At 48.5% G+C, this 283,725-nt stretch overlaps 4 protein-coding genes across 12 annotated transcripts; 1 reads left to right on the plus strand and 3 right to left on the minus strand.

The window, feature by feature from the left end:
- Positions 1-9,765: 9,765 nt before the first annotated feature.
- On the plus strand, positions 9,766-21,028 carry PMPCA (peptidase, mitochondrial processing subunit alpha). Of its 2 annotated transcripts, none has more exons than XM_087914378.1 (13): positions 9,766-9,833; positions 9,942-10,138; positions 10,262-10,341; positions 11,297-11,379; positions 11,730-11,824; positions 12,212-12,312; positions 14,042-14,305; positions 15,729-15,821; positions 15,910-16,028; positions 18,017-18,175; positions 18,333-18,417; positions 18,515-18,659; positions 20,382-21,028. In XM_087914378.1, the coding sequence occupies exons 1-13, from the start codon at positions 9,787-9,789 to the stop codon at positions 20,549-20,551; spliced, it is 1,638 nt and encodes a 545-aa protein (XP_087770504.1). In that variant the 5' UTR covers positions 9,766-9,786; the 3' UTR covers positions 20,552-21,028. The 2 variants fall into 2 exon arrangements, with proteins under 2 accessions (XP_087770504.1, XP_087770505.1); XM_087914379.1 differs by having other exon boundaries at positions 18,017-18,107; positions 18,355-18,417.
- A 1,614-nt stretch (positions 21,029-22,642) lies between these two features.
- Positions 22,643-40,385, minus strand: INPP5E (inositol polyphosphate-5-phosphatase E). 3 transcript variants are annotated; one of them, XM_087914375.1, is made up of 11 exons: positions 40,312-40,385; positions 36,074-36,907; positions 34,068-34,191; positions 33,132-33,229; positions 32,251-32,375; positions 31,894-32,013; positions 30,364-30,471; positions 28,685-28,846; positions 25,456-25,571; positions 24,234-24,370; positions 22,643-23,563 (listed from the first exon to the last, which is right to left on the minus strand). In XM_087914375.1, exons 2-11 carry the CDS (start codon positions 36,811-36,813, stop codon positions 23,431-23,433), a joined length of 1,863 nt encoding a protein of 620 aa, XP_087770501.1. In that variant the 5' UTR covers positions 36,814-36,907; positions 40,312-40,385; the 3' UTR covers positions 22,643-23,430. The 3 variants fall into 3 exon arrangements, with proteins under 3 accessions (XP_087770501.1, XP_087770502.1, XP_087770503.1); XM_087914376.1 differs by lacking the exon at positions 30,364-30,471; XM_087914377.1 differs by lacking the exons at positions 22,643-23,563; positions 24,234-24,370; positions 25,456-25,571 and adding an exon at positions 27,464-27,629.
- A 2,531-nt stretch (positions 40,386-42,916) lies between these two features.
- On the minus strand, positions 42,917-106,517 carry SEC16A (SEC16 homolog A, endoplasmic reticulum export factor). 6 transcript variants are annotated; one of them, XM_087914371.1, is made up of 33 exons: positions 106,375-106,517; positions 97,255-100,344; positions 96,790-97,152; positions 94,713-94,855; positions 92,896-92,984; positions 89,359-89,479; positions 85,688-85,886; positions 82,906-83,074; positions 79,938-80,080; positions 78,117-78,178; positions 76,833-76,971; positions 74,098-74,340; positions 73,879-73,976; positions 71,394-71,475; positions 69,944-70,061; positions 68,600-68,711; positions 67,938-68,043; positions 66,588-66,728; positions 64,695-64,808; positions 64,010-64,208; positions 62,488-62,724; positions 60,894-60,961; positions 59,835-59,882; positions 59,472-59,633; positions 57,025-57,102; positions 54,860-54,916; positions 54,355-54,457; positions 53,279-53,416; positions 51,681-51,775; positions 50,562-50,636; positions 49,938-49,997; positions 46,064-46,126; positions 42,917-44,384 (listed from the first exon to the last, which is right to left on the minus strand). In XM_087914371.1, exons 2-33 carry the CDS (start codon positions 100,261-100,263, stop codon positions 44,316-44,318), a joined length of 6,903 nt encoding a protein of 2,300 aa, XP_087770497.1. In that variant the 5' UTR covers positions 100,264-100,344; positions 106,375-106,517; the 3' UTR covers positions 42,917-44,315. The 6 variants fall into 6 exon arrangements, with proteins under 6 accessions (XP_087770497.1, XP_087770500.1, XP_087770494.1 ...); XM_087914374.1 differs by lacking the exon at positions 49,938-49,997; XM_087914368.1 differs by having other exon boundaries at positions 96,790-100,344.
- Positions 106,518-111,271: 4,754 nt separating this feature from the next.
- NOTCH1 (notch receptor 1) lies at positions 111,272-217,106 on the minus strand. The gene is given in 35 exon segments (XM_087914367.1): positions 111,272-114,102; positions 114,403-114,500; positions 115,045-115,192; positions 117,122-117,417; positions 119,412-119,571; positions 120,397-120,487; positions 122,007-122,223; positions 124,343-124,491; positions 126,026-126,451; positions 127,133-127,701; positions 129,109-129,221; positions 130,177-130,434; positions 131,870-132,002; positions 132,248-132,432; positions 133,430-133,583; positions 134,986-135,187; positions 136,612-136,840; positions 137,513-137,665; positions 140,450-140,569; positions 143,595-143,708; positions 145,599-145,744; positions 146,620-146,812; positions 147,954-148,064; positions 149,255-149,488; positions 153,128-153,241; positions 157,697-157,810; positions 159,805-159,990; positions 163,132-163,287; positions 164,651-164,884; positions 165,846-165,968; positions 169,169-169,222; positions 169,225-169,506; positions 171,948-172,210; positions 207,876-207,957; positions 216,730-217,106. Coding segments are annotated over 35 exon segments (7,608 nt in total). The 5' UTR covers positions 216,836-217,106; the 3' UTR covers positions 111,272-112,707.
- Positions 217,107-283,725: the final 66,619 nt, after the last annotated feature.

A 283,725-nucleotide genomic window follows, 5' to 3' on the forward strand; every position in this document is an offset into this window, starting at 1 on the left:
CCTATTCATCTCCATCCCGTGGTGGTTCTTCCGTCCCAAGGACCAGCCCATAGATTTCCACGGCTCTCCTCTCCTCTGCCTTCTGCACATTTGCATGTCAGGCAGTGAACCCAGCTGTTCCTCCTCTTCCTCATCAGCCATCTCCAGACCTGGGGGCTGTTGACTCTCCATCTCAGGGCTGAGTGACAGCCCAGGCTCCACCTCTCTCTCTCTCTCTCTCTCTCTCTCTGCCAGCTCCATTCCCTCTTCCCCCTCGGAGCTCTCAGGTTGCCTTGATGCTGACCCTGACTCCCACGTCACCTCCTCCTCCTTTGATTCGGTTGCTGGAGGGGCCGGCGTCTGACAGGCCACAACATGGCCGAAAAAGAATCGGAGGGAAAGAGCAGGCCGACATGTGCAGGAGAAAGAAAAGGACAGAGGCGAGTGCAGCCTTGGGCGGGGGGCAGAAACAGAAGCATCGAGCCAAAGTTATCATTCTTGCTGCTCTTATTCCCTTTGGCTGACCTCCAGAATCAGAATTTTCATGCAAATTCCTTATCTTTTCTAGCAACAAGCTGGCTACGCGACCTTCTGTGCTGGAAAGAAACCAGCCCCCAAATGCAGTTTTATTATTCAACTGGTAGTTGCACTCCTTCCGAACAGACGTGCTTTGTGACATTATTGCGGTCGAACCAGGAAGCTGCAATTAAAAATAGCCCTCGCCATTAGCCAATTCATTTCTCACTTTTATTCGAGAGAATAAAGATCTTCCGGGATGCTGGGATGCTGCCAAGAGGGTCATTTGATTCAAATCATCATCAAACTAAGATGCTGCTGTACCCCTTAATGGCAGAGACAATGCCCCCACCCAGAAATCAAACCTAGTTTCTGCACTCCAACCCCCCACCACCACCCAGAAACCAAACCTAGTTTCCAAAAGAAACTAGCCCCAAATCATACAGGGTGTTGCGTGTTGCGTGTTGGGATAAAAAAACAACCATTCAGGTCTTCGTACAACTGGAGACTTTTGAACAATATATAAGAGCTTTCTTACGGAGCTTTTGCAAAAGGGAATTCTGTCATGCCCTTGTTAGAGTCGGACTCTGAGAGAGAAGAGGAACAGCCGACAGGGAGTGGAAGTGTGGCTCCGGAGGTTGTGGAGGAGGCTGGGGAAGGGCAGAGGCCGGCTGGCCAGTCAGAGGAAGAACCAGGCCCATCCCCTCTTCATCCTAGGACACGCAGGGAGGAACAGAGAAGGAAACAACTTGGTTTACGAGAGAGGAAGCGGCCATGATCGCCCTCATTGGTTGCAGCTGGGGAGAATAGTATATAAGAGAGACGGTTAAAACGCAGCGTTGTTAGAAGCAAGGTGTGTTTTATTTGGGCTGAAGTTATCTTGTTTGGCGTCCTTCCAACAGACCGTGCCTTGTTATCTCCTTGAAGTTGGTACGTACTTATTCTGGTCCATTGTGGAATTTCCTTCATTGTTGTTTGGCTTTTTATTTCTTATCTGCTCGTTAAGTTTGGACTGTATTGCTTTCTTTTGAAGACTGTTTTTGAATAAGTTTTATCTCCAGCTGAGAATTATTTGAATAGTGGGGCCAAGTTAGAGGCATTAAAGGACATTTATTTATGTTTTGGATTTTGTTACATTTGTGTACACTCCGGGTCATCACAAATACTGTGCTCATGGGTGGAGCCACAGAAGACATTTCTCCTAGGAAGGCTGAGGTTTATATACAGTTTCAAATATATACAGTCACTGCTCTTTCCAGGGTTCACAATCTATCCAGCTACGCATCTCCCTATGCAACATCCCACTATTGTAGCATACCACCTGTTTCCTTGTCCCGTTTACCTGTTGCCATTTCCAGTAGTCTCCAGCATTAAGATGGCACTGGGTACAGAGAATTCTTACACAATATTCCAGTAAATTGTCTTAGGTTTAACACAGAGGCCAAAAATCATTTATAAACCATTGCTTTATATTTTCACAGGTATAATTTTACATATCACATGTGTGTAACGGGAACCCAGCCATTTTTCCTCACAGGTTACAAGCTCTAACATGCCTTGTTGTGGGAAGTGCAGGCTGCTTCGTCTGGATCTGGCCCTACCCCACATTCCTTGTGGCTATGATAATTCAGTCACACAAGCACGAAAGCCACAGAGTTGTGCTTAAAAAAAAACCTTCCACATGTTTCCTTGACATGTGGTCTTTTAGGGCGGAACTCGATAAGGGAACAAAGGTGTTTTCATCCTGTTGCTTGGGCCCAGACCCACAGGTGTGAAAGCTCCCCTTTTCACTCTTTCCACTCCTTGGTGGAAAAGAAATTAGAGTTCAGAAGTGCTACTCCCAAAGGGCTGTGGTTTGGCAACAGGCCAGATCTGGGATGGGCGGGTGGTGGTGGCTGGAGGGGGCGGAATAACCTTCTAGAACAGTGTTTTTCCACTTCGGGAATTTTAAGATGGGTGTCAGGATTCCGGCAGTAACTTCAGTCACCTAGTTACTGAACCTAGTTCAGTCACCAAAACCACGGAATTCACTTTCGATTTCCAAGCTGCCACACTGCTCTTTCAAACCCCTTTCCCTCCCCCCTTTCTGTTGGCAACCCTAAAAAAACCCATAGAAATATGTTATGAGTTGACAATGGGTGGACTTTAACTCCCAGAATTCCCCTGCCGGCAAGGTTTAAAGGCCACCCAAAGTTGAAAGGCATAGATGCCCAGAGTGAGTGATGATCTCCTTGCACAGCTGCCAAGAAAATCTGGGCCAGCCCAATTATTTTCCTCGTTCAGCTCCGAGAAGCCAGATCCATCAGCGTAGAGTTAAACTGGCTACTTTATTGCTCTATGCCCATTCCACAGGAATCTCCCCAGAGGGGCAGTTTTCATCCATGAAATACTAAGGCTCAAAGGTCTTCAAACAGGTCTGGTGTTTACCTAAGGAGTCCAGGCTAATTCCATTCCATCCCTTCTCCTGACTGGGACGTCTGCTCTTCGACACAAAGGCTTCACAATCCCGGGCTACCAGCTCCGTTCACAGTGGAATTGGGCAAGTAGCTGGACCGTGTGGGATCCTGCCAGGAGTGCCAGGTGGTTTTGATGTGAAAAGGCTGACATCTAGTGGCCAGAAGGGACACTGCAAGATAGAGATCCAAAGGTGCTTTTTTTTTTTTTTCCCAAAAGACACCTGGATTTTCTGGTTTTTCTTTGAAGACATTTTGCTTCTCATTCAAGAAGCTGCTTCAGCTCTGACTGGTGGAGAAGGGAAGGGTTTATTTGTCCACCCCAAGGATAAAACACCCAGGCAGAAACTGAGCAACGTGGTATATGCAGTACGATGCAGTGAGCCATGTGCAAATCTGTACATTGCGGAAACAAAACAACCGCATGGCGCAACCTAGGAGAACCAACCCATCGGGACTAGATTCAGCAGTCCACCTGCATTTAAAAGACAAAGGCCTCTCTTTTGAAGACAACCAATTCCACAGTTTGGACAGAGGGGAACACTGGGTTGAGAGAGGGGTCCAAGAGGATATCCATGTCAAAATGGAAAAGCATCAAGAAAGCACCTTTGGGACAACCATGACCTGGAGGACTGAGAATTTCAATCGACATTTTGCAAGAAGGAGGAAGGTCTGGCAGAAAAGGCAGCCAGCTCCAGGCACCCAGGAAAAGGGGGCCCAAGGGTTGGTGCAAGGAAGCGCAGGGGTGGGATTCAAAAATCCCAGCAACCGGTTCACTGCCCAGTGGCTGGGTGGGCGTGGCCATGGTGGGCGTGGCCAATACCGGAAATTCTGGTAGGGCTGTTTTCGCCTTCCCAAGGGTCCAGACTCCAGGGGCTTCCCTCGGGCCTCTGGGAGGGCAAAAACAGCCTTCCCCGGGCTCTGGAGGCCCCCCAGAAGCCCGAGACAGGCCTGTTTCTGGACTTCTGGAAGCCCCCCCGCCCCCGAGCCTCTATGCAGACCCTGCACTTACCTCCATCGAAAATGGGCTACCTGGAGACTTCTGGGAAGGGAAGGGCACGGTGGGCGGGGCCATAACGTCGGTTCAAACACCTGTTCAGCGAACCAGGTGCAAAGTTAACATCCAGTTCGCCTGAACCGGTCCAAATCAGTAGAATCCCACCCTGAGGAAGGGGCAGATTCCAAGCTGAGAGAGGCCCTGTTAGACACGATGCCCTGGAAAGGAGCAAAGAAGCTAATGTGGTCAGGACAAAACTTAACTGAAATGACATAACTGGACACAGAAATTTTAACGGAGACAGCTTGACAGCCAAAGAAGGCGCAGCAGAAGCCATTAACCAAACAACCACGACACCTCAGGATGAGAAAGGCAGGTCTCCAGTTCCAAAGATCCCATCAGCCTCTCTGAGTCTTCACATTTCATTTTCTTAACCCAGATGGATAACCCAGAGTCCATCGGGGGCTTTGAATTTTAGCCCAGGATCCTTCCTTTGCCATTCCCTTTTCCAGAGGAAGATGGGATAGCAGAGGCTGTCATGCCCCTGTCGGAGTCTGAATCTGAGGAGGAAGATGAACAGCCGACAGGGAGCGGGAGTATGGCTGCGTTGGCTGTGGAGGAAACTGGGGAAGGGCAAAGTCCGGCTGGGCAGAGCAGGAAAGAGGTAGAACAAGGCAGAGGGAATTTGGAGGAAGACCCAGGCCCACTCCTCTTCATTCTAGGGCACACAGGGAGGAATGGAGAAGAGAGCAACGAGGGTTGTGTGGCTTACGGGGGAGGAAAGGGCCCTGATTCCCTTCATTAGCCACAGCTGGGAATGAGAGTTTAAAAGAGCCGCATGCTGAGTGCGGCAGCTGCTGGGAATAAACGTGAGTTTATCTTGTGTTGACTTTGCTTATCTGTGTTCCTGGCTTTTTCCCAACCGTGTTGAGTTATTGCTGTGCCTTCACATCTGGAATTCTTGCTGCTGCCTTGCCAGACTCATTACGTCATTTTGCCTTGATTGGACTTGTAGTTACAGTTTTTGCTGACCGCGTTTTGGACTTGATTCTCTGCAGCCAAAGGATGTTCACCTGGGAGAGTTTTTCTCTAGCCAGAAGGTAACCAGGACCTTGGGGGCAAAGCCGGAGCTAATAAAGGGAATCCTATTGATTATCTGACTGTGTTGCCGTTGTGCCACGCCCTTTTGGGTCATCACAGAGGCTTTTTCCCAAAGGTGAGTGAAACAAACTATCTCCATCACACACTGTGAAATTAAAGGGTATGTGTATACACTCACACCCACCCAACATGAAGTACTAGTGCACAAGGGCAAGGCTGATATAGCTGCCATTCTCTCTCCCATAGAGCAGGAGAGGCGGCTCCTTGCTGAAAGTGGAGGAGGAGGAGGAGGCCAAGCCAGGAAGTCCTTCACACTGATTCATCCTGTGCACCATTTGTGACCATCTAATAAAATAGCATTTCGGTGACAATATTTGCTATTCTAGGATCTCTTCTCTTAAAACGATTTGGACAATTTTCTTGTGCATCGGCAGCTTTAAAAGAAGTAATGTTTGGACTTAAGAGAACCTGCAAAAGCTTTCTGTATAAAAATGTATGACCCGTGAAAACACTTTTGATACAGAAAGTTATTACAGTAGCCAATCTGTGACAGCAGGAACTTTTATTGATTCACAGCTCATGTGGCTCGGTCTTTGAAGCGAGACAGAAATTATTTGTGCTTGTGTAGAATATTTGTAGCTTAGGGCTAGAATGTTGGTTTGTAGTTCTCAGGGCTTGGTTTTTTTTTTTCATTTCCATGGGTTTTATTACACACTTAGGAATCCTCTCCAGTGCTTTGATCTTAGAGAATAAATGGGTTGCTTGTGAAAAAGGCTGCTAGGCTTGTCTCACGGTTTGAAACACATTTCTCTTACGCTTGAATCTGTATGTACTATCTCCTGCTCGGCTGCCAAGCACAATTTCTGGTGTAGCAGCAACTGTTCAGTTCAGAACCCAAGACTTCTTCTGGGTTTCAAAGGCCTGGAATTGAGGCCACAGTGTATAACCTGAAATGACACTGATTTTTCATTTCACAGACCATTCGTCTACATGCCGCCTGCCTCACTATCCCAACTGACTCTGGCTGGTTTACAGTAAAATAAAAATATTTGTAGAAAGTTGTAGAAATTGGAGAAACCCACCCCTCTCCTAGAAGAATGAAACATTCCAGGAAATATTAAAAAGACAGGATATTATACAGCTCCAGGGTGATAGGATTAGCCCTCACTCAAGATCCAAACCAGGACAAAGCCATTAAGCCATAATAGGAATTGCCCAACCCTCTTTCAGAACCCAACCCTCTTCACTGCATTATCACCCAGCAAGGTTCAACCAAGCCTGGGACACAGACAGCCTACAAGATTAGCTGGACCCCTGCGTGACCCCCAGGGAGTCTGACAACCAACAGGATATATTTCTTGCAAGACCCAAGAGAGGATATAAATATATCTCTCTCTCCACTCCCTGTGCTCAGCTGCACCAGGACCAGGTGCTTAAAGATTCTGCTCCATTAAACCTTCCTTCCAAGCAGTCTCCATGTTCCCAGCGTCGTTCTTCCCACTTGGAACTGAACCCAGAGGGACTGTCAGATCCGTGTATCCGCCATTCTTCAGTGGAAGAAGTGTGTGGGGGGGTGGGAATTGGTACAAGTAATCCTTTTTGATGCAACCTGAATATTTTAAGTCTTGTATTGAATCTGTACAACTTGCACATGATATACAACTGGAGGACTGGAGCCAGGTGTCTAGAAACTTGTCACCTCTTGGAGAGATAGCAAGAGGAGAAGGGACCATAAAAATTTCAGCTTTGAAAGAAACTTCCTGGGAAATTTTTCTCAACTACATTCACAGAAAAAAAAAGGGGGGAGGAATTAACATTGTTTCTTTGTATTGATGAAATCCACATCAAATTAAGGGGAGGGGTTCTAACTCTATGCTGCATACCTGGAGGCCTATTAGACCCTGCTTTGATTATTACCTGGCTAGCTTCCTTTTCAATAAAGAATTCCTTTTGAAATACCCAGTTTTCAGAAGTTCATTCTTATCATTTGAAGGGGAGAGAGTCTGGGCCTTACAGAGACATTTCTTCCTACACATTAAAAGGATTAAAATTAATGTAAAATTAATTAAGAGCTGTGATGGCACCATGGTTAGAATGCAGTATTGTAGGCTAATTCTGCTGACTGCCAGCAGTTCAAACCTCACCAGGCTCAAGGTTGGACTTAACTTTCCGTCCTTCCGAGGTGGGTAAAATGAGGACCCAGATTGTTGCAGGCAAGAGGCTGACTCCGTAAACCGCTTAGAGAGGGCTGTAAAGCACTATAAAGCTTTAAAGCACGTGCTATTAAAAATAATTAAATAGGTTAACACCAAAAATATATGGTGGGGAGGGTGGACCTTCAATCAACTGATTGATTTATTTCCAGGCCAGATAGAAACGGGTAATAAGGCTTTCCTGGAAGAGCAGAGGAAAACTTCAGTTCAAGAGGCAAAATATTTCAGAGAGCACAGCAGATATGTGGATTCTTAGATATCAGTTGAAGTATCCACTCTTTAAAAAATTATATCTACACTGCAGATATTGATAGGGGCTTCCTCCTTTGTGGAGTCTTTGATGTGTTGTGATGTGTGTTAACAGAATTCTTTCCACACTCCAAGCATTTTATACAATTTTCCTTCCATGTGAATTCTTTTGAGTCCATTCACAAGAAACACTAGCAGTGGCAGAGCTAAATTATTGGGTGATCCTAGATGGCTCAATTCATAAGCACAGCAAATACTGCCAGCAGAAGTCCAATCAAGACAGGATATTTTGACACTCCTTGCGGTAAAGTTTGACAGCTAACAAAAGCAGAATGGTAGGATTAGAACAAGAAGCCCCTCACCCAAGATCCAACCCAGAATGAAAGCCATTAGCCACACCATAGGAATTGCCCAAGACTCTTTCAGAACACAAACCCCCTTCATTGCACAACCCCCAGAACAGTTCAAACGTCAAAGTCACAGAAACCTATAAAGATCCATCCACTCATTCAACCATTTGAGTCAGCTGTCCCAGAACCACAAACCCCGGTTATTCTGTTCATTAATAGAGTATTCATAAATTAGAATTTGTCAAACAAAAACGAGAACAAGAATAGAAGAATAAAAATACAATGACAGGGGCCAGAGGAACGTTAATGCACTTATTCCCACACCCTCTACTCACTCCTTAAGTATGAAGTAAGGTCCACGGAAGTCAATTTGTGATTGAAACTGTGAAAAATTGTAGCTGAGACAACTGAATCAGGTAGAACATTCCAGATTTTGACAACTCTATTACAGAAATCATATTTTTACAGTCAAGTTTAGAGCGATTTACAATGAGTTTAAAGTGGTTGTTTGCGTGCGTGTTATTATTATTAAAACAGAAAAAGTCATTTACAGGTAAAACATTACTATGTATAGTTTTGTATGCAATCCCTAGGTCTGACCGCAAGCGACGCAGTTCTAAATTATCCAGAGAATTTCAAGCCTAGTAGTATGGGAAGTTAAAACCCACCCCTCTAATAGAAAAAATGAAATATTTTAGGATATATTAAAAAGGCTGAATATTTCCCCTAAGAGAAGTAGAAACTCAGAGAGGAAGAAATTCACCCCCCCACACACACCTTTGTTAATGGCCCATTAAGGCCTGGGCCAGTCTATTCTACATAACAAAGATCTATCTCCTTTAGGCAGAGCCATTCAATTGCCCTTCATTGCACCACCCACTAAGTTTCAACCAAAGTTTCCAGTGTCTTTTTTCCCCACTTGGAACTGAACCTAGATTTCTTCCAACAGTAGCACAGGGAATATTTCTTTCCAATCAGCCTGAATTTTATTTCTGGCTTCTTTCCTCCCAGTTTGGAACTAAACCAGATGGATTTTCCTTCCAACACTGCCTTTCTTCAATGGGCCTGTATTGTTCCCACTTTTCTCAGTGAATGGGGTTCTTCCCTTCAAGTGAGCTAAAGGTATTTTGTTTGTGAATAGATTGGCCCAGATTTCTTCCTTTTTTATCCTTTTTTGGGGGGGTGTTTATAAATATTTTTATTGTTTTGTATCACAAATTCCATTTCTATATTGAACAGTGTGTTTTCTAGGTGTCCAAAATGTTAAAATATAAACACAAATACCAATTTCTACTGACTTTTTGCCTCTGCTTGGAGACTGTTTTACTATGCAAGAAGCACCATTTCTCCTTTTGGGGAAATATAACATTCTGCCTCTTTTTAATATTACCCAAAATATTTCATCCTCTGACCGGGGGCGGGGAGGGGAGTCTACTATTATGTTCAGCTCTCGTAGTATTTTTTCCAAGCCATTCACGGCTGCTCTACTAAATGATGGTCTGGCCCCTTTAAGACTTGTGGACTTCAACTCCCACAATTCTCCAGCCAGCTATGCTGAGTTGTTTTGATTCTGTAAAATGGGAGTTGAAGTCCACAAGCCTTAAACGGGCCAAGTTTGGAGGCCTCTGGTCTGGAGCGTTAACCACGGTTTATTCCTTTCCTGGCCTCCCCCGCCACTCCCCAGCGCTCCTCCGCCAAACCAGGCCTCGGCCCCCCCGTCTCCCTCTCCCCCGACTCCCGCGCTTCCCAGCATGCCCCGGGGGTTAAACTGCCACTCCGGGCACTTCCGTCGCCGACCGAAGAAACTCTTTCCGTCGCAGGTCCGATTCCGGATGTGGAAGAGGCGGGACTCTCCCGCCAATCGCCGGCGCCGTCACCCGAGCGACCAATCGGCGTCCTCCCCCTCCCTCTCTTTTTCCGCGAGCGAGATGGCGGCCAGCGCGGTGCGGAGGGGCCTTTTGGGTCCGGCGCGGAGGTGAGGCCTCGGCCTCGATTTTCGTGCCCTCCGGCTGAGGGGGGTGGGGGGCAGCGTCCCATTTCCCATCCCGGGGCGAGGGTCTCAAGCCTCCTCCTTCTCTTTCAGGCTCGCCGGGTCGCGGCGTTTCAGCAGCGGGGGAGGCTACCCGGGCACCCCGCTAACGGCCCCTCTGCCGGGGCTGCCCAAGCCCGCCTTCGCCGGCCTGGACGGGCCGGAGGGCTTCGAGACGGAGGTCAGCGCCTTGGAGGGCGGGCTGCGCGTGGCCTCCCAGAAGAGGTTCGGACAGTTCTGCACCCTGGGCGGTAAGGGGGCGCCGGGAGGGCGGCTGAGGAGGCGGCTGCGGCGGCGGGTGGAAGCGACGCCGGGGGGCCGCAGCTCACTCTCCTCCTCCTCCTCCCCTCACCCCTTTTCTGCCCCTGGAACAGTCCTGATCAACTCCGGGTCGAGATACGAAGCCAAGTACCCCAGCGGGATCTCCCACTTTCTGGAGAAGTTGGCCTTTTCGGTAAGTGGCCCCTTCGGGAATCGGGCTTGGAAAAGCGGAAGGTCCGGCTGAGAAGACCGAACTAGAATTGGAGTCCTCCTGAAATAGGATAGGAATGAGGAGTGGAGCCATTAGAAATAGAATTATTAGGAATAGAGTAGAAATAAAATAGGAATGGAACAGAATTAATAGGAATAGAATGCCAGAATAGAGCTGGAGGGGACCTTGGAGATCATCTAGTCCAGCCCCCTGCTCAAGCAGGAGAACCTATGCCATCTCTGTCACTGTCACCGTCCAGTCTCTTCTTAAAAGCCTCCAGCGATGGAGCGGCCACGAATTCTAAAGGCTAAATTCTGTTTGGCTGGTTAATTAAGTTTCTCCTTAATTCCAGGTTGCGTCTCTCCTTGATTAATTTCCATCCCTTGTTTCTTGTCCTGCTTCCCTGGTACTTTTGACAATAATTTGTCCCCCTCTTCTCTGTGGCAGCCCCTCAAATACGGGAAGGCTGCTATCATGCCTCCCTCGGTCCTTCTCTTCATTAAACTGGACATACCCAGTTCCTGCAGCCGTTCTTTACATGTTTTATCCTCCTGGTTGCTCTTTTCTGCACTCTTTCCAGAGTCTTAACATCTTTTTTACTTGGTGGTGACCAAAACTGGATGCCATATTCCAAAGGTGGCATTAGCAAATCATTATAAAGTGGTATTAACACTTCACGTGATCTTGATTTTATGCCTCTGTTTATACAACCTAGGGTTGCATTAGCCTTTTTTTGGGTGGTGGCGGTGGCACATTGGTGCAGTTCGTCTCCAAAAGGTGCCAGCAAATCTCTGATGTTAACACTCCAGGGAAATTGGTTATTGCATGTAACCGCTGAACTGTATATAATTTAGTTAATTTTTATTTAGCCTTCTTGGCCCAGTTCTCCCTGAAAAAAATGAACTCCTTTGCTTTTGTTTTCTCCTTTTCTCTTTAGTCTACAGCTCAGTTTAGCAGCAAGGATGATATTCTTCTCATGCTGGAGAAGCACGGAGGCATTTGTGATTGCCAGGTGTCAAGGTCTGTGTCCTGTTAGGCATCCTTTGGCCAGGTGGTGCTTTGACAAATCCAAGTCAAGCGATGTTGGCTTTTGACTGGAAGAGGGGGCACCTATTGCATATAGCCTACTTTTTCCTAGCTCTCATTTGACTTGAGGTGGGGGAACCTATTATATAATTGCATACTTTTCATAGCTCTCATTTTACTATGGAATCACCTCCATCCTCCACAGGGAGGCTTAATGTCATTTGAGTTTGGTTTGAGTGATACAGTGTGCCATTTTTCACACAAGACTTGTAAAGTTCCTTGTTTGCAGGATCTTAAACATGCCTGTACCAGTAGAACATAAAACCGATTTGCTCTTCTTTCAGGGACACCACAATGTATGCCGTTTCTGCAGATAGGAAGGGCCTTGACGCCATGGTCAGTCTCTTAGCTGATGTGGTTCTCCAGCCCAGACTGTCAGGTAATAAACAAAAAAAAAAAGTTAAAAAAGTAGATTGCCAGGTGAGATCGTCTTCTGTGACTAAAGAGAAGAGAACAAGAACCAGGCGGGATTTTGCTGCCCCACCTGAACACAAATCGCGTTGCCATAAAGGTGTTAGTGATTTCTGCCAGCAGAGAACATGACACAGTGGCAAAATTTGGAAGGACAGGAGTGGGAGAGGCCCTGATGGTGGGAGGGGAATAGGTGGGGGTGCCCAATCCGATTTATCAGCTGGGAAGAAACCCGGGTTGATTGTGTGGGATTTGGTGGCTGAGAATTGGGAGCAATTTTCCTCCCTGTCCAAGGAGTTTGGGCCACTGTCCCATGGGAGGAGGTTGGTCCCAAAGGGTTGGCTTCTCTTGGCAGATGAGGAGATCGAGATGACTCGTATGGCAGTCCGCTTTGAGCTGCAGGACCTGAACATGAGACCCGATCCAGAGCCGTTGCTGACCGAGATGATCCATGCCGTAAGGCCCTCCGGCATTCTGCCTCGTGCTGCCCCTGAGCCCCTCAATGACCTCCTCCTAATTGCCTGAGTTGAATTGGGGGGCAAGTGGGGGAAGGACACAGTTATCAGCATGCTGGGCGGGGCAACCCCTAAGGAAGTTGAGGGGCCCACGGCGACTTCCTCAGTGTTGTTGAAAATTCCCTTTTCAGCGGTTGTGGATGCAGGACCTGAAATATAATTTTCAAGCGAGGCCCAAGTTGGCCTTTTTTATGATAAGCATCATGTGAGGGGGGCGCAATAAGATCAAACGATACCTTGTTTTGCTGATTGTTTTGCAGTCTTGGGGAGTGAAAGGAAATATTCAGTCCGGGGGGGGGGTGTGGGTGCAGCATTGGGGAATGCAGAGTCAACCTGGGGCGTTGTGTGAGTGTTGGGATTGCACGCTGCCCCCCCCCACCCCAAAAGCTGTATCTTTCCTTCCAACTGACAGGTTGACACTGGGGGGGGGATGGGGGGGTGGGGGACGAGAAAGATGGACACTTTTGATTCCTCCTTAAATGAAACCAGTATTTTGCTGGGATCGTGCAGCCCAAGATGAGACCCACCGTCTTTGGGGAGGTGCTGCACTGCTGCAAGGCCCCTTTGGGGGCCCAAAGCACTTCACACTGAGAACGGCTTGCGGGCTGTGACTGACACAGGGGGCGGAGGAAGATTCCTTCAGGCCATGGATCAGGGAGACCTGGGTTCAAATCCAGGTTTATCACACAGCTGCATAAAAGTGGAACCCATCGCAAAACGCTTAGAAGAGCCTTTAGGAGACGTTGGTTTCCCAGGTAGGGTGGCTCCCTTGTGCTCACTAGAGCCCACCTCCCCTGCTCTGCTGCCCAAAACCCCTGGGGGATTTCATCGGCCTCCCCAGCCTTAGGGTTTCTCTCGCTCCGCCTGTGGCGCAGTGGTTGGAGCGCAGTACTGCAGGCTCCTTCTGCTGCCTGCAATTTGGCAGTTCGAATCTCACCAGGCTCCAGGTTGACTCAGCCTCAGATGGGTAAAATGAGGACCCAAATTGTTGGGGGAAAGAAGCTGACTCTGTAAACCTCTTAGAGGGGGCTGTCAAGCACCGTGAAGCGGCATCTAAGTCTTACTGCTATCTCTTTGTGTCTCTGGGTCCATTCATTGCTGATTCTGAGGATGTAGCTTGGGCCAGACGGGGGGTGTCAGGTGAGGCTCCATTCAAAACCCAAGAAAGAAAACCTTAGACTCCATTGTTCTAGGGAAAAGGACTTTTACTGGAAATTGAAGTGGTAGCAGCAGAAGAAATACAAGATCTGGGGCAACAGACGCAAAAATCACATAGAGAAAGTTATGCCAGTGTTCCCAGCCCCAATAGTTCAAACTGCCCATCCGGTTGACCTTGGCTTGGACAAGGAGCTACGTCTGCGCAGTAAGCATAGTCAAGAAAACACCCCAACTTTTACATTTCACCAACTTGAACCTCCAGCGACCTTCCCCCCCACGAAGCTCAATTATTCTTCTCCCATTTCTATGGCGGTCGGAAAGACAAGCCGAAGGAGGATTCTTGGAGGCTGACCGCTGTATTTTTATCAGTAAAATCGAGCAGCAAGGGCTCTTCCCGCGTCTTGGTGCACGTGGCCAACAGTAATCCTGAAGCAAGGAAGCGAGGTCACAGATGTTCCGTCATTGCCTGGTTTTGTTGGAAAACCCTTTTCGTTTCTCCTGGTCTCCCACAGGCAGCCTACAGGGAGAACACCGTGGGACTGAACAGGTTCTGCCCTGCAGACAACATCGAGAAGATTGACAGGGCGGTTCTCCACTCGTACCTGAGGAATTACTACACCCCTAACAGGATGGTGTTGGCTGGCGTGGGGGTTGAACACCAGCAGCTGGTGGACTGTGCTCGCAAGTACTTCCTGGGAGCCGTCCCCGCCTGGGGAAGTGGGGAAGCCAAGGATGTGGACAGGTCCGTTGCCCAGTACACAGGAGGAATCCTGAAGGTGAGGAAGGGAAGGCGGCCTCTGCTCTTCTTGCCAAGCTCTGCAGAAAGGGCAGAAAAAACGAACCTGCAGCTGGAGATCAGTTCAGGGCCAGGACTTTTGCTTGGCATGTTGGGAAGCAACGCCTCCTTTGCATCTCTTGGGTTTCGTAAAATGATTTGTTCTGATTTAAAATTGGGTTTAAAATTGCCTTAAACTTGTCCTCGGGGCAGCTAAAACAAAGTTAAAGTGATAAAAACCTGGGAAGGATCAGTGGTGGGATTCAAATAATTTAACAACCCGTTCTCTGCCCTAATGACTGGCTGGGTGGGCGTGGCCAGGGGTGTGGAACAGGCAGCCCTCGGCCTCCTGCCCCCTCCGGGAGCAAAACTGGGCTGGGGGGGGGGCGCCAAACCCCATTTTGGGCCTCCCTGCACTTACCTGGGAGCCAAAACGGGGTGCATGGATGGGGAAGGCCAGCAATTTAACAACCAGTTCAGCCAAAATGGTGCGAACCGGTTGAATCCCACCACTGGGAAGGGTGTGCAGTATAGGTCGTTCTTGACTTATGACTGTTCAGTGACAGTTTGAAATTATGACGGGGTGAACAAAGAGACTTGCAACCTCCCGCCTCAGCATTGCAGCAGCCCTGCGTTCCCGTGCTTGCCAGTCCGTTTGCACGTGTGATGGGCTGCCATCCTACCAATTGATCCTTCTTTATTTGGGACTGCAGGATTCCAGCTCCAGCTCCGTTCTCAGGGTGGGGGAGAGACTTTTGGCTTCATGCAAGGAAAGCAGCAGAAGTCGCAAAAGTCTTTCTTTCTCTTCTTTCTTTCTCTTTTAGGCTGCATGCAAGGAAAGCAGCCAAAGTCTTTCTTTCTTTGCTCCAAACTCTGCCAGAAATGAGTCTTCGCCGGCACAGCCTCTTGGAGCAGGAGGCCTTGCAGGGTCCCAAAGACTCATTTCTGGCAGAGTTTGGGGGAGAGAAAGAAAGATTTTTGCTGCTTTCCTTGCGTGCAGCCTAAAGCAGAAGAAGGAAGAAGCAGCCCGATGGCCAGGGGAGATGTGTGGGGTGAATGGGGCGAGTTCCCCCCTCCCTTTCCCCCCCTCCCCTTGCTACCTCATGTTGTTCGCAATGCAAGCGACACAAGTCTTGTGTTCCCGCGGGCCATGTGGGCAGCACAGCCTTGTGTTCCCGCGCAGCCTGGATTAATTGCTCTGGGAGTGACATTTCTCTGTGGACCACCAAACTTTTCTCGGGGACCACCAGTGGTCCTCAGCCCAGTGGTTGCCAACCACTGCTCTAGAGCGGGGGCCTCCAACCTGGGCAACTTTAAGCCTGGTGGACTTCAACTCTCAGAAGGCACCCCTTCTCTAGAGCCAGTGGTCAGCACGTTGCACAAAAGCCCAGTTCCCCCCGCGGAATCTCTCCCTCTCTCTGCAGCTGGAGAAGGACATGTCGGACGTGAGTTTAGGGCCCACCCCCATCCCAGAGTTGGCCCACATCATGATTGGACTGGAAAGCTGCTCGTTCCTGGTAAGCGTCCCCCTCCCCACCTGGCTGCGGCGGCCCCTTTGGCTCAGACAATCCCGAGTGACCGTCCAGTTTGGCTTCCCTGGTTCAGGAGGAAGACTTCATCCCCTTCGCCGTCTTGAACATGATGATGGGCGGCGGCGGCTCCTTCTCTGCTGGAGGCCCCGGCAAAGGCATGTTCACGCGGCTGTACCTCAACGTCCTCAACCGGTACGTCCCTGGGCCTCTCTCTCAGAAGGAAGGGCAGACCCAAGCTGAGCGCGGGGACGGTGGTGGGAAGGGCCCTCTCACATCGCTAGTGGGGACCTTCCGTTTGGAGGTTTGGTCTGTGTGTGTCCAAACAGAGAAAGGAGGAAGCCCGTGTAGCTACTTTACACATTGTGTGTGGAGGGGGCGGGGGCGGTTGGCTAACCCAGCGGTGACAGAGCTCCTGAGTCATGCTAAGCCAGCCATAAGGCCCCGACTCCCTCCTTCAAACGATAAGAATGAACGTCAGAAAGCCGGGTATTTCAAAAGGAATTCTTTATTGAAAAAGAAGATAGCCAGGCAATGTTCAAAGCAGGATCTGATATCCTTCCAGGCAGGCAGCTTAGATAAAGGGAGTTAGAACCCCCTCCCCTTAGCCTGATGGGGATTTCATCAATACAAAGAAGCAACATGTTAATTCTCTCCCCCCTCCCTTTTTCTTTTCTTTCTGGGAACGTAGTTGAGAAGTTTCCCAGGAAGTTTCTTTTGGAGCTGGAATTTTTATGGTCTCGTCTCCTCTTGCTATCTCTCTCAAGAGGTGACAAGTTTCCAGGCAACTGGTCTTCAGTCCCCCAGTTGTATATCATGTGCAAATTATACAGATTCAATACAAGACTTAAGATATTCAAGTTACATCCAAAAAGGATTACTTGTACCAACTTCCCTCCCCCGCCTCTTCCTCCATTGAAGAATGGCAGATACACGGATCTGACATCAGCCATCAATTATGGCTTTACAAACGGACCGCAGGCTAAAGCCAAACCAAGTCAACCACTTCGGCTTATCACAGTATGTGAACCAGGCCTGTAGCTTGAGCCCTACAAGGTAGACCAGATGAAGAGACAGGAGCCATGTAGGCTTAAAGCCACCTTTACTCCAGTGTTGATAGGAGCAGAATCTTGCAGGTCTGAATATGCTTCCCACCATCCCATTTCATGTGAATTGGGGTTGCTGCCTTAAGCATTTTTGCAGGTCTCTTTCCTATAGTGTGAGCTTAAGCCACGTTGATCTGTTTGCTGCTGTGACAGTGGATCCTCCCTCGAGGCCATCCTCTGCTCTCTAGGCACCGTCACCACAACAACAGGCAGCGAAGAGCATGTCTGTTAACTTGAAGGGTCCTGAGAATGTCCCCTAAGCCAGGCAAACTCCTTGGGGCTGCAGTCTCCCACTAGAGTCACTCATTCAGCGTTCCCAGTTGCCTGGATACTACGTGGGTTCTGTCCCACTCCAGCTTCCCAGGACTGCCCTGGGTGAGGATCGATCGCTGGGTGTCACCAGCACATTGAGCTACTTCGTCCTGTACCAGTGGGAGGGGGTCTTTCTCCTGTTCAGCTCCATTGGAGAGAGGGCTGAGCCCTGAGGGACCCCTACTGAAGCTCCAGGCGAGTTGAATCTTCTCCATGGAGCCTCCCAAGGGAACCACCTGCTCCAGGAGAAGGAGAGCTACCCTATAATGATGTCCCTCATCCCAGCCCTCCCAGCAGTCCTGGAGAACCCTGGAGTCAGAAGCCTGGAAGGTCGTACTGCCACCCTCCTGGCCATCCGTGAGACGGACCAGCGTGGTTTCCATCCCACCCCAGGCTTGACTCCTGGTTGCTCTGGGTCCAGATACCTCTGTCCTCTTTGTGGTGACTGACCAGGCCTTTCCTTGGCAAAATCTCCTGAAAGAGGCATCTGGAACCGCAGATCCACAGTGGGCCTTTCCTGGGTCCTCCCAATAAACGTAGCCTGAGTGAACGAATGCACCTGCGAGTTTGGCAGAATTCTTCAGGAATCCGATAACCTTGGCCTCCTTTCTGCATCATAGCAGCCTTCCCTGGGCTGGGGCTGATAGGACATGTGGTCCGACTCTTGAGGAGGGCCCACAGTTGCGAGAGGCTCTTGGGGAGCCTTGCAAGGCTGCTGATCATTCCCCCTGTCCCCTTCTCGGCTGCTCTCTCGCTCTCTCCCAGGCACCACTGGATGTACAACGCCACCTCCTACCACCACAGCTACGAGGACACCGGCCTCCTGTGCATTCACGCCAGCGCGGATCCCAGACAGGTGAACGGGCCCTCAGAACGGATCCCCCGCCTGCTAGGCCTGGCCTCTCTCAGCCCTTTGGGGATGGGCTGCATCTCGCAGGCCGGCAGGCGAGGGAGGGAGGGAAGCAGCCATCCCCAGGGCCCGCTGGCCTCTCCTGCCCTCAGCCCAGGGGTCTCCCCGCAAAGCTCTCCGCCCTTCAGGAAGGGGAAAGGCCTTGGCCGGGTCCTCACGCCTGGCTCCAACGCGTCGTCTCCTCGGATTGCAGGTCCGGGAAATGGTGGAGATCATTACCCGGGAATTTGTGTTAATGGCTGGAACCTTGGGAGAGGTAAGCGGTTGGGGAGGAGGGTTTAGGTCGGGGCTTTGGGCTCGGATGAGAGCCTCCCCTTTGGAGCCTGAAGCAGCCCCGTTGCCTCTCCGTCTAGGTTGAGCTGGAACGGGCCAAGACCCAGTTACGGTCCATGCTGATGATGAACCTGGAGTCTCGGCCGGTCATTTTTGAGGATGTCGGGAGGCAGGTCTTGGCCACGGGAGGCCGGAAGCTGCCACAGGAGCTCTGCGTCCTGATCGGTAAGTGGCAGGCTCGATGGAGACTCCCCTCTCGAGGGGAGGGGAGTTCGGGGAATGGGGGCATGGGGGGGGCTTGGTTTCTGAGTGCTGCCCAAGTGAGCCCACCTCCCCTGCTCTGCTGCCCAAAACCTCTTGTGCAATTTCACCGGCTTCCCCCGGGGCTTTCTCTTGCTCCGCTGGTGGCACAGTGGTCAGCACAGTACTGCAGGCTATACTTCTGCCTGCCTGCAATTTGGCAGTTTGAATCTCACCAGGCTCCAGGTTGGCTCAGCCTCCCGTCCTTCCAAGGTGGGTAAAAGGAGGACCCAGATTGTTTGGGGCCAGAGGCTGACTCTGTAAAGCTGCTTAGAGAGGGCTGTAGAAGCACTGTGAAGCAGTACATAAGTGCTATTGTTATCTACACACCCTATCTATCCATCCTATCTATCTATCTATCCATTCTATCTATCATCTATCTATCTATCCATCCTATCTATCTATCTATCCATCCATCCATCCATCCTATCTATCCATCCATTCTATCTATCTATCTAATCTATCTTATCTATCTATCTGTCTGTCTGTCTGTCTGTCTATCTGTCCATTCTATCTATCTATCTATCTATCTATCTAATCTATCTTATCTATCTGTCTGTCTGTCTGTCTGTCTATCTGTCCATTCTATCTATCTATCTATCTATCTATCTATCTATCTATCTATCTATCTATCTATCTATCTATCATCTATCTATCTGCTTTGGTAGAACAGTGGTTAGAATGCACTATTGCAGCCTAATTCTGCCCACTGCCAGCAGTTCAGTCCTGACTGGCTCAAGACTGACTCAGCCTCCCATTCTTCCAATGTGGGTAAAATGAGGGCCTAGATTGTTGGGGGCAAAGGCTGACTCTGTAAAGCTGCTTAGAGGGCTGTAGAAGCACTGTGAAGCAGTACATAAGTGCTATTGTTATCTACACACCCTATCTATCCATCCTATCTATCTATCTATCCATTCTATCTATCATCTATCTATCTATCCATCCTATCTATCTATCTATCCATCCATCCATCCATCCTATCTATCCATCCATTCTATCTATCTATCTATCTAATCTATCTTATCTATCTGTCTGTCTGTCTGTCTGTCTATCTGTCCATTCTATCTATCTATCTATCTATCTATCTATCTATCTATCTATCTATCTATCTATCTAATCTATCTTATCTATCTGTCTGTCTGTCTGTCTGTCTATCTGTCCATTCTATCTATCTATCTATCTATCTATCTATCTATCTATCTATCTATCTATCTATCTATCTATCTATCTATCTATCTATCTATCTATCTATCTATCTATCTATCTACTTTGGTAGAAAAGTGGTTAGAATGTACTATTGCAGCCTAATTCTGCCCACTGCCAGGAGTTCGATCCTGACCGGCTCAAGACTGACTCAGCCTCCCGTCCTTCCAAGTTGGGTAAAATGAGGACCCAGATTGTTTGGGGCAAAAGGCTGACTCTGTTAAAGCTGCTCAGAGAGGGCTGTAAAAGCGCTTCGAAGCGGAATATAAGTCTAAAGGCTATGGGCTTGTGTGTCTGAGCCCATTCTCTGCTAATTCTGCGGATGTAACTTGGGCCAGACTGGAGCCCCCGTATTCTAGCGGAGCAGCCTCCTTGTGTGGGAGCCGGCGTGACACGGAGCCACACAGACTTGACCCTGGCGGCCTTTGTTTCCCTTTCGCACAGGCCAAGTGAGCGCCAGTGACATCAAGCGGGTGGCAACGAAGATGCTGCGGAAGAAGCCGGCCGTCGCCGCCCTGGGGGACTTGCGGGAGCTGCCCAGCTACGAGCACATCCAGGGCGCCCTTTCCAGCAAAGACGGGCGGCTTCCCAGGGTCTACCGGCTGTTCCGTTAAAAGTGGCGGCTGCCCCACCAAGACGCTTTGGTTGAGACGAGCTGTTGCTTGCCAAGGACCGTCTCGCCTGCCGGGAGGGCGGCCCTGGGCATCGGAGGAGGGTGGTTGGCAGAGCCGGTTCCAGGTGCCTGTTCAAATTCTGTTCGTCCTCAAGATAACTTATTTTGGGAGATTAAAGAAGAAGATGGCAGGCCGGATGGTTGGAGAAAGCTGCTGCTCCTACACACCAGATTGCTATTTTGGTATTCCAAATTCCTGTCCTGGTTTGATTGGTCTTGAATGAAGGGACAATGCAGTCTCGTGCAATCCATGGCGAAGAATACTGATAAAGAGAGTTAACGAGGGTGCTACACCCGTTGCATGTTGGCCTTTGTTTCCAAAATTAAGTTTAAACTATGAGGGGTAAATCAAGAGTGCAATTGTATTTTGAATTTGGAGGAACAAAACTGAATTTCAAGATTGGTAGATTTATCCAGAGTCTACGTTGTGTCTTTAGTTTTTGAAGTGACATTTTTTTTCCCCTATTACTCTTGACCCAAGATGAGAACTTTTCTCCTATAGTTCTTGAATTAGGACCAAAATTTGCACCCGAATCTCTGTTGTAAGTTGTCGTAAATTGAGACATCATGTGATGGGAATGGGACAACTCCGCATGGCCAACTTGCTGCAGCCAACTAACCATGGCCAACTCGCCACAGGACAGCTCACTGCAGGATAATTTTATGAATTCTATTTAATTAATTAAAATAAAAAAATAAATGAGTTTTGCCATTCACATTTTATTCTGCACCTCCTTCTGCATCCTTTCTTTAATGATTCTATCCCATCATTTCTTTGATTCTGTAGTCAATTGTCTTGCGGCGAGTTGGCTGTGTGGTGAGGTAGCCATGGTGAGTTGACCGTGGCAAATCGCCATAGACCCTCATGTGGCCAGATCTGTCTTCACAACCATCTTTATGGTGATAGTAACTCAAGTCACCGCACTCGTAAGTGTGAATCCAGCTTAACCGTTATTTTTGCCAGAAACTGGTGCAACTGGTTGTACGTGAGAGCCAGTTGCCAAATGCTCAAATTGCAGCGATGGGACTGCAGAGTGAAGGTCATAGTTCAAATTTAAGTTATATAGCTGACTTTTTTCCAGAGGCCATCGTTAATTGAGCCATCTGAAGTCGAGAAGTACTTAGAATGCTCTAGAACCACACATTACATTATTGGTCCAGTTCAGGGGGTGTCAAGCTCGATTTCATTGAGGGCCGCAGCAGGGTTTCGCGGGGGTGTCAGGGGGGCGTGGCCAGCTCGATGTCACTCGTGTTGGGGTTGCCTGTGGGGGCCCCGAGAGCTCAGCCAGCAAAAACGGACGGCAGAGCTCTGGGTTCAGCTGCAATGGCCGCCTGCAACCCTCTGCCAGCGAAAATGGAGCTCAGGAGGGTCGCATGCAGCTGGCAAGAGGTGCTGTCGGCTGGTTCTTTCCAGGGTGGTCCCCCAGGCCAGATCTGGGCCTTGAGTTTGACACCCCTGGTCCAGTTCATTGTGCATTTAATGTGTCTCATCTCCTCCTCCCCTCCCCCCTGCAAGGAGAGACTCTTCTCTCGCAGTCTGTTGGCTGACAAAATCCTTTTTCAATGCAACAAGGGATTTCTGTTGAGATGAAGGGATGCTGGTCTAATGGCAGAGGCAGGAGAGGACTGAAAAGGGCCTGAAGCCTCAGCTCAATAAGTACCCCGTTATCTTCCTCTTCCCTTGTGGGATTCTTTGCCAGCCTCCTTGTCCTGATGGCTGATGGCTCATCCCGTGGGGAGCAAAGGAGATGCTGGGGTGGAATCTTGGGTGCATTTACGAGACTTGGAATTTGCTAGGGAACCCCCAGATTTCCTTTATGGAGTTGCTGCGTTGCAGGCTGGAAGAACGCGGTGGGACACAGCCCCCTGCCACAGTCCAGCACAACAAGCAACTCTCTTATGTTCTGAATCTTGTATTACATGTTGAAAATACTGGACTTCCGTTGATGAGGATTTAAGTTAGCTCCAGGCAGCAATACAGGTATATCAACAGCGCAGAGATTAAAGAAGCAGGCGACACACTAGGGACGCATTTTTAGTTCTGGATCATCCTTTTATTTCAAGGAATTCTGAACCCAAACACAATCCAGGAAAATGATGGTTGACTAAACCTGAGGAGGGGAAAATATTCCTAGCAACTCATCAACCATTGGCATCGGTTAAAAAATGGCCTTTGTTGTTGAAAATATAGATTTTTGCAGCCGCTCAAGGCTCTATGTTGATTGAAACTGGTTTCCAGTTTCTCTTAGTTAACGGATTTTAAAAAATGTAGCTGGTGAAAGCTGGTTTGTCTTGATTGAAGGTAAAAAAAAAACCCCACCCTATAAACTCCCATGGGGTTGCTGTCTTCCCTTGCCCCTCTGGCACCTCAAGGGCCTTTCTGGAATTCTTAGGAAAAACGTTGCGGTTTGTGGGACCAAATTAGTGCGTCACTCACTTCCAAGCTGCAGCTGAACAAAACAAGGCTTGGAGAGTGTGGTCCTCTGTTCCCCCAGAAGTGCCTTCCGAACCTAAGAAAGGTTTACGGCTGGTGTAACCCAGAAAACGCCAACGCCCTGCAGGGTTACTCCAGGGCCCTCCTCAAGCAACAGGATACGGGAAGAGACCGGCTTGTTGTCGAGAAGGAAGAAGCGGTACACGCTGGAGGACTCTTGAGCCAACCCCTCGGCTGCCCAGCTGCGTCCAGCCTCCAAGGAGCCCTTCGCTTTGGGGGCCCCGCTGAAGCCTCCTTACCCCCAGCCTGGCTTCGGAGAGGGAGCCGAAGGAGGCCTGGTCCACAAGCCCCTTTTCACTTGCCTCAGAAGTCCGGGGTGCGTTTGGTCAGGAAACGGAACAGACCGCGCTGGATTTTTGGTTTTTCAGAGCTTGTTTTTTCTGAAGTTGCCTCGTGATCCGTCTCTTGATGCCAATCAAATAAAGCTCTCGATCGAACAGGCCTGCCGCCAGCGGGATGCTGTAGGTGAAGGGGACAAAGCACAAACCGGCGGTGAAACTTTAGCACACCCGCTACATCCTTCGGCGATCTGGGCCCCATTCCAAGAGTCGGGCCTCCCGATTCCTCAGTTCATCTTTGCACAGCCCGGAAACACTAGCAGTAATTTGATTAAAGGGACCAAGTTTTCCCACCCCCTTAATTGGGTCAGTAACCTTTCCACTCAATATGGGCCAGTATGTGCAACGGCCCGGATGCCAACATAAAAACGGGCCTTTCTAAAAAGAAAAAAATGGTCCCAAGACCGTATGAGACCTTCCTAGGTTTGGCTATTCCATGAGATTTGGGGTAGCTACAAACACAGAGACTGTATTCGAGGTCAGCAGACCCACCCAGTTGCACAAAATGGTGGGTTTTATATCCCTGTCTGTCCCGGATACCCCTCTGCCTTCTGGTCGGGGGCGGGGGGCGGTAGGGCGGTCTCATTCTGACAGTTTCATTCGAACACAGAGCCAGAGCCTCAAATCCTCCTCCGCTCCTGATCGGGGGGCCCCGATGGAGAAAGGCTGCCAGCTGGCTTCATCGCCCAGCCTCTCAAGGCGTTGCAGTGCAGGAAATGTCGGGTGGGGGAGGAAGCCTTCCTTCAACAGGCAGCCCCCGCTGCCCCCTCTCAAGGACCGGCCGTACTCACTTGTCCCTTCCGGGCCTGACTTTGACACGGAACAGCCCATACACGGGGCGGTGATCGGAGGTTCTGATCCCAAAGCAGGCCGAGTACTTCACAGCCTGGATCTCATTCTGGTGGCGGCTTCGATGGATGACCCGGTCCTGGAGAAGAGACGGAAGATGAGCAGAGATGGAAGATGACCCTAACGGCTCCTGGGCAAACAGACCGGCCGGAGACGTCCGGCGCAGAGGCCTTCCGGAAGGTGGGGCGGTGGAGAGCCTTATAGGGGGCAGGGGGACCCGGTCCTGGGCGCTGCAGAACCTGGAGCTGCCGTGGACGTGACTTTGGGCAAAGAGATTTGAGGTCTCCCTCTGGGGCTTTTAAGTGAGGTGAGCTTAATTCGCCCTGTTCCTTCCCGCTGCGTGTCAATTGAGGCGGGCGAGGAGGAGGAGGAGGAGGGGGGGTGGGATGGGGGCCCTTTCCAGGAAGCTTCCTTGGGACGCTTAAGGGAGCAATTCCGAGGTCGAAGAGGCGCCATAAGGGAACAAACGCTTCACGTGGCTTCGTGAATGTGTCCGTGTTCTTCTGACGCAATACTAGGGTCCCTTTAGAGGGAGGGAGGGAGGGAGGGAGGGAGGGAGGGAGGGAGGAAGGAAGGAAGGAAGGAAGGAAGGGAAGGAAGGAAGGAAGGAAGGAAGGAAGGAAACGAGTTTCTCTCACCCAAGGCCTTTAACCATTGGGCCACCTCAGCTCTTGCCTAAGGGAAAGGTGAGCCAAGTCACTCATCCTTTGTGTCATTCACCTGAGCCTTTTTGGGGGCCAGGCAGGCTTCTATGGCCAGAGCCTCTAGGCCAGGGCAGGCCCCCTTTCTGGACCAAGGGGGCTGTATATGGAGCAGCTGAGGGGAGGCAGGGTGGATGGGTGGGGGCCTTCCACCCTCTCCCTCGGATGCACCCAGCCTTCGGAGGCAGGACGCTCCGTCCCTCAAAACGGAGGGGGAGGGGGGCATGGCTGGAGCCTTCTTGCCCATCACACCATCTTCTGGAGTCTGAGAGGGGCTGAGGCTTGGGGGAGCAAGGTATGTTTAATGGAGTAGGGCAGGCGAAAGAAAGTCTGGGCTGCCTGTGGGAACTGGGGACAGAGCGATGGGCTCCGGGGTGCCCTTTTCTGCCGGAGGGGTTTCCGGGGGGGTGGGGGTGGGAGAGGAAGGCCTGTTTTTTTTGCTGCCCCTCCCCCAAACCCCTACCGTATACGAAGGCGTCCTCTGCTTGGAGGTCGTGTCGTAGGTGTCCTGTCCAACGTCAAACTTGTAGGAAGGACGGAAGAAGATGGGGGCCTCTTGGAACCCCTTAAATATAGAACCTGTGCCAAGAGCAGATCAAAGGGCAAGTCAAAGGGCTGAACCCCAAATCCCAGCCTTAAGGACGCCCCGGGATGCAGAGCCGCCCTGCCCTGAGCTGCCACATGGAGGAAGTGAGAACCAGAGTCTCGTGCGAAAGGCTTTGGCAACCAGGACCCAGGTCCAAGCCTCCCAGGCAGACCAAGAGGGAGCCAAGGTGGGGCGGGTTTGGAAGGCCGCTCCCCCCCACTGGACTCCTGACAGGTCTCCGGTCTCACCTGGTCAGGCTGTGGCTAAATCAATTGTGGGCGTAATCAACTGCATGTGGCTCAATAGCCCCCCCGCAACGCCTGGGAACGAGCAAGAGGCGAGGGGGCTAGAGGCTAAGCCCCTTTCTCTGCCTGAGAGATGCAAGGACTTCTCGGCATATGACAACAGGGACCAGAATCATTTGTCGTTAAATGGTGCAGTCGTGATGTGAGGCATTGTATGACTATACCCAAGTTGATGGCTTTCACGGAGGTATTTAAGCAAACCCCGGTGGGAATGAAGCGAGGTCCCACGCCTGAGACTGCCACCTTCCCGCTTGTAAGATGGGGACTCCCTGGATACAAGCGGCTGCCTTTCAGCTAGCAAAAGATCCGTGGGGTAGAACGTGCGGGACACAGAATAACGGAGTTAGAAGGCACCTCGGAGGTCTTCTAGTCCAACCCTCTGCTCAAGCAGAACCTACACCACCTCAGACAAAGGGCTGTCAAGGCTCTTCTTGAAATATCCAGTGAGGGAGCACCTCCAACCTCTGAGGGGGGAAGAAGCTGTCCCACTGATGCATTGTTCTCACTTTCAGGAAATCCTCCTTAACGCTAGATTGGATCTCTCTTTGTTGTGCTTCCATCTGTTGTCCCAAAGGTGCTTTATTTTCAAGAGGCAACTGGACCGTCTGGTTTTTCTTTGAAGAAGTTTCACTTCTCATCCAAGAAGCTTCTTCGGCTCTGACTTCCCCCTATTACTTCTGGTCTTGCCCTCAGGTGTTTTGGAGAAGTTGGCCCCATCGTCGTCTTCCTTGTGACGGCCTCTCAAGTATCGAAAGGCCGCTCTCCTGCCACCCCTCCTCTTGGTTAGATGTTAAGGCACTGCACGTTCCTGCCACTGTTCGCCGTACGGTTTCACCTCCAGTCCCCTAAATCACCTTTGCTGCTCTCCTCTGCGCTCGCTCTACAATCTCCTCATAAAGATCTAAGATGCGGGGGATAGAAGGAGAGCTCAACAAATTTGCAGATACCAGAATAAGGGGGAAGGCTAACACGGAAAGATAGACTCAAGATTCAGAAGGATTTTGACAGGTTCGAGCACCCTAGTTAACAAGATGTAGTTCAGTGTTAAGTACTGGAGGGGAAAAATCAGCAGCATTGGTGTGGCCTGGGCCAACAGTACCAACTGTGCAAAGCATCTAGGCGGACCACCGAGGCAGCACTGTGCAGCAGCTGCCAAAAAAGCCAAGACAGTCCTGGACTGCACCATTAGCGGGAGAAGCATCAAAGTCACCTGAAGTGACAGTACTGCTTAGTATTAGTGGGGCCACACTTGGCATACTGCACCCCATTCTGGTAATCACATGGTTTTTTTAAAAAAAGATGCTAAGACTTGGGAAAGAGTGCGGAGAAGAGCACGAAGATGCTACCAGGAAGAGTTCAGGGAAATGGGTGCACCTGGCCTAACGAAGAGAAGAATGAGGGGTAACAGGATACCTGCCTTCTGGCACAGGAGCGCCTGCCGCAGAGAGAAGCGGGGGGTCGCCTTCTTCTCCGAAGCTCCGGAGGGCAGAGTAAGGACGCTATGGGTGGACGCTCCTAGAAGAGAAAGCCAATCTGGAACTCAGGGGAAACTTCCTGACCATGAGAAGAACAATGGCTTACTTCCAGGATTGATCGGTGCTCCATCCCCCACTGGAGGTTGTCAAGAAATGTTTGGACAACCGTTTGTCCAGGATGGTCATAAAATCTTCTGCGATGGGCAGTGGGTTGGACTAGAAGATCTCCCAGGGCCCTTCCAGCCCCGTGCTTCTATTTGGCTGTAATCAACTAGGATGCACAGGATGTTAATGACAAGGTGCGATATTAAAAGCTTTTCCAATAGGCAAAAACGGTTATCTACCCATCCCTCCGTAAATAAATAGTAATCCCTTAAAGAAACCTAAGGGACCCTCATCACCTGACCAAGGTTCCTTGGAAGGGCTCTTTCTTTAGCATCTTCCCCCCCAAAAAGAGAGGGAGCAAGCTTGACCCCCCAACAGGTCCTCCTTACTGAAAGAACCTGCTCTGGACCTCATCGCCCTTCGGGGAAGAGAGATTCTACCCAGGGCCTCTTCCAGGACAGCTGAGGGGGGCGGGTTAATCCTGTTTGGAGAAGACAGTTCTGAGGGTCATCGGGGCTCCGGAGGTCCAAACCAACCCTCTAAACTGCACTCAGCAACCAAGCAGGAGCCGTGAAGGGCATCAAAAGGGCCACTGCCTTCCTGAGAGGGAGGGAGGGGGGTGTCTTGAGAGGTCCAACACAAAGGTCACTGAGGAGGCAGGAGCTGTGGTGCTGAGACTGCAGGAAGGGGCACAACTGGCACCCAACTGCAGCTTTGGGTTCTGTAGCGGTTATTGCACGGATCAAGACATTTGGGGGCGGTGTGTGTGTGTGTGTGTGAGAGAGAGAGAGAGGTGGCTCCTGCAAAAACACATGGCCAACCCTGAAGCTGGCCTGACCGAAGCCGTTTTGTCCGCTTCAGAGCTGCCACACTGGAGCTGAGGGTCAGGGAGGGGGGAAATTGAGACAAGAGGGGGGTTTTGTAGCCAAAACTTTCTCTTGGGAACCAAGGACATTCTCCCACCTGGTCAGAAGGTGGCGGAGGGGATGCCACCGGGCTGTCGGACTGATTGCTTTGAGAAAGCAGAACATCTCTTACTTTTAATAAGGTGAAAACCGCAGGAGTTTTCAGAGTCGGTTTTCACCAGGTATGTGCCAATATATTTCCAACATATTCAGTTCCATTGCCTCGGGGTCTCTCTTGCAACGGGTTTTTATTACTTGGAACCCTGACATTAAACCAACTCTTGACAGACATGGAAAATGGGAAGGGGCTCCTCACCACTCTGCATTTCCTTCAACAGCTGGTCATGCTGCAGCAGCAACGAGACGTCCAGGTCCCGGCCATGGTTGAGGATCTCCTCTACTACCTCCCGGTTCTCATTCAGGCGGAAGTTGAAGTCTCCGAACCAGAAGACGTGGTCAAAGCGGCTCGTGACGTCGGCTGCAGAACCAAGCAAAGGAAGGGGGAAAAGAGTGGAGAGAGGAAACTCATCCAAGAGAAGCAACCTGGAATTAAGGAGAAACTTCCTGACAAGTGAGGACAATTAACCAGGGGAACAGCTTTGCCCCCAGAAATCGTGGGCTCTCCATCATTGGACGTGTTTTTAAAAGGAGACTGGACAGGCACCTGTCTGAAATACTATGGGTTTTCCTGCTCGAGCAGGGGGCTGGACTAGAAGACCTCCAAGGCCCCTTCCAGCTCCTATTCTAAAGAGGCTGCAGCAGTTAAGAGGAAGCCTTCCCCAACCACTTGCACCCGAGGTTGACCACGGGGGCTTGAGGGTGAAATTCAGTCCATTCAAAGCTTGCAAACAAAGCGACTGAAACGGAAACCACTTCAGGTCTGAACTCTGAACTTCTGGACAGAGTGTCCTCGACTTAGGACCACATTTGAGCCCAATCTTTCCATTGCTAAACCCGTTTTTGACTTTTGCTCCATTTTACGACCATTTTTGCTGCAGTTGTTACCTGAATCAGTGCAGCTGTTAAGTTAGGAATATGGTTATTGTGTGAATCTGGCTTCCCGGATCTTGCTTGTCAGAAGGGCACGAGAGGGGATCATGGGGGACATTGCAACCCGTCATAAATACGTGACAGTTGCCAAGCGTCTGAATTTTGATGACCATGTGACCTCTTTCATGCTGCTGAAATTTCAAACAGTCATTAAACAAATGGCTGCAAGTCAAGGTCTATCTAAATTCTGAATTTCTGTGTGACATTTTTTGAAACAGGGACTATGATCTGCCACCATTTGCTAATCTCAGCAACTCTGAAAGGCCTGGATTTCAGTTCCCAGAATTCTTAGCAATGGCCTTGCTGGTTGGGGGATTCTGGGGTTAATATAGAATATGCTTTATTGGCCAAGTGTGATTGGACACACAAGGAATTTGTCTTCGGAGCGTAAGCTCTCAGTATCCATAAAAGATGTACGTGATAAACTATGATCACAGTCGTCATAAAAATACATTCATTATAAACCATAAGATACAACACTTAGTGATAGTCATAGGATACTAAAGAAGCAATCAACATAAATCATACCGGGAAACTAAATAAAACAATATAAATTGTAAAGATACACGCAACAAAGTTATAGTCATAAGTAGAAAAGGAGATAGGAAACAGGAAGGATGAGAATAATAATAGTAACACTTAGTAAATAGTGTGACAGTGTTGTGGGAATTAGTTTTGTTTAGCAGAGTGATGGAATGGGTGAAAATCACTAAAGCCCATCCATCTCAAAATTGCCCAAATAGGGAAACGCTGGCTGTTCCCTCTAAAATCCGATTTTATCGCTGGGACCCACATTTTGTGCTGGGGCCAAATGAGGGACTTTCTAGAACACAAACTCCCTTTCAGGGGGGCATGATGATGGCGGTGTTTATTTGACAGAGAAAGTTACACCCGCAGACGACAAACAGAGTGAAAGCAGCATTTTTCAAGTGCCAAATTACTCACAGGAGCTAGATCGATAGGGGTTGGTATCTGGAATATTTCTGGGCAGTGAAAGAGCCTGGATGGTCTTGTGGTAATCCAGGACCCTCTCGCTGACTTTGCCATCTCCAGCTGAAAGAAAAGGAGGCTGCTTAGGGCAGGTGCCGGGGGGAGAGAAAAAGACCCCAACCCAGCAGCTTCCCCTGGAAGATTTCTCTCCCAGTACTGACTTCGATCCCCAGAAGGAGCAAAGCTCTGCAAATGGAACAAGCTGCGAGCTGCGTTGCTAACAGCCAGACCAAGGAAAGAATCTGGACCGGAGTCCTAAAAAGTAGGCAAGATTCTTTTAGAACAAGGGTCTTCAAACTTGGCCGCTCTTAAGACTTGTGGACTTTTAACTCCCAGAATTCCTGAGCTAACACGACTGGAGGAGGAATTCTGGGAGTTGAAGTCCACAAGTCTTAAAGCGGCCAAGTTGGAAGACCCCCGTTTCAGAACAATCTCCAACATTCACAACGTAAGGCCAAAATTCTGAAGATCAGGGAGAACAACGAGGACCACGGACTCTGGGTAAGGGTCAAGGGGTAGCCCAGCTGTCAGGCCAAGATCCACATTTTCCCCACTTTCTGGTGGGAAAGATCTTGGCTGGAGAATGAGGGGAAGGGAAGGAAGGGAGCTGGAATTCTAAGGGTGCTTGGATGCCCCATGGGCTTCAGGCCGAAGAGTGAACACAGGCTGGCAGGTTTCCTCTGCCCGCTCACCTTTGCCAGAAGGGTAAAATCTTAACTCTCAAAGGAAACCACCTCATCAATGTGAGTTTCGTTTTTCTCCCGCTTCTGTTCACTTGTGTCCAATTCTTAGAGATTATCTGGACAAGTCCTGGCAGTTTTTGGCAAGGGACTCTTCCCTCCTCACCCCCCAAGAAAGGCATTCCCTCCTTCCTAGACCTCACTGTCAGCCAGCTGGTTTTGTGCCAAGGCAGGACTATAGAACTCACCCTCTCCCAGGTTTATATACTGGTGCCTTAGCCACAACACCCAACTGGGTCTCTTTTTCAATTACAAAAAGACAAAATGTCCCCTGCATCAACTTTTTGGGTATGTCTTTTATTCTGTATGCACTGTCTTGGAAGAGAGGGAGAAGCCGTTTATAAATGCATCATCCAAAAAGTGTTTCTTCGTTTGAGAAGGGAAACTTGTGGGGATTCAATCTCACCTGGGGTAGAAATCTCCGACTATCACGCTGGAGAATTCCCCGAGAACCTTTGCAGGTCAGGAGATGATTTTGGGCTCCACCAAGGCAGGAGAGGATGCCCCGATTTAAGCCTTGGGACCATCAAGGAAGGGAGGAATGTCTGGTGCTGCCCTTTTCTTTGACAACACAACTTCCCAAATTTCTGCAATAACTCTACATCTCTGCCTTACTCGCATCCAAGAGCATAAAGCAGGTAGTTCAACTGGCGTACCAGTTTACAGAGCTTTTGGGTGGGGGAGGGGGGGAAGACCCTATTCTGACTCCAAGGCAGGCCCAAGGGGAACTTGGGGAGATACTCACAGGTAAAGTGGGAAGTGATGAAAAGGAAGGACGTGCCGAAGAACGTGAAGCAAATTCCCAGCGCACCTTTGGTTTTGAACTGAGACACGATGCGCGTCGTCACTGTGGCACATTCCACCTCTGTGGGAAGAGAGAAGCGGCACGGCCTGTCATCGAGTGCTCAGACCAGACAGGGACAGAACGAAAAGGCAGCTCTTCTCCTTTTCCCCTGGGGTGAAAAAGGCTGCAATTCAACGACGGGCTTCAGTTCCACGACAGGCTTCCTCCCGCCAAATTAGTAAAAAAAAAAAAAAAGAGGCTGTCCGGGGGAATCAGCAACAGCCCCATGGTCGAAGTGGCTGAAAGGGCCACGCCTACCTGAGCAAAACCAGATGAGGTCCCTTCGCAAGAAGAAGGACAGGTAAAGGACCCCGTGAGCAGCTGCGTAAGACATGACGTACTGAGGGCCCAGCGTTGCCTGCAGGCGGATCTCCCACTCTCGCCTGCGGAAAGGAAGCAAAGCCAATTGGCCCCTCAGTACCAGAGCAGCTGGGCGGTCAGCCGGCCCCATCCAGGCTCAGAAAGGACTTTGGTGGCCAGTCAGGCTGATTAAGAAGGCCCAGGATCTCCCGGAGGCACCCGTCCTCCACCCTCGTTCCATGGGCTTGGGACCCTCGGTTTGGCTCCCGGCTCCTTGCAGGGAAGGGCCCACCTTCGCTCTTCTCCCAGGCGCTGGCCTCTGGTCACGCCCACTGACGCTTGTAGACAAATGGGGAGGAAAGGAGACGAAGATTGCCGACGGCCCCCCGGCAGCCGTCTCCCAGAGGAGGCCTTCACCTCTGAGACCCCTCGCCCGGCTTTAACAGAAAGTTCTGCCTTGTTGCAAAAGGGGAGAGGACTTGCAACAGCCTTAACCCGTGCAGAGTAATGATCCTACTTGTAGTGTGGTGATTCTCAGGAGGGAGGGAGGGAGGGAGGGAGGGAGGGAGGGAGGGAGGGAGGGAGGAAGGGAGGATATAGGAAGGAAGGAAAAGAGGAAGGATACAGAAAGAAAGGAAGGAAGGAAAGATGGATACAGGAAAGAAGAGAAGGAGGGAAGAAGGATACAGGAAGGAAGGATGGATACAGGAAGGAAGGATAGGAGGAAGGAAAGATGGATACAGGAAGGAAGGATGGATGGATGGATGCAGGAAGGAAGGAAAGGAGAAAGGAAGGAAGGAAGGAGGCTCCCTCAGCTACAAAGTTGCTTGCTTCCATACCTATCTGGACATCCTTCTTGGATCCCTATCACGTACATGTCCTGGGCATAATCAGGCTCAGACGGAAACAGGAAGTCATCCAGCACCTCAGGGAGCTCCTGCAAGAAAAAAAAGGGACCTTTCCAACTGTAGAGGAGCCCTCCAGGCAGGTGGGGCGGGCTCTACTGACAACCGAAGAGCAAGAAATGAGGCAGGTTATCAAATCCGTTTTTCTGCCTGCAGGATGCAAACACTTTTTCTGTTCACCTGGGTTGGAATGCAGAAAATGGACAAACTGTTGATCTGTTCAGAAAATGACTTAATCCACATTATTTGGAGGATTAAGGCGACTCTGCTCCTCTTGCTATCCCATGCACTACTTGTGAAATAACGCACAACAAATACTTGTTTCAGGTACACCAGCTTTCTAACAAGGACAACTTCAAGTCCCATTTATAATGTGGCAAAAAGAAGAGAATCACACAAGGAGACACTCCCGTTTTCTTTAGTTTTCTCACTCGTTTAGAAAGCTGGACTGGCCCATCTGCTTCTTTCCACTGCTTTATTACATTTCCCAGAAAAAAGTATTTGTGAAAGAAAAGCTGAAATGGCTATTTTAAAAAAAACCCTCCATGCCTGGGAATGGAGGAGCTGCAAATGGATTTATGGGTCCTAAAATGCTGGTTTGTCCCGACAGGTTGCACATACACCCTCACTGAACATGCTTCCAAGTGGTCTGCATGAAAAGATGAACTTTACACGCAAAATCGGAATCGCTGTCCAGAAAGATCTGCCGAGGGTAAAAGGGCAGGTGTGCAGCCACGTGTTTCCAGGGAGAAAAGTCCATGTGAGCGGCCCAACCTGTCCATTCTGTAGGCCAAGCTGAGCCCAGTCTTGATTTTTCCTTCTGGGCTTCCCTAGGATCAGAGAAGGACAGGGACCCCCTCACTTCCTCACCTTCTGGCCCTGCATGTTCCAGGTGGCTACAAAGATGCCAATGTTGCGATCAGGAAAATACCGGTTCAGCTCTTCTGCTCCCAGGAGGGCACCACTAGCAAGAAGGCTGCCTTCCAAGTAGCTTCTGCAGAAAAGGACATTCTGTTTTGTTGCATTACGACAATCTACAGGGTAGGCTTATAGGCTTGACTTACCTGTGGAAAGTCAACTAAGACTGAAATCGGGGCTGAGATGTCAAAGGCATAAGAGAGGAGGAGGAGGAGGAGAGACAGGCCTTTCTAGCTCCAGAGTTTCATGGTGGCAAAGTTCTCCCCTGAAAAAAGCTCAGCTGGCATTGGGGGCTGGGGGCTGGGAGGAGAGACACAGAGCCTTCTTCAGTCCAGTGAGATGCAGCAGTCAGAAGACTCAGGAGGACAAGCTCAAAACATGAAGCTAGCTAGGTGCTTGGTGGCCCAATCGTCATCTCCACATTATCTCCCTGACAGGGCTGTTGCAAAGTGAGCACGGAAGGGTATTCCAGTGCTTAAGTCCTTGCGAGGGAAAGAACAGAATATTCTTTATTGGCCAAGCGTGATTGGACGCGTGAGGAGTTTGTCTCTGGTGTATAAAGACCCCAGTGTACATGCAAGCAATAAGTGACAGAATCATAGGATGCCAATAGGAGGAGGTGAAAGGAAAGATGAGAAGGATAATAGGGATACAGTCCCACTACAAAGGGAAACATCCTTAGGCAAAGGGCAGTGCTGTGGGGATTGGCTGCTTGGCAGAGCGATGGCATTTGGGGCAGGAGGGACGACTGACTTTGTCATTAGTCATGTTGGTGTCCTGAGGGGAGGACACTGGGGTTTAACAAGAAGCAAAAAAGGCAGCCAAGCCTGTGGGGAATAGGGCTGCTCTTCAAAACACCCAAGTGTGAAGCTGTCTTGGCTTCAAAGGTCATGAACAGGCTTCTGGTTTGGGCCAGAAAAGTTTAGAAAAGAATTTTGCAACATCCTGCCACACACAGAGCTGTCCATTCTCCCTGTTATTAAACACTCACCAGGAATGGCTGGATTTCTCTGCTGCACTTTTTAAAGCCCTCCCAACAACTGCGAAGTAGGCTGGGTGGCTACTCAGTCTTTATTTCCCCATTCTCCCTACCTTTGGAATGAAGGGGGGTTGGGGTGTGTGTGTGTGTGTGTGACAACAAGAGACCCTGTGATGCAATCAGAATTATTCCACGATGAACAAGTTCTAACATATGCACAGCTTAGTGCCTATTTCTGCTAGTTTTCTGTCTCAACCAGGGAGAGCTGTATGCACCTGAAGGACAAAGCAGCCATTGAAACATGGTGCCCTCCTGTGATCAAGGAGCCTCTCTAGGACTTTGCCTCCATTTTAGAAAGGGAGGTGCTGGTCAATCCCAGAGCTAGCAGATCCTAGACAGGGAGGCTGGACAGAGCTCAGTGGTGTAACAGTCATTTTATAATGGATTTCTCCCTTCTCAAGATTAAAACAGTGTCCTCCTATTCCTCCACAGCATTCTCTTTCTCTGGAGTACAAGGAAGATGAGCAAAAGAGCAGCAGGGGCCTCCTCCTCACATGCTACCCTAGTCTTCTGTTGGAAACTCCAAGGCTGAACTTGAGCTGGAGATCCTTCTTTTTATGCCAGGGATCTAAGCAGCTGGGATGGGAAGGCAGGGCAGAGTGTAGCATGTGATTCAGCAAGCAGCAGACAGGTAACTTTCTAAAGGAGAATAAGCAAAACCTTACTATCTAAAAGTTACCACCTGAAAACTGACAGGGGTTTCCCAATGACATGACTGGAGGGGGTATTAGGTTGCTGCTGAAGCATCCTTCTAAGAACGTCCCCCGCCACCCCAAACACACACACACACTCACTTTTCCCAATCTGCATTCAGATTTCCTGAAAGAAGAATCGGTCTTAGAAAGAATTGCAAAAGCAACATCCATATTGGAGTGGGGTGACTGCCGCCGCCATGGTCTCCCTGCCCCAAGATACACACCTGTTTCGCACATCGGTGACACGGATGGGGGCCAGCAGGCTGAAGGTGGATTTGGTGGAGGCAGCCAGGCAGTGTTCACAAGCCATTCCACGTCTCTGAAGTTGTGTGTCGCTCCAGCTGCTGCCTGCTCTTGGAAACCCCCTCCGAGGGCTGAACTTGTAGTCCGCACAATCTGGGTCAATCCTATTAGTCGTCCTCAGAGAAGGAAAGGAGCCCTCAAGCTCCAGAGGAGGTGGAGGCTGGGCGTCCACGACCTTGGACAACTTCCTGGGCAAAGCTGAAAAGCTGGGTCGGCTTTGGCTGAGGTGGGGGCCCTCGGAGCCCGAGTTCAAGTCGTGCCGAGGCTGCGGATGGTGGTGGTTGCCGCTGGAGGCGACTTCCTGCTTGGCGGGGCTCTCTCCCTGGAAAGAACCACTGGAGGAGCCCCCCTCAGCTGAATCCACCGAATTCCCTTGATTCATTCTGAAAGGCCGCCTCCTTCTCTGCCAGATCAGTTCGTCCAGCGACGACGTCCGCTCCAGCCTCGGTTTACGGGGAGGCTTTGGAGTAAATGACTTGAGCCCAGCTGGGGCTTGGGATCCTTCTAACGGCAGTCTGAAAGGATCGCTGGAAAAGGGCAGCTTGACTTCTGGTGGGTCCCTGGAGAGATGATCCCCACTACTGCCTGCCTCTTTCCGTGGAGAGCAGCTCTCCTCCTTTGGCTGCCGGATTTGGGGCCCATCGCTTGAGAGATGCTCCATTGTCTGCTAGGAGAATCCATTAGATGCACCAACTAGGAGGAAGTCAAAGAATCGCTATTTCTTACTAGCCAAGTTTTCATCTCAGAGGAAAAACCTGAAGAGGAATATGAGAAAAAAAATGGTCAGGGAGAGAACCCTAAAAGTGCTACCCAAGCTTGGAGTGGCACTTTGTCCTGTCCCCGGAAACATTAATGAGGGAGGTTAGCCAAGCCTTCTGCTTGAATTACAGAATATTGAAACCACCCAATGGATCCACTCTCAAAAGATGCTTCTAGTATTAGTTGGGTCATTCCCATTTTATAGATCAGAGGTTTATGAAACAGATCAGAACTGTAGGAAATTGTGATTAGGGTAGATTCATCTCAAAGAATACTATTTATCCCACAATTTTAACTAGATGATGATGACAATGCAAGGCACTGCTTCAATAATTTATACACGCTCTTTAAAAGAGACCGTAGTTTATACCCAGCAAAGTATCAGATGTCAAGGCAGAGATATCAAAGTGGGAAAAACACATTTATGATTGTAATCACAATTGCAACCATAAATGTTACTAATACACAATTGGTAATGGAGCACCGGGCAACTACCAGAGGATTAGAAAAGAGCTGACATGATTTCTATCTTCAAAAGAGGAAGGGAAACGGTTCCAGGAAACTATAGAATGGGAATACTACTTGGGAAAATGCTGGAAAAGACAATCAATGAATCAGCCAATACCTACAGGCAAGCAAAGTTATAATCTAAAGCCAACATGGGTTTGTCAAACCCAGATCATGTCAGACAAATCTTACTGCATTCTTTGACAAAGTGGCTAAACTAGACCACAGAAATGCTGTGGACATAATTTACTTGGATTTCAGTAAGGTATTTGATAAAGTAGACCACAGCCTACTACTTTATAAGATAGAAAAAAGGTTAGACATTATCATCAGATGGATTCCTAAATGCCTGACCAACCACACTCAATGTGTAGAGTCCTTAATTGAACTACTTCTACACGGAGGGAAGTATGCAATGGGTTACTCCAAGGTTCTTGTTTGGCCCAGGACTCTTCCATATCTTCATAAATGATTTAGAGGAGGGGATAGAAGGGGAACTTATCGAATTTGCAGATGACACCAAGAAAGATCTTGAAAGACTTGAACACTGGGTCCCTTCTAACAAAGTGAAATTCAATAGTGAGAAAAGTAAGGATTTACAGTTAGGCAAGTAAAATCAAATGTACAGGTATAGAATAGGTAGACTCTGGCTCAACAGCAGTAACAGTAACTGTGAGAGTGATCCAGTTCTAGAAAACAACCATTTAAATATGAGCCAGCAGTATGTTGCAGTTATCAAAAAAGGCAATTAAAGAGGGATGGAATCAAGATCACAGGAAGTGTTAGTACCACTTTATAAGTAGTAAGATCACACTTGAAATGCTGCATCCAGTTTTGGTCGCCATGCTATAAAAAAAGATGTTGAGACTGTAGTATCAATGCAGAGAATAGCAACAAAGATTATTAGGAGGCTGGTGGCTAAAACATATGAGGAACGGCTACAGGAATTGGGTATGACTGGTCTAGAGCAGGGGTCCCCAACCACCGGTCCATGGACCGGTACCGATCCGTGGTACATTTCCTACCAGGCCACCGGTTTGCTGGGCGCCATCTTGTTTGACAAGAAAGTGCTTCTAGGTGAGCTTTTCCGGTTGGAAAGCGGCGTTTGGGTCCTGAAGGAATCCTCGCACCTTAGTTTCATCGAAGTGGGGGGGCGGCTTCGAATGAGACTAAGGCGCGAGGATTCTTTCAGCACCCAAGGCAAGGCGAGCCAAGCGACCGTCCCGAACCCGTCCCGAAGCGAAGCCCATCGACAAAGGTACAAAGGAGGAGTTGAAGGTGGCGGGGAGAAGCGGGGGACGGCTGGCTGGCCGGTCGCTCGACTCGCCTTGTCATGTGTGCTGATGCCGGTACCGGGCCACGGATCATTTTGTGATGCTGGTACCGGGCCGTGGCACAAAAAAGGTTGGGGACCACTGGTCTAGAGAAAAGAAGGACCAGGAGAGACAGGAAAGCCCGTCTTCCAATTCTTGAGGGAGCTGCCACGGAGAGGAGGGGCTCAACCTCTTCTCCAAAGCACCAGAAGGCAGGACAAGAATCAATGAATGGAAAGTCATCAAGGAGAGAAGAAATTTGGAATTAAGGAGAAACTTCCTGACAGGGAGAACAATTAATCTGTGGAACAGAAGTTGCAGGTGCTTCATCACTGGAGGTTTTCAAGAAGTGACCGGACAGCCGTTTGTCTGAAATGGTGTGTGGGGGGGGGGAGGTTGGACTAGAAGACCTCCAAGGTTCCTTCCAATCCTGTTATTTTGTTAACACATTGTCTGGATTGACCCTTGGACCTCTATGGCAGCTCAGCTACAGGAAAAGGATGAATTGTGTCTCCAAGACACGGGACCCCAGATCCGCAACCACAGATCCTTTCCGCATTGTTGCAATTTGTCCTCAGCAATTTCAATCACGCCCAATTGCAATGCAGGTGGTCCCTGACTTACAAACAGTTCATTTAGTGACCCGCTCAAAGTTACAACACAAAAGTAGACTTATGCTCCTTTTTCACACTCCCGACTGTTGCAGTGGTCACACGATCAAGATTCAGGCGCTAGGCAACTGATTCCTATTTACGACGGTCATAGCATCCCGGTTTGCGGGGTGGGGTGGGGCAATTCCCTTTTGCGACCTTCTGACAAGCCAAGTCAAGGGGGAAGCCGGATTCACTTAACAACCGGCTTACTCAGTTAACAACCGCAAGGATTCACTTAACAACCCCGTTAGTAACTTTGCCATTAACGACCGTAGCCAGACAGGTGGTAGAATGGGGCCAAGCTCACTTGACAAGTGGCTCGCTGACCGACAGGAACTTTGGGCTCCACTGTGGCCATAAGTTGGGGACTGCCGGTGGTCCTCTCTCTGGGAGTCTTTTGCACCTTCTTCCAAGGATTGGGGGGGAGATTATAGGAAGTGAAAGAGGAACCCTAGATGGATGGGGGGTCACCTCACCCATGGGGGCCACGAAAGGAGGGGAGGGAGGAGACAAGCCTGGGGAGGTTTACAAGAGGCCCCCCATAGCTAGCAAGTGGCCTGGGAAGGGGGGGCAAAGGGGTCCCCGACTCTATGCCCCTCCTTTCCCCCAAAGGTCCCCCCAAAGGTCAAGGGGGCGGAGCCACGCAAATCACACCCCCCCCGCCTCCTCGGGATGAAGAGCCCCATCATCCACGGCATGCAGGGCAAGGATTCCTAAGGGGGCTTGGGGTTGTTTTCCTTGATTTCTGAGGGGGTGGAATTAAACGACCCCACCCCCGAGGAAAGGAACGAAGGCGAAACAAGGGCGCCAAACGGAGGGAAAGAGCCCGTCCCCAAAGCGAAACGACAGGACTGCCAGAAGCGGGAAGGCCGCGCCGGTCAGCCCGCCAGCCTCACATTACGAGCCCCCGGGAGGCGGCCGGCCTACCTCGCCGCGCCGAGCCGGCCCTCCTCCTCACAGCCGTCGAGGCCGTGGCTCCGCCCACTCCAACGGCCGCCCCGCGCGCCGGTACGCTCGTGCGCACGCTCGCGCTCCCGCCCCGCCCCCTCAGCGCGTTGCCATGGCGCCCCCGCTGAGGAGGCGCTTCTTCCTCGCCGAGGCCAACTCCGGATGGGCGGGGCAGGGGGAAGAGGAGGAGGAGGAGAAGAAGGGAGGCGCTGCAGCTGTGAAGCCACACCTGGGACCTTGCCCCTCCTTTCCCCCCCCCCCCCCCACGGGCCTGGTTGGGTCCGCCTGACCCTCCCAACTGTGGGTTGCACCCCCAGCGAGACTCCTCGACTTACGAGCACAACGGAGCCCAATATTTCTGCTGTGGACAGAGGTGTTGAGTTTTGCCTCCATTTTAACCACTTTTCTCACCACGGGCGTTAAGCCTCAGCAGGGGCCTCCGAACTTGGCCAACTTTAAGACTTGTGGACTTCAACTCCCAGAATTCCTCAGCCGGCAAAGCAGGGGTCTCCAAACTTGGCCACTTTAAGACTTGTGGACTTCAACTCCCAGAATTCCTCAGCCGGCAAAGCAGGGGTCTCCAAACTTGGCCACTTTAAGACTTGTGGACTTCAACTCCCAGAATTCCTCAGCCAGCAAAGCAGGGGTCTCCAAACTTGGCCACTTTTAAGACTTGTGGACTTCAACTCCCAGAATTCCTCAGCCGGCAAAGCAGGGGTCTCCAAACTTGGCCACTTTAAGACTTGTGGACTTCAACTCCCAGAATTCCTCAGCCGGCAAAGCAGGGGTCTCCAAACTTGGCCACTAAGACTTAAGACTTGTGGATTCCTTCAACTCAGGTCTCAACTGTGATTTCTTCAAGCCAGCTTTGCTGGCTGAGGCCAATTCTGGGAGTTGAAGTCCACAAGTCTTAAAAGTGGCCAAGTTTGGAGACCTCTGGGTTTAAGGGACTCGTTGCGGTTGATAAAAGTTAAGTCACCCGGTCGCTAAGTGAATCTGGCTTCCCCTTTTGACATTGTCAGGTCCCAAAAGGGGACCGGGCGACCCCGGGGACACAGCAACGGTCATAAGTATGAACCAGCTTGCCAAAGCGCCTGAATTTTGATCCCATGGGGATGCTACAAAGGTCGCAACTCTGAAAAGTCGTCATAAGCCACTTTTTTTCAGAGCCGTTCTAACTTTGAACCGTCACTAAATGAACCGAGTTCCAGTGCTGAGGGCGTTTCTTCATCCTCCTCACCACACGCAGCACTTTGCTTACGACTGCCTGCTGCTTTGACACACCGTGACTGCAGCTTCGCTGTAATTTGCAAGGAAGCAGGAGAGGAAGAGCACTCAGAATAGAACGAACGAGCCGGAAGGAACCTTGGAGGTCTTCTAGTCCACCCCTCTGCCCAAGCAGGAGGACCTATTCTATTTAGGGGCTGGACTAGAAGACCTCCAAGGTCCCTTCCGGCTCGTTCGTTCGATTCTATTCAGATAACTGTTTAGAAACACTGAGGCTTTTGAGCTCTGGGGTTGGAGAAGACGGGCCAAAACGGATAGATCCAACCCCTCAACCCAGCAGTCTCTCTTAAGGCAAAGACCAGACTCAAAATCTACTTGGAAAACCACATTATGAAAACCCAGCTCTGCAGAAGCTGGGAGAGGTGGAAGGAAAGACGGCAACCAGGTGCAAAGGGGACTGGCTGGAAGGCTGAAGGACCAACTGGGGGCCAGATTCTCTCGAAGAATATCTAGGGGGTCCCTCTGAGCTGACAATGACTTGACGGAACCTAATGTTGTATACAGATTCGCCCTCCTGTTTTGGGACCATCTATTCAGCCTTGATCCCCCCCAACGGGCGCAGGCCACTGAAATCCCCTAAGAAACCTGAGGGATGGTATTGTGGTTCTCCAGCAGCAGAATCGGCCAGCGGAGAAGAACAGGGACCAGTCCGGGAGTCTGGAGAGGACTTAGATGACGGTCCTGTGTCCGATGCAGAGATGGGGACAGGACCATCTGGGAGTGGGGTGCTGACTCCGGAGCCTTCGGAGTCTGGCAGCAGCAAGGCAGAGGAACAGCGGGAGCCTGTTCCCAGTGCGTGTGTGTGCAGAGCTGCTAGAAGGCGAGACCAGCTGAAACAAATGGGGCAACTCAGGAGTAATTACCCATCCCTTAAGGGATAAAAGTCAGGCCAAGATTACGAAACTTTTGCAGGAAGCAAAGTAATTTGACGGGTTCGGAGTCATCTTTGAAGTACTGTGTACTTTGGTTTTTTTCTTGTACTTTGGTTGGTTTCTTTTAGAGTTAATTTGATACTTCTGTTTTTGGCAGCATTCCACAGAAGTGAAAGGTGGGTGCTTATCTTGGGGGACTGTTGTAAGATTCGGCTGGGAATGAAAACAATTTCCAGCGTTGCAATAAAATAGGGTTTTGCTTTTAAAACAAGGTTGTGATTAATTACGATTGACGAAGCCTGGGTCAGAACAGGAAGGTTGATGGGTTTGCGGTCCCAGAAACTTGCAGGCTCTTTGGAACAGCTGCTTCTGTGTAAAGCTGGGGACCCCAATAAACCGTAGGCCGAGTTACGTGTGAAAAGTGCTCCAGATGCGCAAAATATTTTATTTTAAGAATGTACAGTGTCATTTGTAACATTTAGAACAGAGGGTGGCTCTTCTGGGTAGAGGAAACCTGATGCTCGGTGGTCACCGACACAGAGAAATTCAAGAGAGGCAGAGGTCTAAAAGGGACAAAAAACACCTTGAACAAATTCAAGACAGCTGGAAGAGAGGTCAGCAAGTGGCTGAGACGAGTTCTGCCTTTTTTCCCCCCACAACTCTTTGCCCACAATCCTTGGAAATGGGTTTTAAGACTCTCCAGAACCCAGATAATGTAGAATTAAGCCACGGAGTCGAGCATCAACATTAAAAAATTCTTGACCAAGCACTGGACTTCTGGACTGGCCTTTCCTGCACCAACCATCCGTTCCCCCTGGTTGCTGTTCGGGCTCACAACCTATGACAGCTTTGAAGAGTTCTTGCAACTCTATCCGAGGCCTATTTCAGCTCTCTTGTTAGAGAGGCTTGCTAATTTAATTAGGAAGAAAAGGGGGAATAAAAAGGACGGAGCTCGGACAGCGGGAAACAGGGGGAAAAAGTCTGAGTTGGAAGAAGGAAAAACTTCCACAAGTTTTAAACAGTAAAATGCTAAGCCCTTTTTGAGCTGTTATGGAGTTATCCGAGGGACCCGGGTTTCAGAAAAGGAGCCATATTGCACTTTCAGGAGGAATCATCATCAGAAGGGGAGAACATTGCAAAATGCTATACAAGGAGCTTCTGCTCAGCTCTACGGTTTGGTTTTACAAGGAGCCCAAGACGCAAACTACATACACACTAAAGAAAATCCACTTCCAATGAAAAGTTAAGATTACAAGTCACAGTTGTTGTTTTTTCTTTTTCTTTCCCCCTATTCATTATACAATTTCTCTGTTTATTTGGATCAGCTACATTTTCCCTCCCGGAAGGTCAGGAGCGAGGGAAGGCCGACAGGAAAAGAAAATCCCCACCAATTCTCTTAAATGTGCCAGAGGAGCAATAAACCCCAAGGACGGGTTTATGTGCATTAAAAAAACAATGCCCCCCCCCATCCCTCTAAGGCCACAAACTGTCATGTGAAAAGGTGACACGGGAAAAAGTCTTGTCGTAGTCGGAGCAGCTGGACTTTTAGCAAAGCCGAGGAGGGAAACGGCGGGGATGCCCGAGCTTTTGGGGTTGAGGCAGCTCCAGCTGCCTTGCTGCGGCTTGACTTCTCCAGTCCCGCTTGACACTCGACCGTCTCAGCCAAAGCGTTGGGTAAACGAGGAAGAGCATTTGGTAATCGACGTCGGCCACGGTCTCCGTGGGGGGAGGAGGAGGCCCCCCACCCAGATGGATTCTCAATTTGAGAAACGGCACCCCGTTGACGTCTTTGGGGACTTCTTGTGCTGAGAGACCGAACGGAGGCTACTTTAAGGTGGGGTATTTCCTCTGCCCAAATCTGCTAAGTCGGGAGCTAGCCGGAGCTGCAGAAGGCTGCGGGACAAAACAGCAAAACAGAAGCAAGACAACACAAGAGCACACAATAGATACAAACTCAAGATTAATCGCACCAAACTTGATTGCAAGGAAATACGACTTCAGCCACAGAGTGGTCAATGTCTGGAATACTCTACCTGACTCTGTGGTTTCTTCCCCAAACCCCAAAAACTTTAACCTTAGACTGTCTACTATTGACCTCACTCATCCCTTTCCTAAGAGGTTTGTAAGGGGCGTGCATAAGCGCACCAATCGTGCCTATCGTCTCTGTTCTATTGTTTCCTTTTATTTTTCTTATATGTACCCATTTCATGTATTCATAACTACGTATATACTTATGCCTATTATCCTGTAAGCGATTGACAAACCAAACGAAATGAAATAAATAAAAATAAAAGACGGTTTTCAATCAATCAAGGTAACCGAATAGCTGGAGACACAAAAGAACCCGGCAGACCCAACTACTTGTTCTGTTTGAGATCCTTCTCTTGGGGTGTGTGTTCAGGGGTGGGCTCCAAAAATTTTAGCAACCAGCTTTCCGCATGGTTGCTGGGTGGGCGTGGCCATGGTGGGCACGGCCTAGACAGCCTCCTGCACCACCATGGCAAGCCAGGGGTGGGGGGGCAGCATTTTTGCCCTCCCCAGGACCCGGAGGCTTTCCTTGAGCCTCCAGGAGAGTGAAAATGGGCTCCCCCAGGCTCCGGAAGCCAGAAATGGGCCCCCCGGAAGTTCTGAGAAACCGGAAATGGAGCCCTTTCCGGCCTTCCGGAACTTCCGAGAAGCCCATTTTCCGCCCTCCTTGAGCCCCTGCGCAGTTACCTGGCATCCAAAACGGGCCACCTGGAGACTCCTGGGAAGGGCGTGGCAGTGTGGGAGGAGCAGGGAGGGTTGGGCAGTGCCAGCCAGGGTTGGGATTTGCAGCTTCGCCGAACTAGGCCGAACCTTAGCTAAAGGATCGCCCGAATCCATGCGAACCCGTGGAGGGCCACCCCTGGTTGCGTTTAAAGGCAAAGCGAAAGATCTTCCCAGTTCTGTTCCAGATCAGACCCCAATCCTCAAAGCTCAAAAAGAAGACTATATTCCTAGCCAATCCACAGTTGAAGCAAACATTTTTGACCCTGAAGCCACCCAAAGGATTGAATACAAGCTGGTGACAACTCATAAAACATCCCTAGGCCTCTTTTAGTAGTTGCCATTTTTTAAAAAAAAGGAGGGGGGAGGGAGGAAATCTGGAACAGCAGTTGAAAGTAGAAGTACATTCCAACTCTTATCTTTAAAAGTTTGTCACTAAACTACCAGAGTTTTTGCCTGCGAATATGTTTAATTAGAGAACGTGAATGGGCTCAATTGGAGAATCTGGTTGATGAGACACCCAGGGGGGGTGGAGGGGGGAAACAGGGTCACAGGGGACTGTAAATGACCTATGCCAGAGTTGGAGTCATACAGGGCGGTGCCTCTATGTCGCCTCCAATAAATCCTTGGAAGTGTTTTGAAGTTTGGCTCGAGAATCATGATCTCATTCGGGCAATTGCTGGAATCCTGACAACTGGAGCCTATCTTTGCTCCTTACGCAAAGCCTTACAGAAAGTGGGGTGTATGGAGGAGGGGGCTTGTCTAGTTTTGCAACACTCGCATCGGAGGGAGGGGACCTACGGCTAGGAGGAGGGAGGCCGTACCTGTGCAAAGTGAGACGGATTGTAGAACTGGACAGCACCGGTCGGGGGATCTCCAGGAGGTGCCTACACGGAACAAGGAGAGAGTTTGCTATCACTGAGATGCCCGGGAAAGTCAGGCAAGCTTGCCTTGGGTGCCTTGGTCAAGCAGGGATTCCACAATAATACGGCAGCAAGAGGAGGACGCACACAAATGCCGAAACTGGAAGGAAAACCGACCTGCCCCCCCTCCCAACTCGCAGGGAAGCTTCCGTGTTACCGATAGGAGCAGCGGTGCGCGCAGGCTGTTGTCACAGAACAAAGGCACATGCAATGACCCTGAGAAGGCTCATTCGGGGGACGGTGGGAGCAGCCCTCGAAACATGCAAGAGGAGCAGCGGAAAGGTTAGCCGTGCTGAGTGCTCGAAGGATGCCCATCTGGTTGGGGAGCAAGCCATGAGCCTGCCTGGGGTCCCTGCGGGGGTGCAATCCCCACCCCACCCCGTTGTTTCCGCGGGAGCCCCAAAGATGGATGTGTACAAAGACTGCAATGCTTGGTTCCTTCTGGCAGGACCTGGGAGAGGGTTTTTCAGCCAGGGCAACTTTTAAGACACGCAGGCCAATTCTGCCCACGCGTCTTACATTCTCCAAGGCTGAGAGACCCTGTTCTAGGAAGTCCAAGGCTCTAGAAAGGGACTTGCTTTGAGGTTTCTGCCAGATTACAGATTAACAGAGTTGGAAGGGACCTTGTAGGTCATCTAGTCCAACCCGCTGCCCAAGCAGGAGACCCGACACCATTTCTGACCAATGGCCGTACAGTCTCTTCTTGGAAGCTTCCAGTGATGGAGCTCCCACAACTTCTGAAGGCAACTTCTGTTCCATGGGTGGATCGCTCTCCCTGACAGAAAATTCCTCCTTATTTCCAGGTTGAATCTCTCCTAATTCAGTTTCCATTATTCCTTGTCTAACCTTCTGGTGCTTTTTGAAAATAGCTTGACCCCTTCCTCCTCTCTGTGGCAGCCTCTCAAGTATTGGAAGACTTCTCTCCTGTCTCCCCTGGTCCTTCTCTTCACTAGACTAGCCAGGCCCAGTTCCTGCAACCGTTCATCTTATGTTTGAGCCTCCAGTCCCCTCATCATCCTGGGTTCTCTGCCCTCTTTCTAGAGTCTCAACCTCTTTTTTATAGTGTGGTGGTGACCAAAATGGATGCAGTACTCTAGTGTGGCCTTACTAAGGCTTTATAGAATGGATTAGTACCTCCTTTGATTTTGATTGTATCACTCTGTTAACGCAATTTAGGATTGCATTGGCTTTTTTGGCTGCTGCTGCACACGGCTGGCTTATATTTAACTGGTTGTTTACTTAGACTCCAAGATCCTTCTCTCAGTTACTGCTATGAAGCCTGGTTTCACCCAATCTATATGTGTATTTTTGGTTTTTCTTGCCTAAGGGTAAGACTTTATATTCATAACTCTCATAAATCCAGCTGAGCACCAGGCCTTTTCGACTGGCTTCTGAATGCCAGCTGGAACCTCGGTTGGAAAATGTTGATTGTGTTCTCACAGCATCAAGGGTGTCCCCGAACCAGGAGTACCTCTGTCTGCATTTGAGTCTCGGTAAGGGAGAAGAATGTTGCAACGCGTGGAAAAGGCAGGTTTTGCATTCAGCCAAACGTTCTTTTTTTCATTTTGGGGATTTCGAAAAGGAACACAAAATTTTCACTGAGCAATTTTCCAGCACAAACAAGGGCTCTGCTCTTGGGTCTTCTATGCTTGTTGAGACACGTGGTTTGCTAGTTTCTGGTGATTTTTACTCATTCATGCAACACAGAAATTGGGATAGAATCATGGGGCTGCAAGGGAGGAGTTCTTATACCCTTCCAGACAAATGGTTCTCCCAGTCTGTTCTTGAAAACCTCCAGCCATGGAGCCCCCACAACTCCGGGAGGCACGTTGTTCACTGATTAATCAATCTCACTGACAGGTAATTAATTCTAGGTTGGATCTCTCTTTAATGAGTTCCCACCCGTTACTTCTTGCCCGGCCCTCTGCTACTTTGGAGAACGAGTCAATTCCCCTCTTGTCTTTGACATCCCCTTGAGTACTGGGAGACAGCTGTCATGTCAAATGACATGACATCACGTAGCATGATATATATATGATATTGAGTGGGGGATCTGTGGCCCCTGAAGTCCTTTTGGGGGGGTCTTCCCCAATCTCCCTGCTGACAGAATTGCTGTTTCTTGTCTATCTTGATTTAGATGCAATTGTACAGTAGCCTTCACGCTTCCAAAAGACCCCCTTCAATTTCTCTCCAGTAACCCTATCCCAGTATCCACGGGATCACCATAGTAGTGATAAAGAACGAATGTCACTCGGAGTTGAAACGAGGGGTGCTGGGTGCTCTGAGCTGCTTCTCTTCCGGGAGATGTTTCCTTACCCAAAGTACGTAACATCGCCAGCGCTCAGCCTGTAGAGATTCTCAGTCCTCCAGGTCCTGGCTGTCCCAGAGGTGCTTTTTCTGGAGGCAACTGGGCCTCTTGGTTATTTGAAGACGTTTCGCTTCTCATCCAAGAAGCTTCTTCAACTCTGACAGGATCGTGAAGAATTGATGCCAATGACCAGCTGTCTGCAAGGAATATCAATCCTTCCATCCCCTACTGTCCTATCAGAGCTGAAGAAGCTCCTTGGACGAGAAGTGAAACGTCTTCAAAGAGAAACCAAGAAGTCCAGGAAAAGCCCCTTTGGGACGATCATCAGGGCTAGAAGGGAGAGGGGCTTGCTCTCAGTTTATGTTTTGGGGGCTGGTCCCTACAGTGTTGGCGGACGTGGCCTTAGAAGGTCTTCGGTTGGGCTGTTTACTGAGCCGCCAAGGCTCTTTTTATGAACGCGATGAAGCTGGCAGGGATGTCCATTTTGTTGAAAGGATCTTGTACACGTGGCCTGGTTCCTTTTTTTCCTTTGCTCTTCGGGAATGCTGTGGTACGTTCGTGCTCATCTAAACAGAGTTCTTACACACAGCTTCTCTTGTGGGAGGTTGTCTTATTCGTTTGGTAGTGGAGCACTTGGCTGGTGTGTGTGTGTGTGGGAGGGGTTTGCTACATCCGTGTTTTTACAAGATCCTGTTCTATTAAACGTGTGGTCTATATGCTCCTCATTTAACAACCCCGTAATCCCTTGCAGGGTGGAGTCGGGGCAGCTGAATGGAGCTGAGCGTTTACTGGCCGGATGCCTTTCCTGTCGCCAATGTGGAGTTTTTGCAGCTGGTATATTCTCATCGTGCCCAGAGAGAGAAATATCAGTCTCTACCTAGAATCGAACTCACGGCCTCCTGATTGTCAGGTGAGAGCTCCACCTCTAGGCCAAAAAGTGTGGCCTATATACCTGGCCCATATTTTGAGTTGTATGCATAGGAGTGCTACTGAGTCCAGATGTTGCATTACAAGCCCTGCTGTCGGTCCTGAAAGGGGGAAATCCCATTCATTTGTTGATAAGTTTACCCATCAAACTCTTAAGTGTGTCGTTACACCCAAACATATCCTGATTCAGCACATTTGGCCTTTTCTATTGTTTTTCAGTTCCTATCCCATTCCAGGCTGGACAAAACCCCAACCCTGACCCCTTTTTGCAAGTGGGTGGGTGGGGGGACTTGGACTATGAACCCAGCATTATAGAAAAGCTGTCATGTTTCCTCAGCCAAGGAGAGAGCTGGTTCAAAAAGAGGCTGGTAACCCACTTCCCTGGTTTAGGGGCCGGAAGATTTCATCGTTACGGTGACGTGTTAGTTGGATGGAAATGCAAGTTGAAAATGCCAGAACTGGGGCAAGATACGAATGGGGGGGAAAGGAGGGACAAGAAGCAGGGAAAGAGAAGAGGTGGAGGAGGGCCAGCCAAGGTACCTGATTTAAATGCTGGCTGACTTCACGGGATAATGAACTCATTGAACTAGAGCGCGAAAGCTACAAAACAGCAAAGACACAACACACACACACAAAAAAAAGGAATCAAAGTCACCATGCCAGCCTCTGCCTGCAACTCTCAGCTAAATTTTCGTTCGTATCAAAGGGAGGGGGGGAGGGGTGTCCCAGGGTCAAAGGTTAAATTATACATATCTCTAAGTGCAAGTTAGCTTTGCTTATTAAAAAAAAAAACAAAGGCACTTTCTGGGTTATGAACACCTCAGATGCAATTCAGGGCCTCGGGTTGGATTTTAAGAGCCTAGCATTTTCATGGCGCTTCACATTAAGTCAAACTCATGCACAAATGATGTTCAACGGAGGAATGAGGAGGGTTCCTCAGCATGGCAGACCTCTTCAGAAGAGGCGGCTGTATCTTCACTTCCCAGATTGCCCGGCCAAACCTTATGCTACGTTTACCTCCTTCCGGTTCCATCCTTCCTGCTTCCAATGGCCTTTAAGCTCTGGAGTTTGTTACCTGCTATTTTCCCTTGCCAAGGTGGGCCCAGAAGCATCTGGCAGGTGCCTCAAAGGCTCAGAGTAGCTAACCTGGCAAGGGACGCTTACCTCTCCAGGCTGGGCGTCCCCTGGATTCGACGCAGGAAGCTCAGGCCCAGGTGGAAATGCAGCAGAATTTAAGTACTGAAAGACAAAAAGAAAGGAAGGAAGGATGCCGTGAACTGTGGAGATGTAGCAATGACCCAAGAGAATCCAACTGAAATTATCCACGGCTAAGCACTGGCACGAGCGTTTTATAAAATCCCAAAGTCCTCATGTTCTTTTTAAAGTTCCCCTTCACGTGGAGAGGGCAGAGAAGAATCAGTGCAATTAATTAACACCAGGTAGGCCTTGATTTATGACGGTTTTAACCACGGTGCCAAATTATGCTGCCTCAGCAATCCCCGTGATTGCAAATCCAGGCACTTGGCACCTGGCTTGCATTTTCAACGGGGTTGCAGCGCCTTGTAGTGTGACACGATTGTGATGTGTGTCTGACAAAAACATCACCTGGGGAAGCTGGGTTTGTTTCATTGCGGTGGTGAAAATGGTCACAAAAATCAGGTTCGCTCACATGACGATTCACTTTGGGACCTGCATGGCCTACAACGGAAATTCTGCTTCCCTGTGGTTGTAAGCTGAGGACTACTGTATACGTTTCTTCTTATTCACATGTCTTTCACCAGTTTTGCTGTTCTCTCTTCTGTCACCACCCCCTGCCCGGCCCACAGTCTTTCACTGGCATCCAACATCTGAATTCTCAGCCAGTAAGGCTTTTTTTTAAAAAAAAATATTGTTCTTATTTTACAAAATAAAACACAGAGTACAAAAGAAAGAAAAGAAAATAGGAAATTAAAGGCAGGAAAAAGAAACGGGGAAAAGGGGGTGTGAAATACAAGGGGAAAGAGAAGGGAGGCACTGACGTCTACCTCTTCCTAGTACAGTACAAGATAAACACCCTCCAACGGCCTCAACTTTTTCCTTTGATATATATTTAATATATAACGATTTGACATTTAATATATAACTAGCCATTTCTGTAACACCGAATCGTTGCAGAACTGGTGTTATAGAAATAGCCAGGGAGGCGTCTGAGTGGGGGCTTCGAAGCCCAGCTGCTGCGTCGAGGGGCTCTGGCCAAAAGTCCCACCTCTCTAAAAGGAAACAACACGGGCAACTCTAACTTACTGGTACTTCTCCAGTTGACTCAGGGTTGGCGTCGTTGCCTGGTGCCACCTGATCTTGAGCCACTCCACCCTCCAGCGGTGTTTGCTCTTCAGGAACTGTACGAAGAGGTCACAGGTTTAAAACAAACAAACCAAAAAAACCCACCAAGCTCTCTGTCCCTTCCCTCCTTCACGGGTGTCTGCACAGGGCAGGGGTCTTCGAACTTGATAGCTTTAAGACTGGTGGACTTCAACTCCCAGAATTCTTCCTCCTCCAGTCATGTTAGCTCAGGAATTCTGGGAGTTGAAGTCCACCAGTCTTAAAGCTGCCAAGTTTGAAGACCCTTGTTGTACATGTTTGACAAACAAATAAAATAAATAAATTAAACAAATAAAATAATAAATAAATCCAGAATTCTGGAAGAGGGAGTTTTTGCGATGTTCTTTCGGGTGTTTGAAGAGGGAAATCCCCTGCCCACCTCTGCCTCTCTTATTCTGGGGCTCGGCTGCCTTCAAAGGATTTGGCCCCCAGATCATCCCTTCTTGATCCTGCGCGCCTTCCAGCATGCGCCGTGCCCACTGATGGGAGGAGTTGTGACTCAAAGCAGCGAACATACCTAATATTCCTCCTACTTTCCCCAAAGCAACAACCTTGCGGGGTGGACTGGACAGAGAGAAAATGCAGACCCAAAATTCCAGCCACCTTTCGTGATTATTCAGGTGCGACTAGAACTCCCCGTCTCCTGGTTTCCGGCCTGGGACCTTAAACAGTAGACCAGGAGTCCCCAAACTTGGCAACTTTAAGGCTTGTGGACTTCAACTCCCAGAATTCCTCCTCCAGTCATGTTAGCTCAAGAATTCTGGGAGTTGAAGCCCACAAGCCTTAAAGCTGTCAAGTGTGGGGACCCCTGGCACAGGGTCTTCCATGGAAAAGTAGCCACGCTTGAAATGGGCGCTCTCTCCCATGATGATCTCTGGCTGGCTTTAGGGGAAACTTCTTCTCAAGTTGAAGGCTTCAAAGTTGTTCCGAATTGCAGTCCAAAATTATGGAATCTCTTGGCTTTTAAGGCAGTGCTTCACACACAGAAAAGGACGCGTTGTTTAAGCGTTAACACTAACCATTCAGAGAACGGAGCATTCAAGAAGAGTATTTTCACGAACAGAATAATTCTAACCTAAGCCCGTCGACAAGAGGCAGCCTATCGAAAACCCGTGCCAATGGAATTTAATGGCTGAGAGTAATGGGGTATTTACATTTTTAAATTGTATAGAGATTATTGTATGGTCTGTTGTGTTTAATTTTATTTTTCTTTCAATGGTGTTGTCCAGTTTTACTTGTGGAAGAGCACCTCATTTCGTTGCACCCGCTTGCGAGTGTAATGACAAATAAAATTCTTATGTCTTATGTCAATTAATTAAATCTCAATCTTATATTTCCCTTGCAAAAGATGTTCAACCTAAATCGGCCAACAGCTCTCCCCACCCCGCCTTCCCTCTTCCTTGGAAAGAGAAGCAGAAAAAAACAGCAGCTGGGAAGGGAGACGGACGGACGGACGGACGGGCAGGCAGGCTCCAGGCGGTGGGTTTAGCTTGCCTTCTTCTCGCCTGCCTGTAACTCACCTGAGTTGGGTACAAACATGTTGGCAGGGATGGGCATCGGGGCCAAGGGAGCGAACAGGTCAGCTGGTGCTGGAGCAGGAACGGGGGACGTGGCTTTGCTTGGGTTCAGAATGTCCACGTAGCGACCTTTACTCCCCGCTGCGAAGGGACAAGCAGAGAGAGAGGGAAAAAAAAGGCTCGTTCCGGAGAACTGAGGAAGAGAGAGAAGAAGCCCCTCGGGGAATAAGGGCCCCTGGGCGGCGGCTGTGCCAGGCAAGGTGACAAAAGCTCTCAGGCAGAGCCAGGAAAGCGGCTTCTGCCTATCAAAACAGGCTAATTAAGATTACGGCAGCACAGTGGTTAGAGTGCAGGACTGCAGGCCACTTCTGCTGACTGCCGGCTGACTTCAATTTGGCAGTTCAAATCCCACCAGGCTCAAGGTGGACTCAGCCTTCCACCCTTCTGAGGTCGGTAAAATGAGGACCCAGGTTGTTGGGGGCAAGAGGCTGGCTCTATAAACTGCTCATAGCAGGGCTGTAAAGCACTGTGAAGTGGTATATAAGTCTAAGGATTATTGCTATCTCTCTATCTCTCTTTATATCTATCTATCTATCTATCTATCTATCTATCTATCTATCTATCTATCATCTATCTATCTATCTATCTCTCTTTATCTCTCTCTCTCTCTCTCTCTCTCTCTCTCCATCCATCCATCCATCTATCATCTATCTATCTATCTATCTATCTATCTATCTATCTATCTATCTATCTATCTATCTATCTATCTATCATCTATCTAAGAGCTGTGGTGGTGCAGTGGTCAGAATGCAGTATTGCAGGCTAACTCTGCTGGCTGCCAGCAGTTCGATTCTCACCAGCTCAAGGCTGACTCAGCCTTCCATCCTTCCAGGGTGGATAAAAGGAAGACCCAGATTGTTAGGGAAAATAGGCTGACTCTGTAAACCACTTAGAGAGGGCTGCAAAATCACTGTGAAGTCCAAATGCTATTGCTATTTCACACTGGGTGGCCCTGGAACCTCGTTCTATTTCCCGTCGTTGGCCATTTCCAGGATAGGTTTTCCAACCGTACAAGGTACCTGCTCTCCTGGAGAACACGTTGACGGAGGCATTGGGAGGTCCTACTAATCCAGAGGGAGCAGCCTGAGGAAACCCGGTGGGGGGAGGTGGAGGGGGTTTGCTCTAAAAAGAGAGAGAGAGGGGTGGGGGGGAGAAACAGCCCGTGAAATCCAAATCTCTTAACAGACAGCTTTCCCTTTCCTAACACAGGTCTGTGTTGGGTCTCCTTTACGTCTGGTGGAGAAAACCACGAGACGGCTTTCGCAAGAGCCCCTCAAGCACGGGAGACAAAGGGATGGGAGGAAAACAGGCAGGCTAGAATAGCAGAGAAAGTAGAAGACCCTCCCAAGAATAAAGTTGCTTTTCCATGATGACATGCACAGGTGTGTGTGTGTGTGTGTCTAAAGCAGAGGGAAAAGGGGACTTGGAGCACGGTGTGCATTGCGCTCATTGGTGATGCAATCTCCGTCTCCATTCCCATTTGAGACATTGCCAACTCATTTCTGAACTGGCTGCGACGCTTACTTCCTCTTCGGGTTCATCCAGGTTGATCCACCGCTGTTTCTTTTCATCCCAAACAATCTGCAGATGGATAAAAAAGAACGAAGCTACGCTTTTCCGAGAGGAGCCGGATTCAGCTGCCTAAACCTGCCCGTGTGTTTTCTACTTAAACACATGTCAGATTGTTAGAATAATCCAATGCAAAGAAAAACAGTCTCCCTTAGATAACAGCGTTTTTTTAAAAAAAGCAGACTAAGCAGAAGCTAATATATTATGGAAAACTTTCTAGGGCTCATTCCCTAATTTCCCTTGTTTGTTTGTCTAACCTCTGCCCACAAAATCAGCACAGCATAGTTATGCTTCATATTGAACATTGAAGATTATTGCTGAACTGATTTAAGTCCTTTCATCTATTACTTCATTAGTCTCATAACCTTTTTTCTAGAAATCATAGCGACCCAGCAAACCTTGGTGAACGAAATATTGGCAGAGAGATACAGATTAACAGAGTTAGAAGGGGCCTTGTAGGTCATCTAGTCCCTGTCCCACCCACCCCCAAGCAGAAGACCCTACACTATGTCTGACAGATGGCAGTCCAGCCTCTTCTTGAAAGCCTCCAGGGATGAATCTCCCACAACTTCGGAAGGCAACTTCTGTTCAAAGGGTTGATTGGTCTCACTGTCAGGAAATTTCCCCTTATTTCTAGGTTGAATCTCTCCTTGATCAGTTTCCATTCATTGTTCCTTGTCTGGTCTTCAGGTGTTTTGGAAAATAGCTTGACCCCCTCCTCCTCTCTGCGGCAGCCCCTCAAATATTGGAAGACTGCTATCATGTTTCCCCTGGTCCTTCACTAGACTAGCCATACCCAGTTCCTGCAACCCTTCATCGTATGTTTTGGCAATCTCTTGGTTGCTCTTCTCTGCCCTCTTTCTAGAGCCTCAACATCTTTTTTTTATAATGTGATGACCAAAACTGGATGCAGCACTCTAGGTGTGGCCTTACTAAGGCTTTATAGAGTGGTATTAGTACCTCTCTTGATCTTGATTGTATCCCTCTGTTAATGCAATTTAGGATTGCGTTGGCTTTTTTGGCTGCCGCTGCACACGGCTGGCTGATACTTAGCTGGTTGTCCACTAAGACTCCAAGATCCCTCTTCTCCCAGACAACTGCAAACCTTCCCAGGGAGCAGAGATTCCCAAGGAAAATAACCCTCTGTGGTTTCTCCAAGTGGTGCTACCTGAACTTCAGAGTTAGATCAAGCCAGATCAACACTAAGGCATATCCATTGCTATACTAGATATAGAAGGTTGAAAAAGAAATTGCTGCTTTCTTGCATAATCTAAATCACAACTAGGTAAGTATTAGTGCCTAATCCAGCCTCACATTTATATATCACAGTTCCCAAATAAGGAGAGCCTTCTCTTCAGCTCCATCTAATGCTTTCCCCGCCGCTATCCCGGAAGGGAAATATAGGGACGCCCCTATGGAACCCAATGCTGTGAAGTGATACTGGTATTGGCCAGGTCCACAGGGACATTCATCCCAGAGCTGATTGTCCCTCTTTTATTTAAATTTCCAAGACACTGTGATCTCCTTTGCCTGTTAATTAATTAATTAATGAAGAAAAAACTATTTCTCTAAAGATACAAAATTTTCCTACATTGGGTATAAGCTGCACACACGACTGGTTGCTAATAGGTCCTAGTCTATGCATTGACTCTTTTTATCCACTCGCAACATTGGTTTTAATGTTTTTTTTCCCTTTTAATGCCCTATGTTTTCATCCTGTAACTGTTTTACTTTGTTATTTCTGGTATTGGAAGCCAGCCAGGGTAAGCTTGATCGTGAGATGGGTGGCATACAAATTTAATGAATAAGTGAAGTGAAATAAATACTAGTTCTTGTTAGGGATGGTTTGGGGTCTGCCTGATAGAAACCACAGTGCCAATGTCTAAATTTGCCTCTCCGTAGAAGCATTTTTCCAACTTTCTTTGCCAATCCTGAAAGTTTCTTTTTTTCCTCTGAGGCTGGAATTGGTGCCATTTGACATTGTTTTAAAAAAAATTGCATGAAAAAAAGTGTTTGTTTTTAAAGGTCCCAAGGCCAAACGCTATAGCTAGGAATTGCATATTAAAAAGGGAAGAAAATAATGCCCAAGAATGCCAGTGGAATGTGAACGGTTTCCTTACCGACTTGTTCTTGTCATCCGGAAGATGGGCTTCATTTTTGCTTTTCCCCATGAGCCAACGAAGCCAGTGGCTGCCGCTCTGGAAAAAAAACAAACGGTAATCATACTTTCTTTTAGTACAATGTGCGTCTCTCCCCCGGCACCTCCCTAAAGGATGGGATTCTACCGGTTTGGGCGAACCAGATTGTTCACTTTGCATCTGGTTCGCCGAACCGGGAATTCAACCGACCAGCTGGCCCCGCCCACCCTGTCCCACCCCTCCCAGGAGTCTCCACACAGCCCATTTTCGGTAGTGATAAGTGCAGGCTCCGCGCGGACGGGTGTCAGGATTCCGGCAGTTACCCTGATTCAATCATGAGTCTCGAGCCAAACTTCCAAAACTTCAAAAGGATTTATTGGGAGTTAACATGTCCGGCACTGCCTGGGTGTAGCCGACTCTGAGACACATCATTCATTGTCAGCCTTGACCCTGGTTTTCCCCTCCATCCCCTGCGTGTATCGTAATTCATATTCTCCAACGGGACACCTCCATAGCCCAGAGTCATCAATCAGGCTCTCCAGTTAGAATTTTGCATGGCAGAAACTTCGGTCACCTAGTTACTATCTTTGAAAACATTTATGGGACGCAGTTTCGGTTTGCAAGCTGCTGCACTGCTGCCCCCTCCCTTTCTGTTGGCAACCCTAAAAAGACCAGAGAAATATTTTATGAGTTGACACTGGGAGGGGGGGAAAAACAGGCCTTCTGGAAGTCCGGAAGTCCAGCTTCCAGTGGGTCTCCAGAGACAGGGAGAGGCTGTTTTCACCCTCCCAAAGGCCCGGGGGAGGCCTCTGGACCAGTGGTGTGGTTCAAAATTCTTACTACCGGTTCTGTGGGCGTGGCTTGGTGGGCATGGCCATTTGACTGGGTGGGTGTGGCTTTTTTTGCCACCCCCCATGCATTTTTCGGAGCTTCCTAGCCTCAAAGGAGCCTCGGGGGCGGGAGGAGGCGTTTTCGCTCCCCTAAGGCTCCTCTGGGGCTGAGCTCCCCCCTCCATTTTTTGCCTTCCTGGGCCTCATCAAGGAGCATCCCTGCACAGGTGATCTATGCACAGCTGACTGTCGGGAGGGAAAAAAAAGAAAAGAAATACCTTAGGTGAATGTCAGGCGGGCAGGTAAGCGAGCACTGGGTGGGAGGGCGACCGGATTGGGAGCATGGCCAGCCAGAACTTACTACCGGACCCACGCCAAATCCTTGCTAGCGGTTCACCCGATCCGGTGCGATCCGGCGCGAACCAGCTGAACACCACCACTGCTCTGGACCCTTGGGAGGGCGAAAGCGGCTTCCCCCAGGCTCTGGGGGCCCATCAGAAGCCAGAAACAGGAAGTTCCAGTAGGGCCCGCCCACTGTGGCCCCGCCCACCCAGCAACCAGACAGCGAACCGGTTGCTGGGATTTTCGAATCCTAACCCTAACCTGATTTCAACGTTTAAATAATATTTAAAAGAGTTTTTTTAGTTCGTTTGGAGGGTCTTTTATCCTTCAGCATAATAGCAGCTATGACCATAACTCTATAATTTAAATATAAATTTGTTGCTGGCTGTTATAGTTTCGTGGTCTCAGCTCACTGGCTCCACAATATCCCCCATTCCAGATGAGCAGCTGTTAGTGTGGTGCCAGGAATGAACCAGCAGGAAGCAGCTTTGTGGGTGAAAGACTGCAGGAGGCAAATCCTGATGAAAGAGAAACCGGGATTCCTTTCTCCTCCTTCAATGCCACCCTTAGGTAAAAGGTGGCTTAGTGCCCCCATTGGAAACCCTGCCCGAGCGAGTTGGAAGGGACTTCGGAGGTAAGCAGGAGTCAAGTGAAGTCCCAACTCTCCACAGGACTCTAAGCCTTGCTACCATGAGTAGGCCCACGGGGAAGCATACATTTTTTGGGGATCCCACACCTGTCCCCACTTTCTGGAGATTCCAGACCAGTTTCTGAGTTTAAGTTTGAAGGAGGAAGGGTTAAGCTTGTGAGGGGGGGGAAGGAGAGATGGAGGCCTCCAGAAAGTTTCACTGAGGTTGGCAAAGGCATCGGAGCCAAGCCAGGAAGAGCGAACTCTCTCGGCGGGGTGTGTCTGTGTGTGTGTGTGTGTGCACAGCTAAGTGTTTCTGCTTAGCGTTAAGGTTTATGGCTCACTCTTTTTTTTTTAAGAACAAGTTTTATTGATTTTTGAAGACAAACAAAACAAAGTATAAAGCCTCCTTTCTAAGAATTACTTATAAATTTTAACAAAGCAAATAGAGCATTATTTTTTAAGACATAGTTCCACATTATCACATTTCCATGTACACATATATATCTTTTCCAAATTTCTCCTTATTTCTCCCTTCACTTTTATTCAATTATATTTCTTTCTATCAAGGAAGGAAGGAAGGAGGCACAGCTAAGTGTTTCTGCTTAGCGTTAAGGTTTACGGCTCACTTTTTGAGGTGCCAGCTCCTTCTTGGCTTCTTTGGGGGTTTTCTTCCTTTCGGGGATGGAGGGTGGGGGCGGAGAAGGCTGCTTGGCGGCGGAGTTTCGCCTCTCCCGGCCGACAGAATGCACGGAGGACTCCGAGGTCGTCCGAGAACGTCGCCCCAGGCCCTGTCGTCACATAACAACCAAGTTCAGTTTCTGGCTGACGTTTCTGGCGGAAACGTCTTCAACAAAGTCATTAAGAAGGAAGAGGAGGAAGGAGGGGGAAAAAAAACGGCGAACAAGCAACGGAGATGAGAAGTGATGACGGAAGGAGGAGGATAGATAAGCGGAGGGAGAAGATTAGATCGATCAGTTTCGGGGGCATACCATGTGGGCCGAAGACTGGGAGGTCGATCGGGACCGTCGGCCTGGGCCCTGGACAGAAAGACAAGTCAAGCACCTGAACAAGCAGCGAAGACCAGACCTGAACCGCCGTGGGCAGCAAAAGTCCCACCAGCTCAGATCCCAGGAGTGGATTTGTCACGCTGCAAACAAGAAAACTAAAAAGACAACAGACAACCGGGACACTCCTGCGCGGATCTTCTTTACTCACCAGACGATTCGGCTCCCGACCTCCAGACTGAAGGGATGCAGGAAGCTGGGGCTCCTGGTTCACCCTGCCTGTGGTGCCCAGGCCCCAGGGGTACCCCGAGGCCATCAGCCCCATCGCCACAGCTTTGCAGGCAATGTGTGGCTGGCCCAAGAGGACCAGGGACTTCTTTCGGAAGGCGCTCAGAGAAAGGGTCACTCTAGAACCGTGATGGCGAACCTGTGGCACCCAGAGCCATTTGTGCCAGTACGTGAGCTGCAGGCAAACTTACCTTACTGAGCATGCGCGCGCCTCCCAGCTGATTTTTGGGTGGTTTGAAGCCTTTTTCAGCCTCCCGAAGGCTTGAGGAAGGCCCTCTGGAGGCTTTGCGGGCCGGATAATAGGCCTGTTTCGTCACTTCTGGTATTTCCGGAAATACCAGAAGTGACAAAACGGGGCTAGTTTTCAGCCTGCAAAGCCTCCAGAAGCCTTCCTCAAGCCTTTGGGGGGCCGAAAATCAGCCGGGAAGCGCAGTACAGGTAAGGGGGGTAGGTGGGATTGCACACATGTGTAGGGGATGTGGGGGCAGGCATTGCCTTCTGGGTGCTGGCATGCGAGTGCGAGCATGCAAGCACGCAAGCACGTGCACAATTTTTGGCACAGGAGCCCCAAAAGGTTAGCCACCACGGCTCTAGAACCTCTTCCACACATTTTGGCATTCCGGAAGTAACGTGCCCAAATTAAGCCAGAGCACGCACGGCAGGCTTGGAAACTTCCCACAAGCCCTCAGGCTCCATGCGGCCGCACAATGAAGGCCACTAATAAAGAGAGAGAGAGAGAAAGAAACTGGCCAGTACCATGTTTGCCATCTTCGCGTAGAAGTCTTCTTCTGGAACGGCCTTCCATACGGGAGGTTCAGCCACCCCTGCGATCATGCAAAGAGGGAAAGAGAGAAGGACGGGTCAACTTTGTTGCTCCCAAGTGAGAGAGAAAAGAGCCACCTGCCTCTGAGAGGAGTGGCTATGATAGACAGAATGAATGAATGAATGAATGAATGAATGAATGAATGAATGAATGAACGAATGAACGAATCCCCGTGGGCCCCCAGATTCAAGGCTTGGTGATGCAGTGAGGGCAGGTTTATCTAGGACAGGGATGTTGCCATGCCCCTGTTGGAGTCTGAATCCCAGGAGGAAGACGAACAGCTGGCAGGGAGCAGGAGTGTGACTCTGTTGGCTGTGGAGGAAACTGGGGGAGGGCAAAGTCCGGCTGGGCAGAGCAGGGGAGAGGTAGAACAAGGGAGAGGGAGTTCAGAGGAAGACCCAGGTCCACCCCCCTCTTCCTCCTAGGGCACGCAGGGAGGAATGGAGAAGGGAGCAATGTGGGGTGCATGGCTTATGGGGAGGAAAGGGCCCTGATTCCCTTCATTAGCCACAGCTGCGAAGAGAGTTTAAAAGAAACACATGCTGACTGTGGCAGCTCCTGGGAGCAAACGTGAGTTTATCTTGTGTTGACTTCGCTTATCTGTGTTCCTGGCGTCTTCCCAGCCATGTTGAGTTACTGCCGTGCCTTCACATCTGGAATTCTTACTCCTGCCCTGCCAAACTAATTACCTCATCTTGCCTTGATTGGAGTTATAGTTACAGTTTTTGTTGACCACATTTTGGACTTGATTCTCTACAGCCAAAGGGGGTTCCTGGGAGAGTTTTTCTCCAGCCAGAGGGTAACCAGGACTTTGGGGGCAAAGTTGGAGCTAAGAAAGGGACTCCTATTGATTATCTGACTGTATTGCCTTTGTGACACGTCCCGGGTCATCACAAGTGTCAAACTCAATTTCATTGAGGATCGCATCAGGACTGTGGTTGACCTTGGGGTAGTGGGTGGATGTGGCCAACTGGGTAGGTGAGGCCACCTTGATGCCACTCACTGGGCAACTGAGTGGGCATGGCCAGCTTGACACCACTCCCCAAACTGCTGGCATGTTTCCTCTTTGCATTGGGTAGACCAGGCCGAAGCGACTCAGGCCGGCCCCTTACATTTTCCAGGGATGGGGGCTAGATTAGACCTAATCGCAGTCTGGATGTGGCTCATGGGCCTGGTGTTTGACACCCAATTGAGGAGCTACTCCCAGCTAATCCCTCTAGTTATCTATCTGAGGTGGGAACTACAGTTAGAGGGAACCTCTAAGGGCAACCAAGGGCAAGGACGTATCTGGAGTGAAGCTTCTCTGCCGAATTCCCCAAGGAAGATGGGATCCTAAACGTGCTTTTTTCAATGGGAAAAGCCCTGAATGGATCCTTTCCTCTCTCTCACTCTCCTCTCCATGCGGCAATTTCCTAGAAATTTTGTAGAGAAACTGCAGGCTCTGCTGGGCTCCCCTGCTGCAGTATGGGGCAGGGAAGGGAATTTGCCGGCTGACTTCTCCCCCACCCATTCCCCACCCAGGCAAACCTGCTTCATGCTGGGTCCCCTCGTGTGGCTGCAGCTCAGGGCCTTGAGGAGGTAGACCTGCTGGCAGCACCGCTGGCCCCCTGTACATGGGGTTCATCTCGGCTCCATAGGGGTTCAGAGAGCCAGGTCCTGGGCCCATAGAGGCAGGTACCATGGAGTAGAAAGGAACAGCAGCAGCAGGTTCCTGTTGGGAAGTTGGGGTCAGAGCCATGGTGCCGTCCAGGATGGTAGGAGGAGCTAGAGAAAGGATGGAAAGAGAACGGCGTTTGCATCCCATAATAAAGCAAGAGTCCACAATGACCCTGACTGTTCCTTTAGGGTCCTGCACACGAGCAGGAGGGCTCTGGAAGGCAGCCAGGGAACGCTGCAGGCCACCCTCTGCGATGGCCACAGCTGGCCTCAGAGCAGCCAGCATCCTTCATTCAGACAGACGGTTGCTTGGCCACCATCAAGAGTGGTTGGTGGCACAGTGGTTAGAGTGTTGTGCTGCAGGCCACTTCTGCTGACTGCATGCAATTTGGCAGTTCAAATCCCACCAGACTCAAGGTTGACTCAGCCTTCCATCCTTCCGAGGTTGGTAAAAAGAGGACCCAGATGGTTGGGGGAAAGAGGCTGACTCTATAAACCCCTTAGAGAGGGCTGAAAAAAGCACTGTGAAGTGGTATATAAGTCTAAGAACTATTGCTATCTATCTATCTATCTATCTATCTATCTATCTATCTATCATCTATCTGTTTATCTTTTGCTATCTATTTCTATCTTTCTATCTATCTTTCTATCTATCTTTCTATCTATCTATCTATCTATCTATCTATCTATCTATTTATCTTTTGCTATTTCTATCTACCTACCTACCTACCTATCTGCTGTGGTAGCTCAGTACTTAGAATGTAGTATTCCAATCCTGCTGACTGCCAGCTGTTCAATCCTGATCAGCTCAAGATTGATGCAGCCTTCCATCCTTCTGAAGTTGGTAAAATTAGGACCCAGATTGTTGGGGGCAATAGGCTGACTCTGTAAAACTGCTTAGAGAGGGCTGTGAAGTGATATATAAGTCTGTCTGTCAAATCTATCTATCTATTTGTCTGTCTGTCTGTCTATCTATCTATCTATCTCTCTCTCTCTCTCTCTCTCTTTCTCTCTCTCTCTATCTCTGCTGTGGTGGCACAGTGGTGAGAATGCAGTATTGCAGGCTAACTCTGCCTACTGCCAGCAGTTCGATGCTGACCAGCTCAAGGTTGACTCATCCTTCCATCCCTCTGAGGTCAGTAAAATGAGATCCCAGATTGTTGGGGCCAAGAGGCTGGCTCTGTAAACCACGTAAGGGAGGCCAGTAAAGCCCTCTAAAGCGGTATATAAGTCTAAGGGCTCTTGCTAGCAAAGGAGCAAGCGGGATGCTTCCCAACAAATGGGTAGCCCCTACGTAGCTGCCCGGCTTCCCACAAGGCTGCCGGGCATTTGATTCCCCGGGTTCCATGCTTTCACGCCAGGAAGGGAAGCCTCCCTGAAGCCACGCACTCACCTGAAGGCATCAACTGGACACTCTGCCCGGGCTGGATCATGTTGGGCAGCAGGGGAGCCAACAACGGGTTGTTGGAGCTCACTTCCAGGCCGCCTCCCAGGCTTTCGTTCTGACTGGTGTGGTCATGCTCTGAGCTTGGCGTGCTGGAGGAATACTGCTGGGGTGTGACTCTCCCGAGGCCGTAACCAAAGGAGCCCTCCTGGAACGAGACGGATGCCAGTGGACGCTTTCGGCCAAGACCAGCCATTCAATGCCACGGTCTAGTTCCAGGCACGCACGCGCACGCGCACATACACACATGGTATTGCAAGGCGCTTGGGAATTAAAGTAGGGGATTTATACATTTCCAGTCTAGCTGACCTAAGCTCTTTATTCCTGGAAAAAGTTGGAAAAAGTCTTGGGAAAAGTTCAGAGAAGACCGACCAGGTAGAATCCCACCCCTGGTTGTAACTTTGAACGGTCCCTAAAGGAACTGAGCACTATCTGGAATGATCTTGTCTGTTAATTATTGTCTGTCAGGAGGGTGGGATTATTAACTAACTTCTGTTGTTGTTATTTTGACTGATCTGACTCCAGCCAGCATTTTACAGTTACAGAGAAAACATTGGCAAGGAAATAATATTTTTTTTTCCTCAACACGTTCCTACAAAGCGGTCCATCTGATGCAAAAGGACGTGAAACTCACCTTAATCTGCCTGTCCAAGTGTCGGAGCTGAATTAGCCAGTTGGGCTCAATAAATAATTCCTGCTCAGGCTTCTCCTTTATCTGAGGGTCAAAGAGCCGCAATTGAGAGGAAATCTGTAAAAGGAAGAATGGGGATTTTAAAAGTCGTATCGTGACATTTCCTAGGAGTGCCCAGTTTATCCTGAAAAGGAGGAACAGCAGGATCTGCCTGCAGGAGCTAAGACAGCCTTACTCTCTGAGGTACTATTACCACCCTATAAAGCCTGAGTAAGGCCACACCTAGAGCCCTGCATCCAGTTTTGGACACCACACTATAAAAAAGAAGTTGACACTCAAGAAAGAGGGCAGAGAAGAGCAACCAGGATGACAAGGGGACTGGAGGCTCAAACATATGATGAACAGTTGCAGGAACTGGGCCTGGCTAGTCTAGGGAAGAGAAGGACCAGGGGAGACAGGAGAGCAGTCTTCCGATATTTGAGGGGCTGCCACAGAGAGGAGGAGGGGGTCAAGCTATTTTCCAAAGCACCCAAAGGCCAGATAAGGAAGAATGGATGAAAACAGATCAAGGAGAGATTCAACCTGAAAACAAGGAGGAATTTCCTGACAGGGAGAGCCATCAACCCATGGAACAGAAGTTGTGGGAGCTTCATCCTTAGAAGCTTCCAAGAAGAGACTGGACTGCCATCTGTCAGAAATGGTGTTGGGTCTCCTGCTTGGGCAGGGGGTTGGACTAAATGACCCTACAAGATCCCTTCCAATTCTTTTAATCTATTAAAATTCTCCCAGAACAGTCAGAGTCTGAGGTCCCAGGAATTGTGATCCCCACGTATCTGGAGTTAACAAAGGGATGGTACACACGGAAAAGGGGTGAGGTGGGGTTGCTGTGTTCTGAAGCCCCTGCTAAGCTCTGGGATCCCAGAAAAAGGGCGGGAAATCCTGTGTCAACTCATAAAACATTCCTATGCCTGTTTTAGTAGTTGCCGTGAAAAAAAAAATGGGGGCAGGGAGAGAAAGGAAACCTGGAAGAGTAGTGCTGCAGTTTGGAAGCCAAAGCACATTCCAACTCTTTCTCTTTCAGAGGTTGTAACTAAAACACCAGAGCTTTTGCCCGTGAATATATTTAATTGGAGAATGTGATTGATGACACCCAGCCTGCGAAAGGGCTCAACTGGAGAATCTGGTTGATGAGACCCCCAGGGGGGAAACAGGGTCAAGGGGGACTGCAAATCAGTGGTCCCCAACCTTTTTTGTGCCACGGCCCGGTACCGGCATCCCAAAATGATCCGCGGCCCGGTACCGGCATCAGCACGCATGACAAGGCAAGGCGAGCCAAGCGACTGGCCAGCCAGCCGTCCCCCGCTTCTCCCCGCCACCTTCAACTCCTCCTTTGTACCTTTGTCGATGGGCTTCGCTTCGGGACGGGTTCGGGACGGTCGCTCGGCTCGCCTTGCCTTGGGTGCTGAAAGAATCCTCGCGCCTTAGTCTCATTCGAAGCCCCCTTTGATGAAACTGAGGCGCGAGGATTCCTTCAGGACCCAAACGCCGCTTTCCAACTGGAAAAGCTCACCCGGAAGCACTTTCTCATCAAACAAGATGGCGGCGCCCAGCAGACCGGAGGCCCGGTAGGAAATGTTCCACGGACCGGTACCAGTCCGCGGCCCGGTGGTTGGGGACCCCTGCTGTAAATGACGTAGGCCAGAGTTGGCTTCCTACAGGGCAGGGCCAGTATGACACCTCAATTAAATCCTTTGATTTTTTTTGAAGTTTGGCTCGAGAGTCCTGATTTAATTAGGGCGATTGCTGGAATCCTGACACCCTGGCTTCTGCCCCCGCTCCCCCCTCCCACCCCTGAAGGTTTAAGCGAGTCATCCTGCTGCTGCGGTGGATGCTGACCTGGATCACCTGGGCGATGAGAACCGGCGAATAGCAGCCGGGGTTTGTAAGGATGGCTTTGGAAATGACTTCGCAGTAATGGAAGGCTTGCGCAATGAGTCCCATCTCAGCCAGCCGGCAAGCATAGAGGAACTTGAACACCTGAGAGGCAGAGAAGATGCTGGTTAAGAGAGACTGAGGACGGGGACGGAACAAAGGCCAACCTCCATGACCTTTCACCTCCCTTTCATTAATTACAGCTAGTTCTCGACTTACAGCCGTTCCACTTAGGGACCGCTCAAAGTTACCACGGCACTGAAAAAAGGGACTGGTGACTATTTTTGACAGTTACAACCTTTCCAGCATCCCCCGTGGCCATGTCATCAAAATTCAAAGCCTTGCCAAACTGGCTCGTATTTAATGATGGTCGCTGTGTCCAAAGGTCAGGCGATCTGCTTTTGTGACCTTCTGACGAGCCAAGTGAATGGGAGCAGTCAGATTCACTTAACGACCAGGTTACTAACCTATCAGCTGCAGGGATTCACTCAACAGCTGTGGCAAGAAAGGTCGTAAAATGGGATAGCGCTAGCAATAGCACACAGGAAGGAAGGAAGGAAGGAAGGAAGGGGAGGGAGGAGGGAGGAGGAAGGAAGGAAGGAAGGAAGGAAGGAAGGAAGGAAGGAGAGAGAAAGAGAGAAAGAAAGAAAGAAAGAAAGAAAGGAAGGAAGGAAGGAAGGAAGGAAGGAAGGAAGGAAGGAAAGAGAAAGAAAGAGAAGGAAGGAAGAGAGGAAAGGAAGGAGAAAGAGAAAAAGAGAGAGAAGGAAAGGAAGGAAGGAAGGAGAGAGAAAGAAAGAAAGAAAGAAAGAAAGAAAGAAAGAAAGAAAGAAAGAAAGAAAGAAAGAAAGAAAAGAGAGAGAGAAAGAAGAAGGAAGGAAGCAAAAGAGAGAGAGGGAAGGAAGGAGAGAGAAAGAAAGAAAGAAACGAAGGAAGAGAAAAGAAAGAAAAGAAGGAAGGAAGGAGAGAGAAAGGAAGGAGAAAGAGAAAAGAGAGAAAGAAGGAAGAAAGAAGGAAGAGAGAGAAGAAAGAAAGAAAGAAAGAAAGAAAGAAAGAAAGAAAGAAAGAAAGAAAGAAAGAAAGAAAGAAAGAAAGAAAGAAAGAAAGGAGAGAGAAAGAAGAAGGAAGGAGAGCAAAAGAGAGAGAGGGAAGGAAGGAGAGAGAAAGAAAGAAAGAAACGAAGGAAAGAGAAAGAGAAAGAAAGAAAGGAAGGAGAGAAAGAGAGGGAGTGAGAAAAAGAAGGAAGGAAGGAAGGAAGGAAGGAAGGAAGGAAGGAAGGAAGGAAGGAAGGAAGGAAGGAAGGAGAGAGATGCAAACCTGGAAGTTGGGCAGGGAGCATGCCTGAGTCCCCAGGGACTGTGCGTACTCGTAGGTCTCTGTCCGCTGAATGGCCTCGTTGCTGGCAAACTTCAGAAAAGGCAAGCTGAAGAGCAGAAGAAGAGAGAACGGCATCCTTCTTCCGCGGCCCAGAACAGCTTCTGAAACAGCGCGGTGAGGCTGGCAGGAGCCGTTGGAGAGAAGGGCGTGGCTTTGGCTTTGCCCCTCCATGGGGCATAAAGTCAAGGACTGGGCTGGGGGAAGCAAGCGGCCCGCCTTCCTGAGGCCCCCAGGGTCCTTGGCTGGAATTCCCTCTTAAAACATGAAAGCAAGCCCGGCTGAAGGCTGGGTGAGCCCCAGGGACGTATATCCTCTGTTCCGAGCCAATCAAGAGGGCTGTTCTTGAGGTGCCAGCCTCTCTGCGCAGCGGTGGGAGCTGCTCCGGGCCCTCTGCATACCCGCCATGCAAACGAGGCTGCATGGTTACAACTACCCTGAGCTACAAACGGAAGTGGAAGGGAAGTGTGGAAGGGCAGCCACGCCTGGAGGAGGTGGCCTCCGCTGGAGGAGCAGCGTCCTGGGCTCTTTAGGGAGAGAGGCGGGAGGAACCAAGGCAGTAGCTGGATCCCGAGGGAGGAAAACTGGAAGGACTCCCCAAATACCTGTGGTTTGCACCGATGAGCACCAGCTTGGTGGTCTTCTTGGTGTAGACGCCGAAGCCCTCTTGGGCCATCAGGTAGCAGAAGTGAGCAGCGTCCAAGAGGCCTTTGGAAGCTGCAACCAAAGACAAACAAGGAATCCTCTCAGGAAGTGGATCCCGAGGAGCATCCTAGCGTCACATTTTAAGTCTCCCCTGCGCCCCTCCCCCCTTTAAATTTTTATATTTGCTGTGTTTATGTTTTAACTTTTATCTGTACAAAGCCCAGTTGTCAGGATTCCAGCAATCACCCCAATTAAATCATGATTCCTGAGCCAAACTTCAAAAAACTCCAAAGGATTCACTAGAGGCGACCTGCCCTGTATGAAGCCAACTCTGGCATACGTCATTTAAAGTCAGAAAGAGAGAAAAGAAGGAAGGAAGGGAGAAAGAAGAGAGGGAGAGAGAGAAAGAAGAAAGGAGGGAGGGAGGGAGAAAGGAGAGAGAGAGGGAGAAAGAAAGAAAGAAAAGAAAGAAAGAAAGAAAGAAAGAAAGAAAGAAAGAAAGAAAGAAAGAAAGAAAGAAAGAAAGAAAGAAGGAAGGAAGGAAGGAAGGAAGGAAGGAAGGAAGGAAGGAAGGAAGAAAGAAAGAAAGAAAGAAAGAAAGAAAGAAAGAAAGAAAGAAAGAAAGAAAGAAAGAAAGAAAGAAAGAAAGAAAAAGGAAGGAAGGAAGGAAGGAAGGAAGGAAGGAAGGAAGGAAGGAAGAAAGAAAGAAAGAAAGAAAGAAAGAAAGAAAGAAAGAAAGAAAGAAAGAAAGAAAGAAAGAAAGAAAGAAAGAAAGAAAGAAAGAAAGAAAAGAAAAGAAAACCTGTGACCCTGTTTCCCGCTTCCCCCCTGGGTGTTTCATCAACCAGATTCTCCGATTGGGCACGTTCAGGGCTGGGTGTCATCATTCACATTCTCCAATTAAATATATTTGCGAGCAAAACCTCTGGTATTTTAGTTACAATCTTTTAAAGAGAAGAGTTGGAATGTGCTTTCGCTTTTGCTTTCAAACTGCTGCACTGCTCTTCCAGATTCCCCCCTCCCCATTTTTAAGGGCAACTACCATAACAGGCACAGGAATGTTTTATGAGCTGACACCCAGAATGTCTCTGTGAGGGAGATGGTGAAGGCTAAACACGATTGAGTAAGGAAATAAGTAAATCAAAATGATTCCCCTTGCTGGAATTCCTGTCACTAACCCTTGCAAATAGATCCAGCCTTCTGGGACCACAAATCCTGACCCCCCCCCACCGCCCCAAAACCCAGTTCCAGATTCACTGCCCCCCCTTCCCCACCCTCCACACCCTTTGCCCTTGCAGGATTACCCAGCGTGTCCCCCATGGTGACAATCGTCCTTGACTCGACGTCCGTGTTATTGGTCAGGTTGGAGAGGACCATGGCCAGGTGAGGCCTCCAGTCCCCCCACTTCTCATCTCCACAGCACTGAAAGAAAAGAGGGGAGAGGCCGATACTGTCAGCCATGGAAAGACGAGAGGAGGCAGCACATTTATAAAGCACGCCCGCCCCCAAGTTGGCACAGAGTGGGGACTAATGTTAGGAATAACAAGGTTACCTAACGTAGTTTGGGTAAAATAATATATATAAACTATGATAGTAAGTTTAAGCGTGTGTCACTTTAAACTGCAAAGCATGTAATTTTGGGTGCGGTGTGAAACCGCCATAAGAGGGAGCAAGAGAACCTGCTGTATTGCTGACGATTGATGGTTTGATGGATTGATGGTTTGTTAACTGCGTGTTTTCCCTACTGCTGAGTTGCTGAAGGAAGAAAGGAGGTTTGATTTCTTCATATCTCTACTGTGAGAAGATATATTACTGGACTGATATTTGTAAGTTTACTGACCTCTTTCTTGAAACTGGACTTTGCAACTGAATAATCCCCGGACGGACTGAATTAGTGAATGATATATGGACTGTTTTGACTATGCTAAAACTCTTACTGGAATAAACTATTTAACTAGCACAGTGTATCTGCTTTACTGAGTGTAAGCTACAAAAAACGTTTATCTCACATATTTTGCCTGCCTGCCTGACTGCCATGCAGATTCTGCTAGGGTGTATCCCTAACAACTAAGGGTGTGCATCCCAGCCAGGATGAGCACAGAATCCTTGCTCTCCGAGACCTCAGCCATCCGCACCTACCGCCGGCGAACCACAACACAGGGCTAACACAGCCTGGAGTGAAGAGGCTGGGGAGTGGGGTGGTTGTAGAGATTAGCTGGGGTGTTGTAGCATAATAAAATACTTTTCCCTGGGAATCAAGGACATTCGTGCAGGTGTCTGCAGGGCGGGGGCGGAGGTCCTCTTGCAACTGGACTGTATGCTGATTGGATCGTGTGACCGAGACTCTGGGAGGGGGAATGATGGAAGTTTTGTTTTAAATTGGGGGGAGGGAGGGGGACTGGCATCAACCTGAGAGTCGGTTCTCCACCAGGAAGTTGCCAATTTGATACGTCCTAATAAAAATATCCTTCGAGGGACTTGTCTGCCATGGAGTTCTTATTGAATGGGACCTATTACTCGGAACCCTGACAAACTGTCTTCTGTTTAAGGTTTACAATATTGATGTCTGAATTTTGGGTAAGAAAAGTGGGGGTGGGTAGGGAACGTCCTATACAAGGGGGGCATCTTATAGACGAAAAAATACGGTACTTGTCTCTGCATACTGAGGCCATTAGCCCCAGAATTCCCTGGAAGCATGGAAGCTGTAATCCCAACCCTTGGAAGCTACGGGGTGGGATCCCTCTTGGAACTTACAGTCGAGGCTGCGGGCATCCGACCAGACATCAGCTGGTAAACAGTCTGCAGCGGGTCGTTTATCGGGAGACTGTTGGCGAATCTAGAAAGAAGAGAGTAAACGTTTGTGCAACATGCTCACCCGTCTTCTGTCTCTTATATTAGCGATCAAATATCTCTGGGGATTCTCAAGTCATCCAGCTCATGGTGGTCCCGAAGGTGCTTCTTCCAAGAGGCGACTGGACTTCCTTGTTTTACTTGGAAGATGTGTCGCTTCTCACGCTGGGCCTGGCTAGTCTAGAACTGGGCCTGGCTACTCTAGTGAAGTGTTGCAATATTGGAGGGGTTGCCACAGAGAGGAAGGGGTCAAGCTATTTCCCAAAGTACCTGAAGGCTAGACAAGGAATAATGGAAGGAGAGATTCAACCTGGAAATAAGGAGGAATTTTCTGACAGTGAGAACAACCGATCGATGGAACAGAAATTTCCTTCATAAGTTGTGGGAGCTTCATCACTGGAGGCTTTCAAGGAGAGACTGAACTATCATCGGTCAGAAATGTTGTAGGGTCTCCTGCTTGGGTGGGCAGTTGGACTCGATGACCTACAAGGTCCCTTCCAACTCTGTTAATCTGTTAGTTAGATCATCCAAGAAGCTTCTTTAAGCTCTGCAAAAAGTTTTAAATTACTAAGACTGGCGTAGGAGGTCCTTCAAAGCTGAAGAAGCTTCTTGGATGAGAAGTGAAATGTCATTGAAGACAAACCAGAAACTCCAGTTGCCTCTTGAAAAAAAAAGCACCTTTGGGATAATGACCAAATACTTAACAGGAAAAACAATATTAGTGAAACAAAACGAAATGTAGAGTTCTAAAGTTCTCTGATAGCAGACTGTTCTTGTAATCCACTGGTACAAAAATTTACCGTGGCATCTTATCTATCCCAAATCATCCCAAAAGTTATAAACAAATTGTCATGGGTCAAATATCCATGTTTGTTTCTTAATATCGTCTCTGGTCAATTGTTGCTTAATTAAATATAGTAAATTCAGTCTTAGTTTAAACATTTTTGGAGGGCTTGTTTTGCACAGGGTGGGAACTAATGTTGTAATAATATATTAATCAGTATTCAACTAGAAGGGATGATATGCGTATAATGTCCTTTTATGCATCTTTTTAATGTTTTGATTATTTTGTGTGGTTTTTTTTCATCTGTCCTTTTGCATTTTTTTTTAGTTCTCTATGTTGTATTTTAACTTTGTTTTTAATTTAAAAACAGGTTAAAAAGGAAGAAAAGAGTACAACCGTCAGCAATCAACAATCCAAGGAGAAAAACTGCCTTAGTTCCCCTTTGAAGAGACACTGCAAGACCCAAAGCGAGAAAAGAGGTTGTTGCATTGGCCTCCTGACCAGATCTGGCCCAAATAACTTCTGTAGAATAGAATAATAATAGAGAAGAGAAGAGAAGAGAAGAGAAGGAAGGAAGGGAAGGGAAGGAAGGGAAGGGAAGGGAAGGGAAGGGAAGGGAGGGGAGGGGAGGGGAAGGGAAGGAAGGGAAGGGAAGGGAGGAGAGGAGAGGAGAGGAGAGGAGAGGAGAGGAGAAGGGAAGGAAGGGAAGGGAGGAGAGGAGAGGGGAAGGGAAGGGAGGAGAGGAGAGGAGAGGAGAGGAGAGGAGAGGAGAAGGGAAGGGAAGGAGGAGAGGAGAGGAGAGGAGAGGAGAGGAGAGGAGAGGAGAGGAGAAGGGAAGGGAAGGGAGGAGAGGAGAGGAGAGGGAGAGGAGAAGGGAAGGGAAGGGAGGAGAGGAGAGGAGAGGGAGGGGAGGAGAAGGGAAGGGAGGAGAGGAGAGGAGAGGAGAGGAGAGAAGAAGGGAAGGGAGGAGAGGAGAGGAGAGGAGAGGAGAGGAGAGAAGAGAAGAGAAGAGAAGAGAAGAGAAGAGAAGAGAAGAGAAGAGAAGAGAAGAGAAGAGAAGAGAAGCTGGAAGGGACCTTGGAGGTCTTCTAGTCCAGCCCTGCTCAAGCAGGAGAACCTCTACTATTTCAGACAAGTGGCTGACCACTCTTTTCTTAAGAACCTCCAGTGATGAAGCACCCAGCATTCCTGGTGTCAAGTAGTTCCACTGGTTCATTGTCCTCCCTGTTAAGAAGTTTCTCTTTAATTCCAGGTTGCTTCTCTCCTTAGATTAGTTTCCATCCCTTGTTTCTTGTCTTCCCTTCAGGTGCTTTGGAGAAAAATGTAACCCCCTCCTCTTTGTGGCAGCCCCTCAAATATTGGAATATTGCTATCCTGTCCCCCCCTAGTCCCTCTTTTCTCTAGACTAGTCCAATCCTGCAACCGTTCTTCATATGTTTTAGTCTCCGGGCCTTTAATCCTCTTAGTTGCTCTTCTCTGCACTTGTTCCAAAGTCACAACATCTTTCTTCTAGTATGGCGACCAAAATTGTTTGCAGTATTCCAGGCGGGGCCTTACTAAGGGTCCCGACTGAGATCAGAGGCACCCAGAGGTCTCATCTCCTACCTGGTCATCACTCGAGCATGCGTCCTGCTGTCCATTTTACTGGCAAGCAACAATGCATGGCCCCAAAGTCCATGTTTCATGGCAGATTCCAGAGCATCCTATTGGGAAAGGATTGGAAAAGATGTTAATTTTTATTTTATATTTTTTTCGGCGGCTCTCCTCCTCTTTTTGCAGGAGCCAAACGATACAAGGAGGAAGGAAGCCACGTGAGACAGGCACCTTTTTGCGTCCGTAAAGCAGCAGCTCCCGGAAGCGCTCCGTTTCCTTCTCTAGGCTGTCGATGGTGGCGATGAGGCTGTCCGTTAGGAAGGACAGCTGAGCCTCTCCACTCTCTTCGGGCACGTGCTCCACGGCCTCGTTGGTGAAATCGATCAGGTTGGCTTCGTTGGGCGACTTCCCAGGCAGCCACACCGTCTTATGATCCTGGAGCAGAAGCTCAGCAATGTCCGTGCCCACCACTGTCTACAAATAAAAAGGGAAGCTCTTAAAACCAGGGGATTCTGGGAGCTGGGAAGTGGCTTAAGGTTAAGAAACCATCCTAAGACAGACCCAGTGGTGGGATTCCAATTTCTTTTTACTACCAGTTCTGCGGCCATGGCTTTGTGGGCGCGGCAGGAGAAGGATACCATAAAATCTCCAGGCAGAGGTGGTATTTGCCGTTCTCCGAACTACTCAAAATTTCCGCTACCGGTTCTCCAGAACTGGTCAGAACCTGCTGAATACCATCTTTAACCCAAAGATGCTTGTTTTTTCCCCTTTTGAGGTTGTTTCACTTTTCATCCCAGAAGCTTCTTCAGCTCTGAGAAGACAGTGGGGAATGGAAGGATTGATATTCCTTGCAGACAGCTGGTCATTTGTATCCTTTGAGAGGGTCACTGAGGCCACTTGGAGGTTTATCTGTGTCCTTAGGGTCACCTGAGTGGTGCAAATGGTTCCTCTAGTCTGCAATTTTAGCTTTTAGCTATACCATTTGGGATGAACACTCTTCGAATGGTGTGAGAGTAGGAATGGATTTCCAGAGAAAACCATTGCAGACTACAGGAACCAGGAGCACCACTCAGGTGACCCTGAGGACACAGAGAAAACCCCAAGTGGCCTCAGTGACTCGGTAATAGGATGAAAATGACCAGCTTTGTCTGCAAGGAATATAAATCCTCCCATTCCCCACCATCCAATCAGAACCGAAGAAGCTTGTTGAATGAGAAGCAAAACGACTTCAAAATAAAAAAACAAGAAAAACGAACACCTTTGGGACAACCGTGACCTGGATGACGGAGAACCTCTACAGACATCCTAGACAGGCTGGCAGTGAAGGGGTGGGTGGGAGGCGAGGAGAAACTCTAGGGAGGGTCTGCTTTTGCCACTGGGGTGCAGAACCAGAAGATGGCGACGTACGGTTGGGCCTTTCTACTGCGGCCATCCAGTGGGAGTTTAATTTCAGGGCGGAAAGTCCACCCTACTTAAAAATTAACTCAAGATGTGTCCATGGAAAGAGAGAGGCGCAGATCTGTAGTGTATCGCTAACGAATAAAGGGGAAAGGGGTTAACCATACGGGATTTCCGGTGGTTCTGCTGAAATCAGCAACCTGGTAAAGATAAAAAAGAAGTCCAGGATGTTTTACCCCAAACCGTAACCTCGGTTCTGCCTCACGTAACCGAGAAGAGACGCAGAGCTTCAGGAAACACATTTTGTTCCAAGCGACCGAAGCAAAGGGATGATTCAGAGCGTTCTGGTAACACGGTAAGGAAACCAAAGGCGTCTTCTTCAAACTTCTCCAGGACAAAACTTGGCAGGGTGGGACTCCTCCCGAAGACGTCCCCATAAATTGCGCCCCTTCCCCATCATGCAATATACTAATATTAGGAGCATGATTACTTTCTTGAAAATATAGGCTGAACCATGAATATCAGATCTGCTGAGGGATCTACTTTTAAAGTGCATCTTTTCTGGCCTAATTAGAGGCCTGAGGCTTGAGGCAAAAATTTGCCCAATCTTTTTCTACTCTATCCCTGGGTCTCTTCTCGGTTTCTGATGTGGAACTTAGCAGATTGAGGAAGGGTGAAGAATGCTTCATAACGAACAAGGAATGAACGGATTGCAGGTTGGCTGCAGAAAGGATCCTTTGGCCATGAGCCTTTTATTTCAATTAAGTTATGGAATTAGCTACTGAAAAACAAATAATCATCCAAAAGGCTATTATAAGTCAATATTCGGGCATTTCTCAAGGCAGAGCTAAGCTAACCAGCCTCGGGATGAATTAAATAAATATGGATCAACTCATATTGTGTCCATTAAATACAGTCAACACGGTTATTCTCCCATTTTCCTTACTGCCAAGTTGAAGCCATTAACACTGGCGGCACTTTTGGGAGATGTTGGGGGGGGGAGGAGGCAGGTGTGTGTGTGTGTGTGTGTGTGTGTGTGTGTGTGTGTGTTTTTTCTCCAGGGCCAGCTGCTGCTCATACTGGCACATCTGGGAAAGCCCAAATCTGAGAGTTCTGGGTTTTCCCTTCGTAATTAAAAATCAAAAGCCATCCCCTCGCCCACAAGTCCATCACACGGCCCAACTGGAGACAATCCTCTCAACCTAGGGATCCCCAAACTTGGCAACTTTAAGACTTGTGGACTTCAACTCCCAGAATTCTCCAGCCAGCTGGCTGGAGAATTCTGGGAGTTGAAGTCCACAAGTCTTAAAGTTGCCAAGTTTGGAGACCTCTGCTATAATCACTCCGTTCCAGGTGCAGGGTAGCCTGTCCTTGACTTTATGAAAAGAATGTTGTTGAGTCTAATCTTCCACCTCTCTGTGAAATCCCCCCAAAAAAAAATTCTCATGGCAGCACGGAAGCTTCTCAATAAAATAAGGCTTCCAAAGCTGACTCAGTGTGAAGGTGTGAAAGGCGGAACTGGAGAACTGCTCTACGCAAGACGTGGAAAGGAAGCCTCGGGCACCTACCCCGTTTTGCCTGCACAGGAGAACGACAAAGTCCCAGAGAAGCCGAGCAGATTCCTTGTCAATCAGAGCATCGTTCTGAGAGCAGCGGGCGGCCTTATTCTGGGCATAATTAATAACGTCCACTTTATGGGTATCATCTCTGAGGAAGAGGAAGAGGAAGCAACACGTTAAGACCACAAGGCGTTACACCCTAGGATGGAAGCTTGAAGTCCTTGCTTCGTGGCGTTTGTGCCTTGGAAACCCCGCCCCTGTAGTTTCGAAACAATACGCACAACTGTTGTTGGGTGAAAGGAAGCGATTCGTGGTTTTGAATGTCTGAATCCAGCCAATTTTGAATTCTGGTTTATGCCACTTGGTCTGATGCTGCTCACACTACTGCTATAATACCCACTGCACTTTCTGCATGCAAAATATTTAGCTGCCCCTTAGGACAGGGGCTGCCAACCTTTTGGTACCTCAGGGACCACCAAAGTCATAATTTTAAATCCCGCGGACCACTAATATGAATTTCGACTGACGGTGGCTTGCTGATGTGGGTGGGAAAGTTGGTCCCATATTCCGGAGCTGCAGGAGTCACAGGACTGGCCCTTTGGTCATCCCGGAGCAGCTGCGCCTCCCCGTAGATGCAGCGGCCTGTCATAGACTGGAGGAGCTGCTCTGGGGTGACCAAAGAGCCAGTCCTGTGACTCCTGCAGCTCTGGAATAGGGGACCAACTTTCCCACCCACATCAGCAAGCCACCCCGGGGCGCATTTCCCTCCCTCGCCCTTGGTCTTGCCTTCCAGTTCCAGCCTGCGTAGCTCTACTCAAGGTAAGGTTTGCGCTTGGCCGAAGGGTGGGAGCCAGTGGGTGGGTGGGCCATGTGGGCAGCACCGCCATGTGTTCCCGCAGGGCCTGGGTTGTTTTTTTTTTGGGGGGGGGGGGACATTTCTCTGCGGCCCACCAAAATTTTCTCATGGCCCACCAGTGGTCCTTGGCCCACCAGTTGCCGACCACTGCCTTAGGAGACCCACGGGATGACCCAAAGCTTTCACACCTTCACTTTCAGTACTAATATCATCCTCCACAACAGCTGCACTATTGTAAGGACAACTGAAAAGGTGTAGAGAAGGGGAAACAAGGCTCCTAGGATAAAATCCGTTGGGAGTATCACGGAAACAAATAGCCTGCCCCTAGATTTCCCTGCCTCCGAGCGTTATCAAGAGCTGAAGAGGTAATCCGTGAACTACACCAGAACAGAAACGCATCCCGTTCCGTTCCTTAAAAGCCTCGGGGTGGAACTTACTTGGTGAGAGGGCCGGGAAAAGCTCTCATCTCCTCTTGCTCCGAAGAGTGTTGCATGACCATCTGTGAAGAGACAAGGATCAGCAATGCAACCTGGGGACGAGTCCTCCTCCCTGGGCGAGATGCTGCCTTGAAGAGGCCACAGATCTCACCTCCGAGACCCACAAAGTGGCATGGGGGCACCCTATGCTTAATGTTTAAAGACAAAGGGCGAGTAACTATGAACTTGAGAATGTTCCGTGGAGAGCTGAGAAGACAACCTGGGTGAAGATAGGCAGCAAGCGTTGCCTAAGCCAGAAGGCCTGGAGCATTTCTTAAGTGCGGAGAATAGCAATGTGATCACCGGGAGTGTAATACAAACGTAACAAAATCCAAAACGCAAATAAAGGTCCTTTGATGGCTCCAACTTGGCCCCACTGTTCAATAATTCTCAGTGGGAGATTAAACTTATTCAAAAATAGTCTTCAAAAGAAAGCAATACAGTCCAAACTTAAATGAGCAAATGAAGGTGAAATAATAAACCAAAGCAAACTACAATGAAGGAATTTCCACAACGGACCAGGATAAGTAATTACCAACTTCAAGGAGATAACAAGGCTTTTCCCCCAGATAACAAGCAACGCTGTGTTTTAACCGTCTCTCTTATATACTATTCTCCCCAGCTGCAACCAACGATGGGGATCATGGCCGCTTCCTCTCTCACAAGACAAGTTGTTTCCTTCTCCATTCCTCCCTGCATGCCCTACGATGGAGAGGGGATGGGCTTGGGTCCATCTGGGATGGGCTTGGGTCCAAACTGCCCAGCCTTTGTCCTTCCCCAGCCTCCTCCACAACCTCTGGAGCCACACCTCCACTCAGCTGTTCCTCCTCTCCCTCAGAGTCCAAGAAGGACATGACAAGCAATAGCAAAAGTACTTAGATTTATATACCACTTTAAAGTGCTTCACCACACTCTGAGGGGATTATAGTCAGCCTCTTGCCCCCAAGAATCTGGGTCCTCATTTTACTGACCTCGGAAGGACAGAAGGCTGGGTCAACCCCGAGCCGATCAGGATCAAACTCCTGGCAGCTAGCCTGCAATTCTGCATTCTATCCACCACATCACCATGGGTGAGAAAGCAGGTATAATGTTCGGAGGCAGCTTGGGCACATCCCTCCCTCGATCAGTGAAAAGCACAATCAGAGGGTGAGATTTTGGTATTGCGAGTCAATCTCGACAAAGAGAGTTTTCAGCCTTTCTGTGGAGTTCATTTCCTGGTCTATCTCTACGGGGCTATTCCCTCTTCCGAAAGAATTTTAGGAGCGTGCAAAATGTTCTGCATGGTAGCTGTTCAGAATTCAAAACCAAAGAATACAAAAATGGGCTGCTTCAAGCCTTTTGGGAAGGTGGGGTTTTTTTTGTGTGTGTGCTTCAAGCGTTTCCAAACACAAGTTGTCCTCGACTCGCAACAGTCCATTTAGTGACTGTTCCAAATTACAACGGCACTGGAAAACGCGACCGATGACCGTTTTTCACACTTTATGGCCGTTGCAGCAATCCCGTGGTCACGTGACCAAAATTCACATGCCTGGGAACTGGTTCATGCTTATGACGGTTGCAGCCTCCTGGGGTCATGTGATCCCCTTTTGCAAGCAAAGTTCAGACTCACTTAACAACTGCAATGATCCACTTAACAACTGTCGCAGGAAATGTGGTGAAGCTCACTTAACAAATACTTGGCTGGGTCACGTAAATTGGGCATTTAACGGTGGCCGTACCTCGAAGGCTACCTGTAGCTAAACATTAAGCGGGTGCTTGCCATCTCGCTGGCTCCTCACTCACCTCCATGCTGTGGATCTCGACCAAGGCTGGCTGGCCTTCGGACGGGACGTTGGGTAGCACCTTTATCAGTTGACCCCCTGGCCCAAATTTTGCACACACGTGGGGTACAGAATACTTTTCAGGAGTCAAAGGCCTGGAAGGGACTATAGCCGAGAAAGAAACAAGAGAGTAGAAAGAGACTTCAAACATAAGACCAAGGTAAGACCACATTACCAAGGTCAGTGTTCCAACTAACCAACTCCAAACCGATAAACTCCAAGAGAAACAATTCCTCAAAGTTCCTTTTCATTAAGAGTTGTCATGTTGGCACCTCTGGAAAAACCTGAATCTGAGAATTCCGGGTTTTCCCTTCCCAAAAGAAAAATGGAATTCTTTATTGGCCAAGTGTGATTGGACATAAAAGGAAAGATACATTTGTCAAGAATCATCAGGTACAACACTTAATGATAGTCATAAGGTACAATATGCACCATAGAGAGTATCTTAACTTACTGCACCTGTATATGGTTTGCCACTTGCACAGTGGCAGATAGGGCAGCGCTCCAGAGGGTGAACATCATTGCCCAGAGGATCATGGGTTGCCCTCTCCCCTCTTTGGAAGAGCTTTAGAGCTCCCGCTGCCTTAAGAAAGTTCAAAACATCCTTAAAGATCCATCTCATCCTGGGCAGCCTCTTTTTGAACTATGACCATCCGGCAGACGGTACAGGATAATAAAAACAAACACAAATAGGCTGAAAAACAGCGTCTATCCCAGGGCAGGAGCTCTGTTGAATTCCACTGTATAGTGCCGTGTTGGGGGGGTTTCGGTTCAATGTTTGGAGTGTGAAGGATATGTGTTTGTGTTTATTTTCATGGTCATGAGGTGCACTGAAGAGTTCGTTGTACGAGGTGCAATGACAATAAAGTAAAGTAAACTATAAGCAATCGAATCATACTAGGAAACAGTCAATATAAATCGTAAGGATACAAGCGACAAAGTTACAGTCCTACAGCCCCAAGTGGGAGGGGATGGGTGAGAAGGAGTGGTGAGAAGATTAACAGTAATAGTAGTACAGACTTAATAAATAGTTGGACAGTGTTGAGGGAATTATTTGTTTAGCAGAATGAAGAAATCCAAGGTCCTTCCCCTGCACCCATCAGTCCATCACACGGCCCAATCAAATCTTCATCCCAACTGGAGACCTTCCTCCAGATACTCCTCTCCAGGTGCAGAGTAACTTGTCCTTGACTCTCTGAGAAAGAATGTTGTTGAGTCTACTCTTCTACCCCACTATAAAATCCCTCCTCTCAAATTCCCAGGCACTGAATGTGGTAGCCTCAAAGCTTCCAAGAACAAAAAATGGCTTCCAGTTAGTTTGTGCTAACCTCCAGCACCTGGAAGAAACCAGAAAGCAAACTGGGCTACCGAAGCATCACGCTTTCCCCACCAGCCCAGCATGGATTCCCCAGCATATTTGCAATTTTGCTTGCACTTCTTGCTGGAGAAGCTAAGCTAGAACCAATTCTGCAAAATGTTCTTCAAAGGAGAACAAGAAACCATACAACCCTCAGAGCTGCACTTCTCAATATCTGCAGCTTTAAAATGTACAGATTTCCACCGTGCCACCTGGGGAATTGTGGGAGTTGCAGTCTTAGGAGTTGCCAAGTCAGAAGCGAACACAACAAAGGTATGAAAACCTAGCCGGATGGGAAGTGGTTGAAAGGAACAACCTCCATATCCAGATTTCATTCAATCTCCCCCTATAATTTTCCTTTCCATCCTGGGGAAGCTGATGAATAAAGAACGACTTCTCTTGTCCTTTTTTTTTTTTAAAAAAATATGGTTTTATTAAATCTCAAAAACATGAATAAGAAGTAAGCAGGAAAGAAAAAAAAATAGAGGGGAAAAAAAGGAAAGAATCCAACCCAAAGTAAGATAAAGTAAGATTTAGATTTTTAAAAAGTGTCCAATTCTTAAAAACTAGCAATAGTCAACATCCCTTCTATGATCCCATAAAGCAATAGCACTTATATACCGTTTTATAGTGCTCTGCAGCCCTCTCTAAGCGGTTTACAGAGTCAGCCTCTTGCCCCCAACAATCGGGGTCCTAATTTAGCAACTTCGGAAGGCTGGAAGGCTGAGTCAACCTTGAGCTGGGCAGGATCAAACTATTGGCAGTGGGCAGACTTAGCCTGCAATACTGCATTTTCACGATAGATAGAGAGAGAGAGACAGACAGAGACAGGCAGACAGACAGACAGACATAGAGATAGATAGAATTAGCACTTAGACTTATATACCGCTTCACAGGGCTTTGCAGCCCTCTCTAAGCAGCCTCTTGCCCCCAACAATCTGGATCCTTACAGGTATTTGGGGAGTTGAACTCTGCAGGTCTTAAAGCTGTAGGGCTTGAGAATTGCTGCCTTAAGAGTCCTGGGTTACCGTTAGGGGCATCCGTGTGCCATGGAAGCTTTTCAAGAATCACAGAAAAAAAACCACACACACACAGACCATGCCACATTCTTACAATGCACGTTGCCCTCAGGTTACAACCATTTGTTTAATGGCTGGTCACAGTTCCAACCAGTCCTCACAATGTACAACCAATGCAGTATCCCAAGGCAGGGGATAAAAAAATGTAGCTGCTTGGCAACCATTGTGTATTGACAACAGTTGCAATATCCCCCCCCAGGGTCGCTTGCAACCTTCCCCCTGGGCTTCAGAGTAAATGGGGGTAGCTGGATTTGCTCGATGGCCGTATGATTTGCTTAACAGCTGCAGTGAACCACGTCAAAAAGATAGCAAAAGCAGATGCGACCCTCTGAACAGAAATTCTGATGCTAAGATTTGTGATTTTAAGTTGAGAACTCTCCCTACGCCAGGAAGAGCGCATAACTATAAACTGCAGATAAACTACAAAATCAGGTGACATTGCCAGTCCCCTCCAGCACTACTACAGTGGGTTTTTTTTTTATTTAAACAAATACCTTGCTCTACACCTGCCCAAGGAATTTGGGCTACAGAGTTGTAATTGTTCAAAGGTGGCTGGTTGATGTAGTACCCGCCGGAGGTATAGTCTGCACGGAGTGAGGCTGGCTGAGGGTCACCGTCGTAGGCACTGACGCTCAAGTCATGGTTGCTTCGATACCGCTGGCTCTGGAGGAGAAGAGAGAAGGGCATGTAAAGAGTCGAAGAAACAGGAGCACAGCAGGAGGCTGCGCAAGACAGGAGCATCACAGGGTGAGCCACGGTGGCGCAGTGGTTAGAGTGCAGGACTGAAGGCTGCTTCTGCTTCCTGCCGGATGCTTGCAATTTGGCAAGTCGAACCTCACCAGGCTCCAGGTTGACTCAGCCTTTCTATCTTTCTGAGGTGGGTCAAATGAGGACCCAGACGGTTGGGGGCAGGAGGCTGACTCTGTAAACCGCTGAGAGGGCTGTGAAGCGGAATATAAGTCCCATTGTTATTGCTCTACTGTCTGTCGGTTTGTCTGTCTGTAAAGCACAGTGAAGTGGTGTTAACCCTAAGTGCTATTGCTCTTCTTTTTTCCTTCCTTCCTTCCTCCTTCCTTCCTTCCTTCCTTCCTTCCTTCCTTCCTTCCTTCCTTCCTCCCTCCCTCCCTCCCTCCCTCCCTCCCTCCCTTCCTTAACTGCCCACTACCAGGAGTTTGATCCTGACCAGCTTAAGGTTGACTCAGCCTTCCATCCTTCCTTCTGAGGTGGGTAAAATGAGGACCCAGATTGTTTGGGGGCAAGAGGCTGACTCTGTAAACCGTTTAGAGAGGGCTGCAAAGCACTGTGAGGCGGTATATAAGTCTAAATGCTAGAGCAATCTGTGTCTGTCTGTCTCTCTCTCTCATCTATCTATCTATCTATCTATCTATCTATCTATCTATCTATCTATCTATCATCTAACTATCATCTACAGTATCTCTCTCTCTCTCCCTCGCTCCCTCTCTCTCGTATTACAGGCTAATTCTACCCATTGCCACCAGTTTGATCCTGACTGTCTCAAGGTTGACTCAGCCTTCCGTCCTTCTGAGGTGGGTAAAATGAGGAGCCAGATTGTTGGGGGCAAGAGGCTGACTCTGCAAACCGCTTCGAGAGGGCTGGAAAGCACTGTGAATCGGGCTATAAGTCTAAATGCTAGAGCTGTCTGTCTGTCTGTCTCTCTCTCTCACATCTATCAGAGGCACAATGGTCAGAATGAACTTTGAGGACAGGAAACGGACTGCCTCCCAAGAGAATGCAGGGGAGGGCCTTCCTGCTTGTCATTTATCTGTCATGTGAACCAGCGGTCCCCAACCTGTCCAGCTCCATGGATTGGCAGCGCTGGGGGCGGGGCAGGGAGAGGTTTTACGCATACTCCCATCACTTGTGCAAATGGAGCTCCTCCTCAACAGGCCGTGGACCAGGGGTTAGGGACCACTGATACAACTGTCTTAATGGTGTGTGACAATCAAGCCCGAATGGCACGCAGAAGGCAACAGAGATGCCTGTTGTTTGCAAACAACTCTTGGCTTCCAGTGTGCTATTTTTTAAAAAAAACAGTCATAGATCAGAGACCACAATAAATAAAAACACTCCGTAAGTGTGCAATTAAAAATTGTAGTATAAAATAATAAAAAGCAACTAAAATCTATGAGAAAATCCGGTACGTCAATTATACACGGTCTAACTATACTAACATTACAATCCATAAACTGTGTGGCCCATTATCAGTTTAATACTAAAAGGGAGAGGAATACGCAGTAGTGCAAAGGCTTTGCCACATTTGTTGTATCACGTAACCGTGGTGGATTAGACAGGCGTTTCCGACGAATCCCCAGGGCTGCTGCGCAGAATCTGCCCACCTGCGCTGGGGTTACGGACTGTTTGTCCTTAAGCAGACACTGGAGATAAGCAGTGTTGGAATGGACAGGAGACCTAGCAATTTTTCTTAAATCAAGGAGCGTTCTGCAATGTCACAGATAAACTGGAAAAAGGTACCGGGTCTTATTTTCGGGGAGTGTCATCCACAGATTAACCTCACTTGCACGCATGGCCCCCCGGCCTCCTTTTCACTGTCAGAGGCCTTCAGGAACTTCTCCTTCTGTGGCCAGCAAGGCTTCCCTGAAGGCCCCTGCAGCCGACAACAGAGTTCTGGATCGACCCAGAGCTTTGTTATACAGAGGCCTTCAGGAAAGCCTTGCCAGCCTTGCCGGCTGCAGAAGAAATGGGCTGGCAAGGCAGGTGTTGGGGTGTGCGAGGTCTCACTACAACTGTCCAAAGATAAGTAGTAGGGCAGCTCCACCTTCATCCCTAGCTTAATTTTTACCCGTGCACTCTGGAGTGGGTGGGGTCTTAATTAGGGCTTATTTTGAGGATAGGGCTTATACTGGGCGCACGTGCAAAAAAAATCAAGCTAGGATTTACTTTCAAGATAGGTCGTATTTTTGGAGAAACAGGGTAGAAATCTATTTTTCCGGCAGAGACGTTGTGATCCCACATACTTTCATTTCCTCTGAGCCGCAAAAGGAAGCTCAGGTGAAACGGCTTAAAAGAGGCCCTTCTGACTGCGATAAGCAATGGGGACACTGGACCCCAACAGAAGCATGAACCTAAGATGATTTGGAGGGCAAGGAGGGGAAGTGCCCCAGCTAGGCATGGCTGACACTGCAGGAAGGAAGGAAGGTCCCATCAAATTGGGGCTTGCCACCTGGGGAATTCTGGGGAGTTGAAGTCCACCCATCTCGAGGCGGATGAAGAACGCCGGCCCAGACGCTTACTTACCTGCTGAGAGCGGGAGCTGAAGCTGCTTTGGCGGCTGCGGAGGCTGTGGGAGCTGTGCAGGCTGTGCCCCGAATGCCCGCTGTGGATGCTGCGACAGTCGCTGTCATCCCCATACGGATCCCTGCGCGGCTCCGAGTCCTCATCGAAGCCGCTCGCAAAACGATTGTCGTATCGCCAATACTCTTCATACCGGTCATGACTGGAAGGGGAGGAGGGGAGAAGCAACACTGTCTTAGGCCCAGGACTTGTCAACGTCGACATACATGATTTAGACGAGAGTCTAGAAAGGGAAGTCATGAGAGTGGTGCGGTGGCCTAGAGGTGGAGCTCTCGCCTCACAACCAGGAGACTCTGAGTTTGATCCTAGGTAGAGGCAGATCTTTCTCTCTTTGGGCATATTTGAGAAGATATCTGCTGAAGAAAAAGTCCGTGTTGGCGACAGGAAGGGCATTCGGCCAGTCAACGCTCAGCTCCGTTTAGTTGCCCGGACTCCACCCCGATGCAAGGGATTATGGGGCCCTTAAAAGAAGATGGTGATGATAGAAAGGGAAGATTGAATTTGCAGTTGACACCAAGCTGACAGGAATAGCTAACACTCAAGGAAGATAGGCTCAAGAACGAGAAGGATCTCGACGGACTTGGCCCTATCTAACAAAATGAAATTCAACGGTGAGTAAAGTAAGGTCCTACACCAAGGCAGAAAAAAAAAACAATGCACAGGGGTAGAACAGGTGGTACCTGGCTCAACAGCAGTAAGTCTGTGAGGGATCTTGGTGTCTTAATGGATAATCATTTAGCTGAGGCTGTAGTTCAGGGAACTGGGCACATCTAATTTAACAAAGAGAAGAATTAGGGATGACATGGGCAGCCAGAGAGAGAGGAGGAACTCATTCTCCAAAGTTCCTGAGGGTGGGATAAGAAGCAAAGTGGGGGAAGCTCATTAAAAAGAGATCCAACCCGGAACCATAGCTGGCCTTCCAGAGTTTTGAATTGCTTCCCACCTCCCCATGGCAGAATCTCACAGCTTCCTTGGATCAAAAGCGTCCAAGCCCAAAGGCACCTATAGGCCAGACAAGGAACAATGGATGGAAACTGAACAAGGAGAGATTCAACCTGGAAATAAGGAGGAATTTCCTGACAGGGAGAACAATCAGCCAATGGAACAGAAGTTGCCTTCAAAAGTTGTGGGAGCTTCATTACTGGAGGCTTTCAAGAAGAAAACTGGACTGCCATCTGTCAGAAACGGTGTAGGTTCTCCTGCTTGGGCTTGGAGGGGTGGGGGTTGGACTGGATGACCTACAAGGTCCCTTCCAACTCTGTTCATCTATCTAAACACACAAGAGGGGCAGGTCTGACAAGCGGTCAAGTAGAGCACGGCCCCCGCAGAGCAGCCCAGCAATTAAAACAGGCTTGAGGCTTAATTTTACACTGTTTGTGTGAAGCAGACCCCATGGCCTCGGGGCAAAGTCACGCTTAAGCATTCTGGAGGAACACTGTTTCAAGCAGTGACCCGGGACAGACAGCGGTTGTGATTGCACAAAAGCTCAAAAGAACACGAGAAGTTATGCTGGGGGTGTGCACTCTGTGCCGCCCCTTTTCTCACCACCAACCGGCTTCCTGCCAGCAGGTAATTATGAATTAATACCTTGAGGAAGCCACTGAAAAGAAGATAAGTTTGTTTTTGAGACGTTTAGCAATTTCCTTTCTCTCAAGTCAAGATCCCTGGCTCCCACACAATAAGGATTAAAAATCCTGGAAACCGGATTTTCACGTCTGCCTTCCCGGCTTCTTTAGCTGAGGTGCTTCTCTCAGCAAAATTACAGCATTCAGGACACCGCAGCACGGTTAAATGTCACATCTGCATCCTGCTGTGCAAGAACGGTGAAACTCTGTGCTTTGCTCCAGTAGCCCCAGAGGTTTTCTATGGATGCCTAAACAGACACACTTCAAGTCAAGTGAAAGTAGCCTCACAACCACACCAAGGACACAAGCCATCCTACTCAAACGATGCTCCCTGCGGGACTGAAGGTGTGCAGGCCCCGCAATCACGAAGGAGGAATACTGTGAGGAGCAGCCACATTTTATGGTAAATATTAAATATAATTGCCACCGTGAAAAGCCAGGTCCGCTCAATCTGTTGTGGTTCGCCGGCAGCCGGTGCGGATGGCTGAGGTCTCGGAGAGCGAGGACTCAGAGAAGGGGCCTGCGTGGGATGAAGGGACGGGGCCAGGACCATCAGGGAGTGGAGTGCTGCCTTTGGAGCTTGTGGAGGCTGGCAGCAGTGAGGAAGAGCTCCCTGAGGAGCCTGTGCCCAGTGTGCGCAGGGCTGCTCAAAGGAAAGAGGCAACTCGGAAGTAAGGCTGCAAGGTAACGGCCCCTCCCTGAGGGGATAAAAGCCAGCCTGAGAAACTGGGATTCTTTGCAGGAAGCAATGAAGTTCTTGCACTTCAAACCTTGTGAAAGTTCGGACTCTCTTGGTTTGTGTTTGAAGACTTTTTGTTTGGAATATTTCTTGGCAACTTAATCTAGTGCTTTTGGCAGCCTTGCACAACCTTGGCAAGGCTCGTTCTTATCAGAGACAATTAGTTTCAATAGCCTTTTAACTGCGAATTAACAGAATTCACAGAGAAGCATTAAAAAGGTTTGCTTTTATCTCTGTTTGGTGTTCGTTTACTTGGAACAAGGTTTGGGTCAGAACACAATCTGGTCTGAGAATATGAAGCTCTGACTTTTCCAAATCGCCATCCCTCAACTATCAAAGCTCCCAATTTTCTTTTAAAAGGAAAAGCTAAAAGGTAGGAACGAAAGAAAAACAAAACATTGGTAATCAAAGAAAAAGAAGAAATGGAATATTATATGGTATGGGGTTTATTTTATCGATGGCTGGAAAACAAAATAAATTAAAATGGACTAGATGAATATATAAACTCATAAGATTGTTAGGAAATAGATATATTAAATAATAGATATAAGAAAATGTGATTATTGTTACATGGATATGTTTTGAATTTAATTGGAAGCACAAGATATATGTTCCCAGTCGACACACGGTTGAAATGAAATGGAATTGTTGTAAAATAAATTATATATATTATATATATATATGTTTTCTGAGGTTCTCATGGGTATTTAGTATGTGGATCTTTGGTTATTTGGGTTTTCTCCCGCGTAAGATTGGCAGTATCTTGGCAGATTGGCAGCAGCGCTGGAGAAACCCGAATAACCAAAGATCCATATATATATATAGGACAGTTATATATATAGGACAGTTTATTCATGTTGCAATTTCCTTTTTTAAATATATATATATATATATATATATTTAAAAGGGAAATTTACAACATGAATAAACTGTTGCCGCCCTCCTCACAACCTGGAGGCTATTCAACTTTACATTTCTGAAGTACACTTATGTCTTTTGATTTCTGCGATAACGTGAGTTCCACAGGACGGCTGGGGACACTTCCGACCCTGCCACCAATCCAGGAAAAGAGCAGATTCTAAATATTCTACTGCAGGATCAGGTTGCTGCAAGCAATCTCTCTGCTACTCTTCCTATCCCAACTCTCTTTCATACTGTTTGCTTCACGCAGTTCCCCCCGCCCGCCCCCCGAAAAAGGTCACCATTCCCAAATCCATTTGGAGCCCAAAAGGTATCAAATGTTCGCAAACCTGTTTCCCTGCTGATAGGGTTCTTTCTTTTGGTAAAGGTTCTGATCCGTGTTGTACCAATATCTCTGATCGTAAAGCCGAGGATCTCGGAACCTGGCATCATAATTTGAAGGGTAACGATCTTAAAAGAGAAGAGGGGAACAATTAGTCATCGTAGAGGCTCTGCACTCTTACCAGATCGGATCCCTAAGAACACCTGGTATCTGCTAACATGCTACATTTGCCAGCCATCCTACTGTATAGTGTAGCAGTTAGCAGAGATTAGACGACCTGAGGCATCTCAGGAAACAACAACTGAATGGAAAACTGCTGGTGACCTTCTACCGCTGCACCAGAGAGAGCATCTTAACTGACTGCACCTCTGTAGGGTTTGCCAATTGCACAGTGGCCGATAGGACAGCACTCCAGAGGGTGAACGTCATTGCCCAGAGGATCACTGGTTGCCCTCTCCCCTCTTTGGAAGAGCTTTAGAGTTCCCGCTGCCTTAAGAAAGTTCAAAACATTCTTTTTCTTTTTGATATTATCTTTATAAAACATTATCAAGGTTGATTTGGTATGATCTTATGATTTATTGTAAAATAAATTAAGCAAATTATAGTTATCTCGTTAAAATATGAATTAACAAAATTATGATATTTTTTTTTTAGTGATGATATTAGGTTATACAATTATTGATTGATAATATGAGCTATTATGTAATATAATTATACTAGTGACTGGGAAATGGATGCACAAAAAAAAGTGGTAAACTAATCGATGCATGGTATGTAAACTTATGAAGAAGGATATTTTTATGTTTTTTGTGTTATGTTTATGTTAATGTTGTTATGTATGCTTATGCTTGTTATTAAAAAATAAAAAAAAATATTCAAAAAAAAAAAAAGAAAGTTCAAAACATCCTCAAAGATCCATCTCATCCTGGGAACGCATTTTTTGAACGATTACCATCTGGCAGACGGTACAGGATAATAATAAAAACAAGGACAAATAGGCTGAAAAACAGCTTCTCTCCCAGGGCAGGAGCTCTGTTGAATTCTACCGTATAGGGCAATACGAATGCAATATCCGGGGTTTTCAATTCAATTGTATAGAATCTGAAGGATGTCTGCTCGCTTTTTATTTTTATAGTTATAATGTACACTGAAGATGGCATTTAATTTTGTTGTACGAGGTGCAATGACAATAAACTTTGGTTTCACTACAGCTTGCTGAGCAAACGGCTGGTGTTCCAGGCAACATTAAGCTACAGACATGAAGATTCCAACATGGCACTCATGGCACTTTCCCCCACCTGCCCCCCCACTCCCCAAACTAAATAAATCATGCGTTGAATTAAAACACTGCTTAGCTGATATTCTGCAAGGCAACGCACCAGCTGCCAACTTTAAATTTAGGCCTAACATGTTTTCAAATTCCAAATGTGCCCGTTGGTCTCAAAAGGTTTATGAACAGCATAATTCACATATTAGCAAACCCAACCCTAACCCTAACCCTAACCTTGTAGCTTTGGAAGGTTATCGGACTCCAGCTTTTGTGCGTTAGAAAGATTCAAGAGATTATTAGAGGCTTCACAGAAAGAATAATAACTGAAGGCTAACAGAGAGATTCTGCCCTCCTAGAGTTAGTCTTCCTTCCTTGAGCGGAAAAACCACCCATTTCAGATGAATGGATTTTTACCCAGATATATGTTTCCCTGAAAATGGGTGGTGCACAATCAGGAGACTGTAAATTCAATCCTAGGGTGAGGCAGATATTTCTCTCCCTGAGCACACAATGAGAATAAGTCTGTTGAGGAAAACTCTGCATCGGTGACAGGAAGGGCATCCGGCCAGTAAACACTCAGCTCCATTCAGATGCCCAGACTCCACCCCGATGCAAGGAATTAAAAGAAGATGTGCGTCCCTGAAAAATTCCAGGAAACAAATTTATTAGGGTGCTTACACGATCTTCCATCTCAGACAAACAAGGGACTCAACGTTTTGACTTCAGCAGAATTTCCTCCCAACGAAATGCTCAAACGTTATGATCCAAGAGTTTTAAAAGAGCCGTTCATGTAACGGTTTCATTTTCGGGTTTTTTTTTTACAACAGTACTAAACAAGGTCAGCACCAGCCCAAATGGATTCTACGCTTCGGGAATCTCACAGCTCCCTGAGATTCATTCTGATAAATTCCCATTGCTGCATTTGTTGATGTGGGGAAATGACACATTTGGTGTTGTGTTATCATTCTTCAAGGCACAACCGCCCCTTGGACTTTCCTCGCAGATGACAGGGTGTGGAGCCCTGGTAAAGATGCCAATCTGGGGCGGAGAAATATCGTTCTGTATCTAAGGGGTCCAGAATTCTGTCTTCTGGGAGGAGAGGGGTACCTGAGAGCCACCAGAGCCTGAACTACAACTCCCAGAAACCCTTGGCTTGACCACTGATAAGAGATGCTTGGCGTCCTTAACTGAGCAAGGGTCCCTCAAACCATTTTACTGCTTCAAAATACAGCTGGTTCAAAGGGGAAAACCCATGTCTCCTCTCAGTCAGCCGGATTTAAATCAGGATTTATCAAGAATTATCAGGATTTATCAAGAATTATCAGGATTTACCAAGAATTATCTGGCATCTTTTTACGTGTGAACGCATGTTGCCTCTGTCCCTGAAATCGAGGTGGTATTCAATTTATGACCTCATCCCTTAATAGCTGTTGGAAATCACATCCGGCAATTGTAAAATGCTGTGCCAACATCTTTCACCACAATCACACGATCCCATTTGGGAGCCCGGCAAAGGATTTGCGATGTCCCACAGCCACAGGCAATTTTCAACGGGGTTTGTTTTGCTGGTTTCCGTTCACAAACAACCATTTGGGATGGCTAAATTGACTGCTTTGATTAAAGAACATAAAATACAAGTACTTTCATTTCTACTTGGAAACCATTTCTGGACTTTGTGCTTGGGGCGGGGCAGGGGAGAATGAAATTTTGAGTTTGAGTTTTACCGATTAGGTAGATTTGTTGTGATAGAAATGGCTGAGTTTCTTTTATTATGAAAAAGTAGAAAAGTTGAGGGTAGATCTTAATGCCTTATTTTACCGCACCAAAGGGAGTAGGAAGTCAATGTCTTTTTTCCCCCTCTTTTTCCCTGGCTTTTCCTCACTATCCACTTCCCTTATTCCTTGCCCAATTTCCTTAATGTTTCTTTTTGTATTCTTTTTGTATGTCATATTATAAACTAATAAAATTATGTCAACAAAAACAAACAAAAACCCCAACTACTGGAAGAATGGACTCAATACAACTGTAGTATTTGCTTAACGACAACAAAACATGCCATCAAACCAGATCCGGTCCCATAGGTGCTTCAAACTTAAGACCATAACAATTTAAGACCAGAAACGCAGTCCCAATTGCGGTTGTAATTGTACCTGTAGCTTGCTCAAACTTTTCATGTTTTTAAATTAGCCTTTACAAAGATGAGAAAGAAAATAACAGGCTAGGGGAGTTCGTATATTAAAATTGGCATATTCTGCTGTAGGAGCAAATCCTTACCTCCGTTATCATAGGGATTTGAGTAATAGTCTCCGTAGTAGCCATTCCACCCACTTTTGGTGTTGTAGTAGTCGTCGGGGTAATCTTGTCTTGGGGGCGGGGGAGAGAGAAAAGATTGAAAATCATTGAGACTTAGGCTAGCAACGCACACAGATGGGAAGCACTGCTGAAAAATGCACAGGGGCTTCTTAGAGCTGAAACACATCGGTTAGTTTGTCTATGCAGGTCATGGTTGTCCCAAAGGTGCTTTTACTCAAGAAACAAATGGACTTTCTGGTTTTTTTCTGAAGACTTTTCGCTTCTCATCCAAGAAGCTTCTTCAGCTCTGATTGAATGGTGGGGTGGTGGTGGAAGGATTTATACTCCTTGCCGACAGCTGGACATTGGCGTTCTTTTAGTGAGGCTCCACACCCATTTGCACTACTGCTCAGGTGACTCTGAGGTCACAGACAAACTGCCAAGTGGCCTCATTGACTCCCTCAAAGGATGCAAGTAACCAGCTGGCTGCAAGGAGTATAAATCCTTCCACCCCCCACCATTCAATCAGAGCTGAAGAAGCTTCTTGGATGAGAAGCAAAACGCCTTCAAAGAAAAACCAGAAAGTCTAATGGCCTCTTGAAAAAAGCACTATTGGGACATTAGCTACTAGTTTCTTGAGAAATGCCAAATTCCTTCCTTCCTTCCTTCCTTCCTTCCTCCTTCCTTCCTTCCCTGCCTGCCTCCCTCTCATTCTCAATTAATTCCTTCCTTCCTTCCTTCCTTCCTTCCTTCCTTCCTTCCTTCCTTCCTTCCTTCCTTCCTTCCTTCCTTCCTTCCTTCCTCTCATTCTCAATCCCTGCCTTCCTGCCTTCCATTCTCCTTCCTCCCTCCCTCCCTCTCTCTCTCACACACACACGATCTGTTTTTTTCCTTCCCAGAGATCAAGATGTTTGTGTGAGTCCTGTCTATTTTTTGCAGTTCTTCCTCAGGAGCAAAACTGGACGTGGAAGGTGATCGATTCTGATGAGAAAGGAAAATCTAGTTGCCTTTTCAAAAGTCTACTTGCCCTTCAGACAACCATGACCTGGGCAACTGAGAATCTCCCTAAGTCTAGGATGTAAGGACAATCAATCAAATATAAATCAATACATTTCTGGGTCTCATGCTTTACAGCACTAAGTTTTAAGTACCCTGTACAGGTAAGTCCCTGACTTCTAACCAGTTGCCTTGTGACCACTTGAAGTCACAATGGGCATCCCCAAAGGGTATGTACAACCTGGTTCCGAAGTTACTGATGGCTGCCCGCCCCACAAAACCCCTCATGGATTTACTTTATTTTTGCCAGGTTTAGTAACAGCAGTAAGTCGAGGTCTGCCTGTGACCAAAATTTCGCCACCGAGGAAAAAAGGCCAGCCTATTTCAGCAGCCGGCCTTTTCTCGTTGTCTTTGAAAGTACCAAATTTCACAAGGAAGTCCAGCAGTGAAGGAGGGAACTGCATGGAGAAAAGGATCCTGAGCCACACTGTGGTCTGCAGAGAGGACGTTTAAGCAGAACTTTACCCAAAAATGTCTGTGATGAGAAAGAGAGCCGGGCACCCATGTGAAGAAAACCTCAAAGGCCAGTAAAAAAAGTCTTTTACTGGACCAGCTTTCAGGGAAAAAAAAAAGCCACATTCCTTTCTCAAGGGCTTTTTCAGGAGCGTCTGGGATTAACTGAGCGGTCCTTGAAAAAGGAATTTCTAGAATGGGCCGAAGAAAAGCGTTTTATATTAGCCCTTCCTTCCTTCTCCCTTTTGCCAAAATGCCTTCCGAGACGTCGGCGCTGGCGGTCTGCTTACCTCGACTGGGGCCTGTCCGAAGTGTGGCTGGCTCTTGAACTGGGCCGCTCCTGGGGCTCAGGGTACCAGTAGCTCCCCGCGTCTCGATAGGCAGCCGACTGGTCATACTGCTTGTAGGAAGAGTTGTACTGGCCATACGGGTCCTCCGAGAGACCGGAAAGGTTACAGTTAACGCAGGAGCAAGGCGAGAGGCCAGCCAAGTGTTTGGCCACGCTCTTTTCCCACCAGGCGAGATTCCAAGTTAACAAAGGCGGCTTGAGAAGCCTCACAACAAAGAACCCAAAAGCAAAATCCCGGGTGAGAAATCGAACGGCCGGGAGCTGATTACAGCCCAGCTGCCCAAAGGCCAATAAATAAATAAACGGATAGGTAAGGAGCTGAGTCCTATGATGAAGACGATGGGTGGGTGGGTGGTTTATATCTCACATTCAGGGGCCTTCCCAGATTCCTCTCCTAAAACAGCCCTGTAGGGTAGGCTGGGCAGAGAGAGACAGGGAGAGAGAGACCGTTGACTTTCTTTCAATGCCGTTGTGACTTTGAATGAATGGCTGTGAAGTCAAGGGCTTCTGTTTCAAACGTGGAATGTTTCGATGATCCTTTTGCCAGAAATCCGCTTCCCCATTCTTCCAATTTTTCGAGAGCTTTCTCTCACCCAAACCTTCTGTGCTTCCACCTAAACCAGTGGTGCCTAACCTTTTTGGGTTCCTGCGCCAACCATTGTGAGCGTGCTTGCCAGCACCCAGAAGGCAATGCACGCGGGGCGCCCCCATGCACCCTGCACATGTTCGTGCAATCCCCCCCGCCGGGGGGCCTTATCTGCACTGCGCCTCCCAGATGATTTTCGGCTCATTTGAGGCCTTTTTCGGCCTCCCAGAGGCTTGAGGAAAGCCTCTGCAGCCTTTGCGGTCGAAAAATAGGCCCGTTTTGTCACTTTGGGTATTTCCGGAAATACAGGAAGTGATGAAACAGGCTTATTTTTTGGCCTGCAAAGGCTGCAGAGGCTTTCCTCAAGCCTCTGGGAGGCCGAAAAAGGATTCAAATGGGCCGAAAATCAGCTGGGAGGTGCGCACATGTGCAGTGAGGTAAGTTTGCCTGCAGCTCACGTGCCGGCACAAACACCTCTGCGTGCCACCTGTGGGATGCGCGCCATGGGTTTGCCATCACGGATCTAAATGAAGCTCTCATTCTTTTCAATGTGTTTTTCTCTTTCCTTTTGTTTTTGGTTTTCCCCGTAACTATTTGTGGCCTTTGAAACATACAAAAGCCGAAAGGCCTCTGATAGGTTCGGGGAGGGGGTGGGGGCTTGGATTGCCACCACCTATCCCCTCTGGAGGCAGCCTTGGAAGCAAAGAACCCCCTCCTCCTCCTCCTCTCTGGCCAATCATTCTGGCCTTCAGCAGAAACAGCCCCCTCCCCAGCCTGAAAAACGCCCTCTGCAATTGCTCCGGCTGGGAAGAGTTTTCACTGAAGAAATCCCCCCCGAACGTGAATGCGTGCAGAATGTCTTTAAGCCAGGGGTCTTCAAACTTGACGGCTTCAAGACTTGTGGACTTCAACTCCCAGAATTCCTGAGCTAACATGACTGGAGGAGGAATTCTGGGAGTTGAAGTCCACAAGTCTTAAAGCCGTCAAGTTTGAAGACCCCTGGCTTAAGCAGAGGTGGGTATTCAGCCAATTCTGACCGGTTCTGGAGAACCGGCAGCAGAAATGTTGAGTAGTTTGGAAAACCAGCCAATCCCGTTTCTAACTGGCCCCGCCAACCCCGTCTCTTCTCTGCCTCCCATCGAGTCCCAGCTGATCGGCTGGGTCTCCTTTGGTTGCCCTGCCCAGGAGAACGGAGCTGGAAAGCAGGTTAGTGGGGTGGGGAGGGAATGGGGATTTTGCAGTATATCCTTCCCCTGCCACGCCCATCAAGCCACACCCACCAAGCCACGCCCACAGAGCTGGTAGTAAGAAATTCTGAATCCCACCACTGGTCTTAAGCCTCAGCCCACCCCAGCCAGGATCTCCCCCCCCCCCGGCCCCAGCCCCGAGAATCCTCCTGAGGGTGGCTAAACAGAGCCCGTTTCACTCTTACCTGGTAGTAAAGCTGAGCGACTCTAGGATCCACCGGTGGGTAGGAGTAGCTGTCGTAGGGGTGCCGGTAGTAGTAGTAGGAGCTGGGAGGTGGGCCGTAAGCGTTCTGGGGGTTCTGCGAAGAAGGGTATTGCTGCTCGTGGTGCGAAGGGGGACGAGCAGGTTGGGGGCCGCTTGGGGCTGTGGATCCAGGAGGAGGAGGAGGAGGAGGAGGCCCCATGCCAGGGGGGATGCGGGGATCCTGCCGGAAGTCGGTGCCTGTCTGAGGATGGCTGGGCGGTGGCGGGGCTGAACTGACTTCCGAGGGGCCGCCGGGGCAAGGCTTCGGACTCGGTGCCGGGTCATGCGGGTTTCCCGGAGGCATCTGGAGGTTGGGGGAAACGGAAGAATGCCGAGGAGCTGCATGGCCTTGCTCCGAGGGCGCCCCTCGATCGGAGGGCATGGCGGGCCCCACGTCCTTGGTTACCTGCCGATAGAACTGCTGCGGGCCTCGAGGCTGGGGGTTGCCGGAGCCAGCCGGGCCGGGGGCCGGAGGAAACGCCGGGCTGCCCGAAAGGAGCTGGCCAAGCCCTGCCCTGCTGAGCTCCTGGGACTTCGCCCCGGCCAAATCCAGGGGTTTGGAAAGCTCCTGGCCATGGGGAGCGTTCTGGGACCAGCCAGGAAGGTTATGGCTGGCGTGGGAGAGGGAAACGCCAGCCGTGGGTTGGCCAGCGCTTTCCACAGGCAGCCCTTCTGCAGCAGGGGGCTGGGGGGCTTCCATAGCCAAGTTGAGGGGCCCTTGAGAGCCAGACTGAACCAGGGACTTGGGGGCGGCAGTTTCGGCTGAGCTAAGCGGGCCGTGGAAGAAAGGGGGGTTGGAGTGGACTAAGCCCCCAGGCGGGTTTTCCCCCGACAGGCTGTAGCTCCTGTTCCTCTCCAGCAGAGGCATCCCACTGGCGCCCAGGTCCTTGGCCGAGGGGCTCTTCTCGGGCTGGCCCAGCTGAAGGGCAAGCGAGGGACCGGCGGGGGCAGCCAAGCTGCCGAACTGACTCGGCTGAGCCAGCAAGACCGGCTGGTTCTGAAGCATCTCCGTCAGCGGGGAGGAAAGGAGGCTGGCATAACCCAGGCTCCTCTGAGAGCCCGCGGCCTCTTCGTCCCCCAGCTTGGGAGGGTTTTCCAGGTTTTCGGACGGGAGGCTTCCGGCTTGGGGCCCCGGCTTGCTCGGCAGGGCCTCCTCCGGGGGCTGAACCACCTGCTTGGCCGGGACGTAGACCGCAGGGGCAGCCGGGGCAAGGAGCACGTTGCCCCCAAAACTGGGCAGCTCGTTGTGCGCCCAGAGGGTGGTGGCCGGGCTCTCGCACTTCTTCCCCAGGCCCTGAGCTCTGGTGGTTGGTCTCTTCTCCATCCCTGCCCCACCGGCCGGCTGACGGGGGCTTCCACTGCCGCTGCCCGCAAGGGAGAGGGGCAAGGCATGGGCTGGGGCCAGGAAGAGGGTTTCCAGGTTGTCGGGAGGTTGCTCCAGGTTCCCCGGGGAGGCCACTGCAACCGTCGAGCTCCTCTGGCTACTCCTTTGGCTGGGCCGATCCTCCCTCAGCTCGGCCACCACCTTGGCCTGGTCGGTCTCCGCAGGCTTCACCCCCAGGCTGTGGGCCCTGACCGGCTCAAAGGAGCTGTTGATGCTGGTCTGGAAGACGCCCGTGGGCTTGGGGGGGCTAGGCGTGGGCGCCTGGGAGGGGGGGCTGTGGTAATTCTTGCCGGGCTCCTGCTGCGCCGCGTCTGTTCCGAGTGGAGAGGAGTCGATCTGCTTAAAAAAGCCGCGGGAAGCCTCCTGTTCGGGCTTCCCTCTTTCCTGCTGGATGAAGGTGCCGGGCTCTTGCGGGCGGGCAGGGCCGGGCGCGACCCTGGGGCTCAAGTTGCTGTAGTTGGAAGAGACGCTGTCGGGCCGGACGGGCCGTGGGAACGCGCTGGGGGCCTCCAGGTTGGCTCCTCCTTCCGCATGGCTCCCGCCGTGGTTCTTGGGCAGCAGTGGAGCCAGAGAGGCGTAGCGGCCGGAATCCGAGGCCGCCCCTGGGGACGAAGGGTGCTGCGAGGGGGGCTCCCTGGGCAGAACCTCCTGGTTCTGGACACACTCCTGGTTTTCCACGTTTTCATACAGCCCGCTGGCAGAGCAGCTCCCCCCTGCTCGTGAGACAAGGCTGGCTTGCTCCTCTCCCGCGACAACCGCCGTCCGAAGGAAGCGCTGGGCGTCTCCTTCTTTGGGCGCCGCCTCGGCCGCCAGTGCCGCGCTAGCCTGGGCGGGCGCAAAAGGAGCCGGCGGCCCTTGGGGGCCGTGCAAAGGCTGGTAATAGGTGTGTCCCATGGTCTGCTGGAAAGCATCCACGTCCGGTCTGGCAGCAGCGTGGCTGTTGGCTTCGGATGAGAGGATTTCCTCGTTTTCGGCCTCGTCCCCCTTGAAAAACATCGAAATGGTCCCGGCATCTGCGTCGTCCAGGCACGGCCTGCTACCTGCTTCGGTCACCCCTTGGGCGGGGCCAGGGGGGCTGTTTTCCTGAGAAGTGGGCTGGCCCGAGGGATGCGTGGCTTCCAGGGGCTGCAAGTAGAAGTGTTCTTGCGGGAGCTGGCCGGTCCAGGCACTGGTGCCTGTGGGGCTCTGCCAAGTGCTACTGGGGGGCAGAGTCACATTGGAGGCCTCAGCAAGCATGAAGGGCGCCTGGGGGGCACCGGGGAGCCCAGGCGGGTGAGGGGGAGTCGGGTGGGGATCCAGCTGGGGGCCCGGCTGGGAAACGGAGAGGCTGGCCTGGGCAGCACCCCCAAAGGCATTCCGGGACAGGCGCTCTGGGGAAGGCAAGTAAGCAGAGCTCTGGGGAGGCATCCACTGAGGCACCGTCTGCTGGAGGAGGGAGAAGGCGGGCAATGGTGGCGGGGCCGCACCGGGGTTGCCTGGATTCCTGCTCACGTCGGGCCTGCCCGGCAGCCTGTCTGGGACGGAAGCCAAGAGAGAATGTTCGGGGCCGATTCTCGTGGGCTGAGGCGGCTCCACAGTGGGGCGCAGGGCGTGTTCTGGGCTTGGATGCACTTCGGTGCTGTTGGGCACCCCTTTGGGAAAGGCTGACGCGGAGGGCGTGGAAATGGAAAAGGAGCCCCCAGCTTCCGAGTGAGGCGCTGAGACCGACGTTAACGATGGAGCGGGTGCCTGAGGAAGGTGCCCAGAAGAGGGGTGAAGAGGAACAGCGGATGACGGAGGGAAAGCCAGTGAAGAAGAGCCCGGGTCTCCGTGGGGCGCGTTGCTCAGCGGGGAGCTCCGGGGGCCTTGTTTGCCAAAGGCAAAGGGGTCTGTCACTGGTTGCACAGGCCCAGCTGCCGCCGCCGCCGCCACCCCGGCGGGGGCGTTTGGGCGCCTACCGTAGGGGCCATTTCGCCAATGCATGTTCCACGAGGGGGCAAGAGGAGGGGGGCCTCCGACCCCCGGCGGAGCTGCCTGAGGAGGGGGCTGCATGATCGAAGTGGAGCCAAGTCACTTGCCACCTGAAGAGGAGCAGCAGACGGAGAGGGGCGGGCTTGCCTTCATGGGCCCAAGCTGGAACGAAGAAGACAGAAAAGGGCAAAATCAGTGGCAAAATCCTCGATATATTCCCGCTTCCTCAGCCCACCTCTGAAGTTACGATAGCACTGGACAAGCTGTGGTTTCGTTGACTTTGTTGTCACTGCATGTTGTACAATGAAATTAAATACCATCTTCGGTGTACTCTACAGTAGAATTTAATGGAGTTCCTGCCCTGGGATAGAAGCTGTTTTTCAGCCTATTTGTCCTTGTTTTTATTACTATTCTGTACCATCTGCCAGATGGTCATCGTTCAAAAAAAGGGTGCCCAGGATGAGATGGATCTTTGAGGATGTTCTGAACTTTCTTAAGGCAGCAGGAGCTCTAAAGCTCTTCCAAAGAGGGGAGGGGGCAACCCATGATCCCCTAGGCCAGGCTTGTCCAACCTGCGGCCCAAGGGCCGCATGCAGCCCAGGTCACCTTGTAATGCAGCCCAGTGCCCACCCTAACCTTCATGCCAGAGCCAGTGAGGAGGAGGAGGAGAAGCAGGCGCGAGGCAGGGCGAGGCGAGCGCCAGGCCAAGCAGCAACAGAAAAAGCAGGCGCCGTCAGAGCGCCACCTCCTGCTGTTGCCACCACCGCCATCGCCACCGCTTCTGCCCCCGCCGCTTCTGCCCCCACTGCCACTTCTGCCCCTGCCATCGCTGCCGCTTCTGCCCCCGCCACCACTGCCCCCGCCGCTGCTGCTGCTGCTGCCTTCCAGTCCTGCCTCATCCAGCTGGGCCATTTGCAGCAGGAGAGGTAGGCGCAAGGCGGGCGAGTTTCTCCCCGCAAAATTTGGCCGGAAAATAAACCATGATAAAAAAACGTGATAAAAATAAATAATTTTTAATAAATAATTAATAATAAAAACATCTCACTAACTTCATTTCCAAATAAATTTAATATGTTAACTATGTTTTCTATGGTTTTTTTGGATGATCAGGTATCATTACTGTTATTTTATTTTATGTGCGGCCCAAACCAAATTTTCATCTTCTAATGTGGCCCAGGGAAGGTGAAAGGTTGGACACCCCTGCCCTAGGCAATGATATGAACCCTTTGGAGCTAAGATACCCTCTAGGGTGCAGCAGTAGGAGGTCACCAGCAGTTACAACTGAGCCTTGGAGCTCCGGCTGTTCCAGCATCTCTACCACTGGGCGATGGGCACTTTGCAAGCTCCCCTGGCGGCTTCCCCAGAAAGTCAGTGGGGCAGCAGGCAGGGAAGGTTGCAAGCCTCTGGGGTAGGACATGCCTTCTCCTTCAGCCCCACTACGCCTCTCACGCTCCTGTGCGGCTCTCCACATCCCCAGCCCCGACCTGCCTGGTGCCTCTTGGGTGACCCCTCTTGCGCCCTTCCCCGCCCAGCAGCAGCCACTCACCCACCTGCCAGTCTGGGATAAGACTCTTCAATAACTTTGGTTTTGGTCAGCTGGCAGGACGTTCCCTCACCTAAGGACTATGAAATTCAGCTAATGGTGGCAACCGGGATTGCCGAGATGGTAGTCATTAAGGGATGCGGTCGTAATTTACGATTGCATCCCTTAACGATGGAACTTCTGGCCCCGATTGACATCGTAAGTCAAGGGCTACACTTGCTACCCCATAAAGAATATGGATTACTGGAGATGAAATAAAGCATCTTTGGGGGGGGGGGGGGGAAGGAATCTGAAATATGTAATGTTTATAAAGCCCAATTTGAATATGCTAACTATGTTGGCTGGCTTGCAGGAATCTCTCCATTCATAGCCGCTTCTTGGGGCTCCATTGGAGGCCTGCCTTCTTCTTTGTCTTCTTCCACACAATACCGCCTCTTTTCAGTCCATGAAACAACACCAGGGATTATGGAGGAAGCTAGGACTGCGTGGCGCAAGCAAGGCTTCTATTTTGATTTTCTTAAATCTTGAAAATTCTAGGCCCGGTAGGGATTCTGGCACCTGAATAAGCTTAGCTGCTTCCTTATTGGTCTATAATTTATGTTCTTTGATAAAGGCTTGCCTTTGGATCAAGGGAACAATACTTTCATTTCTAGTAGTGGGTTGCAGGCCTGATTCTTCCCTCCAACTCCATCAGCTATTGGGGGGGGGGGGAGATCAGGAGTGGGCAGGGCTAGAAAGAAAAGCACGCTCCCAAAAGCCTCCTCTGTGGTTTTGAATGACACCCATCTCTTGCCCTCTGACTGATAGGCAGCCTGTTATTTCTTCCCAATACATTTGGTAGAGTAGGTCAACGGTACCCAAAAACCTTTGACAGCCTCCTGGCAAATCTCCAGAGACAAGGGACACGTTTCCACCCATGACATGGATTTGCATCTGTCACTGTTTGTCATTTGCTTTCAAATCACTGTTAACTACAAGAACATCACGGGATCTGGGAAGCAAACATTTCGGTGGGCAATTCATCGGAACCAGGAGTCGGGTTCAGCCTTCCTCGGGGTGTCTTTCAGGATTTCGCCTCCCAAATGGTGGGGTGTGAGCAAAGGGCTGGCTCGTCCTTAAGGGACAATATCTGAGCTATGAACTCATTTAGTCTTCCTGGCTCTGCGTTTGGCCTTTTACAGGGGTCGGACACCCTAGTGCAAAGCAAAAGAAAATACTCCCAGATTTTGTTAATATTTAACTGAAATTTCTTGTTCTGAGAAGTCTGTTGTGCCTACCCAAGCCACCTCCGTGATATTTTGGACAAAAAACATGCACGTCAGTGGGCTGGAAAACTGAATACCAGGTTCACACATGCCTTGGTTCAGCAAGGTGTGTGAATCCCACCACTGTAACAAGAACTCAAGAAATCACATTTAAAGCACATTTTCTGTTTAGTACAAAATTCTGCTAAGTCACATAATTCTATCACTGGCTCCTCAAAAACAGGAAAAGCATTCAAGAGAAGCCCCTATCCTTTTTCCTCAATACCTGTACGACTTAAGAGTAAAAGACAGTTGTCAATGTGAAAGTGACACAGAAAATAACTATTCTGTTTTACAGATAATTACCAAAAAATGAAGTTTTGAACTGGAGCGAGGCAAGAATGAGAAGAGATGAATTAAAGACAGCAAAGTTGTCTTCACTTTAAAGACAACCAAGGAGGAATAATAACCTGAAGCAGTAAGAAAGTCCCTGGGCTTATAGCTGATCACACTAAAGCTAGTGTGGTTGCATTAAGAAAATTCTGGTCTCCAAATCAGAGGCACTGTAGTAACAAAATGTACTTTATTCAGCACTAAACAAATCTCATCTGACATGCCGGGTGCAATCTTGGCTGCTCTCCTTAAAGCAAGCCAGGAGAAGCACAAAGGTATTAAGCTATAGAGACAGTTCTTCAAAGAACTGTTTAAAATGGATATATTCATTGGGGAAGAAAATCGAATGGAATGGGATAGCTGTTTTCAAATAACTGGTAACTGCCACCAAAAAAAAGAAGAAAACATTTGAGAGAGATACTCACAGCAACTGCTATGTTCCCCAAATTCAAACAGCTTAGATTTGGGCTATGGGACCTCTGATTTGTATCTTATTCCACCAAGTGGGACCTTTCAAATGTTATTTTCTGCTATCTGAAAGATACTTTATTTTAAAAGGAACTCCCTACTTATTTCTTAACTTTTTTCATTAAAGCTATTAGAAATTATTGTTTAATTGGTTTTGTTGCTGGTGGTTGTAAATGCTCCATTTTTAAAAAAAAGTCTTATTCTCCCTTCAGTGCCATGAACAAGTCTAACAAGCCTCTTACAAGAGAGTAGAGAAGTACTGTTATGTTATTTATAAGGAACTTTCCATATTACATTTAATTAGTAATTTAATTACTAGTAGCTAAAAAGAACAGAAATCATAGGTGGATTTACAGTTTAAAGAAAGATTCAGACTTCTGCTGTGATTAGAGACGCCGATGATAGCAAAGGTGAGTTTCCAAAAACACTGGCAACCCATCCAAGCTTGTTCAATCCGAACAAGACCAACTGAATGTGGCTTATGTCTCTAGCAAGACCATCAATTCAAACTCTAAAGTGACCATAAAACGCACCTCCACTCACCAAGGAGATCTAATTACTGAAAAAACGAATCATCTGATTGTGGAGAACATCAGCCTGAGCAAGGGAAGGCCGAGAAGAAACATGCTCTACTCGACCTTCCTGATATTTCAGAATCCACAAGTGCGTTTCACCACAAGTATTGCGTAAGCCTTCCAAATGTGGTTGATATATATATTCCCAAAACTTCTCAAAGGGTTTGTAGCACCTCAGGTCCTCTTATGGCCTCATTCCCCTCAGAGTGACCCTTATTTTTACATGGTCTAAGTCCACAGAAATGGGTTCAGAAATGGACAACCCTCCATGCATATTACCCTGCATTAGAATGACACGATTGCTCCACTTTGCCAGCTGCCTGGCATGTGGGTGCACGGAGACAGGAAAAAAGTCACATCATGTTTTAATGTAGGCCAGGCTGCCAAGGCTAAAACCCAGATCCAGGCAGTCCTGGACTTACGATCACAGTTGAGTCCAAAATATCTGTCAAGTGAGGACCCACACCTGAACTTCCAACATCTGCCTTCCTTGTGACCACGTCACTTTATTTTGGGCGCTCGGCAATTGGACATTTACAGCTGTGCGCTGTTTGTCCTGTGCTTACAGCACCACGATTTATGACATTTTTTGCAGGAAACAAGCATTTACAGGGAGTCCTCAACTTATGACAATGGAGGTGAGACATTAGTTGAGTGACTTCCCCCCTATTTTACCAGCTTTCTTCCCACCGTTGTTACGTGAATCCCTGCAGGTGATAAGTTAGCAACCCGGTCATTCAGTGAATCTGGCTTCCTCACTGAATCTGGGGACTGCATGATTTTGGGGACACAGCAACTGTCACAAGTATGAAGCAGCTGCCAAGCATCTGGATGTTGAAGGGGAGGCTGCAAAGATTGCCACTGTGAAAAACTGGTGCCAAGTCCTTTTTTCCAGTGCAGTCATAAACTCTAAACGGTCACTAAATGCCGTTGTAAGTCGAGGACTACCTGTATTCCAGTACCTGACACGTCACCTGTCGCATACATGCAGTTTCGGAGGCTGTGCATTATTACTACAGTCCGTGCTGTCTGTGGCTCTGCACCCCTTCCCCCAGCAACTACCCTTCCTTGGGGGGAGGGGGGGCTTCACTCATGGGGGGGGCAGCCAACTTGGCACCCTCTTTCGCTTCTTGCACCCCAGGGGCAGCTGCTGCGGGGTCTCTGTGCGAATTCTCCTTCTGCTTCCTGGGTCCAAAGGCCTCAATTTGGACTACCCCGCCCCCTCCAAATGCCCAGTTTAATTTTTCTTTTAAAACGAAATAGTCCTCGACTTGCAACAGTTCAGTAACAGTGCAAAGTTGCAACAGCATGGGGGAAAAAGGGGCTTATGACCGCTTTCCACACTTAAGGACCATTGCCGTATCCCCGTGGTCCCGTTTTGCAGGATGCTCGACATGTAACGGCCGCAGCGTCCCCTGAGGAGTCATGCCATCCCCTTCGGCGACCTCCCGACAAGCCAAGTGTGGCTTGGGGAAGCCCAATTCGCTTAACGACGAGTGTTACTAACCGGACCACCGCAGCGATTCACTTTAAGAAGGGGGGGGAGGGGGCGAGAAAAGTAGCAAATGGGGCAAACCCCACTTGAACAAACGTCTCCCTTTAAACCAAGCAGATTTGGGGGGTCCCGTTGGTGGGGTGGTCGTAAGTCGAGGATCCCCGTGCCAGGGAAGGGAGGATCGACTCTCTCTCCTTCAGGGACCCGGGAGGGGAGGGTGGGGGGTTCTCAAAGCCGGGGGGGGGGCAGGGAGACGTGGCAGATCGAGCCTGTGGGCGCCTCTCCCTCGTCCCTCTTGCCCGGCTATCCTCCCCGCTCAGGGAAGAGCCAGGAACTATCCACGATGGCCAATGAGGTAGACTTCTCCTGAAGCGGGAGGCTTCCTCCCCTTACCCTCCTGCCCTCCTCATCAAGCCCCCGCCCTCTGCAGCCGGGACCAGGGCTCCCCGATCCTCCTTCACCCCGAAAAGTCACCTGGCGGGGGTCTCCCTCAGCAAGTGCCGGCGCCGGTTCCTTCCTTCGCCACAGCACCAGCGAGCCCAGCCGCCACCGCCGCCATCTTGCAACATCCGGCTCCAGCGGCAGCGCTGACGTGTCACGTTTCGCCCCGTGCGCGTGACGTCACCACGCACGGCCTGGCCCAGCCCTGCCCTAAACGCGGGGAGGGGCACCTAGAGCTACGAAAGAAGAGTCGTCTCCCCCACTCCTCACCGAATCCAGGCGTGGCCAACATGAGATCGGACACCAGGAGGCAGCAACGCACGGACGTAAGTCGGCGTGCGACGGCCACTTTTTCCTCGTGAGTTGGCTTTAAACGCACGTCACGTGGCCGTTCATTCCTGAAGTCACGCCCCCCCCGGAGGAGTATAAGAGAGTGGACTTGCAAGTTTATGTGGATTGTGTTTCTCTTTAATTCCTATCTCTAAGGAGACATGTCAAACCTTTTTTTTTTAATTTGTTATTTAAATGCCTCAACAGCTGCTTCCAGATCCAGCCGAAGACACGTGGCCAAAGAGCTTCTGTGGCTAGAGCGGTTCCTCTAACTAACTAGCTCGTCTAGGCGACTTTCACAGGGAGACCGGAAGTGTCCCGAATGTGTCCACGTTTTCCTGCTCTGGTGGGGGCGGGGGGAGGAAAAAAAAGCCCCGGAGCATTTTCGTTCCTGGGCGATTGCAACCTGTCGCCCCTGGCAGCTGGAGGCGGAAAGAGGCGAAATAGGACACCGGGCGCTTTTGCCTGGCTTGCCTCTGAGCAGGGTGACGGAACGGCAGAAATATTTGGAAGGCACCTTGGAGGCCTTCTGGTGCAGGGGTCTCCAGCCCTGGCGGACTTCAACTCCCAGAATCCCCCAACCAGCAAAGATGGCGGCCGGGGGGGGGATTCCAGGCTTCTCCACTTCCATCCCACTTCTGCAGCAGAAGCGGCTGGAGAAGGTAGCCGTGAAAGGACAGGTTGACGCGAATCCATCTAACCTTTGCTCTTTGCATTTGTTAAAGAAGTTGCGTGTCCTATTTTGCTAAATATGGGAATCGTTTGTTAGGAATTCGTTCTGTAAGAGAATTGGATCCTTTTCTACCTGCGTTCTCGCCTCTGCAATTGGCTTGAGAGCTGGGGACACATCCTTGGAGACAATTCCCAGGGACATCCTGGTCCACAGGAGCACAAACACGCAAGGACGAGGCGTACTGTGTAAAATAACGAAGTATGGACAGAGCACGGACAAAGAACGCTCCATGGATAAGGACGGGGAGGCGTTGCCCACATTAATAGCGAACTTTTTGTCTCTGATTGGACAAACTGAGTTTTTATGAGTGTAAAGTGTGTATAATACTCTGAGCCACTCTCGCAGAGTGTGGCTATTACATGCATTTTGCCTGTTTTGGACATAGTATCCACCCAGACTTTTTTGCTTTGGCCAAAGAATGTGTCGTGCAGTACTGTATGGCGAACTGTTTTACCTTGTACTGCCTTGCTTATCTAAAAATAAAACGTTACTTGGCCAAGGTTGGGGACGCCTGTGCAAGGTGGAGACCCTAAATAGGAAGTCCTGAATTTTACAACAGTTCGTTTAGTGTCTGTAGAGATTCTCAGTCATCCATGTCCTGGTTGTCCGAGAGGAGGGGAAACTTTTTTGTTCAAATCTTAACATTTACTACTTATAAAGCTTTGAAAATCTCAGAATATCAGGCTGGACTGGAAAAGTAATAAAGGCGGCTGTGGCACACTATTTTGTATTGTAAAAAAGAAATGACATGGTTGTATCTGTAAAAGTACCAGGTGTTGATTTTTTACTAGTGTAAACTAAGGTGACCAACTGTCCTCCTTTAGGGAGGACTGTCCTCCCTTTGTAAGTTCTTTCCTCCCTTGAAAAGCGCCCTCCTCCATGTCTTCCTTTTTGATATTTGAAGACTAATCTGCAAATCTCTGTATTTAATCGAATCCGATCCGTTGTGTGTGATGTGATGTGATGTATTTGTATTTGGCATGTCGATTCATCAAGGCTCGGTACAGTGCGGCAAGACATGATTATGAGGCGCATGTGCTCCACACAGGAGTATTGTTTTGAGAGAGGGTACTGTGTGCAAGAATGCACCACGCGCAAGTGGCTTTGTTTTTTTTCTTCAATTTATTTGCGTCCTCCTTTTCACTGTAGAAAAGTTGGTCAGCTTATGTAAACGTGGATCAATTTCTCTTTTGTTTTCCAGGGTCAAAAGATCCAATTGTCCATTGGGTGAAAATCACTGGTTTGTAATAGCTGGGAAATTTTCCATAATAGGATAGGGTTAAATTTACTTGTGATTTTTCCCAGCAAAATTTACATTTGCAGCCTGACACACTTGGGCCAGATAAGTTCCAGTGTGCATGTCAGAAGTGCTGAAGTCACCGCTCTGTTTTACAGATAAGCTGGTGTGGAGTGACCTGATGATTTCAAGATCAGTTTCATTTTCCAAGCTGTTTCTTCTCCATGATTAACCTCCATGATTAAGTTTTCTGGAAACTAGAAAGGCCTAGTACCTTGGTAGAACTTTGGTCAACCTGATTAAAGGTATTTCCTTAATGAGCTCTGAGGAATATCTCTTACAATCAACATAGAGGAATAATTTTTTATCTCGCTGAAATAAGAATGTAAAAATGCTTTTAAGGATTTGAGTGGTGCAGTGTCCTAGAGGTGGAGCTCTCGCATCACAATTAGGCTATGAGTTCAGTTCTAGGTAGAGGCAGATATTCCTCTCTCTGGGCACAATGAGAATTTATCTGCTGACTATAACTCCACATTGGTGACAGGAAGGGCATCTGGCCAGTAAACACTCTGCTCCATTCAGTTGCCCAGACGCCACCCCACATGGGATTATGCGGTCATTAAAAGATGGCTGCTTTTAAGGATTTCCATGTCGGAAAAGATGCCACACATTTCCTTCCGTGAATTAAATTATCTAATCTGAAAGAAAAGTAAAACCACAGCCAACGTTAAATGCCTACTGACATAGTTTATTGCAAATTGTGTAACAAAATAAAATAAAAGGCATCATTTTTTGCAAATTACAATTTTGCATGGTTCTTTTTTTTTTAATTACAGGTTTGCTTGTTTTAATCTCCCACATCTCTTGACTTATAAACTACAGTCTATTTTATAAAAAACATAAAAAGATTTGACACCAAGAAGTGGGTGTTAACAATCACTTGTTGTGGAGACGTCCCAGCACTTTCCTTTATCCTAAGGGTGGAAGAGGGTCTCCAGAGCAAAAAAAGAAGCTTGGAAAATGATCAGATTCCCACAAGAGAGGATGCCAGTGTGCTCAACATCTGAACATCTTCCCCAGGGTTACAGTTCATGAAAACATGTACCATCTTGCCCTAAGATGCCAGTGCAGCTACAGATCAGTCCTACCTGGGCAAATCTCAGGAGATGTTCCTTGGAAAGCAATTCTCGACTTACAACTATAATTGGGACCGGAATAGCGTCCATTCCTAAGCGATGTGCTCACCGAATTATCTCCAGTTTTACCGGGTGTTTTTTTTTTTTTTTGCCATCATTCAGTGAATCACTGTGGTCATTAAGTAAATCCATCTTGTGACCTCAGGACACTGCAACCATCCATCCACATGGGCTGGTTGCAAAGTGCCTGAATTATGCTCACAGAGCCCCTGGGATTTTCACTAAGTGTGAGGCCGTGGGTCCCTGTTTTCCGTCTAATTTTGAATGGTTAATCAACTAATGACTAGATCAAAGGCGTTCATGTCGCATTTACTCCAAAGGACGTAGCACAGGTTTGCAACCTCACCAGCTGAGCTGGTTTTATTCTTCCCTTGAGCAATATTTTCAACAACCTCCACCAGTGCAATGCTTTCTTTCAGTTTAATCATTTAGATTTTTTAAACAAAATCCACCCATATCGTTTTATGCATATATAAAAAAAAAGACTCCGTATATTTACAAAACATTAGCTTTGCCATAGGCGCATACTGTATATATATATATATTTGTATACAAATTCAGCTGTTCCGCCTGCTAGGCTGGCGCCGTTCTCTAAAAGAGAATAATACAACCATCGCAAACCCAGAGGTGCCAATCCGAAAAAGCAGGCGGTTCTTTCCGCCAAAGGACAAAAACGGATCCCCCGCCCCACCCCTGCTTTCCGATGGCAATTCTGTCGTGAGAATTAGGTGGGTTCCTGCAATCAAATGCAGGGATTTTGGCTTTCTGGAATTGGGTAGAAGTTGATGCTATCGAACAGTGGTCAAGTAGTGGGACCCCCCGCTCCGTTTGCCCTTCTGGAAACCCCAAATTTGAAGCGGTGCCCAGTCTTCTCCAGCTGCGTGGAGAGATGCAACACAGATTAAAGACAGTCTTTAATCCACAATGCCCACAGCTTCAAGACACTGACCTGGCTCATGAATGCGCTTTGGAGGCCAGGAGACTGGCAGAAGAAGTTGGACTTTGATCAATGAAGATCATTTTCCCTCTATAGTGCCTGTCCCTAGAAGGGCAGAACCCTTTAAATCCATGTCCCAAAGTTGATTTATTTTTATTAAAGGCAATTAGACTTTGTTTCTCCTTGAAGACATTTTGCCTTCTCACCCAAGAAGCTCCTTCGGTGCCAACCTATCCATTCATACTAACGTTTCTGCCCAATGAAGCAGAACTGAAGAAGGTTCTTGGATGAGAAGTGAAATGTCTTCAAAGACCAGTTACCTTTTGGAAAAGGGAAAAAAAAATGCACCCTTGGGACAGCCATGACCAGGAGGATGACAGAGAACCTCCGAAGACTTTTAAATGCATGGAAACCCGCCCCCCATTTCTCATTCCCAACCTCCATTAGTTTTCCCAACCTGGGGGCTTTCCCTAACCTCTGGGTCTACCATCACCCACTGCCACATAGAAGGCAAGCACTGGAAAGAGATTCCCAATCCTGCCTTCCTATGAAATGCCATCTCCATCTCTTGACGGGTTCTAGGCCAACAGCTCCTGTGCAGGAGTCCCATGGAGATGACAAACTGGGTTTTCCAACAGACCTTCACCCTTTCTTCAGAGCTATCTCAACATCTCTTCTTGTTAACTTTGTCCTTCCTTCAAGACTGTTCTTAGGTACAGTGCCCAGGATCGAGTTAGGATCACAACCGCCTTGTTGTTTAAAAAACAACAACAAAAAACGCAAGGCGTGGCTTTCTTATTCTACGCTCAATCTTTGCAGGCTTCCCTTTCTTTTTAAACATCTGCAACAAGAAGGGCACATCTGTTGGGTGAGAGAGAGAGAGAGAGGAGAGAAGCATTTTTGGAAATCCATTTGTAGCTTCAAATCTCAAATCCTGGTTTTTGATCGCAGGCAGTTATTTAAAATAAATAAAGGAAAACGTTCCGCTTTCATGCAAAAGAGATGGATGAAACTATGTAATACTGAAATTTTAATAAAAAAAGGTTCACGATCCATATATATATATCAGTTCTTCTCCGCCTTGGACTTTCACCCCAGCCACATGCTTTAAGATGGGTGGAATTCAGTTTGAATTGGTTGACACCCCTTCAAGTTGCCAAGGTTGAAGAAGTCTGCCCTCTGTCAATCTCTCACATGCATGGGCAGCCCAAGGGGGTATCGGATACTCTTTCCCAGAATTCCCACCTGCCACGATGGCTAACAATTTTTGGAGGGAATCTAGGACACCTAGAAGCATCCAGATGTAGAAAGCCGACACGCCTATATGTCTATATCATCAACACCCAGGGAATATTTTAAAGCGCTCTTTAAAAAATAAACCATCAACTTATATTTAAATTATTTTTTTCCTCATATAGGTACATTTTTTAAAAAAACAAAAACAAAATTGCCCCTCCCCTTTTTAAAAATTCTGTTTTAAAAATGAACAGGAAAAAAAAAATATCCTGATCAATAAATACGTGTCGTTTGACAATTATGGATCTTTGATTGTAGCTTTACAGAAGAAATCTTTCTCCAGGCCAAAAAGTAAAAAGCACGATACAAATGTTTGGTTTTTTAAAAAAAGATGTCAATTTCAAAAAGTCCCCGTTAATAGATCCTTCTATTTCTTAGAATAGTAAATGCAGCCCATGGAATTCTTAACACAACATATAAATAAAGCGGCAGTGTTTTCACATAAAAGTACATAAATAAATACTACAAGAAGAGGAAGAACGCGGTGAAGTTTCCAACTTACAATGTATGCAAAAATATTTTTTTTTTAAAAAAAAAGGAGGAAGAAAAAAGGGATTTCTCCACTTCAGCCAAGGGAGGGAAGGAAGGGGGGTCTGTCCATCTCATAGGGCAGCTCAGGTGCAACCAGCTCCCCCCTTTACTTGAAAGCTTCCGGGATGCGCCCCACCTGAGGCTGCACGCTGGTGGGCGGGCTCGAGATGCCTTCCGACCAATCTGAGAGATTGGAGTGGGGGGAGGAGCTTGACCACTGGTCCGGCGACTCCGGCGAGGGCGTGAGGAAGGGGTGGTCGGGCCCCTGGAGTGGGTGGCTGGGTGTGTGGTCCATGGGGGAGGGGTAGCTGTGCTGGGAAGGCGGAGTCAGGAACTGGGGTGTGGCCAGAGCCTGGGACAGGCCGGGGGGCAGGGAGGTCGCCAGCACCTGGGTGTCCTGGGGCAGGATGGCGTGGACCGCCAACGCACCGCTGTTCATTGCTGGCTGCAGCTCCGCCTGGCTCAGCTCGTTCCCCAGGAAGGTGGAACCCACTTGGGGGGCAGAGTTCGTGGCCCCGCCGTGGCCCTGCGGAGGGGGCTGCGGCGGCTGCTGCTGCTGCGCCTGCTGGGGTTGCAGCAGGTGTGGCTGGGAGTGGGCGGGCAGGAGGCCCCCGGGGACCGCTTGGTAGGCCATCATGGGGGCCAGATTTGTGCCGGGGAGGTTGTTGTGCAGGGACGCCAGCAGCCCATGGGGGCAGGGCCTGGCTGGCGGGGTGTGTGCCCTGCGGAGGGCGCTCCTCATCGGGTTGTATTGCCCGGGCACCAGGCTGTTCTGCAGGCGGTTCAGCCACTCACACTGGCTCCCGCCGACGGCGAAGTTGAGCGAGGCCCTGCCCAGGAGGGCGCTGGCGCTGGAGACGGGTAGGTGGGAGAGGCGAGGAGGGGCCCCCGGCTGCTCAAAGGGCTGCATCGGGCCCAGATCTGCCTTGCCGACCAGGTTGAGTTGGCTGATGCTGAGGTGGCCGTCCGGCATTCCGGGCAGGTGGTTGAGGGACATGGCAGGGGAGGCCTGGAAGGGGGAGGTCATCAGAGGCGGGGAGGCCACATCCGACAGGTAGCCATGTGGAGACTCCAGGGAGTTGACCGGGGAGAGGACGCCGGAGCCATCCAGCAGGCAGGCCTTGGCCTCCTGCGACTTCTTCCGGGGGGCCTTGAGGCCCTTCGGCTCCTTCCCGTTGCAGCTCAGCGCTTTGGTGCTTGGCTTCCGGGCCTTCTTGCCCTGTAGGCCCGGCTTCAGGTTGCCCAGGTAGCCGCTCGGCGAGCAGAGGGGCGGAGAGAGGGTGGGGCCCCCCAGAGGCCCACCGTTGTGCATGGGGGGGCTCCGCACCAGGTTGTACTCATCCAGGAGGCGGACGATGTCGTGGTGCAAGCGCTCCTGGGCGATGTCCCGGGGCAGGCGGTCCATGTGATCGGTGATGTCGCGGTTGGCAAAGCTGTCCAGCAGGACTTTGGCCGTTTCGTAGCTGCCTTCTTTGGCCGCCAGGAACAAGGGCGTCTCTTCCTAAAAGACAGGAAAGCGGGACGTCAGGCCCCCCTCTCCTCTGAATCCCTCAGGCTTCCCCGTGGCCTCGCCTTGGATTTGAGCCACGTTTTGGTCCTTTGGCCCATCACTGTCCAGCTCATGTCCCTCCCTCTCTACCATCCACGAGACCCTTGGCCGTTTTCACTCCCGTCCCCCATCCCAACCAAAACTTTGTGGGCCGTGTGGGAGAAGGGGGAGGAACTGAGCCATGGCAGTTCCATTAAGTCGGGGGGAGGGGGTATCTCGCAGCCCAGACTTGAACCCGGACATCCCACTGACCTTGTTGTTTTGCATGTCCTTGTTAGCACCGTTCTTCAGCAGCGCCAGGGCAGCGTCCATGTTGTTCACAGCTGCGGCCCAGTGCAGGGCAGACTTCCCTGGAGGGGAAAAGGAAGAGGGGAGACAGTAAGCAGGCCGTTCCGCATCTCCCTTTGGCTGACCTATCAGGGGAGGCTTGGGGGGCCCACGGGTACCTAGATCTGTGATGGCGAGCCTGTGGCACGCAGAGCCATTTGTATGGCCGTGCAAGCCCCAGGCAAACCTACCTGCACTGCGCATGCACACGCCTCCCAGCTCATTTTTGGCCTCCCAGAGGCTCGAGGGAAGCCTCTGCAGCCTTTGTAGGCCGAAAACCAGGCCCATTTTGTCACTTCCCGTATTCCGGAAATACCAGAAGTGACAAAACAGGCCCATTTTTCGGCCTACAAAGGCTGCAGAGGTTTCCCTCGAGCCTCTGGGTGGCACAAAAAGGCCTCAAACGGCCTGAAAATCAGCTGGGAGGCGCAGTGCGGTAAGGGAGCAGCGGGGACTCATACACACGCATGCGCAGGGGGAGTAGCACGCATTGCCTTCTGGGTGCCGGCACGTGAGCACACGCGCAATTTTGGGCACAGGAGCCCACAAAGGTTAGCCACCACTGACCTAGATCATCCACAGCATTGACATCGGCATGGCAGCTGATGAGATCTTCCAGCATGCCTTCCACCCCCAAGCGGGCAGCCAAAATCAGAGGGGTGGTCCCATCATGCATGCGGGCATCCAAGTCGGTGGCCCTGTTCCGGATCAGGATCTATCCGGGGGAGGAGGAAAGAAGCACCTTGGTTAGCAGGTAGCCAAAAAGGACTGAGATATAAAGCACCCCAACTAGAATTGTATTTGCACAAAATTGCAAAAGTGGAGATATTCCTATTGAAGAGACTGTGATTAGGAAAATATTAGAATGTGCAGGAAGGAATAGGTTAACAGTTGCGATTAAAGAGAAGGAACGAAGCAAATATTATATGGATGTGGGAATCGTTTTATCGATGGTTAGAGAAGAAATATGAAAGTTAGAAACAAAAGAAGACTAGTGAAAGATAGAGACTAGGTTCATAGAGGTAAATAAGCTAAGCTGAGGGTTGTTATAATAATTAGATATATTATCTATCACAGTAATAAGCTAAGAGAGGAGAATTGACACTGATTATTCCTGGAAATTTCAATTGTTATTGAACAAGATCTCTGTACCCAGCTGACACACTGTTTAATGGATGATGGATTGTTTGTATTAAAAACTAGCTTAATAGCCGTGCTTCGCTACGAAACTATGTGGTCAGGCTTAGTTTTTTGGGAGGAAAATAAGGGAGGGGCGGAATTCTGCCTCTGCCTATCAACATCCAACGGTATTCATCTGGCTAGCCTCCTGTCAGTGTGTGAAAGAGGGGAGGGCTGTTTGGAAACTGAAAGAGTATTTGCTGTGTGAGCAAGGAGACAGCAAGAAGCCTGGGTGTGGCTTAGCTCAACTGTTCCCTACTAAAGCTGCTTGGTGCTGTGAAACTAAAATTGAAACTGAAACTCCTCTGCTTGTGTTTTGCATTTGGAACAGATTTCTTTTCAGGTGGGGAGGCGGAGTAGAACTCATTAGAATCAGAGCGAGTTAATAGTAATAATAATATAGGAAATACTCTAAATGCTCTGATGGCCATTTCGAAAAATCCTTTCTTAGTGAGCACCTAGAAGCCAAGGCAAACATATGTGCCAAATTTCAGGTTTGTAGGCTTTACGGTTCTGGAGATATTGTGATGATGCGTGAGGGTTTTTTTGCTTTTAGATAGATAGATAGATAGATAGATAGATAGATAGATAGATAGATAGATAGACAGACAGATGTAGAGATAGATAGATAGATAAATGATAGAAGATAGAGATAGAGATGATAGACAGATAGATAGAGATAGATAGATAGATAGATAGATAGATAGATAGATAGATATAGATAGATAGATAGATAGATAGATAGATAGATAGATAGATAGATAGATAGATAGATAGATAGACAGACAGATAGATAGATAGACAGATGTAGAGATAGAGATAGAGATATAAATGATAGAAAGATAGAGATAGATAGATGATAGATAGATAGATAGATATAGACAGATAGATGTAGAGATAGAGATAGATAGATAGAGATATAGATGATAGAAAGATAGAGATAGATGGTAGATGGATGGCTTGATAGAGATAGAGATGATAGATAGATAGATAGATAGATAGATAGATAGATAGAGATAGATAGATATAGATATATATATATATATATATAGATATAGATATAGATATAGATATAGATATATAGAGAGAGAGATGACCGATAGATAGATAGATAGATAGATAGATAGATAGATAGATAGATAGATAGATAGATGTAGAGATAGAGATAGATAGATAGAGATATAGATGATAGAAAGATAGAGATAGATGGTAGATGGATGGCTTGATAGAGATAGAGATGATAGATAGATAGATAGATAGATAGATAGATAGATAGATAGATAGATAGATAGATAGATAGACAGAGATAGATAGATAGATAGATAGATGGATGGATGGATAGATAGATAGATAGATAGATAGATAGATAGATAGATAGATAGATAGAATAAAAGATTTACAAAACAAAAAAACAAAACCCCGCCCCCACTTGGTGGGAAGGAGCGGGGCAGAGGCGTCTGCTGACCTGGAAGACGCCCTGGGCATCTGCAGACACGGCTGCATGGAGGGGTGTCTTGCCCATGTGGTCCTGGATGTTGGCATTGGCGCTGGCTTCCAGCAGCCGCTTGGCGGCATCCGAGCGCGCGTAACGGGCAGCCAGGTGGAGAGCCGTCTCTCCCGTGCGGTCCGTCTGGCTGTGCAGGTTGGCTCCCTGGTAGATGAAATCCGAAATGACCGCCGGGGTGTCCTCCTCCTCCTCGCTGTTGCCCGTCTCCAGCCCTCCTCCGCTGCAGGAGGCGATCATCAGGGGCGTGTATCCATCTGGCCAAAGAAGGAAGAGGAAGCCGTCGGTCACCGCAGCCGGAAGGCCAGGCCGGCTGGGGAATTGGGGGCTCGATTTCATGGAGGGTCGCATCAGGGTTGTCTTTGACCTCGGGGGGCGGGGCAGATGGGCACAGCTGGGGTGGGCGTGGCCAGCTTGATGTCACTCTTGCCAGGGGACACCTGTGGTGGCCCAGGTGGGGTTGGGGGGAATCTTCCTGCAGCCCTCGGCCCCGTTTTCGCTGGTAGAGACACTGCGGGCCGATCCTTCACTATTTCCAGGGCAGCCCCATGGGCCAGAGCTAAACACCCCATGGGCCTTGAGTTTGAGCCTCCCGATCGAAGGGGTTGCCACAAAAAAAAAGAGGAGGGGGGTGGGGTCAGCCTCTTCTCCAAAGCACCAGAAGGCTGGACAAAAAAAACTGGATGGAAACTAATCCGAGAGAGAAGCAACCTGGAATTAAGGAGAGGCTTCCTCACAGCGAGGACAGTTAACCAGTGGGACAGCTTGCCACCAGAGGTTGTTGGTGCTTTATCACTGGAGGTTTTTAAGAAGAGACTGGACAACCATTTGTCTGAGATGATATAGGCTCTCCTGCTTGAGGAGGGGGCTGGACTAGAAGACCTCCCTTCCAACTCTTCTCTTCTCTTCTGCTTTACTCTACTCTATTCTGTTCTGTTATTCTATTCTACTCTACTCTAATATAGTATAATGTAATATATAATAATATAATATATAATAATAATATAATATAATATAATAAATATAATAAATAATATAATATAATATAATATAATATAATATAATATAATATAATATAATATAATATCCTTTGGTTTTGTCCGTTACCAGCGTCCGGCACAATGCCACAAGAACTAAAAAAAAAAGCGCTTCACCTGGGAAGAATCAGAACGAAATGGGACTCCATGCTCAGTTGTTCAAGAGGAAACATTTTGTGAAACAACTGAGTCCATCATCCAGGTTGTTCTCATTATCTATCTCCCTCTCTTTGCTCCGTGGACCTCTATTTTTTCTTTTTTTCCCTATTTGCCCAAGTCTGCAATTTAGACCTATTGATACTGGCCAGACTTATACTGCACTTTCCTGCCACAGAGATAAACGAAAGGAGCCCCCCCAAATGTGAAACCAGCACCCTGATAAGAACACACAGATCATGTTGTGGATTTTCACTAGGCAGCTCCGCTCATCATTACTGCGATTTAGATGGTCACCCACTCACCACACAATTCGGGGTGGCTAACAATTATTTTTTAAAATAGCAAATAATCAAACAATCAAAACATCAACACCGGAAGACCATTGATATAATTAAAAGGAGCTCCCGGGTCTTTTGAAAGACAAGGCAGGACTGGACTGCTGGATAAGGAACTTGGAAAAAAATGTGGGATTGGTTGTACCTGCTGACTGCAGCAAGAATTCTTTAGGTGCAAAAATGGAAAGACCTATTAATCCCCAACCTGGAGGAATGGCTGGGTGGAGGAGGCGGATAAGGGCAAATCCACTGTTTTAATAATTAAAAAAAGTAATACATTTATTTTATTTTTTTGGCTGCTTAGAAACTCCTTCTAGACTTCGTGCTCGGGCAGGAAAAATGCAAGTTTGATTTAGATCTGTGGTTATAGAGATGGCTAGTCTATACTAAGTATGTAAAAATAAAACGTTGAGGCTTTACCTTATAACTTTTATTCTACTGTGCTCCAAAAATTTGGATTTTGCTGCTTCTTTGTTCTTTTCCACCCTATCCCACCTTTTCTTTCCTCCTCCCCGTTTCCCTATTGTCTTTAATCTTTAATTTGGATCTTATATTATGAAAGGCAATAAAATAAATTCAAAACGAGGAAGGCAGGCAGGGTTGAGGCCACCTGGAAATTGGGGGGGGGAGGATCTTTTCCAGAATCCAGGCTACCGACTGGATCGTGTAGCGGTCCATCATTCGCTCTCGTGCCAAAGACCCAAAGGCTCCTTGTCCTACCTGGCCCTCGGACGTTAACATCCATGCAGTCGGCGTCGATCTCCCCCTGGGGTGGGGTGGGGGCCATGGAGGAAATGCGCAGGTCGGCTGCGTCCAGATGCTGCTGCGTCCACTGCCTGTGGTCAGTCTGGTCATCGGGCAGCATCACCTGTTCCTCGACCTGGGAAGAGAGGGATGGAGAAGTCAGGTGAGGATCCACCCGCCAAAGATGCCTCTGTTCGCTGTTTTTATGCCCTTGTTCTCAAAATGCTATGGGGGTGCGGGGAGCCAAGGGTATCAGCTGCCTCCTCCACAGAGAACCATGAAGGAGGAAAAACGATGAGAGGAAAAAACAGAGCGTGTGTATTTTCAAATATGTAATTCTCCACACGGAAGCACTGATGGGCCCATTCATCCAAGGGGTGGGCCTGTAAAGATCCAAAAAAAATCACCTTGCACTAAACTCTATCCTGCTATTTCTCAGCATTTTCCTGTCAGGCAAATAACCCCATACACCTTTGTGGTCCTAACTTTATTCCTGGGGATTTTTGACTTTCTCTCAGTGAAGTTTTGCTCCTTCTATTGTTCTAGACGTGTTTTTCATGGCGTCTTTGCAAAGCTCTCCCCCCTGCCCCCCCCCCCCAACTTCCCGATCTGAAAAAGCCCCCACAGAATGACTGCTTCCAACCCATCCTGGCCAGACCCCTAGGCTGGAGACAGCGGGACTGGGGGCTGCACCACGCAAGGGAATCGTTGAAGCCATCGGTGAAGAATTGCAAGAATTGCAATATCAGGCTCCATGTGTCGTTCTTGGTTGGGTTTTAGCAAGGTAGGGACAGCTTTAGTCGCTGCATGAAGCTGTAATATATGTGTGGAATTGCACGCTCCTTCTGTGAAATTCTCTTCTTCTTTGACAAAAAACCCCGAGTTCCCCAAATCCAGACTGAATGAGAAGCGGTTAGGAAGAAAAATCTGGCCCAAAGCAAAGCATCCCTGAGGAGCTTACTCGGAATTTCTTGGTGTTCAGAGTCTCTTCATCGCCCCACTCGTTCTGGTTGTCGTCCATCAGGGTCCCATTTGAAGCATTTTTCAAGGGTCTAGAGGGCAAAGGGTTGGGGGAAACGGAGGAAAGGAAGGAATTAAAGGAATTAAATCCACGGAGGGAAATAGCCCGGCAACCAATTCCAATGGCTGTCCACAAAACGAAGTGGAGTAAAGACTAGACAAGCTAAATAAAAAGACCCCATTATTCTAACAGTTCAACCTTTTATCCATGCTGAGGGTGTAAATCCCCCCCCCCCCCAAAAAAACCTCCTTAAAATGTAATGATTTTGGAACCTTTCTACAGAAGTCAAACTAAGTTTTTTTTAAAAAAAATAGCAAGGAATTAAAATTAAGACCCAGAATGCCAGATGTAGTAGAAACAGAGCGGTTTGGGTGATGTGCTTGTGTGTATATTCTACATAAAATCAATCTATTTGTATAAACTCTGGATGCTCCCTTCGGGGTTATATGAGCTGGACAATGCAGGGGTTTCATTTGTCGCCTTCAACGGTTTGACCCTTCGGGACCCTTGTAAAACCACCAGACCTTTTTCTCTCCTTTAAAAAAAGAAATATCTCTTTTTAAAAAATGTGCTATCATTGGATCTTTTTTCAGGAGAAGGTACTAAAACTACACAATATAAAATACACGTAGGCTGTCTTTTTTAAAAGAAAGCCCACAGTGCTGAGGTATTAAAAACATCAAATGATATATGCACTTCTATATGCACTTAAAAGAGAGAGAAGGCAACGTGGAGAGCCTGAGAGGCCATAAAATATAACCAATTACTTCGTCACCTGTGATCATTCTTGAATGAAAAATTAAAGTCCTCTTAGAAGCCAGTGAAAATAAAGGTGAGACTTTTGATCCCACCCGTATTCTAAAATTTACTCAGGACACCCACTGAGAGAAAACAGCACAAATCAATAATACACCCACCCACCCACACCCCACTTCCAACAGATGCCCCCCACCACCCAGGGCCAAAGAGGCAGCAGCCAAAGAGGTGTGTTTCCTACAATTCGTCCTGTGTGGGGCAGAAAAGCAGCCCCTTTCACAAAATCACAGGACTATTACTGGCCTCTATTTCCCCTGGACTGAAAAAGGAAGCCAAACTTCAAAACGCTTCGAAAAATAACATACTATTTTATTATTTTTATTTCTTGTATACGATGTTTTGAATGCCCTTTCTAGGCTGCCTTGAGTTGCTATGCGCGAGTAGGTGGCAATATAAATTTTCTAAATAAAGTTTTAGTCCCAGCTGAGTTTCTCTGGCTAAATGGAACTCAAAGCTGGCATGCAGTAGACATTAAAGAGCCCAACACGCTAAATTGGGGTTAATGAGCTGCCACTGCTGTGCTCATTCTCATGCTTTTAAAAAAAATAAATAAATCCCTAAGCAAATAAATCCCATCCCTCTTCAACCAGATGTCCCGTTAAGACAACAGTTCGATGCTATTTGCGTGAACCGGACAGAGAGCGAACAACTCTCTAGGATCGGTCAGAGGATCCGGTTCAGATCCCAACTTCTGCAAGGAGGGGAAAAGAAGGCAAGGGGGTGGGATTACTCACTTCAGCCCCACGGAATCCTCTCCCAGCGGTTCCCGGCGCTTCTTCTTGCTGGATTCGTTCACTTTGAAGCCTTCCGGGAACCAGAGATGCCCATGTTCCCTGCGCCGCTTGCGAGTTGCCAAAACGCCGATGCCAATGCAGGAGAGGAGAAAGAGAAGCGGTCCCACCACATACATAGGATACCACTGGCTGCTGCTGGGCGGGTCGGCGGTTTCACCTAGGACACAAAAGCCAAGAGGAGGACCAAGGTGAGACCGAGGGAAGGTGCACCCCAGCCAGGAGACGGGAAAACTGAGGTCCAAGCAGCCCCACCACTCGTCCCCCCCACCCCACCCCTCCCTATCCAGATCCCCGGGAGGAGGAGGAGGAGGAGGAGGAGGAGGAGGAGGAGGAGAATTTCGATGTGGTTCATCAGCAGTGCAAACCCTCCGTTGCTGCACTGGGGGGAAAAAGCTTATTTTCCTTTAGGAGAAAAAAGGATTAGCCCATTTCAAATCATTGGATTCCACATTGAGCGGTTAAATCCAAAGGATTGAGGAGGATTTGGGAGGCGCACACTTCAGCTCTTCACATGTCACGGATCGATTAGAAGGTCTGGGGCAGCTTCCCCCCCTCCTCCTTCCCTTGCAATAATTATTTTGAAATAAATTCCGGAGGGGAGACAAAAGTTGAGAAGTTTTCTTCTTTCCCCGCTTCCAACGAGTAGCAAGGGGACGGGATTTTTCTTTTTACAGGGTATTCAATTCATTGCATACGGGACTCTTCGCTGCCATGTTTTAACACCTGTTATTTTACAGGAATTGGCTTGTATGTTGTACATTAGGCACAGGCGGGGCACATGTGTGTATTGGGGGGGCCTGTGCTGGGTCTTTTAACTCAAGAAGCGTATCGAGTTGCATCGGGTGGAATTAGCCACGAACTGTAAAACCCATTATTAACTTTAATCCGCTATTTCTCAACCTTGCTAATTTTAAGCATGTGGTGGGTTTCAACTCCCAGAATTTCCCAGCCAGCATGGGCAGCTAGGGAATTCTGGGTGTTGAAGTCCGCATGTCAATGCCGACGCTGAGGAACATGGCTTGCTCACATTCTGTAAGATTAGAAACCAAACAAGTTTTGATATTGGGAAACTGAACCCCTAACTACACGGCTTCGATGCCAGGTGGATATTTTAACAGATGACAATATAGAGATAAGGCCACACCTGGAGTACTGCAATCAATCTTGATCGCCATACTACAAAAAAAGATGTTAAGACTTTGGAAAAAGTGCAGAGAACAGCAACTAAGATGGATCAATGTATGGGATACAATGAAGGCATATGCTAGAGGCTTGATAATAGACTATACAAGGAAAAGGAATACTATGAAAAGGCTAGCCTCTAAGGCTCTAGAGGATGAGCATAAAAGACTTGAAAAAGAACTACAGAAAATGTCACAGAAAAAGGACATCAAGCTAAAAATGGATATAATTAAACACAAAATGGGTCAAATAGAGAAAGAAGAATTAGCACAGAAAATTAGAGGTGCTAAACAGAACTACTTTGAAGATGCAAACAAACCAGGTAGATGGTTAGCATATAAACTAAGAAAGGAGAAAGAATCAAGGAAAATATTGCAGTTAATAGATGATCAAGGCCAAGTTTGCCATGGCAGTAAAGAGAAGAAGGAAATCCTTCGAGACTTTTATGGGAAATTATATAAGCAGAGAATATTGATGAGGAAAGAGTTAAGCAGTATTTACAGAATGCTAATTTACCCAAGATACCTAAAGAGACTGAAAAAATGTTAGATAGCAATATAACTATGATGGAGTTAACTGAAGCACTCAAGAAGCAAAATAATGGAAAGGCACCAAGCGCAGATGGACTTCTGGCAGAATTTTATAAAACATTACAAGAATTGTTGAATCTCCCATCGCTAGAAGTTATGAATGAAGTTATGTTAAAGAAGAAGATACCCAAATCATGGTCAGAAGCATATATCACACTTATTCCAAAAGAGGAGGCTGATCCATTGCAAATTAAGAACTATAGACCTATTTCCCTACTAAACGCAGATTATAAAATCTTTTCTTCAATATTGGCAGAAAGACTTAAATAATATTTAAATAACTTCATTCATTCTGACCAAAATAGATTTCTGCCAAAGAGACAAATTAAAGATAATATAAGAGTAATTTTGGATACCTTGGAATACTATGAGGCAACATCCTGAAAAACAAATGGCTTTGATATTTCTAGATGCACAAAAGGCATTTGATAATGTGAATTGGCGATTTATGTTATTATTGTTGGACACACGTCGTGTTTGGGGAGCTGGGTCAGGACAGCTTACTTTTCACAGCTTCGATCTTGTAGGGAATGTCCAAGCTGTCGCTGGAGGCCAAGGCGCCCAGGAATGCCGCTACGTCGTTGGCACTTTGGAAGCACTGAGAGGAGGCCTGGATGCATTGCCGGTTGTCGATTTCCAGGTGAACGATAGACCTGCAGGTGTCAAATAGAGAAAGGGAGGACGTACAGAGATAAACAAGACTGTCCCGGTTGGAAGGAGGAGTGGTGGTGCGCTGGCCTCAAGGTGGAACTCTCCAGCATGGTTCATATTTACGACGGTCGCATTGTCCCGGGTTCCAGCAAACCTCCATTCCGATCAGTAACTCCGAGACAAACACATCTCAAAAGTACCTTTATTAAAATAGCACCCGGCACATCTGTGGAAACCGGAAACTAAAAGTTTTCGGGCTTCCCACAATTTCCCAAACTACAAATCTATCCCCAACTTGGCCGTCATGACATCACAGGGCCCAATCACGATCCATCCCAAAGTAAGATCCTAATTTCCTCCTGTGACCTTGAACTACCGAAAAGAATTTTATTTTGTCCACTTAGAGCTACTGAATTGAAATCATCGCCCTCCCACTTTCTCAGGCTATATGGCAGCCGACACTTCTGACAAGCAAAGTCAGCGGTCAAGCCAGGTTCATTGAACAACCAAGTTACGACCGACTTAGCAATTGCTGCGATTTCTCTTAGCAACCGTGGCAAGAGAGGTCATAAAATGGGGTAAAACTCACTTAACTGTCTTGCTTAAGCAATGGAAATTTGGAGCTTAATCTGGCTGTAACTCGAGGATCCCCTGTGTTGTGCTGGGTGAGGCAAGAGGCACTCAGCACCGGCCTTTGGGCTATTCTCCTTGAATGTCCCAAAAGCCCTTTTTTTCAGGAGGCAACTGGACTTTCTTATTTTTTTTTCCTTTGAAGACGTTTCACTTCTCATCCCAGAAGCTTCCTCAGCTCTGACTGGATGGTGGTGGGGAAGGGAAGGATTTATACTCCTTGCACACAGCCGGTCATTTGCATCCTTTTAAGAGAGTCATTGAGGGCACCTGGAGGTTTGTCTGTGTCCTCAGGGTCACCTGAGTGGTGCAAATGCTTCCTGTAGTCTGCAATTTTTTCCCTCTGGGGATCCATCCCTCCTCCCACCCCATTCCAAAGGGGTCCATCCCAAACTGTACAGCTAAAAGTCTGTAGAGATTCATGTAGCCATTTAGATAAACCTTCAAGTGCTTCAATGACCCTCTAAAAAGGAAGCCAATGACCAGCTGTCTGCAAGGAGTATAAATCCTTCCCTTCTCCACTGTCCAGTCAGAGCAGAAGAAGCTTCTGGGATGAGAAGCGAAACATCTTCAAAGAGAAAACAATCGAAGTCCAGTGGCCTCCGGAAAAAAGCACCTTTGGCACAACCGTGACCTGGAGGATGGAGAATCTCTACAGACACAAAATGAACTGTTGTCAAATCGAGGAGTTTCTATTTAGGGTCTCCGCCTTGTCCTAGACCAGGCAGGGGGTCTCCAACCTTGGCCACTTTAAGCCTGGAGGACTTCAACTCCCAGACAGCTGCCCGGGGCATTCTGGGAGTTGAAATCCGCCAGGCTTAAAGTGGCCAAGGTTGGAGATCCCTGCTCTCAACTACACACACACACACACGCACACACACACACACGCCGCAGTGGCCTGCTTACCCGTAGATTTCCACCTGGTCCAGCTCTCTCTTTGGCCTCCGGCTGAGCGTCGAGTGGAGAGCTTCCGTCACGCTGACCACCACTTCGGACACGTCCGGCCAGCCGTCCGCTGACCTCTTGATGCGGTGCTTCTTCAGCTCTTCCGGATTCCCGAAATAAGGGAAGATCATGGACTCCCCCTTGGCGTCCTTCTTGAAAACCACGTTGGTGTGCAGGACCCGGCTGAGCTCCCGCAGGAAGTTGAGAGAGTCGTTCCTCAGGACGTCGGGGCTGATGAGGACCACAATGACCAGGGTGCCATCGGCGAGCCTCTCGGGCACGTGGTTGGCACAGTCCAGGCCGTCCCATTCGCACTCGGCGCTGTTGCAGCCCTTGTCACAGTTGCCGTCGGAGAAATGGTCCTTGCAGTACTGATCGTAGAGAGGACTGCCAAGAGGGAGGGAAGAAATGAGTGAATGGAGCCTCCACTTTCAGGAGCAGTGTATCTCTGAATGCCCTATGGTGGAGACGCAGCAGAGGATACGTTGCCTGCCACAGGTAGCCAGATCAGATCACCTGGCACGAAAGACCACTGCAATTCGGGTTTCAGAGACACTGACTTTATATAAATCACAAGGATTGACAGATTAACAGAGTTGGAAGGGACCTTGTAGGTCATCTAGCCCAACCCTCTGCCCAAGCAGGAAACCCTACACCATTTCTGACAGATGGCAGTCTAGCTTCTTCTTGAAAGCCCCCAGGGACAAAGCTCCCACAACTTCTGAAGGCATCTTTCATGTTCCATGCGTTGACTGTTCTCACTGTCAGGAAATTCCTCCTTATTTCCAGGTTGGACAACTTCCGTCCATTCTTCCTCGTCTGGCCTTCGGGTGCTTTGGAGAATAGCTTGACCCCGCCCTCCTCCCTCCAATATTGGAAGACTGCTATCCTGTCTCCCCTGGATTGACAGCTAGATTGGGAAGGATGAGCAATCACCACAAAGGGAAGCTGCTGAGGGTCTCTTCGGCCCAGCAAATTTAGCCCCTGGCTTCATTCCCTTCCCAAAGGAAGAGTTGGGCCCAAGTGCCTCATGCCCCAGGTGCTGGCCAACCGCCCGCAGCCACTTACTTGCACTGCAGCTCAACCTTCTGGCAGTCAAAGCCGTCGTAGAGGCAGCCGCTGTTGTTGCACTGGACGTCGCACTTGCCGTCGTTGAAGTAGTTCCAGCACTGCAGGGCCTGGGTGCAATTCTTCCAGGGATCGTTGAAGTTGAGCGAGCAGTCCCCGCCGTCCCAGCTGCAGGCGTGGTTGTTGCACTTGATGTTGCAGATCTTGTTGCCAGCGAGGCTGGGGCAGCCGGGGATTTCGCACTTCTCCTCCACCAGGGGAGGGGGGATGTCCTGGCCAGGCCCCCCGGGGAATTCGAAGTCCAGGAGGTGGCAGTTCAGGCCGTTAAAGTTGACGGGGCAGAGGCAGCGGTAGTGGGGCGGCTCCGGGAGGAACTGGCATGTGCCCTCGTTGTAACAGGGGCCCGAGTGGCACGGGCTGTGCGGGGGGAACTGGCACTCGGGGCCGGTGAAACCCGGCGCGCACATGCACCTGGACTGCCTGGCGCTGGCGACGCAGGTGCCGCCGTTCAGGCACCGCAGCGTCCCGCAGCTGCGCAGGTCGTTTTCACACGTGATGCCGTCCAAGCCCTGAGCGGGGAAGAAGGCGGAAATGAAGGAAGGACCAACCAGACTCGGGGGGACAAGAGCTCCAGATCAGGGGCCATCTGGCCAAGCGGGGGTGGTACCCCAGCCCTGGCCTTGGGGACTGCCATCAGAGGGCTCTCAGGTCTGTCCTAAGTGCCATCAAAAGCCGCCTTTCTAGAATTGTGGGGTTCCACATCCACTCCTTAGAACTGTGAGGTTTCATAACCGCTGTCCTGCCCCTGTTGGAATCTGATTCCGAGGGGGAGGCTGAGCAGCTGACAGGGAATGGGAGTGTGGCTCTGGTGGCTGTGGAGGAAACTGGGGAAGGGCACAGGCCGGCTGGGCATTCAGAGGAAGACCCAGGGCCATCCCTTCTTCATCCTAGGGCACGCAGGGAAAAACGGAGAAGGGAGCAACGTGGGTTACGGGGCAGAAAAGGGCCCTGATTCCCTTCATTAGCTGCAGCTGGGAAAACAGGATTTAAAAAGAGCGTTTGCCCACCGTACCTTGCTGGAAGCAAAGCGTGCATTATCTTTGTTTGTCACGTCTTATCTGGGCTCTGGCGTCGTCCTCCCAACTGTGTGTGTTTCATTATCTTTTGAGTTCTGCAATTCCTTATCCTGCCCTGTCTCGTTAATCGCTTGTGTTGGTTTTTATTTATAATTTATATGTATGGTTCGGACGGAATTTCTCCCCTTTAAAAACTGTTCTTGGGAAAGTTTTTTCTCCAGCCGATGATAACTGGACATTGGGGGCCAAGTTGGAGGAATTAAAGGGACTTTTAGCTACTTTGGGGACTTTGTTGCTTTTTGTGCCACGCCCCTTTGGGTCATCACAGCCACTCCCTAGAGTTCTGGAGTTCCACATTCCACACAAAAGGAGATTCTCTGCCTTTTTCCTGCCCCTGAGCCTCGTCCTCTTCTGGTGGCACAATACTTCCAGACTCTTCCCTTTGTCTTCTTGGACCTTCCTGCTGAGACCTCTGGCCCCCAATCCCTCCTTTCCCTTTCTCTGGACCCTTTGGAAGGACTGGACCCTGGACTCTAGGTGAGCTCTGTCCCTCGAAAACAGCCCTTCCCCATTTCACGAGCATTTTGACGCACAAATGAAACTGTGGGCTCGGTTAACGTCGTAAGCCAAGGACTTGTCTGTAATTCCTCTGTTTGCAACTAGGTGTGGAACCATGAAACTTCCCCCCTGGGGGTGCCCCGAGAGACCCTCCCGAAAGCTGGCTCAGTTTCCCACCTGGGGCAAACTCAGCCCGCTAAGTCTTGAAGGAAGCCGGCTCCGCCCGTCCCACCACAATCCAGGTGTGGAGAAGTGTGGGCTTCAGCGTCCCGCCTGAGCCCCCCCACCCATCCCCCCCCCTCCTTCTGCCTCTGCCCAAACAAATGCCGGCCAGCCACATACCGGAGGACACTTGCAGATGTAGCCGTGTTTTGTGTTGCTGGCCACGGCGCAGGTGCCCCCGTTCTGGCAAAGACCCTTCTGGCAGCCATTGAAGACCGTTTCACAACGCCGTCCTGGAAGGAGAGAGAGAGAGCCCAAAAAGGGAGGGGGAGGGGGGAGCTTCAGATGGAATTCGGGGTCCAAGCTTTCTCCTCTGCCGTTCTGGGCGAAGGGTGGGCCTGCCTCCCTCGGGGCTTGGAAACCTTTGGTGGAAGTGGGCCACCGCTTTGTGTGAGTTGTGACGAAAGCTTGGGCACTTTTTCCTTGCTTCCCTTTCTTTTGCTGCTTAAGGACCCCGATTAAGTTCCTCCCCAATGAAGAACCGGTGGGAGCTGCATTCAGGGAGTGAAGGAAGGAAGGAAGGAAGGAAGGAAGGAAGGAAGGAAGGAAGGAAGGAAGGAAGGAAGGAAGGAAGGGAGGGAGGGAGGGAGGGAGGGAGGGAGGGAGGGAGGGAGGGAGGGAGAGAGAATGAGAATGGAAGGAAGAAAGGAAGGCAGGTAGGAAGGAATTAAGAATGAGGAAGGAAGGAAGGAAGGAAGGAAGGAAGGAAGGAAGGAAGGAAGGAAGGAAGGGAGGGAGGGAGGGAGGGAGGGAGGGAAGAGAATGAGAATGGAAGGAAGAAAGGAAGGCAGGTAGGAAGGAATTAAGAATGAGAGGAAGGAAGGAAGGAAGGAAGGAAGGAAGGAAGGAAGGAAGGAAGGAAGGAAGGAAGGAATGAGAATGAGAATGAGAATGAGAATGAGAATGAGAATGAGAATGAGAATGAGAATGGAAGGAAGGAAGGCAGGTATGAAGGAATTGAGAATGAGAGGAAGGAAGGAAGGAAGGGAGGGAGGGAGGGAGGGAGGGAGGAGGAAGGAAGGAAGGAAGGAAGGAAGGAAGGAAGGAAGGAAGGAAGGAAGGAAGGAATTGAGAACGAGAGGAAGGAAGGAAGAGCGGGAGGAAGGCAGGGAGGGAGGGAGGATGCTGCCCTCCAGTCTAGATCCCAAGCCCACCTCCAGGCCTCCAAGGTCCCCCCTTGGCCCTCACCCGTGTATCCTGGACGGCATTCACACTTGTAATCGTTGACTCGCTGCACACAGTTCTGGGTGCCCCGCTGGTCGCAGGGGTTCGAGAGGCACTCGTTGACGTCCCCCTCGCAGCGCTCTCCCACGAAGCCGGGCAGGCAGATGCAGCTGTAGCCCCCCACCTTGTCAACGCACTTCCCCTGGTTGAAGCACTTGGGCGTCAGGGTCCGCGGGTCGGTGGCAGGGCTGCAGTCGTCAATGTTGATCTCACAGTGTACGCCTGGCGGGGGGGGAGGAGGCATGGGGAGCCAGTCAATTCATGGAGTCAGGCAGGACCCTTCCCGTTTATTTACGCACCGGGTCAACGCAGAACATACGTCTACGGACTTTTTAGAGTTGCCAACAGAAAGGGAGGGGAGAGCAATGCGGCAGATTGCAAAACGAAACTGCATTCCATAAATGTTTTCAAAGATAGTAAGGAGTTTCTGCCGGGCAAAATTCTAACTGGAGAGCATGATTGATGACTCTGGGCTATGGAGGTGTCCCATTGGAGAATATGAATTGCGATACACCCAGAGGGGTTGGGGGAAAACCAGGATCAAGGGTGACAATGAATTAGATGAAGTGAGGGGAGCCGAAAGTCAACTCATAAAATATTTCTCTGGTCTTTAACAGAAAGGGAGGGGGGAGCAGTGCGGCAGCTTACAAAACCGAAACTACATTCCATAAATGTTTTCAAAGATAAGTAACTAGGTGACCAAAGTTTCTGCCTTGCAAAATTCTAACTGGAGAGCCTGATTGATGACTCTGGGCTATGGAGGTGTCCCATTGGAGAATATGAATTATGATACACCCAGAGGGGTTGGGGGAAAACCAGGATCAAGGGTGACAATGAATTAGATGAAGTGAGGGGAGCCGAAAGTCAACTCATAAAATATTTCTCTGGTCTTTAACAGAAAGGGAGGGGGGAGCAGTGCGGCAGCTTACAAAACCGAAACTACATTCCATAAATGTTTTCAAAGATAAGTAACTAGGTGACCAAAGTTTCTGCCTTGCAAAATTCTAACTGGAGAGCCTGATTGATGACTCTGGGCTATGGAGGTGTCCCATCGGAGAATATGAATTGCGATACACCCTCTCTAAGTCATTTACAGAGTCAGAATCTTGCCCCCAACCATCTGGGTCCTCCTTTTCCCCACCTCGGAAGGACGGAAGGCTGAGTCAACTTTGAGCCGGGTGAGATTCGAACTGTCAAATTGCAGGCAGCCGGTAGCCAGCAGAAGCAGCCTGCAGTACTTGCACCTCTAACCACTGCGCCACTGTGGCTCGTGGGGAAAGAGCCCACATACTCAGGTCCCGATTTCTTCGATTTTGGGCTAGTTTGAATCAGATCTCGCCTAATGTCAGGCCTGCCTCCGTTCCAAGCTCAGGAAAGAAAACCCCCAACTCCACTGAGTTCGGGACGAGGTGCTTTGACTAAGTTTGAAGTGATGGCAGAGAGTTGGCTCCATAGGAGTGTAAACACCTCCCTTTGGCAGCGCCATGTTCCGTGAGTGCAAACCTCCCAGTTCTCATGGGATCACAGCAGCTCACTTCCCCTTCCCAAATATCCGAGCATTCCCCCCACAATACTATGGCACCCGATAGCAAGCAGCCAAGCTGGAGATCCGGCTGACGCATGACAGACACAATCCTGGCCTGCTTGAGTCTCCTACCTTGGGTTCCGCGTGGACAAGAGCACTTGTAGGTGTTGAGCAGGTCAATGCAAGTGCCGCCATTCTGGCAGGGGTGGGAAAGACATTCCTTTATCTCCTCCGAGCAATTCCTGCCATGGTAGCCAGCCACGCACTGCAAAGGAAGACGCAGACGTCTCTGAGCATGCAGCAAAGCTGGGTTGTCCTGCCACAGGGAGCGCCTAGGCACCTGCCTCCAAAGGTTACCTGGGGAGGGAGGACCCCATGTCCCTGACTCGAGGCACCTTCCCAACCCGGCCCTGGGTGGCAGGTTGGAATCCTGCCTTCCTGAAAGTGGCCCGAACGCCCGGCGGCTGGGGAAACCAACTAGCTCGCATTCTTCCTGGGCGGGAAGCCTACCTCGCAGGAATAGCCGCCTAGATAGTCCGTGCAGGTCGCCCCGTTCTGGCATGGGTTTGGGGAGCACTCATCCACTTGCTCTTCACAGTAGCTGCCCGTATAGCCAGGCTGGCAATGGCAGAAGTGGGTGTTGCCCCTGTCCACGCAGAGGCCGGAGTTTCGGCACAGGCGGGCCACGTCCAGTCCTGCAAGAGGGAGGCCATTGGAGACAATGTGGGAGGCCAGGAAGGGGCAGATAGGAAGGGACAAAGCGACCCGGCTGTCAACTCATAAACTATTTCTATCGTCTTTTTAGAGTTGTCAACAGAAAGGGAGGGGGGAGCAATGCGGCAGATTGCAAAATGAAACTGCATTCCATAAATGTTTTCAAAGATAGTAAGGAGTTTCTGCCAGGCAAAATTCTAACTGGAGAGCCTGATTGATGACTCTGGGCTATGGATGTGTCCCATTGGAGAATATGAATTGCGATACACCCAGAGGGGTTGGGGGAAAACCAGGATCAAGGGTGACAATGAATTATATGAAGTGAGGGGAGCCGAAAGTCAACTCATAAAATATTTCTCTGGTCTTTAACAGAAAGGGAGGGGGGAGCAAGTGCGGCAGCTTACAAAACCGAAACTACATTCCATAAATGTTTTCAGAGATAGTAACTAGGTGACCGAAGTTTCTGCCGGGCAAAATTCTAACTGGAGAGCATGATTGATGACTCTTGACTATGGAGGTGTCCCATTGGAGAATATGAATTAGGATACACCCAGAGGGGTGAAGGGAAAACCTTCAAGGGTCAAGGGTGACAATGAATGATGTGTCTCAGAGTCGGCTGCACCCGGGTCGTGCTGGCGTGTTAAGTCCCAATAAATCCTTTTGAAGTTTTAGAAGTTTGGCTCCAGACTCATGATTTAATGGGGGGTGACTGCCGGAACCTTGACATCTGATCACAGTGTCCAGGCCCAAGCTTGGACAAACCCTTTCTTCTTCCTTGCATTTTTTTTCTGGCCACCAGCCCAGGCGACCCCACCCTCTTCAGCCCCTCACCCAACGGTCCAGTCAGGAGGATTCCCATCAGGCAGACCACAAGGCGGGTTGTCTGGAGTTCTGGATAGAGGATCCTGGAAGGAGGCGCCTGCTGGATGGTTCCCCTGCCCTCCAGCACGGAGAAACCGAGTAGGAAGGAGGACTCACCTTGGCGTCGCGCAGCCACCTCACAAGAGACGTTGGGTACATCGCAGTACAGGCCGGTCCAGCCGCTCGGGCACTCGCAGCGGTAGTGATTGCTGGTCTGCCAGCACTTCCCTCCATTCTTACAGGGAGAGGAGTCGCACCAGCGGACCAGGTTCTGCAGAGAGGAGGGGGAAGAGGACGGAGCATAGGGTGAGGGGTCAGAAGAGCTGCCCCCATGGGTGCTGGGGCTGCCGCAGGCTAACCAGAAGCTAAGCGACGTCTCGGAGAGCAATCCCGGCGAGGGACGGTGCCCAAGAGATGCCGGAAGTGGGAGCTTCTCTTTCTCATTTTGGTCTCTGTCACCTGAAACTCTACGAGTGCCCTGACAGGAGCACCAATACACCTGGGGTCAACTCTGAAGTGAACCCGGCTGGTTCAGGGTTGCCACACAATGGGGGGAGGGGGGGAATAGCTAGATGGGATTTTTGTAGCCCAACCAAGAAAGTTTTCCCTGTGGGAACCAAGGACATTCTCACAGGGGGCTGGCCAGAGGGAGGAACAAGTAACCAAGCAACCAGCCAGCACCTTGATTGGACAGCGTCACCAGTGGGGGGAAAGGGGGAACTGTCACTTTTTAATTGGGTGAAAGCCACGGGAACTTTCAGAGTTGGCTTTCCCCAGTTGTGCCAACATGATGAGGCACCCAATAAATTCTTCTTTGGGGAATTTTTCTGCCTCAGAGTTCTGCTTTCTAAGGGGTGCATTGCTTGGACCGCTGACACCTGGGCTGCCTTGCAGAGATCGTGGGGATGTTTCCCGCCATTTGCTTCGCTGGGACCCTCAAGAGGCTCACATAGGTGCTGACTGGACCCCCCTTGGTCAGGCTGGCAGCCCCAATTCTCTCGGTTGTGGGCTCTGACCGATCCTTACCATGTTCTGCAATGCTCAAAAACCTAGGAAAAGTGCTACCTGGCCAGGAAAAGCTGGAGCTTTTCCGTTGATGACTGGACTGGGCTCAGTTAGTCTCCAATTCTGACAATCTGTTTAATCTATTCTATTCTATTCTGTTCTGTTCTGTTCTATTCTATTCTATTCTATTCTATTCTATTCTTCTTCCTTATTCTATTCTATTCCTATTCCTAATTCTATTCCTATTTCTATTCTATTTCTAATTCTTCTTCTAATTCTATTCTATTTCTAATTCCTATTTCTATTCCTATTTCTATTCGATTTCTAATTCTATTCTATTTCTAATTCTTATTTCTATTCCTATTTCTAGTCTATTTCTAATTCTTGTTCTAATTCTATTTTATTTCTAATTCTTATTTCTATTCCTAATTCTATTCCTATTTCTATTCTATTTCTAATTCTTCTTCTAATTCTATTCTACTCCCATTGCATTTGTAACCTTTGCAGTCTGTGCAGCAAAGGAGACTTGAAGTGAGATCAGCTAGCAATCACTTCACCTCCTTACCACATTGCTCGTGCCAATTGGGGGTCACTAGACGAGGACTACTGTCCTCCCCTCCTTGAAATTCCAGGCCGAATATTCCACCTGGAACAGGAAATGGAAATACCTGGCAATTAAGTCCAGTGTACCCCTGCGGGCAGGTGCATTTGTAGGTCCCGTAGCTGTCCTGGCAAGTCCCTCCATTCAAACAGGGTCTGGAGTCGCACTCATTGATGTCATGTTCACAATAAATGCCAGTGAAGCCAGGTGGGCAGACACAGGTGAAGGTGTTGATGCCGTCCACACAGGTCGCCCCGTTGAAGCAGGAGCTGAGTGGCAGGAAGAAGAAAGATAGTGTGTCACTCACCCCTGGCCTCAGAGACGCTGGACCTTACATGAACGTGAGGACCAGGTCAGAAGGGGTCTGTTTGGATCCATCGGGCACATCCTAGAATAGATCAACGTTTCTCTGCCTTGAGAACCTGAAGATGGGTGGACTTCAATTCCCAGGATCTGTGGCTGGCTGGGAATTTCTGGAAGAAGTCTGCCCACCTCCAAGTTGTCATATGATTGTTTGTTTGCTCTGCAACCCAACAGGACAGAGACAGACTTCAATGGATAATTAGGACTGCAGAAAAAACAATGGCTGCCAACCTGCCTTCCATGGAGGACCCGCATACTGCATGAATCAAAAAGGGGGCTGTGAAAACATCTACAGACCCCTCACATCCCGGACATATAAACTGTTTCAACTCCTTCCCTCAAAACGACGCTATAGAGCCCAGCACACCAGAACAATTAGACACAAGGAGAGTTTTTTGCCCAAACGCCATCACTCTGCTAATCAAATAATTCCCTCAACACTGTCGAATTACTTAATAAGACTGTATTACTATTCTTCTTCTCATCCTTCCTATTACCTATCTCTTCCCACTTATGACTATAACTGTGTTGCTTGTATCTCTATGATTTATATTCTTTTATTTGTTTTCCTAGTATGTTTTGATTGCGTATTAGTAACCCATGTATGATTTGATTGCTTAGAGTAATCTATGACTATCACTAAGTGTTTTATCTTATAATTGTTGATGAATGTATTTTATTTTTTATGTACCCTTACAGCACACTCACCAAAGACAAATTCCTTGTGTGTCCAATCACACCTGTTCTGTTCTGTTCTATTCTATTCATCACATTCCATTCCATATTACGATTCTATTCTATATTCTGTATTCTATTCCATTCTATATTGTTTTATTTAGTTTTCTAGTATGATTTATGTTGATTGCTTCTTTAGTATCCTACAACTATCACTAAGTAGGGTGACTATGATCATGGTTTATCACTTATTGCTTGTATGTACACCGAGAGCTTATGCACCGGAGACAAATTCCTTGTGTGTCCAATCACACCTGTCCTGTTCTGTTTTGTTCTGTTCTATTCTATTCATCACATTCCATTCCATATTACGATTCTATTCTATATTCTGTATTCTATTCCATTCTATATTGTTTTATTTAGTTTTCTAGTATGATTTATGTTGATTGCTTCTTTAGTATCCTACAACTATCACTAAGTGTTGTATCTTAGGATTTATGATGAATGTATTTTTAGGATGACTATGATCATGGTTTATCACTTGTTGCTTGTATGTACACCGAGAGCTTATGCACCGGAGACAAATTCCTTGTGTGTCCAATCTCACCTGGCAGTAAAGGGTTCTGTTGGAAAGGCCCCTCCTGGATCAACCTACCTCTCCGTGCAGTCTGGAGTGTTGTGCTCACAGTGGATCCCACTGAATCCAGACGGGCACGTACAGGTGTAGCTGTTCACGCAGTCCGTGCAGTTGGCCCCGTTCTTGCAGGGGTTGCTGGCACATTCGTCCACGTCTTCCTGGCATTCGAGGCCCTGGAAGCCTGCCAGGCAGTTGCAGGAAAAGCCGTTGACGCTGTCAGAACAGGAGCCCCCATTGTGGCAGGGATCTGGGGGAGAGAGAGACAACCAGACTGGCATCACATTCGCACCACCAGGAGGAGGGAAGGGGGCCTGTGGGGCCCTCTCCCAAGGAGCCTAGTAGTATCTCTTGTCCATGACCTCTTCAACGACTCCCTCTCAACTCCCTGGAAAGGGAACCCCACACCTCGGGGTCCCTGGCTTTCTAACATGCCCGGAATTGGCTTTCCAGGAATTTAAATCCATGGTGCTGGGTTTCTGGAATAAGAAGCCAAGGGATCAGTGGTGGGATTAAAATTCTTTACCACTGGTTCAGTGGGCGTGGCTCTCAGCTGAGTGTCAGGATTTTTTTCCTCCTCTTCAGCTAATCGTCGGCTTTTTTCTTTTTTTACTACCGGTTCCGGTGAACCGGTCCAAACCACTGCAAGGGATGCCCTCACCTCGCTCCTTTTGCAAAGGAAGGGCACCTCTTTTTTCCTCCAATGTCCCCCCCAAACCAACTGGCCTGCAGAGATGTTCCTGTGTGCCCAGATGATAAGGGGGAGAAGCAGTTTTCTCCATTGGAAGAGAAGCCTTAAAAGGCACCAGATCGGCTACCCAGCTGTGTGTCGTCCCCGTCCCCCCCGCCCCCCATCTTCCCAGCTCAGTCGGGACAAGCCCTGACCCGGGAGTGTGTTTCCCAGGCCCATCGGGATCCTTACTGGGTTGACAGTCATCGATGTCCGTTTCACAGCTGTTCCCTGCGAAACCAGGTTTGCACATGCAGCGGTAGCTCCCGTTGGTGTTTTGGCACGTGGCACCGTTCTGACAGGGGCTCTTCACGCACTCGTTGATGTCGATTTCACATGTTTGCCCTGATAAGTGAAGGGAGAGAGAGAGAGAAAGAGAGAGAGAGAGAGAGAGAGAGAGAGAGAGAGAGAGAGATGACTGTGAAAAATGGCCTCTTCACTCGTCTCTAAAGCCACTCAATGACCACTCTTCCCTGAAGGGCAGTAATGTTTCTTCTTGGTCAACGGTGCCCTTCATCCCTTGAGAACCTGGGCTCTCCAACCTTGGCAACTTTAAGACTTGTGGACTTCAACCCCCAGAATTCCTCAGCCAGCTTTGCTTTGCTAGCTGAGGAATTCTGGGAGTTGAAGTCCACAAGTCTTAAAGTTGCCAAGGTTGGAGAGCTCTGCTTTAGAACACCCAGAGACCTCTCCTTACCGTGACTTATGCCCAATGTGGATTATAGCAAAATAAAAATTCCATATAACGGCGCTGAACTGATTAATATAAAGCAGGAAGCTAATTAATATACAGCCATAAACCCCCAAGAACATATCCACATCAGGACTGAAAACACACGAAGGGAAGAACTTGGTACCAAGACTAGAGGAAGAAAGCAAAGTGGAAAAGAATTCATTAAGGCCCGAATGATGGAGCCAAGGTAGCCACGATTGCTAGTTTGACTCTGAAATGTGGAAGAAGAGATGATCTAGTTGAGAACTTCGGCCTGGTTACCATGGGACCATAATCCAGCAGGGCCCTTCTGAGGTAGTCAGCTAATTAAGACTTATTAGGATTGAGAAACCGTTAATTAAGCATCAGCTAAGGCTTTAGACTTGCCGTCTCAATGTATGTGCAGCTCGTGTAAAAAAAAAAATGGAATCAGTGCAGCAGAGGGAGGGGTGAAAATTTGGAGTTGGGAGGCCCAAAGGCATTTCCACCCAGACCGCCAAAACTGTTCATCGCTGACTTGGAGGATGTATCTGGAAAGGGAACGTTAGGCTAGGTTGGAGATGTCTATGTTTACAATTATTTAACCCCGTTAATTAGCTCAAATGCAGAAGTCTTCCAAGTTGGGTGGACATCAACGCCCAGAATTGATGTGTAGTAGCACAGGCGGTGGAGTAGCTACTCGCTGGGAATTCTGGGAGATGAAGCTTGCGTGCCTGTAGATATCCAGAGCAGGGATATACATTTTGAAGGGCTGCGCTGGAGTAAAACCTAAATATGATCTGTTTTAAAAAATATATATATTGTTCTTTATAGCAGCATTCTCAACTTTAGCAATTTTAAAGTGTGTGGATTAACTCCCAGAACCCCCCAGGCGGCCATGGGGAATTCTGGGAAAGATAGTCCGGGTACCTTAGCGTCTCAAGATTGAGAAATGCTGCCTTAGACCTTTGTAAAATGTGGTACCGCAGGCTACTTCTGCTGACTGCCGGCTGCCTGCAATTGGGCAGATCGAATCCCACCAGGCTCAAGATTCAGACTCAACCTCCCGTCCTTCTGAGGTGGGTAAAATTATGAGGACCCAGATTGTTGGGGGAAAGAGGCTGACTTTGTAAACCGCTTAGAGAGAGAGGTGGAAAGCACTGGGAAGTGGTATGTAAGTGCTATTGGTAGCTGGGAAGAGAGGGAGGCAGAGAAGGAAGGAAGGAAGGAAGGAAGGAAGGAAGGAAGGAAGGAAGGAAGGAAGGAAGGAAGGAAGGAAGGAAGGAAGGAAGGAAGGAAGGAAGGAAGGAGATCAGAATAAGAAGGAAGGAAGGAAGGAAGGAAGGAAGGAAGGAGATCAGAATAAGAAGAAAGGAAGGAAGGAAGGAAGGAAGGAAGGAAGGAAGGAAGGAAGGAAGGAAGGAAGGAAGGAAGGAAGGAAGGAAGGAGATCAGAATAAGAAGAAAGGAAGGAAGGAAGGAAGGAGATCAGAATAAGAAGGAAGGAAGGAAGGAAGGAAGGAAGGAGAGAGATCAGAATAAGAAGGAAGGAAGGAAGGAAGGAAGGAAGGAAGGAAGGAAGGAAGGAAGGAGATCAGAATAAGAAGGAAGGAAGGAAGGAAGGAAGGAAGGAAGGAAGGAAGGAAGGAAGGAAGGAAGGAAGGAAGGAAGGAAGGAAGGAAGGAAGGAGATCAGAATAAGAAGGAAGGAAGGGAAGGAAGGAAGGAAGGAAGGAAGGAAGGAAGGAAGGAAGGAAGGAAGGAGATCAGAATAAGAAGGAAGGGAAGGAAGGAAGGAAGGAAGGAAGGAAGGAAGGAAGGAAGGAAGGAAGGAAGGAAGGAAGGAAGGAGATCAGAATAAGAAGGAAGGAAGGAAGGAAGGAAGGAAGGAAGGAAGGAAGGAAGGAAGGAAGGAAGGAAGGAAGGGAGAGATCAGAATAAGAAGGAAGGAAGGAAGGAAGGAAGGAAGGAAGGAAGGAAGGAAGGAAGGAAGAGATCAGAATAAGAAGGAAGGAAGGAAGGAAGGAAGGAAGGAAGGAAGGAAGGAAGGAAGGAAGGAAGGAGATCAGAATAAGAAGAAAGGAAGGAAGGAAGGAAGGAAGGAAGGAAGGAAGGAAGGAAGGAAGGAAGGAAGGGATCAGAATGAAGAAGGAAGGAAGGAAGGAAGGAAGGAAGGAAGGAAGGAAGGAAGGAAGGAAGGAAGGAAGGAAGGAAGGAAGGAAGGAGATCAGAATAAGAAGCAGGAATGAATGAATGAATGAATGAAGGAAGGAAGGAAGGAAGGAAGGAAGGAAGGAAGGAAGGAAGGAAGGAAGGAAGATCAGAATAAGAAACAGGGAAGGAAGGAAGGAAGGAAGGAAGGAAGGAAGGAAGGAAGGAAGGGCAGTGGCCTCGGAAACCCCAAGGGGGGGGCTGCAAAAGCCAGGAGGCCCCCTCGTACCTTGCCAGCCTGGGAGGCAGGTGCACAAGAAGCTCTCGTAGTCCTCCGACTCTCTGCATTGGCCCCCATTCTTACAGGGACCATCCGCGCAGGGTGCCAGCACTTCCCGGCAGGTGGGACCTGGGGTTGGAGAGAAAATTCGGGTTCACTGCAGTCCGTGGCCTGCCTTACGTGGCACGCTGGCCGCTTCCTTTCCATCCTGTTGCCCACAAAGCCCTCGGCTGGATCTAGGGCAGGGCTCTCCCACCTGGGCAACTCTGAGACTTGCGGACTTCCAACGCCCAGAATTCTTCCAAGTTGCAAAGGCGACTGAGGAATTCCGGGCGTTGGAAGTCCACAAGTCTCAGAGTTGCCCAGATGGGAGAGCCCCTGCTCTAGGGCACAAGCGCGGCTGAGATGTCAGGTGGGGGGTCTCTTTTGACCTTCCCACAGGTTGCACATTGGACTCTGGCAATCAGTCGCCCGGGGCTGCCCTCCCACCATCCCTTCTTGGTCCTTCTCCAAGGGACCTTCTCCTTTCGGGAAGTGAATTCATCCACACCGGGCACATTCGAGGAACTGCAGTTGTCCAAACAGCATTCTCCAAAGTCACCTGTGCGTGACCCTCACCTGGACCAGAAGGCAGGAGGAAAAGCCCCCTGGCCCAGCCCCCCTTTCCTGCCTCCTGACGGACTCCTCTCTCCCTCCTGTCAGGGCCTTCTCTTTGTTTTCCGGAACCTTCTCTGGGCTCTCTCCCCTCTCTCTCCCCTCTCTCTCCCCCCGTCCCCTCTCTCCCCTCTTTCTGTCTCTCTCTCCCTCTTTTTCTCTCTCACCCCTCTCTCTCTCTTTCTCTCTCTCTCTCCCCCTCTCACCTCTCCTCTCTCTCTCTCTCCCTCTTTCTCTCTCTCTCTCTCTCTCTCTCTCTCTCTCTCTCTCTCCTTTCTCCCCCTCTTCTCTCTCTCTCTCTCTCTCTGTCCCCTCTCTCTCTCTCTCTCTCTTCCCTCTTTTTCTCTCTCTCCCCTCTCTCCTCTCTTTCTCTCTACTCACCTCTCCCCTCTCTCTCTCTCTTTCCCCACCTCTCCTCTCTCTCTCCTTTCTCCCCCTCTTTCTCTTCTCTCTCCCCTCTTTCTCTCTCTCTACCCACCTCTCTCCTCTCTCCCCCTTTTTCTCTCTCCCTCCCCTCTCTCCTCTCTTTCTCTCTCTCTCTACCCACCTCTCCTCTCTCTCTCTCCTCTCCCCCGTCTCTCTCCTCCCTCTCTCACAGACACAGACAGACAAACAGACAGACACACACACACGCACACACAGACACACAGACAGATACACACACACACACACACACACACACACACACACACACACAGACACACACCCTGCCTCCAAAATGTCCTGGGTTGTTTCTCCTGCAACCAGCGAAGGCAGGAAAAGTCCAGGGCTTCCTCCAATTGTCCACAGGTTGCCATTTTGCGCAGGGGGAGGAAGCAGGAAACAGCCCGAGCGGCCGAACGGGCAGCCCTCCTGCGCGGGCGGTGATGCAAGGGGCCTCCGTCCCGAAAGGGAGGGCCAACGGGCAAAGTTTGCAAAAACACAAAAAGGGACCCTTTGCCCCAAAGGGCCACAATTGGGGCAGGAGATAAATAAATGACAGAATAAACAAGAGTTGGAAGGGGCCTTGTAGGTCATCTAGCCCAACCCCCTCTCCCTCCCCCGGTCCAGATGTTGGCATGAGGGAAAAATCTGAGGTGGGGCAACGGAGAAAAGGTGTGGATGAAAACTTAGGGGAAGAAGCAAATCTCGTCCTGTGAGTTTCTATCCTAACATTTGGAGGCAGGAAAACAACAGAGGCGCCTCTTGAATTTTGCCTTATCTGAAGCGAGGGGTTTTTTTTCCCCCATTTTACGACCTTTCGTGCTAACAGTTCCTTAAGTGAATCCCCGCGGCTTGCGAAGTTAATAACATGGTCGTTATGCGAATTTGGCTTTCCCCATTGACTTTGTTTCTGGAAAGCTGCGTGACCCTGGGACGCTGCCAGCGTCATAAACAGGAGTCAGCATTGTAAAAGTTGAGATTTGCTCGAAAAGGGTGACGTGAATTTACAATCGAAGTCTAATAATGGTTTGATAGTGATATGATATGAGGTGGATAGCTGATTCGCATCATACGAATTTAAATTTAAATTTAGGAGGAAAAGACTGTTGATATTGTGCACAAGAGATACGGACAAACTGACACACTGTCTATGGAAAGATGGCTTGATTTGACGGTTTGTGTTTGTCTGTGTTTGTTGTCAAAATAAAAAGTTCTTTTTTTATTTAAAAAAAAAGTAAAAATAAACAAGGGTCAGCTTGGCCAAGCATCTTGAATTTTGAACACGGGACCCTGGGGGGGATGGCTGCAACAGTCACAAGTGTGGGAAACGGTCGTAAGTCAGGGGTCCCCAACACCCAGACTGCGGCTCACTGCCAGGACAATGAGGAACCGGGCTGCACGAGCGGTGGGCCAACACACACACACACAGACACACACACACACACACTGCTCAACCAGTGGGCCTGTGTGTGTGTGTGTATGTGTGTGCAAGCACATGCATGCAGCGCAATTTCAGCAAGTCGAGTTGCACGTGCATGCATGCCAGCCCGATGCTTGCGTAGATTGAGCTGTGCATATATGTGTGCATATGTGTGCCAGTTCGATGCTTGTGCGGCCTGGTTCCCCTTTCCCTCACCCTTCCCCACCCCAGCTAAGCCCCACAAAGCTGCAAAGTTGGTGGAACGGTCCCTAACAACCTGTTGTAAGTCAAGGACTACCTATATTTGGGAAAGGCCATTCAGCAACTGCCCTGAAGGTTTCAGGACTCCTCAGGGAATTAGATGGATTCCCCGGCCCCCTCTCCTCTTTTCCAGCAGAGATCCCCCCACCCAGAGAAGATCTATTCTTTGGATCAATGACAGGCAAGGTTTGGTGGCCAGAGACCGGCTGGCGTGAAGGTCAATACCCTTCATGGCGCAGAAACGCCAGGAGTGAGTGTGGTTTGTTCTTCTGTTCCCACTTATGCACCCCAGCTATTCTGGGACATACACAAACACACACACACACACACACGGCCACATTTCTCTCTCACTGAAGCCCCCACCCCACCCCCCCACCCAAGAACTGGCTCTCTCACCTGTATAGGGTGGGAGGCAGTTGCACTGGTAGCGAGCCACATCGTCAATGCAGGTCCCCTGGTTCAGGCAAGGGTTGGAGGCACATTCGTTGATGTTGAATTGGCAGTTGTGTCCTGGGAGAGAGAAGGGACATCAACGGGGTCCCACCTATTTCTGGGGGATATGTTTGGGGGACCCTCTAAGCCACCCAAGCGCTCTTCCCCAACCTGGAACAGCAGTGTGTCAGGATTCCGGCAGTTACGCCCATTTAAATCACGAGTCTCGAGCCAAACTTCCAAAACTTCAAAAGGATTTATTGGGAGTTAACATGTCCGGCACTGCCTGGGTGTAGCCGACTCCGAGGCACATCATTCACTGTCACCCTTGACCCTGGTTTCCCCCCCAACCCCTCTGGGGGAATATTCATAATTCATATTCTCCAATGGGACACCTCCATAGCCCAGAGTCATCAATCAGGCTCTCCAGTTAGATCTTTGCACGGCAGAAATTTCGGTCACCTAGTTGCTATCTTTGAAAACATTTATGGGACGCAGTTTCGGTTTGCAAGCTGCTGCACTGCTCCCCACCCCCTTCCTGTTGGCAACTCTAAAAAGACCAGAGAAATATTTTATGAGTTGACGCAGCGGGCTAGACCGATGTCCCAAATGTGCTTTATTTTTGTTTTTTTCAGGAGGCAACTGGACTTGTTTTTTTTTCTTTTGAAGGTGTTTCGCTTCTCATTCAAGGAGCTTCTTCCGCTCCGACTGAATGGTGGCGAATGAGGCCCCTGTCAGAGCTGAAGAAGCTTCTTGGATGAGAAGCGAAACATCGTCAAAACAAAACAAAACAAAACAAGGAAGTCCAGTTGTATCTTGGGGAAAAAAAAGGCACCTCTGGGGTAACCTGGATGACTGAGAAATCTCTCTACAGACTTTTAGGCTAGACTGATGTTTTTCAACCTCTGTGACTTTTAAAGCTTTCGACTCCCGGAATTCCCTCAACCAAGTTGAGAGTTGAATTCCACACATCTTAAAAGTATCAAGGTTGAGAAATGTGGGGCTAGATCTTCTGATGGCTGCCCCCCCAAAACCTGGCGGGGTCAGATTGAGATCAAGCCCTTTGGAGGCCTACCTCCCCAAATATGGATTGTCAACACTTTCTTGAACAGGTATTTAACCAAGCCCTTCCATTTCAGTCAAGGGTTTATAGTATTTATTTATAGCTCAATCTTTATTTATTGATTAGCCCTTGGGCCGTTATCAAAGGGCAGAGTTCCAGGGACAAACTATGACTTAAATTTGATAAAAGCAATTTGAAATGGAGTTGGAATAGAATACAATTCAAAACGAAACCGGAATAAAATATCATTTAAAATGAAATTAGAATAAAATACAGTCTAAAATGGAACTGGAATAAGATGCAATAATTTAAGATATAGATGAAATATGATAAAATTATATTTCGGTGCCACCCCTGCAATCTACCCCAATCACCTGCCGATCTCAACCAAACCATTTTGCTTCGGTACCACTGCACTGCGTTAAAGGTTATTTTCAAATTCTGGCCGCACATAAGGTAAGTTGTTTTGATATGGGGACCCCAATAGGTCATTCGTCTGGTTTATAGACCGAGGTACCCCTTTATAGTCAAGGGTTTATAGTATCTATTTATAATAGTTTGGCTTCCTTTTCTTGAGTACTTAGTCTAAGCCAGAGGTCTCCAAACTTGGCCACTTTAAGACTTGTGGACTTCAACTCCCTTAATTCTCCATCCAGCTTCACTAGACTTCCTTACTCTCTTGTAATCCCTTCCTCTGCAACCTCTCCACTCTAGGGAGTAGGAGAAAAAGGAAAAAACAATAACAGGCATGGTTGAATGGGGAATTCTGGGAGTTGAAGTCCACCAGTCTTAAAGTCGCCAAGTTTGGGGAGCCCTAGTCTAAGCTACAGATCAATGTGTAAAAGAAGAGTAATTTGCCATGACTTTCAGAGGGGCGAAACTGTGGGTGAAGTCCAGGTTCTTACCACTGAATCCCTCCTGGCAGGTGCAAATGTAACTGCTGGTCATATCCTTGCAGGTTCCACCGTTCACACAAGGGTTGGACTCGCATTCGTTGTTATTGATGTCGCAGTTTGTCCCACTCCAGCCTGCGTCGCAATTGCACTTGTAGCTTTGATTCCAGGAGAGAGAAATGACAAAGCACAAAGTGATTAGATTGGGCTGGTTTTCTTTTTTTTTTTAAATCCTTGATGCCATTCAAACACCTCTACAGGGCAGTGAACAACCAACCTTAAAAACGCATCGTCTCTAGGATGGTTTAGTGAATCTAAAATAGTTCCTGGAAGAACAAAACTAGATCTTGGAAGAGCCAACCCCTAACATGATTGGGCCTTATTGGTTAGGGTTAGGGTCTCTCTCTCTCTCTCTCTCTCTCTCTTTCTCTCTCTCTGCCTCTCAACTCAAGCTAACAAGTCTGTCTGGCAGTGAGATGAATAATTGTCTGTCACACCTATTCATCTCCGCCCCCTGCCTTTTATCCCCAGAGGTAAGATAGGGCCTTGCTAGCAGCGGTGGCTCTTCCGTCCCAAGGACCGGCCCATAGATTTCCACTGCTCTCCTCTCCTCTGCCTTCTGCGCATCCACACGTCAGGCACTGGACCCAGCTGTTCCTCCTCTTCCTCAGCAGCCCCCTCCAGACCCGGGGGCTGTGAACTCTCCATCTGAGGGCTGAGTGACACCCCAGGCTCCGCCTCCCCCTCTCTCTCTCCCCCCCTCTCCCCTCCCCCCTGCCAGCTCCACTCCCTCCTCAGAGCTCTCAGGTTGCCCTGATGCTGACCCTGACTCCCACACCTCCTCCTCCAATTCAGCTGCTGGAGGGACTGGTGGCCAACAGGCCACAACAGTGTCCCTCTTAAGGTCAGCAAAGGGCCCTGTATCTCTTATGCTGGAGCACAGCAAAAGCTTTGGGTGTTTATGGTTCACAGCGCTCACTCGGGTTTCCGATCGTGCCCCTCCTGCCCTGGCGCAGCCTTGCCCGCCGCTCACCCGTTCAGCCCGTCATGGCATCTCCCGTGGACGCAAGGGTTGCTGCTGCACTCATTCACTTCCGAGAGGCACATGGAGTCATGGAAGCCTTCCGGGCAGAGACACGTGAATCCGTTGATGCCATCCTTGCAGGTGCCCCCGTTGTGGCAAGGGTTGCTTTCACACTCGTCCACGTTGAGGCTGCACATCCTCCCTGAGGAGCAGAGAGGAAGCAGTGAGGACCCTTACTCAACGTTGTGGTTCGCCGGCAGCAGGTGCGGACAGCTGAGGTCTTGGAGAGCAAGGACTGGGATGAGGGGCCTGCGTAGGATGCAGGGGTGGGGCCAGGACCATCAGGGAGTGGAGTGCTGCCTTCGGAGATGGTGGAGGCTGGCAGCAGAAGAGGACCCTGAGGAGCCCATGCCCAGCATGCATGTGTGCAGGGCTGCTCAAAGGAAAGAGCAGCTGCAGCAGCACAGGCGACTCGGGAGTAAGGCTGCAAGGGAATGGCCCCTCCCTGAGGAGATAAAAGCCAGCTGAGAAACTGCAGTTCTTTGCAGGAAGCAAAGAAGTTTGATACTTGACCCTGGCGGACGTTAGAATATCTGAGTTGGTGTTTGGAGACTCTTTGATTTGCTGTTTAGTAACTTTATCTGGTGTTCTTGGCAGCCTTGCAAAAACTTGGCAAGGCTCTTTCTTATTGGAGCTAATGAGTTGGACGTAGCCTTTTATCTGGGAAGGAACCGGATTCGTCAATGAAACATGAAAAGGTTGTGCTGTTACCTTTGTCTCGTGTTTGCTCCCTTGGAACCAGGTTTGGGTCAGCATACTCGGGGGCCACGAAAAGGGGTGGGATTCAAATTTCTTAGCAACCGGTTCTCTGGGCATGGCCTAATTTGTGGGTGTGGCTTGGCGGTCATGTGACTGGCTGGGCGTGGCTTGTATGTAAATATTGTAAATATATATGGAAAGATTGAATTTTTTATTTTAAGAAAAGAGCAACTTTGACCCCAAATCAGGTAAAGCAGGTAGGCAGATGGAGTTGCTCGCAGAATCACAGATTCACTCAGAGATCTACCTTTCTGCCATCTGCTGCCTGAGCCTGCACTGAAAAATGGAAGCTTCAATCCTAAGGAAGGTCCAGCTCTGCTCTCAGGCCACGTCTCCCTCCCCCGACCCCCTGAATACCACCTTTGAGTGGGCCTCAGGGAAGCCTCCTGGGTGGGGCGATTTGCTGGTTCTCCGAACTGCGCAGAATCGTAACAACCGGTTCTATAGAACTGGTCCGAACTGGTCCGAATCCCACCCCTGGCCATGAAGCCCACCAGTGGGAGGGAGAGGCTGTGCTCTCTCACCTGTGTATCCCGGTTCACAGGCGCACTCGTAGCCGTTGATCTTGTCCACGCACTTGCCATAATCACACGGGTTGCTGGCACATTCGTCCTGGTTGATCTCGCAATTGGGCCCTTCGAAAAAGGAATAGAGCGGTCAGGGAAGCGGTGCGGAGGTTGGAATCCAGTCCAGTGTGATCCTTTCCAGGGGCTCCAATCTCAGTGTTACCCCCCAAAAAAACCCCATAACGCCCCTTTCTTCCCAGGGACTGATATTCATGTTTCCCAGGGAGTGACGCTCTGAGGAAAAATCTCAGGGTTGTTTTAAGGAAGTATTTTTTTTTCTGGCTGAGATGCAGGGATGGAGTTGTGCAGGCCGAAACCTTACAAAGTCGAAAGGAAACTGCCATGAAAGAGAAACCAAGAGGGAAGCCAGCCTTCGATTCGTGCAGCAACGGGACTTTCCTTCCTGCTGCCCCTAATGACCAGCGAAACCTTCACCCGCCCAGGAGGTTGCAAAATTAAAATACTACGCGACGACCGGCAATTGGGGTAAGGCCCAGAATTTCCCTTGCCAGGCCAAGTTTTATTTGGGGGTGTTCCCCAGAGTCCTGCTGGCGATAAAGGGAACCAGCTTCTTGCAAAACCTGGGTTCAAATTCTGGAGGGGGATACATGAAAGTTGGATCAGCGAAGGAATCCACCTCTTTCCTGAGTCACAAAAAGGCTGTTAGAAAAAGGTGGGGAAGCAAAACCAGAATGTCGTGAACTGGTTCCTAACGATGACCTGGAATCAGGTCATCAGTACTATTTATTTATTTATTTGAGGGGGGGGATCTGTCATAACAATCCCTAAAGAACCGGTTGTAAAACAAGCACTACCAGAGGTTGGGTAAGGCCCAAACATCTCCAGGGCTTCTTTCTTTGACCTGAAATCACTAGTCCTTCTACGTCAAGCATCATCAAGAAGAGATTGGAGTGCCATTTGTCTGAAATGGTGGGTCTCCCGCTTGGGCGGGCGGGGTTGGACTAGATGACCTACAAGGCCCCTTCCAACTCTGATTATCTGTTTATCTGGAACGTCCTGCCTTCAGGACTTGTGGCTGCTCCATCACTGGATGCTTTTTAAGAAGAAAGAGGACAACCACTTGTCTGGAATAGTATAGATTCTCCTGCTGGAACAGGGGGTTGGACTAGATGACCCTTACAACCCTTTTATTTTGTTATACATTTTGTTTGTTAGGAAATATATGGGGCATCCCAGACCGTTGACCAAGATGGCTCTGATCCATCCTTCTGTGGAAAGGCCGGAGAGGGGAACCTTACCTGTCGTGCCTCGGAGGCAGACGCAGGTGTAGGCGTTGTTCCTGTCCTGGCAGGTGCCCCCATTCTTGCAAGGTTGGCTTTGGCACTCGTTGATGTTAGTGTCGCAGAGGCGCCCGGTGTACCCAGGCTGGCAGAGGCAGTTGTAGGTGGCAATACCATCTTGGCATGTGCCGTAGTGGCAGGGATCGGGGTCACAATCGTTGATGTCTGTCTCGCAGTGAGTGCCCGAAAAGCCTGGGGGACAGAGAGGAACGGGTGAAACCTGGCTCAATAGCAGTAACTCTGAGAGGGATCTTGGAGTCTGAGTGGACCACCAGATAAATAGGAGCCAGCAGCAAGCCAAAAAAGCCAATGAAATCCTAAATTGTATTAACAGAGGGATACAATCAAGATCAAGGGAAGTACTAATACCACTCTATAAAGCCTTAGTAAGGCCACACCTAGAGTCCTGCATCCAGTTTTGGTCACCACACTATAAAAAAGAGGCTGAGACTCTAGAAAAAGTACAGAGAAGAGCAACTTGCTAAAACATACGATGAACGGTTGCAGGAACTGGGCCTGGCTAGTCTAGGGAAGAGAAGGACCAGGGGAGACAGGAGAGCAGCCTTCCAATACTTGAGGGGCTGCCACAGGGAGGAGGAGGAAGGGGTCAAGCTATTTTCCAAGGCACCTGAAGGCCAGACAAGGAATAATGGATGGAAACGGATCAAGGAGAGGGATTCAACCTGGAAATAAAGAGGAATTTTCTGACAGTGAGGACAATCAACCCGTGGGAAAAAAGTTGCCCTCAGAAGTTGTGGGAGCTTCATCCCTGGAGGCTTTCAAGAAGAGACTGGGCTGCCATCTGTCAGAAATAGGGTAAGGTCTCCTGCTTGGGGTTGGACTAGATGACCTTCCAACTCTGATTTTAAAAAAAGGAAGGAAAGGGTGCAGAGGTTCAAAAGAGCTGCCACGTGGCACCCAAAAAGCAGCAGGCACCTCTCTTCCAGGTGGTGGCCAAGACAGGAATCGGGACCTCCTTCGTCCTCCCATCGGGCGCTCAGCTGGCCTGCAGGTGCTTCCACGGAGACTCCCAGGCCGGCTGTCCTTAACCCCGCTAGAAATGAGCTTGCCTACCCAACGCTGCCCACCCCCCGCCCACAAGGCTGGACTCCAGTTCCCAAGGTTCCCAGCCAGAAGGACGGGGGTCCGTGAGAAGGAGAAAGGAACGGGCAGAGCGGGCAGTCGGAGAAGAGCGAAGTCCTTCTTCAGCCGGAGGAGAGCGAGGTGACCCTTGTCAGCCTCCCCAACGTCTTGCTGGGACCCCTGACCTCCGTCCCACGTCGAAAAGCCCAATTCTTTGCCTTCAAAAGAATATTAATCAGTGGGGGTGGGGTGGAAAGCTTGTGTGCGAGAGAAGAGGGCCATCCTTGTTTCTGCCTCTCGTCCCCACCCGTCCTGGGGCGGGGAGGGGGCGCTGCTGGCAACAAAACCAGGGTACCCAAAACAAGAAACGGGCCCGGGGTTGGACAACCTCATCGGACTCTTCCGGATAAATGGGCACTTTTGCCACCTTGTGTTTTGTAGCTTTTTTGGGGGAACCCAGAGCGAGTTCCCCCTCCTTCCGAGCAAACTTGCAAACTGTGGCTTCTGCTCAGGTTTGGGGGGTTCACGGCAGGCCTGCCGCCCCCTCCGTACCCCTGGTGGCCCCATAGAGAGGCTTCAGGGGACGGGACGGGCGGCAGGGAGGCTGCCAGGCCAGGGCACAGGACCCCAGCTGGCGTCTTCTGGCAAAGACCACCGCTTTTCTTCTGGCTCTGGGCTCTCCTCCCTGCCTGTCTGGATCCGGCTTTTGGGGTGGGGGGGTTAAAGGGAGGGGAGGAGGGGGGGGGGCGCAGCGAATTCAAAAGAGGACAACAGCAGCCCCTGTCTCTCTCCTCCTCCTCCTCCTCCTCCCGCTGCTGCCAGCGGACAAAAGCAAGAAGGGTTTGGCGGGTAGTGAGGGAGGGAGCCGAGCGGACAGACAAAGTGGGCCTTTGACGGGCCCGGCCTCCTCCCCTCCTCTCCCCCCCCCGGGAAGCCCACACTGCGGCTTTTCATCGCCGCTGCCGCCCAACCGAGGCGCTCATTAGGGAAGAGCCGCTGGCAGCCGGCCGGCCCCACAAAGTCCCTCTGTTTGCCTGCTGAGGGGGCTCCGGGCTGGTGTTTTGTCCGAGGGCGCCTCAAGTTTCCCTCCACCGGCGCCCTCTCGGCCCTGGGCTCAACCCCGTTCTCCTGCCCGGAGACCGAGGGCTCCCTGACTAGCCCAAAATGGCAGTTTTGTTTTTAAGCTGGGGATGGAGAAAGTTCCGGATGGAGCCGGGAGGAAGGATTTGGCCGCTCTCTCCCTCCTCCTCCTCCTCCTCCTTCTCCTCCTCCTCAGCTCACGGCTTCAGCTTTTGCGGCTCCCCTCACAGAACTGCGTTTCTTTTCTCCCCCATTTTTCTCTTCCTTTCCTCCTCCCGACCAGGCCTCCTTTTAGGCCTGGTTTTCTTTCAGTTGCTGCCACTTGGGGTGATTTTTTTAAAGGCAGCGCTGAACTTTAAAACTGAATTCGGGATGCCCTCAGTCCCCGTCGGGCAGGAAAGGGGGCCGGCGATGCAACAGATGTTTGCAGAAGAGTTTGAGAGAGAGAGAGAGAGAGGCAGAAAAAATATCTGCCCGGGGGCCGGAGTTACGCTCATCATTTCGGTCAGCATGTGGTCTCCATGCCGGTGCTGTTCCCCATCCACGTGGCCAGAAGCTGCCTTCTGTAAACAGCTGGTGCCCGGGGCCTACCCACGAGACAAGGGAGCCTGGGCATGTGTGTGTCTGTGTGTGTGTGTGTGTGAGACAGAGAGAGATTCCCCTCAAGTTTCGGCAAGTTTTAAACCCTCCCGCAGGCTTCGTGGGTCACCAAACAAGACCTCCCTCTGTTTAGGGTTTTTGAAAGGAGCAACTTGGGAGAATCACACTCCTTCGTTCTTCCTCGTTGGGGATATATTTGCAAAATTCTCCATAACGACAACAGATACGGATTTCTTTCTCCCTCCCCGGTCGTATCTGCAATGCGCATCCTGCCCGTTAAACCGAGACTGGGTTAGGAAGAAAATCAAAGGGAACAGCCACACCCCACCCTGAGAAATGTCCCCCAAGTCAGTTACCCAGATCGTAACCCCCTTTTTCCCCCTCTGCAGTAAAGCTCAGAATCGGGTAGGAATCTCGGTTGAGACTACGGCAATTTTCCTTTGCCCCCCACCCCAGAGCTGTGAGGGTCACAGTTAGAAAAATGTGAAAATGTGAATGAAAAAAAGAAAATTGCATTTGCTTAACATCCCATCATAAGGGACGTGGCGGCTCAGTGGATAAGATGCTGAGCTTGTCGATCCGAAAGGTCGGCAGTTCGGCGGTTCGAATCCCAAACGCCACGTCACGGAGTGAGCTCCCGTTCCTTGTCCCAGAAGCTTCTGCCAACCTAGCAGTTCGAAAGCATGTAAAAAATGCAAGTAGGAAAATAGTGGGACCCCCTTTGGTGGGAAGGGAACAGCGTTCCTCCGTGCGCCTTCTTTGGTGTTTAGTCATGCCGGCCACATGACCACGGAGACGTCTTCGGACAGCGCTGGCTCTTCTTCTTCGGCTTTGTGACGGAGAGCTGGGCACAACTAGCACGTATGTGCAAAGAGGGGAACCTTTACCTTTTAACAACGCATCGTATTTTTTCCCTGTGGCTTTTCATCAGGGAAGGGTGCTTGTTTTCACTGTCCCCAATAGAACTGTTGGAAAAGACCAGCCAGCTGCCACCTAATGGGCTTCCTCTGGTTTGCCCACACACACACACACACACACACACACACACACACACACACTAAATCTTACCTTCTGTGCATTCACACATGTAAGCGTTTGGTGCGTCCACGCATTTGGCTCCGTTCTTGCAGGGTGTGCTAGCACATTCGTCGATGTCATGTTGACACAGGTGGCCATTAAACCCTAGGAGAGAAGAAATGCGCAGGTTTGAGCCAGGATGCCTCAACTCCAACTTCCTCCCACCCCTCCCCCAACCCCCCCAACCCCCCTTCTTGGAATCACGGTGGGGAACTTTTTCAGCCCGTCACACACAGACGCAGATATTTCACAGGGATATCTTCCCTAAACAAACAGGGATCGGAAATGACAGGCAGAAGGACTGAACGGAAGTGGTTGGAGAGGGGAGGCAGAAGGGCACCCCCAATTTAAACCATTTAATCTCTCTCTCTCTCTCTCTCTCTCTCTCTCTCTCTCTCTCTCTCTCTCTCTCTCTCTCTCTCTCTCTCTGCTTTTTCTACCAACACTTTTCTATCAGCTGAAGCCCAAAATTATGTTTTAGTAATGACGGACGGTTCCTGCAGATAAACCTGGAAAATTCAGAAGAACCCCTTTCCCACTTTGAATGGAGTGGAAATGGATGGAGTGGAGTAGAATTCTTTGCTGGCCAAGTGTGATTGGACACAGAAGGAATTTGTCTTTGGTGCATAAGCTCTCAGTGTGCATAAACGAAAAGAGACATTCGTCAAGAGTCAAGAATTATCAAGTGCAACACTTAATAATAGTCATAGGGTACAATAAGCAATCAAATCACACTAGGAAACAGTCCGTATGAATCACAAGGATACAAGCGACAAAGTTAGAGTCATACAGTCACAAGTGGGAAGGGATGGGCGATAAGGAGTGATGAGAAGATTGATAGTGATAGTAGTGCAGATTTTGTAAATAGTTGGAGAGTGTTGAGGGAATTATTTCTTTAGCAGAGGGATGCCGTTTGGGGAAAAACTCTCCTCGTGTCTAGTTGTTCTGGTGTGCAGGGCTCTATAGCGTCGTTTTGAGGGAAGGAGTTGAAACAGTTTATATGTCCGGGATGTGAGGGGTCTGTAGATGTTTTCAAAGCCCTCTTTTTGACTCGTGTAGGATACGGGTCCTCCATGGAAGGCAGGTTGGTAGCCATTGTTTTTTTCTGCGGTCCTAATTATCCTCCGAAGTCTGGGTCTGTCCTGTTGGGTTGCAGAGCCAAACCAGTTACAGAGGTGGAGATGACAGACTTTGCTTCAAAAAGCAACTTGGGAAGTGAAATTGAAGTCAGGTGAGGGCATGGCATTGGGACGGCCCACGTCCCACATCCTCCTGCCTTCTCAGCAATAACTACACCTCCACTTTGGGCTGTAATAACGGCAATCCCGTGTTTCCACCGGCCTCCCTCGCCTCACTTTTGGCCTTGCCAACACAGGGATTTTATTTCACGACAGGACTAAAAATGTGGCCACTGACCCTGCAGGGCTGACAATTGCCTAATTTTTGCTCATCGCTGTCCGTTTTTTCTGACGGGTGAAGACTGAAATCCAGATGTTTGGGATCCTAATCCTACTGGGTTACCAAGAGGCCCCCAAATGTGGATTTCGTTGCCAAAACCTTTCCCAGTTACCCCTTTGCAAAACAACCTCACGGCCCAAGGCGGCGTCTCAAAACAAGCACTTGCAAAACAGAATAAGAGAATAGCTAAAGGGACCTTGGAGATCTTCTAGCCCAACCCCTGGCTCAGGCAGGAAACCATCTACCATTTCAGACAAATGGCTGTCCCATCTCTTTTTTTAAAAAAAACCTCCAATGTTGGATCACTCATAAGTTCTGGAGAAAAGCATTAATAGTTCCCCTGGTTCATCGTCCTCCCTGTGAGGAAGTTTCTCCTTAATTCCAGGTTGCTTCTCTCCTGGATGAGTTTCCATCTGTCGTTTCTTGTCCTGCCCTCCGATGCTTTGGAGAATAATTTAATTCCCCATCCTATGTGGCAACCCCTTAGATATTGGAACACAACTAAACCACCAAATTACCCGCCCGTTGGAGCCTAGTTTTACACGAATGTTTCTAATGCTCTTCTCGACCGATTGACTCTGCTACTCTCACAGCCAGACTACACATAAAAATGAGGCTGTAATAATGACTCTTTCCTATAAACACACATGCACACACTCTACTTGCAATGGCTGCATTTCCCGTGCAAGGGTGGGACAGGCTGCAGGCAGACTTATTTCAAGATCTCTTTCGGTGATTCCTTGGCATTCAATCCCCCCAGTCTTTTTTTCTTTTCCTTTTTCTTTCTTAGATCGCTGCTATAGTTATTTGGCTGCTGCAGCGCTGAAGGTTCCGGATTTACATCTCTAAAGACTCCGCTTCAAAGCCGTTTTATGAATGAGCTGCCCCTCCTCCCCGTCCTCTTGTTCTACCCCACAACCTCCAGTGTCCCCCCTAGCTGGCTATTCCCAGGGAGAAGGGGGGCTCCCAAAAACTCTTTGCTGTCCCAGAAAAGAAGAGGCAGGTATAAACCCCCAAATTGTCCCCCTTTTTAATTCTCTGCAGAAAAGAAAACTGTCTCTCTCTGTGTGTGTATATTGGCTGCAATCAGTGTGGCCACAATGGACGTGGCAATGGGGTTGAATTCGGCTGGTTCGGCCCGGTTCGAGCGATCCGGATGTCAAATTTACATCAACCGGCTAGCCTGTCGGTAGGACGTTCCAGTAGGCCACGCCCACCACGGCCATGCCCACCCAGCAACCGGGCAGAGAACCAGTTGCTGGGATTTTTGAATCCCAGCCCTGCAGAGTAACATCCACGTGGCCTCCTTTCCTTCCTCACTTTCAGCTCAGGGATGCCCAAGTCAGCATCCCAGAGGCTTTTGAGCACAGGCGGACACTAAAACCAGAGGTAGAAGGTGCCAAGAACGTTGCGCCACTTGTACCGCTAAATCGCTAACCTTGTTATTGTCAACTCATAAAACATTCCTATGCCTGTTTTAGTGGTTGCCATAAAAACAAGGGGGGGAGGGAGGAAGGAAATCTGGAAGAGCCGTGCAGCAAAACGAAAGCACATTCCAACTCTTCTCTTTAAAAGGTTGCCACTAAAATACCAGAGCTTTTGTCCGAGAATAGATTTAATTGGAGAATCTGATTGATGACGCACCCGGGGGGGGACAGGGGGAAACAGGGCCACAGGGGACTGTAAATGACATGTGCCAGAGTTGGCTTCATACAGGGCAGTGTCAGAATGTCGCCTCTAGTGAATCCTTGGAAGTTCTTTGAAGTTTGGCTCGAGAATCGTGATTTAATTAGGGCGATTGCTGGAATCCTGACAGTTATCACTAAACCAGAGGTGCATTCCCAGCGCACGTTAGGAATAAGCATAATTCGGGAGAAGTGGCGGGGAATTCTCAAGTTATGGCCAACGTTGGAAGCAGAATTTCCATTGATGAAGCAAGGAAATGGTTGAGTGGGATTTTTTATTTTATTTTTTGGCTGTAATTAAGCAAATCACTGCTGTTGTTGAATGAATCCCATGGCTGCAGGAGGAAGAGAGGTTTTAAGAGTCTGAAGAGCACAGGGCTTATAATGTTGGCCTGGGCTGAGAAGACTTAGGGGTGACTCTCAGGTGAGCCCAGCCTACTCCAAGGGGATCGACCTAAAGCAGAGCCTCATTCGAATTCCGAGGAAAAGGCGGGTTCTCTGAACAGCAAAATCAAAGCCGGCGATGGGACAAGGCGCCATGCCAGCAATTCACAGCCTCTTCTTTCTAATTATCCACTTGCTCTGTTCACCCACGTTGCTTTCCGCCTCCCTTCTGAGCCCCCCGTCCCCTCCAATTTTGGGCTGGCCCCAAAGGGATAAAAATCCAGTGAAACCCCTTTCCCCTTTTCTGGATCTTATTATAGTTTTTAGTTGTGATTTATTATTTTACACTAGAGTTTTTACTTGTATATTTGAGGAGCATTTTTAGCTGTTCTCGTCTCTGATCTAAGACTGCAATAAATTGATTGATTGATTGATTTCTCTTTTCTTCCCTGTCCACGAAACACTACGGAGCGCAGCCCCCATTCCAGGCTTCCTCTATGAAGGACACCCGAGACCCCCGAAATGAAAACAGCCCCTCCCCCCAAAAAAGAACCAGGGACCACCGAAGACGCTGTGACAACATCCTTGCAATTCTTTGTGGCCACCACTGTTCTAAAAAGTGCATTAAAAAGTAACACCTGCCCCTCCCTGGGCCTCTCCCCACCCTTCTGAGGGGATCCAGGGATAGACAGCTGCTGGACATGGAGGCTTTCTCTCCCAATCGTGCCTCATAGTAGTGATCCTTGAAGGAGGGTGGGGGTACATTTTAGACCTTTTAAGAGCCCCTCCCCAGCACACGTCCTTCTCCTCTGTCGTGCCCAAAACAAACCGATCCCCCTCTCCCCAGCACTGCTTCGGCCATTTCCCCGACTGCCCGCCTGAGCTGGGCTTAAGCCCACCAGCCTCCGCATGGCCTCTGGGCCAGGGATTAATTCCAGCCCGGTCTCCACTACAAAGGGTTCTATATGCTATAGGCAAAGATTGATCGTCATCTCCAAGGCCCCCCGCCCTTCACCCCGCTCCCAGCACCTACCCACGGGGCACACGCAGGCAAATTCGTTGATCTTGTCCACGCAGTTTCCATTGTGCAGGCAGGGGCTGCTGGCACACTCGTCCGTGTTGATTTCGCAGTAGACCCCCTCGTAACCTGCAGGGAGGGGGGAAAAAAAACAGCGTTGAACGGGAGGGAAAAATCCATTGTCAGCTGGTGCTCCGTTCAAAATCCGAGAAAGAAATCCTTAGACTCCTTTAATTAGAGAAAAGATGTCTTTTACTGGAAGTCAAGTGGTTAGCAACCAAAGAATTCTGAATCTGAGGAAATAGGCGCGTAAATCACATATACAAAGTGATGGCAAGGTTCCCACCCCCAACAGTGCAAATGGTTCTTCCAATTAAAAGTTGTGAATATCATCATATCAGGTGGTGATGAAGTTTCTGTCCGTTGACCTTGGCGTAGTTTGATAAAGGTTTGCAGCTGCCCAGAGAAGAGAAAGCTAAGCAAGAAATAGAAACCTAAGCAAGGATGGACTCTCCCCCGCTCCTCAGTTTATACAATGCTGAGTTTTACCACCTCCAGCTCGCTTCCCATACTTGTCCCCCCTCCTCCACCACCCCCCGTTACTTATGGCAGCCGAAAGAGGCAAAGCAGAAGTAGAAGATCTTGAAGACTGACATCCGTGGTCCCTTCTTCCCTGGGGAAAACAGTGGCCCTTGTTCCACTTTTGAGATGCCCACATTTGCTGAAGTTGGGCGGCTGTAAAAATCTTATACATCAACGAACAGATACGTTTGTTCATCAATTGGGTCAAGACAAGGGGGCAGGGAAGGTCCCGACTGGATTGGACAATCTCAGGGGCTGCCCCAAAGAGGAGGGAGTCAAGCTACTCTCCAAAGCCCCGGAGGGAAGGGCAAGACGCAACGGACGGAAACTCATCAATCAACCAACAATCTGGGTCTTCATTTTATGGATCTCAGAAGGATGAAAGGCTGTGTCCACCTTGAGCCAGTCAAAATCGAACTGCTGGCTGTGGGCAGACTTAGTCCGCAATGCTGTATTCTAACCACTGCACAGGAAGGAAGGAAGGAAGGAAGGAAGGAAGGAAGGAAGGGAAGGAAGGAAGGGAAGGGAAGGGAAGGGAAGGGGAAGGGGAAGGAAGGAAGGAAGGAAGGAAGGAAGGAAGGAAGGAAGGAAGGAAGGAAGGAAGGAAGGAAGGAAGGAAGGAAGGAAGGAAGGAAGATAGCGCTTAGACTTATATACTGCTTCACAGTGCTTTACAGCCCTCTCAAAGCAGTTTACAGAGTCAGCTTCTTGGCCCCAACAATCTGGGTCCTCATTTTATGGAGCACAGAAGGATGGAAGGCTGAGTCAACCTTGAGCCAGTCAGGATCAAACTCCTGGCTGTGGACAGACTTAGTCCACAATGTTGCCTTCTAACCACTGCACAGGAAGGAAGGGAGGGAGGGAGGGAGGGAGGGCAATAGCAATAGCACTTAGACTTATATACTGCTTCACAATGCTTTACAGCCCCCTCTGAGCGGTTTACAGAGTCAGCCTCTTACTCCCAACAACCTGGGTCCTCATTTTAGTGAACTAAAGGAAGGACAGAGGGCTGAGTCATCCTGGAGCCTGGTGAGATTTGAACTGCCAAATAGCAGACAGCCAGCAGTCAGCAGAAGTAGCCTGCAGGAGCGTGCTCTAACCATTGTGACACCACGGTCCTTCCTTCCTTCCTTCCTTCCTTCCTTCCTTCCTTCCTTCCTTCCTTCCTTCCTTCCTTCCTTCCTTCCTTCCTTCCTCCCACCCCCCCTCCCTTCCTTCCTTCCTTCCTTCCAGCATAACCCTTCAGATTGTATATTCCTGCTCTAGATATCTCCAGGCAGGCAAGGCTGAGTCAACCTTGATCCCGGTGAGGTTTGAACTGCCAAATTGCAGGCAGCTGGCAGGCAGCAGAAGGAGCCTGCAGTACTGCACTCTGACCACTGGGCCGCCATAGCTCATAAATGAAGCAGTTACAACAACCAAGCCAAGCACCAAAGGTGGTGAAGGCCACCTCTTCTTCCTCCATCACTGCTCCACCCAGGGCCCTCCTAAGCCGCCCGCCCGAGGGGCCCAGAAGGAGAGGGGGGGGTCAGCAGGGTTACCTGGCATGCAAATGCACTGGAAGACCCCAATCTGGTCCAAGCAGGTGGCGTCATTCTGGCAGGGGTTGGAGGAGCACTCATTGACGTCTATCTCGCACCGGGGACCCGAGTAGCCCATCTGGCATTGGCAATAGAAAGAGCCCTCCGTGTTCAGGCATTTCCCAGCATGCTCGCAGGGGTTGGCACCTGGCAGAGGGGAAAAAGGAGGATGAGGCACTGTCCCCTGAAGGTGTGTGTGTGTGTGTGTGTGTGTGTGTGTTAGAGAGAGAGAGAACGGCCAAGAGGCCCTTCTGTGAGTCTCTCTCTTGTCCTTGTCTCAGCCCCCTCCCCAATTCCAAAGCACCCCTCCTGTCCAGCTGCTGGTCCAACCAGCAATGCAACAAACAAGGCAAATGCAATTTTCCTCTCCCTGTGATGACCCAAACGGGCGTGGCACAAAAGCAACAACGTCACAAAAGTAAGTAAAGTCCCTTTAGTTCCTCCAACTTGGCCCCCAATGTCCAGTTGTCATTGGCTGGAGAAAAAATCTCCCAAGAACAGTTTTTAAAGGGGAGAAATTCCATCCGAACCACACATATAAATTATAAATAAAGACCAACACAAACCACACTGCAGCAACGAATGAGACAGGGCAGGATAAGGGATTGAAGACATCCAAAGATAATGAAACACATAGTTGGGAGGACGCCAGATTCCAGGTAAGCCTCGACAAAGATAATTCACGCTTTGCTTCCAGCAGCAAGGTGCTGTGCGCAAACGCCCTTTTTAAATCCTGTTTTCCAGCTGCAGCTAATGAAGGGAATCAGGGCCCTTTTTCTCCCCCGTAACCCACGTTGCTCCCTTCTCCATTCCTCCCTGTGTGCCCTAGGATGAAGCCACTTGTGTAGGCTACTGGGTATTCCTTGTCTTACGAGTGAAACCGAGCCCAAAACTTCTGTGGCCAAGGGAAAACTTGGTTCAGCGGGTTTCTCCCCCTTTTACAACCTTTTTTTTTGCCACCGTTGTGAAGCGAATCCCTGCAGCTCTTAAGTTCGTCTCATACACGGCTGTTCAAGTGAATCTGGCTTTCCCCCCACACACCCTCCCTGGACCTTTGCACGTCAGAAAGTCACAAAAGGGGAATTGTAAGTGTGAATCGGTTGCCTGAATTTTGATCATGTGACCATGGAGAGACAGCAATGGTCGTAAGTGTGAAAAACGGTCATAAGTCATTTTTTTTCAGTGCCATTGTAACTGTCATGCCCTTGTTAGAGTCGGACTCTGAGGGAGAGGAGGAACAGCCGATAGGGGGTGGGAGGTGTGGCTCCGGAGGTTGTGGAGAAGGCTGGGGAAGGGCAGAGGCCGGCTGGGCCCATCCCCTTTCCATCCTAGGACACGCAGGGAGGAATGGAGAAGGAAACAACTTGGCTTACGAGAGAGGAAGCGGCCATGATCCCCCTCATTAGTTGCAGCTGGAGAGACTAGTATATAAGAGAGACGATTACAACACAGTGTTGCCAGAAGCAAAGCGTGTGTGTTATTTTGGGCTGAGGTTATCTTGGTTGGCATCATTCCAACCTTCTTATCTCCTTGAATTTGGTAATTACTTATCCTGGTCCGTTGTGGAAATTTCGTCATTGTAGTTTGTTTTGATTTTTTATTTCACCTCTATCTGCTCATTAAGTTCAGACGGTATTGCTTTCTTTTGAAGACTATTTTTGAATTAGTTTTATCTCCAACTGAGAAAATTATTGAACAGTGGGGCCAAGTTGGAGGCATCAAAGGACATTTAATTACGTTTTGGATTTTGTTACGTTTGTGTTACACTCTGGGTCATCACAGTAACTTTGAATGGTCACTAAACCGTTGTAAGTCAAGGATTACCTCTATTGGGGGGAGAATTGGCTTTGATACAAAACAAAACAGAAGGCCCCCCCCCCATCTCAGCTGCGGCCCTCTCCTCCTCCTTCCCCTTGTAAATAGCGCCCCTTCCCCCATCCTGTCCCGTCAGGGGGCAAAGGGCTCCTGCTGGCATGTTGGATTTGGCCACCTAAACTGGGGGTTCCCCAAAGGAGCCAATACCGACACGCCACCCCCCCAAGCTTCAATGGAGCCACATCCAAGGGATCGATGGTAGTATTATCTGGTACTGCCATTAGTTAAAGTAGTATTTATCTAAGCATCTTTATATAATAAAATGTGTTTTTTTTGGGGGGGGGCGTGCAGGATCAAGGAAACCTCACGAAGGACTTGATGAGATGATGAATTTGGAGCCAAATTCACGCTGTCTAAATTCCGGCGCCTCCTCCGACCCGTCAAGATGGGTGGCAAATGAATCTCATCACCCTCATTTAATGACCCCGTAATCCCTTGCGGGGTGGAGTATGGGAAACTGAATGGAGCGGAGTGTTTACTGGCCGGACGCCCTTCCTATTGCCATTGCGGAGTTATATGCAGCAGGTATATCCTCATGGTGCCCTGATAAGAGAAATATCTGCCTCTACCTAGGATCGAATGTTGATTGTGAGGCGAGAGCTCCACTCTAGGCCACTGCCCCACTCTGGCAAATGAATTTAATAATATAAATATATATATATATATAGAAACGGCTGTGAAAGCCTGACTCACAGACGAACACAATACCGAAGCCTGATGATGGCAGATGAGATTCTGCCGAAATGTTGCTACAACTTTCAAAGCACAAGTAGAATGATGTGGGAAAATACCCGAACAAAGCTGAATACTATATATATATATGCTTGCACTGGCACGAAGCCGAAAGCACCAGCCTGAGGATGGCGAGTGAGACCTCGCCGAAACATCGCCAAGATACTCTTAATCTTACACGGGAAAAGACCCGAACACACCTAGACCTATATATATATGGGGATCTTTGGTTGTTCGGGTTTTCTCCCGCGTAAGATTCGAAGTATCTAGGCAACGTTTCGATGATCATCTTCAGGCTTTAAAAGGAAGAAGCAGCTGCAATCTCACATCACTCTGAGAAGCACAGAGCCGAAGACAGAAGCCTGAAGATGATGAATGAGACTTCATTGAAACATTGCCTAGATACTTCGAATCTTACGCGGGAGAAAACCCGAACAACCAAAGATCCACATACAAATACCCGAGAACCTCAGAAAACAAATATATATATATATATATATATATATATATATATATATATATATATATATATATATATATAAAAAAAACAATTCGCAGGTCGGCTTTCTGACCCATGATTCTCCCTGGGTTTTGTTCCAAGGTCGGTTGTTGTGTCCCAGTTTCTCCCCAAACTTTTCTTCAATCCCAGCCAGCTCCAGGGGTCTCACGATGCCCCCTTACCCAGCAAGCATTCATCCACGTCCTTGTTGCAGGCGGGCCCCATGTACCCCGTGGGGCAGGTGCAAATGGCCCTCCCGGTGACGGGGTTGGTGTCGCAGTTGGACCCTTCGTTGCAAGGGTTGCTGATGCAGGCATCTTCCAGGTGGCACAGCAAGCCTGCAGAAGGCAGAGACCAGACTCAGAAAGACACAAACACACACACACACACACACTCACAAAGGTGGTCCCCCGTCCATCCACAGTGCAGGACGGCCAAGAGACGGTCAATGGCCCCACTGCCACAATGGAGGCAACCTGGTTATTGAGATGCTTGCTTGGAGGCTAGATACCGAACCGTATCCTAGCCAAACCATCTGGGCTTAATTTACTGGCAAAGCCAGGAAAACAATACATAGCAAGCCAGGGATAACTGAGCGCCGGTGTGGTGTTGCAGTTAAGCCACCAGACGCTAGGAACCAGCAGGCGGTGAGTTCTAGTCCTGCCTTGGGGCACAAACCCAGCTGGGTTACTTTGGGCCGGTCCTGCTCACTCAGCCCCTAGGAAGGAAGCAGTGGCAAATCACTCCTGAAAACAAAATAGGAACCTTTTCAAGAGAACTCAGGGAGTCCGGGCAGCCTCCCAAAATCAGACAAATGTTTTAAAAAGGGTGCGAATTAGTATGCCAGCGACTGGCAGTTGCTCAGGTCTTAAACAGACCTGGTTTAAAGGGAATTGGGAAACACAGCCACAGGGTGGCTGGCCTGGGCAGCTCTGAGAAGGCCTGGCTGATCCATCGGAGTAAGTCAGTGCATTCTCAGCAGCTGGAATTGGGCTGTGGATAAACATCTGGAGACCTCGGAGAATGCAGGGACTAGCCATCCTCTTGTTCTCTTTCTTTCTTTCTTTCTTTCTTTCTTTCTTTCTTTCTTTCTTTCTTTCTTTCTTTCTTTCTTTCTCTTTCTTTTTTTCTGTTTTTTTTCCTGTAAACCCTTTTTGTGGGATGGAGTCGGGGTGACTGAATAAAGGTGAGCATTTACTGGCCGGATGCCTTCCCTGACACCTATGCAGAGTTCACAGCAAATTTTTTTCTCTTTGCACACCCAAAGAGAAACATCTGCCGCTGCCTAGGATTGAATTCTCAGCCTCCCAAGTGTGAGGCGAGCGTCTTCACCTCTAAGGTCACCCAAGCCGCTCCCTCTTGTTCTTCCGTAGCCTCTGCAAATGTATTGGGACTACAACTCCCAGAATTCCTAGAGGGTTCCTGTAATCTTAGCACCTACAGAGGGAAGCAGGTAGAAGAAGGCTAGTCAACCTGGGGTTAGGAGGATTGTACCATGTCCATTGTTTTTAATGTTCTTTTCTGTTTTGTTTTGGTGTTTGTCTAATAAAATTTAAAAAAAATTTAAAAAGAAGATTTTCTGTCAAAAATAGTGTCGGGTCTCCTGTGTGGGTGGGTGGGGGGGTTGGACTAGATAACCTCCCCAGTCCTTCAAACCGGCCGTACCCCAGTTCCTGCAACCATCCTTCCTCCTCTACACACCTGTGCGTCCATGTGGGCACTCGCAGTAGAATGAGGCCACCCGGTCGTGGCAAGTGGCCCCCAGGGAGCACGCCGCACTGGCGCAGTCGTCGATGTTCTCGCTGCAATCCTCCCCGGTCCAACCATTCACACAGACACAGTTGTAGTCGCCATGGGTGTTGTGGCAGGTGCCACCGTTCTGGCAAGCGTTGGGAATTAACTGACATTCATCCACATCTTCGGTGCAGTACTGGCCTAGAAGACAAAAGAAAGGGGGGTTGATCCGAATTGACAAGACTAGAACTCTGGGCTGTATCCAACACAATGAAATACAAGGTAGAGAAGAGTAAAGTCCTACACTTAGGCAAGAAAAACCACAAGGACCCATACAGACTGGGTGAAACCAGGCTCAATAGCAGGAACTGGGATCTTGGAGTCTTAAGGGACAACCAGCTAAATAGGAGCCAGCCATGTGCAGCAGCAACCAAAAAACCCCAATGCAATTTTAAATTGCAATCTTAAATTGCATTAACAGAGGGATACAATCAGGATCAAGGGAGGTACTAATACCACTCTATAAAGAGCCTTAGTAAGGCCACACCTAGAGTACTGCATTTATTTTTGGTCGCCACACTATAAAAAAAGAGGCTGACTCCGACTAGCTCCATACCGATGCTTCACTATGAAACTACGTGGTCGGGCTTAGTTTTGAGGGAGGAAAATAAGGGGAAAAAATTCTGCCTCTTCCCACCAGCACCCATCGGTATGCATCTGGCTAGCGTCCTGTCAGTGTGTGAGACAGTTCAGGGCTGTTTGGAAACTGAAAGAGTATTTGCTGTGTAAGCAAGAAGGAGACAGCTAGGAGCCTGGGCGTGGCTTAGCTCAACTGTTCTGGGGGCTGGGGGATTCTGGGAGCTGAAGTCCACCAGCTACTTAAGGTTGCCAAGGTTGGAGACCCCTGGTTTAAACAATACAGCCAAAAGACAAACAGAGGTAGATGCAAGCATTTCTACCTCTGTTCGTCTTTTGGCTGTATTGTTTTAAATTGTTAAAAGGGACTCATTGTTTTAAAATATGTTTTGCTTTAAAAAAAAAAAACCCTGATAGGTTGGATTTCAAATTCAGCGAAGAGAGAAAAATTTCAAGCCAATCGTTCACCCGACTTTCCTCCCTTTGGGGATCCCTAATTCCCCCACCCCCATCAGTGCGTCCTCACCTGTCCATTCAGGTGGGCACTGGCAGTTGTAGGTGTTCACCCCATCCACACAGGTGCCTCCGTTCCTGCAGCTGTTTCCGGGACAGTCGTCAAGATTCTCTTCGCAGTTCTGGCCCGCGAAACCTGCCGGCGGAGGAGGAGCAAAAGGACAGGTGAGACCCATTCCCAGCCCCACCCACAACCCTGAGAAGAACGGAAAAAACCCAGGGCCACAAACCCAGTTTTCTTTGCAGAAGAACCGAGGTTTAATTCCCAGCCTCCCAAGGCAGGGCAGGAAGAGAAACCGCTGCCGTCCAGGGCAGACAAACCGGAGCTAAATGGAGACTCAAATAAAAAGACTGAAGTGTATGTTTTATTTCGTGGAGTTTTCCTAGCGATGGTCTGCCGCTAAGTTTGGAAAAGAGCTGGAAGGGACCTTGGAGGTCTTCTAGTCCAGCCCCCTGGTCAAGCAGGAGACCATTTCAGACAAGGGGGCTGTCCAGTCTCTTCTGAAAGACCTCCAGTGATGGAGCTCCCACAACTTCTGGTGGCAAGCAGTTCCACTGGTTGATTGTCCCCATTGTTAGGTAGCTTCTCCTTCATTCCAGGTTGCTTCTCTCCTTGATCAGTTTCCATCCATTGTTTCTTGTTTTCTGGTGCTTTGAAAAATAATCTGACCCCCAACTCTTCTTTGCCGCCCCTTAAATACTGGAATATTGCTATCATGTCTCCGCTAGCCCTTCTTTTCCCTAGACTGGGCACACCCTGTTCCTGCAACTGTTCTTCAAATGTTTTTGTCTCTGGGCCTTTGATAATCTTAGTTGTTCTTCTCTGCACTTTTTCCAAAGTCTCAATATCTTTTTTGTAAAACTGGATCCGGTATTCCAGGGGTGGCCTTTATAAAGTGATACGAATACTTCACGTGATCTTTTTTCACTTAGACTGATTTCCCAAGTCTAAGCTTGTAGCTTTGGGATTTCCTTTCTATTTCTTTGTCATTGTTTACAGGGGAAACTCATTTAACAGCCAGAAGGGGGACTGACAACTCAGTCCTTAAGTGAAACAGAGAAACTGATCTTACTTTAGCTTTCCTCCAGCCAACCTGCAAAAGTCGTAAATGCAAGGATTCGGTTGCCCAATTATTTTTCACTCCCTGTTGTTACTGAGAATGGGTGCTAAAACAGGCAGTTGCTAAACGAGGCCAATCTGGAATTCGATTTCAGGGCCATCTCACTCTGGATTTCCTAGTGGTCCCCCATCCACTGATTAACTCAGTGCTACTTTAGCTGGACAAATGCGTGTTTAGCTCCTGATGTTTCGAGCTAGTTAATATAGTCAGGGTTGGAGCAGTTTTGCTCCCTGTGCTCCTGTCCAAGAAAAATGTTTTGTTTTTTCGTCCCTTGGACAAACTGGTATGGAAGAAGCGAACCAAAGGCAAGAACTAGCCCAGGAGCTTCACAGCCTTCCTGCCATCAAGAACCACCCATCCCGGCCTAAACAGCATCCGAGACCCCCAAGACAGGAAGTCCCCAAAAGAGAAATCCAATCCAGGAGAGATAATATATCAACCGGTAACCGTGAGGTAAATAATCCGGCTTTCTCCAGACTGGGACTTTCTGGGATGTTTGCAATTCCAGATCCCAACATTTCTTAGCCAGCACCAAGTTGAGAATCCAACAGCTCCAAGGCCGGCTGCTTTTAGGTGGTTCTCAATCAAGTTTCGTGGATTTCAGCTCCCGGAATTCCCCTGCCAGTGTGTTGACTAGGGAATTCTGGAAGTTGGAAGTCCACCTCTGTTGATTTCCCAGGTTGAAAAACGCAGGTTTAGGTGCTATAAAAGAAGGGGAAAGCTGGTTTGTTCAATTGCAAAGCACCTTCCGAAGAGACAGGTAACGGACGGCCCTGGGGCTTTTTTGATTCATGGGTTCTAGGTGCTACTTTGTTCATTTTTTATTATCTGGTTGTGGTTGTCGCTATTACCCTGCTGCACTAATCATGATCTTGGCTTATGTGGGCTGGTTTACTTCTTCGTGGTTTGATGCTTATCCCACCGTCGTCATGTCCCCAGCGAGGGATAAATTGTCTCTGCAGCAGAAAATGAGGGTCTGTGCGGGGTAGTCCATCCATCTTCGCCCCCACCCCTCCTCCCCATCCGAGCTGGATGCCAGGAACAGAGCTATGGCTAGCTTCATTTCCTTATATGGCTCTTCCATAGATCCCAACTTTCTCGAGGAAAAAAGCCAGGGAGCAGAACCAGCAACTGCATATGTGTCTCGTTTAAAGTATCCCGGCATCTTGCAAAAGACCGATGGCAGAGCAGCCAGGAACGCAAACGGGGGGCATGTCAGGAAAAGGAAGGGGGTGGAACGACACAAAGTGAAGAAATCGGGGCTGGGGCTGGCTGCTATGCGAAGGCAGCGGGCCCTCAAAATGAAAGGAGGTGGCAGAAAACCCGTGAGGTTGCCAAATCTCTCACAAGAGCGCTGGAATCATGTCAGATGAGTGTTTGGCTATTTCCAATCATGTTCTTTCAACGTGGCTTCCACAGATGCCCTCCATATCCCTCCTGGGTCAGGCAGGAGATTCATCCCTGGAAGCTTTCAAGGAGAGACTGGACTGCCACCTGTCAGAAGTGGTGTAGGGTGGGGGTTGGACTAGATGACCTACAAGGTCCCTTTGTTAATCTGTTATTATTCTGTTATTCAGAAGTTGTGGGAGCTTCATCCCCGGAACTTTTCAAGGAGAGACTGGACTGCCACCTGTCAGAAGTGGTGTAGGGTGGGGGTTGGACTAGATGACCTACAAGGTCCCTTTGTTAATCTGTTATTATTCTGTTATTCAGAAGTTGTGGGAGCTTCATCCCCGGAACTTTTCAAGGAGAGACTGGACTGCCACCTGTCAGAAGTGGTGTAGGGGGTGGGGGTTGGACTAGATGGCCTACAAGGTCCCTTTGTTAATCTGTTATTATTCTGTTGTTCAGAAGTTGTGGGAGCTTCATCCCCGGAACTTTTCAAGGAGAGACTGGACTGCCACCTGTCAGAAGTGGTGTAGGGTGGGGTTGGACTAGATGACCTACAAGGTCCCTTTGTTAATCTGTTATTATTCTGTTATTCAGAAGTTGTGGGAGCTTCATCCCGGAAGCTTTCAAGAAGAGACTGGACTGCCATCTGTCAGAAGTGGTATAAGGTCTTCTGCTTGGGTAGGGGCTGGGGGTGGGCTAGATGACCTACAAGGTACCTTCCAGCTCTGTTCCTCTGTAAGTTAAGGTGAGGGAGATAGAGATAGATAGATAGAGAGAGAGAGAGAGAGAGAGAGAGAGAGAGAGAGAAAGCACTCCAGCCTACCTGCAAGGCAGGTGCACTCGTAAGCCACGTCTCCGGTCTGCTGGCAGGTGCCCCGTTCTGGCAAGGTGAGGGGTTGCAGGGCATGTAGAGGTGTTCGCAGTTGTCGCCGGTGAAGGCCTGCCGGCAGTGGCACTGGTAGGAGCCGATCTCGTTGACGCAGGTGCCCCCGTTCTTGCAGATGGGCGGCGTCCGGCTGCACTCGTTGAAATCTTCCTTGCAAGTGGCCCCGTGGAAGCCCTGGGGACACCGGCACACGTAGCTGGACTCAAAGGGCACGCACTGCCCGCCGTTGGCACAGGGGTTGGAGGCACAAGGATCGGCCTGCTGACACGTCTTGCCTGCACAGGCCAAGAGAGGAGACAATCCTGTTTCGAGCCAAAAAGTCAGGAAGGAGGAAGAACCCAGACACGCCACAAACGGGACCTTGAAAACCTTCCATTTTCCAGTCCTGATCTTTTCAATGTTTTTATAGAGCGTTGCAAACACCTGTGTTCCATTTTCTTTTCTTTTTTTAAAAATAAATTTTATTAAAGTTTTACAGTTTTAAAAACAAATCATATTTACAATTTTCGCAGGGCAATTTGCAGTGCAATTTTTGTGGCATTCTCCTTATTCACTTACGGTACATACATACATATAAACACACATGAACACACATCTGTACATCAATTGCATTTACATTTTGGATTATCTTTTGTTCCTGTTATCTATCCAAACATACCATTTCTCCCAGACCGCACAGTATTATTTTTCTTTCTTCTCCTGCAATTCCATTGTAAATTTATTCATTTCCGCACAATCCATATATTTTTTTTATTATCATATTATCTGTGGGACTACTCTCTGATTTTCAGTTTTGAGCATAGGTTAATCTAGCTGCTGTCAATATGTGTATCATTATATATTCAATTTCTTTCTTGTAATCCCCTCTAATTATCCCTAATAGGAACATTTCAGGCTTAAGTTCTGTTTTTTTACCTGTGTTCCATGTTCATCGGCTTCTTTAAATATACACATTTTCTTTTTTGGTTCTATTTCTTCTACTTTAGAGTTTTTTGTATGTGTAAACTACAGGGATACCTTGATCCAAGAATTAAACATTTTAAACCAGGATAGTGTCTAGTCCAGGGGTGGGAAAATTTTTTGGCTCGGGGGCCACATTGACTTTTAAAATTTGACAGACGGGCCGGGTCAGCACAAGATTTTTTGGGAATTGCAGCCCCCTTCCCCCTTCTTCTCCTCCTTCCCCTCCCCTCGGAAGCCCCCTGAGTCAGGAGTTGCTACCGCGGGCGCAGCTCCGCGCAGCTCCAGTCCTGCGTTGCCTCGGGAAGGGAAAGGCAAAAAGGAAGAGCCGCGGTGGCGCTTTGCAACGGCAGCAGCGGCACCAGAGGTTCAGGCTCAGCGGCTCCTGGTTTGGCCTTTCCTTCCCAAGGCAACGCGGAACTGGAGCTGTGCGGAGCTGCGCCCGCGGTAGCAACTCCTGACAGCCCCAGCCGGACACCTGAGCGGAGCCCAGGCGGAGGGAAAGCAATGGGCGTTCCCTGGGCGGCGACCTCGGCCCCGCCACCAGGGAAGCGGCTGCCCAGCTCCATGTTGTGTGTGCGATTTTATGGCGCGCGGCGCGGGGTCTCTTTTGGCCGGCCCCAATTTTTTTTTCAGAGAGGAATTTTTTTTTTCAGAGGCCGGCCGTATTAAAATGACCAACGGGCCGGATGTGGCCCACGGGCCGGATGTGGACCACAGGCCGTAGTTTGCCCACCCCTGGTCTAGTCCCTGTGCTGGAAGCCTGCTCTCTTCCACCTCCCACATGATGGGCAGAACCAACTAAATCACGTGTTTTCCAAACTTTGAAGAAGTGAAGACTTCAATTCCCAGAATTTTCCAGCCACCCTTGCTGGGTGGAGAGTACTGGGAGTTGAGTTCACACATCTTCAAAGTTGCCCAAGTTGAAGAAAGAAACACTGATCAAGAGTACAAAAAAAATGGAGAGAAACCTTTGGAAAATGGATAAGAGGTGGCGTTGGCACCCCCTGGTTCCATCTGTCACGAAAAAAATTAGATTTCTTTTCCTTGCATTCTTGAAGTCCGGCAATCCCAACAAGGACAACAAGGCCGGGCTCAGTTCTGCAATTGAGAACTGGGATTCTACCAGGGATGCTCCCGGTTCGCACCGGTTCGTGTGATCCGGATGTTAATTTTATACCTGGTTCACCGAACTGGTAGTTGAAATGACTGTCCGGCCCCACCCAACCCGCCCCACCCCTCACAGGAGTCCCACTGTGGCCCGTTTTGGATCCGAGGTCAATGCAGGGCCCGCACGGAGGCTCAGAGAGGGTGAAAAAGGGGCCTCCCAGAGGCACCGGAAGGCCGGAAACAGGCTTGTTTCCAGCTTCCGGAGAACCTCCAGAGCCCAGGAAGGGTGAAAAACAGGCCTCCTGAAAGTTCTGGACGGCCTCCGGAGCCTGGGGAGGGTGCATAATGGGCCTCCTGGAAGTTCAGGAAGGCCGGAAATGGGCCCATTTCCAGCTTCCAAAGAGCCTCTGGAGCCCAAAGAGGCCGTTTTCACTCTCCTGGAAGCATGAGGAAAGCCTCCGGAGCCTGGGGAAAACAAACTCCCCTCCCCCCCCATCACGGTGCAGGAGGCTTACTAGGCCACGTTCACCCAGCAACCAGGCAGAGAACCAGTGGGTACATTTTGGGGGGAATTTTACCGGGGGAGGAGCGGCAGGCATCTCAATAGGGGCCCATGGGAAGGTGTGCCCATTGCTCTCTCTCTCACCTGACCAGCCTGGAGGGCAGCGGCATTTGTACTCGGTCAAGGTGACGAGGTCACAGCTTCCTCCGTTGCGACAGGGGCCGCTCAGGCAGGCGTTCTCCTCAATGGTCAAGCACAACTTATCGATGTAGCCCAGCGGGCAGGAGCAGACGTAATCCGGGGTGCTGCCCTCTACCACGGGGTGGCAGGTGCCGCCGTTGTTGCAGGGGGAGCTGAGGCACAAATTTGGGAACTGGCACCGCTGCCCGACGAAGTCACTGGAGCATCTAAGGAGAGAAAGGAGGAGGAGGAGGAAGAGGATGAGCGAGAGGCCTGCAGGAGCAATCAAGGGATGGCCAGCCATCCTTCCAGTGCCATCCAAACTGCCCTCCTGCTGTTGGTGGGCAGAGGATGGGACGGAGCCAACAGGGAGACCATGAAAAGAGCAGGCTTCAAACAAAGGACAGCCGTAACCACGCTGCTACGGATAACGGTCTCTAAGACTCATTTTGCAGCCCTTAGGAGGTATATTTTTTTTTTCCCCTTTCCTTAAAGGGACTCTTAGGAGAGAAATTCTTTAAAAAGAATAAAAAGATTGCAAATTTTGAAAAAAGTAAAATAAATGTGGAAAAAGTACCAAAAAAAAAAAAACCAATTAGAAAGAAGCGATACTGTAAAGAATCAACTTTCAATCTTCTTAACCGCAGTTATGTTTATATTTTTGCCGTCTCTAAGGTTACAACATAATTTCGTTATTTCCACAGTCTACCCTTTCTAATCATCAAACCCATAAAATCACAAGTTCGGGTTTTTCTTTTTTCAGCAAAAAGTCCACCATACATGAAGTTATTGTCCTTTCGTTGAACAGAGAGGGTAATTGTGTTATCTCTGCTAATCCTGCAACTTCAACAACCATTCCTCCGTTGTGGGTATTTCAGAGTCTTTCCATTTTTGCACATAATAAAAATCTCACAGCATTTATCATATAAAAAAGCCATTTTCCACAACTCTTTTCTAATTGTCCCGCAGGGGAAGTGCTGGTTTTAATTGAATATCCGTTTTTAAAATACTTTGGGTCACGGGCCTGTATTGAAAACCACAATTTTCTGGCTTTTTTGCAAATCTGCCAGGCACGCTAAAACTTTTAACTCTCCACATTTCCAACGTAAATTTAAAGTACCTTGTCCACATTCTAGATCGTTTTCCTAGCCCTTTGGAGTGTTTTTAAAGAATATTTTTTAAATCTCTGAGAACATTTTGCACTATAAATATGCAGGTCACTGGAAGCTAAGAGAAGAGCATTTGTTGGTTCTCTGAAATCAAAAAGGCTTTCTCTCTGTTAGATTTTCAAACCTCTTTTTGGAGGAGTTACAACCAATTCCAACTTCAATATTTCTTCAACTTTGGCCACTTTAAGAGAGCTCCCTGGGAATTGAAGTCTACTTATTTTAAACTGGTTGTGAAACGCCGATTTAAATTCTGAGATTGTGGGCAAAGACGCGAATTCTACGTTAAGCCACTTAAGATGGGAAACAGTTTGCAAATTTTGATCAAGTGATCCTGGAGAGCTTACGATGGGAAGTCACTTTTCCCAGCCTTGTCATCTCTTCGAACGGTCACAAGCGGTTGTAACTCAAGGACTACCTGCAATGTTCATCACGAAACTAGGAGAGTTAAACTAGGTTTAATTCCCATTTGCCTTTCAATTTTAAAAGTGAATGGCTCGTTTGTGTGTATGCTGAGATGTCCAAAGCCCATTTTAGTCCCTTAGAAGCTGAATTCTCTGCACAACAGTTTCATCCCTTCCTGAAAACCTGAAGAAGCTTCTCCCGCGACCAGGAATTCCCTCAAAAGGCCCATCAGCCAGAGCCTCGTGGCAGCAGGAGGGGCGTTTATTCGTATTTTCCTTCCTTTATGTTTTGAGAGAGAGAGAGAGAGAGAGAGAGAGAGAGAGAGAGAGAGAGAGAGAGAGAGACTTGCAACGGCCATCCACCGGTCTCGCTGGCCACCTGTGAGGCATCGCCAAAAGGAGCTGGAGCCAACTGGCTCATGAAAGCAGCCCTCTCCATTTGGCAGGGCCCTTCTGAAAGGAGATGGACGTCCCTGGGGAGAAACTGGCAACATGACCAAGCTGAGCTCAGGCTAAACCTAGGAAAGGCCACCTGTGAGGGGCCCTGGGTGCTCCCTGCGCTTGGGGGTTTTCTAGCCAGGGAGGAGGAGGAGGAGGAGGAGGAGGAAGAGGAGGAGGAAGAGGAGGAGGAGGAGGAGGACAACCGTGAGGTCCTTGGTGCTCCCTGAGCCCGCTGGCTTTCTTGCAGAGGTTTCATTACCCAACCAGATCACACCCTCTGCACCTGTTGAGGATCTCTGCCGTGCTACGAAGGAACCCCAAACTCCTCTGTGACGCTGGCAACCCTGACTTCCTTGCTGGCTACTTTATTCTCCCTGCAACTCCCTCCATCATTTGCTTGGATAGCCTCCAAGAGAGAGAGAGGGAGGGAGGGAAAGGGAGGGATGGAAAGGGAGGGGTAGAGTGAGGAGTGGGGTGCGGAAGCTAGCACTTTGTCAGCCGGGGAGCTGAATTGTGTGGTCCTCCTGGGTTGAGCAGATGCCGAATTTGGGGCACAACTCACTGCATCCCTGGCTTCTCAGTCACAGCTCCTGCACTCTTGGGGACACCAGGCAGCCTGTGGCCTGCAAAGCCTCCTGCCTGAGCAGGGGGTTGGACTAGAAGACCTTCAAGGTCCCTTCCAACTCTGTTCTTCTGCTTCTGCAAGGGCTCGTTGGCATATTTTTGATGGCCTCGCTCCTCCTTTGCGATCTGCACCATTTCTACCCACTTTTTCTCCTGACAGTCTTGTTCTAGGCCTCCTCGGCTCTCCTGCTGGGATTGGGATTTGGACTGACTGCCAAACGCCCAGAGGGGAGGGCTCTGGGCCCAGGAGGCTCAAGATCTCCCAGGAAGGGGGCACTTTGTGTGCCAAAGAGCTCAGTCACGGCAGAAAGCAAAGCCTAAATGGAAACTGGCAGGGGGTGGGGGTGAGGGGCAAAGCTGTACTTGGCAGACTGGCACATGCACTAAGTTTCACATTCTGTCCTTAAAGAGGGAGGGAGGGAGGGAGATGAGATTGAGAGAGAGAGGGAAGGAGGAAGAAGGAGGGAAGGGACGGAGGGATGAAAAGAGGGAGGGTGGGAGGAAGGAAGGAAAAGAGTGAGTGAGTGAGGAAGGAAGGAGGGGAGGGAAGGAAGGAAGAGGGAGAGAAGGGAGGGAGGGAGGAAAACAGGAAGGGCGGGAGGAAGGAAGGAAAAGAGTAAGTGAGTAAGGAAGGAGGGAGGGAGGGAAGGTTGGAAGGGAGGAAAAGAGGGAGGGTGTGAAGAAGGAAGGAAAAGAGTGAGTAAGGAAGGAGGGAGGGAGGGAAGGAAGGAAGGAGAAAGGAAGGAGGAAGAAAGGAAGGAAAGAAGGAAGGGAGGGAGGAAAAGAGGGAGTGAGGAAGGAAGGAAGGAAGGAAGGAAGGAAGGAAGGAAGGAAGGAAGGAAGGAGAAATAGGAAGGATGGAGGAAGAGAGAGGGAGGGAAGGAAGCAAGGGAAGGGAAGAGAAGGGAAGGGAAGGAAGGAAGGAAGGGAAGAAGGAAGGAAGGAAGGAAGGAAGGAAGGAAGGAAGGAAGGAAGGATGGAGGAAGAGAGAGGGAGGGAAGGAAGCAAGGGAAAGGAAGAGAAGGGAAGGGAAGGGAAGGGAAGGGAAGGGAAGGGAAGGGAAGGAAGGAAGGAAGGAAGGAAGGAAGGAAGGAAGGAAGGAAGGAAGGAAGGGATGGAGGGAGGGAGTCAGTTTTTCTCTCTCTCTCTCTCTCCCACCCTCTTTATCCGGCGTCGCTTTCAATCCTCTTGTTGAAACCTTCTGTGAGAATCCCCCGAAGTTTGGGGACGCTTGGCGTTAATGAGATGGGCAGAGTCCAGGCCCAACTGAAAGGAAAGCGGGCACAGGAGCAGCGCCCGCAGCATCTGCTGGGAGCAGGTGTGCATTTTAATGAGGGGGGCAGCAGCTGCTACCACACTCACCCTCTCCCCCTGCCACCCAAAACACGGCCCCGGCAGGCCAATGCTCAACAGGCAAGGGGTTTGTGTCTGTGTCTGTGTGTGTGTGTGTCGTTGTGCTGCTAGGGAATTCAGCCGGATGCTTGGGCTGTGCAACAGGGTGCAGCGAGACTCCCCCCCGACCCCCCCCCCAAAAAAAAGACGGGCCAAGAGCCACAGTGGAGAGACAGCCAGCCTGGTCAGAGAAAAGGCTGCAGTTTGCAATTTCCTCCCCCTCCCCCACCAGCTGGTTCTGAGAGACCAAGCACAGCATTGTGGCGTTGCAGAGCAAGAGATTTTCAGAAGAAAGAGGGATGGAGAGAGAGAAAGAGGGAAGAGAGAGAGAAGGAAAGAGAAGGGGGGAAGGGGGAGGGAAAGAGAAGGGGAGGGAGGGAAAGAGAGAGGGAGGGAAGGAAAGAGGGGGGCAGAGAGAGAGGGAGGGAGGGAAAGGGGGAGAAAGAGAGAGGGAAGGGAAGAGAAAGGGGGAATGAGAAAGAGAGGAGAGGGAGAAAGGGGGAAGAGAGAGAGAAGGAAAGAGAAGGGGGGAAAGAGGGAGGGAAAGAGAGGGAGGGAAGGAAAGAGAGAGGGAGGGAAGGAAAGAGGGGGCAGAGAGATAGGAAGGGAGGGAAAGAGGGAGAAAGAGAAAGAGGAAAGGGAGAAAGGGGGAAGAGAATGAGGGAAAGAGAGAGGAAGAGAGGAAGAGAGGGAGGGAGAGAAAGTGAGAGGGGAGAGAAAGGGGGAAGAGAGAGAGAAGGAAAGAGAAGGGGGGAAAGGGGGAGGGAAAGAGAGGGGGAGGGAGGGAAAGAGAGGGGCAGAGAGAGAGGAAGGGAGGGAAAAAGAGAGAGAAGGAAAGAGAAAGGGGGAATGAGAAAGAGAGAGGAGAGGGAGAAAGAGGGAAAGAGAGAAGGGAAGAGAAAGGGGGAAAGGGGGAGGGAAAGAGAGAGGGAGGGAAGGAAAGAGAGAGGGAGGGAAGGAAAGAGGGGCAGAAAGAGAGGGAGGGAGGGAAAGGGGGAGAAAGAGAAAGAGGAAAGGGACAAAGAGAGGAAGAGAGAGGGGGAAGAGAGAGAGAGAGAGCAGCAAAGAGAGAGGAAAAGAAAAAGAGAGAGGGAGAGTGGGGGGAGAGAAGGAGAGGGAGGGAGGGAGCTGACCGGCTCACGAATTCGGGGGGTTCGTTCCCACCCCTTCTCTCTGGTTATTGCCCTCCCGGCCGATTGCCACCCAGGCTGCAGAGGAGACCAAGCAGCGTTTGGCAAAGTGAGGCTCCCCCAGCCAGGATCCTCCTGCGCCACCGGCGTGTGTGGCATTTCCCAGGGGGGGGGGCTTTCTCAAGTGCCAGTCCAGAGCCGAACAGGTGGTCGATTTAAACTGGGCAAGAGCGCCAATTCTGCCAATGTGCATCATTGGTTCCGGTGCAAAATTTGCGTAGGCTGAGTTTCTATCACGTGTGCCAATTAGGGTTTCACTCAGGTCTAATTTTTAGGCTTTTTATTAGAGAGGGCACCATTTGGCCGACTCCACGGAGGTGCTTCCAGCTGCTGCTGGGCACAGCCCCTCCCGGACAGCCTTCGTTTTGGACCGTTCCCTCCACTCCACCCAGGCTCTGGCAAACACCTGGGCCAACTCCTACTTCCAAAAAGTTGTGGCCCGACTCCTAATCGTTTTGGTACAGAACAGAATGACTCCAGGTGTAATTGCAATTTGAGCAGACCCCTTTGGGCGCAAAAGAATCCAGCTAATTGAAGGCCCAGCGATGCTCCACAGGACACGCTTTAAACACGCGAACGCACGCCCAAATTCTGCAATCGGATCGGGTAACACCAGAGCAGTCAACCTTGGGGGACGCAAGAATTTGGAGGGGCTCATAGACTGTCACAATGAGCAGGCACAAACCCTTTCTTGACCCACAGGAAAATTATCCCCTCACAGGGGAGGCTGTTCCTCCTTTTTTTCGGTACCTGGGATCCCCCCGCCGAGGCAATGGCGACCTCAATGGCGAGGGGCGAGCAAGGGGGAAGGCAGCCTGGATGCATCGGGGGGGTTATGGGACAGACGAACGCCAACCCGCCTTAAACCTAAGATCTACAAGACGCCCTTCCAGCCGGTCACCCTGCATGGCCCTGAAGGCTGGGCAGAAACGAGAGGGACCGCAAGCTCTCCCCGTGCCATGGAAAGGCAAAGGATCGGTTGGATATTGGGCGCCTCCCTTCTGGGCCACGCCGTTCAACCGCATTTGGGTGGGGCACCACTAGATGAGAGAAGACGAGGAAGGCCGGCTCCGTTGGGATGGACACGTCCAGAGAGCAGCACCTCCCACCGTGGCCAAGACTGCCCACCAAGTAGAAGTCAGTGGCCGGCGACCTCACGGGCATCCAAAACAGCGACGGCGAGACACCCTCAGCAAAGACATGCAAGCCACGGGCCGGAGCCCTGGAGAGGCAGCTGACGGCGCAAAGTGGCACTCCATGAGCCGAAAAGCGGACCCTACACGAGGAGGAGGAGGAGAAGGAGGAGGAGGAAAAGAAGGAGGAGGAAAGAGAAATAGGAAGAGGAAGGAGGAGGAGGAGGAGAGGGAGAGGAAGAAGATGAAGGAGAAGCAGAAGGAGAAGAAGAGGAGAAGCAGAAGGAGAAGAGGAGGAGGAGAGGGAGAAGAGGAGAAGCAGAAGGAGAAGAGGAGGAGGAGAAGGAGAAGAGGAGGAGAAGGAGGAGAAGAAGAGGAGGAGGAGAAGAAGTAATAGTAGTAGTAGTAGTCATTGTCGTTGTTGTTGTTGTTATTGTCTTCCACAATCCCCCTTGGACCTTTACTGGCTCAAAGGCATGGCTGGAAATAACAAGCTCGTGTCCAGACAAGGTTTCGCTTTGCAGTCCATCCACCGACTATCCCTCCCACCCCGAAAGCAACTTTGGAAAGGAGGAATTAGGCGGTGAAGGGAGCTGGCTGGGTGTGGCCGGTGCCCTAGAAAGTGTTTCGTCCTTCTTTCCCCTGGGCTATGACTGTCACCCATGGCTCACCCCCACACACACCCCCGCCGAAGGCTAAAAGGAAATCTCCCGATGATGAGGGATCACGGTGGTGTTTTGCAAGCCTCTTTGAACCCTATTCCCCCTTTCTTGACCTTGGGTCAATAATTCGAGAGCATTTCCCCCCCACCCGCTCCCCGTTTCTGGATTCCTTTGCACCACAACGGCCCGCGTCAGAGCGGTTTTCAAGCGGGAGGCCCTGCCCCGAGGGCCGTGGTCAACGTCTCTTCCCCAAGACCCGGGCAAGCGACTTCTGATCTCGATCAAGCTTCGACACTGGAGCGTCTCCAACACGGGACTGGCCTTATCTGCCAAAGAGCTTCAGCCGGGGAGATTAAAAAAAAAAAAAAAACGGCTGCCGAATAAGCCACAGATACGGATTGGAACAAGGCGACAGATGCATCCCAGGCAGACACCAACTGCAGGAACAGGTGTCTCCAGGTGGGAGAAAGGGACGGGGATTAGCCACACGGACTAGTTTTAGCACTGACTCCTTCCCGATTCGGAAGGAAGGTTGGAGCAGCCACGGGGGAAGTACACAAAGCACGCTGGTCTTTTCCCTCGCTCTATTATTGCAGGTTCTTCCCTTTTCTGCCATCCTGCAGTCAGCCCAATCTCAGAACAGGACAGAACAGAATAAGAATTACAAGGGACCTTGAAGGCCGTCTAGTCCAACCCACTGCTCATACAAGAAACCCACTAGACAAAGGGTCTTCAAACTTGACAAGTTTAAGACTTGTGGACTTCAACTCCCAGAATTCCTGAGCCCTGAATGGTATAATTCGGCTGTTCAATCTCTTCTTCGAAGCATCCAGGGATGGAGCAGCCGCAACTTCTGCAGGCTTGGCCGTTCCACCGGTTGACTGCTCTCCCCGTTAGGTAATTTCTCCTTAATTCCAGGTTGCTTTGCTCCACGATTCGTTTCGATCATTGGTTTCTTTTGTCTTGCCTTCTGGTGCTTTGGAAAATAAAATCATCTTTGTGGCAGCCCCTCAAATACTGGACCACCGCTACCATGTCATCCCTGGCCCCTTCTTTTCATCAAGACATACCCAATCCCTGCAACCGTTCTTCGTGTATTTTTAGCCTCCAGTCCTTTCCTCATCTTTGTGGCTCTTTTCTCCACTCTTTCCAGAACTTTCTCAATATCTTGAGACCGAAAGAAAACCACATTTGGGATTTTGCTCCTTTCGGCAGGGAAAACCGAGCTCTGCTCCCACAACTTCACAACTTTATTAATTATTTGTTTCTTTGTCAAGCATGTGTTAGATAACAGATATAAGTATAAACATGAAATGGGTACGAATAAAAGGGAGGCATTAGGACAGGGATGGCAGGCACTCTGGTGAGCTTCTGCATGCCCCTTATTAATGTATTAAATTAAATTAATTTCCCTCTCTACTTGGACAACTGAATGGGGACATCCCTGCCTCCCCTTCCCTGGGTCTCAGCCTCTCAGCCTCTCTTATTAGGGATAACCGGATAATCAGAGGTGAATATAAGAAGGACATTGAATATCTGATAATACATATACTGACAGCAGCTAGAATAATGTATGCCCCAAATTGGAAATTAGAGACCAGTCCCACAGATAATATGATCATAAAGAAAATTATGGATTGTGCAGAAATGAATGAACTTACAATGGAATCGCAGGAGAAGGAAGAAAAAGTATATTATAGAAGTCTGGGGAAAATGGTACGTTTGGAAGAAGAAAAGATAATGTAAAATGTAAAATGTAATATATGTAGGTAGGTAGGTATGTAGGTAGGTAGGTAGGTATGGTATTCAGCTTTGTTTGGGTATTTTCCCACGTCATTGTAGTTGTGCTTTTAAAGTTGTAGCAACGTTTCGGGAGAATCTCATCTGCCATCATCAGGCTTTGGTATTGTGTGTATTGTGTTCGTCTGTGAGTCAGACGTTGCTACAAGTCTAAAAGCACCACTATAATGACGTGGGAAAATACCCAAACAAAGCTGAATACCGTACATATATATACATATACATATACATATACATATACATATACATATATATATAAACACACATATATATGAATGAAAACGGAAAAGTCAATGCCACAACTTATTGCAAAACTTGTGGATAGGATTTGTTTTTATAAAAGTGTAAAATTTAATAAGAATTATTTAAATAAAAAGAAGAAGAAGAGGCAGCCATAAAAGTATTCAGCCCCCGGGGGAAGCTGTGGTTACCCCCCCCCCTCCGCCAGCCTTCCCTAGGCCAACGGGGAACGATGGGGACCGGAGTCCCGTCCATCTCAAGGGTACCCACTTTAGAGACGGTGGCCCCAGAGCAGCTTAAATCCCAGGGCCACGGGGGGGTGGGTGTTCGGTTACCCCCCCCCGCCGGCCGCGTTGGATACCCCGCCTGGGTTCTTCCCATTGTTCCTCTGCCTTTCTTCCCGCCCCCCCTCGCTCCTCCGACCGAAAACAGGTTTTGTTTCCTTCCCGTCTCCCCTCTATAGAAATGCCGTTTCCCAACACATCCCGAGGCAGATGTTTGGGCGACCTTTCACCCGTGATTAATCCAGAAGGTTGGCTGGGCCTTTTCACAACGCCAGCTACCATCTGCCGGGCGCGGAGACAGATGCCATGCACAAACACAACGCCCCGCGTGCCTCTCCCCCCACCCCCACCCCCGGCCATCCCTCTCGCTCCCTGGGTTCGGTTTGAAAAAGAGAGGAGAGAAAAGAAAAGAGAAAAGACGCAGCCAAAAAAGAAAGAAAAAAAGGCCTCTCTCCCAAGTGAAGGCCTGCTAGGTCACTGCCAATCTTAACACAAAACAGGGAGGGGAAAAGCCCAGCCGGGGATCCCATTTTCACAGAATTCCAGAGCAATCTCTCTCTCTCTCTCTCTCTCTCTCTCTCTCTCTCTCTCCTTCTCTCACTCTAACTCTCTCATTCTTTAACTCTCTCTCTCTCTCTCTCTCTCTCAATCCTCTCTCCTTCTCTCTCTCTCTTTAAATCACTCTTTCCTTCTCCCTCTCTCTCTCCCTCCCTCTCGCTCTCAATCCTCTCTCCTTCTCTCTCTAACTCTCTCTCTTTAAATCACTCTCTCCTCTAACTCTCTCTCTCTCTCTTCTCTCTCTAAATCACTCTCTCCTTCTACCTCGCTCTCCCTCTCTCAATCACTCTCTCCTTCTCTCTCTAACTCTCTCTTTAAATCACTCTCTCCTCTAACTCTCTCTCTCTCTTCTCTCTCTAAATCACTCTCCTTCTACCTCTCTCTCTCTCCTCTCTCTCAATCCTCTCTCTTTCTCTCTCTAACTCTCTCTCTTTAAATCACTCTCTCCTCTAACTCTCTCTCTCTCTTCTCTCTCTAAATCACTCTCTCCTTCTACCTCTCTCTCTCTCTCCCTCTCTCAATCACTCTCTCCTTCTCTCTCTAACTCTCTCTCTTTAAATCACTCTCTCCTCTAACTCTCTCTCTCTCTTCTCTCTCTAAATCACTCTCCTTCTACCTCTCTCTCTCTTTCCTTCTCTCTCTCCCTCTCTCTCTCTCCTTCTCTTTCTCTCTCTCTTTAAATCACTCTCTCTCTCTCTCTCTCTCTCTCACTCTAATCACTCTCTCCTTTTCTCTCTCTCCCTCTCTCTCTCCCTCTCTTTCTCTCCTTCTCTCTTTCTCTCTCTCTTTAAATCACTCTCTCCTCTCTCTCTAACTCTCTCTCTCACACTCTAATCACTCTCTCCTTTTCTCTCTCTCCCTCTCTCCCTTTCCTCTCTCTCCCCTTCTCTCTCTCTCTCTCTCTTTAAATCACTCCCTTTCCCCCCCGCCTCTCTCCTCGAAGTCCAAAAGTTTCTCCCCCTTTTGGAAACCTGGCGTGAAAGTTTGGGAAGCCCCAGAAGTCCCCCCCCCCCGCTCCCTGTTTTATCTTTATGTCGTCTGTTATTATTATTACAGACCCCAATGGAGGGCTGTGGGAGGGGGGGGGCGGTAAGGGCCTGTGGGGGAAAGGCCAGCCCGAGGGTGTGGGCAACTCAAACTGGCATGGACTCATCCCCAAATCTGCCCCTCCCCAGAAGCCCCGAGATCGTTGCTTTCGGTGCCGGATGTGGCTTCTGGATCTGCTCTTTCTGGGCCGGAGCTTTTGGGAAGGAAGCAGCCCTGGGCCCCAGAAGCCTCAGTAAGGCCCCACCTAGAGTCCTGCATCCAGTTTTGGGCACCACGCTATAAAAAAGAGGTTGAGACTCAAGAAAGAGAGCAGAGAAGAGCAACCAGGATGATGAGGGGACCGGAGGCTGAAATATATGATGAACGGTTGCAGGAACCGGGCCTGGCTGGTCCTGGGAAGAGAAGGACCAGGGGAGGCAGGAGAGCAGCCTTCCATTAGTTGAAGGGAGAGGGAGAGAAAGAGTGAGAGAAAGAGAACAAAAAGAGAAAGGAGAGAGGAGAGAGAGAAAAAGAAAGGAAGGAAGGAAGGAGAGAAAGAAAGAGAGAAAGAGTGGGAGAGAGAGCAAGAGAGAGTGACTGGAGGCTAAAACATAGGATGCAGGAACTGGGCCTGGCTTGTCTAGGGAAGAGAAGGACCAGGGGAAGCAGGAGAGCATCTTCCAATATTGTTGTGGTCGCCGGCAGCAGGTGCAGACAGCAGAGGTCTCTGACAGTGAGGACGAAAGGGAGGACTGGCGAGGACTTCGACGAGGGTCCTGCGTCTGGTGCAGGGATGGGGGCGGGACTATCGGAGAGCGGGGTGCTGCCTTCGGAGCTTGTGGAGCCTGGCAGCAGTGACGCAGAGGACCCTGGGCAGCCGGTGCCGAGCGTGCGTGTGCGCAGAGCTGCTCGAAAGAGAGAGCAGCTGAAGCAGAGGGGGCGGCTCAGGAATAAGTCTGGAAGGTGATGGCCCCTCCCATAAGGGATAAAAACCAGCCCTCGGGGATGTGTTCTTTGCAGGAAGCAAAGAAGTTCTTTAGACTCGGAGCCCTCGTTGAAGCCCCTGCTAAGTCCGGTTTGTTTTTGAAACTTCTGTCGGTGGATATTTATCCCTAATTAGACTTCTGCTCTTGGCAGCCTTTTACAACCTTGAAAGTGCTTGCTTTTATCTCGGACAACTAGGTTTAAATGACTCTTGGTTGGGAATGCACAGAATTCCCAGCGCCGCATTAAAAAAGGTTTGCTTTTATACACAGTTTGTGCTTGTTTAATTCGAACAAAGCTTGGCCCGGAACAAATACTCGAGAGGCTGCCCCAGGGAGGAGGAAGGGGGTCAAGCTATTCTCCAAAGCCCCCGAAGGCCAGACAAGGAACAATGGATGGAAATTGAACAAGGAATGATTCAACCTGGAAATAAGGAGGAATTTTCCTGACAGTGAGAGCAATTAATCAGTGGAACAGAAGTTGTGGGAGCTTCATCCCTGGAAGCTTTCAAGAAGAGACTGGCTTGCCATCTGTCAGAAATAGTATAGGGTTTCCTGCTTGGGTGGAGAGGGGTTGGTCTAGATGAGCTCCAAGGCCCCTTCCATCTCTGTTAATCTGTTTAAAGGCGGCTGGGGCTGCAAGATCTCGGCCTTGCTCAGTGCATCCCCAGCAGGCGCCTGTCCAGCCGCTGCTTGACCTTCTCCAAAGAAAGGACCTGCACCCACAAACACACACACACACACACACACACACACACACCGGGTATTTTGACTGATCAGCTCCCCTTTCCAGCTGCTCTGCTTGTCAGAAAGCTTGGCCACCGCCCTCCGCAGAACCCAGATTAACATCTTGCAACAAAGATTTCCAAACGGTCATATGCCGGAGACCCTGATACCAGCTGGGTCACACGCTGCTCACTTGAGAGCGGTCACGTCCAGCAACCGCTTCTCTGCCCTTCTCCGAAGCGGCCGTGAGACGGTTCCATCTGCTCCACAGCAGGCGGAGGATCCCAGTGTCCACCCAGGGGGCTTGAGACCCATGGTGCTGGGCCTAGTTTCTTCTTTCTTCTTCTTCTTCTCCTCCTCCTTCCTCTTTTCTTCCTTTTCTCCTCTTCCTTCTCCTCCTCCTCCTCTTCTTCTTCCTCTTCCTCCTCCTCCTCCTCTCCTCTTCTTCCTCTTCCTTTTCTTTTTTCCTCTTCCTCCTTCTCCTTCTTCCTCCTCCTCCTCCTCTTCCTCCTCCTCCTGCCCTATCCATCAGCAGACAACGGAAATCATGTTGGCGATCCTATTTTTCTCAACAGCTGAGTTTTGTCCGAACTGAACCCTTAGATTTTGAAGCCCTGAGGTTCTTCTTCTGCCTATCATAAGGCAAGGACTTTAGTTTAACAGATTAACAGAGTTGGAAGGGGCCTTGTAGGTCATCTAGTCCAACCCCCGACCCAAACAACAGACCCTACCCCATTTCTGACAGATGACAGCCCAGTCTCTTCCTGAAAGCTCCCAGGGATGAAGCTCCCACAACTTCCGAGGGCAACTTGTGTTCCACGGGTTGTTCTCACTATCAGAAAATTTCTCCTTATTTCCAGGTGGAATCTCTCTTCCGTTTCTATCCATTATTCCTCGTCTCACCCTTCAGGTGCCTTGGAAAATAGCTTGACTCCTTCCCTCCTCCTCTCTGTGGCAGCCCCTCAAATATTGGGAGATGGCTATCCTGTCTCCCTTGGTCCTTCCTAGCCTGGACTTGCTCTGGCTACCCAGAACTGTGCACAGGGCTGTAGTTATTCCAGTCGCGTGAAGTTGAGCTTCCTCCAGGCATGACCATCTAATTCCATTCTCTGAAGGTAAAGCAACCTTGGAAATACTCGGAATAATTCTCTGAATTCAATCATCTATCTCTGCACTAACTGCACTGGGCCCAGGGGTGCCTCCTCCTTTCTCTTCCTCCTCCTCCTCCTCCTCCTCCTCCTCCTCCTCCTCCTCCTCCTCCTCCTCCTCCTCCTCCATGGGAAGTGTCTCAGATAATGGAAGCCCCTTCTGCATTCCCCAGGGCATCCTGGTTACATGCATCCACTGCAGTGCTGGATAACTTCCTTTAGATGCCCAGGTGCTTTTAAGGGCTGTGCACCTCCCTCCCTCCCTCCGTTATCTCTAGCGCTTAATGATTGATTCAGCTCAAAGTTTGAAGCCCATTACAGAGCCAATAAATTCAACGCCTCCATCCACAGCCAGCAGCCTGGGGGAGGAGAAACAGCCTCAGGGAGAAAGTTTGGCCTGACTTCTTGGCTTAAAGATTAAAAGAGGAGGGCTGACTTCTCTCCACCCTCCCGAGTTTTATGGTGTCCATCAAAGGAGTCGCCATATAAAAATGGCTCGGGCATTGCAACCTTCAAGGTAACAAGAAAACACCGGATATTTGGGAAAATGTAGTCCCCTCTGCAAAGGGAAGCTTCTCTCAAAAACTCCAGCCAGAAGGCAGCAACTCTCCTCCCAAAGCCCGATCGGTTTCTGCAAAGGGAGCCAATCAATACAGCTAGGCTACCGGGCCCAAGTTGATCAATAAAACTGCATTCAGCTTTCAACTCAACTCCCAGTTGAAAACAATTCAAACATCATAAATAAAAGTATTTTTTCTGGGTTTTTTCCCCCCCAAACTCATTAAATTCTCAATCAATCCAACAGGCACGGAGCCATAAAACCAGGTTAACCCTAACCCAGCTTAGCATACTAGGTAAACAATCACCGTTTGTTTGTTTGTTTGTTTGTTTAACCTGGTGCAAATACAGCAAGTTTGTCTGTTCTCTCCCTCAATTCATATTCAAGCCCAATTCCCTGCTTTTCGCTAGAGACAGAGAGAGGCTTTGACTCACTGGAGCAGGATTTCCACTGCTAAGCGAAGGCGGATGGTTTAATGAGTGGTGCCCAACCTTTCAATGATCTTTTTTTGCCACGGTTGCAGGGCTGGGCTGCTACCGGTTCGCACTGGTTCAAGAGAGCCGGTAGTTAATTTTTGTGGCCGGTTCAGGGAACCGGCAAATCCCTGTTGTGGTTCACCGGCAGCAGATGCGGATGGCTGAGGTCTCGGAGAGCGAGGACTCAGGTGAGGGGCCTGTGTGTGGTGCAGGGATGGGGCCAGGACCATCAGGGAGTGGAGTGCTGCCTTTGGAGATGGTGGAGGCTGGCAGCAGTGATGCAGAGGCCCCCGAGGAGCCTGGGCCCAGTGCGTGTGTGTGCAGGGCTGCTCAAAGGAAAGAGCAGCTGCAGGAGCATGGGTGACTCGGGAGTAAGGCTGCACGGTGAGGGCCCCTCCCTTAAGGGATAAAAGCCAGCTGAGAAACCAGAGTGCTTTGCAGGAAGCAAAGAAGTTTTTGCACTCAAGCCTTGTGGACATTTGGAACATCTTGGTTGGTGTTTGGGAAAAGGCAGGTTCACTTAATGACCAGTTCACCAACTTATCCACGGCAGGGCTTCACCTAACAATGGTGGCAAGAAAGTAGGGCAAAACTCACTTAACAAATGTCTCAGAATGGCGGGCTCCATGATGGTCGTCAGTCGAGAACCACCTGCTATTTGGCAGGCTTCAGGTGGGGTTCCCCCATTTCTCCAGATGCAAAGAGGATTTCACGTCTGCCTTAAGCTGAGCCTCCCACACACACCCCCAGAGTGGCTGACTCAATATCAGGCGGCAGATTTTTAGGAAATGAAATAAGTGTTCCGGGAAGGTTTTTCAGGATGCACCCAGAAAACAAAGAAGTGGGAAAAAGGCATCACACACACACACACTCACACACACACAACCCTTCTTGGGAGATGTTCTACTTCTCAGCCGCCAAGTGATTTAGCAGACCAGATTTAATTTCATGGGAGAAGAAAAATTAAAATAAAAAGAAGAAGAAGAAAAAAGAAGAAAAATAAAAATAAATCTAGCTTTTTTTCCGTGTAGAATAACTCTAGCTTTAAAATAGCCCCTCTGGCCAAAAAGAATTGAACCAAACGCTTGTTTGTTGGTGGCAGGAACTGCAGCACAGTATACTCACGTTTAACGAAATTAACATTTAGAAGGGGGGGGGAAAGGGGGGTGGGAGAAATCACGGTTAACAACCGGGTTAACAAAGCAATTAGTGTATTCAAATTCATGCACTCCGCTAACCACTTGCACGATGTTACATTTTTTATTGCAATCCCTGTAAATATTTTAACACCTGGCACTGCAAAGTGGCCCCACGTTTCCATTATCTAATTTTAAGAAAAATAAAATCAGAGGTCCCGAGAGGACAATCAACATAAACGCTTCACCTAATTGTTTTACGATGCCTCCAGACCTTTGCACATAAATATGTACACTTCGCAAACACCTGAAGAAAACTTTTACAATGTTTGACAACACATCAGTCATTCCCATTCTCCAATCCGACTGGTGTATTTTATGGTTCTTATAGTCACTGTTACTAATTAATTTTGTTTAAAAAAAAAAAAAGGCCGGCACTAAGAGGCTTCCAAACCAAAGCTCTGAATTGCAAACAGGAGGGAAGCAGGAAAGAGATGATAGCTCTTCTATTTTCCCCCCTCAATAGATAGAATTTGGTGTCATCCCGTTCTCTGGCAAACTCTTCAGACTTTTAAAAGATTAAAAAACAGACATCGTCAAAAAGAGGTTAAGAAAGAGTGCAGAGAAGAGCAACCAGGAGGCTGAAACATACGAAGAACTGTTGCAGGAACTGGGCTTGGCTAGTCTAGGGAAGAGAAGGACCAGGGGAGACAGGAGAGCATCTCCCAATATTTGAGGGGCTGCCACAGAGAGGAGGAAGGGGGTCAAGCTATTCTCCAAAGCACCTGAAGGCCAGACAAAGAAGAATGGATGGAAACTGATCGAGGAGAGATTCAACCTGGAAATAAGGAGGAATTTCCTGACAGTGAGAAAAATCCACCCATGGAGCAGAAGCTGCCTTCAGAAGTTGTGGGAGCTTCATCCCTGGAAGCTTTCAAGAAGAGACTGGGCTGCCCTCGGACAGAAATGGCGTAGGGTCTCCAGCTTGGGCGGTGGGCTGGACTAGATGACCTACAAGGTCCTTTCCCACTCTGTTAATCTGTTAAAACATTACGCCAACATCGCTGCCAAGAAAGACTTTTCTCACCAAGGATGTTTTTAGAAATGTGGTCAAGCGAAGGCCCCAGTCTAGAAGCTCAGGAGATGCAGGTTCTAGTTTCACCTTACCTCTGAAAGCCAGACTGACTTTGGACCAACCGCCAGGAGATGGCGAGTTCTAGTTCTTGATGGTAACACTTACAAGACCAAGTAATAAGGAGAGGATGGGACCTTCTGGACACGGAGAATTATAGCTAGTTTTCAAAAAATAAATTCCATCCATGAACAGGTCCACCTAATCTGCTTCTCTTGTGCCTGGGCAGCAATTAGGGTCACTGTTCCCAGCCTAGTATCCTCCAGGAGTCTGGACTTCAAGTCCCAGAATTCCCCAGCCAGCACAGCCATTGCTAAGGATTCTGGGTACTGAAATCCACTCACTGAGAAGCAAACCAGATAATCGGGCAAGCCAATTCTAGTTTTCTTACTTTACTGCCAATGAAGTAGAATAGAATAGAATAGAATAGAATAGAATAGAATAACAGAGTTGGAAGGGACCTTGGAGGTCTTCTAGTCTAACCCCCTCCCCAGGCAAGAAACCCTAGAGCATTTCAGACAAATGGTTATCTAATCTCTTCTTAAAAACTTCCACTGTTGGAGAATTCACTAACTTCTGGAGGCAAGTTGTTCCACTGGTCAAAAGTCTTGCTGGTGCATATAACGTAGCTTCTAAAGAGGGCAATAAATCAGGGTCCTGCACTGGGATTTATAATAAGCCAACAATCATGGTTTATTCAGCCACATACATTAAAGAAAGGGCCAACTTATGCAAGGCAATCCAAACCATACTGAAGAAAAATCAAACCTCTGGCCTATTTTTCTGGGTCAACATAGCTCTTAAAGTATTCAGGTGGAAATTAACTTGGATACATGAATGAGCATCTGATAAATGGCCCAGGTTGAGACTTAAACCAGGTTTTCATTTTTAGAACCTGCTATCATTGTGAGTAGGAGGCGGTGGCCCAGGGGCTAAGCCACTGAGCTTGTTGATCAGAAAGGTTGGCAGTTTGGCGGTTTGAACCCCCAGCGCCGCATCACAGGGTGAGCTCCCATTCCTTGTCCCAGCTTCTGCCAACCTAGCAGTTCGAAAGCATGCAAAAAAAATGCAAGTAGAAAAAGAGGGACCCCTTTGGTGGGAAGGGAACAGCGTTCCTCCGTGCGCCTTCTTTGGCGTTTAGTCATGCCGGCCACATGACCACGGAGACGTCTTTGGACAGCGCTGGCTCTTCGTCCCCTCCCACTTGGGACTGTATGACTGTAACTTTGTCGCTTGTATCCTTGTGATTTTTATTGACTGTTTCCTAGTGTGATTTGATCGCTTATTGTACCCTATGACTATTAATAAGTATTGTACCTGATGATTCTTGACTCTTGACGAATGAATCTTTTCTTTTATGTACACTGAGAGCATTTGCACCAAGACAAATTCCTTGTGTGTCCAATCCCACTTGGCCAATAAAGAATTCTATTCTATTCTATTCTATTCTATTGGAGATGAGCACCGCCCCCACACACCCCGAGTGGAAATGACCAGCACATATGTGCGAGGGGAACCTTTTATCCCTGTGAGCTCTGCATTCAGTCCTTAAATTCTGCAGAAACTCTGCAATCCGGTTCACCATACCCTCAAATTAAACACACATTCAATTAACCGGGGGGCTCGGCCAGTTGTCAATTTTGGCTTCAGCAAAGGAAGGCATTCCACGCAAAGGCATCCCACGGCTTCCCAGATTTTCGGCAGGTAGCGCCCACCTTCCCGTTGTAGGGGTCTTGAGGCTGGGCGGGTGGGGTTTCGATATCTGCAACTGGGCCAGTCTGCAAACGTCCAGGAACAAAAGGCAGCTCAGCCTTCCCGCAAACACAGGGAGAAATTGACGGCTGCAAGGAACTCATGCAAATCTATCAGCCAGGGCGGTTCTCACCGGGCTGCGGTATTGTCCAGCCCAACCAAGCTTAACCAAGGAAACCCCCCCCCAGACTTGGTGTCCCAGGGCAAAACCTCGAGCGTCGACAGGAACGGCGCACAGACAATGGGGGACCTGCTGCCCTCTGGCATTCTTCCGCAGCCTCCCTTGGAAACCCCGTTTTGTGCAGCAAGGCCGCCTCTCAACTCCACTTTCAGTGGCCTGCGTCCCACATGTTAATGGTGCTGCGCTCGGGCAGCCATTCTAGCCGAGCGGCTGGATGGCCGTCAGTTCTTTGATCAGGCAAATCTCGGGGGGGCGGGGTGTCCTATCCCACCCAGGGACCCCTCCCACAGAGCTGCGAAAAACGCCTGGATGTTTTCAGCAATCCAGGCAAGGAAAGAATGAATAGAATAGGAATAGGAATAGCACAGCATAGAATAGAATAGAACCTGGAAGCAACCTTGGAGGTCTTCTAGTCCAGCCCCCTGCTTAAGCAGGAGAACCTATGAAAGAATTAAAGAAGAGGAAGAGGGAGAGAGAGAGGGAGAGAAAGAGAATAATGGAAGAGAAGAGAATAGGGAATGGGAATAATAAATATATAATAATAGAATAAGAATAGTATAGTATAGAATAACGGAATGGAATGGAATGGAATGGAATGGAATGGAATGGAATGGAATAGAATAGAATAGAATAGAATAGAATAGAATAGAGAATAGGAATTAGAATTATTGTTATTGCTCTTCCTTCCTTCCTTCCTTCCTTCCTTCCTTAATCTCATTCCTTCCTTCCTCAATCTCATCTCCTTCCTTCCTTCCTTCCTCCCTTCCTCCTTCCCTCCCTCCTTCCTTCCTTCCTTCCTTCCATGGTGCACAGTGGTTAGAATGCAGCATTGTGGACTAAGTCTGCCCACAGCCAGGAGTTCAATGGCTCAAGGTTGACTCAGCCTTCCATCCTTTTGAGGTGGGTAAAAGGAGGACCCAGATAACTGGGGGCAAAAGGCTGACTCTGTAAACTGCTTTGAGAGGGCTGTGTAAAGCACTGTGAAGTGGTATAAAAAGGGCCATTGCTAGTGTTATTTTAGCCACCAGCACAAACACCCCCACTTTCTCTCCCTTCAGAGACCTAATCCTGGGGCTGCCTTTACACAATAAACTTAAGCAGCCATAAATATGCTGAACACTTTCTGGGCTGACTAAAACTGCTCAGCTCTCAGTGATATTGGATTGGATTCACACAACCCACCAAGCCACAAAAAGACATGAGTCTGGTTTGAAACAAACCAAGATAAACATTTACACCTTTGTTGATTTGATTCATGTATGTATGTATGTATGTATGTATGTATCCATCCATCCATCTATCTTTCTATCTATCTTTCTATCTATCTCTCTCTCTCTCTCTCTCTCTCTCTCTCTCTATCTATCATCTACCTATCTATCATCTATTTATTTATTAACATTTGTTAATTTGATTTCATGACTCCTATTTATTTGTCTGATAATTTATATTTATTTTAGTTTTTTTATAAAAAAATATTTCAACATATAATAAATCCATTCCATTTCAATCGTGTGTCGATTAGGCACATATTTCATATGCTTAACAATTACTAATAATATTCTTCTTATCAGTATAGCAGTATAACCACATTCCCACATATATATATAATGTAAGTAATGTTCAGTATGTCTATTACAGTAGTTTCTCTTATAGCTTTATAAATTCATCTATTCCTTTTTTAGTTTAGTTTATTTTCTAGCCATTAATTTACAATTGTTGATTTGATTTCATGATCCTCTGGCTCCAAACAAACTTGTGTGGTTCACACTACACGATATAAAAACAACTTGCCGTCTGAATGCAGCCACCTGAATATTTTACCAAACTTTGCCAAGTGCAACTGATCCTTTTTTGCCAGCCACTCTTTCCCAATTCCTGCTGGGCAACTCTGGGACATTTCTTCTGGATGCCCTTGCTAATTCTACAAAAACCAGGGCTGACGTGGCCCTTTGAGATCATGTAGTCCCACCCCTGCCCAGGAGAGCAACCTACCATTGGAAGACCCTGCCCGACCCTCTCCAATGCAGAGCCTTCTAGATTCATTAGGCCTACTCCCTCCATGCTGGCTGGGGTTACTAGGGGGTGTAAAACCAACCAGAGTTAAAGGAGACCCCCCCCCCCCGCATCCTTCCTGACCCCTGACCCATGGGGACTCTCTTCTCCACCAGCCCTCCGAGGCCCTAAACAAAATGATTTCTCAGTTGAATTGACACCGTTTTCTTCTTTCACCAAACTTCTCACCCCAAACTTTCACCCTCGTGGGAGTAAACTCACCAGCTGGCCTTCCACTGGGGGATGCTTGTCAATTAGCCAAGGGGCAGATACTCAGTGAGCCTGGTCAACGGGCTTGTCAACCCCCAAAGTTTTGGGACCCCTGCCCTAAACCATAGATTAACAATTGCAAGAATTGGGTACAGCCAGTCTAAAGGAAAGAAGGACTGGGGGGGACAGGATAGCAGCCTTCCAGTATTTGAGGGGCTGCCCCAAAGAAGAGGGGAGCAAATTACTCTCCAAAGCCCCTGAAGGCAGGCGAGAAACAACGGGTGGAAACTCATCAAGGAGAGAAGCAACCTGGAATTAAGGAGAAACTTCCTCACAGGGAGGACAATGAACCAGTGGAACTGCTTGACACCAGAAAGTGTGGGCACTCCATCACTGGGGGTTTTTAAGAAGAGACTGGACTGCCATTTGTCTGAAATGGGATTGGTTCTCCTGCTTGAGCCAGGGGCTGGACTGGAAGACCTCTGAGGTCCCTTCCAGCTCTATTCTGATTGAGTGGTTTACCAAATAAGCCAGTCCTGACTGGACGTAGAAAAGAAAAAAGAGCCCATTGTTGGAGAATGAACTGAGAATGAACATGAAAAAGGCCCTTTTGAAATCTCTGAAAGTGGTTATATCGGAGGAATAATTATTACTATGCTTAAGAGGAAGGAAGACGTGATATATATCCAGAAGCTGCTTACAAACCCCAATACAAAGCACAGTGAATGAATGAACAGCCAATACGATGAAAGACAGTCACAGTTCATTGAAAGAAAGTTCAAAGAAAGCTTATATATAATCATATAAGGCTTTTATACAAGATACGTAAAAGGTCAGGATGGATCTATGTAGATAAAAACCATTTCTTTCCGTTTTCCTTGCTATGAAAGCAGGGTGGGAAAAGTAAATAAAGTTCATCAGATAAATCGCAACCGGCTCGATTTGCATCACTTAGTAATGACCATGTTTTGTGTTGTGTCGCCCAGACAACGTGACATCCCACCTGTTCTGCCCCGACCCCTTTTTCCTTCACACACACACACAGACACACACACACACAGATGAGCCCTTATTCTGCTGTGAAGGATTATCATTTAATATTTGGGGGGGGGGGAAAACACATCTGAATCTGGCAAGGTTAGGACTTTCCCCGGTGTCAGCTGCTGCCACATCCCTTGCAAAGGCACAGAAAGGCATCGTGCAAAAATAAAAGAACATTTCAGAGCCGGCTTCCCCCACCCACTCTCTCCCCAAAACAGGTGGAGGCGGGTAGAAAGTTGGGCAGACAGAGGCTACAGGTAATCCTTGACTCACCCTCCCAACTGAGCCCAAAACCTCTGTTGCAAAGCCAGACATTTGCTAAGTGAATCAATTTGCTCCGTTTTGCAAGCTTTCTTTGCCCCCGGTTGTTAAGAAAATTGCTGCAGTTTTTATTAAGTTAGCAAGTGCAGTTGTGAAGTGGGCAGCCTGGTTGTTAAGTAAAACCAGGCTTCCTCCGTTGACTCTGCATCTCAGAAGGTCTCCAAGGGGGATCCCGGGATCTTGGGACTACAGCCAAGGGTCATAAATAGGAATTTGGGATCACGGGACGGTGCTGCAAAGCTCGTGATGGTGAGCAACGGCCATGCGTCCATCCCAGCTTCGAACGGTCGCTAAATGAACTGTGAATAAGTCGAGGGCTGCCTAGGGTGTCGTTACTGGTCACTACTGGACTAAAAAAAGGGTCCGCTTCTTTCCGCCAGCAGCCAAGAGCGCTGGCGGGAGAGAGCAAAATAAATAAAATCCATCTGAGGTTGCAGCGAGGAATTATTGAATTAAGCCAACGTTAATTATTATTCATTACATTATTAATTATAATTATAATTATTATTCATTATTATTCATTATCACCTTGCAACCGTCTTAATACCAGATCCTGAAAGTTGAGACCTTCGTGAAGGCAGAGCAGGGGAATCACCTTGAACGCCCACAGTCCCCTTGGCCCACATGCAAAATGAGCAAACCCGTGTTTTTCAACCTTGGCAAATTTGACAGGTGGTGGGGGGGGTGTCTCAGTCCTGCCAGAACCCCCCTACCAGCTTGCTGAAGAGCTGGACTCCATCTATCAGAGTAGAGCTGGAAGGGACCTGGAAGAGTAGAGAGTAGAGCTGGAAGGTCTTCTAGTCCAGCCCTCTGCTTTAAGCAGGAGAACCTGCACCACCTCAGCACAAGTGGCTCTCCAGTCTCTTTTTAAAAGCCTCCAGCGATGGAGCGGCCACGAATTCTAAAGGCAAAGCTGTTCCCCTGGTTAACTGTCTGCCCTGTCTGGAAGTTTCTCCTTAATTCCAGGTTGCGTCTCTCCTGGATTCGTTTCCATCCCTTGTTTCTCGTCCTGCCTTCAGGGGCTTTGGAAAATAAGCCGATCCCCCTCTTCATTTTGGCAGACCCTCATATTCTGAAATCCTGCTGTCATGTCCCCACTGGTCCTTCTAGACTGGCCATATCCAATTTTTGCGACTGTCTCCGGGCCTTTAATCATCTTAGTGGCTCTTCCCTGCCCTTTTTTGCAATGCGGGGACCAAAACTGGATGCAGTATTCCAGGTGTGGCCTTACCAAGCCTTTATAAAGTGGTACTAATCCTTCACGCTGTTCTTCTGTCTTCTTCTGCAGCTTTGGGATAATTGTCTTCACTGTTAGGAAGTTTCTCCTTAAGGTTGAGAAAGCAGATAAAGTTTAGACGGCAGACAAGCTGAGATCCGTGGCGGCTTCTCCAGCGTGCCAAATTCAGCCAAGCCCAGTGGAGATACCTCTGGCCAGCTGGCCCTTTCATCCTGTGGACGTGCGAAGGCCTGAGGGGTGGCTTGATGAGGGTGGCAAATGTTCAACGCTGCTAACAAGCAGAGCCAGAATGACACAGGGCTACAAATCACAGCTCTTGGCCCACGGAAGCCAACCAGGGAGCTCAACTTCGCAAAGGGTTGTCAATTCTTTTGAAATTAAGCAGGAGTGAAATTCCACAGCCAGCTGTAACGGACCCCCCTCGGCTGGTGGTGGGGCAGGGGACTGTTGACCTCCTTTTCTACGCCAAATCTAGGCAGGCCCAGGGAGGACCTGGAGTAAATTCAGGGGACAAAGAACCCAAGTTCTGGCCCTACAAGCCAGCTCAGCTTGAGATGCCAGTCACAGGTGGACCTCCATAAAGCCACTGGTTTTGAAGAAGCCACCTAAAGCAGGCGTCTCCAACCTTGGCCACTTTACAACTTGTGGACTTCAACTCCCAGAATTCTGGCTGAGGAACTCTGAGAGTTGAAGTCCACAAGGCTTAAAGTTGCCAAGGTTGGAGAGCAACTTTGGAAAGCTGAATCACACCTGCCTGGAATATTTTGTGGTTATTGTTAGTTGCAAAATCGTATCCGACCCATCGCGACCTCATGGACAACCTTCCTCCAGGCCTCGCTGTCCTCTACCATCTTCTGGAGTCCATTTAAGGTCACACCTGCTGCTTCAGTGACTCCACCCAGCCCCCCCATTCTCCGTCTTCCTCTTCTTAACTATTGCCCTCCTTCGTTCCCAGTATTAGGCTCTTCTCCAGCGAGTCCTTCCTTCTCATGAGGTGGCCAAAGTACTTGAGTTTCCTCTTGAGGACCTGGCCTTCTAAAGAGCAGTCAGGGTGGATCTCCTCTAGGTCCGACTGGTTGGATGGCCTTGCGGTCCAAGGGACTCACGGGAGTCTTCTCCTCCAGCACCAGAGTTCAAAGGCCTCCATTCTTGGGCGCTCAGCCTTTGTAACCCACTCCAGTATCTTTGCCATGAAAACCCCATGGACAGTACCAAAAGGCCTGGACCCAAAGGCAAAGCCAAATCAGAAGGTCCATCTACAAAATAATAGCTTTGCATCTGGTCCAACCCGACTGAGGGGCCCTCAAAGCCTTTTAAGCCCAGGTACCAACTTGTTCATCAAGGAGGGTTTCCCTAAATCAGTGGTTGCCAACCGGTGGGCCGGGAACCACTGGTGCTCCGTGAGAAAATGATGGCGGTCCGCAGAGAAATGTCCCCCCCAAAGCAATTAATCCAGGCTGCGCAGGAACACAAGGCTTTCGTCGCTTGCATTGAGAACAACACAAGGTAGTGAGGGAGGGGGAAAGGGCAGAGGGGGAACTTGCCCCACACACCTCACCTGGCCACCGGTCTGCTTCTTTCCGCTTCTTTCTTCTTGTATTTTTGGCTGCATGCAAGGAAAGCATCCAAAGTCTTTCTTTCTCTCCCCTAAACTCCGCCAGAAATGAGTCTTTGGGACTCTGCAAGGCCTCCTGCTCCAAGAGGCTGTGCCAGCATGACAAGTCTCACAAAGACTCATTTCTGGTGGAGTTTGGAGGAGAGAAAGAAAGACTTCTGCTGCTTCTGCTGCTTTCCTTGCATGAAGCCAAAAGTCTCTCTCTTTCTTTCCCTGTGAGAACAGAGCTGGAGACGGGATCCGATGATCCCAAATAAAGAATGATCGATCGGTAGGAAAACGGGGTGGGGAATTTTCCTGCAGACTTTTTGGGGGATTTTTCCCAGGGTTTCTGATCCGCGGGATTTAAAATGATGAGTTTGGTGGTCTAACCTGAGGTCCAAAAGTTGGCGACCCCAGACCTAAATCAACCGCAGGTGACACCTGCGAAGAAAACCAAGGCTTTAAAAACGGGGCCAAATCTTGCCCCAAGATTTCAGGATGGACATCAACCAGTGGGATGCACAAGAGAGACGTGTGTGTGTGTGTGTGTGTGCATTAAATTATTGAACAAAACTTTCCCCTGGCACACACGCACATACCCACACTTGGGAAGGTTCAAGCAGGCAGGAGAAGGGGCTCTTTTGGCGCACCGTTGCTGCTGTAGTATGTGGCGCAAACATTGCAGGAGGAAAAACTGCAGCCACCGAGGTTCCCACCAAGTGGGTGGGCAGCCACACAGACGGCCTTACTCCTCTTCGGAGCACATGACCTCCATATTTTTGGGAGGGGTTTTTTTTGGGGGGGGGTGGGGAGAAGCCAGGGGGTGCTGAAGCCCCTCCTCTGAGGAGCTTGAGAAGGAAAAGGCAGGGCAGGTGGGGGAAGCCAAGATCAAATTAACACTTCATGAATTGGTGCAATCCAGGACAAACCTCCCCTTTGACAAATGTCCCCTGTCCTGCCTTTTCTAAGATGTTGCTTGAGGAAAGGGGAGCGGAGAGAGAAAGACAAATGGCCAATTAGCTCCAAAAAACTCCGAATATTTTGCCAGGCAGCAGGCGCCAAACAGCTCTGTTTTTAACTCTGCTGGAGGACACCCACCAAAGCAACCAATGGGGGACTTTCTTGTGGGTTTCTTATTTCCTTCCTTCTCTTCCTCCTTTCTTTTTTCTTTCTCTCTTCCTCCCCACTCTTCTTTCTCCTCTCCTCTCTTCTTTCCTCTTCCCTTCCCTTCCTTTTCCTGCTCTCTCTTCTCTTCTCCCTCCCTCCGTCATTTTTCATTCAAAGAAAACTTTTGAGAACTTCACAGTTCGTTTTCCCTTAGCGCTCGGCTCCCACCCCGACGTGTCTTCTGAAAGGAGCATTCGCTAAAAAAAATAAAAAAATAAAAATTGCTTGACTGCCCTTTGTGTTGTTTTCCACACAGACTCTCGAATAGCAATAAACTGGATGTAAACAGAGGCGCTCCTCTACCCCCGCTGGGAAGTCTACTCTAATCTTCCCCTTCACCCTTCAGACTTCACCGCCCAGAATTCCACAATCTTTATTTATCCAGCTGGAGAGTGTGTCTTGTCTGGTTGTCCACATATTTTGAAAAGTGAAAAAGTTTGGCCGTACCCTGGACTCCAGATCCTGTCCTGGATGTTCAGATTACCAGCAAAAGCCCCCTTGCATGGCGAAAACTGGTATGTTTGGACATTTCAATTGGGAAAGGGTTGTCCAAAACCTTCTTGTGTCAAGGAGCCCTAGGCAACGACATCTCTGAAATATAAGACACAAGACCTTCCAAATCCAAACCCAGAACTTTTAGGCACTCAACTGCAGCCAATCGTCTAACACACCAGAACCTCCAACTCTTTTTGGCAACTAACCTTCATAATATCCATTTCTCCTTTCTTCAAGTTTAAGTTGGCATCACTCAACAAGAGGGCCCTTCCTTCCTTCCCCTATCCTCCCTCCCTCCTTTCTTTCTTTCCTTCTTTCCTTCCTGCCTTCCTCCCTCTCATTCTCAATCCCTGCCTTCCATTCCCCTTCCTTCCTTTTCCTTCCTTCCTTCCTGCCTGCCTGCCTTCCTCCCTCTCATTCTCAATCCCTTCCTTTCTGCCTTCCATTCTCCTTCCTTCCTTCCTCTATCCTTCCTCCCTCTTTTCTTTCTTTCCTTCTTTCCTTCCTTCCACTTTTGTGAGAGCTGATGCACCAGAGACAAATTCCTGTGAGTTCAATCATGCTTGGCCAATAAAGAATGTTCTTTCTTTCTTTCTTTCTTTCTTTCTTTCTTTCTTTCTTTCTTTCTTTCTTTCTTTCTTTCTTTCTTTCTCTTTCATTCCTTTCCTTTCCTTCTTTCTTTTAGAAGTTCTGATTAAGAGAACCTGTCTGGCAGGACAGGGGCAATGCGTTTCACTCCCTCGGTGAGGAAGGTAGGAACATTAACATACAACCCCACGTAAAGTGAGGACACCCTTCAGAAGCATTCTTTCTGAAACAAAGCAACGCCTGAAAGGATGAAGGGGTCACAAGAATTTTCCTGTCTTTCTCAACCCACCAACTTAGATTATCCGACTGCTCCAGTACACAAGACCAGGAATACACATCCTCGCACCAAGATTAAGAGAGGCTCGAGGGTGCTATAAAACAGAACCGTGGCTCAGTTTGGTTTGGGGTGCTACTGTGTTTCCCCCCAAATAAGACCCAGTCTTATATTTTGTTGCCACCCAAAAAGGCACCAGGTCTTATTTTCTAGGGATCTCGTCCACTGACTAACCTCACTTGTGCACGTCGCCCCGGCCTCCTTTTCCCTGTCAGACGCCTTCAAGAACTTCTTCTTCTGCAGCCGGCAAGGCTTCCCTGAAGGCCTCTGTCACTGATAGGATCGATCCAGAGCTTTGTTATTAGCTCCAGAGGCCTTCGGGAAAGCCTTGCCGGCTGCAGAAGAAATGGGCTGGCGAGGCAGGTGTTGGGGTGTGCGAGGCCTGGCTACAACTGTCCAAAGGTAAGTAGTAGAGCAGTTCCACACACCTCATCCCCACCCTAGCTTAATTTTGAGCTGTCCCCTCTGGAGTGGGCGGGATCTTAAATAGGGCTGGGAGGGGTAGGGCTTACATTGGGCGCACATATAAAAATCAAGCTAGGACTTATTTTCAGGGTAGGTCGTATTTTCGGAGAAACAGGGCACCTACCAACAGGCCCGGCTTCAAACCCTGCTAGTGCTAGCTAAAAGAACTGGGGAAGCCACATCTCCACAGCGGGTCTAGCAGAACAATAGCCAGGAAATGAAACAGTGTAAGGTTGGAAGAACCAAAAGGGCAGACGTACAACATTCAACCTTGAATCTTGCTTTGAAGGGCGGGAATATTCTTAGAACCTGCAAGAACCTCAGAAATTGAGTGTTGCGGGGAAACAAAGGCCAGGTCTGGGGCAAGGGAAGGCTGCACTTTAGGGCAAAGCACGGGAAAAAGTCAATACGGTGTCACAACGGGGTGATCGAAGCTGCACCGGATTTTATGCGTGTCGTGAAGCAGGGCTCCCCAACCTTGGCCACTTTACGACTTGTGGACTTTAACTCCCAGAATTCCCCAGCCAGCATTCGTTGGCTAAGGAATTCTGGGAGTTAAAGTCCACAAGTCGTAAAGTGGCCAAAGGTTGGAGAGCCCCTTGTCGTGAAGGACACCTAACTTCCAACCACACCATCACAGCCGCCATCTTGCCTTGTGTGCGGACAAGCCCTGCTGCATCCGACTGGGGGTTTGCTCCATTTCTCTTGCCTCTCCCTAAGAAGAGGAATGAAAACTGGGAAAGTCTCCACTCTGAAGAAACCATCTGGCCATTCTCACGAGGCTCAGACCCTCTAAAGGTTAAAGAAAATGAAGGGGTCAGCCTCCCTCCGCCTCGCGCCTAAATTAAAATCGTTCGTTCTTTCCCAGCTAGAGCTGCCAGGACGGACACAACATGGCAGGATCCCAAGCGAACTATTCTTGCTTCCTCAGGCCATTTCCACACCGCACCCATTTCCTGCCCACAGCGAGTCCCTATTCCTCTTCCCTCCTCCCCTCCCCGTTTATTATTATTATTACAAGCATTTCCACGGAAGTCAGGACAGGTTAAAGACTGCGGAAAACCTTTGGAGCTGAAAGACTTCCGTTCCTTAAAGTAGCTTTAACAATGGATGCTGGAGTTGAATAACCCGCGGGGCTCCGAAAGCTTGGGAATGAAACTCTGGCGCGCTTCTGACCTGACGGATTCCAGGACAAGAAACTTTCAACTCGAGTTCCTTTTCTGGGTCCTTCCTTCTGCAAGGCCTCTCTTCGGACAAGAGCGCAGGAGAGGGGGAAAGAGATGAGCAAAAACAGCTTCCAAGGGGGGGGCTCGAACGGACTCACATTGCCAGAGACGAACCTCGTCCAAGAATGGGCTGTGCAAGTGGTCACTTAACAACCCCTGGACGATACAATGGTGCTGAAACAAAGGTGACTTGTGACTTGGTCCTTGCATTTGTGACCCGAGCAAGATTCGAACAGCTCAGTAAGACCACACGTAGCTTACTGCATCCAGTTTTGCTCTGGCCTTGACCCAAAGCAGCCTCTCTCTCTCTGCTGTGCCTCTCTGTAGTCCCTTCTATACTGAATACTGCATCCAGTTTTGGTCACCACACTATAAAAAGGAGGTTGAGACTCTAGAAAGAGTGCAGAGAAGAGCAACCAGGATGATTAGGTTAATGGAGGCTCAAACATACAATGAACAGTTGCAGGAAATGGGCCTGGCTATTCTAGTGAAGAGAAGGACCAGGGGAGACAGGAGAGCAGCCTTCCAGTATTGGAGGGGCTGCAATGGATGGAAACTGAACAAGGAGAGATTCAACTTAGAACTAAGGAGAAATGTTCTGACAGTGAGAACCATCAACCCATGGAACAGAAGTTGCTTTCAGAAGTTGTGGGAGCTTCATCATTGAAAGCTTTCAAGAAGAGACTGGACAGAAATGGTCAGAAATGGTGCAGAGTCTGCTTGGGCAGGGGCTTAGACTAGATGACCTACAAGGTCCCTTCCAATTCTTTTAATCTGTATTTGTATCAGCTTGATATAACGATGGATGCTAAATTCTGTGTGTAGATTAACAGAATCTCCCCTTGTCCTTCTCTTCTCTAGACCAGCCATGCCTGGTTCCTGCAACCGTTCATCGTATGTTTGAGCCTCCAGTCCCCTCATCCTCCTGGTTGCTCTTCTCTGCGCTCTTTCTAGAGTCTCAACCTCTTTTTTTTATAGTGTGGTGACTAAAACTGGATGCAGGATTCAGTGTAGAAGGGGCTACAGACAGCACAAAGGAGAGAGAAGCTGCTTTAGGTCAAGGCCAGAGCAAAGAAACCAAATTGAGAAATCTGGTGGGATTCGATTTGCCAAACTGCAGTAGGAGCAGTTTGCAGAACTGCACTCTAACCACTGCGCCACCAAGGCTCCTATAGGTACTGACCCGGCAGATTTGCTAATGGTAGACCCTGGAAAAGCAAGAATCTGCTCCCAGCAGCACCAGCAGCTGGCTAACTGGGCAAATAGGAGCATTCCCTGGGAAAGTGGCATCAGATCATGTGTGTCTGCAGCGGTCCTAGAAAAATCGAATAAATCAGCCCCTTTACATCCGTGTGGAGGGGAGGGCAAACCCCCCAAAGACATCCCTGCCAAGGTTTAATTAGTATTTCTCCTTGTAGGGAGACGCGATCCCGGAGAAACCTTTTCGTCTGATCCGGGAACAGAGATGGAGAGAGAGAGAGAGAGAGAAGAGGGGGAAACTTTTGCAAAGCTGTAGTTTGCATTCATCACCGCAAAAACCACACTTGGCAGAAGGCTGGGAGCCACCCGCAGCGACGGGGGTGAGGGGGGCTGGTGGCCTGAAAACCAACATTTCCCACACCCTGTGTTAATTTTAATTATATCATATCAAATATAAAATGCTGGCGCTTTTGGCTGTGAGCTCCAGAGCCTGAGCAGAGCCAAAAAATCTGTGCGAGAATGATGTCATGCAGGCAGCATTATGCGATGTGGGTCAGAGCCATGCTTGGCAGCCCATGCTCCCTTTTGCCCCACCGCTGAGCGACCGAGGCGGGAAACCAGCCTCTGAGATAGAAGCTCTTGTCATCTTTTTTTTAGGCCAGAAGTGACAGCACATGGCCAACTTTTACCCCAGGCCCTCCAGGGACTTGGCATCAGTTTAACCCATTCGCTTCGCATCTCCTCTTTCCTCCAGAGAGATGAGGAAACAAGAGATGTGAAGCCTGCATCACATCGCGACCTCTTGTTTTATCCCAACAATCCTGTAAGGTAGGTCGGGGGCAAAAGGAGGAGAAGTTGGTGACTCCGTGCAAAGTCAAATAATATGCCCTGAAGATGGTACTTAATTTCGTTGTGCGAGGTGCAATGACAATAAAGTAAACTAAACTAATTTACTATAGCAAATAAGGTGCTAATATCGGGCGCCTCTCATCTTAATGGCTTAGGAATGGAAGTTCTGCTCCCACTTGTAAGTAGGAGGCTGCCTGCAGAGTTGAACCTCCATCTCTGCACTTTAATCCAATCTTTTAACCCAGCACCAGACTGACTCTTTCTCTCTCTCTCTCCCACCCTAGCATGTCCCCGGATGAAATTATTTTTATAAGCTTTTCTGAGCTGAGAACAGCATTCAGAAGTCAGAAGGAGGGGGGGGAGGAGGAGGAGAGGAGGAGGAGGAGAAGGAGGAGAAGGGAGGAGGAGAGGGGAGGAGGAGGAGGGGAGGGGAGGAGAAGGGAAAGGGAGGGGAGGGAGGGGGAGGAGGAGGAGGAGAGGGGAGGAGGAGGAGGAGGAGGAGGAAGAGGAGGAGGAGGAGGAGGAGGAAGAAGAAGAAGAGGAGGAGGAGGAGGAGGAGGAGGAGGAGAAGGAGAGGAGAAGAAGAATAGGAGGAGGAGGAGGAGGAGGAGGAAGAAGAAGAAGAAGAGGAGGAGGAGGAGGAGGAGGAGGAGGAGGAGGAGGAGGAGGAGGCAGCAACGGCAGCAGCACAGAGACGGAACTGAGCTTCATTTTTTTAAAAAATATAGCATTTAGCCAATTGAAACCTTTGCATCACGAACACTTGCTAATTTTAAATCTGGTTCACGCATTATATTCCACTTGATTTCCTCCGAGCCAGATTTAAAAGCTTGACATTGTTCCCTAAGCTTGTGTTTCTCAAACTTTAGCAAGATGCTGGCTGGGCTGGGCTGGGCTGGTGGGGGGATCCTGTTATTTGAAGTCCAGACATCTCCAAGTTGCCAAAGTGGAGAATCCCGGCCTAAGTTAACGCCAAAGAGCCAGGCGGGGGTTGCCTATCATCCAGCACAAGAGAAGCCTTCGAGCTGTAACTCACCCTTACCAGCACGCGTGGAATGGCCCCAGTAGAGACGGCTGATGCCAACGCCTCCGGCAAGGGGGCGAACAAAACTTATGATTTATGCAAGGAAGTTCCCTCTCTTGACTGGCCGGGGGGTGGGGTGGACGGGGGGGGGGAGAGGCAGTTGAGGTAGCAACAGCAAAAAGCAAAAAAGAACCCACCCCACCTTGCAGAGAACAGCCATATCTGTCCCAGCCCCATTCAATTCCATCTGTCCGCCCCATGTAAATCGGGGAGACAAACGAGTCTTTGAGGTGGAAGAAGAATGACCAGAAGATTGGGGAGAAGGGGGAGGAAATAAATGCGGGGGAGGTTTGTGGGGTGAGAGTGAATCAGGCATTCTGGGAACCCTCCCGAGATTAGCCACAAAGCATTTGTCTCCCCCCGTCTCAACAATAGCTGCTGAATTTTGACCGAATCCCAGCTGTCATTCTTTGAAAACAAGTTTGAGAGAGTCTGGGGTAAGGTTTGCTTCTAGGAGCCAAAAATAAATAAATCCAAACGGGCATTTTTATAGGAAGGTGTGGTGTCTGTGTGTGCATGTGTGTGTACGTATATATGTATGTATGTTGTGGCATGCGTTCATCAGCCTCTCACTAAGTAGACGAGCCTTTTTTGTCTGTTAATTTGCTCTCACGCTGATTAATTTGCTGAAGGAAGGGCTCTCTGACTCCCTCCTAAGCAAACTAGCAAAGCATTAAAGGGGGGGATAAAAGAACAGGGGGGCTGCCTCTCCCCCGCCCCTTTCACTCCCTCCCCACACACCGTTGGGATCAGAAAGGCCACTGCCTCACCGCAAGCCAGCTTTCTCAAGGGCAAAACCCCGATACTCCAAGAACCAATTTGATTCACACACATACTTCTTCCCGCCTTTTCCTTAGGAGCACAACAGGCGTTGTGACAATTCGCAGGACCCAACTGGCCGCAAGACAACTCGCTGAGGAACCAAGAGCTGCACTAATACCAAAGAAATTCTGGAACAGAATCATTCGAGAGAAGACGCAAAAAGGAGGGACAAAATGTAAACGTGAATCACAAATATTAAAACATTTTCTTCTTTCGTTCAAGAAATTAAACTGAACTGTTGAACTCTCCCACATTCCGGCACAACCTGCTATAACCGCTGCTCCCTGCTCCTATTTTCCCCCTGTAACAACCGCACTGTGAGATGGGTAGGTAAGTCACACACAGTGGTTTTTGCATGATTGAGAACAGCCTTCAGACCAGGTTTTTCTCGGGTCGTATTTCGCCGCTTAGCCATAAGGCCCACCGATTCTTGGTTCGGTTCAATTTGATCCCGATTTAGTTAACTTCTGCTGAACTTCTATTTTCCAAACATACTTGTCCCGTTTGGAACTGGGCAGGCTGCTTTGATACTTCTCCTAAGTCAAACGGACAAAGAGCAAGCTGGTTATTTTTCATCCATCCATTTGGACAGTGTTGGAGAGCAGCTGGCGCCCATTATGGCAGAGGTCTCCAAACGTGGCAGCTTTAAGACTTGTGGATTTCAACTCGAAAAGTTTGGGGACTCCTGCATTATGGAGTCGGTTAGGAAAGCAACGCCTTGCAAAATCCACCCCCAGGGCGCCAAATTCTGCTGCTTCCAGATTCTGCATCCTATTCTACCATGTTCCTTGAATGCACCATGATCTATAGGTAGGATTGGGAGAGTCTTCCCTGGCCCGGCGCTCCCCAGCTGCGGTGTAAGAGCGCTCATATTCCTTAGCCTGAGGAGATGCAATCCTGCTGTGTCTGGAAGGAACAAATTCAGGAGCCATCCTGGTCCATGGGGATAATATACCAGGGGATCCGTCAACAAGTGATCTAATCAACAGCAGAACCTCACAACCTTCCACGTCCTCCTTTGGCAAACCAGCATTTGTTAGAAGGACCATAAAGGAGCTTGTTCAGGCCACATGCAAGTTCTCAGTTGCTGTTATCATAAAATGGAGGAGAACCCCCCACGCCCAATGCAGCACAGCCCTATAAAACTGTCTCCGTGTTCTTTCAAACAACCCCTTCCTTCCACCCGGCCTTCCAAACCTAGACTTCTCCAGTCTCCCCACAGACAGAAAGGAGGGCCTGGGTCATTTCTATCCAAAGGCCCATTTTAACAGAATAACGGAATTGGAGGAGACCTTGGAGGTCCTCTAGTCCACCCCCCCACTCAAGATGGAGACCCTATACCACTCCAGACAAGTGGCTTGCTTAGGTCCACATGCCTAAACAAGGTCGGTTGTGGCTCTTCTTAAAAGCCTCCAGTGTTGAAGCACCCACAACTTCTGGTGGCCAGCTGTTCCACTGGTTAATTGTCCCCACGGTTAGGAAGCGTCTCTTTGATTCCAAGTTGCTTCTCTCCTTGATTAGTTTCCATCCATTGTTTCTTGTCCTCGCCTTTGGTGCTTTGGAGGACAAATTGACCCCCAACTCTTCTTTGTGGCAGCCCCTTCAGATACTGAAATACTGATATCGTGCCTCCCCTAGTCCGTCTTTTTACTAGGGAAATCCAATTCTTGCAACTGTTTTTCACAGGCCTTCATCTCCAGCCCCCCTATCATGTTTGTTGCTCTTCTCTGCACTGTTCCCGGAGTCTCTATATCTAATCTTTGTTCAGAAGAAGGAAAGATGTCAAAGCTTTTGATATCAACTCCTGGAAGGACAGCCCAGTTTTTTTTTTTCTCTGAGACATGAAGTGAGTTTCCTTCTATCCCCACAAACTACCTGCGTCTTCGTTCTTGCTAGAGATTGGCAAAAACAAAACAAAATAACAAAACACCAGTGTATTTTCAAGCCCAGAAAAAAGTACATCCATGCCAAATAAGAATACCCTCCTTCAGTCGAGACAAAATTCAAAAGGCCCACGTTGTTTTCCTTTCAGAAAAAAAAAACAAACCCCAAACGTTTTAGAAAGCCCATGTTTTGTGCAAAGCTTGTAATGCTAAAAAAACAACAAAAAAAGAACCCTATCTCAGGGTTGAAAACTTTTACATGCTTTCACTCCCCACGCTTATTTAAAAAACAAGCTAGTAGTACTCACAGACATGCTCCTGTTCCGTTTTGATAGGTTTCGCACTTTCCACCATTCAAGCAGGATTCAGAAGGCTGGGTGCATCGCAAACCTGCAAGAAGAGAAAAGAGATGATTTCCTGGCACTGGTGAAGCTCAGCCACAGGATGGAAAAGATATCAAGGGAGTCCATGTGACATCTTTAACCGATTAAACAGAGTTGGAAGGGACCTTGTAGGTCATCCAGTCCAACCCCCTGCCCCAAGCAGGAGACCTCACATCATTTCTGACAAATGGCAGCCCGGCCTCCTCTTGAAAGCTTCCAGTGATGAAGCTCCCACAACTTCTGAAGGCAACTTGATTGCTTTCACCGTCAGAAAATTTCTCCTTATTTCCAGGATGAATCTCTCCTTGTTCAGTTTCCATCCATTATTCCTTGTCTGGCCTTCAGCTGCTTTGGAAAACAGCTTGACCCCTTCCTCCTCCTCTCTGGGGCAGCCCCTCAAATATTGGAAGGCTGCTCTCCTGTCTCCCCTGGTCCTTCTCTTCCCTGGACTAGTCAGGCCCAGTTCCTGCAACCATTCATCATATATTTCAGCCTCCAGTCCCCTCATAATCCTAATTGCTCTTCTCTGTACTTTTTTCCAGGGTCTGAACATCTTTTTTATAGTGTGGTGATCAAAACCGGATGCAGTACTGTAGGTGTAGTCTTTCTAAGGCTTTATAGAGCGGTATTAGTACCCCTCTTTTGGTTTTTCTTGCCTAAGTGTAATACTTTATTTTTCTCTACATTAAATTTCATTTTGTTGGATAGGGCCCTTGACAGGATCGAGTCCACGTGCTCCCAGATGCCAGGTTTCCCTTCCCCAAACACTAAGAATGGGGGAGGGGTAATGGCCGATGCTCTGAGAACACATCCGGTTGGGCAAAGTTAAAGGACGGAGTTAGGATGTTAGTCATCTTGACATACGCGGCGTTTCAGTGCTTTTGTAAAATAACAGGGCTTCAATGATTCAGTTTACCAGACTTTTGATTTAATGGAGGCAATTTTCTTTCAAACACACTTCATTATATGCAAAGCAATGCAAACCATTCACACGGCAATTGATGCAAATAGCCTAAATTTCAAGTCAATGAACATTTGGGTTTTAGCGGACATCCCTCCCACAAAATCGTCCACAAAAGAGAAGGTTTGTCGTACAGATCCAAATGGCCTCAAAAATGCAATATTTCTTCTTCTTCCCTCGATCGATTGCCATCTAAGAGCTCTACGCCCATTTTACAGGCAGGAACTCAAAAGGTAAATCAGATGACATTTCCAGGACGTGAATCATAATTAACTTTCTTAAATATGGCCTTTTCAGGTGATTTCCAAATAATGAAGAGTCAGAATTGGAACCAGAGTGAGTCTGACCTAGCAGTTTATAAAGTCACCAGATCTGTATTTATGTATTTGTATTCCACCTTTATTATTTTTACAAATAAGTCGAGGCATTGAACATATCCAACACACCTTCCTCCTCCAATGTTCTCCACAACAACCCTGTGAGGTGGGTTGGGCTGAGAGAGAGAGGCTGGTCCAAAGTCACCCAGCTGGTTTTCATGACTAAAGCAGAACTAGAACTCACCACCACCTAGTGATTGGCCCAAAATCACCCAGCCGGCTTTCATGTCTAAGACAATGCTGGAACACACCACCTCCTAAATGCTTGGCCCAAAGTCCCCCAGCTGACTGTCATGCCTAAGGCAGGACTAGAACTCACAGTTCCTCAGGTTCTAGCCCGGTGCCTTAAACCACTAGGTCAAACTGGTTTTTTAATCTACAAGCACGGCTTGCTATACACCCCAAGGAAAGCATTGTAGAAGTTTGAGTTTCCTCAGCGTCATAAATGATTGTGTAAATCAGGGGTCTCCAACCTTAGTAACTTTAAGCCTGACAGACTTCAATTCGCAGAATTCTGGGAATTCTGTGAGTTGAAGTCTGAAAGGCTTAAAGTTGCCAAGGTTGGAGACCCCTGGTGTAAATGACCATCTGGGGTTTGCCACTGCCCACCCCATCCCCCCCAATTCTAAGTGGCCTTGGCTCTACCCCTGCTTAGCTATTCAGAGATTAACCAAGTTGGTTTGTGGGGGAGAAGGACGCCCAAATACATACACATACATACATACATACATACATACATACATACATACATATACATATATATATATATATCTTCTGAAGATTTCTATCTGAACAAAGCAGATGACAAGAAAAAAAACGCTTCATGGGGTGGATTGGCATTATGGGATGGCAACTGGGTGATCGCCAGGCAGAATGGGCGGGGGGACAACAACCATTGCTATAATTCCAGCATCTATGTGCCAGATACCATTTGAGACTCGAATAGACTGTTGGGTGTCTTCAATCACTAAAGATGACAATCTTAGCCAAATTGAACAGATGCCACGTTCACGCTTCTTCCTCGATTCTGGGAAACCCTCTTTCCACTTAAAGAGAAGAACCACAGAATCCTCTTGCACCCGTGTTTGTCAAGCGTGGCTGTTTTAAGACATGTGGACTTCAATTCCCAGAATGGCTGGCTGTGGAATTCTGGGAATTTTTTTAAATAAATTTTATTGAATAAACATTAAAAACAATTGAACACAGTGAGACTTTCTTGACCATCATTTTGGCCATGCAAGCTATATTATAGAGATAAACATAAAAGTTAATTTCCCTTTTCCCTTGGTTAGTATAGTGCTAACTGCATATTTCTATTTATCTACATTTATCTATAATTATATACATATTTACAACCGTCTTTTATACTCGTGCATCTGTATCATCTCATACTTGTCCATTATATTCCATTCTCTTTGGTTTACAAAACTTTTAACTTTCATTCCTATAAAGCGTCGACCCTTTCTTTCTTTTTCCTTGACTCTAGCCATTGATACATTTTACTACAGACTTCATAATACTCTGTCTCACCCTTATCTTGGATTTCTAAAGTTAGTCTGTCCATCTCTGCACAGAGTAATATTTTCCTTATTATTTCACTTTCTGTAGGGGTATCTTTATTCTTCCAGTTTTGGGCATATACCAATCTCGCAGCTGTTATTATGTGTATCATTGCATATATTGTTCCTTTACTGTATTTATTATTATTATTATTATTATTATTATTATTATTATTATTATTATTATTATTATTATTATTGTTGTTGTTGTTATTGTTATTGTTATTGCTGTTATTATTGCTATTATTGTTATTGTTGTTGTTGTTGTTATTATTATTATTATTATTATTATTATTATTATTATTATTATTATCTCTACTTTCTGGTTAACTATCTCTTCTATCCAAACCTTTATTTTCCACCAGTAATTTTTTTTGCTTTTATACATTTCCACCACATACGATAATAGGTCCCTACTTCCTATCTTGGGGAATTCTGGGAATTGAAGTCCAAACATCTTAAAGCAATCTTTTAAGTTTGAAGAACATGGTTCTACGGACCTGCCTGTTTGACTCAAAGGAGATTTTATTTCTACAAAAATAATGAAGCATAATTCAGCATGCCAGCCAAGGAATTCTGGGAGTTGAAGTCCAAACACCTTAAAGTGGTCATTTTTGAAAATCATAATTGACCACAATTTGCCCGTGGGCTAACTTAACTGAATACCAAACCTGGGGTAAAACTAGGATTCTACTACAGGATATACTTCATGGAGTAACTAACCGGCTAGGTTCAATTTCCCTTTGTTGGTTTGGGCACTATATGTTCTATCAACAGAGGAAAAAATATATTTTGTTAACCCCCGAAGAGAGTTTCTTGGGCTGCCTGAATCAACTCCAACTTTTTTGTCAGATGGGAAAGGTCATATTTTTTAAAGGGGAAATTTTTATAAAACACCAAGCAGGATGCCAGTCACGGAACCAGCTCTAAATAGGACCCGGTCCGCCCAGCGCATTAAGCCAGGGTTCAGATATCCCTGGTTCACACAGTTAATTGGTTTGGCATTAACAGAGTGATTATAGGTTTACCAACTATAACGGCGTTGCACATTATGTTTAGCCACAATCGAGCTGCACCACGTTAAGTACAGGAAGAGTTGCTGGCCCTCTTAAGTCGTCCAATGAAATCAAGAGTTATTGTGTGTAAAAGTGCAATAAAGGAAACCAGTGTGATGCAAAAAAAACCCTCAGCCATAAATTGCTAAAGCACAGGCCTGTCTGTCTGGGTTAGGCATTAAATGCACATTTGCTGAATTGCCTGCAATGAGGAAGAATGCCGGTACCTCCTCCTCCTCCTCCTCCTCCTCCTCCTCCTCCTCCTAGGTGCCTTGGCAGGGAAGCATTTGTGAACCGGAAGAAACAGACCTGGTTACTTTCAGGTCCTCTCAAGAAATAAGGAAGTGCCTCTGTCACGAAGCATCTTCACAAGTTGAAGCATCTTAACAAGTCCCACTAAATGCAGACCAAGCAACCTTCTTCTGCCTGATAAGTAACGGAATAAAAGGGTTGGAAGGGACCTTGAAAGTCATCTAGTCAAACCCCATACCATTTCAGACAAATGGCTGGCCAGTCTCTTTTTTAAAGCCTCCAGTGGCCCATGATTTCTGGTGGCAAGCAGTCCCACTGGTTAACTGTCCTCCCTGTGAGGAAATTTCTCCTTAATTCCAGGTTGCGTCTCTCTTTGGTTAGTTTCCATCTATTTTTTCTTATCTGGTGCCTTCTGGAAGCCCCTCAAATATTTGAACACTGTTATCATGTTGTCCCAAATCTTTATTTTCACTAGACTAGACTGTCCTTCGTATGTTTTAGTCTCCAGGCCTTCTAATCCTCTTTGTTGCTCTTCTCTGCATTCTTCCCAGAGTCTCAAAAGAGTGTCAACATTATCCCCCCCAAGGCGTTACAAAGGAAGATAAATCAACTTGGAGCTGAAGTGCAGCAGAATGCAAAACTATGTTTGCCAAAACTTAAAAATTTAACATTCTTTCAGCCTGCTAAAATAATGCTATTGTAGACCAATCAGCTTTTTAAAAAAAATACAGAACGACCCATCACTGCACGGGGGAGGGGAACTGAAGCAAAGCCAAGCCTCCCCAAGAATTCCTATATTAAGCTAAGCCATGATTTGCTCAAGAAGCCATCCTGGCTGGCTCATGTAACTCACCACATCAAACACATCCATGATGCCAACCTCTGGCCTGCCCCCCTCTGCAGACCCCCTGGCCCCCAGGGCAGAGCAGGGATGGGGGTGGAATCAAAAAAGTCACGACGGCCCCCCCATCCCCGTGCAATCTAAGCCCGGCCTTTTTTTAAGCATGCACAAGCATCTCACAAGGGTGTATGTGTGTGTGTGTGTGACTTTTGCAGGAGCAGCCACCAAGAAAGTCAAACTGTCAGAGGGTGGTCTCTGCTTCCATCAGAAGAGGAGAAAGCAGCCGGGTTGCAACTGAGCTCTGGTCCCTGGGCTTGTAAACTCTGCACCCCCAAATGAGACCAACCCCCCACCCCCCAGCACTGACAAGCACACCTGTGGCTCTGCTAAGGTATTCACAGACGGGACTTTGGGCATCTCCCGCGAAAGCCAACCTGGCTGTCATTCACACCCTCCTTTTTTTTTGTCAGGGGAGTCGGGGACTCACACGGACACACACACACGGACACACACACACACCAGCCACCTGGAGCTAGACCCCTCCTGCCCTGCTCTGCTACTCAGTGGCTACTCAGCATTGTTTTCTGCAAAGGGGGCTCAGCTCGGCTGCTCGTGGGAAAAAGCAACAGCTGGGCCGCTCCTGTGCAGCCCCTGCCCAGACAAAAGAGGGGATGGGAGCCCCCTACCCACCCACCCACCCACCCACCGTCCCTCAGGAGCCGCCTGCTGCTGGCCAAAGCGGACGGAGCAGGCACCCGGGGAAAACCACAAGCCAGCCTGACAGCACGCGAGACACCCACGCAGGAAGCTTTTGAGAGTGAAGAGAAAGAAGGCGGCTGGATTGTCCTCCACTTACGACAGTTCTTTTAGTGACCAAAGTTTACAACGGCACTGGAAAAAAAGCGACTTGGAGCCGTTTTTCACAGTTACAACTATGGTAGCATCCCCCACGTGATCACAGGATCAAAATTCAGGCACTGGGTGTGTGTGTGTGTGTCATATGATGGTCGCAGCATCCCTGGCTCACCAGTTCTCCTTTTGCGATCTTTGGACCCGTCTGTGGAGGAAGCCAGGCTCACTTTAACAACTGAGTTACTACCTTATCGCCTGCCGTGTGATTCACTTAACAACGGTGGAAAGCAAGGTCCTTCAACTCACTTTTGACAAAGGCCTCGCTTAAGAGCAAGAAGTTTGGGGCTCGGGGGTCGTGGCCGTTAAGTCGAGCAGCAGCACCTGCACGGCACTAAAGCTGGGATTGCTTTTTTGTTCAAAAGCACCAGGAAAAATAATAATAATAATAATGAAATAGAATAAAACTAGCAAAAGTGAAACCAGACGTTGCCGCCCCCAGGAAGCCCCAACCAAGTTCCTCTTCGCTTCCCGAAAAAGGCAGCGGTGGAAGGAGTGTGGGGGCGCCCCTGTCTACCTTTGGGGGAGCCCGAGAGGAGACCCCCCCAGGGCAGAATACGCCCCCCCACTTCCTTAAGGAAACTCCAGTTTCCATTCCCCACTTCCGGTTCTGAGCTTCCCTTCAGATTTCGGGCGGGGGGAGGCTGGTCTAGGAAGGTGCACTTTCTGGGGGGGCAGAGTTCAACCCCCTCCAGGAGTCTCTGGAGGGAGACCAGAGAGAGCGAAGGCCCAAGATGGATCCCCCCGCCACCAGATGGGTGTGACTCCTCAGGCTGCCCCCCTCCGGGGCTGAAAAGAGCTACCATTCCTGCCTCCGCCTGGCCTTCTTCCAAGGCCTTGGCAAGGATCCGAGGCAGCAGCCCGGCGGCTTCCTGAGTTACGCTGGACTACAATGCCCATCACCACCAAGCCAGGAGGGTGGCAAACTACAGAAGCCCAAACTTGGCCACTTTATAAAGACTTGTGGACTTCGACTCCCAGAACTCCCCATTCTCAACCATGCCTGTTGTTGTGTTTTTTTCCTTTTTTCTCCTGGGGAGATGATGGCAGAGGAAGGGATTACAAGAGAGTAAAAAGCAGGCATAGAGTTGAAGTCTAGCCAAGCTGGCTGGGGAATTCTGGGAGTTGAAGTCCACAAGTCTTTATAAAGTGGCCTCTGATATAAGGCTTAGGGGACCATGGGGAGGGGGTGGAGATGGGGGGGCTGTATTGTTTTGGGCTGAACCCCAGACTCACAAAAAAAAACCCCAAATCTAAGCTCAACAGCTTCTGTGCCTCACACCTGTGTGCGCACATACCACACACACACACACACACACACACAACCTGTGTGTCTCCCCCCCACCATTAAAGGGAGCACCACATGCCTGCCCCCCCCCCAATAACTTTTAATCAACTGTGATTTCCCTTTGCTGGGGGGGTGGGGGCAGAGGAGGGTCCATCATCCACAGCGGCTCCCCTTTTCAAAGAATCCAAGCCAAGTTCAGCGGAAGACCAGCGCCTGGGGGAAGGAGGAGAGGGACTTGTGTGTGTGTGTGCGCACGTGCGTGTGTGTGCTTGTGCGTGCCTGCTTGTGTGTCTGTGTGTGTATGTGTGTGTGTGTCTGTGTGTAAAAGCACTGGCTTCCCCCTCTCTTTCCTCCCCCCTCTCCCTCCCTGGCCTTTCAAAACCCACAGGTTGGGGTTTGAGGCTTGCTGTAAATTTCTTTCTTTCTTTTTTCCTTTTCCCCAAAATCACCCCCCCTTTTTTTTTTTTCTGAAACAGCCCAGAAAAGGCATCAGTTAAAAGAAAAACAGAAAAAAAAACAGAAAAAGGAAGAAAGGAGGAGGGGGGGCTGTACAAGAGAGGCTACCAGAGGACAGGAAATCTGACGCAGAGTCGCCAAAGTGGTGGAGAAAACACACACACACACACACACACACACACACACACACACTGGGGGCCAAAGGCAGACTGGGCTGCCTGGCGCTCCGGTTCGACCCAGTTTTGAGAGCCGCTGTTGCACAGCCAAGCAGCCCCCAAAAAAGGCTCCGGACGGCCAGAACCCCCCTTGTCCCGGACCGGCTTTGGGGAGGGGGGCTCCCCCGCCGGCAGCCCCTCGCCCAGCCTCGCTCCTTGTCCGGAGTCCTTTTAACGACGGGGGCGCCCTGCGACTTCCAGGGACTCCCTCTCCCATGGTTCCCGGCCAGGCGGGACTTGTGGGGGTGTGTGTGTGAAGCGGCTCGTCTTCCCCAAACTCCCAACGGCCGGCCGGGCCGGAGAGACGCTGGAAGGGAAGCCGGCGAGCCGGTTGGGTCGGTTTCCTTTGGAAACAAACCAGCCGCACCAAAAAAAGCGGAGTTGCGCCGAGAGGCGGAGAGGAGCGGCGGCCCCGCAAGCGGCTCTTCTTCGGCTTCCCTTCCTCCGCCGGCGGGGTGAGCGGCGGGTCACAAGCCGAGTCCCGGACGGCGGTGGGGCAAGAGCGGCGCGCCCGCCCGCTCGCCTTCCCTCCGCGATCCCGGCGGCGGCGCGACTCCCCTTCCCATCCTCCGCAGCCGCCGGGGATGATGGGGCAGGAGGAGCAAGATCAGAGCCACTTGGGTGGGTGGGTGGAGGGGGAGAGGCAGGCAACTTTGCCGCGCTTCTCCTCCTCCTCCTCCCGCAAAACCGCGGGCTGAAACTGCCCCGCATCCCCGGGCCAGTCGGAGCAAAGCGGCGGTGGGGCGAGGTAGACTGCGCCCGTCCAGGGAGGCTCCCCCAGCCGCCTACCCGCCCGCCCGCCGTCCGCCTCCTCCCGCGATCCGCCCCGACCGAGCGCCAAGACGCCGCTCTCGCTCCCTGCTTACCTGCAGCCAAGGTGGGCAGGACGGCCAGGTGCAGCAGCAGCCGGAGCAACCGCAGCAAACCCGGGAAGCGGCGGAGGCGGCTCCGTCCCCGCCGGAGGGGCTGCATTCCGTCCCCGCCGGAACTCTGCGCCGGCCCCGGGCCCCGATGGGCTTCCTCGCTTGGCGTTCGGCGGCTCCGGCCGGGGCTGGGCTCCTCCGGGGCGGCTGCTGCTGCTGCTGCTGCTGCTCCCGGGACGGAGGTTTCGCGGAGGCGCCGCGCGGGCGCTGCAACGGCTCCTTGCCGGGGAGGGATCGCTCGACGACGGCGCGGCTGCTGCTGCTGCTGCTGCTTCTGCGGCGGCGGCGGCAGCGGGGAAAGAGGAACTTCGCGGCTGGCCGGGAAGTTTGCGCAAAGGGCGGGAGCGCGCACGCGAGAGCGAGGCGGGCCCGGGCCGGGGCGGAGGGACTTTGGGGGGGGCGGGGCGGGCCGGGGCCGGGGCGGGTTTTTGCGTCTGAAGGCCGCGCGCGGGGCGGGGGTAGGGCTGGGGGTGGGCGGCCCCAAGAAGCGCCGGGCGCCGCCTCCCGGACCAAAGAGGAGCCGGGCAGACGGCGAACCGCGGACGGGACGGCGGTTCTTCCCGCCCGCCTCGACGACCCGCCGGGGCAAGTTCCCGCAAAAGTCCTTGGGGGTCGTTTTGCGACTTCCCCAGTGCTGCCCCGCCCCCGCCGCCGATACTCAGCGGGCGGTTTGCCTCCTCAGGCTCCCCCGCACCATCATCAGACTGGGAAGGGAGCTTGGAGGTCATCTAGTCCAGCCCCACCCTATCCCATTTCAGGCAATGGCTGTCCAAGTCTCTTCTTAAAAGCCTCCAGGCACGAAGCACCAAAACTTCTGACTTCTGCTTAATTCTCCCCGCTGTTAGGAAGTTTCTCCTGAATATAGTAATAATCAGAATCGGGCTGGAAGGGACCTTGGAGATCTTCTAGTCCAGCCCCCTGGTCAAGCAGGAGCACTTATACCATCTCAGACTGTCCAGTCCTCTTCTTAAAAACCTCCAGTGAGGGAGCACCCAGGATTTCTGGTGGCCAGCTGTTCCCCTGGTTAATTGTGCTCCTGTTAGAAAGTTTCTCCTTAAATCCAGGTTGCTTCTCTGCTTCTTGTCTGGCCTTCAGGGGCTTTGGAGAATAAGTTGACCCCCAACTCTTCTTTGTGGCAGCCCCTCAAATGCTGGAATCCCACTATCCTGTCCCCCCCAGTCCTTCTTTTCTCTAGACTGGCCAGACCCAGTTCCTGCAACTGTCCTTCACTTGTTTTGGTCTCCAGGCCTTTGGTCATCTTAGTTGCTCTTCTCGGCCCTTTTCCCAAAGTCTCCCAACCTATATGGGAGTGTTGTTGTGATGCTGCCTAGGGAAGAGAATGGAGGCTGCACAGGGCCTGCAGTCACACACGCCCCTTAATTGGGATACCCGATGGGAAGGAAGGAAGCTAATATCTCATAACGGCACTAAATTATCTTGCAGGTTGTTGGAAGGAGTTGGAAGGGACCTTGTAGGTCATCTAGTCCAACCCTCTGCCCAAGCAGGAGACCCTACATCATTTCTGACTGAGAGCAGTCCAGTTCCAGTCTCTTCTTGAAAGCCTCCAGGGATGAAGCTCCCACAACTTCCGAGGGCAACTTCTGTCCTATGGGTGGATTGTTCTCACTGTCAGAAAGTTTCTCCTTATTTCGAAGTTGAATCTCTCCTTGTTCAGTTTCCATCCATTCCTTGTCTGGCCTTCAGATGCCTTGGAGAATAGCTTGACCCCCTTCCTCCTCTCTGTGGCAGCCCCTCAAATATTGGAAGGCTGCTCTCCTGTCTCCCCTGGTCCTTCTCTTCCCTAGACTAGCCAGGCCTGGTTACTGCAACTGTTCATCGTATGTTGACAAGACAACAATAAATGTATCATCCCCATACAGGGGCCATTGGGATTCACACGTGCATTAAGCCATCACCTTTACCTGCCCTGATCTGCAAATTCCGCCATCGTGGTTTCACAAACATTCTGTGATCAGGGGTCACTGAGGTTGGCTTTGTTCTCTGTCATCTTCTGCCTTTCTTTCTGCATCCATAGACTGAGTTGGGCACCTTCTCCTCAAGTTGTTCTTGTGGTTTCTGGCTTAATAACACAGTTGGTTTGTGTTCCCTCCTTAGCCTTTGGCTAAGACAAACTGGGGTTTGCTATCAGGTAGAGGTCTCCAAACTCTGCAACTTTTAAGACTTGTGGACTTCAACTCCCAGAATTCCTCAACCAGCCATGCTATCTGGGGAATTCTGGGAGTTGAAATCCACAATTCTTAAAGGTTGCCGAGTTTGGAGACCCTTGCTATAAGGAAATAAGGACAGGGGATAACCATGGCTTTGTGGAAGGTATGAAATCAGGTAACCTGACTTTGGGATGTGAACAACATGTACCTGAACATCACACGAAGACCCTAACTAATTGGAGCCCCACTTCTCACAGTCTGATATCTACACAACACTATGCTCTGGGGGGCAGGAGGGGACTGTGGGAGGACCACCTGCGAACCCCTCCAAATAGGAGCATTCAGGGCAAGAGTCAAAACCGAAGCTCCACTATCTAAACTATTTTACAGATGGCATCTTCCTTCAACTAGATTGGTCAAAATTAGTAAAAGTATATCACCACATTTGTTAGAAATGTAACCTAGGGCTAGGGACCTATTATCATATGTGGTGGAAATGTATGAAAGCAAAAAAATTACTGGTGGAAAATAAAGGTTTGGATAGAAGAGATGGTTAACCAGAAAGTGGAGCTCAGACCAGAAACGTTCTTACTGGGAATTACTAATGAGAAATACAGTAAAGGAACAATATATTTAATGATACGTATAATAACAGCTGCGAGATTGATGTATGCCCAAAACTGGAAGAATGAAGAGACCCCTTACAGAAAGTGAAATAATAAGGAAAATATTAGTCTGTGCAGAGATGGACAGACTAACTTTAGAAATCAAAGATAAGGGTATTGTGAAGTCTGGAGTAAAATGTATCAATGGCTAGAGTCAAGGAAAAAGAAAGAAGGGGTTGACACTTTATAGGAATGAAAGTTAAAAAAAGTTTTGTAAACCAAAGAGAATGGAATATAATGGACAAATATGAGATGATATGGATGCATGAGTATAAAAGACAGTTGTAAATATGTATATAATTGTAGATAAATGTAGATAAATGTAAATAGAAATAATATGCAGCTAGCACTATACTAACCAAGGGAAAAGGGAAATTAACTTTTATGTTTATCTCTATACTATAGCTTGTATGGCCATAATGATGGCCAAGAAAGTCACACTGTGTTCAATTGTTTTTAAGATTTATTCAATAACACTTATTTAAAAATTAAAATGAAACCGAAGCTCCTCCTTTGTGTATGTGTGGTTGCATGATGGCATCACACAACCACACACACAAAGCAATGGCAGCTACTATGTTGACTTATTGCAGTGATGGCGAATCTTTTTGTTGTGGTGTACCAAAAGCGTGCGCGCCGGCACTCACAATGCAATGCGCCTTGCCCCCCCTGCACATGCGTGCACAACATCCCCCCACCCCCTTACCTGCAGTGTGCATGTGCGTGACTCCCAGCCAGGGGTGGGATTCTACCAGTTCTTACCTATTCGCTAGAACTGGTTGTTAATATTCTAAGCAGTTCGGAGAACCGGTTGTTAGAAGAAATTGCTGGTCTAATCCTGTAAGGAAGGCAGGAAGGAAACATTCTGGTGTTGCTTACAGAAACTGCCTCTCTGTTAAACCTTATTACGTTCTTGGCAGGACCAGACTTCCTGTCTCAGGAACTTTTCTGGAGCTTTTTTTCCCCCTGCTTTGCTGGTACTTTGCTTGTGTGGAGGGACCATTCAAAGTTACAATGGCACTGACAAAAGTGACTTATGACCATTTTTCACACTTACAACTGTTGCAACATCTCCACAGTCATGAGAGGCCAGGCGAGGAGATGCATGCCTCACCATGTGAGTGATATTGAGTTGGACACGCCCAGCCAGTCACATGACCCCCAAGCCATGTCCACCCAGTCACATGACCACCAACCACGCTCACCAACCAAGCCACGCCCACAGAACTGGTTATTTTAAAAAATGAATCCCACCCCCGCTCCCAGCTGATTTACAGCCTGCTTGTGGTCTTTTTTGCTCTCCGGGAGACTCGAAGGAAGACTCGAACTGGGCCTGTTTTTCGGCCTCCCGAGGCTGCAGTGGCTTTCCTCGAGCCTCCGGGAGGGCGAAAAAGGCCTCAAACGGACTGAAAATCAGCTGCGCACTGCAGGTAAGTTTGGCTGGGGCTTGCGTGCCCGCATAAATGGCTCTGTGTGCCACCTGTGGCACACGTGCCACGGGTTCGCCATCACGGACTTATTGGATGCTTCCAAGTCCACGTTACAACTTGCAACCTCCTCCCACCCTTCAGCTGGCTCTGAAGTGGTCAGAGGTCTGTACAGGTATTCCTGGACATACAACCACAATGGAACTCAACACGTAGGTTGCGAAACGAGACATCTGTCTGGTGAGTTCTGCCCCATTTTATAACCTTCCTTGCCTCCATTGTTAAGCGAATCACCGCAATTGGTAAGTTAGTAACCTGGCTTCGTTAAGTGAACCTGGCTTGTCAGTAGGTCACAAAAGTGGATAATGTGACCCTGGGAAGCAAAATGTCTTAAATATGAACCAGTGGCCAAGCCTTGGAATTTTGATCAGGGGACCATGGGGACACTGCAATGGTCAGAAGTGTGAAAAACTGTCATAAGTCACTTTTTTCCAGTGCTGTTTTAACTTTGAAGGTCACTAAATGAACTGTTGTAAGTTGAGGAGTAGCTGTACTCTTGTAGCCAGACATTTTGCTGAATTGTGAGGTGTGATTTCTCCATCTTTCTCCTGTCTCCTTTCTCGAAAGTAAAACCCAGCCTGGCTAAAAGGCATCCTTTGGCCTTCCAGGATGGCAAGGAGGGAGTGAGATCGCAAACCTAGCCAGCCCAGCAAATTTCCTGAACAAACCACAGTTTAATGGGTTCACCCAGCATGTGGAGTCACTCACGTTGGCGACTTTCTGACTTGGCATGTTGTACTGGCCGTGATTGGCAGCTTAGGCTTCATTAAGCATTTAGGGTTTGCTTCAGTGGGGCCCTGTGCAGCGATCAGCAGCTGGCACTGACTGCCACATCTGGCAGTGAGCTGCAAACTTATTTGGTAAGCTGTGGTTTTCTTCCATGGTGTTCTGTTGAATTGGCTAGGTTCAAGCAGTGTTGCTGCAGCTGCCAAACGAAGCCAACCCAGGCTGCTTAAAGAGAGGGATAAAATCAAGATCAGGTGAAGTGTTAATAACACTTTATAAGGCCTTGGAAAGGTGGAATATTGTGTCCAACTATAAAAAAGAGGTTGAGATTCTAGAAAGAGGGCAGAGAAGAGCAACCCAGGAAGATTAAGGTACTGGAGGCTCAAACAGATGATGAAGGGTTGCAGGAACTGGGCCTGGCTAGTCTCAGGAAGAGAAGGACCAGGGGAGGCAGGAGAGCAGCCTTCCAATATTTGAGGGGCTGCCCCAGAGAGGAGGAAGGGGGTCAAGCTATTCTCCAAAGCACCTGAAGGCCAGGACAAGAAGCCATGGGTGGAAACTAATCCAGGAGAGAAGCAACCTAGAACTAAAGATAAATTACCTGACAGTTAGAACAATTAATCAGTGGAATTAATTGTGAATTCTCCAATGCTGGAAGTTTTAAAGAAGAGATTGGATAACCAATTGTCTGAAATGGTATAGGGTTTCCTGCCTAAGCAGGGGGTTGGACTAGAAGACCTCCAAGGTCCCTTCCAACTCAGCTTATTCTATTCTACTCTAAGCCACATCTTGACCACATCTTGACCATCTTGGTCCAGCATTATTACACCAATAGGGACTTGATTGGGTGGGTTATCAAGGGCCCCGACCCCCCCAGTCAAAAATTTTGCCCACTAATTTACGATGGGGAGAGTGACATCCTTTCTTTTTGAGAAAACAAAGCCAAATTCAAGGCTTAGACTCCAAATCATATCAAGAGTTTACAATCGCAGCTTGCTGGGGCATGCAGAAGTCATAAAACGCAAGAAGGGTTAAACTAAAGTATAAGGGTGGAGAAATTGTGCTTTATGAGGGGACCTGCAAAAGAGATGCAAAATGTCTTGGCGATTTATTTATTTTTAAATCAGGAAACTAGCTGAATTCCTTCTTTGAAATACAAGCAACTAATTTATCCTTTTAGTTTATCAAAAGGCATATTTTTAAAAAATCATGGGATTTGCGACACAGAAGGTCTTTTCTTCTAAAAATGCTTTAAAAGATGAATGAGGAGAAGTGTTTTCATAAAACCTCTCCAATAATTTTTGGATCCTTGGACCGGCCCTTAAAAAAAAAAAAAAGAATAATTTGAGGAGATACTTTGGGTTTAAAATAGCAGGACTGAAGGCATTTAAAAAAAAAAAACTGTTAAGCCTGACTTAATGGAAATCTTGGCAAACCTCCATCGGATTCGTTGTTCTTTTAAATTTTTTCCTCTGCCCAGACAGATTTAAACATGTCTGAAGTTTGGGAAACTATCCCCCCCACACCCAAAGTTCAAATAAAACGGATAAGAAAAACCACCGTGGGATCTATTTTTTGTTCCTGCAAGCTAAGAAATATTACGTTCGCTAAAGAAAAACCGAATGCAAATATAAACAGGTAACACACATCTGTAAATTATTTCTGTGTCCCGGGGCCTAAAAGAAAAAAAAACACTAAGTGAAACCAGCATTGCTTATATATTTTGCCTTGACAGCTCCGGGAACAAAACAAAAAAAAATGCCAAAATGTGCAGGCAAAGGAGAGTCTCAGCGTGGGAAAGTTGGTTTAGTGAGAAATTTGCCCCGGGATATTTAAATAAAACCAGCCACTTTTGTTACTGACAAATGCGGGTTCTCTGATACCGCTTGTCCAAACGGCACATGGAAGGGTTGTTGTTGGTTTTTTTGCATCCCATTTATCTCTGCTATCGCCACAATATTTTGGTTTTCTCCAAAGTGGACGTTGTGGGTGCTTTGATAAAAAAGACACAAAGCTGCAGCCGCTGTCAAACTCTGATGCACTTTTATTATTTTTCCTTGCAAGAGTTTTTTTTAGAGGGTGCTTCGCTTACTGCTAGTTGACTCGAATCAAGTCAATTGAGTGCAAGGATTTTTTTTGGTTTCCCCTGGGCTGCTTGGTGGGGGCTCATGCTAAAAACACAGCCAGCCAACAAGGACCCTGACTCAGGGGAGCCACCTGCAGTGACCCCACCCCCTCACCAGCCAAACTTGGCTCTTCGGGAGTTTTCAAAAAGGTATCAAATCACATTATTTTCGAATCTAAAGAGCAACGAAGATGTTCAAAAAGCCTGCAGACTAAAACATATGAAGAACGGCTGCAGTATTTGGGTTTGACTAGTCGAGAGAAAAGAAAAGGACTAAGGGCGACATGGTAGCAGGATTCCAGTATTTGAGGGGCTGCCAGAAAGAAGAGTTGGGGGTCAGATTATTCTCCAAAGCATCAGAAGACAAGAAACAACAGATGGAAATTAATCAAGGAGAGAAGCAACCTGGAATTAAGGAGAAACTTCCAGACAGGGAGGACAATCAACCAGTGGAACTGCTTGCCACCAGAAATGGTGGGTGCTTCATCGCTGGAGGTTTTCCAGAAGAGACTGGACAGCCACCTGTCTGAAATAGTATAGGTTCTCCTGCTTGAGCAGGGGGCTGGACTAGAAGACCTCCAAGGTCCCTTCCAGCTCTATTCTAGTCTATATAAGTCTTAAGTACTATTGCTACTGCTTTCTATCGCTATGTCTATCCATCCATCTATCAGTGGTGGGATTGAAATTTTTTTACTACTGATTCTGTGGGCGTGGCTTGGTGGGCGTGGCAGGGGAAGGATACTGCAAAATCCCCCTTCTCTCCACCCCACTAACCTGCTTTCCAGCTCCGTTCTCCTGTGCAGGGCAACCCAAGGAGACCCAGCCGATCAGCTGGGACTCAATGGGAGGCAGAGAAGAGATGGGGTTGGCGGGGCCAGTCAGAGGTGGGATTTGCTGGTTCTCCAAACTACTCAAAATTTCCGATGCCAGTTTGAACCTCCTGAATACCACCTCTGCTATCTATCCATCCATCCATCTATCAGCCATGATGACACAGTGGTGAGAATGCAGTATTGCAGGCTAATTCTGCTGATTGCCACCAGTTCGATCCTGACCAGCTCAGGGTTGACTCAGCCTTCCATCCTTGTGAGGTCTGTAAAATGGGGACCCAGATTGTTGAGGGCAAGAGGCTGACTCTGTAAAACTGTGTAAAGCAGGCTGTGAAAGCCCTGTGAAGCGGTATATAAGTCTAAAGGGCTATGGCTAACCCAACTGATTAAGAATCAGATCTTTCTGTGAGCTGCACTCTCAACGGTTCAGACTTTGAAGTGCTCACAGTCCCCAGAATTTTTGCCCTGATCACAGACATTTGAGCACATTCGTTGCGACTTCTAAAACAAACCCGAGGCTTTCACGTGGTTGTGGGCAAATGCAAGAATGGGAAACTTGTGCAGGAATCAACGGCCCTTTGATCATTTTTCCACATCAGCAGTTTGAACTAACTCCCTGCTACTATTCTGTTTGTCTAAGCCAGAGGTCTCCAAACTTAGCAACTTTAAGACTTGTGGACTTCAACTCCCAGAATTCTCCAGCCAGTGTTTGATGAGAAAAGCTGTCACGATTACTTGGGAAAAGCTCAGATTAATTCTCAGCCATTGACTAACATGCCATGATTATTCCAAGATGGGTTCCCTGTAGCTCAATGGACTCTAATTTTGAAATAACTCCAAATAAGCACTGCTGTTGCCATTCCTCATTACATGGTTTAGCAAAGGGCTCCTCAAACTTGGCAACTGCGTGGTATGTGCACACACAGGTGTGAGGCACAGAAGCTGCTGAGCTTAGATTTGCACCACCATAACTGTCTGGTTCGGTTCTGCAACCCAACAGGACAGACACAGACTTCAGAGGATAATTAGGACTGCAGAAAAAACAATGGCTACCAACCTGCCTTCCATGGAGGACCTGTATATCCTGCACGAGTCAAAAAGAGGGCTGTGAAAGTATCTACAGACCCCTCACATCCTGGACATAAACTGTTTCAACTCCTTCCCTCAAAACGACACTATAGAGCACTGCACACCAGAACAACTAAACACAAGGAGAGTTTTATTCCCGAATGCCATCGCTCTGCTAAACAAATAATTCCCTCCACACTGTTCAACTATTTTCAAAGTCTGCTCTACTCTTACTGTTAATCTCCTCATCACTCCTTATCGCCCATCCCCTCCCACTTGTGACTATATGGCTATAACTCTGTTGTTTGTATCCTTATGATTTATATCGTCTGTTTCCTAGTATGATTTGATTGCTTATTGTACCCTTTGACTATTATTAAGTGTTGCACCTGATGATTCTTGACTCTTGACAAATGTGTCTTTTCTTTTATGTACACCAAGACAAATTCTTTGTGTGTCCAATCACACTTAGCCAATAAAGAATTCTCTTCTATTCTTTAAGACTTATGGACTTCCAGAATTCTCCAGCCAGCTTTGTAGACTTCCTTACTCTCTTGTAATCCCTTCCTCTGCAATCTCTCCACTCTAGGGAGTAGGAAGGGGAAAAAAAAAAACAGGCATGGTTGAATGGGGAATTCTGGGAATTGAAGTCCACAACTCTTAAAGTTGCCAAGTTTGGTGTTCTAAGCCACCCAGCGCAGCTTGGCACGGTTTGTGGTGGACCGTAATGACTAGCTTCACAAAACCAGCAAGCCCCCCACCCCACCCCCAGCTGTGCTTTTAAGAAGCCAGGATTGTCTGGGTGGGTCACACAGCAGAATGAGGGTTTAATCCGTCTCCCCCCCCCCCCCGCCTCGCTTCCTGTGTCAAGCTGTCCAATTTTCAGGTAGACAAAGGAACAACCTGAGCCGGAGGGACTTTGGGAGGGCAGGATGGGACTTGGTGTCAACCGTGTGGGGCTGAATCCTGGTGCTGAAAGGAGGTGCCCAGAGGCTTGGAGCCACCGCGGTCCTTCCATTGGTGGAGGGAGAGGTTCAGGATGCGGTTGGCGCACCGGATTGGGTGCTTTAAACAAATACACAGCAGCATCGCAGCAGCAGCAGCGACCAAAAGGCGCATTCGCTTGATTTGTGGCACAGCGTGTTTGAACAAGATTTTCCAACAGTTGCCTTCGGATAAAGAGCCACGGCGACTGCTTGGCTTCTTCGCTCTGCCAGGAAATTTTCCTGCGAGGAAAAAAAAAAACCCCGGGCGAGGGTTTTACAGGGCCAAAGGTGCCCATCTCGCAGACTGGTAGGCACTGGCCTTTTTCAGTCACTGTGTTTGTTAATTAAAGTAAATGATAATGTTATAATGATACGATATATAAGGCTGAGCTAAGTTGTAATATGAATGCAACTTCAAGAAGAAATGTATACAAAATATACACATTTGCACAAGATATATGTACCCAGTCGACAGCCTGTATAATTGAAAGATGGATGTAGAATGGAATAGGAGTGGAGTGGAATGGAATAGAATAGAAATGTGGAATGGAGCAGAGCAGAGCAGAACAGAACAGAATAATGGAATGGAATGGAACAGAACGGAAATGCAGAATGGAATGGAATAGAATAGTATAGAATAGAGAAGAGTAGAGTAGATTTCTTTAATGGCCAAGTGTGATTGGTCACACAAGGAATTTGTCTTGGTGCAAATGCTCTCAGGGTACATAAAAGAAAAGATACATTCGTCAAGAGTCAAGAATCATTAGGTACAACACTTAATGATAGTCAGAGGGTACAATAAGCAATTTGTTTTAAAATAAAAAAAATTATATATTAAAAAAAGTCACTGGGTTCATGCCGGGTGCTAGGCCGAATAAGCAACCATTGGTTTGATTAGCCACGACATTTTGGTTGTCAGATAATGGTGGCTTGGTTTTGTGTAACAATCGGTGCCAAAACAAACCAGCTTGGCCTGAAATGGTGTGGAAAACCCGGATAATACAGACCATCTGGACAGGGAAGGCGAAGGGCATCCTTTCTAGCCAGCACTGTCCCTATTACAAAAGCTGGCCAAATGTCAGCTTCATGGGGTCATCCACCGGCAAATCGGAAGTGGACTTCCCCTGTACGTGGAGACGCTACGATAAGCTCTCAGGCCACCGGTGCAGATACAGCCGTTCACATACAATGGTAGGAATCTTGGGAGCACATTTTTTTCTGCTATGGACCTGTCAGGAAAGGGAGCAAGCAGGTTTGGAGATCTAGAAGGCCCCTTCCAACTCCGTTAATCTGTTTAAGATCAACTTTGTGAGAACAATGTGGAGATATCCTAGAACAAGGGTGTCAAACTCAAGGCCCACTGGCCGCATCCAGCCTGCGGGATGCTTAAATGTGGCCTGTGGAAATAGCAAAGGACCAGCCCATGGTGCCTCTGGCACTGGGGGACTGCACACAGATAACAGATAATCAGAGTTGGAAGGGACCTTGTAGGTCATCTAGTCCAACCCCCTGCCCAAGTGGGAGACCCTACACCAGTGGTGACTAACCTTTTTCAGCCTAGAAGGGAGTCTTTATTGTATATACTCTTTATTGTATACAAATGACTTGCCCTGTCCGTGTTGGTGAGATGTTTTTGGTAATTCCTTAATTAGGTTGTTTACTATTTGATTGTTGATTGAATATTAATTTTGATGTTACTAGACCAACAGTCAAGTATTAAACAATACCGCAGTCAAGGAACTAGCAAATCAGACAATTAACAGTTTAATCAAGGAATCTCCAAGACTACTCCCATCTGCACTGACAGGGCAAGCAACCAATATACAGTATAAGTAGGCAGCAAATTCTACTCCTTTCTGGCACTGGTGATGTTATCTAGTTGGGTCATGAAATGTCTGTGAGAAAACAACCAAGTTTAGAAAGCACCATGGACCCCACAATCCTGAGCTACAAGTACTTTTTTCTAATAAAAAGCAAGTTACAACACCATGCAGATTTTCAGTGTGCAATTCATCTTTGGGTCCACAAATGACAAAACATTTCAGAAGCTGGTTGGGGCAAGATCTGCCATTTTGCTTCATGAGTCTTCAACGTAGCTTCCAATGCCTCTGCCCCCTCTCTCCCTCTCCCCCTCTTTCTCTCTCTCTCCCTCCCTCTCTTTCTCCTCCTCCTCCTCTCTCTCTCTTTCTCTCCCCCTCTCTCCTCTCTCTCTTTCTCTCCCTCCCTCTCTCTCTCTCCCCTCTCCTTCTCTCTCTTCTCTCTCCCTCCCTCCTCTCTCTCTCTCTCTCTCTCTCTCTCCCTCCCTCCCTCCTCTCTCTTTCTCTCCCTCTCTCTCTTTCTCTCTCTTTCTCTCCCTCCCTCCATCTCTCTCCCTCTCCTCTCTCTCTTCTCTCTCCCCTCTCTCTCTCTCTCTCCCTCTCTCTCTCCCTCTCTCTCTCCCTCTCCCTCTCTCCTTTTTGCATGTTTTAAGGCCTGAAGTTTATGGATGGGGATTATCTCATTTCTGACAGTTGTAAGCAGCTCTAGGAAGTGGGTTAAAATGCCTTTAAAAATAAAATAAAATAAACAAACTTGCCAGCTAACTTCAAAGATGCATCTGGCCAGCTGCTGATGGAAACCAAGTTACAGAACTTTGTCATGATCTCATAAATCTGACATTCTTAAAGCTAATATTACTAATATATAACAGAATAACAAAGTTAGAAGGGACCTCGTCCAACCTCCTGCACAAGGAAGAGACCCGATACCAGGGATGGGATTCAGCAGGTTCTGACCAGTTCTGAAGAACCGATAGCGGAAATTTTGAGTAGTTTGGGGATCTGGCAAATCCCACCTCTGACTGCCGCCCCGCCCCCCATCTCTTCTCTGCCATTGAGTCCCAGCTGATCGGCTGGGTCTCCTTTGGTTGCCCTGCCCAGGAGAACGGAGCTGGAAAGCAGGCTAGTGGGTGGGGAGGGAAGGGGGATTTTGCAGGATCCTTCCCCCTGCCATGCCCACCAAGCCACACCTACAGAACCGGTAGTAAAAAAAATTGAATCCCACCACTGCCCTATACCATTCTGGATAAACGGCTGTCCAATCGCTTTTTAAAAACCTCCAGTGATGGAGCAACCACCATTTCTGAAGGCAACTCATTCCTCTAGTTAATTGTTCTCACTGTCAGAAAATTTCTCTTTAGTTCTCGGTTGCTTCTCTCGTTGCTTCGTCTTGCCTTCTAATGCTTTGGAAAATAGGTTGACCTCCTCCTCTTTGTGGCAGCCCCTCAGATATTGGAACACTGCTATCATGTCCACGTATTAAAAACATTGATCTATGTCAGAACCCTGCATTTTCAGTGGCTACTCTCACACAAGGTTTTGGCCTTTTAGCAAAGTATTTTAACCATTGGCTAAAATCAGAACAAGCAATAAACACTGTGGATTAAATACAGCAAACTGAGCCATAAATCCTCTTGTAACAACCACAACCGCAAAGTCTTCAGCCTAGTTGAGACGACACAGGTGGTTGGGCTACAAAATTTGCTTTTGTTGCTCATGTGTATTTCCTGGAAAATACTACCACTATATTCCAGTCTATACTTGGTATCATCTATGATTAATGCTTGCTAAACAAGGTTTCACCCAGCAGTAACTGTCAATGAGCATATTGCAGCGGTTGTGTTTGATGGGTACAACTGTCACGATTACTTGGAAAAGCCCAGATTATTTCTCAGCCATTTATTAACATACCATGATTATTCCAAAGAGGGGTTCTCTCTAGCTCAATGGATTAATTTTCAAATAACTCCAAATAAGCACTGCTGTTGCCCTTCCTCATTACATGGTTTAGCACAGGGGTTCCCAAACTTGGCAACTTTTAAGACTTGTGGACTTCAACTCCCAGAATTCTGGCTGAGGGACTCTGGGAGTTGAAGTCCACAAGTCTTAAAGTCGCTAAGGTTGGAGACCCCTGCTTTAAAATATTTTGAATAGTCCCATTACCTCTTGAGAATTTCAGAGGTTAAGTCAGGTCAACCACCCAACGTAGAGGCAATATTAATAAAGCCCTTGTTCCAGAAATATTTCAGATGTTTGATGAGATTAATTTGAAACTTCAAGATAGGCTAGGAAGTGAGGTGCCTTACAAAAATCTTTTATTTGTATCCACAGGGAAATTATTTGTCATCCTGTATGAGTTAGGTAGCCATACATGGTTGAGTTAGGTCGCCGTACTTGGTTTAATAAATAATATTTATTTATTTAAAATATTTATTTACCCTGCCTTTATTGTTTTTTATAAATAACTCAAGGCAACGGACATACCTAATGCTCCTTCTTCCTCTTGTTTTCCCCACTACAACAATCCTGTAAGGTGGGCTGGGCTGTGAGATAGAAGGACTCAAGGTCACCCAGCCAATTTTTCATGTCTAAGGCAGAATGAGAACGCAGGATCTCCTGATTTCAGCACCTTTGCCACTACCTGGGAATCGATGTGAGGAAAAATTAATCACAAATAAAATATTTTTGCAAAGGCACTTGCTATTTTAGCAGTTCCCAGAAGGATTCTGACTCAAGACAAGCTTAAAACTTCAGAGTAAAATTTAAATTTGGAAATAATTTGCAGGCCTCAAGGGTGGCATGAAAAACCAGCGTGGTGTTCCAGTAAATTTGAAGACTGCATGGAGGAGGAGTCCATTCAGAATCAACCTGTATGATGCAGACATTCTAGATCAGAAGAAAACTCTGGAACTGCACAATGATCATGGATACAAAGTTGGTTTTAATCAAGATGGATATTTACACCTCTGGCAGGACAAAAGGATTCCTCCAGCAATCCAGAATTTGTGAGCAAATATTGTTAATCCCACTGGATTTACAAACATGTTATTGGTTGAATTGATGTTTTCTTTGTCACGTGTTTTCTTTACACACACAAAATGTTGGATGTAAAGGAAGTAGAGATTTTACCTGATCCTACCAACTTTAAACTTTCTCGGATACTGAATTTCTTCTTGAGTGACACCAAGCCCAAATTTCACAATAAAAAATGAAAAATAAGAACAGTTTCTTCAATGTAGTTTCATAGTTTTTAAGGAATCGGTCTGAACAAAGGATAAGTATTGTCTGAAATTTGTGTAAGATCTTAGTAGGTAGAATAGCTGAGACTGACGCTTTAAAATGAAAATGAATGTTTAATAGTACTTAATGATAATTATTCAGTGATGGCAAGCGTTGACAAACATCCCATGATGAAAAACCGCTGATGCCCTATTGCAAATATGAAAATATCACTTTTTTAAAAAAGTTTTTTATTTTAACAACAAACAAAACAACATAGGACATACAACATAAAACATAAAAACATCATCCTTCTACATAAATTTACAAACAGTGTATCGGTTGGTTTAGCACTTTCTTTTTGTGCATCCATTTCCTAAACGCTAATATAATTATATTACATAATAGCTCATATTATCAATCAATAATTGTATAACCCAATATCATCACTAAGAAATCGTTTATCTATAATTTTATTAACTCATACTTTAATGAGATAACTATAATTTACTTAATTTATTTTGCAATAAGTCATAAGATCATACCAAATCTATCTTAATAAAGTTTTATAAAAATAATATATAAAAAAATATATCCTAAATCTAAATGTTCTATTATTATGTTTTATTATCTAACTATTGATAAAAAAGATCCCAAACTTCATAAAATTGTTTATCTTCTTGTTCTCTAATTTCAAATGTCAATTTACTCATTTTAGCACAATCCAATATTTTCTTAATAATTTCTTCCTCTGATGGAATTTTCTCACTCTTCCAGTTTTTAGCAAATACAATCCTAGGCGCCGTTAATACATTTACAATCAAATACTTCAAATTTTTATTATAGGTATCAGGTAAGATTCCCAATAAAAAAATCTCTGGTTTCAAGTCTATATGTGTCTTTATCATTTTTTCCAACCATATGCGAAGAAAATATCACTTTTTTTGATGGCACAAAAGGGACAGCAGCTCCCCGCACGAGAGTAAAACTGTTTGGCTGCGTTGGTGCACCCCCTCCCCTGTTGCCAAACTGCATGAGCCCACCAAACAGCCTAGGAGCCACATGGGGTGTGTTGACACGCTGCAGGAGGCTGAGGGGTGCCCAGCAGGTTTGGGGTTAACAGGCAGTCTGTAAGGAAGCTCCGGTTGCAAGAGAGCTGGCAAGGGAAGCCCTGGTGGGCAAGGCTGGTTGGGGTGGGCTGCACAGCCCGCTCCCACCGTTGGATCCCCACTTCTTGCTTGCCCCCCTGGAAGAGAGGGGGAAAAGGGGCTCGAGAAGGAGTCAGGCGGGCTGGTCGGGGGAGGGGTCTTCCCGGCCTTCCCTTGACTCGGCGGTCTGAAAGCACAAAGGCTGCTGGCTGGGGGCCAGATATAATAGCAGATCCTTCTCCCTCCCTTCCTTCCCAGGCCATCACGCTCTCCAATTAGCCAAGCGAGAGCAGGGACCCCGGCAGCCGAGAGAGGCCATGAGAACACAGGGGAGGGCGGGGAGGCGGCCATCTTTGCAGCCCCTGGGTTTCCTGGAGGCTGCAGGGTTGGGCGCCCATCAGCTGGCTGGCTCAGGACTGCTCCCAAGGGAGGCATCGGCAAGTGGCCTTTGGCACCTTGGAGGCCCCAGAGCCAACTTCTCTCCCCATCCAGACCTACAGACACACACACACACACACACACACACACACACACACACACAAGCCTGGGATTTGGATGCAGGGATGTTAGCATCAGACCCAGTTCCCAGCCGTGGGAAGAGTGGGCATATGATCCCACGGCAGGTTTCTTGCCTGTAGTATATTGTAGCACCTCCAATACTGAAGACCGCTGTCACACACACACACACCCCACCCAGTCTTTCTTTTCTCTAGACTGGCCAAAACCAAATCCTGCTGCCATCCTGTCTTCATATGGTTTAGCCTCCAGGCCTTTAAATCCCCCCTAGTAGCTCTTCTTTGCACTTTTTCCAAAGTCTCAACATTATTATTATTATTATTATTATTATTATTATTATTATTATTATTATTATTATTATTATTATGTAATGTTGGTAACCAAAACTGGATGCGGGATTCCAGGGGCGGCCTTACTAAGGGCTTTATAAAGCGATACTAATACTTCACATAATTTTGATTCTATGCCTCTCTTTATACAAGCCAGGATTGTATTAGCCTTTCTGGCTGCCTCTGCACACAGCTGGCTCCTATTCAAGTGATCGTCCGCTAGGACTCCATGGTCCCTTTCCCAGCTACTGGTTTTTTTTAAAAAAATATTTTAATTATAAAAATACAACACAGTGCAGCTGATCCAGCATTACAATTGTTATACATACATACATTTTACTTTATCATTTATAATCTCCTTGTTTGAGATCTTATTCACTAATTATTCTAATCATCATTAGCTGCTAACCTTGCCTTCTTCTATGTAACCATAAGGAACCTCTGTGGTACAGTGGTTAGAGTGCAGTACTGCAAAGCTACTCCTGCTGCCTATCAGCTGCCTACAATTTGGCAGTTCAAATCCCACCAGGCTCAAGGTGGAATCCGCTTTCCATCCTTCCGAGGTGGGTAAAAGGAGGGCCCAGATTGTTGGGGGCAAGAGGCTGGCTCTGTAAACCACTTAGAGAGGGCTGTAAACAGGGGTGGGATTCTACCAGTTTGCACTTATTCGCTAGAACCGGTTGTTAACATCCTAAGCAGTTCAGAGAATCGGTTGTTAGAAGAAATTCCTGGGCTAATCCTGTAAGGAAGGCAGGAAGGAAACATTCTGGTGTTGCTTACAGAAACTGCCTCTCCATTAATCCTTATTACATTCTTGGCAGGACTCGACTTCCTGTCTCAGGAACTTCTCTGGAGTTTTTTTCCCCTCCTTTGCTTGTGTGGAGGGACCCTTCAAAGTTACAATGGCACTGACAAAAGTGACTTATGACCATTTTCACACTTACGACTGTTGCAGCATCCCCACAGTCATGAGAGGCCAGGCGAGGAGATGCGTTCCTTGATGTGAGTGATGTTGAGTTGGCCACGCCCAGCCAGTCACATGACCACCAAGCCATGCCCACCTACTAAGCCACGCCCACAGAACCGGTTGTTAAAAAGTGTGCATCCCACCCCTGGCTGTAAAGCACTATAAAGCGGTCTATAAATCCAAGTGCTATTGATAAAATTTATTCCATGTTTCCTAGTACTTAGATTCTCCGTTGTCTTTTAATCGTAGAGTTAACCTATCTGATTCTGCACAGGCCAGGGTTTTGGTTTCCCCTGCCTGAGTGCAAAACCTTGCTTTTCTCCACATTAAATTTAAATCCGGGGGTGATTTTTGCTCTGCGAGGCGCTCCAAAACCCACGCAGGAGGGCAAGCTCCAAACTGGCGAGTCGGTCTGCGGGAAGGCTCCTGGTGCAGGAAACCTGAAAAGAAAGACTGCAGTGACATCAAAGGCTGTTGTTTTCAGGAGACAATAAACAGGAAAGCGACAGGCAGCAGAATCAATTGCAATTGTCCAAGAGAAAACGGGAGCTAAAGGAGGAACTCCAGGAAAGGCGTTTCAATTCTCCGATTTCAGGTGTTTCTGAATCCTGACAGGCCCCAAAGGGTTTCACAGCCAAAATGGTTGGCCTTAAAAAATACCATGGCTTTTTCCTTCTCTCGTTGGGTCTCTCTTTTAGGACACACTTGGGACAAAAAACAGAAGGCAGAATTTGCTTTACCTGTGGCTGCAAAGTGGCACAAAATAACCTGGCCCAATTTTTTCACAATGCCTCCTCTTCAATGCTTTTCTGTTGCAGGAACTCACACCTTTCAGGTTCTTGGCTGTTTCCAGAGAGTGCAATAATTGTAATGCACTCAACAGCGGTTTGTCTAGTCTTATGAAAAGGACTGGGGGAGACACGATAGCAGTCTTACAATATCTCAAGGGCTGCCCCAAAGAAGAGGGAGTCAAGCTACTCTCCAAAGCACCTGAGGGCAGGACAAGAAGCCATGGGTGGAAACTAATCAAGGAGAGAAGCAACCTAGAAGTAAGGAGGAATTACTTGACAGAACAATTAATGTATGGAACAACTAGCCTCCAGGAATTGTGAATGCTCCAACACTGGAAGTTTTTAAAAAGATGTTGCATAACCACTTGTGGTGTAGGGTTTCCTGCCTAGGCAGGGGGGTTGGACTAGAAGACCTCCAAGGTCCCTTCCAACTCTGTTATTCGAATCTAGACTGTTCCTGAGTGAAGGAGTGGAATGTCTGCCAGTTTGAACTGAGCTAACAAATGTGAGGCAACTGGCAGTTGGAACAGGTTTCTTTTCAGGTGGGGAGGGAGAGTAGAACTCCTTAGCATCAGAGCGTGTTAATTGCTATATTAAGAAATACTAACGTTTTGAAAAATCCTTTTTATTGAGCATCTAGAAGCCAAGAGGAACATACGTGCCAAATTTCAAGTTTGTAGGCTTTACAGTTCTGGAGATTTTGTGATGAGTGCGTGGTATTTGGCTTTTTATATATTTAGATAAGCCCATTAACCCACTGTTACATGTGAGTGAGTTTGGACAGCATACTCCGCTTTCCTGCCAATTCTTCTGTGCCTGGCAGCCACAGTGATCTCAAATGTCTTTATCTCAGTCCAATTTGACCAGTTTACTCCATCAGCATTGTTGATTCTAACCAGTTTCTCTGCTTATAAAAAAACCCTCTGATCCCAGTAGAAGAGCATCTTCTAACTGAGGGCTGAATTACAAGAGTTCTTGTAATTGGATGGTTTGCTTGCAAACCTTTCATTGCTCATCTAAGTAATAGCACAGATGATGGTCCCCAAGGCAACCTCTGCAAGCAAGCCACCAAATTTAGGGAGGGTTGCGGCCTGCTAACAGTCAGCTGGTGGCAGACTCGGACAGTGAGGAGGTTGTGGAGCAACATGAGTCAGTCCTGGAGTTTGGGGAAGACTCTGTCGAGGGCTCTACATCAGAAGAAGAGATGGGGCCAGGGCCGTCTGACAGTTATCAGCTGCCTTTGGAGCCGAAGATCAGTGGGGAAGAAGAACAGCTGGAGCCTGTTCCCAGTGTGCACATGCACAGAGCTGCCAGGAGAAGGGAACAGTTAAGGAACAAGAGTCAACTCGGGAGTTAAGGGCACAGGTGGACAGAATGTCCCCTCCCACAGGGAATAAAGAGGAGCAAAAGGAGAGTGGTGTTTGCAGGAGACAATTAGTTCAATTCACTACGGTGAAGATCTGTTCCTGACTCCTTGGCATTATCTGCTACAGAGTGGCGTTTGGAAGATATCAGCCTGGCAGTTCTCCAAGTCTGTAGCTGTGAAATCTCTTGAAAGACTGTTTGCCCGGACTTTGCTGGAGAGAAATTCCCTTTAACCTAAATAAAAGGGGTTTTAGTGGGACGAAGAATTGGCTTCATGATCTTGGGAAGCATAGGTCAGAACAGGGAGTACCAAGGACCCCACAAAATGTGGCAGTGTCATGCCCTTAGTTGGAGATGGCCACCAACTTAGAATCTGTCCCACAGCAGTTCTAGTTCTGAGGGCTCACCCCAAGCACGATTTGCCCAAGGAAATGGCAAAATCTGGAGCGTGACTGTTCGCCTTGAATGTTTGCAAATGATAGCCAACTTTCCCAGCAAGTCTGCGTGGCTCTAAGCTGGAAGAAGGTGAGAAGGAGGGAGAGCCCCCTTTGCAGCAGCCCAAATAGTCGGGAATTCTTTTCACAAGAAATATACGCACGCGCACACCCAATGCCCAACTTGCTGACCTTGGGCAGGATTATTTACTGGGGTCCGAAGATGTCCCTGAAGTGTAATTACTGAACTGGTTTCTCTCCCAATCTGAGGCAACCCAGCAAATGGCAAGTTTTGCTGTCGTTTGAACGTCCTCCCCCACACAAAAAAAATGTTAGGATTCATCCATGGGAACACCGAAGGAAGCAACCGTCGTTGGCTTCAGTTTTGCCCACAAATTGCAGCGTCCGTACCACGGTCATCCATCGTTGTGCAAATTCAGCACCCTGAAGCCGCCTCAGTCTGTTGCCCTTCAGCCTGGCCAGGGCCATGGCAGGAGCCCAAACAAAACTGCCCGCAGAACAGAGATAGCCAAAACTCTGCTCCCTGTGAGGATAAGCAACGTTACTCCCTCCTCCTGCGATTTCAGAAGAAATCTAGGGAGTCATATTTATTCTCCTCTGCCAGCCAGTCAAACTAGAAGTAAAATCAGAGCGAAGCGGGAGAAAACAACTAATTTCCACAACACTGTCAAACTATTTAATAAGACCGTATTACTATTCTTCTTCTCATCTTCCTATTTCCTGTCTCATTCTCTCCTTATGACTATAACCTTGCTGCTTGTATCTTTACGATTTATATTGTTTTATTCATTTCCCAGTATGATTTGATTGCTTATTTAGTAACCTCTGATTACTAAGTGTTGTATCTTGTGATTTTGATGAACGTATTTTTTCTTTTGATGTAGAGCTTATGGACAAAAGACAGATTCCTTGTGTGTCCAATCACACTTGGCCAGTAAAAAATTCTATTCTATTCTATTCTATTCTATTCTATTCTATTCTATTCTATTCCATTCTATTCTATTCTATTCTATTCCTACTATTCCTATTCCTACTCCTATTCCTAATTCTTCTATTCTATTCTATTCTATTCTATTCTATTCTATTCTATTCCTACTCCTATTCCTAATTCTTCTGTTCTATTCTATTCTATTCTATTCTATTCTTATTCCTATTCTATTCCTATTCCTATTCCTATTCCTAATTCTTCTGTTATTCTATTCTATTCCTATTCCTATTCTATTCTATTCTATTCCTGTTCTTCTGTTCTTGGTCTGTTCTATTCTATTCTATTCTATTCCTAATTCTGTTCTGTTCTATTCTTCTGTTCTATTCTATTCTATTCTATTCCATTCCTATTCCCAATTCTTCTGTTCTATTCTATTCTATTCTATTCTATTCTATTCTATTCTTTCCCTTCCCTTCCCTTCCCTTCCCTTCCTCTATTCTATTCTATTCTGTTCTATTCTATTCTATTCTATTCTATACTATTCTACTCTACTCTACTCTACTCTATATTCTATTCTATATTCTACTCTACTCTACTCAAATTTACTCTACTCTACTCTACTCCACTCTACTCTACTCTACTCTACTCTATTCTATATTCTACTCTACTCTACTCTACTCTATTTTCTATTCTATTCTATTCTAAATTGTGACCCCATCTTCCTCACGCCCCTGTTGCTGTCTCAGGGCTGTTGCCTGCTGCGATCCTCATCCCCTTCTGGAAAGCGAGGGATCACAATTGCATTTTCTTTGCCTTTGGATAGCAAGAATTGGGGGGGGGGGGCTCATTCCCCTTAAAGCAAGATGCAAGAGAAAAGATTGGGGACCCAACCAGATTTGCCTGAACGTTGGATGAAAAAGGTGCTTTTTCGGGAGGCAACTGGACTTTCTTTCTTTTTCCCCCTTTTGAAGGTGTTTTGCTTCTTCAGCGCTGACTCTTGGTGGGGAAGGGGAGGATTTATGCTCCTTGCAGACTCCTCCAGCTGGTCATTTGCTTTTTCCCCCTCCTTCAATGACCCCCCAAAAGGATGCAGGTTATAGGCTGTCTGCAAGGAATAGAAATCTGTCCATTGCCCATTTTCCTGTCAGAGCTGAAGAAACTTCTGGGATGAGACGCGAAAACGTCTTCAAAAGAAAAAAAAACAAGGAATTCCAGTTGCCTCCCGAAAAAGCACCTTTGGGACAACTACGACCCGGAGGACGGAGAATCTCTACAGATCGTGGCTGCAACTCTTTTGTTTCTCTGGGCAAGGGGATGGCCTGTGAATTGGGGCCAGCCACCCTCAACTGCAGACAGCTAAACCCCCCGGCATTCGGTTGAGGTACTGCGTTATATTCCAAATACGCTCACTGCTCTCCGGATCCCTCCTTAGTAGGGAAATGCCTTTCTTTAAGAGGAAGGAGAGCCCTGGTTCAGGACGAGAAACCCCCAGACTCACTCCGAGTGATGAGGGCTGCAAGAGAACCGGCGACCTTGGCCGTGGTTGGCTTGTTCTCCTGACCTCCCAAAGGAGCCTCCGTAGCCGGCCAGGCTGCCATCTTGAAAGCCTCGGTCTGCAAGTTGACTTAATGCATACCACAACTTCTTTCCTAGTAGAAACCGTGTTTGATCTGAATCCTGGTTTGTGAATAAGCCCCGATGAGTGGATCCATGGCCTTCAGCCCCATGGGCAAGGAGAGCCTGGGGAGGCGCCGAGTGGGAGAGAGGATGGCCTGGGACTCAGTTTCCCTCCGGCAACCCTAGGATCCTAAAGGAGAAAGGGACTCTCTCACCCGGCTGGGCTCAGCGGGAGCGGGGAATGCCAAGAACGCTCCTTGTGTGCCGCTTATCTGATGCAGCGGCTCCTGTTTCATGCGGGATGGATTTTTGCTCCGTGGCAGCTCCCAGTTCCCTTTCTCACAGCCCCCACTGGCCCCCTGCCTTTCCAGCCTCCCTCCTCCTCCTGCGCAGCTCCAGAGATAAAACGGCTCAAAGCCTCTTTGTTGGGCCAAACAAAAGGACGCTTCTGTCCCGCTCTGGGCTCTCCACTGGTGGAGCTTGAAATGTGTCTTGTCAGAAATCAAAGGGCCTCCATGCCAGCCCCAGAGGTACCCAAAGCAGCCTGGATTGGCATCCAACCCAGCCAAAAGTCCCGGAAAGTCATTGGAGCCACCAACCTTCCCAGAGAGACAGCAAATGTTCCCATTTTTCTGCTTTTCCAACCACTGCCCTCCTTACCAGGGAGTCTAAAATTCAACCTGTTAACCTGTTTTCCCCCAAAAATACAGCCTACCCTGAAAGTAAGCCCTAGCTTGATTTTTACACGTGAGCCCAAAATAAGCCCTACCCCCCCCAAATAACCCCTAATTAAGATCCCACCCACTCCAGAGTGCACAGGTAAAAATTAAGCTAGGCTGAGGATGGTGGTCTGGAGCTGCCCTACTACTTACCTTTGGACAGTTGTAGCCAGGCCTCGCACATGCTGACACCTGCCTTGCTGGCCAATTCCTTCTGCAGCCAGCAAGGCCGGCAAGGCTTTCCTAAAGGCCTCTGGAGCTGATAACAAAGCTCCGGATCGATCCTATCGGCTGTAGAGGCCTTCAGGGAAGCCTTGCCGGCTGCAGAAGAAGTTCCTGAGAGCCTCTGACAGCGAAAAGGAGGCCGGGGGCGATGCGCAGAAGTGAGGCTTGTCAAGGGATGACATCCCCCAAAAATAAGACCTGTGCTTTTTTTGGTGGCAAATATATATATAAAACAGGATCTTATTTTCGGGGAAACACAGAGAAAAAGAGAGTTGGCAGGAGAAGTTTGCCCCCTTTCCCTTGCAAGGAAAGGAGACAATTATTGGGTTTTTCATCCCTTCCTACTTGAGGCTGTATGAGGGGGAAAATCCAGCTGTCTGCTGAATGGCCCAGACTGAGCCATCACGGAGCCTCAATCTGGCTTATTTGTCATGGGAACGTGGCAACGGCATCTTGCAAGGAAACCCAGCAAACCAGCATCGCTGATCACCTCCTTCCCCCTCTTAGCGGATTCTTCATTCTCCACTCTTCCCTCCCGCCTCAATCCTGGCCGAGGCAGGGCGTGGGAGGCAGAGCGTAAACCAACTTCCTGGTTCCCAGACTTTTACACGCCAGTGGAGTTTATTTATGAGCTCCCTCAAGGTTTTCATAAATCAGGAAAGGGGAGAGAGGAAGCCCAAAGTCAGCCCCGAAACGGTTAAAGAAGGAGACTGTCCTGGTCCATTCACCGGCCCACACAATTGAGCCAGGAAATAAACAAGTTGCAAGCGGTTTTGTTTCATTTCACAACTGTGAGACCGAAGGATTTCCTCTGGGTTTTCGTTCAAGAGGGGGGGGAGGGAGAAAGGGAGGGAGAGGCTGCTTTTCGGTCGCACACCTTCTGGAGTCACACCGGAGGACAAGACCTGTCCAGGCATCCACACACCTTAAAATTGCCCAGGTTGAAAAATACCTGTGTAACGCTTGTGTGTTGATTAAGCTACTGTGGGCTAAAAGTGGCCATCATGCTATGCCATCAGTTATGGTCAGGCTGCTGTAACATCTTCCCACATCACCCTGAGCCATTAACCAGGGTCTATAAATCACAGTGGTTGTTTTCCTGCAAATCAGGTGCAATCCCAGGACACACGTGGTGTGGGAATCCAGGTTTGTTTTAAGGAGGGTTTTGGGAGAAGCTACAATGCCGCAATCATGTCGTGTTGGAAAATAGCTTGAGCCCTTCCTCCTCCTCTCTGTGGCCACCCCTCAAATATTGGAGCCCTGCTATCCCGTCTCCGCTGGCCCTTCTCTTTCTCTTTCCTTGAAAGCCTGTCGCCTCTCATCCAAGAAGCTTCTTCAGTTCAGGCTACGACCTGGAGGCCGGAGAATCTCCATAGACCTGTAATAATCACGTTGCCAGAACTCTCTTTCTTGGCTTCAGCTGAGGCTTCTGGGCTGTAATATTATTTTAGCTCATTTCTGTTGTTTTTAAATGTGGTTTGCTTTTGCTCCATTTTCACTCTGTTTTTAACCCTGAGCCACACAGCATTCTGCACACCAGGAGGGCATTGTACTAAATAAATAAATGAATAAATAAACCAAGCTGGCCCTGTTGCCACAAAAGGGAGCGCAGATGCTCCTTATTGGAAATCTCCAAAGCTCCCTTGGGAAAGAAGAACTGGCAAATGGCGGAAGGTCCCCGGAGGGAATAGGACCAAATGGTCTGCTGGACCCTGCTGGCTCTTTTTGATTTGCAAACAACACACTCTGTAAAGCCTTAGTAAAGCCACACCTAGAATACTTCAACCAATTTTGGTCACCGCACTGTAAAAAAGACACGGAGACTCTAGAAAGAGTGCAGAGAAAAGCCAGGAGGATGAGGGGACTGGAGGCTAAAACATTTATTTATTTGATTTGATTTGTCAATCGCTTACAAGATAACAGGTAGAAGTATAAACATAGTTATGAATACATGAAATGGATACATGTACAACAAATATAAAAAAAACAATAGGACAAGGACGGTAAGCACATTGGTGCACTTATGCACGCCCCCTGCAGACCTCTTAGGAGAGGGGTGAGGTCAATAGTAGACAGTCTAAGGTTAAAGTTTTTGGGGTTTGGGGTTAACTTCAAGTAAAAATATGTTAGGTAGAGTATTCCAGACATTGACCACTCTGTTGCTGAAGTCGTATTTCTTGCAGTCAAGTTTGGTGCAGTTAACCTTGAGTTTGTATCTATTGTTTGCTCTTGTGTTGTTATGGTTGAAGCTGAAGTATTCATTGACAGGTAGGACATTGCAATGTATGATTTTATATACTATGTTTAGATCAGACTGGAGGTGGCATAGTTCTAGGTTTTCTAGATCTAGAATTTCAAGTCTGGTGGCATAAGGTATTCTGCAACAAGTAGAGGAGTGGAGAACTCTTCCTGTGAAATACTTCTGGACTTTCTCAACTGTGTTAATATCAGATACGTAATGCGGGTTCCAGACTGATGAGCTGTATTCAAGTATTGGTCTAGCAAATGTTTTGTATGCTCTAGTTAGTATTGTGATATTACCAGAGAAAAAGCTACGTAGGATCAGGTTAACAACTCTTAACGCCTTTTTGGCTATGTAGTTACAGTGGGCTCTAGCACTTAGATCACTAGAGATGAGTACTCCAAGGTCTTTGACAGAGCTTGGATCATCAATAAGATCTTGACAATTCACCTTGTATTTTATTTTCTGATTTTTTTTGCCGACATGTAAGACAGAGCATTTATTTGTTGAGATTTGAAGTTGCCATTTGTTTGACTATTCTGATACATAGTCGAGGTCTTTTTGAAGGCCAGAAGTATTGTCTGTGGTATTGAACAGCTTTACATCATCAGCAAAGAGAACACAGTTGCTCTTAATATGATTACAGAAGTCATTTATGTAGAGTATGAAGAAAGTTGGTCCTAGAACACTGCCTTGGGGGACACCACTGTTGACAGGTACAGAATTTGATAGGACCCTCCCAATTTTGACCATTTGTTGTCTGTTTGACAGGAATGCTTCTATCCAGTTATGCAGGTGTCCAGAGATACCATAAGATTTTAGTTTTAGGAGTAGTTTGTCATGTACCACTGAATCTAAGGCTTTACAGAAGTCTATGTAGATTGTGTCTATTGCTTTGCCCTGATCGAGTTGTGTAGTCCGTATGTTTTTGCAGTGTAAGAGTTGCAGATTACATGATAGTTTTTTTCCTGAAACCAAATTGTTTATTGGAGAGTAGGTTGTTTGTCTCTAAGTGGAGGATGATGGATTGGTTAATAATTGATTCCATTACTTTACAGGTGATTCAGCATAAGGAGATTGGTCTGTTATTTTCAACTAGGTTGGGGTCTCCCTTTTTGAAGATGGGGATGACCATGGCTTGTGACCATAGTTTTGGCAAGGAGCTGGTCCTGAAAGATTTTTCAAAGATTATGCTTAGAGGTTCGGCTATGGCAGTGGATAGCTTTTTTAAGAAGTAGGCACATATTCTGTCCGGTCCAATAGATAGAGATGGTTTTAGATTGCGTAGTGCTTTTTCAACAATGTCTTCTGTAAAATCGATATGTATTAGGTCATTGTAGTTGTCTGTGACTTGATTAGGAAGTACTGGGCTTGATCCATTGCTCTTTACAAATACTGAGCCAAAGAATGTGTTTAAAAGGTTGGCTTTAATGGTGTCATCGTTGCAGTCTTTACCATTAGGTCCTTTCAGGGGAGGGATGGACCTTGAGTCTTTTAGTTTGTTGTTTACAAAATTGTAGAAAGTGTGGGTAGAATTGGTGCATAGAAGGTTTTCCTCTTGTTTAATGTGATAATTAATGCATTCAGTTTTTATCTGGTGGCATAAATTTTTGAATCGGCTATTGAAGTTGGCAGATTTGTTTTTCTGCCAAAGTGATCTCTTTTTGGATTGAAGCTTTCTTATTGTTTTGGGTAATCTGTTTTTTCTGGTTTTGGGAGTTGTTATTGGTACATATAGTTTGATGACTCTTTTGACTTCAAGTAAAAATATGTTGTAATGGTCTACAACAGTATTGCATCCAGTGAACAGAACTTGCCAATCAAGGAATGAGAGATCATTGTCTATAAGATCATAGTTGCCTTTTTTGAAGTTATAATTGGGGATTACGTTGTTGTGATGATTTTTGTGTGGATGTATGTTGAGACAAAAGTCAATCATGTTGTGGTCACTGTTGGAAAAAGGTTCTTTAATTTGTATTCCATAAATTGAATTCAAACTATTGCAGACATACTCCTTCATCGCTTGACTCAGCTGGGAATATGGTTAAGGTGGTTTCTTTTTCATTTCTTTTGAAGTGGGGGGTAACCACCACCCTTGGGCTCTAAAATTTGGATAATCAATTAAATATGAGCCAATACTGTGCTGTGACAGCCCCCCCAAAAAAGTCAATGCAATCTGAAGTTCAATTAACAGAAGGATAAAATCAAGATCAAATGAGGTACTAATATCACTCTATAAAGCCGCCCCTAGAGTACTGCAACCAATTTTGGTCACCACACTATAAAAAAGAGGTTGAGACTAGAAAAAGTGCAGAGAAGAGCAACCTGGAAGATGAGGGGACTGGAGGCTAACATATACGAATGAACAGTTGCAGGAACTGGGCCTGGCTAGTCTAGGGAAGAGAAGGACCAGGGGAGACAGGATAGCATCTTCCAGTATTTGAGGAGGGGCTGCCCCAAAGAGGAGGAGGAGGGGGTCAAACTATTTTCCAAAGCACCCAAAAGCCAGACAAGGAAGAATGGATAAAAACTGATCAAGGAGAAATTCAACCTGGAAATAAGGAGGAATTTCCTGACAGTGAGAACAATCAACCCATGGAACAGAAGTTGCCTTCAGAAGTTGTGGGAGCTTCATCTCTGGACACCTTCAAGAAGAGACGGAACTACCACCTGTCAAAAATGGTGCAGGGTCTCTTGCTAGGGCGGAGGGTTGGACTAGATGACCTACAAGGTGACCTTTCCAGCCAGGGGTGGGATTCAAAGATTCCAGCAACCGGTTAGCTGCCCGGTTGCTGGGTGGATGTGGCCACAGTGGGCATGGCCTACTGGAACTTCCTGTTTCTGGCTTCTGGTGGCCCTCCAGAGGCTGGGGGAGGCCTTTTGTCACCCTCCCAAGAGTCCAGAGGCCTCCCCCAGACTGTGGAGGCCCACCAGAAGCCGGAAATAGGCCCGGTTTGCCACTTCTGGTTTTTCCGAGAAGGCCGTTTTTCGCCCTTCCACGGGTCCAGAGCAGGGGTGGGATTCAAATTTTTTAACAACCAGTTCTATGGGCGTGGCTTAGGTGGTGGGTGTGGCTTGGTGGTCATGTTATTGGCTGGGCGTGGCCAACTCAACATCACTCCCATCGAGGCACCCATCTCCTCTCCTGGCCTCTCATGACTGTGGGGATGGTGCAACAGTCATAAGTGTGAAAAATGGTCATAAGTCACTTTTTTTCAGTGCCATTGTAACTTTGAATGGTCACTCCACACAAGTAAAGTACCAGCAAAGGAGGGGAAAAAAACTCCAGAGAAGTTCCAGAGACAGGAAGTCGAGTCCTGCCAAGAATGTAATAAGGTTTAACAGAGAGGCAGTTTCTGTAAGCAACACCAGAATGTTTCCTTCCTGCCTTCCTTACAGGATTAGGCCAGTAATTTCTTCTAACAACCGGTTCTCTGAACTGCTTAGAATGTTAACAACCGGTTCTAGCAAATAAGTGCGAACCGGTAGAATCCCAACCCTGGTCTGGAGGCTTCCCTAAGGCCTCTGGGAGAGTGAAAACAGCCTCCCCCGGGCTCTGGAGGCCCATCTTGGAAGCCAGAAACAGGCCCATTTCCGGACTTCCAGAAGGCCCATTTTCCCCCTCCCAGAGCCTCCGCGTGGACCCTGCACTTATCTCCATTGAAAATGGGTCACATGGAGAGGGGAGGGGTGTGAGGGGGAAGGCCAGCCGGTCGGTTGAAATTCCAGTTTGGCGAACCAGCTGTAACCGGTTCGCCCGAACCAGTCTGAACCGGTAGAATCCCACCCCTGCTTCCAGCTCTGTTAATCTAAAAAATTAATCTGGCGACCGAATTCTGTGCCTTCTGTCCAAAGCAAACAGCCTCCCCAGGGGTCCTCCCCAGAGCCCCCCCTCCTCTGCCGACGTTGTTTTTGTGCCCCTGCTTGGCTTCAGGCCTCCTAACAGCTTCCAGCCAAACAAGGCGGCCGGGAATCTGTAGCTGGGAATCGGAGCTTGCTGTGCAGGGAGCGGCCGGTTCCTTGAGAGCACTCCGGCCAGCCCCTCTTCCAAAGCTCTCGACCAACAGAGAAAGACCGGCTGAACTGGGCCCATGTTGGCTTAAGCGTGGCCAGGCTCTGTGGCCCTTCCTTGGGCAGCTGGCTACAGAGAGTTGCAGGGAAAGCCACCAGGGAAAACATCGGCTTTGTGGCTGCCTGTTTCAGACGCTCAGCTGGCCCCTCCAGCCTGTGAATGGGACAAAATTCATCCGTTATTCCTTGTCTGGTCTTCGGGTGCCTTGGAAAACAGCTTGACCCCTTCCTCCTCCTCTCTGGGGCAGCCCCTCAAATATTGGAAGATGCTCTCCTGTCTCCCCTGGTTCTTCTTGTCCTTAGACTAGTTCCTGCAACCGTTCATCGTATGTTTTAGCCTCCAGTCCCCTCATCATCCTGGTTGCTCTTCTCTGCTTCTTTCCAGAGTCTCAGCATTTTTTTTAATGGTGTGGTGGCCAAAACTGGATGCAGTATTCTAGGTGTGGTCTTACTAAGGCTTTATAGAGCGGTAGTAGTACCGTGGAGTCCCTTGGACTGCAAGGCCATCCTGCAAGGTCAGTCCTAGAGGAGATCTACCCTGACTGCTCTTTAGAAGGCCAGATCCTGAAGAGGAAACTCAAAGACTTTGGCCACCTCGTGAGAAGGAAGGACTCCCTGGAGAAGAACCTAATGCTGATGGGGCAAACGAAGGAGAAGGAGAACGGCAGAGAAAGAGGTGGCTGCATGGAGTCCTGAAGGAGTCAGTGTGAGATTAAATGGACTCCAGGGGATGGTAGGAAGGCCATGGAGGAACGTTGTCCATGGGGTCACAATGGGCTGGACACAACTTTGCAACTAGCAACAACAACAATGTAGTACCTCGCTTGATCTTGATTGCATCCCTCAGTTAATGCACTTTAGGATTGCGTTGGCTTTTTTGGCTGCTGCTGCACATGGCTGGCTCATATTTAGTTGGTTGTCCACCAAGACTCCAAGATCCCTCCTACAGTTACTGCTACTGAGCCTGGTTTCACACAGTTTGTGTGTGTCCTTTTGGTTTTTCTTGCCGAAGTGCAAGACTTTACTTTTCTCTACGTTAAATTTCATTTTGTTAGATTCAGAGGCTTGATAACGGGTTCGTATTTATGACGGTTGCTGTATCCCAGGGTCACATGATAACCTTTTGCAACTTTCTGTCCAGGGGGAAACCGTGTTACTAATTTAACAACTGCAGGAGATTCCCTTAACAAACCTGGCAGGAAAAGTCGTAAAATGGACCCCCCAAAACCCAACACATTTCTCCTGCAAATGCAGGATAAAAGAAGTAGAGGTGGCTTTGGACTTCCGGACTGAGAATTATACTATCAGGCTGCAGCCACGACATGGATAAGAGATTGGATTAATTTGGATAATAAAAGAATATTATTAATAGAGGGGCATTACTTGCAGCGAGGGTAGAATGGTTTCTTATGGGAAGGGAAAAGCAAAAATCACTCTTATTTCCAAAGACTGCACAGAGATGGACAGGCTGACCTTAGAGTTAAAAGGTAGAAGTGAATCAGAGTATTATCTGGTCTGGGCCACCTGGTACACCTGGTTAGACAATAGATATCAAAGTAACACAGCAATTAATATATGAATACGAATGTTGACGATGCTGTAATGTTGTTGAAAGTGTTGATATGTACTAAATTGCTGGAAAATGTTTAATAAAAAGTATTTATATATATATATAAAAAAACCCAACAACACTTCTCACTAAGCAACATATATTCTGGACTCAGTTGTGCCGAAGAGTACCTGTAGTAGAATGCACACTGCTTGTTAACATTGACTTGAGTCATTAGTAAACGAATTGTTTTCAGGGAGCAGCTGGAAGCAGTTTTTAAACAATAGCCAGAGACATTTTCATTCGCAAACTCGGCTTGAAAGCTCAGGGGCTGTGCAATGTTACACAGCAGGAAGTTCCACTGAGTTCAGGAAAAGGGTTGGTAGCTCTCCCCCCTTCGCCCCCCCCCCCCTCCAACTGGTTCACACCTCTTAATGAGCTTGGTTTGGTTATGAATTTGCTATTCTATGTAGCAAACGGTGGATTATGGCTTTGGATCAGGGTGCATTATGGTTAATTCAGTAAACTCCTCACTCCTCACTCCTTATCACCCAATCCCTCCCACTTGTGACTGTATGACTGTAATTTAGTCGCTTGTATCCTTACAATTTATACTGACTGTTTCCTAATATGAGTTGATTGCTTATTGTATCCTATGACTATTATTGTTGCACCTGATGATTCTTGACTCTTGATGAATGTCTCTTTTCTTTTATGTACACTGAGAGTTTATGCACCAACGACAAATTCCTTGTGTGTCCAATCACACTTGGCCAATAGAGAATTCTGTTCTATTCTAAACCATGGCTAAGTCAGCTTGGCCAAGCACAATGGGCTAAATTATACAATACCTTGGTAAATACGGACATTATGGGTTGCCTTCCCTAACTCAAGCCCTCTCTGAATGCAGAAGAGCAGGTGAGGCATCCATTTCTTTATTTATTTTATTTGTCAATAGCTTACAAGATAATAAACATAAGTCTAAATACAGGAAATGGGTACGAATAATTGGGGACAATAGGACAGGGACGTCAGGCACGATGGTGCCTCTTATGCACGCCCCTTACAGACCTCTTAGGAAGGGTAGGGTGAGGTCAATAGTGGTTAATTTGAGGGTGGGGGAAGTGGGGGTTTGGGGATGTGACCACAGAATAATGTAGGCAGAGAAGAGACGGGGTTGGGGCCAGGCAGGGGTGGGATTTGCAGGTTCTCCGAACTACTCAACATTTCCGTTACTGGTTTTCCAGAACTGGTCAGAACTGACTGAATACCCACCTCTGCCACCACCCCATGCCCACCAAGCCCTGCCATGCCCACAGAACCGGTGGTAACGTTTTTTGAATCCCACCGCGGCCCAGGGCTTGCAAAGAGAACCTTTTCCAAAAGCTTTCAGGTGGCACCTTCTCCGGAGCTCCATCCCCTTCTTCAGATGAAAATCCGCGCAGGCCTCCAGGCGGCTCATCTTTTGGGAAAAGAGGCCTGGGTGGAGCCCTTGTTGTCACCTCTTCTCGGCCTGGGGAAGGGAACGGTTCGAAAGGAAGGGTGTGTTGGCGGTGGGAGATCTTCCATGCCGTATCCTTTCCTTAGGCCCTTGGACAGTGCAACCTCCGGAGTTCTCCAGACCTCCTTTCCACGAAGCCAGGCAGGAAGGGCTGGTTTGATTGTTTTTGGAAGAGAGAGCAGCCACTTTTTTCCACGCCAGAGACTGACCTCATGCTATCGAAAACAACAACATTCATGCCACGGTTAAGGCCCCGGACCGTATCTCTGAGCCTCAGTCACAATAGCAGCAGTCAAGCACTGGGGAGCAAGACACTGCAAGGCAGGGCAACCTTAACAAGGCTACCTTAACCGAGGGATCGAATCAAGATCCGGTGAAGTCTATGGAGATTCTCAGTCCTCCAAGTCCTGGTTGTCCCAAAGGTGCTTTTTTCAGGAGGCAACTGGACTTTCTTGTTTGTTCTTTTGAAGGCCTTTCACTTCTCATCCCAGAAGCTTCTTCAGCTCTGATGGGATAGTGGAGAATGGGAGGGTTTATATTCCTTGCTGAGCTGGTCATTTGCATCCTTTTAGAGGGTCATTGAGGCCACTTGGAGGTTTACCTGTGTCCTCAAGGTCACTTGAGTGGTGCTCCTGGTTCCTGCAAGTCTGATAATTTTTCTTCTGGAAATCCATTCCTCCTCTCACACCGTTCCAAGGGTGGACATCTCAAATTGTATAGCTAAACGTCTGTAGAGATTCTTGGTCAACCAGGTCCTGGTTGTCCTGTAGAGGTTCTTGGTCATCCAGGTCCTGGTCATCCACGTCCTGGTTGGGCCTTTTTCATGAGGCAACTGGACTTTGTTGTTTTTCTTTGAAGATGTTTCGCTTCTTATCTAAGAAGCTTCTTCAGAGCTGAAGAAGCTTCTTGGATGAGAAGCAAAACATCTTCAAAAGACAAAAAACCAAGAAAGTCCAGTTGCACCTCTTGGAAGAAAGCCCCTTTGGGACAACCACGTTAAGTGGTTAGTACCACTTTATAATGCCTTGGTAAGACCACACTTGAAATTCTGCATCCAGTTTTGGTCGCCACGATGTAAACAAAGAGGTTGATAGTTTAGAAAGAGGGCAAAGAAGATCCTTTGCCCTGGAGGCTAAAACATATGATGAACGGTTGCAGGAACCAGCCATGGCTAGTCTAGTGAAAAGAAGGACTAGCAGTGCTCCAATATTCAAGGGGCTGCCACAAAGAAGAAGGATGGATATTGACCATGGTTGGAAAACAGGACAAAACTCACTTAACAGGTGTCTCACTTTGCAGCAGAATTTTTGGCTGTACATTAAGGACTACCTGTGATGTGCACTATTTAAAGTATGCATAGCGACAACTGAAGGCAGATGTATGTGTCCCAGGATAATGTGGAAGGATTCAATCCAATCCAATTGTGCATCAATGCCTACACACCCACCCACACACCTGTGTGTATCTGTATCTGTGTGCAATATATACACACGGACATTCAGGGCTTTGACAGGGAATGTGCAGTTGTCTGATAACTAACTTTCAGATTCTGCTATCGGTCCCCGAATGCAAATAGGGCAAATACACCATCCAGTTGCATATCAATGCCTTCCACCCTCCCTGAGCCTCCCTCCCATGCCCTGCACTTACTTAAGACCAAGGGAGGTACTAATACCACTCTATAAAGCCTGAGTAAGGCCACACCTGGAGTACTGCATCCAGTTTTGGTCACCACACTATAAAAAAGAGGTTGAGACTCTAGAAAGAGGGCAGAGAAGAGCAACCAGGATGATGAGGGGACTGGAGGCTAAAACATACGATGACCAGTTGCAGGAACCGGGCCTGGTTGGTCCAGTGAAGAGAAGGACCAGGGGAGGCAGGAGAGCATCTTTCAATATTTGAGGGGCTGCCACAGAGAGGAGGAGGAGGAGGAGGGGGTCAAGCTGTTTTCTAAAGCGCCTGTAAGCCAGAGAAGGAATAATGGATGGAAACTGATCCAGGAGAGATTCAGCCTGGAAATAAGGAGGAATTTCCTGACAGTGAGAGCCATCAACCCATGGAACAGAAGTTGCATATCAACAGAAGTTGCAATCAACCCATGGAACAGAAGGCAGCTGACAAAGAGGGGATTATTCTCCCTCCTTCTTCCAGGGAGGGGACAGAGTCCAGCAGCCCAACGGGAGCTGGGGGGGGCAGGGGGACAGTAGTGACCCCCCCCCCAGCCAGCTGATAGTCTCAGAGAGTCTGCACTTGGCCATGTGGTTGGAGCTCAAGCCAACTCGGGTTTGTTCAGTGCTCGGGATGAAAAGCGCCCTCCACAAAGGGGACTGCCAGGGATGTCCCCTCTGGAAGTGATAGAAAGGAAGCCAACCCTTCCAAGAGATTCAATCAACTCTATGGCACCTCAACGTCCTTTGAGTTGCTTGGAAAAGCAACTATGCTCTGCGTAGAGCAGGGGTCTCCAATCTTGGCAACTTTAAGGCTTGTGGACTTCAACTCCCAGAATTTCTCAGCCAGCTTTGCAACTTTAAGACTTGTGGACTTCAAGTTCTCAGCCAAGGAACTCTGGGAGTTGAAGTCCACAAGTCTTAAAGTCGCCAAGGTTGGAGACCCCCTGACTTAGAGCATATCAGAAGACAAGAGAGGTGCAGAGTATAACCTCAGCAAAACTTGATCAGCAAAGGATCTATTTCTTAATGGCAGCGAGGATTATATTGACACAATATTGGAAAAATGAAGAAACTGTGTGAGACTAAGAGATAATTAGGAAGATCCTGGATTGTGCAGAAATGGACAGGCTTCCGCTGAAGATTAAACTGAAAGAAGAGACAGAATATTATCAGACATGGACTTTATTTTATCAGAGGTTAGAAAAAAAAGAGGTGGAAATTAAGAATGTAATCTGTATTGTCAAGCAAATTAAATAACCCGGACAACACGATGTTTATTAAGCAATAACAAAATATAAACAACAGAAAATCAATAAAATATTTAAAAAGGAGAAGATGAGGGAGTTGCAGAACGAGTCCCTTTGCCTGGCACACCCCAAAGGGGCATTGTGTATTTGTGTGGTTGGCATCCAGGCCACATCCGCCATGTTCTGAAGGCTGCCCCTGATTTCCTTACGTTCTGCTTCACGGTGGAACTGGATCAGGGCCCACTTTGGGAGCTCTTCTGCCAATCTTGTTTCTCCTGTGTCATGGCCCTGTCGAAGTCTGAATTTGAGGAGGAAAACAAACAGCTGACAGGGAGTGGGAGTCTGGCTGTGGAGGAAACTGGGGAAGGGCAAAGTCCGGCTAGGCAGAGCAGGGGAGAGGTAGAACAAGGGAGAGGGAGTTCAGAGGAAGACCCAGGACCTCCCGTCTTCATCCTAGGGCACACAAGGAGGAACGGAGAAAAGAGCAACAAGGGTTGTGTGGCTGGCTTACGGGGGAGGAAAGGGCCCTGATTCCCTTCATTAACCACAACTGGGAAGGGAGTTTAAAAGTGATGCATGCTGAGTGTGGAGTCTTCTGGGAACAAACATGAGTCTATCTTGTGTGTACTTTAGGTTATCTGTGTTCCTGGCAGAGTTATTGCTGTGCCTTCACATGTGGAATTTTTGCTTCTGCCCTGTTGGACTAATGACCTCATCTCAAGTTTAGACTTATAGTTACAGTTTTTGTTGACCACGTTTTGGGCTTGAGTCTCTGCAGCCAAAGGCTGTTCCTGGGAGAGTACTTCTCCAGACCAGAAGGTAGCGAGGACATTGGGGGCAAAGTTGGAGCTAATAAAGGGACTCCTACTGATTGTCTGACTGTGTTGCCTTTGTGCCACGCCCTTTTGGGTCATCACATTCTGCTTGAGCAGTGGGCTGGACTAGAAGACCTCCAAAGTCCCTCCCAGGTCTATTCTATTTGTTCAAGGGCTTCACTGGGCTCTTTGTGTCTTCCTCCCACAGCTGTCCTCCAGAAGGCTCAGACCATGACTTCCAGAAATCCGCAGCAGTGCTTTTTCGACTCGTCATTCCCACCACACGCTAAATCCAGATTCACTGCTGTGTTCACGTAACATGCAGTGCCCAAGCTAGGGAGCTGTATAATGGTTTGGCCTTGCTTAGCTTAGCTGGGCAATCCCAGGGTATCCACAAATGTGAATTGGAAACTTTCTTGTGTGGCCTCCTTGCACATCTGTGCGAGTCATTTCCGTCTGTAGGGGGCGATGCTCATCTCCATCACAAAGCCGAAGAAGAGCCAGCGCTGTCCGAGGACGTCTCCGTGGTCATGTGGCCGGCATGACTAAACGCCTTCGAAGGCGCACGGAGGAACGCTGTTCCCTTCCCACCAAAGGGGTCCCACTTTTTCTACTTGCATTTTTTTACATGCTTTCGAACTGCTAGGTTGGCAGAAGCTGCTGGGACAAAGAACGGGAGCTCACTCCGTGACGTGGCGCTAGGGATTCGAACTGCTGAACTGCCGGCCTTTCGGATCGACAAGCTCAGCGTCTTAGCCCCTGGGCCACCGCGTCCCTCTCTGTTGTTCTTACTCCAGTCTATTTGTCCCCCCACCCCCCACTGAAATGCTGGGGGTTTAAGGCTGATCTGGCGCACGCTGTGGGCTCTGCTGGGACCGCCTGTGCCCTGAAATGCCCAGGCAAAACCTGGCATCACCTTTCTAATCCTTTTGCCCCACAGGAGGCTGGCTGCCTCTCAACCCGCCCAGAGAGTCCTGGGTGGCCAGTTTTAATATTCCTGAATGTAGGAGAGGGAAAGGACAGGGGACCACCCAGATAGAGGCAGAACACCAGGGGTTGTGCCTCAGTTTCCCATGTGCTGCTGGAATTGGGCCCTCTCAAGCTGCCTCAGTTTCCCCCACCGCTTGCTCTGTCATCCTCCCCCATCCCCAGACTTCAAACGTGGACTCCGCAAAGGTTGCTGGGCCCTGGCCAGGTGAGGCTCTCTGGCCCGGCCCCTCCCTCTCCTTCTCCCTCTCTGCAGAGCCTTGTTTGCAAGCCCCAAAGGCCTCTGCAGGGCAAATATTCTCTCCGAGGATGGAATCTGCCCAGACTTATCCCGGCTGCAGTGTGGAACCCGAGCGAGAGGAAGGTTCCCACCGAAGTGCTTCCAAGTCCTGGCTGCAGGCGCTGCGTTCCTGGAGTGAGTAAACAGGTGGCACCCCGGGCACCTGCCGGGCCTCGGCAGCTCCACCGGGAGTCTGAACACGCGCTCGGGATAGCCCCGGGGCAGAGTTGGCAAGGGGTGGCGGGGGCAGGGCGGAAGCCCAGGCTTGGTGTCAGCCACTCGGCGGCCTGAATCACTCCGAAGGCTGCCCCCGAGCGCCAAACCCAAACAGGATGGGCGTTTTTTTGGGGCAGCTCCCAGGCGGCCCTGCCGCTCACCAGAAATAAATGTGTGTAAATTGCAGGCCTGCGCCCGCAGCTGCGAGGAACAGCGCTGTGCATCTCTGAAGGTGGCACAGCCAAGGTCGAGGGGCACGGCCCTCCCATGCAAACCCAGGCTCTGGAGAGAGATCGGAGGAGGGCATCGAACAGCACATATGCCAGGGCAGTTTCCTGCCCACTCCAGCATGGGTGGGGATGGGGGCAGAGGCCCCAAGCCTTGCCCGTTGGGGGCACCTCTGCCCTTTCTGTTACGTGTGGGGCACTGGAGCCGTTTCCCCTTTCACTGAGTTGGCCGAAGACTCCCTGGCCTGGACAAGGGCTTGCTTGGACCGGAACTCGGTGCCCGTCAGGTGGTGGCGGGGAGTCCTTTGAGCCTGGAGGGAGATTTGTTGAACTGTGGCCGGAATGGCGGTTCAGCATCCTCAGAATCGGGCAAGGGTCCCCAAACTTGGCAACTTTAAGACTTGTGGACTTTGCTGGCTGAGGAATTCTGGGAGTTGAAGTCCACAAGTCTTAAAGTTGCCAAGTTTGGAGAGCCCTGCAATAGGGTCTGTATTCAACACACACCCCCATTCCTCCCCCATGTGAGAGGAATAGAACATGTATGGGAGAGAGGTCACAACTCACACACACACACACACACCCCTGACCCCAATAATCCTCTTCCAGCTCTCCTGGCTACGGTTCCTCCACCTGAAATGAGTCCAGATGCCTCCAGGGAGAGAAAACGGGGAGCTTGCTAGCTGGCATTTGAGGGGTTTTAGAAGGATTTGGTCCCCTCCAGGTGGGAAGGGGGAGGACTACAACTCCCTTCATTCCCAACTAGCCTGGCAACCCAAGTGCTCGGCCTGCTGAAATAAGCAACCCTCGGGTTTCCTGTGATGGGCTGATTCACACAACAGCCAAAGACAGAATCCCCGATGGCCTGGAAAAGGCGCCCTATTGCTTTGTCCCCTGAGAATGTCTTTGCTGACAGAGCCTGAAAGCTGCCTTGAGCCCAAGTGAGAAGGAAGCAGCGCAGTTGCTGTTTTTGTTCTAAACGAAAACAATGAGACTCATTTCATTGTTTCAGTACAATGGCCAGTTCTGCAAAGCATTGACCTCCCAGCTCTGAGACATGCCCCTTCCCCCAAGCCCCTTCCAAATTGGTTTTTTTTCTTCAGATTAACAGAGTTGGAAGGGACCTTGCAGGTCATCTAGCCCAACCCCCACCCAAGCAAGAGACCCTACACCGTTTGTGACAGTCTCTTCTTGAAAGCTTCCAGGGATGAAGCTCCCACAACTTTTGTTCCGTTAGTTTTTTGTTCTCCATTGTCAGAAAATTTCTCCTTATTTCCAAGTTGTTCAGTTTCCATCCATTATTCACTGTCTGCCCTTCCTTCCTTCCTTCCTTCCTTCCTTCCTTCCTTCCTTCCTTCCTTCCTTCCTTCCTTCCTTCCTTCCTTCCTCTCATTCTCAATTCCTTCATACCTGCCTTCCTTCCTTCCTTCCTTCCTTCCATTCTCATTCTCATTCTCATTCTCTTCCCTCCCTCCCTCCCTCCCTCCTTCCTTCCTTCCTTCCTTCCTTCCTTCCTTCCTTCCTTCCTTCCTTCCTTCCTTCCTTCCTTCCTTCCATTCTCATTCTCTTCCCTCCCTCCCTCCCTTCTTCCTTCCTTCCTTCCTTCCTTCCTTCCTTCCTTCCTTCCTTCCTTCCTTCCTTCCTTCCTTCCTTCCTTCCATTCTCATTCTCTTCCCTCCCTCCCCCCTTCTTCCTTCCTTCCTTCCTTCCTTCCTTCCTTCCTTCCTTCCTTCCTTCCTCCCTCCCTCCCTCCCTCCCTTGTTTGGTGCACAGTGGTTAGAATGCAGCGTTACGGTTCAGTCTGCCCACAGCCAGGAGTTTGATCCTGGCTAGCTCCAGGTTGACTCAGCCTCCCATCCTTCCGAGGTGGGTCAAATGAGGGCCCAGATGGTTGTGGGGCAAGAGGCTGACTCTGTAAACCGCTTAGAGAGCGCTGCAAAGCGCTGCACAGCAATATATAAGTTTTAAGCACTATTGCTACTTCTCTCCTCCAGGAAAAAAAAAAACCCATAACAAACAATTGGTTCAATTGACAACCACAGAGTTGGCTTTACAACTGTCACGAAAAAGCTCATTAAATCAGGCATAGCCATATGTTGACCTGCTTAATGACTATCAGGACTGTAATTCCAGCTTTTCCATTTCAATCCCTGCCAGCCCCAATAAGCGGAACCCAACCCTTCTGGAAAGAAGCTGGAGAGGTTCATTCGATGGACAGAGCTGTCCATGCTCAGGCCCAACTAAGCCTGAAAGTGCTTCCTTTGGGCTTACTCTGATGCTGGTGGGGGTTCTTAAAACCGTGATGGTGAGGCAGGTGAACTTATGTAGTTACTTACTTAGTTTACTTTATTGTCACTGCACCTCGTACAATAAAATTAAACGCCATCTTCAGTGTACATTATGACCATGAAAATAAAACACAAACACACCTCCTTCACATTCTATGCAATTGAATATTGCAATAATATTGCCCTGTACAGTAGAATTCAAAAGAGCTCCTGCCCTGGGATAGAAGCTGTTTTTCAGCCTATTTGTCCTTGTTTTTATTGTCCTGTACCGTCTGCCAGATGGTAATAGTTCAAAAAAAGGTTTCCCAGGATGAGAGGGATCTTTGAGGGTGTTTTGAACTTTCTTAAGGCAGCAGGAGCTATAAGGCTCTTCCAAAGAGGGGAGAGGGCAACCAGTGATCCTCTGGGCAATGATATGAACCCTCTGGAGCGCTGTCCTATCTGCCACTGTGCAATTGGCAAACCCTACAGAGGTGCAGTGAGTTAAGATGCTCTCTCTGGTGCAGCGGTGGAAGGTCACCAGCAGTTTTCCATTCAGTTGTTGTTTCCTGAGACGCCTCAGGTAGTCTAATCTCTGCTGGGCCCTTTTGATCAGGGCTGCAATGCGAGCATCCCAGGTCAGGTCCTCTTTTACGGTAACACCCAGAAACTTAAAACTGGCCACTTGCTCCCCTCGGTCTCCCTGGAATAGCTGGACCGGATGTCTGAGCTGTTCCTTCTATACTCCGCTATAAGCTGGCCAATGGAGGCTTGTTCCATGAGCTGTGGTCAGAGATGTCTCCCCCAGTGCCAGGTTGGGGTCCTTCTCCTCCTCCCTCCTTTCTGTGGCCCTGGAATCACTCCAGGATGCGGCCTATCTGTGCCCCTGAAATTCCTTCCTCACCCAGACAGAAGCCTCCATTGTGACCACATGTTTTTTTTTTTCAGGAAGGCTCCAAATGCTGATAGCCCAACGGAGGAGGAAGTCTGTTGGCTGTCAGAGCCCTGATAGGGGGGCATCCAGAACCTCCAGAGCCAGTGTGGGTGGGAACCGGGGGGGTGGGAAGGATGGGTTTGTGGAGGGCAGGCCCCTTGAGTTTCCAGAATATGAATTCAGATAAATCGGAGCAGCGGTTGGCTCTCCGGACATGAGCCTTCTCGCCGGGATTGGAGCGAAGAAGGACTTCAAAGAAAGCGACACTTCAAAGGGGAAGGAAAATCTCTGCAGCAGGACCAGAGCAAGAGAGAGGTAGCCTGCCTGGTGCCAGGGCAGCAACCCAGGGTGGCTTTTCCCTTACAGACAGAGAAAAGGGACCTTGAAGATCTTCCAGTTGGCCCCAGTAAAGCAGCCTCTCACTGGAGCACCTGAGCCAGAAAGGGAGGGTTCAACACCTCCTAAAGCCCTGGCTGACATCTTTAGCAGCTCTCGTCATCTGGAAATTCCTCCGGAGGTCCCAGCAGAATCTTCTGCCTGGTCTTTTCAAGCCTTTATGCCTTGCTCTGTCTTGGGTACTCTGTAGCTCCTCTTCCCAGGAAAGCCTGCAAGATGGTTATTATGCCTCTCAACTGCAGACCTTCCTTCTCCGGGGTGCGCAAAGCCGGGGCCCCGACTGCAATTCCATCGGAATAAAATTGGAAGGGACCTCGTAGGTCATCTAGTCCAGTGTTTGCCAGCCGGTGGGCCGGGGACCACTGGTGGTCCGTGAGAAAATTTTGGTGGTCCACAGAGAAATGTCCCCCCCAAAGTAATTAATCCAGGCTGCGTGGGAACACAAGGCTGAGCCACCCATATGGCCCGGGGTAACACAAGGCTTGTGTCGCTTGCATTGAGGGAGTGAGGGGAGGGGGGGGAAGGGGGAAGGGGGGAACATGCCCCACTCACCCCATACACCTGGCCTGGCCACCGGGCTGCTTCTTTCCGCTTCTTTCTTCTTCTGCTTTTGGCTGCATGCAAAGAAAGCAGCCAAAGTCTTTCTTTCTCTGCCCCAAACTCCGCCAGAAATGAGACTTTGGGACCCTGCAAGGCCTCCTGCTCCAAGAGGCCGTGCCAGCAAAGACTCATTTATGGCGGAGTTTGGGGGAGAGAAAGACTTCTGCTTCTTCTGCTGCTTTCCTTGCATGAAGCCAAAAGTCTCTCTCTCTCTCTCTCTCCCCCTGGGAACGGAGCTGGAGATGGTATCCTGCCATCCCAAATAAAGAACAATCGATCAGTAGGAAAACAAGATGGGAAACTTTCCTGCAGACTTTTTGGGGGATTTTTCCAGGGTCTCTGATCCGCGGGATTTAAAATGATGAGTTTGGTGGTCCCTGAGGTCCAAAAGGTTGGCGAGCCCTGTTCTAGTCCGAGCAAGAAACCCTTTACCATCTCAGACAAGTGACTGTCCAGTCTCTTCTTAAAAGCCTCCAGGGATGGAGCTCCCACAATGTCTGAAGGCAGGCAGTTCCCCTGGTTAACTGTCCTCCCTGTGAGGAAGTTTCTCCTTAATTCCAGGTTGCTCCTCTCCTTGGTTAGTTTCCATCCATTGTTTCTCTACCTCTCTGAAAGTCTAAGATACTCGTTTGTCTTTATTCAGATTATCAGAGTTGGAAGGGACCTTGTAGGTCATGTAGTCCACCCCCTGCCTAAGCAGGAAACCCTACACCATTTCTGACCAATGGCAGTCCAGTCTCTTCTTGAAAGCCTCCAGTGATGAAGCTCCGACAACTTCCTAAGTCAACTTCTGTTCCATGGGTTGATTGCTCTCTCTGTCAGAAAATTCCTCCTTATTTCCAGGCTGAATCTCTCCTTGTTCAGTTTCCATCCATTCTTCCTTCTCTGGCCTTCGGGTGCCTTGGAAAACAGCTCGACCCCCTCCTCCTCCTCTCTGTGGCAGCCCCTCCAATATTGGAAGGCGGCTCTCCTGTCGCCTCCTCTTGCCTAGACTAGCCTTCTTCAGCCCGCTCTGTTTCCATTTCACGCTGACCTCCTAGCAACAGGCACCATTTGCCATCTTCTTCTGCCTTGTGTCACGGGGAGCCCAGCCACCACTAACACATTCCTGCAGCAAACGGAGCTGGTCGCTCCAATGAACAAAGGAGATCAGATTGGTTGTGCATGATTTATTCTAGATAAGCCCCGGGGCTCCTGGCAGGCTGGCATTCTTTCCTAAACACGCGCACAGGCCAACTGCTTCTCAAAAGGGCTGGATCAGGTGGTGACAAGGAGGCCGGGGAGGCGGCTTCCTTTTCTCTCTTGGAACAATTCATTCCACCTGTTCATGTCCAGCGTGGGACATTCGTCACGGGGGTTAAGTTCAAAGTCCGGCACTCTGGTCTTCTTCTACACAGGGCAGAGAAAGCTAGAATAGAATGGAATAGGGGTAGAATAGGAGTGGAGTGGGGTGGAGTGGAGTGGGGTGGGATGGAATGAAATTAGAATAGAATAGAATAGAATAGAATAGAATAGAATAGAATAGAATAGAATAGAATAGAATAGAATAGAATAGAATAGAAGATAATATAGGAGTAGAATAGAATAGAACAGAACAAACAGAACAGAATAGAATATGAGTAGAGTAGAGTAGAGTAGAGTAGAGTAGAGTAGAGTAGAGTAGAGTAGAATAGAGAAGAATAGAGTAGAATAGAGTAGTATAAAACCTGGAAGGGACCTTAGAGGTCTTCTAGTCCAGCCCCCTGCTCAAGAATGGAAGGGAATAGAATAGAATAGAATAGAATAGAATATAGGAGTAGAATAGAATAGAACAGAACAAACAGAACAGAATAGAATATGAGTAGAGTAGAGTAGAGTAGAGAAGAATAGAGTAGAATAGAGTAGTATAAAACCTGGAAGGGACCTTTTTAGGAATAGGAATAGGAATAGAATATAGGAGTAGAATAGAATAGAACAGAATAGAATAGAATAAGGAAAGAATAGAATAGAATAGGAATTAGAATAAATAGAATAGAAAGAATTAGAATTTAAAATAGAATAGAATAGAATAAGGAAAGAATAGAATAGAATAAGAATTAGAATAAATAGAATAGAAAGAATTAGAATTAATAGAGTAGAGTAGAGTAGGGTAGAATCTGGAAGGGACCTTGGAGGTCCTCTAGTCCAGCCCCCTCCTCAAGCAGGAGCCCTTAGACAAGTGACCCCCTCCTCTTTCTGGCAGCCCCTCAAATCCTGCTATCCTGTCTCCCCTAGAGTCTTTCTTTGCTCTACACCGGCCCAATCCAACTCCTCCAGCCGTCCCTCCTATGTTTTAGTCTCCAGGCCTTTGATCCTCTTAGCTGCTCTTCTCTGAACTTTTTCCAAGGTCTCAACATCTTTTCTGTAACATGGTGACCAAAATTGGTTCCAGTACTCCAGGTGTGGCCATACTAGGATTAGGGTGGAGGGGTGGATTTTGGTGGTCTGCACAGCCCAGCACAGCTGGCGTTCAATACCTCAAATTACTTGCTTGTATTTGGCCCGGCTGAGATTTTACTTCTTTCATTGATACCCTTCTTTTCCTGACATGGGTGTGGAAATACCCCCCCCGCCCCCCGCCCTGAAAAACCGAATGTGAATGGAAGGGAATCTCGCCTGGATCATCCCGGCCTTTGGCCAGGTGTCTGACCCTCCCATAGCGCCCCCCCCCCCCGGCCTTGTGCCAGCCGGGTTGTGTGTCTGCGTTTCTCGGCATGTGTATGAGGGACTAAGTATGCCTGCAATCTCACTCCTCACTTGTCCCGAGATGGACCACAGCCAAGGGAGGACAACTGTAGGAACTCAATCTGGTTGAAAGAATCTTGCAATCTCTCTCCAGTTCAAAAAAGAAAGAAAGAAAGAAAGAAAGAAAGAAAGAAAGAAAGAAAGAAAGAAAGAAAGAAAGAAAGAAAGAAAGAAAGAAAGAAAGAAAGAAAGAAAGAAAAAGGAGGGGGAGAATAGAAAGGAGAAAGAGAGGGAAAGAAAGAAAAAGAAAGAGAAAGAAAGAGAGAAAGGAGAGAGAGGGGGAAAGAAAAAAGAAAGAGAGAAAGGAGAGAGAGAGAAAGGAGAGAGAGAAAGGAGAAAGAGGGAAAGAAAGAAAGAGAGAGAGAAAGAGAAAGGAGGAAGGGAAAGAAAAGAAAGAATGAAAGAGAGAAAGCGAGAGAGAAAGAGAAAGAAAGAGAAAGAAAGAAAGGAGAGAGAGAGGGAAAGAAACAGAGGGAAAGGAGGGAGAGAAAGGAGAAAGAGGGAAAGAAAGAGAGAGAAAAGGGAGAGAGGGAAAGAAAAAGAAAAAGAAAGCGAGAGAGGGAGATAGGAGGGGGAAAGAAAGAGAAAGAAAGAGAGAGAAAGAAGAGGGGAGAAAGAAAGAGAGAAAGAAAGGAGAGGGGGTAAGAAAAAAAGACACAAAGAGAGAAAGAGAGGGAGAGAGAGAAAGGAGAGAGGAAAAGAAAGAAAGAAGGAAGGAAAGAAAGAAAGAGAAAGAAAGAAAGAAAGAAAGAAAGAAAGAAAGAAAGAGAAAGAAAGAAAGAAAGAAAGAAAGAAAGAAAGAAAGAAAGAAAGGAGAGGGGAAAGAAAAAGAAAGAGAGAAAGGAGAGAGAGAGGGAAAGAAAGAGAGAAAGAAAGGAGAGAGAGAGGGAAAGAAACAGAGGGAAAGGAGGGAGAGAAAGGAGAAAGAGAGGGAAAGAAAGAGAGAGAAAAGGGAGAGAGGGAAAGAAAAAGAAAGAAAGCGAGAGAGGGAGATAGGAGGGGAAAGAAAGAGAAAGAAAGAGAGAAAGGAGAGGGGGAGAAAGAAAGAGAGAGAGAGAAAGGAGAGAGGAAAAAGAAAGAAAGAAAGACAGAAAGAGAGAAAAAAAGAGAAAGAAAGAGAGAGAAAGAAAGAAGAAAGAAAGAAAGAAAGAAAGAGAAAGGAGGGAAAGGAAGGGAGGGAGGGAGGGAGGCAGCTTTAGCAGCAGTCGGGCAGGTGGCAAAGGCAGCCGGAAGAGATCTGATCAAGGCGTTGTGGCTGGGAGACCCCAACTCACAGCCCGCTGTGGCATCTTGATCCCTCCTGACCTTCCTCGACCTTCAGGCCGCCGCCCTCCCCAGAGTTTCCATGTCTCCGGTTCTCCATTCAAGATTTATTTGTGAATTTGACTGGCCACCAGGATCAAAAGGTTTGGCTCAGCACACCATCCTGAAAGCCACACAGGGCAAAAAGTTCAGGGTAAAAAGTTAAAAATGACGAATGATAAAATTCAAACGGTGACCCCTTCCCCCTGAGACAACAGGCCAAGGACACCCCTGTTCAAGCTGAGGAGAGACCCCCATTTGGCCCTTTATAAGGCCAGGAAATGATGGCAGGATCCCTGCATTAATTTATCCATTTCTGCGCAGGTCCATATCTTTTTTGTTCTATCGCCGGGGCAAAAGCAGACTCGAAGACCGGAGTTGAATTCAGCTCTTTATTAGTAACCAGTAACTTCAACTGAAGTCGAGCCGCGGCAGCCCTTTTTATAGCGGCTGCTCGTGGCTCGCAACTAATGGCATTTATTTAAACTTCCCGCCGCTTAGGCGGCCAATCCGAAACTGTCGTTATTAACCAATCGTTACGTTGCATTAACTAACCAATAGGAATGTAGTCTTAGAAATCTATATTTGAATACACTACATTTTTAATTATCTCTATTTCATCTGGAATTTCCTTAAGTTTCCATTTTGGAGCATAGGCTAGTCTTGCAGAGCTGTAATCACATGTATTATTAGGTACATCATATCTTTATTATATGTCTCTATATTAATTCCCGATAAGAAGAACTCCGGTTTATATTCGATTTTGGTTTCACATATTTCCTCTGACCAGCTCTGAATTTTATGCCAGAAATTATGGGCTTTCCTGCAAGTCCACCGTACCTGATAAGTACGTTGCATTTTCCTGGGAGCATTTCCCCGCTGTTAACATTTTTGAAGTCCCCCTCTCCCGAAATAGGAGGATGAAGGACCTGGAAAGGGAGCCCTTGGAAGTGAGCCTGGAGGATTTGGGTGTGTGTGAATCCCTCCCAACCACCCTGAGGTCCCGCCTGCTTTCTGGTGTTCCACCAGGTCTGGCTTGGCTTCCAGGTCAGCCCTGCTAAAGGAGAGCAGCCCAAATGACGGGCGGAAGTGTTGATTCAGCTGCGCAGTTGCAGCTTTCCAAAGCTCTGCACTCTCTCTCTCTCTCTTTCTCTGTTGCATTTCCTAAGGTGCCTGGGAACGGAAATGATGCTTTTCAGCAGATCTTGATGGCTCCAGCCAGCCCCCTCTTCGAGAAGATAAGAAGATCTGCAGCCCTGTTTCTCTCTCTCTCTCTCTCTTGGCCAGAAGAAAACAAGCGCTGGGCAAAAGATCTTCTCTTTGAAATCAGGGAGGGGGTCGTGCTTTAAAGATTCGGCCAGCCCGGCCCAGGAAAGCCACCAGATAGCCATTGGCATCGCAGCCGTGGTTGGCTCTCTTCCCAAAGGGGAAAACAAAACAAAAAAACCTCAGGATAGGCGAAAAGAAAGACCACCCTGCTGGGAATTCTGCTTGGGGAGGGGGCAGTTTGTAGGGGGGCCAATAATGAGTTTTTCCAGCAGTCTGTAATGAGGGGGAAAGGTGTTTTGGGGATGGGTTTGAGGGAGCAGATGGCGGTGGCCGGGAGGCTAAGTGTCAAACCCGGGTTAACCAAACACACAAGCGGCTCCTTCGGGGAATTTCAGGGCCTTGCTCTGTTTCATGGGATGGCCTGGGTCTCACAACTCTGCGCGCTCACAACAGAGAAGCACAAATAAAGGAGAATATTTGTCGCTCGGTACTTCTCGTCTTGCCTTCTCGGGCAAGAAGAGGGAATCTAATCCTTCGAAGAGAATAGAGTAACAGAGTTGGAAGGGTTCTTGGAGGTTTTCTAGTCCAACCCCCTGTTGTATAACAGCACTTCGGATACCTGAAGTCCAGGGGTGGGATCTGTTCTGTCGCCAGAACAAAGCAGACTTGAAGACCGGAGTTGAATTCAGCTCTTTGTTAACAGTCAGTAACTTCAACTGAAGTCGAGCCGCGGCAGCCCTTTTTATAGCGGCTGCTCGCGGCTCGCAACCAATGGCATTTATTTAAACTTCCCGCTGCTTAGGCGGCCAATCCTAAACCGTCGTTATTAACCAATCGTTAAGCTATGTTAACTAACCAATAGAAATGCAGCATTTCAAGAATGTACATAAATACACTACAGGATCCAATCGGTGTAACTACTGGTTCGGTGGCTACGTGTCAACAAACTGCTGAGCTACTTGGACAACTGACCAGGTGCGCGGCATTTTAAAAAGCCCCCTTTTCCTGCTTTTTCAACCGCAGCTGTGCCGCGCAAAACAGCTGAGGGTGAAAAAGCAGGAAATAAAGGACAGGTAAGAACCTGAGCGGGCGGGTGGGCCCAAACAGCAGCAGACATAGAACCGGTTCTGTGTCTGCTGCTCTTCAGAGCAACCGGTTTTATAGAGCCGGACAGAACCGGTAGAATCCCACCTTTGCCGAAGTCTCTTTTCATGTCTTCCTTCCACAATCGTCACTTCTGCAGGCTAAACACACCCTGGGTGTGGGGTCCGCGGTGCTCTCAGAGCTAGGTTGTCTTCTTGGGGACATCGTCATCAGCGCTAGAAGCACAAATTCTCCAGCCCACCTTAACCCAGCCTGGTGTGTAAAATGTAGACCCCTTGTGCGTTTTCTTCTCCAGAGAAGTCTGGCTGCTATGCGAAGGCAGCGGGCCCTCAAAATAAAAGAAGCTGGCAGAAAACCCGTGAGGTTGCCAAATCTCGCCCGATGAGTGTTTGGCTATTTCCAATCATGTTCTTTCAACGTGGCTTCCACAGATGTCCTCCGTATCCCTCCTGGGTCAGGCAGGAGCTTCATCCCTGGAAGCTTTCAAGAAGAGACTGGACTGCCACCTGTCAGAAGTGATCTAGGGCGGGGGTTGGACTAGATGACCTACAAGGTCCCTTCCAACTGTTAACCTGTTTGCATTCTCTCTCTTTCTCTCTCTTCTTGCAAATTGCACTGTGCTGGGAGATTTGGCAGGGAAGCCCAGAACCACAGACTTGCCTGCCTGCCCGAGAGTAAACGCTGCTCCCCAGTTGGGCTTCCCCATCTTGTTGGCTGCCTTTCCCTGCAGCCCATTTCAACTGAGTACCTGAAAGGAGTAGAGACATTGTCCCCCTCCCCAGCACCAGCTGTTCCTCCACCCATCCACCCTGTGAAGGACAAAGGAGGCAACACTTGCGCCCAGCAATGTCTGGAAAGAAAGTAAAAATAGCAGCCATTGTAACTTCAATCAACTTCCAAGGAGACACTTGTGTGCAATTGCGCTCACACGCAGAGCCGGTGTGGAAGGAGAAATTCTTAGCTTAAGGGTCTCTCTCTCTCTCTCTCTCTCTCTCTCTTTCTATCAGAAATACTTTGTACTGGCTAGAAGGAATTTCATTTCAAGGCAAGATCTTCCCGCAGTTTAAAAACCACCAACAGGCGTAAAGACGTGGAACTCTTAAAGAGGCACAATTGAACATTTGCATAAGCTGGGTGGAAGATTAAAACAAATTAACATATATATATTAATTAAATGGATAGCTTTTCTGTTGTTTGAAGGCTGGCATTTCTAAATTAAAGACCTGTTGTTATTGTTTTCCAGGAAACTTCCGAGCTAAAACGTATCCTATAGCTTCTGCAAATAATACAGAATCCGCAATTTAAATTCATTAGAGATATCAGAATAACTGAATTGGAAGGGACATTGTAGGTCATCTAGTCCAGTGGTCGCCAACCGGTGGGCCGGGAACCACTGGTGGTCCGCAAGAAAATGTTGGTGGTCCACAGAGAAATGTCCCCCCCCCCCCCAAAGCAATTAATCCAGGCTGCGTGGGAACACAAGGCTTGCGTCGCTTGCATTGCAAACAACACGAGGTCGTGAGGTGAGGGAGGAAAGGCCGGAGGGAGGGGAACTTGCCCCACTCAGCCCACACGCCTGGCCTGGCCACTGGGCTGCTTCTTCCCGCTTCTTTCTTCTTCTGCTTTTGGCTGCAGGCAAGGAAAGCAGCAAAAGTCTTTCTTTCTCTCCCCCAAACTCCGCCAGAAATGAATCTTTGGAGCTTCAATCAAATCACTTTGGAATTCTTCACCCAGCCCTTGTGAACTGCCAACACCTCAACCGTAACCTGTGTTATATCAACACAAACCACAGTGTTGTTTTAGATAGAGGGATGGGCGGCACATCAATTTAATTGAATAAATTTAATCGGATAAATACGTCAACGCTTACAATCCAGAACATTGACATTCGGATTTCTAAATCCAACTTGCCAAACCTTTTGGGAGGACAATCCCAACCCGGAGGCTGGGATAGACTCTTTCAGGAGAATCCGTTTGGTATTAGATGAAGTTGATGGAACAGCTCGACTCCAGAAACCTTGGCACTCCAACCCTGGAGGCTTTTAAGAAGAGATTGGAAAGCCACTTGACTGAGGTGGTATAGATTCTCATGCTTGAGCAGGGGGCTGGACTAGAAGACCTCCAGGGTCCCTTCCAGCTCCTCTCCTCTCCTCTCCTCTCCTCTCCTCTCCTCTTCTCTTCTCTTCTCTTCCTATATTATCCTATCTTCTATTCTATTCTATTCTATTCCATTCCATTCCATTCCATTCCATTCCATTCCATTCTTGAGCAGGGGGCTGGACTAGATGACCTCCAGGGTCCCTTCCAGCTCCTCTCTTCTCTTCTCTTTTCTTCTCTTCTCTTCTCCTCTCCTCTCCCTCTCCTATTCTATTCTATTCTATTCTATTCTATTCCATTCCATTCTTGAGCAGGGGGCTGGACTAGATGACCTCCAGGGTCCCTTCCAGCTCCTTCTTCTCTTCTCTTCTCTTCTCTTCTCTTCTCTTCTCTTCTCTTCTCTTCCTATATTATCCTATCCTCTTCTCTTCTCTTCTCTTCTTTCTCTTCTCTTCTCTTCTTCTCTTCTCTTCTTCTTTCTTTTCTCTTCTATTCCTATCTTATCTTATCCTATCTTTCTTCTCTTCTCTTCTCTTCTTGAGCAGGGGGCTGGACTAGAAGACCTCCAGGGTCCCTTCCAGATTCTACTCTAGTCTATTCTATTCAGCTGTGGAACAATTCTGCTGCTCTGAATTGTGGGTGGGACGAGTCGCGGCTTTCCCGGCTGCCCCATCTTCCTTTGGGGCTTCCCTTTCTCGGGGGGGGGGGTGTCCATCCCGTTCTGGGCTTCCGGTGAAAGCAACCCTGGGCAGGGTCACCCCTGCTGGAGCCCCCCTCCTCCTCCCCCCCACCCCTCCATCAGCCCATCTGCTCGAGCCAGAGAAATCCCAGGCGGTGGCCGGGCTGCCTCGGCCCCACAAAGGCACTGTGGGAACCTTCTTCCTCCAGCGCCTTAATTGAAAAAAGATTTGTGGCTGCGCTTGGAAGAGAAAGGAGGAGGGGTGGAGCCCTTGCTGCAGTTTGCCATAGCGTGCAGCCAAGGATCAAGGCCATATCCAGCTCTTCCTTTGCTTGGGGGAATCGAGATGGGGACCCCAGAGGCTGGGGGGGCTGCAGGCTGGTATCAATTAATCGGCCAGTTGGGAGCAGAGAGAGAGAGAGAGAGAGAGACGTTCGGTCTGCAAGAAAGCCAGATGTGACGCTGCACATCCCACGCTGGTTGCATTTCCGCCGTCAGGGTGGCTGAGAGCACGTTTCTATCTCTCCCCTCCCCCCCCCCTCTTTCCATTCACACACAACGGTCTGGATTCGCACCACGGGCTTCCACTCAAAACCTGGTTCACCGCCGCGCAGTGACGGAATAAAAAATGTGTTAACCCCAGTTTGATGGGCGTGGCTTGGTGGGAGTGCTTGGTGCGGACGCATGCAGGGGTGGGATTCACATTTTTTTTAAACAACCGGTTCTGTGGGCGTGGCTTAGCTGGTGGGCGTGGCTTGGTGGTCATGTGACTGGCTGGGCGTGGCCAACTCAACATCACTCACACGGTGGCACGCATCTCCTCGCCTGGCCTCTCATGACCGTGAGGATGCTGCAACAGTCGTAAGTGTGAAAAATGGTCATAAGTCACTTTTTTCAGTGCCATGGTAACTTTGAATGGTCCCTCCACACAAGCAAAGTACCAGCAAAGGAGGGCGGAAAAACTCCAGAGAACTTCCAGAGACAGGAAGTCTAGTCCTGCCAAGAATGTAATAAGGGTTAAAAGAGTGGCAGTTTCTGTAAGCAACACCAGAATGTTTCCTTCCTGCCTTCCTTACAGGATTAGCCCAGTAATTTCTTCTAACAACCAATTCTCTGAACTGCTTAGGATGTTAATAACCAGTTCTAGCAAATAGGTGAGAACTGGTAGAATCCCACCCCTGCCCACATGTGCCTTGCGTGCAAGCAGAGGCTTTCTTACCGACCTTCTCCTGCCCTCTTGCACTCTTCCTGTGTCTTCAACAGCTGATGCACAGCAACCCACTGTGCCACGTGATGCAACTGCAAATAACGGTCACTAATGGAGCCGAGGTGGATGGGCCCAGCAGCTGATGATCTTCGGAGCTGCCGGTTTGGCTAAAACGGGCCGAACTGGTAGAATCCCACCTCTGTCACCACGGCATTCAAAAGTTGACGGTGCATTTCTCTCTCATTGTGATGGCCTCGCAACACCCAGAGGCCTCCAACTGCCAGGCTCTCAGGCCTGGGTCAGCGTAGTGAACCCAGATTCTGCCAGGCGCCTTTGAGAACCGGCTGACCAGCGCCTCCATGGTGAACCTTAACTGGGAATTTCAACTGCAGAATCTCTGGCCCCGTTGCTAAGTGAGATTCCTGCCTCGACTTCATCAGCCACCTCAGACCTTGGCAACTTTAAGGCTGGAGAATTTCAACTGCCAGAATGCTCTCCTCTCCTCTGCCTTCTGTGCATCCGTGCATCAGGCACTGGAGCCAGATGTTCCTCCTCTTCTTCATCAGGCACCTCCAGACCTGGAGGCTGTTGACTCTCCACCTGAGGGCTGACTGACAGCTCTGTGTGTGTGTGTGTGTCTCTCTCTCTCTCTGCCTCTCTCTTTCCGTCTCTCTATCATCGCCATCCCCTCTTCTCCCTCAGAGCTCTCTGCCTTGATGATGACCCTGACTCTCACACCTCTTCCACCTCCTCCTCCTCAGATTCAGCTGCTGGAGGGGCCGACTGGCCACAACAGGTCATAAGCCTGTTTTTTCAGTACCAAATTCAACCCCCAGCTGGATTCTGGGAGTTGAAGTCCTCCAGCCTTAAAGTTGCCAAGGTTGAAGTCCTAGACCTACTGTAGGCCACTTGGTGTGAGACGATAGAAGAGGATAGAAGGTGCCTTGTCTTAGGCAATAGTCATCCTCCAAGGGATGCCTAAAACAAGCAGTTAAATCTCTGCAAAGTTTTCCATACAAAGTTTATTCATTGGATCACCAGGCACGCTCAAGGTCTAACTCACAGTTATGTCGAGATTCATCTAGTGTCCAAATCTTTGCATAATTGACTTCATAGTGTGAAAATACAGTTATCTTCATCCCATAACGACGGAGCAAAGAAGCACGAAGCTGCTGGGGTCCAAGCAAGAATAATGGAAAAAAAACCCAACCCAACCAAGGGTCAATTCAGTGACCAATCAGGATTACAGGTGTGACCGCATGACATGAACTACATTTCCCATGAGGCATTCCCTTAAGGGGACAGCTCCCAATTCCCAATTAACTCTATACCGTCTGGGCAGCACAGAAGGGCTTATCTAGTTTTGCTTAGAAAAACCAGCAGGACTAGCAGCTTGGGAAGACAGCTAATGCTTCCAGCCCTACTGGAAGACTGCTATCATGTCACCCCTAGTCCTTCTTTGCTCTAGAGCAGGGCTCTCCCACCTTGGCCACTTTAAGACTTGTGGACTTCAACTCTTCAGCCAGCAAAGCTGGGAGTTGAAGTCCACAAGGCTTAAAGTTGCTCTAGACTAACTATACCCAGTTCCTGCAACCGTTCTTCATACTTTTTCGTCTCCAAAATCTTTACTCTTTAATCTTTGATCATCCTAGTTGCTCTTCTCCTCAAAAGGAAGGCAGAGCTGTGTTTGACTGGCCATGTTCAGTCAAAATCTTTGGGGGGGCGTGGGGGGCAAAGGGAACGTAAGTGTGGCCTCTATCTCTTTCTGGCTCTCCCTCCCTGCATTGAAGCTGAGCCATCCTGGCTGCCGGATCCTCACACTGTTTTAATATGGTTTTGTGTTTTTTTTCAAGAATGGCATTTCCGTTTTCCTGTCTTTTGGAGAAGTGGCTGAAAACAGCCCAGAGCAGAGCCCTGAGTTCGGTTTTGCTTTCTCTGAACTCCAAGTAAACTATGCCTCTCACGCGTGTCTGGTTTCTTTTTTTATATTTCTCGGGGCCACTGATTTTTCCAGCCTCGCGATTCTCCTCCTTGGGGGTCACCTCAGTGCCCAGAACAGCAGCCTGCAAAGGCTACCGAGGAAGTGTGTCACTTTGTGTTGGCATTCGCAGCACACGCTATAAAGGATCCCAAAACAGAGGATCAACATGAATTAAGACGGAAGAAGAAGCAAAGGAAGAGGAATTCATGCAATACACTCAGCTACGCGGAGATGGGCTTGGGTGGCCAAAACTGGTTTCTTTGTGGTGGAAATCCAGCCTTTTTCATTGTATGTTGTGGGAACTAGGCCATTGCTTTAACCCAGAAGCATCTAGTCAGTTGAGTCCTTCCTCCTTTCTTTCTTTCTTTCTTTCTTTCTTTCTTTCTTTCTTTCTTTCTTTCTTTCTTTCTTTCTTTCTTCCTTCCTTCCTTCCTTCCTTCCTCCTTCCTTCCTTCCCTGCTTCTTATTCTGATCTTCTTCCTTCCTTCCTTCCTCCCTGCAAAAGCCTGGTCTGTCTTTCTTCTTTCTTTCTTTCTTTCTTTCTTTCTTTCTTTCTTTCTTTCTTTCTTTCTTTCCTTCCTTCCTTCCTTCCTTCCTTCCTTCCTTCCTTCCTTCCTTCCTTCCTTCCTTCCTGCATGTTCAGTGCAAAAGCCTGGTCTGTCTGTCTGTCTGTCTGTCTTTCTTTCTTTCCTTCCTTCCTTCCTTCCTTCCTTCCTTCCTTCCTTCCTTCCTGCCTGCCTGCCTGCCTGCCTGCCTGCATGCTCAGTACAAAACCCTGGTCTGTCTTTCTTTCTTTCTTTCTTTCTTTCTTTCTTTCTTTCTTTCTTTCTTTCTTTCTTTCTTTCTTTCTTTCTTTCTTTCTTTCTTTCCTTCCTTCCTTCCTTCCTTCCTTCCTGCCATTCCTCCCTCCCTCCCTTCCTTTTTACATGGCCGCCCATATCATTTACATGACTCTGAGCAGCTTACAGTGCAACGGTTAAAAATGCACTTAGCACAAAACACCAAACTCCCAGCAGACAGGACTCCTACAAAGCCCCCCCTTTTTTCAACACTGGTTGATCTCAGGGGTTTTCTTCCCCAAATTCCAGCCCCACTTAGGCCAGTAGGGAAGAGGGAGGAGGAGGAGGAAGGGGAGGGGAGGGGATGGAGGCCGGCGCTTTAGAAGGACGGGTGAAAATATGTGCAGAGCAAAGGTTGAAGGACAGGAAGCAAGCAAGGATGCCCATTGTAAAATGTCCTGCGGATGAGCTTTTTTTACGATAGCTAATTTGGGAGCCTCAGATAATGGGGACAATTGGTGGGTTCTTGCCCCCCCTGCAACCCCCATCCCCAACTCTGGAACAATATGCCATCCTGGCTGTTCTTCTCCTGCAAAACGTCGCTTCTGCCTCAGCCAGGCCACGAGAGAGGAGAGGCCTTCAAGTCGCCATTAGCTGAGTTGTCCACGGGGATCCTCTGTCACGGCTGTCCCAAAGGTGCTTTTCTCTCTCTCAAGAGGCCAGTAGACTTTCCTGGTTTTTCTCTGAAGACATTTCACTTCTCATCCAAGAAACTTCTTCGGTTCTTTTTTTTTTTCAAAAAGTTTTTATTTTTATCTTTTACAAACATCTGGTGAACAGTGTGATTCCAGGTTTTTACATTTCCATACCAAACATGATCCTAATTACATATCTATCTTACATATTCAGTTTCTGATCATATCATTACATTTTCTATAAATTTTCACAAATATTCTTATGTTTTTACATCATTCGGTTTACTCCCCCATTAACTCATATTAAAAGTTGGCATTTTAGTTATCACTTAAGTACTACATATCACATATACATTTTAGGTTAGATTCCACATGGTGTTCTTTTCTTTATTCTAAAACATTTATTTTTTTCTAATACTTTAATCTTTTCAGCTAATGGTGGAAACCGATATTTGTCTTTTTATTACAACTCTAACAGTTCATTTTAACTATATTTTTAATTTCATTTCATGTACTTGACATCCTTATAATAGTCCCATCTTTACATATATTCCACTTCATTTAACAATGATTCTTAAGAAAAAATAATCATAGAATAAACCGCTTCTCATCCAAGAAACTTCAGCTCTGACAGGTTCGTTCCCCACTATCCTGTCAGAGCGGAAGAAGCTTCTTGAGTGAGAAGCGAAACGTCTTCAAAGAGAAACCAGGAAAGTCCAGTTGCCTCTGGAAAAAAAAGCACTTTGGGGTCATCAGCTGTTCTGTTCCCCCAGTTTTCTCAACTCCATTTTTCCAGTGAGGGGGTTGCTGATCCTATCCACTATGTGATCTGCCTGGATCTGCCCTTTGACACCTGAGGAGGGCATCGCCATGCCCCTCAGCTGCTGGTCACTTCATGCCCCGTGTCTGCAAGGGATGGTCAAGAGGATGGCATCAATTTTCCCAATGCATATCAATCAGATCTTGCCACTGTGCCCATCTTGGTTATTTTTTTTTTAAGCAGGCTCTCTGTGTTTGTACATTTCTGTACTCTGGAAAGAGTGCAGAGAAGAGCAACCAAGAATATTAGGGGGCTAGAGGCTAAAACCTATGAAGAACGGTTGCAGGAACTCTGGGCATGTCTAGTGAAGAGAAGGACCAGGGGAGACAGGAGAGCTGTCTTCCAATACTTAAGGGGCTTCTCAAGAAAGGAGGAAGGGGTCAAGCTATTCTCCAAGGCACCCGAAGGCCAGACAAGGATCTGATCCAAGAGAGATTCAACCTGGAAATAAGGAGGAATTTCCTGACAGGGAGAATAATCATCCCATGGAACAGGAGTTGCCTTCGGAAGTTGTGGGAGCTTCATCCCTGGAGGCTTTCAAGAAGAGACTGGACAGCCACTTGTCAGGAATGGTATAGGGTGTCCTGCTTGGGCAGGGGTTGGACTACATGACCTCCAAGGTCCCTTCCAATTCTGTTATTTTATTATTCTCTCTGTGTGTGAGAGAGAGAGAAACAGAGACAGACAGACAGACAGACGGACAGAGACCGAGAGAGAGCTGGAGGTCATCTAGTCCAACCCCCTGCCCAAGCAGGAGACCCGACACCATTTCTGACAGATGGCAGTCCAGTCTCTTCTTGAAAGCCTCCAGGGATGAAGCTCCCACAACTTCCGAAGGCAACTTTTGTTCCAAGGGTTGATTATTCTCCCTGTCAGAAAATGTCTCCTTATTTCCAGGGAGGGAGGGAGTCATTTATTAATTGGATGACTTCATGAAATTCCAAGCACCCCCGTTTCATCTGGCCTCTCTCTTCCATCCCACTTTGGGGAGACCCACGGGTGGTCGCTTCTTCCTCCAGCTGCTAACATTCAGCCAGGGTCAGAGAATCCACCCACCGGTTTCCCTTGTCACACACCGAAAGGGGTAAGGGGTGACACCCCAGGCGGGATATTTATGCTAGCCAACCTTTCTCAAGTCCCGGAGAAGAGCGTGTCATGGGAAGCCCTTACATTTGTTTTTAACCGACGTTTTCAAAAGCCGTCTTTGGATGTTGGTCAGCCGACTGCCTGAAAACACACACACACACACACACACACACACACACACACACACACACACACTCCGGGTGAGAAACTCATGCTGTTGCTGCTGCCCTTGTGGTTTAATGGAGCTACTGTATTTGGGGAAGCTCATTATGAGACTACAGTGAATCCCTCTGTCTTAATCTTGCGGTTTTGGGGTTTTTTTTAAAAAAAAGATAAGGACCAATTCTCCCCCCTACCCCAAGTTATTTTCCGACTGAATTCCTATTCTTGATCACCTTGGCTATCCGGATTCCTTATTCTTTATTTACAAACCGTTGCAAACTGAACATTCCTTGCAGTGGTGGGATTCAACATTTCTTTTTACTACCGGTTCTGTGTGTGTGTGGCTTGGTGGGTGTGGCTTGTTGGGCGTGGCAGGGGAAGGATATACTGCAAAATCCCCCTTCCCTCCCCACCCCACTAACCTGCTTTCCAGCTCCGTTCTCCTGTGCAGGGCAACCAAAGGAGACCCAGCCGATCAGCTGGGACTCGATGGGAGGCAGAGAAGAGATATGGGGTTGGCGGGGCCAGTCAGAGGCGGGATTGGCCGGTTCTCCCAACTACTCAACATTTCTGCTACCGGTTCTCCAGAACCGGTTAGAACCGTCTGAATACCCACAACTATTTACAGCCCTCTCTAAGTGTTTTACAGAGTCAGCATATTGCCCCCAACACTAACAGAACAACAGAGTTGGAAGGGACCTTGGAGCTCATTTAGTCCAACCCCTCTCCACCCAAGCAGGAGACCCGACGCCATTTCTGTCTAGTGGTTCTCCAATCTCTTCTGGAAAGCTTCCAGTGATGAAGCTCCCATAACTTCTGCAGTTGTGAGAAAGGACTTCTTTGCCCTCCCCCACAAATAAATGCAAAATACACCCCGCCCCTCCAGTCTATTGCTCTCAGCCTGATATGCTGTCGCAGGATTATTTGACAGAAGATAAAGAAAGACAGCAACGCCAGTGAACGAAAACGGGACGTTTTTCGGTGCGCAAGTTGCCCAACACTTTTAAGAGCCTTTAAAAAGAAAAAAGGGGAAAAGGCACAACAATCACAGAGCTGCCACACAGTCTGGGCTGGGCTGAGGAACAAAGGCTGCCTGTTTCCTCGGATGGCCTTGGCATTCTTGGAGGAGCAGGTGCAGCTCGGTCTCACCCCGGGGAAGAATTCTGCCCCCAGCCCCCACCCCACTCGCAGCAACTCCCTCAGAAGCCAAAACCCCTTGGCTGCCGTCCAGGAGAGCTCCAGAAAGAGTCAGATGGGTTGGCCAAGCGGAGTCTTTTCTCTGCACGATTGACCGCTGTGGTGGCCTCTCCGTGAATGAGTCCTACTGGAAAAGGGGTCCAGGCCGCCCTTCGGCCTGGAAAGACGGAGCTTCTAGGTTCTATCTTATCACAAGACCTAAAATGGACACCTAACATCAAAAATGTCATCAAAAAAGCACAACAAAGAATGTTCTTGCTGCGCCAACTCAGAAAGCTCAAACTGCCCAAGGAGCTGCTGATCCAGTTCTACAGAGGAGGAATGATGGAGTCTGTCATCTGCACCTCCATCAGTGTCTGATTCGGTTCTGCAACCCAACAGGAGAGACCCAGACTTCAGAGGATAATTAGGACTGCAGAAAAAACAATGGCTACCAACCTGCCTTCCATGGAGGACCCGCATACTGCACGAGTCAAAAAGAGGGCTGTGAAAACATCTACAGACCCCTCACATCCCGGACAGAAACTGTTTCAAGTCCCACCCTCAAAACGATGCTATACAGCCCCGTACACCAGAACAACTAGACACAAGGAGAGTTTTTTTCCCCAATGCCATCACTCTGCTAAACAAATAATTCCCTCAACACTCTCCAACTATTTACAAAATCTGCACTACTATTAATCTTCTCATCACTCCTTATCGCTCATACCCTCCCACTTGTTACTGTATGACTGTGACTTTGTTGCTTGCATCCTTACGATTTATATTGACTGTTTCCTAGTGTGATTTGATTTCTTATTGTCCCCTATGACTATTATTAAGTATTGTACCTGATGATTCTTGACTCGATGAATGAATCTTTTCTTTTATGTACCCTGAGAGCATTTGCACCAAGACAAATTCCTCGTGTGTCCAATCCCACTTGGCCAATAAAGAATTCTATTCTATTTTGTTCTGTGTTGTGCTGTGCTGTACTTTGCTGTGCTGTTCTATATTCTCTTCTCTTCTCTTCTCTTCTCTTCTCTTCTCTTCTCTTCTCTTCTCTTCTCTTCTCTTCTATTCTATTCTATTCTATTCTATTCTATTCTATTCTATCTCTACCTACCAGGCGGGCAGCTGAGCTTCCCACCAGCACGATGGCCTTTTGCTCTGCAGATGCTACAGGCTCAACCTTTGCTCAGCTGGGCCAGTAAGTGCGGTGGCTGAGGGATTGGCCTGATGGTTGCAGGAAGCTCTTCAGTTTTATGATGGAAGGGTATATTGCTTCTGATCTAAAAATGAATAGAATAGAATAGAATAGAATAGAATAGAATAGAATAGAATAGAATAGAATAGAATAGAATAGAATAGAATGGACAAGCTTGAAGGGACCTTGGAGGTCTTCTAGTTCAGCCCCTTGCCCAAGCAGGAGAACTTACACTTTTTCAGTTAAGTGACTGTCCAGAAACATTGGTGCTGTTGAACTTTGGGATTGGAGAAGACAAGCCAAAACAGGCAGATGAAACCCCTCAAACCAGTGAGGCAATGACCAGACCCAAATCTGCTCAGAAAGCCACATTATGAAAACCCAGCTTTGGATTTAACCTGGAAATAAGGAGGAAACTTTTTGACAGTGAGAACAATCAACCCGTGGAACAGGAGTTGCCTTCCGAAGTTGTGGGAAGTTCATCCCTGGAGGTTTTCAAGAAGAGGCTGGACTCCCTGCTTGGGCAGGGGGTTGGACTAGATGACCTACAAGGTCCCTTCCAACTCTAATTATCTGTTCTCTGTTAAAGCTGAAGGGAACCATCCTGTTCGGATAACCTTCCTCAGATTCCACCATCCTGCACAGTGTCAGCTGCAGACAATGCGGGACGAGGAGCAACGCATGTGATCCAGGAGACCAGGGGGAAGAAAGGATGGTGGCCCAGCATTGCCCCTAGAGAAAACGGTGGGGGAACTCAACCACACCTGGAGATCCCAGGTTCTGAGAGGAATGCAAACAGATCCAGGTCACCCCTCTGCTTTGTCTAAGGAGAGTCTCTTAACTTGAGCCCCTTGAAGTTATGTGAACTTCCAGAATTCCCCTGCCAGTTGGGAGTTGAAGCCCACACGTTTAAGAGGTCAAGGTTGAGAAATGTGACCTTGGTGAGCTACCCTCCCCATTGGGAGCCTTAAAGCCCAACCAGAGTCTTGAAGTCACTGTCTTTCCTGGTCATCCGTTTTCATGGCCTGTGACAACTTTTATTAGGGGCTGGCAAGGTGGCATCCCTTCAAAAGTCATTCTGAACCTTGGCAGCTGGTTGGAGACTTCTGGGAATTGAAGGCCACCTATCAACCCACAGAAGAGAAGTTGCCTTCAGAAGTTGTGGGAGTTTCATCCCTGGAAGCTTTCAAGAAGAGACTGGGCTGCCATCTGTCAGAAATAGTGTAGGGCCTCCTGCTTGGGGGTGGGTGGGTTGGACTAGATCAGAATGGTATTCTGCAGGCCGCTACTCAGACCACTCAATGAACGGTCGTAATTTGAGGATTACTTGTTCTGCCACGGTCTTGTTCCTTGGGTCAGGGCAGAAGCTCAGAGGCAGTGGTGGGATTCAGCCAGTTCACACCAGTTTGGAAGAACCTGTTGTTACTTTTCTGAGCAGTTTGGTGAACTGGTGGTTGGAAGAAATCATTAGGGCAGAAGAACTGGTTGTTCAATTATTTGAATCCCACCCCTGCTCACAGGCTGCAGCTCACCAGCACAGGGGTACCCAACCTTGGCAACTTGAAGACTTGTAGACTTCAGCTCCCAGAATTCCTCAGCCTGAGGAATTCTGGGAGTTGAAGTCCACAAGTCTTCAAGTTGCCAAGGTTGGAGACCTCTGCACCAGCATTTCAAGGCTGCGTTTTTATCCTCTTTGGAAACAACAAACAACAACAACAACAACAACTAATTGCAGCCCAAAACAGAGCGTTTTGTGGGAGAAGAAGGCAGCCTTGGTGGGAATAAGCAGGTCAGGGCGAGTTTTGGCAGCCGTGTCGGAAATGGGTTTTGTTGCTCCAAGGGAGGAAGGTGACCAAAACGGAACAGTTGTGCACTCATGACACAAAGATAGCGCTGCTGTATTATCTCTGTTACACCACAGACAAAGTTGTGATTGTGAGCTTAGCCTGACAGCATCTCAAAAGGTCTCTGGAGTGTTGGACAGCATCCACCAGGAAACATGCGCCAGAGGCCGGACGGGCTGTCCTGTTTTTCATGGGAGGGTGTAAACGAAGCCCCCTTTTTTTCCTCCTTAGTGTTGCAGCTCTATCCTTGTGCTAATTATAAGCCACATCTGGTCAGGATGGGCCAGTGGGAAGAGATTTTGGAGATCTCAAAACACCGTTTCATTCTCCACCCATGGTGGAGGATCTTCTTTTCTCAGGAAACAACAGCTGAATCCAGCCCTTGCTTATCAGCAGAGACCAAGTGGAGCAAGTGGCCAGTTTTAAGTTTCTGGGTGTTACCCTAAAAGAGGACCTGCAGCCCTGATCAAAAGGGCCCAACGGAGATTAGACTACCTGAGGCTTCTCAGAAAGCAACAACTGAATGGAAAACTGCTGCACCAGAGAGAGCATTTTAACTTACTGCACCTCTGTCTGGTTTGCCAATTGCACAGAGGCAGATAGGACAGCACTCCAGAGGGTTAATGTCATTGCCCAGAGGATCACTGGTTGCACTCTCCCCTCTTTGGAAGAGCTTTAGAGCTCCTGCTGCCTTAAGAAAGTTCAAAACATCCTCAAAGTTCCATCTCATCCTAGGAAACCTTTTTTTTTAAAACTATTACCATCTGGCAGACGGTACAGGATAATAAAACAAGGACAAATAAGCTGAAAAACAGCTTCTATCCCAGGGCAGGAGCTCTGTTGGATTCTACTGTACAGGGCAATATTATTGCAATATTCAATTGTATAGAATGTGAAGGAGGTGTGTTTGTGTTTATTTTCATGGTCATAATGTACACGGAAGATGGCGTATAATTTTATTGTACGAGGTGCAGTGACAATAATGTAAACTAAGTAAGTAACTACATAAGTTCTCCTGCCTCACCTTCTTCTTCTTCTTCTTTTTCTTCAGCGTTTGTCTCGCGCTCGGGCGAGGTCCGCTAATGTCCTTGAGTACTGCTTCCACACCTCTCTGTCTGCCACGTGTGTCGGGTCTGCCTTCGCGATCTCTAGATCGGCCTTGATCGTGTCCATCCAGCGTTGTTTAGGTCTACCACGCGGTCTCGCTCCTCCGACACCATCATCTCCTGCCTCACCATCACGGTTTTAAGAACCCCACCAGCATCAGGGGAAGCCCAAAGGAAGCACTTTCAGGCTTAGTAAACTAAACTAAACCCTAAACTAAACTAAACTAAACTAAACTAAACTAAACTTTTAATCTTTCCAAGCACCGCTTATATTAGTTTGTATCTGAAGGCCGCTCTTGACTTTGCAAAGCCCACCATGGCTGACATTCTCACGTCTGGCAAAGAGTTACTGCATCATGGAGGAATTTGCAATTTGGAGGAATGCAACTCCCCCCCGTGAGACTTTTGACCGGGGATGTCTGTAGAGATTCTCAGTCCTCCAGATCATGGTTGTTCCAAAGGTGTTTTTTTTTTTTCCAAGAGGCAGCTGGACTTTCGTGGAGTTGTTGTTGTTGTTGTTGTTGTTTTCCTTGAAGAATCATCCAGGAAGCTTCTCCAGTTCTGGCTGGATGGTTGGGAATAGAGGGGTTTATATTCTTTGCAGACAGCTGGTCATTTGCATCCTTTTAGAAGCTTCTCGAATGAGAAGTGAAACGTCTTTAAAAGAAAAACAAAGAAAATCTAGTTACCCCTTGAAAAAAAAAGCACCTTTGGGACAACCATGAATGACCTGGGTGACCGAGAATCTCTACAGACTTTTAGCTATACAATTTGGGATGAAGACCCTTGGAATGGGGTGGGAGGAGGAACGGATTTCCAGAGGAAAAAATGGCAGACTACAGGAGCCATTTGCACCACTCAGGTGTCCCTGAGGACACAGATAAACTTCCAAGTGGCCTCAATGACCTTTTAAAAGGATGCAAATGACCAGCTTCCTGCAAGGGATATAAATCCTTCCATTCCTCACCCTCCTGTAGAGACTTTTACCTATACAATTTGGGGTGAAGACCCTTGGAATGGTGTGGGAAGAGGAATGGATTCCCAGAGAAAAGAGAAGAAAAATTGCAGACTACAGGAACCGGGAGCGCTACTCAGGTGACCTTGAGGACACAGATAAACCTCCAAGTGCTTCAAGGGCCCTCTAAATAGACTGGGGATTATTGGTTTTGTAGGTCAAGATAACTGGTGTCCCAGCTGTTATACAGCTCCTTGCTGATGTAAGATTTTTATGACCTTAAGAACATGGAGTACCATCCCATAGTTTTGTAAAGACATTTAATAATGGACAAGATTATTTCCTAAACGACTAATTCATACAACACTGTTCTACTATTTACTAAGTCTGCCTTACTCTCACTTTTAATCTTCTCATCATTCCTTATCATCCATCCACTCCCACGTGTGACTGCATGACTGTAACTTTGCCGCTTGTATCCATACGATTTATACTGACTGTTTCCTAGTAGGATTGGATTGCTTATTTGTATCCTGTGACTATCATTAAGTGTTGGACCTTATGATTCTTGATGAATTTATCTTTTATTTTTATGCACACTGGGAACATACGCACCAAGACAAATTCCTTGTGTGTCTAATCACACTTGGCCAATAAAGAATTCATTCATTCATTCATTCAAGTTATTTGCATTAGAGACTGAGGAAGGCAGAGGTTTTTGCAGCCCTCTCAAACTGAGCTAGTCGAAGAGCTCCAGTTACTGGCGTTGATTTTATCTGGGGGTCAGAAATGACCTCTGGCTTCCCCAATTGGTTTACCTTATCAGAAGGAGATCTAGGGACAAGGCAACGGTCATAAGTATGAAGCAGTTGCCAAGCATCTGAATTTTGATCACATGACCATGGGGCTGGTCCAAAGGTTGTAAGTGTGAAAATAGCCATAAGTCACTTTTTTCAGTGCCATTATAACTTTGAACAGACACAAATGAACTGTTGTAAGTCGAGGAGTAATTGTACTTCTGGTTTTCGGCAAAACTAACTCCATAGCAAACCACTGGATCATGATGTTTGATTAATAACAACCACAAAAAGGTGGTAAAATGAGAGGTGGGATTCAAATTTCTTAACAACCGGTTCTGTGGGCGTGGCCTAATTTATGGGTGTGGCTTGGTGGTCATGTGACTGGCTGGGTGTGGCTTGCATGTAAATGTTATAAATATTTATGTAAATATTGATTTTTTTATTTTAAAAAAGAGCAACTTTTACCCCAAATCAGGCAAAGCCGGTAGGCCGATTGAGTTGCTCACGAAATCACAGATTCACTCAGAGATCTACCTTTCTGCCATCTGCTACCTGAGTCCGCCCTGCAAAACAGAAGCTTCGGTCCTAAGGAAGGTTCAGCTCTGCTTTTGGATTAGCTAGAAAGCAAGAAATCCAACCATTTCCTGCTTTCTAGCTAATCTAAATCTCCCAGCACAGCAGAACAGCTGATGGTCGGGGGGAAAAAAAGGAAAAATAGCAACTTACCAAAGGCAGGCAAGTTGGATGGTGTGCGTGC

Source organism: Pseudonaja textilis, chromosome 17 (assembly GCF_049901715.1).
Source record: "Pseudonaja textilis isolate UNSWEBS1 chromosome 17, rPseTex1.2, whole genome shotgun sequence".
Lineage (NCBI taxonomy): Eukaryota > Metazoa > Chordata > Lepidosauria > Squamata > Elapidae > Pseudonaja > Pseudonaja textilis.

Coding starts and splice junctions, on each gene's coding strand:
- PMPCA (XM_087914378.1), top strand. CDS start 9,787: ATGGCGGCCAGCGCGGTGCGGAGGGGCCTTTTGGGTCCGGCGCGGAG. Junction 11,380..11,729: donor TGTGATTGCCAGGTGTCAAG/GTCTGTGTCCTG, acceptor CTCTTCTTTCAG/GGACACCACAATGTATGCCG. Junction 12,313..14,041: donor TGACCGAGATGATCCATGCC/GTAAGGCCCTCC, acceptor GGTCTCCCACAG/GCAGCCTACAGGGAGAACAC.
- INPP5E (XM_087914375.1), bottom strand. CDS start 36,813: ATGGAGCATCTCTCAAGCGATGGGCCCCAAATCCGGCAGCCAAAGGAG. Junction 34,192..36,073: donor GTCACCGATGTGCGAAACAG/GTGTGTATCTTG, acceptor CCTTTTCTGCAG/AAGCTACTTGGAAGGCAGCC. Junction 25,572..28,684: donor GTTGAAGGAAATGCAGAGTG/GTGAGGAGCCCC, acceptor CTCTTGGCACAG/GTTCTATATTTAAGGGGTTC.
- SEC16A (XM_087914368.1), bottom strand. CDS start 100,263: ATGCAGCCCCCTCCTCAGGCAGCTCCGCCGGGGGTCGGAGGCCCCCCT. Junction 89,480..92,895: donor AAATCCCTATGATAACGGAG/GTAAGGATTTGC, acceptor TTCTCTTTTAAG/ATCGTTACCCTTCAAATTAT. Junction 74,341..76,832: donor TCCTGTGCAGGCAAAACGGG/GTAGGTGCCCGA, acceptor TTTTATTTGTAG/ACAGTGGTGGGCACGGACAT.